The following is a 235,923-nucleotide window of genomic DNA, read 5'->3' on the forward strand; positions in this document are numbered from 1 at the left end:
GCAACGACACTAATACTACTAATAATTGTAATGATAAAGTACTAAATATTAAAGTATAATAGCAATTTATTATTAAAGGCACATCTTCCCCCAGAGGTCTTCCTCTTTTCTCACTCTCTTCCCCGTCACCCTCGCTCTTAGGATTGCACCGTTCATTAACTCCCCTGGCAGCCCCACGGCACTCGTGTCCGTATCCGTAATTGGTTTATCTATATTCACGTCTTTCTCCCCCTCTAGACTTGCTGTGGGGAGGGAACGTGTCTACCGACTCTTCCAAGCTCTTAACGCGCACGGTAAGTGCTCGATAAATACGATCGATCGACTGATTTCACTGCGGTGCCGATAATAACAACTATTCTTACGGTATCTCTGAAGTCCTTACTCTGCGACAAGCGCTGGGGTGGACGCAAGACCGGACGTAGTCCCCGTCCCGCGTGGGACTCACGGTCGGAAGGGGAGGGAGACGGATATTTAATCCCACTTTATGGATGAGCAAACTGAGGCGCCACGTGGCCGAGGGAATATGTCTATCGACCCTGTCGTACTCTCCCGAGTGCTCAGTGCGGTCCGCTGCACGTAGTGAGTGCTCAATAGATGCCGTTGGTCGATCGGTGTGATCGATGGATCGAAGCACGGAGAGATGAAGCCACTTGCCCAAGGTCACGTAGCGGGCGAAGGGCGAGGTCAGAATTGGAGGCCAGATCCTCTGACTCCCAGGACCATGGCACTTTCCATTAGGCCTCCCCGCTTCTGGTTTCCCACTGTTCTGTTCCATCGATCCGTTAGTTCCCGAGCTCTCTGAGGATGGAGATGGGGTCTGAGTCTTCCATTGTACTCTACCGAGTGCTTAGCACAGTACCACGCAGACAGTAAGCACTGAACGGATGCCATTAATCAATTGATTCATCATTTCCCCCAGTGGAAATTCATTCATTCATTCATTCAATAGTATTTATTGAGCGCTCACTATGTGCAGAGCACTGAACTAAGCGCTTGGAATGGACAAATCGGTAACACACAGAGACGGTCCCTGCCCTCTGACGGGCTCACGGTCTAATCGGGGGAGACGGACAGACGAGAACGACGGCAATAAATAGAATCGAGGGGATGAACATCTCATTAAAACAATAGCAAATAAATAGAATCGAGGCGATGTACATTTCATCGTGAGGACGTCTCACCTCTCTGGGATAGGTACCTTGACCCATTCGGATTGAAGGGACCATTTTGTGGAATGACCATAAAGCGGTCAGAAAGTTAATAATAATAATAATGTTGGTATCTGTTAAGCGCTTACTATGTGCAGAGCACTGTTCTAAGCGCTGGGGGAGATACAGGGTCATCAGGTCGTCCCACGTGAGGCTCACAGTCAATCCCCATTTTACAGATGAGGGAACTGTGGCCCAGAGAAGTTAAGTGACTCGCCCACAGTCACACAGCTGACGAGCGGCAGAGCCGGGAGTCGAACCCATGACCTCTGACTCCGAAGCCCAGGCTCCTTCCACTGAGCCACGCTGCTTCCCCAGGTTGGGGACCCTATGGCGGAAGACGAAATCAAGAACCTCCAGATACCTCCGTGGTGTGATTTTCCCGTCAAACGGCAGGGACCGTCTCTATCTGTTGCCGACTCGTTCATTCCAAGCGCTTAGCACAGTGCTCTGCACATAGTAAGCGCTCAATAAATACTATTGAATGAATGAATGAATTTTCTTTTCCTCAGAACTGTGCAGTGGAACCTGGGTCTTGGTCAAGCACGGCCACATTTAATGGGGGGAGAGTTTTAGGATGTTGAAAGGAATGGAAAAACCACCCTTGAGTCCCTCCCTCCCTCGAAGCCCAGTCGACCCCATCTCACCCCCAGCAAGCGAAGAGCCGGGTTCGAAATCAGTGAAAGCCTGCCACAATCTGCGCGGTGTCAGTCGTCAGCCAGATCTGAGCCGAACGTTTCCATTCAGGCTCACGGCTTGTCTTGTCAAGCAACCGAGGGGCTCGTGGCTTTTCTGTCAAGCGTAGAGTCTCACCGGCAGCCCACACACCGATCGCAAAGGTGAAAACAGAACGTCTCATTCTTTCACCTTTCCTCTCGTGGCGTCGGTCCTCCCTCTGGTCTTTTCCCGGGCCCTTCCGGCAGGTAGGGAGAGCGGGAGCGTTCTTCTCTGGTTCCCTCTGAGCAAGTCGGCTCTTGAGTCAGTCTTTCGGCAGATCGTATTTAGTGAGCGCTTAGCGTGTGCAGAGCACTGTTCTAAACTCTTGGGAGAGTGCACTGCAACAAGATACCAGACGTATTCCCTGCACATATGAGTTTACAGTCTAGAGAGGGAGAATCTACACTAACTTCATCTACTGCCTCTCTTTCAACTCCTTCCTTGATCCACTGCAAAGCTCTCCTGAAATCCCACCTCCTCCTTTCGAAGCAGCGTGGCTCCGTGGAACGAGCCCGGGCTTGGGAGTCAGAGGTCGTGGGTTCGAATCCCTGCTCTGCCACTTGTCAGCTGGGTGACTGTGGGCAGGTCACTTACCTTCTCTGTGCCTCAGTTCCCTCATCTGTAGAAAGAGGATCAAGACAGTGAGCCTCACGTGGGACAACCCGATGACCCCGTATCTACCCCGGTGCTTAGAACGGTGCTCTGCACATAGTAAGCGCTTAACAAATACCAACATTATTAATTAATTGTATTTTCCCTCTCCGTTCCCACCCCCGGGGGCTGAATCCTCTCCGCTACCACCGCACCACCTTAGAACTTTAGTTCTTTCTACTTTCCATTGCACTTTTCGTTCATTTATTCATTCAGTTGAATTTCTTGAGCCCTTACTATGTGCAGAGCACTGTACTTTGTACATGTCCTTTAACAAACAATAACATTCATTCAGTAGTATTTATTGAGCGCTTACTATGTGCAGAGCACTGTACCAAGCGCTTGGAATGTACAATTCGGCAACAGATAGAGACAATCCCCGCCCAGTGACGGGCTCACATTCGCACTTCTTCCTCCCGTTTGTAAATTATTTTCTGTCTTCCCCGCCACTGGATTTTTAAGTTCCTTTTGGGCGGGGTTTGCGTTTTCCTCTATCGTACTTTCCCAAGCGTGTAGTAATTTAATGTAAGATTAAACTGTATATTATAAATCATTTATATTAACGTCTGTCTCCCGCTCTTGACTGTAAACTCATTGTGGGCAGGGAGTGTGTCTGCTAACTCTGTTGTACTCTTCCAAGTGCTCAGTACAGTGCTCTGCGTATAGAAGCAGCGTGGTCTAGTGGATAGAGCACAGGCCTGGGAGTCAGAAGGACCTGGATTCTCATTCCGACTCCCCGACGCTGTGTGACCTTAGGCAAGTCATTTCACTTCTCTACGCCTCACCTAGTCTGTAAAATGGGGGTGAGGACTGTGAGCCCCACGTGGGACGGGGACTGTGTCCAACCCGATTAGCTTGCGTCTACCCCGGCGCTTAGAACAGTGCCTGGCGCATAGTAAGCGCTTCTCGGCACAGCCACTCGTCAGCCGGGTGGCTTTGGGCAAGTCCCTTCACTTCTCGATGCCTCAGTTACCCCATCGGGGTTGAAGACTGTGAGCCCCACGTGGGACAACCTGATCACCTTGTATCCTCCCCAGCGCTTAGAACGGTGCTTGGCACATAGTAAACACGTAACAAGCGCCATCATCGTCATTATAAACAGATACCATAACTAGCATTATTATTATCCAAAGGCACAGCAATGCAGAAGGGAGAGGGAGTACACTTCCAAATCGGGGAGGGAACACAAATCCCTTATTTGCCAATCTCCTGCTAAGTCAGCAGTTTCCTTTCCCAGTAGATCAGAGGGCCCCTTCACAGCGGAAGGTTCATTTACCGGCCTCGATGTGGTTTGCATAAGACCGTGTGATCTGATGGGAAACTAGATCGCCTCTCCCCGGAGTTCAGTGCCCCAACAAACCAGAACTGGTTTCTAGCAGGGCCTGATGGAAAGAGCACACATGTGCCTGCAAGTCAGAGAACCTGACTTCTAACCCCAGCTCCGTCCCTTGCTTCCTGGGTGACCTTGGGCAAGTCGCTTAGCTTCTCTTGGCCTCAGTCTCCTCATCTGTAGTGTGAGGATTAAACTGAAAATGGGGAGTAAGCCCCATGAGAGACAGGGACCGTGTCCCGTCCGATTATCTTCTATCTAGCTCAGCGCTTTAGGACGGTGCTTGGCACAGAGTGAGCTCTTAACAGAGACCACCACTGTCGTTATCGTTTGACGTCCTTTTCCCCGGAACTGCCGTTTGGTTTCTGGCTGTAGCACCGGGTCTTTGGCGTGGACGTCTGTTGAAATCCCACGGTTTAACAGCTCTGAATAACTCGGGGATCTTAAGAGTCTGGATTCACTCTAGTTTCCCCTGCAAGTAGGGAGTGTGTCTATTAATTTGACTTTAATAATGATGTTGGTATTTGTTAAGCGCTTACTATGTGCAGAGCGCTGTTCTAAGACTTTACTCTTCCTAGTGGTTAGTACAGTGGCCCTGTACGGAATAGGTGCCCTGTGAGTGCGCTCGATTGATCCGCTGACTGGCTCACCAAGGTCTTTATTTAACGGCAGGGCAATTGTCCTCTTATAAGTCCCCACAAAAGCTGATCGATTAAGACAGAATCCTAGGGGATGACCAGAAATTTAGCGTAATCCTTCGCCCACATCCTCCCTCTGATTTGGAACTCCCTCCCTAGCTCCATATACAGCACAGCGCCACTCTTCCCACTTTCAGAGCCTTGCTAAAATCGCATCTCCTTCTCCGAAAGGTCTTCCCGACGAAGCCCTCTTTTCCCCACCTTCTCCATCACCTATTACCTCGGATCTGCGTGAGAAGCAGCGTGGCCTAGTGGCAAGAGCCCAGGCTTGGGAGTCAGAGGACGTGGTTTCTATCTCCCACCTCCGCCACTTGTCTGCTGTGTGACCCTGAGCAAATCACTTCGCTTCTCTGTGCCTCAGTTACCTCATCTGGAAAATGGGGATTAAGACTGTGAGCCCCATGTGGGACCATCTGGTTATCTTGTATCTACCCCAGTGCTTAGAACAGTACTTGGCACATAGCGCTTAACAAATACCATAATTACTATTATTATCTGCACCCTTTAAATCCTATATATTCACCCCACCCTCAGCTCTATAATATTTGTGTACGTATCCATAATTCATTATTTTTTATGGCATTAAGCACTTACTGTGTGCCAAGCACTGTTCTAAGAGCTGGGGTTCAATACCAGTGTATCAGGTTGGACAGAATCCATATTCCACGTGGGCTCACAGTCTAATTAAGAGGGAGAGCAGGTGTTGAACCCCCATTTTGCGGTTAAAGAAGCGGAGGCACAGAGAAATGAAGTGACTCCCCCAAGGTCACGCAGCAGACGAGTGGTCGAATCATGATTGGAAACCAGGTCCCCTGGTTCTCAGGCCCGGACTTTTTCCACCGGGCCATGCTACTTTCCATTTATTTATAGTAATGTCTGTCTCCGCCAGTAGACTGTAAGCTCCTCGTGGGTAGGGAACTCTGTTATGTAGTAGTCTCTCAAGTGCTCAGTACAGAGCTCTACATACAGTAAGTGCTCATTAAATGCCATTGATTAATCGGTAGAACTGCGCTCTGAATATTTCCCGAAGCCCAGCCAGAATAAACCATTTGCTCCCCCACCAACTCTCCTAGAATACGAACTACCTCAGTCGTCAAACCTCCACGGGGCAGTAATTGTGCCCACGGCTGGGCAACCTTTGTAAAGCGGCATCCGACTGGCTCTCTCTGGTTTGATTGGCTGGGTTCATTAGCTTACGCCAGGTCCCACGTATGCATGTGTGTAACTTCAAGCGTCAGTTGTAGAGTTTTTTTCTGTTTACTCGGTCAGGATGTTTGCTTTTAAGGCAGTGCTATAAAACCAGACGGAGATTGAGCCAAGAGGGGACTTAAAGAAATGGCAGCTATCGTGGGCCGAGAAATCCTGGCCACGATTCCTCTTGCTTAGATACAGACCACGGGTCTTAGTGAGCTAAAGTTCTTGACTGCCAAGTCCTTTTTTTTATGGTCAGTCAGTCAATTGTATTTATTGAGCACTTATTGTGTGCAGAGCACTATACTAAGCGTTTGGGAGAGTACAATTTAACAATAAATGGACACATTCCCTTCCCATATCGGGTTTACAGTCTAGACGGGGAGACAGACATTAGTATAAATAAATAAATTACGGATATGTACGTAAGTGCTGTGGAGCAGGGAAGTGGGAGGGTGAAAAATGAAGGGAGAAAGTCAGGGCAACGCAGAAGGGAGTGGAAGAAGAGGAAAGGAGGGTTTTGTCAGGGAAGGCCTCTCGGAAGAGATGTGCCTTCAATTAGGCTTTGAAGGGAGAGAGTAATTATCCCTTGGTAATGAGGAGGCAGGGCGTTCCAGGACAGAGTCAAGGTGTGGGCGAGAGGTAGGCGGCGACGAGATCAAGGTACAGAGAGAGGTTAGCAGGTTAGACGGTTATAGTATTTTTTAATCACTTACTATGTACCAGGCACTGTTCTAAACACCGAGGTAGATACAAGATAATCAGGTTGGACACAGTTCCTGGCCCACTTGGGATTCACAGTCTTATTCCCCAGTTTACAAATGAGGTCACTAGGCCCAGAGAATCGAAGTGACTCGCCCACGATCGCACAGTAGACAAGTGGTGGGGCCGGGATTAGAACGTAGGTCCTTCTGACTCCCAGGCCCGGGCTCTATCCGTTAGGCCACGCTGTTTCTCGTAATCGTAGTCGGTAGTCAGATCGGTTGTTGCTCTATGGCTCTCTGTGAAATCAAGGCCCCGACACATGGCCTAGTGCCAATGAGTGAATTCGGTACCATTGCACGACCTGACGGCGACAGAAGGAAATGGGCATCTTGGGAACAGACGGGCCCAGGTGGAGAAATTCCATCCAGGATGGGTGGCGCTTGGGTGTGCAAACATGCAGGTCCGGATGGAAGATAGAACTGTGACTCAAGGAAGCAGAAGTTTCTGGGAACTGTGTTTCCCTTAAGCATGAAGTCACATATGACCCAGAATCATTTAGGAATTAGACCCTCCTGGGAGGATAGACAGACCTGTAAAAAACTCTCGTTTCTGCTTGATTCTTTCTCATCTCTCGCCGATTTGCTCTCTTTCTCTGACTTTGTCTGTTTCTCCCCTGGACTCTCCATATCTCTGGCTCTATCTCCCCACTGCTTATCCACTCTCGGGGCTGCTCTGACTCCTCCATGTGTTTAGCTCCGGGCCTGTGTGTTCAGGCTAAAGAACGTTTGTTTATTTATTGAATCAAAAGAACATTAATTTAGCTACTGCCCTCTCTCTCTCTCCCTCTTTCAACCCAGCCCACACACTTCGTTCTTCTAGTGTTAACCTTCCCACTGTGCCTCCATCTCTCCTGTCTCACCGCTGACCCTTAGGCCACGTCCTGCCTCTGGCCTGGAACGTCCTCCCTCCTCAGATCTGACAGATAATTACTCTCGCCCTCTTCAAAGCCTTATTGAAGGTACATCTCCTCCAAGAGGCCTTCCCAGACTAAGCCCCGCTTTTCCTCATTTCCCACTCCCTTCTGCCTTGCCCTGACTTGCTCTCTTTGCTCTTCTCCCCTCTCGGCCCCACAGCACTTATGTGCATATCTGTAATTTTATTTATTTTTATTGATGTCTGTCTCCCCCTCCTCTAGACTGCAATCTTGCTATGGGCAGGGAATATCACTCTTTACTGTTGTATTGTACTTTCCCAAGTGCTAAGCACTCAGTGAATATGATTGAATGAATGAATGAAATATATTTTAAAAAAATCTAGCTCACTCTGTGTAGGTCTGTGGGAAAAACTAGTCCATGTTACTACCCTTTACAGTTCAGCCACACTTTCAAGGAGCTGAACCATGCAAAAAAAAAAAAGGGAAGCAGCCCAACCTAGTGGAAAGAGCACGGGCCTGGGAGTCGGAGGATCTGGGTTCTGATCCAGTGTCCGCCACTCTGCACGCAGTAAGTGTTCAATAAATACTATTGATTGGTTGGTGGGATCAATTGTTCCATGTGGGATGTAGCAAATCCCATAGTCTGGGTTTCCCCAGGAGCCCTTTCTGCCCTCGAGGAACCCTTTTTCCAGCAGACATCATCCCGGAGAACTGAGAGGGGAGGAATTACCAAAGGTTCCAAATCCAGACCCAAGCATTCAACTCCCATTTAAATAAAGGCAATTTCATTTCCTCACAACTTCATATTAACAAAAACAACTCAGTCCCTCCTGACGCTTGTCTAATTGACGGTCACTGCTCTGTAAGAGGACTATGAAAAGAAAATGATTTCCTGTGGTCTCTGAGGCGGCACAGATGTTTCAATTAGAGCTCATACATAGAAAAGTCTGAAAGTGCTGTTGAACGTAGATTAAGAAACAGAACTTTTTCCTTTGAACACACACCTCCAACCTCATCTAAGAACAGGTGTCTACACACAACACCAAGTCTGATTCACCTTGAGGCAGATTCAGTTCAGTAACAACCAGCATGGGAAAGAAAAACCTCCGGAGAGTGATCAGAGGGGAGAGATCTTGTGAAGGACGAAATAAGAAAAGGCAACAAAGACCGTGCTGAACAACTGGGTAAGGAGAGGTTTCCAACACTGCGATGGAAATCGTATTGATAGGGTGAAATCTGGGTAAGCACCTCTGAGACCGCACACACCTGTGGCTGGGGAAGGTAGGTGAAGCCCACGGAGAATCTCATCTGGATGCTCATAATAATAATATTTGTTTAGTGCTCACTATGTGCCAAGCACTGTTTTAAGTACTGAGGTAGATATGGGGCAATCAGGTTGGACACAAACCCTGCCCCACATTGGAGGAAGGGGAATGTAATCCTCATTTTGCAGATGAGGCAATAGTGAAGTGAAGCGACGAATGATGGAGTGATGGACTCCAAGACCCATGCTCTATCCACTAGGCTACATGGCTTGTCCATCACCTGGTGATGATACAGACGGAATCTCCCGTCAAATGGCGGACAAACCCCGGCCAGACAAGTGGGAATTAATTACAGTGCTAGTGGTTTGTGTCATGCTACTCTCTCACGAAGACCTGGAGGGCAGGAGGTAGAGTTGTCGTTTCTGGTTCTTGTCAATAGGGTTCTTGTCGAGAAGCAGAGTGGCTTAGTGGAAAGAGCCCAGGCCTGGGAGTCAGAAGTCCTGGGTTCTAATCCCAGATCCGCCACATGTCCGCTGTGTGACCTTAGCAAGTCAATTCACTTCTCAGAGCCTCAGTTCCCTCGTCTGTAAAATGGGGATTAAGACTGTGTGCCCCATGTGGGACAGGGACTGTGTGCAACCTGATTAGCTAGTATCTCCCCCAGCGTTCAGTACAGTGATAAGTGCTTAACCAATACCATTAAAAAGGGCTTGGGGAGCTCAATACACATTGGAATTTTATGTGGACATAAGACTTTGGGTAACTTTACTTCAAAATAAAGATGTTCCCTGGGCCAGGACACTAACTTCCAAGCAAGTCCTGGCCTGCCTGACACAGAAACCTTAGCCGCTTCTCTAAGTGTTCGTTCTAGCAAATTTCCAGTCCGAATTCTGCAGTGTATTTTTAGTACAGATGTATAAAATTACATTCAAAAAACTGTTCACCAAGCAGTATGTCAGAAAAAAATCACAACAATCTATGCCATAGTTAAAAATGCCCAACACAATCAACTAAACACATAAACATTCAAAAACCTACATTCTCCATTTTTATCTAATAATAATAATAATGCTGGTATTTGTTAAGCGCTTACTATGTGCCGAGCACTGTTCTAAGCGCTGGGGTAGACACACGGGAATCAGGTTGTCCCACGTGGGGCTCACAGTCTTAATCCCCATTTTACAGACGAGGTAACTGAGGCACCGAGAAGTCAAGTGACTTGCCCAAAGTCACACAGCTGACGAGTGGCCGAGCCGGGATTCGAACCCATGACCTCTGACTCCAAAGCCCGTGCTCTTTCCACTGAGCCACGCTGCTTCTCAAACACTGGTCTAAGCGCAGGGGGATACAAGGTAATCAGGTCGTCCCACGTGGGGCTCACAGTCTTCATCCCCATTTTACAGATGAGGTAACTGAGGCACAGAGAAATCAAGTGACTTGCCCAGAGTCACACGGCTGGCAAGTGGCGGAGCCGGGATTCGAACCCATGAACTCTGGCTCCCAAGCCCGCGCTCCTTCCACTGTACCACGCTGAATAATCTAATTTGCCCCTTAGAATCATGTCAAACTAAAAACTTCAGTTGAGATCTGTTCACACATTATCTTTCTTTTTGATAGCCACACCCTTTGTGAGATTCTTTAAAATCGGTAGATCTTGGCGGAAAAAGCTTTCTCTCCAAGAAGCAACAGTGGTGTTCAAGTTAATGCTGCCAGGGATCTAAATGGTCATGCCTTATATTTGATTTTTTTTAATGGTAATTAGTAAACCCTGTTCTAAGTGCTAGTGTGGATTCAAGTTGAGCAGGTTGGATCCAATCCCTGTGCCACATGGGGCCCACAGTCTAAATCAGAGGGAGGGGCATTTAATCCCCATTTTGCAGATGAGTTAACTGAGGCACAGAGAGGTAAAGCGACCTGCTCATGGTCCCTCAGCAAACAGCCAGAAGGTTGTGGGTTCTAATGCCGGCTCCGCCACTTACTTGCTGTGTGACCATGGGCAAGTCACTTCACTTCTCTGTGCCTCAATTCCCTCTCTGTAAAATTGGGATTAAGACTGGGAGCCCCCTGTGGGACAGGGACTAAGCCCAACCTGATTTTCTTATGTCCACACACTAGCGCTCAGAACAGTGCTGGGCACATAGTAAGTGCTTAATAAATACCACAAGTATAATACTTATTATCAACAGAGCCATTAGAACCCAGGTCCCATGACTCTCAGGACCATGCTCTTTCCACTAGGCCGTGGTGCTTCTTATTTGATTTGAAAATACTTTTAGATCTGACTCTCCCATTGGAGTATAAACTCCGCGAGGGCAGGGAGCGCATCTCGTGCATCTCATGTGGGATATTACACACAATAAGGACTCAATACCATTATTGCGGCTGCTGCTATGACTAAATCTACTACTACTACTAATAATAATGTTGGTATTTGTTAAGCGCTTACCATGTGCCGAGCACTGTTCTAAGCGCTGGGGGAGATAGAAGGTAATCAGGTTGTCCCACTTGGGGCTCGCGGTTTTCATCCCCATTTTCCAGATGAGGGAACTGAGGACCAGATAAGTGAAGTGACTTGCCCAAAGTCACACAGCTGACGAGTGACAGAGGAGGGATTAGAACCCGTGACCTCTGACTTCCAAGCCCAGACTCTTTCCACCGAGCCATGCTGCTTCTCTATTACTACTCCTACCTCCCATCTATACTAATCAACTTCACTGACTACTCGTGGCCGTATCGGTGGTTCAGTTCTGTTCCGCTCATTCATGTATCTGGGGTTAAACTGATGGTTAGAAATAAAGTCAACAGTATTAGGTAAAAAAAAAAACAACACCCTCCTCTGTCTGTAAATAATTCAACTGTTCGTCAGTTTAGAGAAGGAATAGCCTAGCATATCTTCCTCTCTCTCTCACACACATTCAGAAATGAACATGCTCCGTTTCAGTACAGTTTATAAACCCTGAGAGCTGTTTCAAAATATCTGGAGTTGGACAGATTTTCAGAGAGTTAGTCATTCTGTGTTCTTCTTCTGATTTATGTGACTTGAGCCCTGCCTCCGCCCATAATGGGAATGAGAGAGACAAAAAAGGCGATTATAGCTGTGTAAAATTTCAGTTTGGTTCAAATGATTTTACTTTTGAATGCATTTTCGTACTTCAGTGTTAAATTTCCTATTGTGTTATAATCCTTTTTTTGAAACCCAGAACATACAGCAGTCTGACAGAAAGTAGTTGTTTTTTTTGTTGTTTTTTTCCAAAATGAGGAATTTACCCTAATAGGAAAATAAGGGAGTTTGTTTTCTGTTGGAAAGTATTTTTGAAAGGTGTAAGCTATTTGTGATACCCTAACTCTATCCCTTTTATGTGCTTCTCCATATCGTCCCTCTTTTGAAGAGGGTTTTCCTTTATTATGGTTTTTACAGTCATCTCCTTTCCATTTCACGAATCCACATTCATTCGTGTGGCAACCGTGAAATAAGTACTCAAGACACACATGTACAGACTCACATGGAGACACCCACACACACAGGTGAAGGGGACTGGTGGCCAGGAGGATAGAGCATGGGCCTGGAGAGCAGAAGGACCTGGATTCTAATCCCAGCTCCACCAATTGTCTGCTGTGACCTTGGGCAAGTCCCTTCACTTCTCTGGGCCTCAGTTCCTTCATCTGTAAAATGGGGATTAAGACCGTGAGCCCCATGTGGTACAGGGACTGTGTCCGATCCGATTGGCTGGTAACTACCCCAGTGCTTAGTAGAGTGCCTGGCATATAGTAAGCGCTTAACAAATACCATGAAAGAAAATAATTAAGGAAGAGTAACCATGACTAACGGCAGCTCCTCCCACTGCTTGGTCGGTTGAGCAAGGAGTAGCAGAGACGGGGAGGAAGAACAAGAAAGAGGAACAGTTTCTCCCTCTAGACTGTGAGCTTGTTGTGGGCAGGGAATGCGTCTACCCACTCTGTTATATGGTACTCTCCCAAGCGCTTAGTACAGTGCTCTGCATACAGTAAGGGCTCAATAAATACAGTTAATTGATTATGGGGAGGTAGAGGCACCGGAGAAGCTGGAGCCCTCAGGGGAGCTGTGGGAGACTGTAAGCTCATTGTGCGCAGGCTGTTTATTGCTACGCTTTACTCTCCAAAGTGCTTAATTCAGTGCTCTTCACGAAGTAAGCGCTCAAAAAATACAATTGACTGAACAAGGAGCCGAGTCAGCCCTAGGGTGAGTCTGGCTGCAGAGGGGGCTCACGCCTGAGCCGGACGGGGACACGAGTAGCCATTGAGTCGAGGAGCAGAGGCTACAAAGGAAACATATAAAGCAAGCAAGAGTGGTAGCTTCTCATGGGCAGGAACTTCTCTTTTTTTAATAGTATTTATGCTTATCAGTCAATCAATTGTATTTATTGAGCACTGACTGTACAGAACACTGTACTAAGCGCTTGGGAGAGAAATAATAATAATAGTATTTGTTCAGTGCTTACTGTACGCCAAGCACTGTACAACGTAACATTGTAACTGAGTTGGTAAACGCATTCCCTGCCCACAACGAGCTTACGCTCTATGTGCCCGGCACTGTGCTAAGCGCCGAGGTAGGTACAACTAATCAGGTCGGACAGAGTCCATGTCCCACATGGGGCTCACAGTCTCTCACCGTGTGCTACGGCGGTAACGTGGGACAAAGGATAAAGTAAAGCCCGCAACCCAAAACACGTGAGCTCTTAGAAAACCAGGTTAAGTAACACACCGACTAGACTAATACAAAGAAAAGTCCAGCAAAGAAGGCTTTATTTACCTCAGTGGGAAAAAGGAAATGTAAAGGAGCAGAACTGTGTGTGTAAGCTTCAAGCAATCTGAGACCCTTATTTTTTCCAATGCCAAACGTGGATTCAGTAAGTCATCGTGGATCAACAGATCACTAGAAAGCGAAAAGCCAAACCAAAATACCCTCTTGGCGGACTGTAAAAGACGAGGGCGGCCAATTAAGAAACGCTTCTCTCAGCTATTTTGGTTGTCCTTCTGGAGTTCTCTCTCCGAGGGCACTGGGAAGAGGGAAGGGAAGATAGGAGTGTTCAATCCTCTGCCGTTAAGGGAAATGGCGAAGAATTGCCACCTCTACATTCTTCTGTGGAAAAAGCATAACTCAAAAATGTTAATTATCCCAGGCAAAGATGAGAGGAAAACTACCCAACATACTCAAAATGGACAATGAGTCTTCCCCTTGATAGATGGCAAAAATCAGCCCCTTCTTACCAAAATGTCATAAGCTGGGAGACTTGCGATGAAAGTAAATGTGTCATATGATACTTTTATGTGGCAATTAGTGGAAAGTAAAATATATTCCCTATATTTATGCACACAACTCCAACCCCCCAAACTTTCAGAGAGTGCTCGAGAGCTTTGATTTACTTTTAAAATCTTACAGTCATTTCTGATTTTCTTCAAGGACACTGACTCCTCTTTCACTCGGTTGGACCTCTGAGGTAAACAACATAAACCATAAAAGATGATGGAAAATGCACAGCAGAGCCTAATTTGGTGCTTGAAACTATTTTCAAATTATATATTATAAATTATTTATTCATACTAGTGTCCATCTCCCCTTCTAGACCTTAAGCGCGTCATGAGCAGGGAACGTGTCTGCTAATTCTGTTGTATTATTCTCTCCCAAATGGTTAGTATAGTGTTCTGCCTGTAGTGAGAGCTCAATGAATACCATTGATTGACTAAATAGGATTGATCGAAATTTTGAGGGGAAGCAGAGTACTTGGTAGCCTACCCTTTTCTTAAGCTCCAGCTCCCTTTTCCAGCACTACAGTGCTTAGGACTAGCTGTTCTCCATCTCTCTTGAGAACAGAGAGAATGAGCTTAAAGCACATTCAGGGAAACTGCGATTAGATATAGATGGTAAGAGCTTTGAAAAGTAGAATTATCTATTGAGGCCCATTAGCGAGTGTCCTTTTCTGGAAGTTTTTAGAGGTCAGAGTCTCATCACCTCAGAATGGGAGGAGACTGGAAGCTCATCGTTAGCAGCGAATGTGTCTACTAACTCTGTTACGTTGTACTCTCCCAAACTCATAGCACAGTGTTCTGCACAGTGTAAGCTCTCAATAAATGGGATTGATGGATTGATAGGAAAAAGAGTAAATGGACCTCCTAACCGTACAATTTTTTTAATGGTATTTGTTAAGCGCTTACTATGTGTCAAACACAGTTCTAACCACTGGAATAGATACAAGATAATCAGGTTAGACAAAGTCCCTGTCCCATGTGGGATTCACTGTCTAAGTAGAAGAGAGAACAGGTATTGAACCCCCATTTTACAGTTTAAGAAACGTAGGCACAGAGAAGTTAAGCGACTGGTCCAAGTTCACACAGTAAGTACGTGATAGAGCCGGGATTAGAACCCAGGTCTTTTCTTACAGGTCCGTGCTTTTCCCACTAAACCAAGCTACTTCCCAGTGCTAATGCAGTCCATACGTGAACCACTTGGGTAAAGAGAAATTCATAATGGGTTATTGGAGAATTTGCCAGACCTCCATTATACAAGCTAATCCAGCCTTCTCCGTGGAGCTTTCCTTGATTATTTTTTTATTTTGCCTAAGTTCCCTAAACTGTAAAATGGGGGTTCAATACCTGTTCTCTCTTCTACTTAGACAGTGAGTCCCATATGGGACAGGGACTTTGTCCAACATGATTGTCTTGTATCTATCCCAGCGATTAGAACTGTGTTTGACACATAGTAAGCGCTTAACAAATACCATTAAAAAAATTGTACAGTTAGGAGGTCCATTTACTCTTATTATTTATGGTTGAAATCCTCCCAACTATATCCGAGCACTTTTGAAGCCTCTTGTTGCACTTCTGAATTTATCTATCTGGCACTCAGTCAATCAATGGTATTTATTGAGCACTTACTATGTTCAGAGCACTGAATGAAGCGCTTGGGAGAGTACAATAAAACAGCTGATATGTTAGGACCTGATTTTCAAAAGCTGGTTCTAAGCAGGTTTACTGTAGGGTTCAATTCCCTTGTTTTCTCTGTGCATAGGTCTAGATATTTGACTCTTTCTGATGCTGAAGTAGGCAGTCCTTGCTTCCTCAGGAGAAGAAAAAAAATTCAGTTTGCTTTTTTCTGTTGCTATAGCAAATTCGTGGCAAAACATATGCAAACCGGAGTTTAAAAGATCTGAAATGCAAGTTAAAATTTCTGACTGTTGTTTGACCTTAAACTTGTCTGAACTCCACCTGAAAATGTCCTTTGCTGAATTCTTAAGGGGATAATTTTTCTTTAATGAATCATAATTTTTCTATTCAGGTACCTGGGCCAGGTGATCTATTTTTCATACGTATGACATATGCACTTTTGTTTAAGTTCGCCATTGATCTTGCTACTTTTCTTTCAAGTCACTGTGAAAAGGTGTTTTAACAAAGCAAGACCATTTATCTTCCCAATTTGATTTGTGTCTTTATAGATGATGGAAATATCACGTAGTTACAGCATCCCAATTATCCAACGGTGTTTTTCAACGAGATTTAAATAGCTGTTTTTCTGCCCAAATAGTGACAGCCCATCATGATGTGAAGTAATTTACTGACTCTTTTGGTAATGCAATGGATTAACACAGGTCTGAAGGGTATGGAATTGAAGGATTTTACCTGATTCAACCCGATTCCAAACCCCAAATCATTCATAGTAAATTAGGGTGAAACTTGAAGCGATTTCTCTTTTGAATATTTTATTTATTAAGTCTATTTTGATAGTGAAAAGTCTAAGTGGCCATCGAGACTCCTGTATTGTCCAGGGAAAGAGTCGATATAATACTGCTGCTGCTACTAATAATAATAATAACAACTGTAGTATTTGTTTAACGCTATGTGCCAGGCCCTGTGCTAAGCACTAGGGTAGTTGACAGCAAACAGGGTGGACAGAGTCCCCGTCCTGCATGAGGCTCACAGTCTTAATCCCCATTTTACAAATGAGGTAGCTGAGGTCCAGAGAAGTTAAGTGACTTTCCCAAGGTCGCACAGCAGAGAGGTGGTGGAGGCAGGATTAGAACCCAGGTCCTCTGACTCCCAGGCCCGTGCTCTAGCCACTAGGTCGTGCCGCCTTCATCGCGGGGCCGGGAGTGACTCACTGAACACCTGTACATGAAGAAGGAGTTTCAAAGAGTGCAGATGAAAGTCACTGAAAATAACTCAGATGTAGATTCTGAGAAGGAGAAGGTCGAGCCCAAGAAATTCAGTGGTTGGTGTCTGTTTGAGTGCTAGATGACATTGCTGCAGGGTACTTCCGTGAGGAAAATGTTTGCTAAGGATAACAGGGTCTAGTTTGTTTTTCATAGGCCTCCTGCTATTCCGTTGTCAGAGACAGGGGCCTCTGAAAAGTGTTAGTAGCAGAGGCTGCATTTGCTGAGAAAAGAAGGCAAACGTTCCTCATTATTCCTATCATTTTTTCCCTGAGAAATATGCTCACGTTTCTTATTTGCTCTTGACCTCCTGGATCAGATCCTGGTCCCGGGAGGCAGGACACCTGGGTTCTAATCCTTGCCTGGCAGGTAGACGTCATGGCTGAGCTGAATTAGAACCCAGGTCGTTGTGACTCGCAGGCCTGTGCTCTAACCATTAGGCCATACTGCTTCTCGTTAGGCTGATTCTCACTTCTTCCCTTCTTCCCGCTGCATTTTGTTCTGACATGTGAAGGCACCAACTGGAGAGTTCTTTCCCGTGGCTCAGATTCATTTTATGACACAGTTAACTTGAAAAGGATTTTATAGCAGTCAGAACTGTAGCGTTCCCACCAGCAGACACTCCCACACACCCAAACCCGACCTACAAGAAAAGAAACAATCGCTGCGCATGAAAACTCGAAGTTAGTCTGTTGCAATTGGCTTTCCCACCGTTTCCATCTAACTTTCAAACCTGCTACGTTTCTACCAGAAAAGTCAGGATAAAATGGACTTTTCGTTATCTGCACTCGTTTCTCAGGCCTCGTGAACGTGTATCGATACATGTAGCCAACGTGGATCGTTGGCTAGCCGCATACTTAAATGGCTTCCGGTCACTCGGTCAATCCATCAGCGGTATTTATTGAGTGCTTATTGTTTGCCGAGCGCTGTACTAAGAGCTTGAGAGAGAAGTTCCCTGCCCACAAGGCGCTTACTCCTTTGCCCTTTTTATTTTATTTTTACATATACAACATGTTAGTATGACAAGCTAAGTGGTAAATTTACTCACCAAGAACTGTTTTGCTTCATTTCCCCCAGTCCTCTGAAAAGTGACAAAGAGGGGACCTTACCCCCATTTTTTTTTTACTTCATTACAATCATATTTTGAAATGCTGTGATATTCTGACTGTACATGGTAATTAGATACAATGTTTAAGTTTATTGGAATAGCATTGCATTTAAAATATATAGCTCTCTCTATATAGATATATATAGATATATATCTGTTGTATTCCTTCTTCCTATACAATACTGACATTATTGCAGTTATTCTCTTAGACAAGTATAGTCTTCTAAGACAGAGACCTGCAAAAGTAGAAAAATCAGTCTCAACTGCCCCAAACACGAGCACACCCATTAACAGCCAGCTCATTAAAAAAGTTCAAATGTTTGTGCTTATTTACACTGACATCTTTCCTTATTTTGTTAGGCTGCAAGAAACTATGGTTAGGTGATCATTTTTTTTCACACTCAAGAAAAATTGATGGCTGTTGAGAGAAACCGTATAAGATCAAAAATCACACCGCTCACTGTGGAAAGAGCAGTCTATTCATTTTAGAAAAGTGCTTTGTGATCATTGTTGCCCTCTTTGAATCGAAGGGACTGTACATACTAATTGTCATCGGAGATTGATTTAATTCGCTCGGAATACTTACGCGCCTTTGATTTGCCAACAGCTTCTTTTATTGGTTGTGTGGGAATGCGAGCCTTTGTGCGAGGGAGTGTGTCATTGCATCAGAACTTGGCATCCGCACGGATCCTGAGAAAACAGGCTGTTTGTTCCCTGGGGAAACTATTCTATAAGCTAACTTTGTTTTCATATACTGTACCCTCCTAGATTAAGCGATTTAGTTTAGCTTGGCCTGGGGCAAAACGTTTCAGGATATTTTAGAAGATCCTGGTATCTAATTAACCCTCAGAAAAGAGTGCTAGATTTCAAGCTTTACTTCCTTATCGGTACACTGCAGAGCCCCGTGGAAGTGTCATTGGAAGCTGACACTTAAATGTCTTGCGCAAACATCGCCCCGCTGACATTCCAAACCCTCCGCTGGTTACTGACGCCGTCAGGACCGCAAAATGGTAAAAGCACTCAATTTGACGCAGACGAACTTAGACGCTTCTCCGGTTTTGATGTCCCTCCGTGACCCCCCACCGAGGTCGGCAAAGAGAGCCGGTAAAAGACCGGGCAGGGGTGAACCACCGATGGAGGAATCTACCTATGACATGTCAATCGTTGAAACTGTGACATTTATTGAGCACTAACTGCGTGCAGAGAACTGTATTAAGCACTTGGGAGAGTACAATATGACAGTCAATCGTACTGATTGAGCGCTTACTGTGTGCAGAGTATTGTATGACAGAGTTGGTAGAGACATTCCCTACCCACAGGGAGCTTATGGTCTAAAGGTGAGCTTAGAGTCTAGAACCTATAATCTACCAACGAATCAATCCTATTGACTGAGCATTTACTGTGTGCAGAGCATGGCACCGAGCAGATGGGAGAGTACAGTATGTCAGAGTTGGTGACATGTTCCCTGCCTACAAGGAGCTTACAGTCTAGAAAGAGAGGTTTGCAGTCTAGAATCTACAATCTATCAATCAAAGGTCTTTATGGAGCACTTCCTGTATGCAGAGCACTATACTAAGCGTTCGCTTGGAAGAGTCCAATGTAACAGATTGGTAGACACATTCCCTGCCCACTGCAAGCTTACAGTCTAGAGGGGAGTTTGCAATCTAGAGTTTGCAGTCTACAGTCACATAGAGTCTATGCTCTTTTGAGAAGTGGCCACATCTGCCGCTGGGTTGGGTCCAGATGTCCAGCGGAAGACTCCGTTGCTATGGCTTGTGCCTCACCCCGGGCCGGGCAGACTTGGACCTTCTAGACTGGAAGCTCGTTGTGGGCAGGGAACATATCTACCAACTCTTTTCATTCATTCGTTCATTCAATCCTATTTATTGAGCACTTACTGTGTGCAGAGCACTGCAGTCAGCACTTGGGAGAGTACAATATAACAATAAACTGACACATTCCCACAACGAGCAGCTGTACCGTATTCACCCAAGCATTTAGTGCAGTGCTGTGGACACAGTAAGCGCTCAATAAATACAGTTGATCGACGGGTTGATCAAACGATCAGACTTACACAGTTTAGGGGACCTGTAGGGCAAAAGACATTTGTCCGTATCCTTTTGCTTTTCCTTTTCTCAGCCTATTACGTTCTGTTCCATTTTTCCTCCTCACTGTTATTTTTTTACTTTGAATTTTTCACCTGAGCTGTGAAAGTGCATCCATTTTAACCTCACACTACTGTAAGGTTAGAAAGCTTTACTCTTTATGACCCGGACCAAAATGTTCATCAAAGGAGTAACCACAATTGCTTATTCATGCAATAAAATTTTAATGAACTCATCTAAAGCTAACCCGAAAGAGCCTCCTCTCTTGCTTTAATCGCACATGGTATCACACGTGTGTGTTATATCACACTGCCACTAGCATCGTCTTTAAATCGGCTAAAGCTCTGTGTGGGTAAATATAAATGTGCACCTAGGCTCCACATCATGTATGTACACACACAGGGTTTCCTTTCAGTTTAAAGATGATGCTAGTGACAGTGAGTTTATATAGGGTATATATCATATACAGTGTAAATACAGGAATATCTGTATTGAGTATACAACCCTCGAATATGTTTATTATACATACCACCAGTTGTCCGAGAACATTGGGATTGCATTCTTGACAAACCACATGTTAAGGAAAACCTGCATTATCGTACATATGCCTTAACCAACGACACATACGTAAACACAGCCGTTTCCTCCAACATGGCATTTCGATCCATCCAGACAGATAGGCAATGTTAGAAGGACGTTCCCTAATTCCCCAGTAGTGTGCTTTCCAAAAACCGTAGTGAAAGTGCGTATTATGAACAAACTGACTATATGTATGTATATGTGTGTATATATATATATATATATATATGTGTGTGTGTGTGTGTGTGTGTGTATAGAGAGAAAGATTTACCAAATGTTTAGTTCAGCACATCTAACCCAGAAATAATGTAACTCTTTTTGACCAATCAATCATATTTATTGAGCGCTTACTGTGTGCAGAGCACTGGACTGAGTGCTTGCAAGAATGGAGTTGGGAGACCCATTCCCTGACACATTCCCTGCCCACAGTGAGCGTACGGTCTAGAAGAGGAGACAGACATTCATATAAATAAATTTCATTATGGCTATATACATAGGTGAGGCTGTGAGTCTGAGGGAGGGGTGAATAAAGAGAGCTAATTGAAGTGCAATGGGCTATGCAGAGCTAATGGAAGAAGTTCCCTACTTAAATCACTGGAGAAAATATCAAAATATGATTTGCTTCTAGACAGAGTTGCAGTCAGATGAAGATAGTCTCACAGATTCAGGCTTCAGTCTTAGCTTTTCAATGGAACCAATTTATGGAAATTTCTGTTATCTAACTAGGCCAAAACTCAGAAGAAAGTACCATCCAACTCACAGAAGCCTAGAGCAGTTGCCCAAGACCGGACCTTTTTGGAGAGGCATGGAGAAAAATCCTTTTGAGAGTCTTCACCGAGCTAACAAGAACCGCCCTCTCAGAAATAATGTCCTGAATAAGAATAACAATAATTGTGCTAATTGTTAAGCACTACATGCCAAACATTATACTAAGTACTGAAGTAAACACAAGAGAGATCAGTCCTTGTCCCACATGAGGCTCACCCTCCAAGAAGAAGGGAGAAGAGGTATCGAAACCCATTTTGCTGATGAGGAAATGGAAGTACAAAGAAGTTGTGACAAGTGATAGAGGCTGAATTAGAACCCAGATCCTCTGACTCCCAGGACTGTGCTTTTTCCACTGGTCCGTACTGCTTTCTTAATAAATTACAAAAGATTAATTAAACTCCCCCAGTTTATCAGCCATCATGTCATTCATGGAATTTCATTTGACTGGTTATTCATGTATTTATTTGGCTCTGTTAGTTATCTGTATTCTCATTATCTCACCTAATGTATATTTATCAATATCTTGTCTCCCCCAATAAGTTGTAAATTCCTTGAAGACTGGAAATGCGTGGTACACATTATTGAATCAATCAACACTGTTTATGAATACCTAATGTGTGCAGAGTTCAGTGGAATTGTTAGACCTCTCCCTGTCCTCAAGGAGTTTGCAACTGAACAGGGAGGAAGACTGAAAAGGAGTTCTGGACATGAGTTATTAAAAATATATGCATAAATGCTTGAATAGAGAGAGAGACTATTTGAGATCTTTAGGTGGCACAGAATTGCCAAGTTGCAGTTTGGCAAACTCTGAACTGAAATATGTGGTTTCAGAAGGAAGGTGGAGAGATATTTGGTCTGTCGGATATGAGAGATTGGTAGTGAGAGAGATGAGAATGAGACACGGTGAGAAGGTGAGCTTGAGAGGAATGGAGAATGCCAAATGGGGTGAAGTTGAAGAGAATAGGAAAGAAAGAAGGAAAGAGCTGATTGAAAGCTTTAAAACTAATGGTCATGAGTTTCTGCTTGATAGTGGAGAAGAATGGGCAACGAGTTGAGCATTTTGAAGGATTTAGAAAAATGATCCAGGTGGCAGAGAGCTTCCCTCACTCTGAAGGTAAGAAGTGAGAGAGAAGCTGAAGCAGCGTGGTCTAGTGGCTAGAGCGCGGACCCGGGAGTCCGAAGGATATGTGTTCTAATCCCGGCTCTGCCACATGTCTGCTGCGTGAACTTGGGCAACTCACTTAACTTCTCTGGGCCCCAGTTCCCTAATCCCTCTAAAATGGGGGATTGAAAGACTATGAGCCCCAAGTGGACTGTGTCCAACCTGATTAGTTTATATCTACCCCCGTGCTTAGTTCAGTGCCTGGCACATAGTAAGTGCTTAACAAATACCTTAAAAAAAGGAGGCCAATGCAATAGTCAATTTGGGAAGAAGCACCTGGACCAGCGTGATAGCCAATAAATGAGGAGAGGGTTGGATCCTGGAAATATTGTGGTGGAAAACCCTACAGGATATTGCCACAGACTGATATGGAGGTTGAAATAATAATAACGATGGTGTTTGTTAAGTGCTTAGTATGTGCCAAGCACTGTTGTAAGCGCTGAAGAAAGGGAGGAGGCCAAGGTTGCAGGTTTGAGAGGCAGGGCGGATGGTGATGTTGTCATCTGTATTAGGAAAGTTAGGCGGAGGAGGGGATTTGGGAGGTGGAGACGAGGCGTTCAGTTTTGACCATGTCGAGCTTGAGGTGCTGGCAAGAATCCCACGCAGAGATGCCCCGGAGGCAGGAGGAAATGTGAGATTGCACAGGAGGATAGAGGTCAGGGTTAAATTGGGGTGTCATACAGAAATGCTAGGTGAAGCAGTGGGAGTGGATGAGGTCCCGGAGGGACAGAGTGTAAAATGAGAAGAGAGGGAGACCTAGAACAGTGCCCTCGGGAACACCCACATTTAGGAAACGGGAGGCAGAGGAAGTCGGCAAATTAGACCGAGGAGGATGGGCCAGAGAGGTAAGAGGAGAACCAGGAAAGAATGCTGTCAGTAGAACTGAGGTAGATAGTGTTTCCAGGAATAGGGAGTGGTCTACAGTGTCGAAGGCAGCCAGTGTCGAGGTCCAGGAGGGTTAGGACGGAGTGGAGTTGGTGAGATTTGGCAAGAAGAAGATTTGGCAAAAAGAGAGAGAGAGAGAGAGGTCCCCGGAGAATGAAGGGAGCAGAAAGCGGACTTCAAAGGGTCAAGAAGGGAGCCGGAAGAGAGGAAGTAGAGATAGTGGGTGTATAGAGAAGCAGCGTGGCCTAGTGGAAAGAGCACGAGCCTGGGAGTCAGAGGTTGATGATGATGATGGTATTTGTTAAGCGCCTTACTATGTGCCAAGCACTGTCCTAAGCACTCTAATCCTGGCTCTGCCACTTGTCTGCTGTGTGACCTTGGGCAAGTTACTTGACTTCTCTGGGCCTCGATTACCTCACCTGTAACATGGGGATTGAGACTGTGAGCCCCACGTGAGACAGAGACTGTCCAACCTGATCTGCTTCCATAAGTGAACATTAGTTTAATTCATATGCTTACTGACTTCCTGATCCATTTCCTTTTTTACTTTGTTGTTAACAGCTGTATCTGTGGCTCCCCACCCATTCCCGCCATAGATCTATGATGATAGTGGTATTTGTTAAGCACTATTATTTTTCAAGCACTCCTCTAAGCACTGGGGTGGATCCAAGATAACCAGGTTGGACGCAGTCCCTGTCCCATGGGGCTTACATTCTAAGTAGGAGGGAGTAGGATTGCATCCCCTTTCTACATATGAGGAAACTGAGGCACAGAAAAGTGAAGTGACTTGCCCGTGGTCACACACATAAAACGAGTGGCCGAGTCTGGATTGGAACACGGGTCCTTCAGGTTCCCAGTCCCGTGCTCTATCCACTAGACAACACTGCTATGTCTGCTCATGTCCCCTGTTGCAGCATAAGCACTGTAAACAAGGTCAGGAATCATGTCTTCTTCCAAACATGCTCCCACACACTTGATATCTTCCTCTGCACACAACAGGTGTCCAGTGTGGGGCTTTTCCGAGAGGAAGTGCTCACAAAATACTGGCGATGATATGAACCGAGAATGGAAACCATCGATACTATACAAAGAATCGGAGAAGTGATCAAGATAGCCTAAGGGGAGATGCTGCGGGACTGTTTAATGAGTCTCTTATTTGGAATTATCCATCATAAACAGTTAAATTGTTAAATTCAGAAAGGGCAGGGTGGCCTGATAGAAAGACCTCAGACACAGGTTCTGGTCCCACCTCCACCACTTGCCCACTGAGCGACTTTAGACCTGCTGTCTGTTTCCTCATCTGGAAAATGGTGCTAAAGCATCTCGTAAGAACCGTTCAGGAGGGCCAAGGTGGATGATAGGGTGTCACCACTATTTATATTCATAATACTATTTATATAAATGCCTGTCTCCCCCTCTGGTCTGTAAGCTCGTTGTGGGCAGGGAACTTGTCCATTATGCTGTACTCTCCCAAGTGCTTAGAACAGTGCTCTGCACACAAGCGCTTGATAAATGCAAGTGACTGATTAGAAAGGTGGCGGTCAATCAAGGATGACCTCTTGGAAAATCTGGCATTTTAGGAAATCTCTCTCCCCTTCCCTTTCTACTAATTCTTTCTGCCAGGACCAAAATCCGTCCCTCTTCAGAATTCAGACAAGCACAGGATAAGGGGAACTGGGTGTGGGAAGTCACACCATACTTTGGTGCCTCTTGGGAATGATCCCACGTATCTTCAACTTTGAAAATAAACTCAGTGAAATGGTTGTTCCCTCTTGTCGGCCAAGCGAAGTTCTGAAATGATTTTAGATAGGCATCAGTCTTGCTGTGGAGCCCTGATTCAGGCACTACATGTAAACGTGAAAACAATATTTCTTTTTAAAGTTGGTCTTCTGCTTCGCTTAGTAACGGCAGCCAAATCGAGGAAAACAGACGTATTTTAATCAAAGAAATCTAGTGCCCAGCACACTGCTGAAATAATGTCCTAATTAGGCCAATTCAGTATAGGTTCAGTCATTTTAACATTGCAGAATGGGCCAGCTGAACATATTCTGCGTATTCAATCTCCAAATCTTTTCACGTGGTTTTTTTTTAAAAAGAGAAATACATCAGTTACATGGCAACCCTGTCATCCCATTTGGGAACTTTTCAGTCATTGTGTTGTTTATTGAAATTGTTTAATGTCTGGTCATAGCGTCAGAGCTGGAGTAAATGCCCAGTGAAATTTTAGATATTAAAAACAATGTTGCCGGTGTGGAGTCTCGGTATTTTCATTTGAGAGCAGTTTTGAAACTATGAGAGACCGACACTGATGCTGTCTACTTTTAAGGTGAGTGAAAGGACAGACGCGAGTATTTTACTACGGTCTTAATCCTCGGTTCTGAAAATCAGGGAAGTTTTCATTATGTGGAAATGTGTTGCTTGTTTCCGGACAGCCGGACCCCCTGATATGAAGCTCAGTCCGTTTCAATGTCGGAATCATTAGAACATCTAATTTTTGCTTAGGGATACGCAAATGTACCATTAAATCTGTTTTTTCAGATTTTTTTCCAGTTTAATGTCTGAATCCAAATTCATAAAGAGTTGGAAAAATGAGATGTCTGAGCTATAGGATTCACAGGGATTTCCTACGAAGCCTATTTAATCAGGATAACACTGTTATTAATATTCATAAAGTCAGCTGGAACACAAATGACAGACTAGGAGGCTGAAATTTTTTCCTTGGTGAATTTATTAAAAGCAGCTTAAAAAATTAATGGAATTTAAGTAAAGTTGGTGAAAATTAAAATCTTATGTTATCAGAAAAAAGATCTTTATTAGAACTTTTCGCAAGTCGAAGGTGCGCTTGATAGCTCCGACAGATTTCATTGGTACTTAAAGAAGGAAGATGCATGGATGGGCATTTAAAAGGATTTAAAGACATTGGCACATTAATTTTTACATGAATAATAAGTAGTTTCCAAAAGCAATTAACTTACAGTGTACAAGATTTGAATAGAAAAATAAGAGCGTGACATCAAAGGGCAAACTAAGTGTGCTGTACATTTTAAATCTAGTGCCAGGGCCGTTTATCCATATGATTTCTATTCATTTTGACAATTTACGTACCATATATGTCTTGTAATGCAGTGTTTCTTTTCAGTCACGGAAGCCTGATTTTTATATCCCTACAGACACCAGATAAAATGGTAAAATGCTAAAGATCTCACTCAGGAAATTTTCACTGCATGGTGGACATTCGCCCTGTTTAATGTTAGACCATGTTTAATCGTGTAAATAGAGGCGCAGGTTGTGATGTGATTTTTGGCTCTAGAGAACTGACAACACTTATTTACTGCTCATTTAATCTTCAGTGTATATATTGCCTAGTTTTTCTTCACTTCCTTCATTAGGGGTGCCCTTGTTGACAGCCCCAATTTAGTTGTGAGGGAAAACGTGGATGTTGGAAACGAGTCTTTTGCTAATGCGAGCTACTCCTTGGAGACTGTTAGAAATCGTCTTTTCTCTGAGCGTCGATACTGTAGAGGACACACTGTCTTTTGTGAACTCGGTTCCCTCTTTCACCGTTCCTCATCCCCCTTTCACCACACTTAGTCTCCCGGATGCATTTATCCAGAAAGTTTGAGTGGTGGTGTTTTTTTTAAAAAAATTGATTTATAATGATATTTGTTAAGCGTTTAACTATGTGCCAGGCACTGTTCTAAGCACGGGACAGGTACAAGCTAATCGGGTTGGCCACAGCTCATGTCCTACATGGGGATCTCCCCATTATCCCCATTTTACAGATGAGAAGTGACCTGCCTAAGGTCACGCAGCAGACAAGTGGCGGAACCGGGATTAGAACCCGGATCCTCCGACACCTAGGCTCTTTCCACTAGGCCACACTCTCTCCAGCCTGTTCTTTGAGCCTGTTCATTGGTTCTGTCTTCAGCTTCGCTCCCATCACTATGCTGTATTCATTTTGTGATCCTCAGATTCAGAATCTCTGGCACTCAACTGTATTCATTTTTTTTCCAGGGTTGATTTGCTCGTATCTCCCAAGCCACCGGGACCCGTTTAAGTTGAATTATTGATTGGCACTCAATGGTAAGAGAACAGAGGGGCTTGTTTTGGAGCTGAGTTGATCACCCATTTGCTTTCTCGGCGTTGAGACCGGACGTATTAAGGGGGACAGATTTCGGTCCTCCCTGAACCACTGCTACTGGCAGGGCATGAGTCTCCGTCTTATTCTGTCCTGGGCCAAGGCCTGTAAACTGCTAGAAATATAATAATAATAATCATAACAGCTGTGGTACTTACTAAGCACCTACCATGTGCTAAGCAATATACTAAACGTGGAATAGGCACGGGATAGACGAGACCGGACGCAGCGACAGCCCACAGGGAGCCGGCTCACAGTCTAAGTAAGAGGGAGAGCGGGTATTTCGCCCTCATTTTATAAGATCGGAGAACTGAGGCACGAAGAAGCTAAGTGACTGACCCAAGGTCACACAGCAGGCAAGCAGCTCAGTCTGGAATAGAACCCGGACCCTCTGATTCTCAGCATTGGACTCTTTCCACCAGGCTGTAGAAAGACTATTTCCTTCGTGGGAACAACCCTAAGATCGTGGATTTAATTTTCCCATATTGTGAAAAGCTTCCACTGAGTTGTATAGGTATTTACCAGTAGCCGGCAGGGATAATTACCTCTGTCATAGTTCCCTAACCACTTAACTCAGTGCCCTGCACAAGAGGGAGATTAAATAAATGCGATCGATTAATAGATTGATCGATTGAGCTCATTGTGGGCAGAGAATGTGTCTGTTTATTGTTATATCGTACTTTCCCAAGTGCTTAGAACGGTGTTCTGCACCCGGTAAGTGCTCAATAAATACGACTGAATGTATGAATGCCCGATTTAGAAGCCGAGAGGCGGAGCACAGAGATGACAGGGTTGGGAATCAGGAGAGGTGGATTCTAATCTCGCCTCTGGCTCCTGCCTGCTCCGTGACCTTGAGCAAGTCACTTCCCTTCTCCCTTCCCCAGTTCCACATCTGTAATGTGGAAATTAAGTCCCGATCTCCCGCCCCCTTGGACTGTGAGCCCGTGGAGGACGGGGAGCGGATCTGGTCTGACTGGACTGTTTCTGTCCCAGTGCTTGGCCCATAGTAAGCACCGACCCAGTACCACAGTTCGTTCATCCATCCTCCCGAGCGCTTAGCACAGTGCTCTGCCCAAGGTAAGTGCTCAATAAATACGATTGAATGCATTTCCACACCTGTCCCGCACCTTGGCCCCACGCCACCGCCTCGGGCCCAAATCGATCGCTCAGTGGTATTTCCTGAGCGCTTAATATGGGCAGAGCACTGTACCGAGCGCTTGGGAGAGAATTAGAGAAGCAGCGTGGCTCGGTGGAAAGAGCCCGGGTTTGGGACTCAGAGGTCACCGGTTCTAATCCCGGCTCCGCCACTTGTCAGCGGGGTGACTCTGTCGCTTCTCTGGGCCTCGGCGACCTCATCCGTAACATGGGGATGAGGGCTGTGAGCCCCACGTGGGGCAACCCGATGACCTTGGGTGCTCAGAACGGTCCTTGGCATGTAGTAATCGCTTCACAAGTACCATCATCATCGTTATTATTATTATTATTAATGATTAGCAGGCACGTTCCCTGCTCTGACCTCCACAGGAGGGAGAACCGAGGCCCGCAGGATCACCCAGGGGGTGTCCAGTCTTCACCCCAGGATGGAGGTAGTGACTCCTGGGGGGGTAAGGAGACTCACTTTACCCCCCACCCCCTTTTAAGCCACCCACCACCAGCGGGCGACCCGATTCTCCCAGCAGAGGGCAGCATTTTCCCACACCAGCCACCTCGAAGAGCCGTTCCCACTTCGACGGTCGACGTTTCTCGTAATTACTCCCAGTATATTTGTTGCTTGCTTATGAATTAACTTGCATTTATGGAACTAAATCATTCCAATCATTTAATTACACCTGAGGAGCTGAACTATAATTGCTTGCTTCCAACTAGGATCTGATATGGCTTGAGCAGTATTAATTTGGTGTTTACTTTTCTGAGTGCTAAAAGCATTAAAACGATTGCGCAATGGGATTACATTTTACTAATTGCTGGCATTCATTAGCTGGGTAAATGGTGAGAAAGAATGACTGTATATTGTGCAGGGATGAAATTATGGTTTTTAATAGTATATTACGAGGCACATTAAGGCCTCTCAGACACGCTTTAAAATACTCCAGAGGTTATTAAAGATGGTATTTTCTTCATGTCTCGCTATATGAGTCTCTTATTAAAAGACTGTGATTATTATTAACCTTTTTGGGCAATATGTAGGGAAATGGCTTCATTGACTGAAACATAGTTCTTTGATATTAATAACCTGCTATATTTTCAGCTAATCCAAAAGTAAATGAGAAACTTAGAGAAAGATTGCCAATCCCAAATCAACACACTTACAGAGAATTGGAAAAGAAGAAGATTTACGGCTTCATTTGAGGACTTTTGTAAAGAACTCGGGTTCCAATATGAGGTAAATCATCCGTGTTTTACTCTTACGCAGACTTGTAGCTTTTATAAAGTGCAATTCCATTTAAATCAAATATATATGAGGGAAACTGATAATTCCCGAGCATTTGCCAAAAGTCTTCACCTAAAGAAACCTTATCGGTAGCTTTCAGAATTACTTTTTTTTTCTATCAAGAGGCTTAAAAATGAAAGCGACCTTTCCGGTTTTGATGTGGGGTGGAAAAAAGTGTCCTTTTTACTGCCGGAGTAGTCGGAGAAGTCCCCGATTATTCTTGCTTTAGACCTTGGCTGGTTATAGCGGTTCTAAAACACACCTTCCAGTAGAAATACTTGGCTTCTGTGCACAAATGGCACTTCTGTTTTTGTGGGAGTGAAGATGTGTTATTGTTTTCTAAACCCCGAGAAGCATGTAATGCACCTAGCTGTTGGGTCAACAGATAAAAATGTGTTTCTCTGTGAGTTATTGGGTGTTTGACTTAAATCCTTGTTGGGAGATTGTAAAAATTATGAAAGCAACAGAAGGTCATTGGAAAATAACTGCCTGGGTAAACAATAAACTCTCGAGGCGACTGTTTTTGCTCAGCGGAAAGTTTTATTTGGATTTTTGTGATATGCTCAGTATCATGGGATTATTGAAGAAGAAAAGGATAACTCTGTCAAACGTAGAGCATTAGATACATTAGTAAGTAACAATTGCGACTGGTTTGTATCTTCATCTGCATCATTATATTGCGCTTTGCATCGTTGACTCTTTACTGAAATGCCCATTTCTCCTTGCACGATATTTGGAAAGGCGTGTTTTAATGTGAAATCGTATATGCCATGGCGGGGTGTGCGTCTGTTTGTTTTTCTTACCAGTTTATTTGAGTCGAAATTGTGTTTGAAAATGCATAGAGTAGTGAATTTAAATCTGACCCACAAAATCTTGAACTTGAGAATTATGTATTGGATGAAACACACTGAATTAGTGTTTAATTGAATAATGACACACTAATTCCGTGTGGGTCCTCATCCGCCGACAGTGACACTTGAGGGAATCTAACCCGTCAGGTAAATAAAGGCATTTTCCAGCAACGGCCAGAAAAGAAGCCATTTGACAAATTCGAAAATGTGACAAAAAGGGCCTTTTCCTGAGGACTACAATTCGGCATCAAATGTTAAAATACACAGAGTTTATTGTCCCGGCGTAAATATATATATTTTAAATCATTTGGCTTGTAAATTCCCTGTCAAACAAAGGTAAGGTATAGGTGTGTTCCGATATATTGTTTTAAGTTTATTTATCTAGAGTTGGCTTTATTTTAGCTCTAAAATCTTGGAGCGAGAGCTGGCGGCAGTGCCAGATCAAACAAGTTCAGGAGGACGACTGGAGGACTGGTTAAAAGGTAAGGACTTGAAGGTATTAATACGTAACCTCAGGTGTCGTGCTAGTGCAAGGTACTGGCTAAAGTCTGTTTGTTTTTGCCGATATATTGAAGTGTTTGGTGGGGAGAGGAGAGGGAATGTTAATCATTCTGAACTCTTTGGGCCTGGCAAGATTTTAGATGAAAACAAACCCTTAGTTCTTCCAAAATAGAAGTTTTCCAAATCCATTTGCGATTGAAAAAAATGGGATTTTTTTCCGATTTAGAACTATAGTCCAACGTATCATATACGGTTTTCTAACTTCACCCAGATTCTGCCACTTATTCCGCCAGATAATCTTCTTTTTAAAAAAAAAAAAAAAGCTGAGAGTGTTTTCTTGAACATGGGCTCTCAAATGAGAAAAGCAGACCAAAAATCATCATGCTCCCTTCAGTCTTCTTTCTTTTTCTTAGCTACCTTAGTTCAAGGGACAGATTATTTCTCTGTATGTCACTCGAGGGTGGCTACACCGGAGGCAGTGCCGTCTAGTGGAAAGAGCGCGGGTTTGGGAGTCGGGAGGCTCAGGTTTTGCACCGATCTGCTGTGTGAGCTCGGGTCAGGCGCGACCTCTCTGGGCTTTGATTTTCTCACACGTACAGCGGGGAGAAGAATTCTGGCCTTCCTCACCTCACAGGGACAAGGATAGAATGAGATCGTTGATGTGAAAACCCTTTTGAAAAATAAAAGCGTCCTGCACATTTGAGGAATTATTAAGGGGGCTTTCATCTGAATATGGGGCACCTGGGTGTCTGTAGCCCAGAAGCTCTGGGAAAAAGGCAAAGGGAAGAAGGCATTCTAGGGGCCCTTTTTTTCAAATGGTATTTATTAAGCAATTACTATGCACCAGCACTCTTCTAAGCACTGGGGTCAAGACAAGATAATAAGACTGGACACAGTCCCCGTCCCACATGGGGCTCACAATTTTAAAGAAGCAGCGTGACTCAGTAGAAAGAGCACGGGCTGGGGAGTCAGAGGTAAGGGGTTCAAATCCCAGCTCCACCGCTTGTCAGCTGTGTGACCTTGGGCAGGGCAGGTCACTTCTCTGTGCCTCAGTTACCTCATCTATAAAATGGGCATTAAGACCGTGAGCCCCACGTGGGACAACCTGATCACTCTGTATCCTTCCCAGTGCTTAGAACAGTGCTTTGCACATAGTAAGCGCTTAACAAATGCCATCGTCGTCATTATTATCATCAAACCCCGTTTTACAGATGAGGTAACTGAGGCACAGAAAAGTGAAGTGACTCGCAAATAAGAGGAGACAGGGTGGTGGTGGGAGTGGCTCAAACACATTGCAAAACGGAATATGCCTTTTGTCCCACCAGAAACAAAGAAATGATTCCGCAACTTGGATTGAATTTTTTCAGTGGTATTTGTTAAGCGCTAATTATGTGCCAAGCACTGTACTAAGCACTGGGGTCGATACAAGCCTAACGGGTTGGACACTGTCTCTGTCCCACATGGGGCTCGCCGTCTTAATCCCCATTTTCCAGATGAGGCAACTGAGGCCCAGAGAAGTGAAGTGATACACTCAAGGTCACACAGCAGACAGGCGGTGGAACCGGGATTAGAACCCAGGTCCTCTGACCCCCAGGCCCCGGGACTATCCACTAGGCCACGCCGCTTCAACGGCCATGTGTTCGATTGCCGTGTATTCCTTAATGCAGTTAGAGTTCTGGGGATTTACGGAGATGTAAAACTATGAGCATTCCCTGGTTTTCACTGAAATGTTTCAGCGTCCTGCAGTCTTCCCCGAAAAATTTTAAACAATAATTTGTGGTTGACTATCTCTGGAAAAAAGCGAACTTTCCCTATCGAATTTCAGTTAATTGTGAAACATCAGTTGCTCTTTCAGTGCACTGGAATTTTAAAATCATAGAGTTTTATTAAAACTTAGAACCTTTAGGGGTCAGTATATCCTAAGGAAGGTTCAAAAGGTTAACAGTTCTGTAGTGGCTAACAAAAAACTCAGACTCTCTAACCCAGGATACATTAAATATTTCCTGTCAATTGCAGACAAGTGGTGAGACTTACATAGATCAGAGTAGCTTCAAGTAATTCCTTTAAATTTCATGAGTTTCTTCCTTTAAAAATTAATTTCTGACACGAATGCTTTTTTAGGGTCTAAGAAGATGGCTTATTTTTTCCCCCCGTAGCTATGAATTTCAATCGGGAAACCTTTAAAAGGAATCATCATTTTCCTTTGGAATTAAAATGGAAATTTTGCTCCTTTGTTGTCCTGCCTGATGTAATTGATTTTAAATCGGCGGTTTACGATTCTAGTCATTTGTTCTCACCTGCAACTTAAGAGAGGACAGATCACTTCTAGCCCCGCTCCCGTTAATAGAATCTGTGTATGTTGTGATTTATTGAGGTCTAGTGAACACAAAAGACCCCTTGTCATCACATACAATTAAAGTGAAAAGCGGTGGTATTTCCAATAGACTCCTCCCCGAGCTTTGACTAAGGCCTCGGCGTCCAGTTGCTTTCTGTGGTCATCATTCACATGGTTACCATCTTGGCCACTGGACAAGGTATGTGATGTAAACAACCGAGATAACAAGTGAGCAGAAGTGAAAACGCCTAATGACCCGTTGTCGTTTTCTGGCTGGGCCACGATACTCTAATCTGGCTCTGAACGTGCGCTTGGTCTCCAGAGTTACTGGCAACGAGCTGGGCATTCCTCAACTCTCCATTGCCGCCGACCCACGTCCGCCGCCGTCGGCCTCCCGCTCTGCAAGAAGGCTATCGGTGCCCCTTGCCCATCGTGGCTTTAGTGGATAGAGCGTGGGCCTGCGTGTCAGAGGACCTGGGTTCACCCGTCTCCACCGCTTGTCTGCTGGGTGACCTTGGGCAGGTCATTTCCCTTCTCTGGGCTTCAGTGGCCTCATCTGGAAACTGGGGATGAAGACCGTGAATCCTATGTGGGACAGGGCCTTTGTCCGACCCGATTTTCTTGTATCTCCCCCAGCGCTCCCCCAATGCCTGGCACATAGTAAGCACTTAGCAAATGCCTCAATTATTATTATCGTTCTTAGCTCATTATGGGCAGGGAACATGTCTGTTAATTCTGTTGTGCGCTCCCAAGCGCTTAGTACAGTGCCCTGCACAAAGTAAGTGCTCAGTAAATACCATAGATCGATTGATTCAGAGAATGGAATGGTTATGGGCGGGAAGTGACGAAAGCAATCCCGGTATCCTTCTTTTCCAATTTCTTTCTTCCCAACGTCAAAAAGTGCCTTCCTTAGGGCCCCGGGACCCTCGATAGTTGTTTGCACACTACTGTCCCCCTCTCTCTGTCTCTGTCTCTTTCCTCCACAGCAGTGCCTGCCTTCTCGTCGTCGTCCCTGGTGGGGCAGGGGGTGGAGGGAAGGACGAGCACAGCTGAGATGGGCCCGGGCTTGGGGACCCTGCCTGTCTTGTAGCTGACCCTGCCCCTCCCTCTTTTGGCTTCCAGAGAAAAAGCAAGTTTGTCATGTCAAATTTGTCGCAATGACACCATCCAAATATAACTTCTTTCTGGGGAAAAAAATGGAACAAATAATCCCATTCACCATCCTTATGGGCAGAGAACATATTCTCTAATTTTATCTCAAGTGTGTAGCACAGTGCTCTGCACATAGGAAGTGCTCAATAAAGACCACTGATTGATCGATTGATTAATTTTCATTCAATCGTATTTATTGAGTGCTCATTGTGTGCAGACCACTGTACAATGTACTGCACAAAGCAGACCCCAAGTACACCCAGAGTGTTTAAGAAATATTGATCTCGATGATGGTGATAATGAATAGAAGTGGGATATTGTGTGTTTTTTCATTCCCTGTATGTAAAAGCTGGGTAGTTAGAGGAATGATACTTTTCAAATGACTAGAATCATTAAATATATTCCATCTGAAATTTACTGACCAAGTAAGAAAATTTTCTACATAAATTCAGGGAGGTTCAAAATTTACTGACCAGGTAAGGAACTTTTTTTACATAAATTCAGGGAGGATCGCTTAGGAAGTCAATGCCAGTGGAAATCCAAGACATGTAGCAAACATTTTATGTATCTTGATCTGGAATTCTAAGAGATATGGGTAAGGAGTTGAGAAGTCAATTTTCAAGTGGATGAGTGGAGATCCTTATCCCCAAAACATTAATTTGCTAAAAGAACCCATTCTCTTGTTATCCATTGTTATTCAGTCAATCAATGAATGGTATTTATTGAGCACTTACTGTGTGCAGAGCACTGTAATGATAATAATATAATAATGATGGCATTTGTTAAGCACTTACTATGTGCCAAGCACTGTTCTAAGCGCCGGCCGGGATACAAGGTAATTAGGTTTTCCTACGTGGGGCTCACAGTCTTAATCCCCATTTTCCAGGTGAGGTAACTGAGGCTCAGAGAAGTGAAGTGACTTGCCCGAAGTCACACTGCTGACATGTGGCAGAGCTGGGATTAGAACCCATGACCTCTGACTCCCAAGCCCGGGCTCTTTCTACTGACCCACGCTGCTTCTGTACCATATTAAACGCTTGGGAGAATACGATCCAGCGGAGTGGGTAGGCACATTCCCTGCCCGCCAGGAGCTTGTAGTCTAGAAGGGGGAGACAGACCTGAAAATAGATCCTGTTTCAATCAATCAGTGATATTTGTTGAGCACGTACTACGTGTGGAGTACTGTACTAAGTGCTTGGGACTGTACGGTACAAGAGAGTTAGATGTGTTCCCTGCCCACAACGAGCTAGCAGTGTAGAGGATATGGGGTCAATATCAAGGGCTTAAGGATAGAGATCCAAGTACGTCGGCTCTATGGAAGGGAGAGAGGGACTAAGGGAAATGAGGCCTTAGTCGGGGAAGGCCTTTCGGAGGAGATGTGATTTTAATAAGGCTTTGCAGGTGGAGAGAGTCGTTGTCTGTCGTACACAAAGGGGCAGAGAGTTCCAGGCCGGAGGGAGGACGAGGGCAAGGGGTCAGCGGTGACAGGGATGACATCGAGGGACGGTGAGTACCAAGTGATGCCGAATAATTTATCGAGTATAATTTCATTGTAATTTTATCGCACGCCCGGAGGCTACAGAACCAGTGGAATTAATTCGGGGTAAAATCTAATTTTGCCAGTATTAAGTTTAGCCGTGTCCTTCGAAAGCAAATGGGCTTAACATTTCATCTTTTGATAGAAGCATGAATTTAAGATTTCTTTAGCTTTATCCGTATGTCTTAGAAGAGGTTAAAAATGAACAGGTCTGCGAATTTGCTGTTTACCATCACGGGCCCTGGTTTAATAGAGTGATAGTAGCTTCTCACACATCACCATCTAAGAATGCTTGAGAGAATGGTTCAGGATTATTGGCTGATGGCCAGCGAGGATTGATTCGTTTCCAGAGTCAATGCCCAACTCCAAGCTGGGAGGATTGAAGATTCAGTCCTCCATAAAAGAGGAAACTAGTCTTTCGAATGTGTTAATCAAGAGAATTTGGAGCTGTGGCATTTTACATCCCCGGCAGGCTCCATTCTAAGAAAACTAGAAATCATCTCGATGTCCTCATCAGGCAGTTCTTTGAAGGGGAAATTCAGATTTTTCTGGTGTCCAAAAGCGGTGGTGACGGATTGGGAGCGGGAAGGGCAGACTTCCTAAGTTTAGGAGTAACGACCGGATTCTTGGCTGGCAAGGGAGCTCGGAGGCTCTCAGGATGGCGGGAAGGAAGAGAGAGATCTAGGGACCTCTACCAGCAGCTCCATGTCATGCCTCTCTCTTCTAGACTGTGAGCCCGTTGTTGGGCAGGGAGTGCCTCTATTTGTTGCCGAATTGTAATTTCCAAGAGCTTAGTACAGTGCTCTGCACACAGAAAGCGCCCAATAAATATGTTCGAATGAATGAATGAATACCTTCTGCCTAGCAACTGGTAGCCACTGGCCAATTTCATCTCCTTCCACTATCCAAACTGGCCCTCCCAGCCAGTTTCACCTTTCCTCCCCCACCCAGATAGCTCCTCATTGTAAAATTCAGATGGTGGAAGGTTAGCAATAAAGTAGTGCAGTGTTTAAAGTGAGGGCCTTCAAAGGAAAAGGCTGAGTGGGGTGGGTATTATTATTATTATCTCATGAGGCTCCTAGAGTCAGAATGTTTTATCAGTAACTGGGCCCTTGTAGGTTGCTGGGTGGTTTTCTTTGGTTTAATAAACGTGAAGAAATCCCTTTATTTTTCAAGCACGCTATAATCTCAGGAACACATGGCAAAAAAGGCAATAAATTAATTGAGTCATTGTCAACATTTAAAGTTCATAATGTGTAGGCAATTTTTTTAAAATTTTGAAGCAAAATTTTTTTACTTTGGGGAAAAATTGAGCAATTCTTTTTAAGGGTGAAAACCCCCCCAACATTTCAGATGGGGTCCTTTTCATTGGTTTCTGTGTTCTCTCCTGATGATACAAAAACCCAAATTTAAGAGTCCATTTATGACTGTTCTAAACCAAATGAGCTCCGAAAATATAGTCCACGTAGTGTTATCTGGGGTTCAGAAAGGGAGGAACAAGGGAAGAAACAAGGAATCAAAATAAATCTGCTGACACAGTTTCAACGAGCCCTTTGCCATATAATTCTAATTTTGGGTCCCGATTGCCAATATACTTTATCCTTTTACTTTTGGCTTCTAATAAACTCATATTTGATCCTAAAGAATTGAATTTCGGTTCCATTTAGGTCACATTTAAAATGATTATGGTTGTTTCATCCTAGTAACTTGTGAATATTTTTCTACCATTTAGAAAGTTCTGTGTAATTTTTAATTTTTTCCATCTATTTGCAGCCAGTACTCTTAAGTTCAACAACTAACACTGAACTGATATTGGGAGTCAGAACCAATGTTCATGCTTGTATGTGAAAGCGTGGAAAAAAAAGGGAATTAGGGTATTATTTTTAGCTATATTCATTAATAGTAAGTATTGTTCCATTGTGTGACAAAACAATAGCATCTAATTCTCTTGATGTTTTTTGCCTCTGATAAATTCCTAAATATGAAGGTGAACATCCCTAGTAGGATTTTATGATAAATGTAACCCGTTTTATTTCAATTCCACATTTGACACCGTTTGATTCTATTTTCAAATTATTCCCATAAACTGAAATTCAACTCTCAGGTCACTGCTTCCTCTTGTTAGAAAATCTGAGGGAAGTTTTTCTGGGGCGTTCCTGAGCTTTTTGTGACAAAATAAAGGAAAATTTTTTAAGTTTCTAACTTGGTCATCAACCCCTCCTGAAATTAATGTTGCAAATCGCTTCACAGCTCAAATTAATATATTTTAAAGGAAGATTCTAATCTATAATTTGGGTGGGGGGGAATGAATTTTTCATTTGACACCTAAATTGATGCTAGTAAAATCTCAAGAAATTCAATTTGACTTTAAAAAATATCTTTAAGCCACAAAATCTTTGATTTACATCTTGAATTTTGAAATTGTTTTTTGTAGATAAATGTTTCCTTCATTTTTTTACTTAGAGGTACAGTTCAAGGAAGTTTACTTGGAACTATTTAAAATAGTATCCAAAACAGGTGAGTCTATATCAATAAATTCTGTGGTTGAGATTTTTTTTATTTTCAACATAATCTACTTTTTGTATTCTCACATTCTTAGTTGTGAGGCCATCTGGAAAATTACATTTATTTTAAATTTAGCTAGGAATGCTCGCTTTTATAAGCAACCCTTCCACCGAAATAGTAGATGTTACCTGCAGGCAATATTAAGGAAGAAAATGTTTTCTCTAGCCTTGAGTGAAATCTCAATCTTTCTTTTCCTCCTCCTCCTCCAAACGATGGAAAGAGTGTGATCTTTTCTAATTAGGATAAGACTTCATAAAGATTTTACCATCCGTGACTTCTCCACAAGGGCATTAAGCTCTGTAAAAATTCCCGATGTGAGAGCGAGAACATTTAATTCCTGAAAGTTTGGGCTTTTTCTCTTGCGTGGGCACATAACCCATTATTTTGGGCCAGGGCTGCAGAATCCGACAAAGTAAAGCACAGTCCTTTCCCAATCTGAGAGGTTTTCTATCTCGAGCACACCAGATTCTGGTTTAAGGAAGTGCCATTGTCGACTGTAGGGAGGAAAACTGAGGTCCCTGGAATCCTTTTATTTTGCTGCCTAGAGACTGTCCAAAGAATAATAACAAAAAGAAGTATTTGCAGTGTAACCAGCTTGATTGTTTCCTTCAGGAAACCTTCATCGTGTTTTATTACCAAATAGTACCGAGTTTAAGACCAGAACAGGGCTGCATTAGCACAGGTAAGAAGAGCAAAGACATAACAGAAAATTTCATTAAAAAAGCAGAGTCCTTGTTCTCTGGGGAGGTGCAATAGAGGCTCCCATCAGAGATTTCACCTGCTTCTTTAATAGACCATTTGCTCTGGGTGATTTTTTTATTGGCCCTTTATTACCACAGGTGACCTTTCCCTCTTCCCTCCCCCCGCCCCCCGCCTTTTTTTGTGTGTGTGTATGGTCATAGAAAACAAAAAGCTTCTCAAAAACAAACGTCTTACTTTTTCTAAGGGCTTTTGACCTCAAATTTTCATGGTTTGTTTTTTTAAATTTCTCTTTTAAAGGCAGTCGTCTCGGGTGTTATTGTGTAGCAATGCCCAAACCCCCGTCAAATAAAGTAGAAGTGATTGCCTTTGCCTTTTGTGATTTTGAAGTGGGGAAAAATATGAATCTGAAGAAAATACCATCCTCTGTGGCCTTGAAAGTTATGCAATAATGTCATATAGCCCGTAACGACGGCCCGAAATCCTATATGAAGACTAACATGAATTACAATGAGAGATAAACAGAATATTTACCCATCCCTTATGAGCTGCTGCTGATATGTAAATTTATTCTTCTACTTTGCACAAATATACTTTTGAGCTACTGCTTAAACACTTCAAGGTCCTTAGCCAAACAGTTTTAATGATGCCTCCAATATGATGAAAGTGTGACATTTGATGAATGCCTCGTATAGTTGTGATACAGGAGGACGGGTAAACAGACCCCCTCATCCACCGAGTCGCCTTGCAACACCTCGCTAATTTAGAATTTTACTGTTTATATCATCTTGACATTTTTTATCTGCCAGAGGCAGGTTTCATTTGGAATCTTAATCTGAGATTTATTTGGTGGATCTGGAAGTCATAGCTCGAGTTCCCACAGGAAATGGTCCATCTCGCCGCAGATTAAATGGCAGCTCTGCAGTTGTCAGGGAAGGCTGTGCATTCAGTCCACATGCACACTCATTCAGCCAGCACTGGGGAGAAAAATTAAAGTAGTCACCCAGGTTTAGGAACAATGTAGCTAAAAAGGTCCCATATTTGCTGAATGACAAAGGGTTATACAGCAGCATTTCATTTTATTCTTCGCGCTTGAATTTCTTGTTTGCTCTGTTGAGTCTGCCGGCGAATGCTAATAAACGCCCGCAACAATCCAGACGGGAGGTGCCTGGCAACAATACGACATGGAGGACCTCCCCGATCTCCTCCAGTTCACAACCTGACCTTTGGAAAAAATTGGCTGGGCTAAGCTGCAGAATTTAGGCGGAATGGTCATTGTTCCCTCCAGCTTTAGGATTTATTAATTTGTGTGATCAAGACTTACCTATACTTCAAAGTTTCCAAAGACCAAATGCAATCATCCAGCCATTAGGACAAGCGGTAGTTGGGTGGCAGAGGATCCCGCTTAAGTGTCCGACCGGCGAGATTCGGCCGTTTTTGATGCGCCCAGAATCCAAAGATGCTTTTAAAGTAGAGCCGGGATGCAGATGGAAAGAAGAGTCATTTTTTTTCTTCTTCTTCTTCCCCTGAGCCAATGTTGGAAAGATAAAGCTCGCCCCTCTGATTTGGGAAATGGCAACTAGTTTCCGAAGAGGAGGATTGCCCATTTCTTTCACTTGTGCCTAATCATTAACATTAGCAATTATCCCGACGCCACTGGGAAAATGAACTGAAACCTTGGAAACAGGGTGTTCCCATTTACTGTCGTGGTTTGTGAACTTTCTATATGTGATTTTAAAAAAAAAAAAGATGGGGGAAAGATTGAAATTCGATGGCGAAGGAATAGGAGGCCTGGAAAAATACACGACTGAGAACCTTTTCAAAATCAAGGATTTCAGCTGCAAAGCCATTTTTCTTTTCTTCAGCCGTCTCTTCTTCGCTTTCTTCTTATTTCATGCTAAAGACAGCAGGTAGCCTGAAGAGTTCTTGGAATTTTCACAACGGATGTCCTCCTTTAAGTGGCCTGCTCCTAAATTAATTTAGTGCTCCCTATAGAATTTACTAAGCTTTAGAGTACTGAATATTTTAAAACTTGTTTGTTTTTGTGTTGTCTGAATAATTGAATCTCTGGCCCAAGAATTTGAGGAACCTTAAAAGCTTAAAAAGCAAGCATGGAGTATATATGATATCAATCACACATGCTTCAGATACCCTGAATGGCTTTTTACAAAGCTTTTTAAAAACAAGAAGAATGAATTCTGGTCCCTTAATTGCTATCTGGGCCCTGTTCTGCTATTTTACATAGCTGGCATTTTGGATGTTACCTTTTTAACATACATACACCAGACTTAATCGCTCACAATGATTTTGTACTCTTAGAGTTAAAAATTAACTGCAGAGGGGACCTTATATTACTGACTGATAAATTAGCAAAGCAAACAGTGGTACTGAAGGGTGCGATATGGAATCTTCCAAGTCCTCCTAAGAGGACCAGGCAAGACAGCTCCACAACCGGCATTCTTTGAACAGGGTGTTTATTCAGACAAACAGCCGCTTCCCAAATCTCTCCTCTATTTTCCTCCTAAAAACAGCACCAATCATCTGCTTTAGGTGTCCTTCCCTTCACATGTTTCACACCCATCCTAGCATTCCTGACTATTCCCACTTCCAGCTTTTCAGGGATTTCTTAGCCATGGCTTTTATTTATCCCTTCTTGAGCCTTCCTAACTTTCCCCTAAAACTCATCATGGGTTCCTTATCCAGGAATTTATCCCAACCTTTGGAAATGGATTCCATGCCCTGACCTCCTGTGGGGCTAAAGGGTGGTTCCTGGAACAAGTTTCCTTCAAAACGCCAATGGTTGCCCTTCATCATCCCATTCGTAATCGTAATAATAATATTGTGGTATTTGGTAAGCCACTTGCTATGTGCCAGGCACTGTAACTAAGCGCTGGGGTGGATACAAGCAAATCGCGTTGGACACAAATCCCTGTTTGACGTGGGGCTCACGGTCCTCAATCCCCATTTTACAGATGACATACCGAAGACCAGAGAAGTAACTTCCCAAGATCCCACAGCAGACAAGTGGCAAAGCCAGGAATAGAACCCAGGTCCTTCCTGACTCCCCAGGCCTGTGCTCTCCCCATTAGGCCACACTTCTCCTTTTGGTGTTTTAGGATTCAAAAAACATGATAATAGGCATATCTAATCCCATTCGGGTTTAGTAAATGTCAATCGTGCCCCCTTTCAACCTTCTGTCTTTCCAGACTGTAAGTTTTTCGTGGGCAGGGAACATGTCTGCCAACTCTGTTGTAGTGTACTCTCCCAAGTTCTTAGTACAGTGCTCTGCACACAATAAGCGATCATAAAATACCGTGATGATGATGTTGATGATGAGTTCTACTGTTTTCAATCAATGCTGTGACAGAAGCGGCTCCATCCCGTTGATCTTCATAGTTGTTCCTTTCAGTAACCTCTCCCACTCTTGCGATTTCTGGTTCTCTCCTCTGGTGGGAGTGTTTATGTTCTTTTCTTATTTTAGTTTTAAGCTGCTGTCTGTTTCTTAATCCTCCATTTTAACCTTGAAGGATGTTGGGTTTTTTTGTGATACTTGTTAAGCGCTTACTATGTGCCAAGCACTGTACTAAGGACTGGGGTAGATACAAGATACTCAGGTTGGACATAATTCGACTTGGAGCTCACAGTCTAACTAGGAGGCAGACGTTTTGATCTCCATTTTTACAGATGAGGAAACTGAGGCGGAGAGAAATGCGGTGACTTGCTCAAGGTCACGCAGCAGACAGGTGGAAGAGCCATGATTAGAATCCAGGTCCTCTGACTCTCAGCCCCCTGCTCTATCCATTAGGCCACACTGCTTCTGTTTATTGTCAGAGATGGTATTACTGAACCAACTAATGTCCCCTTAGACATCAAGTGCTGTGTGTTTTATGTGCCTTCTATAATGCTTTGTCCTCTTATAATATCCAGTAAATGAAAGGTGCGAGACAGTAACCAAGGGCTTTATTTGCTTCCTACGTTTTTAGCCAAACGCCCCCCCCCCAAACCAAGTGAGCCGATTATATTAGATTTCTATTTTCACTTCTCCCGTGCTACTATCGGTGTAAGGTTATAAACTACCCCTTTGATTTCTTCAAATAAGCAAGTGTCATTGTTGAGTGAGAGGATCAACAGAAATGATTGAGTCAGTAAAAATGAAAATGTGAATATTCAGATGGATGGAAAATAAGTATGGCAAAGTGAAGAGTGACAATGTGAACAGAGCGACGAGTTATGCTCTTATCAAAGTAAAGGATCCCCAAATTTCAATGTTAGGCAAAAGGTCTAGGAGAAATGCTGAGTTTCCCATAATTGTGATTACGCTTTATAGTTCTAGCGGAACCTAGAAGTGTGCATTGATCTCTCCCGGTAGGCTAATTGAGGATAATTCATATTTCTGCATATTTAATGTTTCATCATGTATCCTTAAAGGGACTTGTGGAAAACTAACATGGGATAATATAGGATAATCCCCTCTTGGTTGTAAGCTCGTTGTGGGCAGGTAACGGGTCTGCCAACTCTTTTATATGGTATTCTCCCAAACGCTTAGGGTAATGCCCTGTACACAGTAAGCGCTCAATAAATATGACTGATTGATTATGGGATCGTGTCATATAGGGCAAAGTGTAGATTGTTATTGGGCTCAGAGGCACACTATTCCATTCACAAAAGAAGTTACAATCTGAGAAACACACACATGGGTTAACCTGAGCTGAAGTTGCAAGATCAGCACCCGTTCATCAGTCTATCTGATTTATCCAAGACACTTTTATCATTTTAATTTGGCATTTAAGCAGCATTTTCTTCCAGGAACGTTCATTACCTGCTCACTCAGTCACTTTCCCAAGCGGGCGACTTGTGGACGGGAATGTTCCCACATGACCAACGGGGCGATGGCGGGCCAGAGGGAGGAACAGCGTGGCCTAGGGGAAAGAGCTCGGGCCCGGGAGTCAGACGACTGGGTTCTAATCCCGGCTCCCCCACGTGTCCGCTGTGTGACCTTGGGCAAGTCACTGAATATTTCTGTGCCCCCTAAAGCTGAATAGCGATGCCCTGAAAAAGTAAAGTAGTGTTTTTCTTCAACTAAGTGTCAGGCCGGTGGCAATTCACGATTTCACACTTTGCCGTGTCTCCCGCCGTGTATTTTCCATACAGATCCGCCCCGCTGCCACCCGAAAGTAGAGATTCCACAGGAAAAGCAAAATCCTCATCTGGCCCGAACGTGGAAAGCCGCTCCAGCCACGTGACGAACCTGTGGGCCCGGCAGAGTGTGAGAACGAGAGCCTGAGGGTACTAAGTCCGAGGAGCCTCCCGCCTGTGGGGGCGGAGCGGGCCCCTCTCGATGACATCGAGGACTGTCGTGTTCCTGAAGGACCCAGGTGAGCACGGGCCCCTCCCCCTCCCCACAAAGGGTGGAACGGGGCGAGCTTTGGACGTACTTCCTCTTCGACTCTGCGCTTTTTCAGTTGCTTTGGGGATTTGGGTCCTGCCTGATTCTAATTCAGTCTTTTAAAGGATTCTTGGAGGGTGGTGGCCATGGAGGCTACAGGGAAGTCTGGGGCTTTACCCTCCTTTCCAAAGAGTCAACAGGCTTCCCTTTTGGTCAGGGGGGAATCCCCTTTTTTAAATCTTGAATGCTACGGGATGTGAGAATGGTGACTGTTAGTAGTAATAATTGTCACATTTGTTAAGCGCTTACAGCGTGCCAAGTACTGTTCTAAGCTCTGGGGTAGGTACAAGCTAATCAGGTTGGACACAGTCCCTGTCCCACATGGGGCTTTACAGTCTTAATCCCCATTTTAAAGATGAGGGAACTGAGGCACAAAGAGGTTAAGCTACTCGCCCAAGGTCAACACAGCAGACGAGTGGCCAAGCCCGGGGTTAGAAACGCCATGTCCTCTGACTCCCAGGCCTGTGCTCTCCAGTCTGAAAAGAAATAACGATACTTGGAATATTTGGTTAGTGCTTACTCGGTGCCCAGAACTGGCTAAGCACTGGGGTAGGGTACAAGATCATCAGGCCTGGACAAATCACTGTCCGACATGGGGTACCCAGTCTAAAAAGGAAGGGAGAAGAGGTGTTTAATTCCCCATTTTACAGATGAGGAACTCAAAGCCCAGATTCCCAGTCTAAAAGGGAAGGGAGAAGAGGTGTTTAATTCCCCATTTTACAGATGAGGAACTCGAAGCCCAGAGGTTGTGACTTGCCCAAGGTCCACCTGACAGGCAGGTGGTGAAAGAAAGCCCCCTTGAATCAGCATTTCTTCATCCTATTTCCGTATCCAGTGGGCCGTGCGGTAAGCGATCCTTTCAAAAACGTGATTGTGACGCTTTCATTAACTCCTCACCCTATTGCTGCCGGTGGTCAACGACATTATTCCCTTTCACTGAGGAAAGGTCCTCGATTACAAATCTTCTCAGAACCACAGGCCAACGCTGGTCATAGTAATGGGGTTGAAAAATCACAGCCCTTTAGAATCGGAGTCCTTTGCCTTGCCTATGAGCCGATGTGGGAGAGACAAAAATCGCCAAATCAAACCCTTCCGCCGAGAGGACACCGACTCCATCTGAGACACTGCTGAGCGCTAGGTCCTCGGGGAAGCCCTCGTCATTTATATAACCGCCTGTGCCTTATATAGTTTCATCAAGGCTCAGTGGAAAGAGCCCAGACTTGGAATCAGAGGTCATGGGTTCGAGTCCCAGCTCTGCCATTTGTCAGCTGTGTGACTGTAGGCAAGTCACTCAACTTCTTCTGTACCTCAGTTACCTCATCTGTAAAATGGGATTAACTCTGAGCCTCACGTGGGAAACCTGAATTACCCTGTATCTACCCCAGCGCTTAGAACAGTGCTCTGCACATAGTAAGCGCTTAACAAATACTGACATTATTATTATTATTATTATCAAGCAGCCAAAGGTCTTCAGAAAGTTAAACCTTTTTATTTTGCCCAATTATTGATCATTTTGGAGGGCGGGAATGCCACTTGATCACCGTCGGGATGATTATTATAAATTACCTCCATTGATAACTGGCTTTGTTTATTGCAGAGGAACGACATATGGAGGCAGTAGTTGGGTATATGATTTTATGGATCCTCTCAGGTTACAGCAGCCCGAGATAAAGAGAAGACTGTCGCACTCCTAAAAGAAATGGACATTCTCAAGAGCAAGCAATAAAAGGTACTATATAGATAGTCCTGATAATTGTACAGTGTGCTTTAAATGTTCACCTACTAAATCTATTTTTCAGCCATCATAATTCAGTTTTATTATTTGCTCTATTTTAATACTTCAACAATAGCTTTTATGTCACTGCCAATTGGCTCCCTCGGTATATGTTTTAACTTCGAGATTGGCTAAGAGAAGAATCTTTTGTTTCTTTTGTGTGTTCCGAGGCAGTGATATCACTTCCTTCATCATAAAGATATAAAGCACTCCGAGCCATGTAACCAAAGGGCTATTCATTCAGGTTTTACCGTATTTCGCTTCAGAATTATGGAGAGTGGGAATACAATAAGCTGGTGTCATATTCCTTTTTTAATAGTATTTTTTATTTTATCGGTATCTGTGCCCTCTATTTCACCCCCGGAATGCTTAGAGTTGAACTCTGAGGTAGGGAAGCCTGATAACCGTTTTCCCAATTGTCTTTTCCGGCTCCCTTATCCACGGTTTCCCCATGGTGGTGAGTTGCTATGCCGCGTTTCATCCTCTTTCTGGATCTCATTTCCCCTTCCCACTTTAACCAGTGGGTGGTTTTTTTACGGCATTTAAAGCGCTTGCTCTGTACCAGAGCCCGGTTCTCAGCGCTGGGGTAGATGCAAGTTAATAGGGCCGGGCGCAGTCCATGTCCACTTGGGGCCCGCGGTCTCAATCCCCATTTTACAGATGAGGGTCACTGAGGCCCAGAGAAGTGAAATGACCTGCCTGAGGTCACGCAGCACACACGTGGCGAAGCCGGGATTAGAACTCAAGTTCTCTGTCTCCCAAGCCCGTGCTTTATCACCAGGCACACGGCTTCCCTAAGGATGCATTTGCCATCCAGCCACTGTCGTTGAGGATGCCGGGAACAGAGTCAGGAGTGTCAGGGTAGAGGATAACGGGAAGGCCCTGATAGCTGGCGATCAAGAAGACCGCAGACTATTCGGGCTGGGGGAAGGGATGCTGCCTGCTGCCATCCTCTGCCACCCACTGCCCCCGACACTACAGGCGTAGAAGCAGCACGGCTCAGTGGCAAGAGCACAGGCTTGGCAGTCAGAGGACGTAGGTTCCAATCCTGGCTCCTCCGCTCGTCTGCTGTGTGACCTCGGCAAGCCGCTTAGCTTCTCTGTGCCTCAGTGCCCTCATCTCTAAAATGGGGGTGAAGACTGTGAGCCCCACATGGGACCACCTGATCACCTTGGATATAGCCCCGCGGTTAGAAGGGTGCTGAGCACCTAATAAGTGCTTAACAGATACCATAATAATTATTATTATTACAAACCATCTACTCAAGGACTTTCTCTTATACCGGGGCTGAGTTCCGGCTGCCTCCCACCACTGAAATGTGGATCTGTACCCTTGAAAAACTTGTCCCATTTGGGACAACCCGATTACTTTGTACCTACCCCAGCGTTGAGAGCAGTGCTCGGGACATAGTAAGCGCTTAACAAATACCATTATTATTATAATAATAATGTCCGCTAATAAATGTGTCTGTTTATTGTTGTAATGTACTCTCCCAAGCGCTTAGTGCAGTGCTCTGCACACAGTAAGAGCTCAATAGATGCGATCGAATGACGTGTTGGCAGATCGCCAGTTAAGATTCTCCTTGTCGATCTGTCCACTTCAGCTTCGTGACAGGCTGGAAGAAAAGGATGCAGAGCTGAAGACGGTACAACTTGAGCTGGAGCTCCTGGAACAAGCCACAGAAGCCAAGATTGCCGAGAAAACAGCAGGTAGATAGACGAGAATTGGCGAAATGGCCATATGGATCCTATCCCCGGCTTTTCGGTGACGTGGCCCAGGGAACGTTAACTTATTTGCTAAAGGAGGGAAGATTTGACTTTTTTTTGGCTGTTTGGAGTTACTTAGAAATAGTGGCTTTAACATCCTGGTACTGGTATTAGTAAGAGCTTTACCTGCATTCATACTGATTTGGGCATTAAATGCATTGTTAACACCATGTCAATCCAATCACAAAAAGGTTGTTTGTTTTGTTGGAAGGTCTTGAACAAACAAGGAGAAATAATGATTACCAGTGCCTCTACCTTTCAACCAGCAGTTCAAATACCACTTATTGTTTTAGCTCCTTCAGAGGGAGAGTTCCCCCCGTTCAGGCCAATAGGAAGTGCACTTTATGCAAAAATCCGTTTCAGGGAATTCATCGATTTTTTCATCCGAGGAGGTAGGGTGGTGATGATGATAATGCTGCTGCGCAATAAATTAAAGCCAGTCTACCGAGTGAAAGGTTGCCAGTGGGTAGAGTGGAAGCGATTGTTTTAGGGAAGACTGAGGTCCCTAAAGCTCAATGGATAGGAGATGGGAGAACACAAGTTAGCCAACAAATAAGACATTCTGTTCAAGACAGACATCTTCCATAAAGTGACTTCGCATTTTTTCCCGGAATTGCCAGGAAAACCTAATTTACAGACAAACATCCATGGCCTATCTATATACTGGTGTCTCTAAACACTAGTTTCATGTATTTAGGAAAAAAGAAATCTCAATTTGGGTTATTTTTTCATTTAGTTATTTATGTATAGTAACGTCCGTCTCCCCCTTTAGACTCTGAGCTCACTGAGGGCAGGGAATGTGTCTGTTGTTATATTGTACTCTCCCAATTAATACAATTGAATGAATGAATAAGATGATTAGAAATAACAGTGTGTTTTAATTCTCACTTGCTCTGTTTCTTGGTTCAATGGAGCAAGTACAGTAAATTGCAATAGCACAAGGGACTGTTTTATTAGCAGCCCGAAAGTATGGAAATACAAGCTAAATGTCCCTGGGACAGCAGAGCAGAGAAGTCTCTGAGTAGATTCTCCAGCTGAAACCCTCGTGGTTGACTCGTTCGTCAACATTTAAATTCTCAGAAGATCATTTTCATTTTTAAAGGAGGAATGCGTATGTTTGTCTTTTCTCAGTAGTGGTTCCTATTTTTCAAATGGGAGTGTTTTTGGGGTTCAGTCTCTGTTTAAGTGTGACCCTTCTATTTCTTGGGTAGAATAACTGATTAACTTGTCTTCTACCCCGGTGCTTAGAACAGTGCTTGACACACAGTAAGTGTTTAACAAATACCATCATTCAAAAAACATCACATATAACCTGGTGGTATCTTTGTTCTCCGGAAACAGTACTCCATGTAAATAAGTTGGATTATATTCTAAAGTTTGTGTTTGTTTTTGAAATGCCTGCAGACTAATTCATATTGGTATGCATGTTCAAATGTTGCAGAAATGTTTCAATAGAGGTCCAGCATTCTTCATGGAAAATCCTAGACGATTGGGATACGTGCATAATTATACTGTGGCGATCGAAACTCGTTTCCCGAATGCACAGCCACAGATTTTAATGTCATCTAGCTGAGACTAGGCATGATGGGGTCTCTCAGGACTGAAGCGTTAGAATTGTACATGTTGTATTGGGGAGAAAACTATTTACCCATTTCATTATCAAATACCATAGCTAAATATTTGGTAAAGCTTCCAACAAAGTAACTATTTTGGGGGAATATATTCCCCTGCCTCTCATGTCATTTACATAACAAATTATAATCGGTCAATCCTTAGTATTTATTGACTGCCTACTGGATGTAGAGCGCTGTTCTAAGCTCTCCTTGAGATAAGACTTCATCAAGAAGCAGCATGGCCTGGTGGAAACAGCATGGGCCTGGGAGTCTGAGGACCTGGGTTCTAATCCCAGCTCTGCCACATGTCTGCTGAGTGATCTTGGGCAAGTCACCTACCTACCTTCTCTGTGCCTCAGGGACCTCATCTGTAAAATGGGCAATTAAGACTGTGAGCCCCATGGGGCACAGAGACTGTGCCCAACTTGATTGATAGGACACACAGTCTCTGTGTCCATTCAGTCAATCAAAAGAAAGGGCAGGAATGTGCACTGAGAGAGTCTCAACCCTCTTCTCTTCAGGCCCTGGCCTCTTGGACTCCAAGGGTTCATTGGCTACAAGACATGGACCTCGATGTCTGAATTTGGAGTTAGAGCGGAACTCCCAGCAGATAATGATGATGATGACATTTGTTAAGTGCTCACTATTTGTTCCAGACACTGTACTAAGCTCTGGGGTGGATGGAAGATCATCAGATTCAAAACAGATCTTACCCCAGATGGAGCTCACAGTCTACGGGGGAGGGAGAACAGGTATCACATCCCCACTTTACAGATGAGGAAACCAACTCATAGAGGAGTGAATCAATCAATCAAATTTTTTGAGTCCTTACTGTGTGCAGAGCAGTGACTTATCCAAGGTCACACAGCAAGGTAATGGTAGAGCCAAGATTAGAAGCTCACTGTGGGCTGGGAACACGTCTACCAACTCTTTTACAATGTACTCTCTCAAGCAGTTAGCTCAGTACACAGTAAGTGCTCAATAAATCCGATCGATCGATCGATTGAATCATAACTCAGGTTTTCAGGCTACCAGGCCCATGCTCTTTCCATTAAGCTTCTCATAAAGAGGGCAGAGGGCAAAACGAAATTATCCCGCTAAAACTCCCCTACAAAGAAGACGTTTATCCTCTACCTTTCAATAGACCCTTTCGGAGAAAGAATGATCGGTATTGTAAAGGTCATCGGTATGGTCACTGGGGAAACACAGCCCAGAATTCAGGTCCAACCCCCATCACCCTTTCAAGGACTTCCAATCCTAAATTCCCCACCTTAAAATAAATAAATAGCTAGCTAGACAAGTCAATCAAGCAAGCATTTCTTGTCACTAAGTGCCAGAGCAGTATGAAAAGAGTTCCCTTCGGTGAAGGGTTGTGTGCAGACCTGAAACCTGTTCACGAGGATGTATCATTGAGTATAACACGCAAAGCTGGCCAAATGTAACCTGCGACCCAGAGATGGGAAATGGAGCCTAATTGATATGCGTTCAAAGAGGCATTTGTTGTATGAAACAGTGGTTTTCCCGGAAGAGTTGCAAATAGATAGTTCACAAACGCTTGTCACTTTGGTCATCTTGAAAAGTCAGGCTGTGGGCTTCATATCTGCCATTCCCATTTGCAGAGAAGCAGGGTGTCACTGTGGCTTAGAGCACGGGCCTGGGAGACAGAAGGTCATGGTTTCTACTCCCAGCTCTGCCATCTTTCTGCTGAGTGACCTTGGGCAAATCACTAGACTTCTCTGGGCCTCAGTTACCTCATCTGTAAAATGAGGATTTTTCTTCTTCAGGAATGGATTCTACTATCTGAAATTGCCACATGCCCCATAAACATCTTCTAATGACAGAATTACTGTAAAAACTCAGGTTCTTGGAAGACACTGAGCCTTTTGAAACTGCTTCTTTTGAATCACTGAGTAGGGGTCTAGGACCTCGAAGCCTCTGATTTTTCATAAATATTTAGACAAATCATTTTTAACAAGGATGTAAAGGTCTAAAGATCTGCACCCACGACTTCAACAACCATCTCTACCCAGATGATTTCTAAATCTCCCTCTCCAGTGTCCTCCTCTACAATCTCGCATTTCCTCCTGCCTTCAGGACATCTCAATCTGGATGTCCCACCGACTCCTCAAGATAAACGTTTCCAAATCAGAACTCCTCTTTGCATCCAATCCTTGTCCTTCCCCTGACATTTCCAACACTGTAGACAGTACCACCATCCTCCTTGTCAAAAGCCCATAACCTTCGCATTATCCTCAACTCTTCTCTCTCATTCAACCCATACGTTTATTCCGTCACCAAACCCTGTTGGCGTTATCTTCACAAGATTGTCAAAATCCACCCTTTCCTCTCCATCGGAACTGCTGATCCAAGCACTTGTAACCCACCTTGACTACTGCGTCAGCCTCCTCGCTGACCTTCCTGCCTCCAGTGTCTCCCCACTCCCAGACCTCACTTCACTCTGCTGCCCGGATCATTTTTCTAAAGATCTGTTCAATTCACACTTCTCCCCACTCCTCAGAAACTTCCAATAGTAGCCCATCCACTTCCTCATCAAAGAGAAACTCCTTACCTGGCTTTAAAGCGCTCCTTCAGATCACCCTTTCCTATTTTACCTCTCCGATTTCGTACTACAACCGAGTCCGCACGCTCTGTTCCTCCGACGCCAGCCTACTCACTGAACCTCAGTATCATCTATCTAAATGCCGATCCCTTGTTCACATCCTCCCTCTGGCATGGAACTCCCTCCCCCTTCGTATGACAGACCACCACTGTCCCCACCTTTAGAAGCCTTATTAAAATCGCATCTCCTCCGCTGCCCTGCCCAGCAACTAAGCCTCCTCCTATTCCCTCTCCCTTCTGTGTTTCCTATACACTTGACTCTCTATCCTTTGAGCATTTGATATTTCACCCCATCCTCATCCCCACAGAACTTACATGCATATCCGTAATTTCTTTTAATGTCTATCTGCCCCTCTAGAGAGTAAGCTCCTGATGGGCAGGAAACATTTCTAACTACTGTATAGAATTATATTCTCCCTATCGCTTAGTACCATGCTCAGTGATGCTCACTAGAGAAGCAGCATGGCCTAATGGATAAAACATGGACCTGTGAGTCAGAAGGACCCGGATTCTAATCCCAGTTCCTCCACCTGTCTGCTGTGTGACCTTAGGTAAGTCGGTTAACTTCCCTGTGCCTCGGTTACCTCGTCTTTAAAATGGGGATTAAGACCGTGAGCCCTATGTGGAACAGGGACTGTATCCAACCTAATTAACTTGTATCTACCCCAGCGCTTAGTATAGTGCCTGGCACACAGTAAGCACTTAACAAATACCGTTATAAAAAAATAATACCATTCGGCAATGGACTGATTGAAATTGAGAATTTTGAAAAAGAAGGCAAGATTGCTGATTGTGGAAACTATCGTAATATTATCATTATTATTATAGTGGTATTTGTTAAGCCTTTACTATGTGCCAAGCACTGTACTAAGCACTGTGGTAGATATAGGATCATCAGGGTCCTACAGGGAGCTTATGGACTCAAGTAGAAGGGAGATCAGGTATTGAATCCTCATTTTACAGATGAGGAAACTGAGGCCCAGAGAAGTTCAGTGACTTGCCCAAGGACACACAACCCGTAAGTGGAGGGACTGGGATTAGAACCCAGATCCTCTGACCCCAGGCTCTTGCCTTTAGGCTACACTGTGGGCAGGTCTACCAACTCTGTTATACTGTACTCTCCCAAGTGCTTAGTACAGTGCCCTGCACACAGTAAGCATCCGATTAAATGCGATGGATTGACTGTTTGCTCCTCCCGATTCTGTCTCCGTGCATCTGTCTGAGTCTGTCAGTTTCGTCCCCTCCCTGGACTTGCCCCAAAGTGAAATAGCATCAGCCGTGATTCTAACAGCCCGCCTCTTCCCTCTCCATCCCCGACTTTCCCTCCCAGGAGCCAGCGTGAATGTCTCCATCTCAACCCCTCTAGGGCTGCTGGTGTTTCTGTTTCTAGACTGTGATCTCATTGTGGGCCGGGAATGTGCTTGTTTGTTTTTGTACTTTACTCTCCCAAGCGCTCAGTACAGTGTTTTGCACACAGTAGTGAATGAATGAATGTCTGCAGCACCTCCTGGGAACGGATTCTGTGCATTCCGGGCTAACCCGCTGCAAGAAAAAACATTAGTCCTAAATCTGCCCCACTCGCTCTACCTCCAGGAGGCTTCTCTCAGCCCGGTGGAGTGAGCATTTAGAAACAACAATCCAGGGCTCACCCTCCCCTAATAATTCATAATAATAACGGTGGTATTTGTTAAGCATTTATTTTGTGGCAGACACTGTTCTAAGCACTGGGGTAGATACAACTTAATCGGGTTGGACACAGTCTCTGTCCCACAAGAGCTCACAGGCTTAATCCCATTTTGCAGATGAAAGAACTGAGTCACAGGGAAGTTAAGTGACTTGCTGAAGGTCCACAGATGACAAGTGGCAGAGTCGGGATTAGAACCCAGGACCTTTTGACTCCCAGGTCCATCCTCATAAGGCAGCTCCTCCAAAGCATCCTGGCAGTCCTGGTTGCCCCTCTTTGTGCCTTCCCCGGGGCCAGCTATCCTTCCTCAGATGCATACGGTATTATTTATTTTATGGTATTTGTTAAGCACTTACTATATGCCAGGCACTGTATAAAGTGCTGGGTTAGACACAAGCTAATCAGGTTGGACGCAGTCCCTGTCCCAAGTGGGGCTCATAGTCTTAATCCTTATTTTATAGAGGAGGTAACAAGCCCAGAGAAGTGAAGTGACTTACCCAAAGTCACACAGCAGACAGGTTCTGGAACCGAGATTAGAATCTGGGTCCTCCGGACTCCCTGGCCTGTGCTCTATCCACTAGACCACACTGTTTCTCTAACGTTTCACCTTTGTTCTAGATGTGGGTGTTCCATGGTTTGATAGTGGCAGAACTGTGCCTCTTGCTTGTTTTTCTATCCTCTTCCCGCTCGATCAATGAACGGTATTTATTGAGCGCTTACTGTGTGTGCAGAGTACTGTACTAAGCTCTTGATGATGATGATGATGGGCCTTCGGTTGGGGTAGCAATAAGTGACTTACTAGAATCACGAGGGGTTTTATAAACAACCATTTTAAAGGCCCATGGTACCATGTGGGCTACAGACCAAAAAATACCCCAGGGGTCCAAACGGAAACCCCGGGTGGCTAACTGGCCAAATAAAAGAGGTCATCAGCAGGAAACTGTCTCCTTTCAAAAATGGAAAGTTTCCCCCAAGTGAGTTGAGCAGAAATGTCCTTTGCGAACGGCAGGTTTGGAGCAAACAGGAAAGCAGGCAGCCAAGAGCACGCGGTGAGAGTTGCCAAAGTTAATATCGGATGAATCCTTAATTACATCAAGAGCCGGAAGCAGGCAAGGAACTTGGAAAGGCCACTCAGGAAGGCACTGGGCAGGGTGTTCACTGCAACGGGGCCTATTGGAAAGAACACAGACCTGGGTCCTAATTCCACCTCAGCCTGCTCGGTGAATTTGGTTGCCACCCTTTTTTTTTTTTAAATGGTATTTGTTAAGCGCTTACTGTACTTGTTTTGATGTCTGTCTCCCCGCCCTTAGACTGTAAACCCATTATGGGCAACGTTTGTCTCTCTTTCTTGCTATATTGTACTTTCCAAGCACTTAGTACAGTGTTCTGCACACAGTAAGCACTCAGTAACTATGATCGAATGAATGAATGTGCCAGTCACTGTACTAAATGCTGGGATAGATACAGGTTAATCGGGTTGGACACAGTCCTTGCCCCTCATGGGGCTCGCAGTCTTTATCCCCCTTTTACAGATGAGGGAACTGAGGCATAGAGAAGTGAAGCGAAGGTCACTTAGCGGACAAGTGGCTGGGTCGGCATTAGAACCCAGGTCCTTCTGTCTCCCAGGCCCGTATTCTATCCGACAGGTCTCGCTGCTTCTCACTTTAACTTCTGCGCCTCAGTTTCTTCATCTCTGAAATCCCTGTTCTCCCTCCAGCTAAGACTGTGAGTCTCATGTGGGAAAGGGACTGTGTCTGATTGGATTTTCTTGTTTCTCCTCCAGCGTTTAGTAGCGTGCTTGGCACACAGTAAGAGCTTTAGAAATACTGCAATTATTATTAGTATTAGAAGTGAGGAGTGGAGGGTTTTCAGCAGAAATGAGGAGAAAGGCCTCAGTCCCTTACACTAATCCAGGTTTATCCAGGAGATAGGACAGCAGCAGCTGGGAAGGACAGCTTGCCCTGGGTGGTTGTGGAGGGAAGTGTAGTATGTATTGTGCATGGTATTTGTTAAGTGCTTGCTACGTGCCAAGCACTGTTCTAAGCACTGGGGTAGATACAAGGTAATCGGGTTGTCCCCCTAGTAGATACAACACGGGCCTGGGAGTCAGGAGGTCGTAGGTTCTCATCCCGGCTCTGCCGACCGTCTGCTGTGTGACCTTGGGCAAGTCACTTCACTTCTCTGGGACTCAGTTACCTCATCTATAAAATGGGGATCGACACTGTGAGCTCCACCTGGGACAGGGACCGGGTCCAATCCAATTTGCTTGTATCCACCCCCACCGCTTAGTTCAGTGTCTGGCACATAGTAAGCACTTAACCAATGCCATAATTATTATTAACTTCTTCCCCTTCCCTATATTATGCTCTCCCAAGCACTTAGTACAAGCTCCTGCCCTCAAGGAGCTTACGGGTCTCCGCGTATCATGGAGTCCTAGCATTTTTCACAGAGCGAGGTCCCTTGACGAGTGTCTCTCATGACTTTACTCTTCCTACAAAAGAAATCTAACAAAATGGCACACCGGCAGTCTCAAAGGATTAATGGGGAGAATCTTGTCTCAGAATTTCACTTTAGAAGGGATTAGCGTGTGTTTGCTGCTGACTTGTAAACGATAACTTACTGTAATGCCGTTTGGCATATATTATACTGTACATATTAGGGGATGTTTTAGACAAGGGCAGCCCAGGCGTTGAATTATGAATTATTTATCCTTTGAATTAGAACTGCCACCTCCTCCCATAAAAAAAATCACATAAATAAAGAAGATGCTAATACTTCTTAATTAGACTTTAAGAATAGTACTGGATCATCTGGCCCAAGAGCTGAGTCATTAATCCAACATCTGGCCAGTGGTTCAGTCAGCCCCTCAATTCGATCATTTTCAGTATTCCCCAAAACCCCCGGTGAAGATAATTTAAATTAGCAGTTGCTCCTCTTCATTTTTCACTATTCTTTTGCTCTAGTCAACTTTACGGGCAGTGTTTGGAGAATGCCGTTAGAGATCTTCTCCCCTCTCCTAAGATTCGCTACTTTTGTTGTTATACTTTCATTTTCTTCACCAGCTCACTTTCCATTTCTTCCACTTGGCAGTCTCCCCTTTAGATGTTAGTTATTTTTCTTTCTTGCATGTCATCCATTAAAGATTAGCTGCGGAAGGTGGAAGCATGGAGAGATTATGAATGCCAGAACAACTCCTGTGGAATAATAATCAGTTTTTGGTATTTAATGCTGTTTGACTTTTGCAGACACATTTCTTATTAACCTTTGGTACAAAGAGAAATCCAGGTTCCCGATATCTCATGGAGAAGATGAATTTGAGATCCTCTTCCAATTAAACTGAAATAAGGCCAATATTGGGCTTTAGGCAAAAGAACCCCGTACTTCCTAACTCTTGTGTTTATAAACCTAAATCTATATGTGACTTCCTAAATTTTAAGATGCATGCGATGCCTATACGCTCGCTAATTAATTTTTCCTACGGTATATTCATGCCTACCGTTTCCTTAATTTCGTCCCTTCATTTCCTCTCTAGAATTATATGCAAACCCATTCCTCTACCTCGCGTTTAATGATTTTTTTGACAAAGTGACATCTTTCAAGATGTTATTGATTGGCTGAAGGTTAGCATAAAAAGACATTCCTTTCAGAAACCGCGTCTATCGTTCGAGAAAATGGACGCTTGCGATATTCAGGTTAAGTTGCTTTTCTTTTCCAGTGGGAGCAAGAGTAGCAGTGGAATGTAAATACCGGGGAGTGGGTGAAAGAGTAAATGAGTTTGGTCATCAAAGTGAACCCCATAGATTGCACGAGTAGACGCTTGCTTTTCCCACCAGTTGGGTCTGGTTTTGGTCATCTCTGCTGTGGCCTTTCGGTGGGCTCTTTGGGTCGAGCGTAGGATGGTGATTCGATTCCATTCGATCGAATTTACTGAGCCCTCACTGTGTGCAGCCTACTGTACGAAGCATTTAGTAGTGATGATGGTGGTGATGAGAGGCTACAAACAGGAGTTGGTAAGGATTTCCCCTTTGTTTGCAAGAAACAATGGAAATGCTTTCACCCTTGGCACCAATGACTTGCTCATCGACGAGGTCTGAGGAAGGGTTGTTTTAACATCCCAATCTGTTTCGGGGGCAGGGAGGGTGAGGAGGCTGAGGCATAATTCAGTGAGGGTCTTGTCAAAAATCGCTCCTCCCTTATGGAGGTTAAAGTGTTCGACTGTGCAGTGTGGGAAGATGGGCGCGTTTGAGATGTAGCCGTGGGGTTAGGGTAATACAGGATCGGGGTTTAGGGGCTCTAGGCAAGGGAGGCTGGTGAAAGTGAGGGTGGCTTCAAACCCACCCATTTTCCAGAATGGGAAGTTATGCTCCCAGTGGAAATCTCTCTGTCAGGCCACATTGGACGGTTGTCAAGGAAGCAGTTTGACCAGGGACGGCATCTGCTAGGCTCTAGTTACGGGAGCCGTTGAGGCCACTGGTGGGTTTGGAAAGCTCGTATTAGCACAGTACAACCAATTTAATCATTTCCAAAACAGAAAGGATTACCTATTCCATCAGAGCTCTTTGAAACTTTTTTTTTAAAGAACCAACTACTAAAACTTTCTTAATGGGAAAAACTCCATAGGAAATCAGTGAAAAAATTAGACATATTTAGAGGAAACTTAATTTTAGTGTACTACTCGGGAAAACTTTGACACGTGAAGTTTTTGAGTGTTTCTATACAATATTTCACATCGGTACAGATTTCTTCAACAACCAGATCACACGAGCAGAAAATACAGTGCAATCTATATCATTGTATTAACTGAAAAGTAGAACTGGAGATGCTTCAAAGTTTTATTCTTCAGATGGACCACAGATATCGTTTCTGGTCTAAACCGTACTAAAATGGGGCTCGTTTGTTTCAGATCCAAATCTCTTTGAAAGTGAAATCATACATAACAGTTTTTAAAAATCACCTCAAATATCGAGGGGATGGTTTTTAGCATTTTAAGATGAGCATGTGACTGTCAGTTGAATGGGAAAAAAAGATCGTGACACTTTGAAATCTCTCTCGACCTGGAATTCTCAAGCCTGCTTTTTACTGCAAATTTGAAAAATTACCCATTTAATTACTTCTGTATCTAGATTTTTCCACCTAAATAAAGTTTAAGAAAGACTATAAGAAAGTTTAAGAAAGACACTCTTAAAAAAGAGAGTGGAGTGAGAATCAACTCCACTTATTGTCTCTGGTGACTGAAGGAGTTCTGTATTATGCTTTGGGATCAGGTCAGTGCTGGTGTCCAGCCTTTGAAGAATGGAAAGGAAATAGAGATAAAGGGAGTTATTTTAGTGGACTGACTTTTCGTCTCCCCTGCCTCTTTTGCACCTGGAGAAAAGAAAGAGCGTTTGGGGAATAAATATATTCCAGGAAAGACTTCAGCTGGTACAAAACTCACCTGGAGAAATTGTCCAGAAAAAATGAGAAACCAAGAAAAAAATGCAAAATTCAGTGCCAGTTCAGTTCCCAACCTGTTGCTTCCTGCTGTCATATTAGAGAAGGGTAGAAGTTCAAAGACTCTTAATTACCAAATATACTATTTCCTTTCTGATTGCTTTGCAAATACACACAGGGTAAACCAATCCCACACACTTTAGCGTTCTGGGAAAAAAAGAAGCACTGAAAATATTTGGAAATACTTTAGCTCTAGTTTGTTTTGAAATGATCTTTTAATGCAAAACGGTGCAATCTCTCCTAACCGCTTCTATTCCTTTCTCTTGTTGAATGTAAGTTAAAAAAAAAACACCCCAAAACCTCTTGGACATAATTAATAAAGGGCGATCATTAATTCAGAGCCAACCTGGAAGAAAACCCCAGGTCATAAGTAGTTCAGCAGCCGCTAATCCAGAATACTCAAACTCAAATGAAAAGAGCACTCGCAGTCTTCAACTGTTGCTATTAGCCCGGTATTTTGTTTACTAGTGGCCCAAAAGTGTCCAAAGACTAATTCATTAATTCCACCAAGACACACAGCTATTATTCAAAAGAAAAAAATCTTCCAGGACATTACCCCAACGGGGACTAAATGTGGATGTTTGCTTTATGGGTGTTTTGGGTTTTTTATTAAAAAATAAATGGAAGATTGGGCAGCGCCTTGCTGTGTACAAGCCCGAAAAAAAGCAAAAAAGGGAAAATTGTCGATCTGTCGATCCATATGTGACCAGGGCAGTCGTGTTTTTTTGGTAAGTGGTGGGAGAGCCAGTCATCCTGAAGGACAGCGTTGATCCAAAGTTCCCGGTGAGCAGGCCGGGATCGGTGGCCCGACCCCGGGGCTTGGCATTTGGGATCGGAGCGGTGATCGTCAACAGCAACCGAGAAAGACGCTTCGAAGCCTCCCAGTTCCGTCTCCCCCGCCCCCTTCCATCCCCGTATTTTTCCATTTGGATTTTCTGTTTGCACATACAACCTCCAGGATGTCAGCAAACACATTCTTTTTTTTTCCTGGGGAGCATCCCCTCCCCCAAAGTTACATTGTCTGGAGGCCCGTGAACCAATATTTAACCTAGAACGATATCCAGCACTCAGCCTCCCTCCTACTGTATTTTAAAGGTGGTTTAAAAAGTGGGAAGATAGCTTTGCCAACAGAATCAGGTTTTACTAAGAAAATATGTACACTGCTTTGACTCAGTAAACTCATACGCAGTGTGGTTCAGCTTCTTCATATTTACTTTTGCCCATATTAGAAAACAATTAGCTTACTAAACAAATTTGAGTATTTGGAAAAAAAAATCTACTTTGAGTCTTTCTCATTTGACTAAGAATTACAGGATATTTGATAAGCTTGTTTAAAAATGGAGATATCCAAATATTATTGTAAACACCCAATGATTTGCTTTACCTGCAATATAAGTATTTTACTTGGTTGGCTTACATAGTAGCTAATAATATTTGTTAATGTAATTTAACTGCTGTGAACCTTTACTGAACAAATATTGAAATTTATACAAGTCAAAGAAAGAGAATCTCTAATGACTTTTGTAAAAGCTTCTATTTAATAGTTACGGAGAAAAGTTTGTATGACATACCAGATGCAATTAACAGTAAGATTTACATTTTAATAAAAAGAAAGAAGCATGCGTATTTGCTTTATTCATTCCATCATAATTTGCATTAGAGCTGTGGTGTTTAATGAGCAAATTCCAACTAAAATGCTATATTGATTTCTAAGTGAACTTTGTCATAGTCACCCTACCTTGGAAAAGCTCAGTGTTTACAATTAACGTTTTCTCCTCTTAAAACTAAAAAATGGTTTTTCGGTTGCTGCGTTAGCATATCGATCTTGTTGAACTAAAGACCTCTAGAAAAGAGCAGTTTCTCAACCATCTATCCCGCCTAATAGATATTACTAAATTATTCCCAAGAAATACCACTCTTGCCCTTGACGTTATTAGAAAACTTCAAATGCGGCGAATAAATGATTGTAAGTAAATGCTACGTTCTGTTTTAATGAAGGCCTTTTATCTTAGACATCGCATTGGCCATTATTTTATTATCTTTTGTAATGACTCAGTACTTCACAAACACAGATCACCTTCCTACATGTGAGTATTTGATAATCCCTGAAAATTTTAAATGGAACAAATAGAGGAGAAAGATGACAAATCTTATTAATCACACAGGGTGAAGGGAGTATTGATGAATAAGACATCTATATTTAGTAGTGCAACTGAAATTGATATTAAAGGATCCAGCCATGCTTCTAATCAATCGATCGATCAATCAGCAACATCTACTGAGTACTTACCGGGTGCAGAGTACTGTAATGTGTTCATGAAGGCAGAGACCTACATAAACTGTCCAATCTACACAGATCACATGACCCTTTGAACTGCCCTCCTGGTTGGATGAGAAGCAGTGAGGCTAGTAGAGAGAGCACAGGCCTGGGAATCGGAGGACCCGGGTTCTAATCTCGACTCTGCCATATATCTGCCGCGTGAACTTGGGCAAATCACCTAACTTCTATGTTTCATAGTGTTCGTAATCTCAGGAGTTTCATTTGAACTTTGGCATTTGCGGTATTGTTGTCTTCTTTGAGGACTTATTGAACTCATCCCAGGTACTGCCAAACTCTGTGGACAGAGTGTTCTTAGGGAACAAACGGGTGGAGTATTTATTCTTTTGTCAAACTGTCTCTTAAAAGTTCGGGGAATTTAGAAGAAATGCTACAAAATGTCCAATAGCAATAGTTTCTTTGATTGACTCTTTTTAACTCCTCAATCGATCGAGCCATTATATTATTTACTGTGTGCAGAGCACTGTACTAAGCACTTGGCAAAGTACAATTTAACGGAGTTGGTAGACATGTTCCCTGCCCGCAGTAAACGTACGGGCTAGAGAGGTAGGCAGACTTTACTGTAAGTAAATTGCAGGTATGTACATAAGTGCTGTTGGGCTGAGGGCGGGGTGAACAAAGAAAGCAAAACCAAGTTCAAGGGCAATGCAGAAGGGAGTCGGAGAAAAGGAAGTGAGGGTTTAGTCCGGTAAGGCCTCTTGGAGGAGGTGTGCCTTCAATAAGGCTTTGAAGGTGGGGAGAGTAGTTGTCTGTCGGATGTGAGGAGTGATGGCGTTCAGGCTAACGGCAGGATGTAGGAGAGACGCCAGTGGTGAGATAGCCGAGATCGAGGTACGGTGAGTAGGTTGGCGTTAGAGGAGCAAAGTGTGCAGAATTGGTTTGAGGTAGGAGGAAGCAAGGTGCTTTAAAGTCATTGGTGAGGAGTCACTCTCTGAAGTGGATGGAGGTGGATGGGCCACCACCGAAGGTTCTTGAGGAATGGGGAAATGTGGACTGAAGGTTTTTATAGAAAAATGATCTGGCAGCAGAGTGAAATAACACTGGTTAACCTAAAAATGCACAGAGCACGATATTAATCACTTGGGAAGGATTCAGAAGGGGTTCCTTACCCAAAAAGAAGGCTCAGTGGAGAGAATCTTTGGGCGAGCCGGACAAACACTCAGGGAATGGCAAAGACCAGTCCATCAATGGTATTAAGCGCTTACTGTGTGCAGAATGCCGTACCAAACCCTTGGGAGAGTACAATACAATAGAGACGGTAGATACGTTCCCTGCCCACAGTGACTACAGCGTTCAATAAATAAGAGTGATTGAATGGAAGGAGGTGACACTTCTGCCTCTGGGCCTGCAATAACTGAAAACCAAGATATGCCCCTCCTTCCGTTCCCACGCTTTTCGGATCCCCGTTTCCATTAGACCTCCGTTCCATCCCAAAAAGGACTCACATGCCGGCAACGTGAGGCCTTTCTCAACTTTTAGAAACAATGGGAAGGCCACTGCCATGACCGCGACTCTAGTGACTGTCGAACTGAGTCGCGATGAGCCTGAGAAACAGCATGCTCTGGGTGGAGAGAGCACGGGGCTGGGAGTCGGGAGGACCCGGGCTCTAATCCTGGCTCCACCACTTGTCTGCTGTGTGACCTTGGGGAAGTCACTTCACTTCTCAGTTCCCTCATCTGTAAAAAGGGGATTAAGACCGTGAACCCCATGTGGGATGTGGATTGGGTCCAACCTGATTGGCTTGTATCTACTCCAGGGCTTAGTACAGTGCCTAGCACAGAGCATTAAAAAAAAAAAAACGCCCAAAACACACCCACAGCAAGAGAGCAGCCGATCTTGCAACATTCAGGGTGGAGATGGTCATTCCGGGTAAGATTCATTGGCAGCCAGGGGGTCAGCCAGCATTGAAGGTTCTCAAACCTCTAGATTCGGAAGGGCCCTTTCTATTCATTCAATTCATTCATTCATTCAATAGTATTTATTGAGTGCTTTCTATGTGCAGAGCACTGTACTAAGCGCTTGGAATGTACAAATCGGCAACAGATAGAGACAGTCCCTGCCCACTGACGGGCTTACAGTCTAATCGCGGGAGACAGACAGACAAAAACAATGGCAATAAATAGAATCGGTGGGATGAACATCTCATTAAAACAATAGCAAATAAATAGAATCAAGGTGATGTACATCTCATTAACAAAATAAATAGGGTGACGAAAATATGTACAGTTAGCGGACGAGTACAGTGCTGAGAGGAGGGGAGAGGGGGAGGAGCAGAGGGAAAGAGGAGAAAAGAGGGCTTAGCTGAGGGGACCTCAGCTATACCTATACCTCCTGCGGTTCCGCTAGCGGATGGTAAGAACCTAATAAGCTTCATGAATGAGCTCATTAATAATGTTGGTATTTGTTAAGCGCTTACTATGTGCCGAGCACTGTTCTAAGCGCTGGGGTAGACACAGGGGAATCAGGTTGTCCCACGTGGGGCTCACAGTCTTAATCCCCATTTTACAGATGAGGTAACTGAAGCACAGAGAAGTTAAGTGACTTGCCCACAGTCACACAGCTGACAAGTGGCGGAGCCGGGATTCGAACTCTGACTCCAAAGCCCGTGATCTTTCCACCGAGCCACGTTGCTTCTCGTTAGGGACAGAGAATGCGTCTGCTAATTCTGTTGTAGCGTTCTCTCCCAAACGTTGAGTACAGTGCTCTGCACATAGTAAGCTCTCAATAAATACCATCGATTGATGAACTGATTGATGAAATAAATGGCCAGATAATAAAGCCTTCTGATTTTACCTGGGTTGTGCGTATTCCTGGCACAGGCCGCCGCTAATCAAATTCCATTTGTTTTCACAGCTCTGGTTGAAGAGGTTTATTTTGCTCAACGAGAACGTGAAGAAGCTGTTATGGCCAGGCTGCGCTTAGCCAACGAGGAGAGAGACGAAGCCGTTTCACACGCAAAACAGCTGGAGATGTCCCTGAAACGGTACGTTCACTTTGGCAATTTCACCTATGTCCCAGAGGGCCAGAGACCGGCGGGAACAAGAGCGCGACATTGGTGGCGGGCGAGCCGCTGGCGCCCTATAGAATTCCTTTGGGCCGCTTCTCGGTCCTGAAGGCTCGGGTCTGAGGCCCATCTGTCGTTCCCTCAGGAGATTCTGCCCTTATCATCGTGAGAACCGAAAATGTATGTTTGTGAAATCCGGGCCTGGCCTGATGGAACTTGTAGTTACGATATTTGTGCCCGTGCTAATTAATTCAATTATATTTATTGAGCCCTTACTATGTGCAGAGCGCTGTACTAAGCGTCCGCTGTCTTACTGGATCCTGACCTCTTTCTGTCTCCTCACAGGCAGTTGTGTCCCTCCTCAGTGTCGGAGTCTGAGACACGGCAGGGGCTTAATAATATTGCCGATGATGGGCTTGGGAGCCAGAGGTCATGGGTTCGAATCCCTGCTCTGCCACCTGTCAGCTGTGTGACTGTGGGCAAGTCACTTAACTTCTCTGTGCCTCAGTTACCTCATCTGTAAAATGGGGATTAAGACTGTGAGCCTCATGTGGGACAACCTGATTACCTTGTACCTCCCCCAGCGCTTAGAACAGTGCCCTGCACGTAGTAAGCACTTAACAAATACCAACGTTATTATTATTTGTTAAGCTCTTACTAAGTGATAAGAACTATACGAAGCTTGGGGGAGATACAAGCTAATCAGATTGGACACAGTCCCTGTCCCACATAGGGCTCACAGTCTTAATCCCCGTTTTACAGACAACTGAGGCCGCGGGAAGTGAAGAAGGTAAATGGTGGAGCCGGGATTACCACCCAGGTCCTTTTAACTCCAAGTCCCGTGGTCCATTCACTGGGCCACACTGCTTCCCAGTTAAGGGATTCCAAGCTCTCTCTGGTTCCAATCAGTTGATCAATTAATGGTATCTATTGCGTGCTTACTGGGCATTAATTCCAAGGTGACATTTTCTGTCGCTCTCATTGCCATCATTATCCACCCCTCCAGATCTCCCTCCTCAATTCCCTCACACTTGTGCACGTTTCCCCAACTCCAGTCCCTATCCACTGGGCCACAGTTTTTCAAAAGCAGCATATCCCTATGATGTTGGGCAATTTCACCCAATCTGTGCAAGACTCTATCCTTGCAAGATCCTCTCACTCCCCCGGTGTGGGTATAATATTGAAAGAAGTCTATCGTCGGCCTGGGAAGCTACATGACTTGCCCAAGGTCACACAGCGGGATCTGATTCCGAGAGGTATTTAGTACAGGAATCAAACTAAATCTCCATCCCTTCTCTGTTGGATTTTAACTCTCCACCTTCCCTCGGCAACCTGCGGCTGTTTCTCTCACTACTCCCTTCCTTTCAGCCACTTTATGCCTTTCCTGACGTATTCGCTCCTTTCCCTGGCTCCTTTTGCCAAGCCCTTTGGCTCCCTATGCTGTTGTGTCTTGTTCTTCCCCTCTAAAGTAGGATCGAGGTGAACCCCATTCCCAAACCAATAAAACCTCATGACCTCTGTCATCCAAACCCTCCTCTGGCCTTTCTCACCAAAGAGTGACCCAAAACTGGACAAGGGAAGGAAAACCAGAAACTTGGGGTTCTACTTAAGGGGAGTCACTGGTTCTTCTAGGAATCAGAGGTCAGAGTCGGACCGTGTACATACCGAGCAAGGTGAACGGCTGTGGGCTCGGGAAAGGAGAAGAGCTGGTATCGACTGATTCAGGGATAAATTGGGAAATGTGACATTTCTCGCTGGGGCCTCCTTTCCTGAAGTGCAAGGTTGTCAGTCAGAATTTGCACCGTATAGGAAATCAATCAAAGCTTGAGCCCACAGACATTAGCTTCAGCAAAATTTGTACGAACGGTCATGAATATGTGCTGTTGCGATTATGCAGGGGTGATTCTGAATCGAAGAAGGGAGAGAATTCATTTTATTCTGGGACGTTGATGTGTCCACCAGACCTCACGTGAGCAAGGCAGGGACTCGGGAAACTCGTCGAGTTGGCCAGGCTTTAGTGGCTCAGTATGGTTCTGCTTCCTTCTGGACTCAGGAGACCTGGGTTCCGATCCTGGGTCTGCCGCGTACCTGCTGTGTGACCGTGCGGAAGTCACTTAACTTCCCTGTGCCTCTGTTTCCTCCTCTGTAAAATGGGGATTCAATATCTGTTCTCTCTCCCCCTTAGACTGTAAGTCCTATCTGATTGTATTTATCTATTAGAGTGGGTGGCACACAGTAAGTATATAACAAATACTGCAATTATCATTATCGTTATTGTGATTGTTCAGATCAGCATTCAGATTAATACTGGATTCATTCATTCATTCATTCGATAGTATTTATTGAGCGCTTACTATGTGCAGAGCACTGTACTAAGCGCTTGGGATGAACAAGTCGGCAACAGATAGAGACAGTCCCTGCCGTTTGACGGGCTTACAGTCTAATCGGGGGAGACGGACAGACGAGAACGATGGCAATAAACAGAGTCGAGGGGAAGAACATCTCGTAAAAACAATGGCAACTAAATAGAATCGAGGCGATGTACATTTCATTAACAAAATAAATAGGGTAACGAAAATATATACAGTCGAGCGTACGAGTACAGTGCTGTGGGGATGGGAAGGGAGAGGTGGAGGAGCAGAGGGAAAAGGGGAAAATGAGGGTTTAGCTGCGGAGAGGTAAAGGGGGGATGGCAGAGGGAGTAGAGGGAGAAGAGGAGCTCAATCTGGGAACGCCTCTTGGAGGAGGTGAGTTTTAAGTAGGGTTTTGAAGAGGGAAAGAGAATCAGTTTGGCGGAGGTGAGGATGGAGGGCGTTCCGGGACCGCGGGAGGACGTGACCCGGGGGTCGACGGCGGGATAGGCGAGACCGAGGGACGGTGAGGAGGTGGGCGGCAGAGGAGCGGAGCGTGCGGGGTGGGCGGTAGAAAGAGAGAAGGGAGGAGAGGTAGGAAGGGGCAAGGTGATGGAGAGCCTTGAAGCCTAGAGTGAGGAGTTTTTGTTTGGAGCGGAGGTCGATAGGCAACCACTGGAGTTAAGAAGGGGAGTGACATGCCCAGATCGTTTCTGCAGGAAGATTCATTCATTCATTCAATAGTATTTATTGAGTGCTTACTATGTGCAGAGCACTGTACTAAGTGCTTGGGATGAACAAGTCAGCAACAGATAGAGACGGTCCCTGCCGTTTGACGGGCTTACAGTCTAATCGGGGGAGACGGACAGACGAGAACAATGGCAATAAAGAGAGTCAAGGGGAAGAACATCTCGTAAAGACAATGGCAACTAAATAGAATCGAGGCGACGTACAATTCATTAGCAAAATAAATAGGGTAACGAAAATATATACAGTTGAGCGGACGAGTACAGTGCTGTGGGGATGGGAAGGGAGAGGTCCACTGGATCCATCAGTTGTCTGCTCTATGACCTTGGGCAAGTCACTTAACTTTCCTTTGCCTCAGTTATGCCTCATCAGTAAAATAGGGATTAAGACTGTGAGCCCCACATGGGACAGGGACTGTGCCCACCTCAATTCGGTTATATATACCCCAGCCCTTAGTACAGTGCCTGGCACATAGTATGCACTTAACAGTAAGCACTCAATAAATACAATTGAATGAATGAGAAATACCATAAAGAAGACTCCCTCAGAGCTGCAGGTTAATTTTCTTAAATGAATTAATTCATCCTACTAATGTCTGCCTCCTCCTCTAGACTGTAAACGCATTAGGTTATATTGTACTCTCCCAAGCACTTAGGACAGTGCTCAGCACATGGTAAACGTTCAATAAATACGATTGCTTGATTGATTAAAATCGGAAAGCTGTAGGACATGCTGAGAAGCTAGTATGGCGATAGCTGTGTCCTTGGCTGAAACCGATGCGTCTCCTAGTCATTTTATCACTTTTATTGCTGCATTCAGCATGGCCTAGTGGATAAAGCCTGGGCATCAGGATCAATCAATGGTATCTATCGAGCACTTACTGTATGCAGGGCCCTGGGGGAGTACAAACAACAGTATAACTGAGATGTTCCTGGGACCCGTGTTCTAATCCCAGATCTACCACTTGTCTACTGTGTGACCTTGGGCAAATCACTTCACTTTTCTCTGTCTCTGTTACCTCATCTGTAAAATAGGGAGTAAGACTGTGAGCCCCATGTAGGACGCGGATTGTTCCCAACCCAGTTTGCTTGTATCCATCCCAGTGCTTAATACAGTGCCTGGCACATAGGTAGAGCTTAAAAAAATAGCACAGATATTAGTATTCCTGGTTGGTAAACCAGTTTAGAAAAATGAATCATAGCTCCTTTCATAAGAGTAAAGTCAAAAAATCTACCGATTTTTTAAGACTTTCAGTTACCTGGCTGAGACTGAAAACTCGGCCTCAGAATGTGAACTCTCCCATCCCTGAATAAACGCCAGTACTTACCATAGAGATAAAAAGCAACAACTCTAAGTGGAATGAAAAGTCCTTCAGAAAATTCTGGCTTTCAGTTGTTATTAGCCTGGAGGGTCGTTAGCGTTTCCTTTTTTGTTCCCCCTTGGGATAGTACAGTACAGTATGGCCTAGTGCATGGACCATAGGCCTGGATTCAGAAGGACCTAGGTTCTAATACCAACTCCGCCACTTTTCGGCTGCATGACCCAGGGCAAGTCACTCACTTCTCTGTGCTTGAGTTACTTCATCTGTTAAATAGGGAGGAGAAATGTCAGCTCCATGTGGGACACTGTGTCCAACCTTATATCTAACCCAGCGCTTAGTACAGGGCCGGGCACACAGTGAGTACTTAACAAATATCAGCCCCCACCCCTCCCAAAAAAAAACAACAAACAAAAACAGAGTAGGTAGATACATCCCTGCCCACAATGATTTCATTTTCAGGCACCCAGTGTAGTGCGTTGAACGCAGCAGATGCTCAATAAGTACCTTTATTCCTACTTCTACTAAGAGAGAGAGGTGGAAAAGGAATTCCCCTTAAAATTTATTTGTTCCCTTGAGGGATCGGATGGAATTCATATATTAAATGATATACTAAGTCAGTCTTTGGCACTAAGAAATGGGAACTTTCAGCTTTGAAAACCTGAATTCCTGGTTCATTAGAAATCCTCACTGGGAAGTTCCAAACCCCAATCTGAAACGTTAATAGGCTGAATTTGCAATCTGTCCCATATGGAGCTCACAGCCTCAATCCCCATTTTACAGATGAGGTAACTGAGGCACAAAGAAGTGAAGTGACTTGCCCAAGGCCACACAGCAGACAAGTGGCGGAGCTGGGATTAGAACCCAGGACCCTCTGACTCCCAGTCCCGTGTGCTCTAGCCACTCCGCCACGCTGCTTGATTATGCAGGCTTCTTATTCCATCCCAGATTTTCGTAGGTCTGTTTGGATGCCACCACGAAGAACGATGAGGTATCAACCCTTTTCCTGTTTTGCCACAAAGAGTGTTTTAGAATCTCTAAGTCATTGTCAACACAGCAGCATTGGCGAAGTCTTTTTTGCCGTATCCACAGATTTGACGACTGCCCGATAGAATGATGTCTCCAAGAAACATCCATTGAGTTTTCATGTCGATACTTGTGCCCGGGAGTCCTGGTTCCGACAGGACTCTGCTCTGACATTATAGATTGGCTGATGAGTTTGCTTCCTCAGAACACCTTTCAGTCTCAGGAGATGATAGGAGAATCATCTTTGGCTTCTGGGAAAATAATGGTGTCAGAGGAAGCAGACTAAAATTAGAATAAAGAGGAGCCCAGTGACCAGCTTTCTTGTTGGCCAGTTCCTTTCATTCTTTTGGACACATTGCGTGCCTATTTAACTGCTATTAATGAAACCTGTGTAATGATAACAATGATAATAATTGTGGGCTTGAAACATGTCTACCAACTCTCTTAAATTGTAATAATAATTATGGTACTTGTTAAACATTTACTATGTGCCAACCCTGTAATAAACCCTGGGGTAGATATATGATCATCAGGTCACAGTCCCTGTCTCACGTGAGGCTCACAGTATGAGTCTTGAAAACGGAGATGCCCAAATGCTCTGTCCCAGTGAGATACCCCAGAATGTTGGAAGAGGACAATGATTCTCCAAGGAAAAGCAGACTTGGAACACATATTCCATGCTGCTATTAAAAGGGTGACTTTATACCCTCCACGGTCAAGAGAAAATGCAGAATTACCCATCCAAAGGGGGCACAAATGGACCTTCCTGGCATAGTTTAGTTTTTCTACTTCGGGAATTTGTTTTTCCACAAAGCAAGGGGATCCAGCAGGAGATTTTAAGATAAAGTTTAGTGATAACGATCTGTCTTTGCTTCGGGAGCAACTCGGTCCGGCTTTGTCGTAAAAACATGGTCCTCTTGGATTTGGGGAGTCTGAAATAGGACAGTGAAAGAGGACTGTTCAGTTCCTGCTCAAAATTAGATGTCCGGGAATAAATCTAATGGTAATAGCACCGGCGTTCCCATCATGGGGGAACGTCTTCATCCAAGCACATATGAACAATTGATCCTCGTAGCCATAGATAGCAGTAAACATTAATAACCTAACAGTCTGAAGGTAGGGCGGAAGATATGGAGCATATTGAAAGACGGAGCCGAACAGGTGGCGGTTTAATATGTTCAGAGTCATGGCTGACTCCACAGACTAGTCGAATGAAATTACTTGAGGTGCTAAAGATTTAAAAAACGAACTCATTTTGCTGCACTAAGGAAATGCTACTGATCAGGCTTTCTGTGTCCCTCTTTTCTAGGCTAGAAAATATTAACCCTGAAGAAAATGACATGGTAAGCCATTCTCTGAGGAGATTTCTGGATGTCAGTCTTATATCTTAGAGGCTTAAGTTCAATTGAGTGGGTTTCAAGAACTAAGATGTGGGAAAAAGAAGAATTGACACACTAATAATGTACATCTTTGCTGCAATATGAAAATTCAATAACTTCACTCAGTCAATTTACAATTCACATGTGCCTATTAATTAAAACCCTATATTAAATAAAATATATTAAAACTTCATGTCTGACTAACATATAATGCTGTTGGTAGACATTACAGGAATTACTGAACAGAATAAACAACGCAGGCACAGGGATAGCGATTCAGAAGAATGAAGCTATAATTGTGGATCAGATATACAAGACCAAGGAAGGTAAAAAGAAAATAACCACTGAAGAATTGAACGCAGTGATAGAAGAGCGGGATGCTGCTTTGTCTCAAGTAAGTCCCCGAGTGTCAGTAAAACCACATTTTGGCACGGTTTTCCCCAGCGACTGAACAAAAAGAAATGGACAGTATTCTTTCCCCTTTTTTTAAACCCCCCCCAAAAAATGAGAAATAAAAGTAACATTTTTCAAATTAGTCGAGAAGCACACTATCGGCATCTATTGCATTTTAAAATCATTGGATTTTTGACGTTTCGAATATCCTTTCCAAGTTCCGCAAGGCTCCTTTTCAGTTGTCCACATCTTCTTTTGCTTAAGGTCCATTTGTAAGAGAGACCGCGTATGAGCCACTAAGAAATACTCTGTTACTTTCTCAATGATAAGTCAGAGCGGAAAAGATATTTCTTCCCAGATACCAACCTGTTAAAATGCAGCATCTAGGCTGCTTTCTCTATTGAATAGAAGAGGTATTAGGTTACATGTTTTTTGCTCTTTGTTGATTGTGATTTGGGATGGGGAGAGAGGTATTTCTGGGGCTCAGGGGTGGGGGGCAATGTACTAATAAAATGAAATGCCTCCTCCCTGACTGGAGGGAGAGGTAACGTGGAGATTTTTGAAGAGGAAAAATATTCATCGTTTCAAAATGGATTTTTTTCCCCAGTGGATTTATTTTCCTCACAAGATGCTCCCTCTTTGGCTTTCTCTTTTGTCCATCACCCATGCCTCTCTTTGGGGTCACTGCCAGGACCGAATCTTGGGCACGGTAGGTTTGTGGCATTTTCTAGGTCCTTAGTTACATTCATACTAAGTAGCCCTTAGGCCCCAGTGGAGGAATAAACTGAAAAAATACAGAGTTAGAGTAAGCTAAAGATGAGGAAATTCTCAGAAAACCGGACGTAAAGTATTCTAAATTGTGTTAATTCTTTAAAGGCTAATTTGGAAGAATCTTTCTTAACGGATTTGTCTTTTAAACAGTAATGCACCAGGCCATTTATTTCACACATTTTAATTTATGATGTCTTGAAATAGTTTCAGTCGTTTCTGTTTATTCTGAATTGGTAGCATTTAGTTTTTTAACTGCTGCCATTTGGTCATCAATAAGAAATTATGCATGGCTTAATTTACATTAAAAAAAATTCCAAATGTAAACTGGGGAAAGTTCCAGAAACAAATGGCGACGTTCTCTTCATTGTTAAGGGAACGTTGCATCAGTTCACATTAGGAGCTGCTGACTGTTGCCTTTTCCATCATCGAAAATGTTAGTCAACCCCTTTTATTTAGCCGTATTCATCCTATCCCTCCGTTTCTTCTTGGAGGGGATTTCTAGCGTGCGACGGAGACTCGGGTCATTTTGCTCTAAGAGAAGCTCAGATTCATTTTCACAAATGTTGGGGTCCCCCCCCTTCAAACAAATCCATGGGCCGTGAAGAAAACCTCCTTGTCTAATGTGGAAGGGGTGTTTCTGGGAATTGATCAGGGTGTCTGGTACAGTACAGCATGAAATGAGGTTAGTTATGGGGAAGTCTTTCAATTCTGCATCGGTGCTTAATCTTCCCTCCCACTTTTCATAAAGTGGGTCTTTGTTCAAGGCAGACTCACTAAAAAAGGGGAAATTTCCAAAGATGTTTCCGTCCTACCAGACTGTAAGAGGGTCATGGCCTTTAGAGGGGGAGGTGAGATGGGGGAGGGAAGGGGTGTGTGTGTGTGTGTTGTGTGTGTGTGTATTTATGGGGAATAAAATTTCGCCATTTGTTTCAAAGGAGTAGTTTTGATTTCCTAAACTGTAGTGTCTGTGTTTGCAGCATAGTGGACGATCATGCCATTGAAATCTTTGAAAGGTGAATCTGTATCCCACATATAGATTCAGCTGAAATTTCTTATTGCAACTCAAATAATTTCAAGTCCCTGGGACATGCATCAGTAGTTAACTTTTGAACAATTCACCTACTTTTCATTGTGTAAAAACGTGTTTTCTGTGTGCATTCATCTAAGTTTGGGAGGAAAATAATCTTCTCTTTTAGATCCTTCTCCCCTCCCATTAGCCTATTATTTGTATCTGGCTAATAAGCAGGGACTGGATTTGGAGGGTTTGGTCCAATTTTATTTGATCCTCCAAAATTATTTAAAAATTCACACTCAATCTTGAAAAAAAACAACCAAATGTAAAGTGTACTTTGGCTGTGAAACTGTTAGGAACAACTTAAGTTGATTTAAGAATGATTTGAGTCGATTGAGCACGTTCTTGTGGAGAATTGTCAATGTCTGAAAATTTTAAAATTCAGACCTGGTTTTTATCTGAATTAAACATAGCACCTGATAATGACCTCAAATTCTATATTTTACTGCCCCCCCAGCCACCAATCTACCCTCTATTAATAATGGAAATTGTAAGCAGATTCCCTACAATGGGGACATTCTCTGCTTTGCAAAAGACCTTTGCTCTTCATTTTCAATTATTATTTAAAGTCTTCTGTTCCTTCCCTGATGATTGAAAGGAGCCATGTTGGGCTTCAAGAAAGAGCAAAAGGATTAAACGGAGGAAGGCACCTAGGAGGAAATTGTAATCTTTTGCAGAAAAGCATCTGAGTCCTTAAATAATGTTCTCGTTAAATCACTCCTGATCTAGGACCAGATATCATTTTATGATTTGGACACTCTCTAAACGCCTGCACTGCTGAGAGATTATTGCTCAATTAGTGCATGATTGTTTAATTTTCTTCATTTCTTCCTTTATTTTCCTCTATTCATTTCCTTCCTTCCCTCACCCCCACCCCCAACCCTCCACACACATACTCCTCAATGCCTTTTTCTCTGATATTTTGGTAACACCTTAACTAAATCCTGGTCTCTGCTAACAGTCCCCCAGTCACCCTATACGATTTCTCATCACCTCCAGAGTGTCGGATTATTTCCTTGTTTATTTGGAGGCTATTAAATGGCTTCTTACTGGGTGTCATTGAGTCATGTAAGTATTTCTTTCACCTTCTTCAAGTAAAATGTACCATTTCACATTTACTTTGGCAGCTGACACCTATTCGGAGCTCTCAAACAGCCTGGGCAACAGAACTACAGTGAGAATAGTTCCAGTGCAATGTAACTGTGCTTCCATTTGTATTTTTAAAGACTGATACCCTATCTTCCTGGGGATTAAATCAACAGTTTATATCGAGCATCTATTATGTGAACTCCTTTTGGGCAGGGTTCATGGGTTCCAACTCTTGTTCTGGACTCTCCCAAGCTCTTGGTTCAGTATACTGCATGAAGTAAACACTAAATCAATATCATTGATTGATCGATACTATATGCAGAGCATCCCAATAAGAGTTTGGGTAAATACAATTCAAGTGAAAAAAATAATAATACTTATGGTATTTGTTAAGTGCTTACTATGTGCCAGGCATTGTACTAAGCACTGGGATGGAAACCGGCAACAGTAAACAGACACATTCCCTGCCCAAAATGAGTTTACGGTCTTGAGGGGAAGAGAGACGTTAATAGAAATAAATAAATTGCAGATCATATACTTAAGTGCTGTGGGGCCAGGAGGAGGGATGGATAAAGGGAGCAAATCAGGGTGCCACAGAAGGATGTGGGAGAAGAAGAAAGGCGGGCTTAGCCTGGGAAGGTCTCTTGGAGGAGATGTACCTTCAATAAGGTTTTGAAGAGGGGGATAGTGATTGTCGCATATGAGGAGGGAGGCGGTTCCAGGCCAGAGGCAGGATGTGGGCAAGAGGTCGGCAACTGAGAAGGTTAGCATTAGAGGAGTAACGTGTGCGGGCTGGGTTGTACTAGGAAAGTAGCAAGATGAGGTAGGTGGGACAAGGGGATTGAGTGCTTTAAAGCCAATGATGAGGAGTTTCTTTTTGGTGTGGAGGTGGAGGGGCAACCAACAGAGGTTCTTAAATAGAGGGGGAATGTGGCTTGAACGTTTTTGGAGGAAAACGATGTATCCATTGTGGTGTGGTTACAAAATAATCAGATTAAGCGTGGTTTCTATCTGCCTAGAGTTCACATTTAAGAGGTCAGAAGATTAGGAATCGTAACCCCATTTTACAGGTTGAAAAGCTGGAAGCACAGGCCGGTTAAGTGATTTGTTCAAGGTTACACCACTGGCCAGTGAAAAGTCTTTGAATTCAATCAATCGGTGGTATTTATTGAGCACATACTGTGTGCAGGATACTGTACACTTGGGAAAGCACGATATAGCAGAGGTGGTCCTAGGTCTTCCAACTTCCAGTCCCGTGCTATTTGCCTTTGGACATTTGGTAGTCCCGCCACCCTCAGCACCACAGCACTAATGTACATAACCTTAAATTATTCATTTTTATTAGGGTCTGTCTCCCCCCCTCGACTGTCAAGCGCTTAGTTTAGTGCCAAGCACTTAGTACAGTTCTCTGCACACATAAGCATTCAATAAGTACGATTGAATGAATGATTGTAAGCTCATTGTAGACAGGGGAACGTGCCTTCCCATTCTGTTGTATTATACTCTCACAGGGCTGTACACATAGTAAGTGCTTAATAAATACCTTTGATGGGTTGATTGATGTTACTTCCTGGAAACCACTCTGGTCTAGGATTCAGGAGGCATTTTAACAGGGGGCATTGCCACCGGGGCCATTGACAAAATTCCGTCGAGGCCGTAAACTCACCGTGGGCAGGTAATGTGTCTACCAACTCTGTTATTTTCTACTCTCCGAAGCACTTGGGAGGAGCTTTTATGCTAAATGCCAAGTGTTTGTTCGCGGGCATCTTAAATAGTCGTGGCACATTTTTGCAATGAGTTGGCCACTGTTTTCACAAGTTTTGGGCTATGCAAGTGGAAGTAATCCTGGAACATTCATTAGGTTTCTGAGCAAACATTCAAACTACTTTCTGTGTGCGCGAAAACAAATATAATGGTATAAACTCAAATATTTGATATTTCCTTTAGCCTATATTTTCCCAATGAAGAAAGATAAACAAACACAGCGTGGATAGATATTGCTCACCACGCCCCTACTTTATGGCAATAAAAGGTAAACCCGCCATTCAGATTGCTCTGTTAGTAAACAAATGTTGTGGTCTACCATGACACTATTTTAATGACTACTCTTTGCTGAGAAAACAATGGGAGGTAGTAACTGATAACAGGATAGAGAAATCATTTTCTTGTAATATATTCCGTTTTACATTGACCTTTTTGAGCAAACACCTTGCCAGTTGGGAAGGGCAGGGCTGTTTTAGCTTGTTTCTAAAATTGCATCTGTTCTAAGCATGGAAGATTTCCTAATGATTCTTTGCCTTGGAATCTGCCAAATCTATTCCTATTCCTCATAGCCTCTCCCTTAGAGACCTGGCTTTTGCTCTATAACCGGGGAACAGCAACAGGAATTTTTTCAGTCTGTGTGAGAAATTCTTGCTTTCTGGGAGATCATTGGAAAATTTTTTTCCCCAAACTGTTGACTGGAGAACCAAAATCCACTGCAAGGCTCTACACACAGAAAGTGCTTAATAAATACCATTGATGATGATCTTTTATTGTGGCATTTCCTTACTTTAGATTGTTCCAGTTGTTGTCAATCTCCCCTTCTGGAGGCCCCGAAAATTCTCTGCAGATCTCTCTTTTTATTCCAGGCACTTCTGCTCCCACAGAGTCAAAAGATTGTTGTTTTTCTCCCTAATACCAGAAGCCTCCACCTTTCAGGAAAGGATGAAATTGCATTTTTTCAGTCTGCTTTATGGGAATTTGGCTTCCCAAAACTCCTCCTTCCATTCCTGTCTGAGCCAATTACCTACTTTTGGGAAGCTGAGTTACTCAGTGGAAAGAGCATGGGCTTGGGAGTCAGAGGTTGTGAGTTCTAATCCCAGCTCTTCCACTTGTCAGCTGGGTGACTCTGGACAAGTCACTTAACTTCTCTGTATTTCAGTTATCTCATCTGTAAAATGGGGATTAAGACTGTGAGCCCCACATGGGACAACCTGATTACCTTGTATCTACCCCAGCGCTTAGAGTAGTGCTTGGTGCATAGTAAGCATTTAACAAACACCATTATTATTATTACTGTTATTTTCTCCTTCTCAGTCATGGAAACCCAGGAAAGCAAGTTTTCCTAATAGTGGAAAAGAAGCTGAAAAATTCTTCCCTCCTCCCTATTTCTCTGTGTCTGTTGGTCCCAATTTCCACCTAACTCAATCCAGTAAATCTAGAGATTGATAGGGAAATATATTGCCTTCACCACCTTGGTAATGTTCTAAAGCACTGCTTTCTTCCCCACTTTTTTCTGATTTTTTTTTTTTAGTTATGATTCTTTCCCAATATTTCTCTCTGTCTCATCTCCCTTCCTGTAGGATATGAGTTCCTTTTGGGACTGTGTATTTATGTAACCTGTATAATCTTCCCCAGTGCCCAAGAAAAGGTTTCCCAGTATGCTGCAAGTGCTAATTAAATGTCTGAAGTGGCAATGATGATGTTGACAATGGCCGATTCCTCAATGGATCAAGCAGAGGAGTTTGCTAATCAATTAATCGATCAATAGTATTTCTTGAGTGCTTACTGTGTGCAGAGCACTAGACTAAGCTTGTGAGGAAGTGCAATGCAGTGAGCGTTTTAAGCTCCTCGCAGACGGGGATGTTGTTTCTTTAGCGCCAAGGAGAGGACTTTGCCCAGATTCTGCCTGTCTGTGAGGCAACTCCAGTGGAAAGAAGGTAGTCCAAACTCCACTCCCTGGAGGAGCCGGAGATGCTCGTTGGGGCTTCTGGGAGAAAAAACTGCAAGGTGAACCCCCGCTAATCAATGTCGTGACCGCTAATGGGCCGTTCAGGTGGAAGACTAAGCACCCTTCAACATCACCCAGGTTTTCGTTGATTTATATGAATGACTGTCTCCCCCTCAAGACTTTAAGCTCCTGTGGGCAGGGAATTTGTCTGTTTGTTGTTATATTGCACTCTCCCAAGTGCTTAGTGCAGTGCCCTGCACACTGCGCTCGATGAATAAGATTGAATGATTGAATGACTGAAGAGGTGTGTGTGGGTGTGGGGAGGGGTGTGTGTGTACACAGGGCATGTGCCTCTGGGGTGTGTGTCTGTGTGTGTGTGTATAGTTGTACACGTGTGGGTGCGTGTCTGTGGGTATCTGTTGTGAGAAGCAGCAAGGCTTCGTATCTCCCCGCCGACTCCTCGCCCACGTCCCGCCTCTGAGCCGGAATGCCCTCCCTCCCCAAATCTGACAGACAATGACTCTACCCCACTTCAAATTCTTAGTGAAGGCCCATCTCCTTCAGGAAGCCTTCCCTGACTAAGCCCCCCTTTCCTCTTCTCCCACTCCCTTCTGTATCACCCTGACTTGCTCCCTTTGTTCCCCACCACCCCCAGCCCCCCAGCACTTAGGTACGTATCTGTCATTTATTTATTTCTATTAAAGTCCATCTCCCGAGCACAGGGCTCCCACTTCTGCCAGGCTTCTTCATTCAGTTGTATTTATTCAGTGCTTACTGTGTGCAAAGCACTGTACTGAGCTCCTGCAGTGTGACCTTGGGCAAGACCTTTAGCTGTGCTTCAGTTTCTTGTCTCAATTCCTGTCTCTCCCCACTACAGGTTTTGTTTCCTTTGGCTGCCCGATCATTTTTCTAAAACACATTCAGTCCGCATGTCCCCACTCCTTAGAAACCTCCGGCCATTGTTAGCCCATCCAACTCCTCATCAAACAGAAACTCCTTACCGTCGGCTTTTAAGCATTCGGTCGGCTTGTCCCCTCTATCCTACCTCGCTGATTTCCTATTACAACCCGATCCGCAAGATACAAGTTCATCAGGTCCCACACGGGGCTCACAGTGTAAGTAGGAGGGAGAACAGGGATTGAATTCCCACTTCGCAGATGAGGTAAATGAGGCACAGAGAAGTTAAGTGACTTGCCTACGTCCTATGGCAGTAAGTGACGAAGACTGGATTAGAACCCAGCTCCTCTGACTCCCATACCCTTACTCTTTCCAACAGGCCCCAGTGCTTCAATAAGTATTGGAACAGGTTTGCGCTATGAGAAGAACTTTCCCTAATTCCCTAAGATCATGGAACTGAATGTACAAGAAACCATGGAAGGCAGCACTAACTTTTTAAAGAGAGAATACTGCATAGTTAAAATGCTCTATGGGCAGACTGTAGAAAACCACCTCATGGGGAAAAATAGTTATTTAAATAGCTCACTGGCATAAATGATTCATTCAGTAATCTGCTACTATTTCCTTTGATTTAGAAAGATAGCTTCCATGTTAGAAAAATGGCTTCCGTATAATAATGTTGGTATTTGTTAAGCGCTTACTATGTGCCGAGCACTGTTCTAAGCGCTAGGGTAGATACAGGACAATCAGGTTGTCCCACGTGAGGTTCACAGTCTTAATCCCCTTTTTACAGATGAGGTAACTGAGGCACAGAGAAGTTAAGTGACTTGCCCATAGTCACACAGCTGGCAGAGCTGGGATTCGAACCCATGATCTCTGACTCCCAAGCCCATACTCTTTCCACTGAGCCACGCTGCTTCTCTATAATGTTGGTATCTGTTAAGCGTTTACTAAGTGCAGAGCATTGTTCTAAGCGCTGGAGTAGATACAGGGTCATCAGGTTGTCCCCCGTGAGACTCACAGTTAATCCCCATTTTCCAGATGAGGTAACTGAGGCACAGAGAAGTTAAGTGACTTGCCCACGGTCACAGAGCTGACAAGTGGCAGAGTCGGGATTCGAACCCATGACCTCCGACTCCCGTTTGTCATCATTAGAAAGAGTTTGCAGTAAGAGTTTGCAGTTGGAGTTTGAACTCATTTCCGTTTTAAGACTGGCCAACGAAGGATAGCAATATATGGTGGTTGAACCTGCATAAGTTGTAGTTCTGACCAGGCAGTCAGAAATGAAAAGGAATTGATAAATTCTTCATTCATTCATTCAATAGTATTTATTGAGCGCTTACTATGTGCAGAGCACTGTACTAAGCGCTTGGAATGCACAAATCGATAACAGATAGAGACAGTCCCTGCCCTTTGGCGGGTTCACAGTCTAATCGGGGGAGACGGACGGACAAGAACAATAGCAATAAATAGAATCAAGGGGATGGATGAACATCTCATTAAAACAAAAACATTTCACTCTCATGACTTAATAATTGTGGTATTTAAATGAACTGCCCGATGGATCTTCTGCAGCAAATGAATAGTCCTAGTTGATCCCTTTATGATAGTGACCATGCATGGCATTTTCATAAATAATTTGGTAGTCAGTAAGCAGATGGAATATCGTAGCACTTCGAGGAATCAACTAGTCAACCTACTTCTAGAACCTTCTGCCTAGTCATTTCAGTGTTGTTACGGGTTCAGTTTCAAACACTGCATAAGCAGCGGCAGTAAGATCCCTCGGGCATGGGGCGATCAGGAGAGGGATTGCTGTCCTTGAGCCGAGGCTTCGGGAAAATCAGGAGACCGAAAGGCGGATTTGCAACCAACAACAAGCACTGCAGGAGGCAAACACATCAGTGCACCTGGAAACCAAAGTCCGGTTTCTGGATGGATTTCAGATATTTGAGTTCAGCGTTCAGCTAAGATGATCAAGTTTACTTTCTCCGTGTTCCCTCTTCACAAATGTTTTCAGCTGTTCTCTCTGGGATTTTTAGACTTCTAATGGATGTATTTCCTTACCCTCCATTTATAGAACACTTCCCTCTCTAGTAAAGTCAAAATACCGAAGAGGACTTGAGCCAGAAGAAGCAATCTCGAGTGCTTAGAACAATACTCTGCATGTAATAAGTCCTCCATAAATATCACCGTTGATGATACACTGTTGAGTATCCGTTAGCCACTTTGGGGAGATTCCAGTCGAAGTACTTGGTCACAGTCACTACAGTAATCCTTCAATCAATCAATCAATCATATTTATTGATTGCTTAATGTGTGCAGAGCACTGCGCTAAGCACTTGGGTAAATGAAATAGCATAACGTTTGTAGACAGGATCTCTGCTCTCAGAGAATTTATAATTTAGTCGGGGAGATAAACGTGAAAATAAATGACAGAAAAGGGAAATGGTGTAGTTTAAAAGAGTTACTGCCCGATTCCTTAGAGTTGCTTTGAGGAAACTGCGAGATGAAATACAATAGGTTGCCACGAAACAAATGCCCTCTTTGGGAAAACTCCATGCATATTCTTTAAGTTATCTCACCTCAAATTGGCCTTTAATAGTAATTACTAGTAGTAATTAATGTGGCTTTTGTTCACTCATTCAATCCTATTTAATGAGCACTTACTGTGTGCAGAGCACTGAACTAAGCACTTGGGAGAGTATAGAACAACAATAAACAGACACATTCCCTGCCCACAGTGAGCTCTCTCTGTGTGCCAAGCACTACACTGAACCCTGGGGGAGATACAAGAGAAGCAGATTGGACGTAGTCCCCGCCCCACGTGGGGCTCACAGCCTAAGAGGGAGGAAGAATGGCTATATAATCCCCATTTTACGGGTGAGGAAACTGAGGCACAGAGAAGTTCAATCAGTCAATCGAATTTATTGAGAGCTTACAGAGCAGTGTAGTAAGAACTTGGGAGACTACAATATAACGGATAGACACGCTCTCTGCCCACAGTGAGTTTACAGTCTAGAGGGGCCATAATTGCAGGCAAGTGTTAGACCCGGGATTAGCACCCAGGTCCTCTGACTTGCAGATCTGTGCCCTTTGCAGAAATCCATGCTGCTCCTCCAGTCAGTCTATTATCATTCCCAAACAAAGACCATCCGAGAGATGGCTGTTTGCCCCAACTTTCAAATAGTGCCTCGGGAAATTGGCATCGCCGCTGACATGTTGAGAGATTGGACAACCTCGTAGGATTGGTTTATTCCGATTCAGCAGGTGTCCCATGTAGCAATTTGAACCATCAATGCCATCTTCTGTTTATTAATCAATCAGTGGTGTTTATTGTGCACTTACTGTGTGCAGAACACCGTACCAATTATTTGGGAGAGTTCGGTTTGACAGAATTATGTCAAAGAGAAACACGCCGGCCGTACCTGTGGCCCAGGTACTTTATGAACAGTTGCCGATGTTTGTGTATTTGCAGGTTTGAGTGGTTTCAAGAGCTGGAATGAATAATAATGTTGGTATTTGTTAAGCGCATACTATGTGCCGAGCAATGTTCTAAGCGCTGGGGTAGACACAGGGGAATCAGGTTGTCCCACTTGGGGCTCACAGTCTTAATCCCCATTTTACAGATGAGGGAACTGAGGCACCGAGAAGTTAAGTGACTTGCCCAAACTCAGCTGACAAGTGGCCGAGCCGGGATTCGAACCCATGACCTCTGACTCCAAAGCCCGTGCTCTTTCCGCTGAGCCACGCTGCTTCTCAGTGAAGATTGCTCGATGTGATCCCAAATCTGAGTAGTGATGCGGTCATTCCAACAAGGCAGCTCCCTAACCATCCGGGTGGCATAACGTCAAACCCTTATAGAATGATCCTCCTGGATTTGAGGGAAACGTCAACCTTAATCATCGATGGTATTCATTGAGCAAAGCACAGTACTCAGCGCTCGGGAGAGTACAGTATAACAGAGTAGTGGACACGTTCCCTGCCCACAGAGGGATTACTGTCCTTAATACCTAATCCTTAAAAAGGGGAAATGAGAAACTCAGTTGACACCTTTCCGAAATTTCCTTAGTGTGGATTTATGAAACAGTCATCCTTCCCACTCAATTCTCTCCTGAAATGTGAATTTCTATCAGCGAATCACTGGCAAAATCCCCTACTCTACTTGCACAAACATATATCAGGCCAAAACAAAAATATGATATTTGAAATTAGGACCCTAAGGTCTAGTAGATTTGAAAATGGACCACTCATCCTCAATTCAATATATAAGGACCCTTACCCTCTTTCAAAAAAGGCTTTGTTGTAGTGCTGACAAATTTCCATACAGGTTTGTTTGATTAATTGCTACTTGACTCATCTATCACAGTGCTAAGCTCTAGGCTCACCCAGATCAGGCTCCCAAACCACTTTCTAGAATTAATTTAAATATTTAATGTCAAAACCTTAGACTGAAACAAGAAAAGAATGGTTTGTATTATTATTGGTAGCCTGATTCAGAATCAACCTTCCCTAGAAGAAATCCCTAAGGCGTATATTAACACACAGCAAATAATACTCGGTCCGTCTCGATACTCACTAAGGTTGAAATGATCACATAGGTATGAGGAAAAAAATAAATCCAAACCAAGGCTAATCTTCGAATCGGGGTTGCTTAGGTGCCCTATTCAACAAATATCTTTGCAAACTGCAATCTTAGAGTAGCTTCTTGTAAGCAGGTATTGGTGAATTTCTTCATAACCATATGAAACCTAAAGGAAGTAACAACACCTCTATTACACATGACTTCCCGGGATCTTGAAAAGCCCAGCTTAAAAGTGATTTGGGGTTCAAAGTCTAATAATAGTAATGATGGTAGTTGTTAAGCGCTTACCCAATTGTACTTTCCAAGCGCTTAGTACAGTGCTCTGCACATAGTAAGCGCTCAATAAATACAATTGAATGAAGCACTTAGAAGCACTCTTCTAAGCGGGGGAACACAGTTCTAAGTATTCTGTTATCCAGCTCTATGGCACCAGAAGGTGGTTCTAAAATTGGCCAGGTAGACCGATGTTTGTCAGAATAATAATAAAACGGTGTGGGTGCAAAAATATATCACTCAGGAGGAATGGATTTCCAAGAGCTAGTTGATGAATTTAAGTAGATTTTCTCGATGATGCAGAAACATGGCCCTTGGACTGCTGTGTGTTGTGTGCACTTACTTCTGTGCAGTGTTAATGTTAAGCAATAGACACCATCACTCCGGAAAGGCAAGCGTCTATCCATTAGAATAAGGCAACCCAGGATCAAAAGTTTCCCTTGCTTTACACAACTGACTCTTGCAGTCTGCTCCAAAAGGGACCGTAGGGGTCAAGAGTCCCAAGTAAGCAGAGTTGGGATTATGAGTCAAAAAACAAACCAAAAAACCAAACCCAATTCATCACCGTCTTTCTAATTCTTATTTTCTATTCTGTTTTCTTCTTCCTCCTTTCCTTCTTATACACATTTACAGTCACTCTTACACAGTTATACACCTAGGAGCAAATCAGTCCATTGTACTTATTGATTGGTTACTGTGTGGAGAGCACCGTGCGAAGCACTTGGAAGAGTTCGATATAATAATATGACAACTGGGTATGTTAATAAAGAAGTTTTGATTTCCTTCCCTTTTGGAAGGAGAATAGATGATGTGTAGAATAGATGATGTGTCCTGCAAACCAACCTGAATATAATCATTATAGTCCTATAGTGCAGCCTGTACCGATATCGCAAACGTCCATATATGTAATCAATTTATTTATATCAATGTCTGTTTCCCCCTCTAGACTGTAAGCTCAATGTGGGCTGGGAATATGTCTGTTATATTTTATATCGTATTCTCCCAAGTGCTTAGTTCAGTGCTCTGCACACAGTAAACACTAAATAAATTCCATTGACTGACAAATAGTCTTGATCTAAGTGAGGTCAGACAGATAGGCGAAGGTGGACATTTCTTAGTGGAACGTGAACAATGACAGGCCTACCTGAGTTGCAGTTAGGTGACTCCTTCGGGCTCCTGGCATCTTGCCCATTCGTCCATCTTGTGGGTAGATCCGTTTGACCATCTACCTCTAGTCTCTAAGATTCCTTTGGTTCTAAAAAACCACCTTAAGAACGGAGACTTGCTCAAGACCTTGGAGGAGCACAGGACCTAACTGCTCTTTCAAGAAACCTCTGACCTGTGCTTGAACACCATAGGGCAGAAATCTTGCCAGACGATTAATCGTATTTCAGTCTCCCATTGTTCCAAAAAATAATCAAATCTTGGTTCTTGAATTACTTATTTGATTGCCAGAATGCTATTTGCGGCCCACAACCACAACCATTAAGTGCTTTTATTTTTGAAAGGGTGTCATAGTTTTTGTTTTGGGGTTTTTTTCATAGGCAGGTAGGCAGGTTTTTATTTCTTTCATTTGCTGGAAGGAACACGAATCACATCCACGGCAAAGTGCTTTGCAAATATGAAGACAACCAGGAAATAGGGTGGTGGCTCTTGGTCACAGACTTCCAACTACAAGTCTGTTTTTTTGTTATTTATTTAATTTCTTAGTTTTGCTTTAATCATTTGGGTCTTTTTCCTTTTCTTTTACCCGGTGTACGTTCGGCAACTGGAACTTGAGACCCAGATACCAGAGACAGGTATGCCTGTTGGAAAGTGCCTTAGTAGAACTTCAAGAAATTTATGACACCAAGAGGAATTGATTTGCCCAGGGCACGGTGGCTCACAAAGGCACATCAGTGGCCTGAAGTAGTTACAGTAAATCAATCAATGGTATCTATCGAGCGCTATCAGTGTTTGGAGCTCTGTACTAAGCGCTTGGGAGAGGACATTGTAACAGAACCGGTGGACGTGTTCCCTGCTCACAACGAGCTTAGAGTCTACGTAGATAATCCAGGGTTCCCGATGCGTATCCCCCTACCTTGATTCATAGATTGTGAGATTCTCTAGGGGTCAGGATCTGTGTCTTAATTCCCATCCATAGGCTCTTTCACAACAATCAATGGCTTTTATTTTGTGCTTACTGTGTGCAGAGCACTGGACTAAGCTCTTGAGAGAGAGTACAATATAGCAGACTTGTTTGCAGCCGGAGAAGCAGTGTGGTCTAATGGAAAGAGCATGGGGTTGGGAGTCACTGGACCTGATTTCTAATCCTGGTTCTGGGACCTTGGGCAACTCACTTAATTTCTCGGTGTCTGGGTTTTCTCATCTAAAATGGGGATTCAATGCCTGCTCTCCCTCCTACTTAATCTTCCCCTTTAGATAGTGAGCTCGCTGTGGGCAGGAATTTGTCTGTTTTTTTGTTGTATGGAACTCTCCCAAGCGCTTAGTACAGTGCTTTGCACACAATAAGCGCTCAATAAATGAGATTCAATGAATCTGACAGGGACAGGGACTGTGTCCAACCTGATTATCTGGGATCTACCCCAAGAATTTAGAACAGTACTCAATACAGATTAATAATGTTGGTATTTGTTAAGCGCTTACTATGTGCAGAGCACCGTTCTAAGCGCTGGGGTAGATACAAGGTAATCAGATTGTCCCACGTGAGACTCACAGTTAATCCCCATTTTACAGATGAGGGAACTGAGGCACAGAGAAGTTAAGTGACTTGCCCACAGTCACACAGCTTAAGTATATTATATTCTCCCAAGCACTTAGTACAGTGCTTTTCACACATTAAGCACTCAATAAATACGATTGAATTAATCTGACAGGGGACAGGGACTGTGTCCATCCTGATCATCTTGGATCTACCCCAACAATTTAGAACAGTACTCGATACAAACTAAGTCCTTAATGAATGCTACAATTATTAGTGTTGCTCTTCAGATTCTGTAGCACCCAACAAACCCATATGTCATTATATAGCAATCTAGAAAGCAGTTTCAAGAATACTTAAAAATATGCAAAGTTTGCATTGATGAATTATTTATTTTGATAAAACCTATGGAAAAAGATCAGGGTAGCTAATCCCTAAAAATCAATTGCTCCTAAAATTTACTCTTTGATTACACTCTGTGTCCAGCCTAATGAGCACATTTTTTTCCTTCCATTGGTTTGTAGTTTTTTTATTCTCCTGTAACTTTTAATAATAATGGTATTTGTTAAGCGCTTACTATGTGCCAAGCACTGGGGTAGATATAAGCCAATCAAGTTGGACACAGTCCCTGTCCCACACTGGGCTCATATTCTTAATCCCCATTTTACAGACGAAGTAACTGAAGCCCACGGAAGTTAAGTGACTTGCCCACGGACACACAGAAGACGTGTTAATTCCGCTGGGATTTAAAGAAGTTTGGGGATCACACCTTATACTACAAGAAAATTAAAGAGCAGGGAGGGACCTAATAACTGACGGCTCTATTGGGAATCCACCGGTCATAACGGCGGACGAATAAAGTCTGCAAACTGGGAGGAAGTACCTGTGATCACGTAAATACAATAACTGCATAGAAGCAGTTCACCCAGAGAACAGTAATATTCATTTCCTGATCTAATGTTGCATCCTTTGAAATGGGACAAGAAGCATCTTTGTCCCTTTTATGCGGCAACTGCCAAGTTATCATTTAGGCTATAGAATTGTTTGTTTATGGGTTTGGAGAAAATCCATTGATGCTTACTTAAGAACCAACTCATTAGGACAGTATTGTATACAGAATTATGTTTTCCTGTATGTCAGCTTATTCTAAGATTCAGCATTACTAGGTTACAACCGAACAAAAAGAATGAAAAGCCCTATGTCTGAAAGCGACTGATCAAAAGAATGAAAATACTTGTGGTCTAACAGTTGTACTAACCATTTTTTTTAATGGTATTTGTTAAGCGCTTACTCTGTGCCATGCGTTATATTAAGCCCTGGAATAGGTACAGACTAACCGGGTGGTGCATAGTCCCTGTCCCACTTTGGGCTCCCAGTCTTAATCCCCATCTTATAGATGAGGTAACTGAGGCACAGAGATGTGACGTGACTTGCCCAGGATCACCCAACAGACAAGTGGTAGAGCAGGATTAGGACCCAGGACCTTCTGGTTCCCAGCCCCACGGTCTATCCACTAGGCCATGACGTTGAAAGTCATCGGTCGCGATGTAAAGGCAGACACAGATGGGGAGTGAGTCTGACACCTATCACCATCTATCATGTAACTCTAGAATTTTTGTCTTGAATTGAATTCCATTTGCTATAAAGTTCCTTAGCAGATGAAGTTCTAGAAGACCTAGAACCTTCTGATTACAAAGTAGTCTTATATTTTATATCTTCCATAATAATAATTGTTGCAAGTGCACTGTAGGAAGCACTTGGGGAAGAACCCAGAGAATCAGGTTGGATCAGGTCAGTCCCTGTCCCGTAAGCAATTCACGGTCTGAGGAGGAGGGAGCAGAGGTGTTTAATCCTCATTTTACGGATGATGAACCTGAGGCGCAGAAGTTAAGGGACTTGCCCAAAGTCACACAGCAGATGAGGGGCCGAGTCAGGATTAGAACCCAGGTCCTCTGACTTCCAGGCCCGAGCTCTTTCCATTAGACCCCTCGGCTTCTCTAGCACTCTTAACGTGGAGGGCCCTGGAGCTAGTCAAGGCCTCATCCCACCTCCCGCTACCCCAGACTCCTTTTCCCCCCACTCTCTGCCCGCAGAACATTTAGAACACTAAGCTCTGTTGTCTCTCTGGAGCTTCTTTGAAAGAGAGGATGTGAAATAAATAGTCCTGAAGGGAATGCTGTGTCTATGATGGCTTCGGCTCTTCAATCAGTCCTCCAGACTGTAAGCTCGTTGTGGGCAGGAAACGTGTCTACCAACTCTGTTGTATTGCACCCTCTCGAGCGTTCAGTACAGTGCTCTGCACACAGTAAGCACTTGCCCTGATTTGCTTCCTTTTTTCATTCCCACCCCCAGCGCGCTCATGTACCTACCTGTAATTTATCTGATGTCTCTTTCCCCCTCTAGACTGTAAGCTCATCGAGGGCAGGGAATGTGTCTGTTCTATTCGATCGTATTTATTGAGTGCTTACTACGTGCAGAGCGCCTGGAATGTACAATTCGGCAACAGAGACAATCCCTGCCCAATACCGGGCTCACCGTCCTGTCGTTCTATTGTACCGTCCCGTGCACTTAGTACAATGCTCTGCACTTATTAAATACATTTCACTGACTGAATAAATAAGATTGATTGATTCTAGGAAAACTGGGCTAAGATCTTTAACATTCCTCCCTGAAAGGTTTTTAGCCGTGTTCTATTTTTCCTCACTTGGCAATGAGATCCAATCGGTATTCTTCCTTTTCAGTTTTATCAGAGGATTATTGTTAAAAAATAAAATCCTGATTCATACTTGTACATTTCACAAGGGAGGCAAGAACCCAAAGAGAACACTGTATCAAATTCCTTTATTGCTACAATCCTCCACTGGGTCACACCAGCCGTGCCGCTAGGCTGGAGAAGGAGTGAACATAAAAACAATGCAGTCGGCTTCAGAAATTATGGTTTTGTGAAATACGTAGGTCCCGTGGCAAAATGTAATTCGATGAACTCTTTCCCGTATTAGTAGCACATTTTATTTGTACCGAATCATTTCGAGATTGGGCACGTAACTAGTTTTTCTTCCTGAGTTCTTGATCGGTTTAAACTTCTGAGCAGTATATAAACAATCATTTCAGCATATTTATTAAGTGGCTGCCAGGTCTTTAAAGTTTATGAATGCTTAATTACAAATTGTGCTTTTCATGGAAATGTTCTAATCTATAGACTAATCGTTCATTCCCATTCTTGCACTTTTCTATCAACTGAAAAAGGACTCCCAAGCCTGCGCTCCTTCCACTGAGCCATACTGCTTTTAATAATAATAATAATAATAATAATAATAATGTTGGTATTTGTTAAGCGCTTACTATGTGCAGAGCACCGTTCTAAGCGCTGGGGTAGATACAGGGTAATCAGGACGTGAGGCTCACAGTCTTCATCCCCATTTTACAGATGAGGTAACTGAGGCACAGAGAAGTGAAGTAACTTGCCCACAGTCACACAGCTGACAAGTGGCAGAGCCGGGATTGGAATCCATGACCCCGGCCTCCCAAGCCCGGCCTCTTTCCACTGAGCCATGCTGCTTTTCTTGTATCCACCCCAGTGTTTAGTACAGTTGCCTTTCAAGCAGTAAGGGTGCATTCAGGATGAAAGGGTCAACTGTTAAGGAAGGAAGACCAGGTTTATTTAAACCTGAGAGTGTTTTCTGTTGAAGAATCTCTGGTTGGGAATAATTCCTTTGGGGTTATCTTCAAGAGGAAAAGTGAAACGATGGATTGGAGCAAAAAATCAGATGAACTATCTTTTCTGTCCCGTTTCCACCCAACCCTGTATCTTTAGTCAGATGAAATTGCAGGTAAAGACATGGGTGTGGGAGTGGAAAGCATTCTTGGAGAAGCAGCGTGGCTCAGTGGAAAGAGCCCGGGCTTGGGAGTCGGAGGACCTGGGTTCGAATCCCGGCTCTGCCACTGGTCAGCTGTGTGACTCTGGGCAAGTCACTTCACTTCTCGGTGCCTCAGTGACCTCATCTGGAAAATGGGGATGAAGACTGTGAGCCTCACGTGGGACAACCTGATTACTCTGTATCTACTCCAGTGCTTAGAACAGCGCTCTGCACAGAGTAAGCGCTTAACGAATACCGACATGATCATTATTATTATTATTCTTGGTGCAGCATGAAGCACTGTGGAAAGAATCTGGGATTGGTAGTCAGGGAACCTGGGTTCTAACCCCAGCTCTGCCTTTTGTCTGCTCTGTGACCTGGGGAGAGTCATTTCACTTCTCTGGGCCTCAGTTACCTCATCTGTCATATGGGGATTAAGAATGCGAGCCCCATGTGGGACAAGGACTCTATCCAACTTGATTAGCTTTTAGGTACCCCAGCATTGAGTACAGTGCCTGGAACATAAGTAAGCATTTAAGAAATACCTTAAAAAAAAAAAAGTTCAGCATTCACATGCTAGGACTGTTAAAGGAGACGATCCCAAGTGTCTGCAGGTCAATGGAACAGTACCATTTCACTCTCCAGACCGGGTAGAAAGGGGAATCGAAAGAACCATTTCCTCCTCCCTAGTGACCTTTCATTTCATCTCTAATATCACCTTACTGAAAAACATAACATTGGTTTTATTAAAATGCTGTTTAATAGACAGAAAAGCAATATTCTCTCTCATTAAAAGCATTTGCTTGAATCCGAACCGTGGGTAGCGGAGGCTCAATCTTCCCTTCCTGCCGCTCTACGAATAGGTCAAATCCCATTAGAATAAATTCCACTCTAGAGAATCCCTCAGGATCGCCATGTTTTTCACAGGCCTAGTTGCCCTCCTGTAACGGCAATGCCTTTCCCATTAGGGCGCCCAGCCAGATGCGGTATCGTAAAATTCGATTCGACTCAATTCGAGTCCTGGGTCTGCCTGGCTGACTAGAAGTGCCCAGGGGTGAGAGGATGGGGTGGCAGGGAAGCAAGGTGGCCTAGCGGAAAGAGCCTGGGCCCGGACCTCAGAAGATATGGGTTCTAAACTCGGTGCCGCCATCTGCCTCTCGAGAGTAAGGCCGTTCCCTAGACCGCCAGCTCGTTGGCGGGGAATGTGTCTGTCAACTCATTTATATTGCGCTCTCCCAAACGCTTAGTACAGGGCTCTGCTCACATTTGGAGCTCAATAAAAGTCACCGAAGGATTGATTACACTCTCTCTAGGCTATAAGCTCGCTGTGGACGGGGAACATGTCTATCAAGTTAGTTGTATTGCCCTCCCCCAAGCGCTTAGTGAAGTGTTCTGCCTACAGTAAATGCTCAATGAATATGATTTATTGATTGCCCGCTGGGTTATTTTGGGCCACTCATTTAGCTTCTATTTGCCTCATTTCCCTCATCTGTACAATAGGGATTCAATACCCGTTCTCCCTCCGTCTTAGTCTCTGAGCCAGGTGATGGACACGGACTGTAGCCCACTTAATTATCTTGTATCTACCCTACTGCTTAATACAGTGCTTGAACTATAGTATGCTGTTAGTAAATACCATCATCATCATTATTGTTATTATTATTATTAATCAAGCAGTTTCAAAAGGGGTTTCCAAGCTGAAATTTTCTTCCAAAACCACTTCCTATAGCCTCCTGACAACCACGATCCCAGGGCTAATGTCTATTATTTTTCAGCTTCGCTTCTTAAATACCAGTGACCTGGTTCATCACACCCTTTACTTCAAAAGACTCCTTGATCTAGATGCCAATTTGCTATTCTTTACCAATTCCCTTTCCAATTAGAGCAAATCACTGTGGACAACTGATGAGAGATCTGAAGTTGGTACAGGTTAGATTTAGAAAAATATGAACTAAAAAAAAGATTAAAAATCAAGGCCATTTCAACCCCCCCACCCAAAGTTTGAAACCTAATTTTCAAATACATTTAGAGATCTTTGCACCTGTACCCTATAGCATGGTAAATACAACATTCACTTTATTTTTAAGACATTATCTGCAGCCTTCGAAAATGACTAGTCTGGACTTGCATAAACTAGGCTTTTTTTCTTTGTCTTTAGACTATTTAATAAGATTTCAGCATGAACATTTTAAAACCCGCTTCTTTGTTTTCTTGTCATCACCATTGTGCCTGGTCAGCGTCACCCCATGGGATCCCAAAGATATTTTCTAAAGGAAGTCCAGTTTCTTGCTTGCAGATGTTGGCGTCCCCAAGTGCTGGAAGAGACTTATAAAAACACATGTTCTTTCAAAGGAAATCCTCCGAATCAGTGGCATAAAACTTAAAGAGGGGCTGAGGTGGATAGAAGGCTCAGAGTTTTTGAACTTTTTTAAAAATTGTCTGCAAAGTCAAGCTTTCAGGATAGCAAAGCATCAGTTGAGGTTTTACCTTGTAGAAAGGAATGTTACTGAGGTGATACTAGAAATTCACATTCAGGTGAAGAAAAGTAATCAGTCAGTGAATCATAAGCATTCCCGGATGACCCACTGAATGAGAGGCATTATAGTCAGCTTCTGGGATTCCTGGTCTCTCCACTCAAGGATCTTGCGATCTAAAAAGATCCAGGCAAGCAGCATGGCTGAGTGGAAAGAGCACAGGTCTGGGAATCAGAGGCCCCGGGTTCTAATCTGGGCTCTACCACTTACCTGCTGTGTGACCTTGGGCACGTCACTAACTTCTCTCCGCCTCAGTTCCCCCATGGGCAAAAGGGGGATTCGTGACCTGTTCTCCCTCCTATTTAGACTGTTAGTCCCCCTGTGGGACCTGATTATCTGCATGTTTTCCAGTGTTTAAGACACTCCTTGGCACGTAGTAAGTGCTTAACAAATGCCACAGTCATCATTATGATGATTATTGTTGTGATGACCAAATTCTGTGACTTCAGAGCCCAATCCATTGCTCCCAGCTTTCTGCTTCCACGGAACCCTCTCCTCTCAAATCCACCAAACCTCCTTACTTTCAAAGTCATCTTTAAAAGCCACCTCCTCCGGGAAACTTTCCTTCACTAATCCCCATCTTACTGATCATGCTACCCTATCAGTCCCCTAAACATGTTTATTGCTTATGCACTGAATGACAAACTCTTGATTTTATCCTTTCCAGCTGTGCTCTTACTGTTTTCCTTACTATCTCTTTGGCAATTTATGACTGCCTTCCCCCATTACTTTGGAAATTCTTTGATTGTGGGGACCGGATCTTTTACTTTTATTGTGTGTTCCTAATCATCTAGTAGAGGGCTCTGCCCACAGTAGCTGCTCAGTACAGTGCTGTGCATACATACTAAAGGCTGTGGATGAAGATGATGATCAAGAGATAGATCAGGTATCAACACGATAAATATCTTTTAGTTCCTATGCAATAATTAGTAGCGCAAGATGGGATTCAATCACGGTTCCTGCGCAGTTTGACGGGGGGGAAAAGGGCATCGAAGTCACCTGCGTAGATGCTTTTAATCAACTGAATTTTGCAGCGGTTAACGGGCCAGCTAATTACGGAATAATCGGAAGCATTTTGCGCAGATTTTCTAGCCCTTCTGAGTACCAGTTTCAGTGGACTTTTAAGGCTTAAGTGGGAAGGGCTGGATGAGGGACAAATGATTAAAATGGAGGTAAGTGAGACGAGTGTAAGATTCCTTCCCCACGATCTCCCCGACCAAAGGAAAAAGCGCCTTGGCCTTCTACTACTGAAATACCTTGCCTCTCGGAGCCTGGGATGGTGTTATTTCCATTAATCCATGTGTCCTGTTGGAAAAAAGCGTGCCACCGCTCCTCTCCTTAATGGGATTCTTTCCTCGTTGCAGTGCAAACGGCTGGAGCAGGAGCTTCATCGTCTGAAAGAGCAGAACCAGACTTCGGCAAACAACATGAGACATCTGACTGCTGAAAACAATCAAGAACGTGCTCTGAAGGTAAATCTCCCATCCTTCTTGCAGGCAAATGAAGTTTGTAAGCCCCCGGTGCCAGCTTTCTGGGCTGCATATATCAGTTGTGTACATTTCAGCAGAAGTGAGCTGTGGTGTTTGCCAACAACCCTTTCTTTAAACACAGATACAGCACCCTTCTGTTCTGGTATTACTTTATTTTGTGTGTGTGTGTGTTTGTGCATGCGCGTGTGCGGGCATGAAAACAACTCTGAATAGCATAGTCTCGGAACGGATGGCACAGTGTGGTGGTATCTTGCACGGCTAGATTTATTTTGTTTCTTCCCACGAGCTACTGCTCTTTTAACCTAGCGGGCAGGGAACGTGTCTACCTACTACTGTACGCTCCCAGTCGCTTTGTACGCTGCTCTGCACACAGTAAGTGCTCAATAAATACCATTGCTTGAGATTGCAAAAGTGTAACATAAAATCGGTGTCTTAGAGCGTTGATGTCTCACCTCTTCTCGTTAACGCGTGCTGAGTTAAGAACAGTATTGACCACTGTTCCGAGTGACTGCATTGCTTTTATTGCCTGGAAGCCAGTATCTCATTTGACCCGATGCTGAAAGGAGTGATCGGAAAAGTCATATTGGAAAGAAAAGAAGGCTTCTCGTCATCAAATGCTTAATCGGTCAGTGGTGTCAAGTAGGGCGTCCTGCTTTGATCTGGAAAAGGCAAACTGGGAATGAAGATGTTAGCTATAAAATAACCGAGTAATGATTATACTTTGAAATAGTATTATGGAATAGCTGTATAACATGAATGTCTTGGAATCATAACAGAAGAGGATTATACGTTTTGCTAATTACGTTGGCTTTCTTCAAAGCGGAATCTTGGCCAGAGTGTGGATACATGACCTCAGCTTCCACTTTTGAGGAAGTAGCCTGCCCAGTCAGAGTCATAAAAAGCAGCTGAGGGGCAGTGCAACCTTGTGGAAAGAGCAGAGGACTGGGAGTCAGAAAACCTGGGTTCTAATCCCTGGTCTAACACTTTTCTGCTTCCTTTGAAAACTAGCATGGCCTAGTGGATAGGGCCGGGGCCTGGACTTCAGAAGGGCCTGAGTTCTAATCTCTGTTCCGTTACTTGTCGGTTGTGTGACCTAGGGACAGTCACTTTGCTCTTCTGTGCTTCAGTTACCTCATCTGTAAAATGGGGATTAAGATCGTGAGTCCTGTATGGGACAGGTACTCTATTCGATTCAGTGGGCTTGTATCCACTCCAGCGCTCAGTACAGTGCCTGGAACATAGTAAGCAGATAACGACTACTACAGTTATTATTATTATTTGTATTATTACTGCTGTATAACCTTGGACAAGTCACTTAACTTCCTTGTGCCAAAATGGTGATTAAATACCTGTTCTCCCTCCAACTCAGGCTATGAGCCCCAGCTGGGACAGGGACTGTGTCTGATCTGATTGTACCAAATCATTCACGGTGCTTGGCACATGGTGCATAACAAATACCACGGTGCTTGGCAGAGTGCGTAACAACCCCCGTCTTATTATTAATTATCATTATCGTCACTATTAATAGTAAAAAGGAAAACCACATAGATGTGATGGTATTCCTGCACAGATCTATGAGCGAGGCTGAGACCTCACCCTTAGTCGTCTCTAATCAGCAGATGGATCACTGAGGAAATACCCCAAGACTTTAAAGATGCCATGATAATCTCCATCTTCAAGAAGAAAGGAGAGAGAGATGACTAGAAATTACTGGGGAATCCCCCGCTATTCACTGCTGACAAAATTCTAGGCAGACAACTTCTGAACAGACTGCTAAGGAACCTTGGGCTGCCACAGCGCAGTGTGGTCGGAATCTGTGGCACGGCAGGTGACCGTGGCGTAGTGGAAAGAGCACGGGCTTGGGAGTCAGAGGTCGTGGGTTCTAATCCAGGTTCCACCACTCGTCAGCTGTGTGACGTTGGGTAAGTCACTTCACTTCTCTGTGCCTCAGTTACCTCATCTGTAAAATGGGGATTAAGACTGTGAGCCCCACATCGGACAACCTGATAACCTCGTACCTATCCCAGCGCTTAGAACGGTGCTTGGCACATAGTAAACGCTTAACAAATACCATCGTTATTGTTATTATTGTTATCCTTGCTGCAAGACAGATACAGGACAAGTTGGGAGAGCAAGACTTTGTGCTTTATTACTGGGTCTATTGGCCTTCTGAGAAAATTTTATTTTGTCAGTAGACAAGGGCTCGGGGCACCGCTAAGCAGATTCAGCTGAGAGATTCATCTAGATTCGTAGGCTACCATTTTTGTAATGGTAGTTGTTCAGTGCTTACTGTGTGCCAGGCACCAGACTAAGTCCTGGGGTAGATCCAAGATAATCAGGTTGGACACAGTTCCTGTCCCACAATCTAAGTAGGTTTGAGTAGGATTTAATCCCCATTTTAAAGATGAGATAACTGAGGATCAGAGAATTAAGTCACTCGCCCAACGTCACACAGTTGGCAAGTGGAGGAGCCGGGATTAGAACCTGGGTCTTCTGACTCCCGGGCCCGTGCTCTTTCCATTAGGCCACATCGCTTCCCTTACATCGGTGAGATAGATTCAGCTGTGCTCAAACTGATCTCTGCTGTGATACTTTAGTACGCAAGGAGACAGTTGCTCCAGTCGGTATTGAAGGAGGCTCGTCTGACCCTTTCCCTAATAATTATTGTGGTATTTAATTGTTTACATTGTGCTAAGTGCTGGGATAGATACAAGATAATCAGGTTGAGCACAGGCACTGTCCTATATGGGACTCAATGTCTAGCGGGGAGGGATGACAGGAATTGAATCCCCATTTTACAAATGAGGAAACGGAGACACAGGAAAGTTAAGCGATTTGCCCAAGGCAGAGCTGGGTTTAGAATGCAGGTCATACTGTCACTTGGGCCCAGAGTATCTCAGAGTTGTGAGCTGGCATTTTGTCCGTTCCTTTTTCCCAGAATGAGTCTTCCCGGTCTCCACAACTGGATGTCCCGACCCCTGCAGGCTCATAGTACTGGCAGGAGGAATCGGGGTTCGGGGAGCCTCCTCGGCCCCTGGATCCTCCTGTTCCCTTCTGTTGCCTGCCCACCCAACTCTCCCTAACCCTCCGATTCAAACAGAAACATCTCACTTTTGGCTTTAAAGCAGTCCACTACTCTCCTGCTGCAACCGAGCCTACGCACTTTGTTCCTTTAATGCTAACCTTCTCACTGTGCCTAGGTCTGGCCTATCTCACCGCCGACCCTAGCCCATATCCTGCCTCTGGCCTGGAATGCCCACCCCTCCTCAATTACGCTCCGCCGCTTCAAAGCCTTATTGAAGGCACATGTCCTCCAAGAGGCCTTCACAGACTGAACCCTCCTTTCCTCTTCTCCCGCTCCCTTTTGCGTTGCCCTGACTTGCTACCTTTGTTCTTCCCCTCTCTCAGCCCCGCAGCACTTGTACGTTTCTGCCATCTATTTATTTTCATTGCTGTCTGTCTCCCCAACTCTAGATGGTAAACTCGTTGTGGGCAGGGAATGTGTCTTTATTGTTGTAGTGTACAGCCCCAAGCGCTTAGTTCAGTGCTCTGCACACAGTGAGCACTCAGTAAATGTGATTGAAGGAAATGAATGAATGAACTGCTGGCAGAGGAGGTGAAATTCAAATGGATTCACTGGCGTCAGGTAGATATAATGGAAGGGATACTGAAAATAGAAAAGGAAGTTGAAATGTAATCAATTCAACCATTGGTCCCATATAACCGTCAACAGAAGGAAGCAGTGTGGCCAAGTGGATAAAGCATGGGCCTGGGAGCCGGAGGACCTGCGGCCTAATTCTGGCACCACCACTTGCCTACTGTGTGACCTTGGGCAAGTCACTTAACTTCTCTGTGCCTCTATTTCCTCAACTACAAAATGGGGTTTCAATGGCTGTTCTCCCTCCTTCTTAAACTGTGAGCCCCAAGTGGGACGGGGACTGTAAACGGTCTAATTAACTGGTGTCTAGCCCAGTGTTTAGAATAGTGCTTGGCATATAATAAGCGCTTAACAAATACCATAAAAAAAAACCCTGCCATTCCTATGCTATTATCACAAGTGATTGAGAGGAAGCTGCATCTCCTTCAGTGATGTTCCCTGGATCGGTTGGGGAAATGGTTCGAGCGAATGTAAACAGCAAAGAATTCTGCCAAGTGGAGAGAAGGAAACAACTTTCTGAAAAGTCAGGGTTTTTCCATATCTGAGCACAGCAGGAAATGTAAGGTCTGTGTCGATTCTAGTTTTTGCGAACTACAGAGTGTATTTCATCCCCGCGGCGTTTCTGAACCTGCCACGCAACTGTCAGGGATGGAGCAGTAGATGATTCTGTTATGTTGTACTCTCCTAAGTGCTAAGTACTGGGTTTAGGATTCAGAAAGTATGATTGATTGAAAAAAATCAGACGTTCTCCTCAAGGTTGGGGAAGCAGCGTGGCTTAGTGGATAGAGCACAGGCCTGGGAGTCAGAAGGATCTGGGTTCTTGAGAGTCTCCCGCCCACAACAAGCTCACAGTGTTGAGGCAGAGAGCTGGTGGAATCTCTCCCAGGCAGATGGACTCTCTTCTGCTTTGGAGTCCACTCACAGGTCACCCGCACTTCTTGGCCTGTTCTTTTATGACATGAGCTTTTCTCGGAAAGCCGATGACGATCCTCATTTCTCAATAAGTTATGCTTCGGTCTTGGAGCGGGACTGCCAGGTCTGGCTTGGAAAAGGCGATCTGAGGCAGGGTTTGGGAGTGAGCTTGCAAGGGTTGGTGTGGCATAATAACAATAATATTATTTGTAATATTTATTAGGTGCTTGCTATATGTCAGGCACCGTACCAAGCAGTGGGGGATACAAGCAAATCGGGTTGGACACAGTCCCTGACCCATAGTGGGTTTACAGTATTAATCCCCATTTTACAGATGAGGTGACTGAAGCACAGAGAAGTGAAGTGACTTGCCCAAGGTCACACAGCAATGAAGTGATGGAGCGCGAGGTTAGAACCCAGGTCCTTCTGACGCCCGGATCCGTGCTGTATCCACTAGACCATCCTGCTTCTCATGCAGATGGCATACAGGGCCACCCCATTGGGCCATGTTGTGGATGCTGAAGATTGAAGTGCATCAGCTGGTCTGTAATGAGCCTGGCCAACCAATCTGTGGTCAGGAAGCCACAAGGAAGCTAATCATGGACCTCCCAATCATATGGCTAGAACTAGTCAGTCAGTCAATCAATCAATCATATTTACTGAGTGCTTACTGTGTGAGGAGCACTGTACCACACACTTGAGGGAGTACAATACAACAGACACATTCCCTGCCCACGGTGAGCTTATAGTCTAGAGGGGGAGGCAGGCATCAGTATAAATTATAGATACGTACATTAGAACTGTTGGCCTGGGAGGGGGTGATGAATAAAGAGGGCATGTCAGGGCAATGCAGAAGGGAATTGAAGAAAAAGGAAAGGAGGGTCTAATCAGGGAAGGCCTCTTAGAGGAGAGGAACCTTTGATAAGGCTTTGAAGCAGAGGAGAGTAATGGTCTGTCAGACATTAGGAGGGAGGGCCCTCCAGGACAGAGGCAGGACGTGGGCGAGAGGCCGGTGGAGAGATAGGCGAGATCGAGGCACGGTGAGAATATTAGCATTAGGCCCAGATGCCAACCGCCCAAACCCGCTCAACTTTTTAACCACAGGATGCAGTTATAGTATGCAGATAAACAAACACATGCTTTCTAACGATTGGCCCTCTCCCCAAGCTATGTGTGCAGCCGGGTCTCTGAATTCCAGTTTCACTGACTTCCCCTTGTCTTGATAGAGAAAATTATTCAAAACGCTTACTTCATTTTCGCAAATTTACTGCGAAAATCTGCGTTAACTCCCACGTTAAATCGGCTCGAAAGTGAAAAGATTGGACAACAGGGAACTATTGTTGAAACCAGGTTTCATTTTTTTTACACTGCACATCGGTGTGTACATTAAGGTACATGGATAGTGACTGTGAAAACATTCCAACCTTTGCTGGATTTGCGGTCTGCAAGGGGATGAACGCAGACACAACATAGAGTTTAAAAATTGTGTAATCACTCTGTCCCAAAAAATACCAGTGCCATCAAGACATTTGGCCCGGGGAACAGAAGTTCTATTGACCTTGGAAGCAATGAGTCGCTTTTAAGGGACACAGATAGTAATAGTTTATACCCCAAGACACCCATATCAAAAAATGTTTTTACTTTAAAGCACGTTGCACTCCCCTGGCTGCTCTCTATCAGGAGGAAATGGTGATCAACCCTTCAAATCCAGAGCAGATTTTGGACTAGCAGTGTCGAGGATGCCGCTGTCACAGACATTCATTGTATTCTCAAAATAAACTGAAAAGCAGCCACAAAAATAAGCTTTAGAAGTTGAGCCAGGCCAGTAGGAGGACTAGGGAATGAAAACGGGAATCGGTTTCGCTTCTCCTTTCAAGTCACCCTTGGGGCTAAAGGCTTTAGGGAAGGTTTCGCTCTGGGGGTGATTCACAGATTCACAGAAATCTGTTCTCGAGTCTGCAAGATGGTATTTGTTGAGCGCTCACCGTTCTAAGCACGGTCAGTGCTTGCAGCTATAACCATGGGGTCCCGACCTCCATAGGGATTTGACAAAACGAGGCATAAAATGAAAGTAATGAGTCCATTTGGTGGCCACGGTTAAAATGGGAAAAGTGTTCAATCTAAATGTTTGGGTATGGGGCTCTTGTAAGCAGCAAAATGTTGGGTCTTTCACTTAAGAGTGCTGTAGTCTTGAGGCCTCTTCCCTTTCTCCCTCAGGCCTTTATTGCAGCCCAACTCATTCTTGGATCTTTCTAGGCATGTCCCCAGAAATGTCTACTCATGCTAGAGCTCCATAAAGAACAGCTCATAGACAAAGAGACCTCCCCCAAACACAGCAGAGATATGGCAACACCCTTAAATCACACAGAGAGACGTGGAAATATTGATATGCCTAAAACACACCCACAGAACTATACATGCACCCACAAAGAAGTACTTATCAGCAATGACTTTGGCAGGGAAGGACCGACTTGGCTGTGGGAATAGCTAGAGAAGCAATCGATCAATGGTTTTTATGGAGTGCTTACTATCCCTGCCTTCAAGTATTCATTAAGCACTTCCTGTGAAATACAGTGCTAAGATTTAGTACGGTGCTTTGCACTCAATAGGTGCTCAATAAATACAGTTGAATGAATGAATACAGAGCACTGTACTAAATAAACCCTGAGAAAGAATCCCCAGATGGGAATTTGACATGGTCCCCATCCCTCAAGGAGCTCACAGACCGAAAAAGGGAATTTACATTCTGGTTGGGGAGCCAGGCATGAAAATAAATAATAATCATAATAATGGTATTTGTTAAGCACTTACTATGTGCAAAACACTGTTCTAAGTGCTGGGGGAGATACAAGGTAATCAGGTCGTCCCACGTGGAGCTCACAGTCTTAATCCCCATTTTACATATGAGGTAACCGAGGCACAGAGAAGTTAAGTGACTTGCCCAGAGTCACACAGCTGACGCCTGGTGGAGCCGGATTCAGAACCCACGACCTCTGACTCCCAAGCCTGTGATCTTTCCACTAAGCCATGCTGCTTCTCTATTAGTTACTGGATTAAACTAGTAGATTCGTTAAAATTAGTTTAAAATTAGTTTAAATCCAGTAAATTAGTTACTGGAAGCAGTGGAATATATAAGGATCAAACAATCAGTGGTATTTATTGAGCATTTACTGTGTGCAGAGCAGTGTGCTAAGTGCCTGGGGGAGAGTACAGTGTAACAGAGTTGATAGTGTTCAGACAGTTTAGACGGTCCCTGTGATCTCTCTGCAGGCTTCAGGTCAAGACTCCATATGGTTTTCCCCTTTCCCCCAGGTCTGCTGTTCATGTGTGGCATTAGAACCAATGATTTGCTTTTACAGAAAATGATATTGTTCATTCAATAGTATTTATTGAGCGCTTACTATGTGCAGAGCACTGTACTAAGCACTTGGAATGGACAAATCGGTAACAGACAGAGACAGTCCCTGCCCTTTGACGGGCTTACGGTCTAATCGGCGGGGGGGAGACGGACAGACAAGAACAATAGCAATAAATAGAATCTAGAATAAATAGAATCTAGAATAAATAGAATCTAGAATAGAATATTGTTGAAAGCATCAACATGGGAAAAGCATTTTCTCTAAGGATCTCCATGTGGGGATTGGTTCATCGCTACTAGAGAAGCAGCATGGCCTGGGAGTCAAAGGACCTAGGTTCTAATTCTGGCTCGTCTACCTGTCAGCTGTCTCACATCCAACCCTCCTCCTGACCCCAGCTCCTCACCACCCCCTGATATAGGCAGTCACAGTACACACTTTCATGCGTGCAAACAATCAGAAATACTGGAACTGATCAGGCCTTCGGGTGTAAGCAGCAGTTGGAGTGGGTGACCAAAGAAAATGACCCCTAGAGCCCTTAAAGCCTTGGTGCTGAGATCAGTTAAAAAAGCAGCGTGCACTAGTGGAAAGAGCATGGGCCCGGCGGTCAGAGGACCTGGGTTCTAATCCCGGCTCCACCGCTCGTTTGTTGTGGGACCTTGGGTCTCAGTTACATCGTCTGGAAAATGAGGATTAAAGCCTTGGTGCTGAGATCAGTTAAAAAAGCAGCGTGCGCTAGTGGAAGGAGCATGGGCCCGGGGGTCATAGGACCTGGGTTCTAATCCCGGCTCCACCGCTCGTTTGTTGTGGGACCTTGGGTCTCAGTTACATCATCTGGAAAATGAGGATTAAAGATTGCAAGCCCCATGTGGGACATGGACTGCGTCCAAGTGATTATTCTGTATCTCCCCCAGTGCATCTGGCACATCGTAAGTGGTTAACCAATACCATAAAAAAGAACCAAAAAAACCCCCAAACCCAGCATCCTCATTGACTGGTCTGTCCTGCTGTGGCTGCTTCTTGCTGAGCCTTGTGACAGTGGTATCAGGTATCAGGGTTGACTGACACCTTTTGTATGCAGAGATTGCACTGTCCTTGGAAAACTTGTAGATGAAGGAAAAGCCAGCCCTCCAGAAGATAGCTTATCCTTTAATCACGCTGGCAGGGAAGCAGTGTGGCCAAGTAGAAAGAACGCAGGCCAGGGAGTCAGGAAGACCTGGGTTCTAATCCTGGCTCCTCCACTCGTCCGCTCTGTGACCTTGGATAGCAGACAAGGGGTAGAGTGGGAATTAGAACCCAGGTCCTTCTGACCCCCAGGCCCGGGCTCCATCGTGGGTTTGAATCCCGGCTCTGCCACGTGTCAGCTGTGTGGCTTTGTCAAGTCATTTAATTTCTCTGTGTCTCAATTCCCTCATCTATAAAATGGGGAATAAGGACGTGAGTCCCAGGTGGGATATGGACCGCGTCCAACCTGATTAGCTTGCGTCTACTCCAGCGCTTAGTGCAGTGCCTGGCGTGTAGGAAGCACTTAGCCAATACCGTTAAAAAAAGTTCTCAGGAGCAAACAGTAGGAGTTGGCTTCTTTTCATTAGACAGGTTTACTGCTGCTTGGATAGCCTTCGAGGAAGTTGTTGGATTTGACACACTGTAGCTAGCAGTTGCTATAACAGTCCTCAAGCTAATGATTAGATTCCAAACAAGCTATCTAGCAATTGTTATATGGGTAATTGGGTTACCTCATTCTGTCTACCCACAGTGACTTTTTATACAACAATCAGGCGGAAATGGTGACCAAATATTGACCCATTCTGAAGTAGTGCTGGATCCCCAGGTGGACAGAGAATGTGCTTGTTTTATTGTCATATTGTACTCTCCCAAGTGCTTAGTACAGTGCTTTGCACACAGTAGGTGCTCAATACATTTGATTGAATGAATGAGTGAAGAACTACGATAGATTTCCTCCTTCCTCCACCTCTGTTTCCCATTGGGGCACTTCCCTGGTTCCACGTGGACCCAGTTTATGATGAGTTCCGGTCAAGAGAAAAATGCCATATTGATTTACTGACCTTTGTTACCTGCCTGGTCCAGATGCTATTTAAAGCCATCCAAATGCAAGCTTCTGGCCCTGAAGAAAATTGCAAAATTCCTCCATTGACCCTCCCATGACCTTCTTATCTTGAAAAGCCTCTCAGGGTGACTGCCCCCAAGAATCCTCTTTAGGATTGGGGCAGACATCGTGGAGACACAGGGGATGGCTTGGGAACCACTGGGGATTTGTTTTGATTCTTGCTCATCTGCTAAAAGGAGCTGTTGATCCTGATCACTGGAGACCTGTCTGTTTATCCAAAAGTTCCCGACTATCCGGTCATCTCGAGACTGGGCTCTGTAGGATATTGGCAGTGACGGAGTTGCCTCCAGACATCCTCCGGCCAAAGTGCCGGGTGCCCCCTTTGTCCCACCGCTGGCTCTGATTTGCAAAATTCTGGGAATCTTGGGCCGTACCTAAACAGGCCAGAAACGGGCTGTTTCCATTCCGCTTTCCTTGCAGTTTGAAAATCAACTGCATTGGCTTCTCTCTTCAATGCGATTGCGGTGGATTCTTGTACTTTTCTAAAGCCTGCAAACCTGGCTGTATGTTTTGGATTGCTGTTGTGTGTCATTTGACCTGTTCTTGCTGCTACTTAGAGTGAGAGCCCTGGGTGGGCTAGGAACTGGGCCAATCTGTATAAATCGTCTGTGTCCCACGCTTAGTACAGTGCTTGGCACGTAGAAGAAGCTTAACAAATACCACAATCGTTGTGATGATTTGGCCAATGTAAACAGTCACCTCCAAGTCCTGCTCTTTCCAGGTTAAGGTGCTTATAATATTGCATTACACAGTTTCTTCAGATTCCATTTCCAGGAATTTACCTGGAATAATATAATAGATTCTCATTTCAGCTCATAACCAACCTTCATTTTTAAGTAGCATCCTATCTGTAGCTGTAGCTCCACAGCACTTACTTACACGGTTGTATATTATTCATTTCTAGTAATGTGTCTCTCCCCGTCTAGAGTGAAACTCACTGTCGGCAGAGAATGCATCTTCAGCTCTGTTGTATTCTCCCGAGCACTTAGTACACAATCCTCTGCACACAGTAAGCTCTCAATAAATGCCACTGATTGATCAAGCAATTGATTGATCTACTCCAGTTCTGTCAAAACAGTTCAGTAAGGGTCACCCACAGAAAACTTTGTCCATGTCCATTGCGCATCTCTCTAGGATGGAGTCGGAGGGGATCGAACCTGTACGGGAGGCGTAGAGAGACACTCTAAAGAAAAGAAATTCCAAAACCCTTATTATTACTCTCTCACCTTCCTGATGAGCTTTCCTTGATGAAATCTCCGCATGGATTGATGTTTGAGGAAGCCAGAGGAGAGGGGTGTCAAGGACCCCTTTCACAATCAATCAATCAATCAATCAATCAATTGTATTTATGAGTGCCTACCGCATAGGAGCACTGTATTAAGAGCTTGGGAGAGTAAAATATAACAATATGACCGAAACATTCCTATCCACAGCAAGCTTACAGATTAGTGGGGGAAACAGATATTAATATAAATAAATTACGGATAGGTAAATAAGTGCTTTGGGGCTAGGACGGGGTGGTGAATAAAGGGAGGAAAACAAGGTGATGTAGAAGGGAGTGGGAGAAAAGGAAATGAGGGCTTAGTCAGGGAAGGCCTCTTAGGAGGAGATGTACCTTCAGTAAGGCTTTGAAGGTAGAGAGAGTATTTGTCTTTTAACACATTATCATCATGAGTAGAATTTATTAATGCTTAGTCTGTGTAGAGGCTCTTTGGAGCATGCACTACAACTGACTCTGTTATATCCTTTCCCAAGTGCTCAGTACAGTGCTCTGCAAAAGGTGAGAGTAAATAGAATCGATTGATACAGTGCTCTGCCCACAGTAAGCACTCAATAAATATGATTATTTGATGGCCTCCCCTTCAAAAAATCTTACAGTCTAGTACGCAGTTGAGACAATCTTGCTTGGATTCCTGTCAAACTTTGTATTTCGTTCATATTATGTCATTTCTTAAATTAATAAAAATACACCAAGCATCTCATCTGTAGGAGATCTACAGAATCCTCGAGCATATGCAGACTTTAACTATGTAAATAGATCTGGGTTGCTAAAGACACTTTTGCCAAAATGAAAATGAAATATTACAAACAAACACTGTGAACCGAGTGTCTAATAAATGCTTTCTTGATTCCCCTCAATATAATCTTCAAAACAAAGCCCAGAGTGCTATAAATTTCAAAAGCTGATTAGTGTGTGTTTCAGGGGGGAATCTCCATTTTTTTAAAACAATAAAACAACTGCAGCCAGATGAAAAATGAGTTTAACTTTAAATATCTGCCAAGGAAATCCTAAGTGCAAAAGAGTTTTATGAACTGTATGTCTTTAGCATCCTAATATCAGATCTACAAATTCACTCAGTGCAATCACAACCAAACTTCAGAAACACCAAAGCTTTCTACTTCTGTATCAAAGCATGGGATCCTGCCAACCATCCACCTTATGATATGGTGTGACCAGATTTGGGTAGGGCTCAGTGTTCAAGGTGGGCAAGAGCTGCAGCTTAGTTTAGAGAACGGGCCTGGGAGTCAGAAGGACCAGGGTTCTAATCCTGGCTCCACCACATGTCTGCTGTGGGCAAGTCACTGAATAGTATCAGTAATAATAATGGTATTTGTTGAGTGGCTTACTATGTGCCAAGCACTGTTCTAAGCAATGGGGTAGATACAAGGTAATCATGTTGGACCCAATCCCTGATTGGGATTGCACATGACAAGTACCATAATTAAATTAAATTAGATGGGGTTTAGTGAATGGGGTGGGAGCTGTGAAAGAGAGAGGCAAGAAGAGCTAAACATAGCTGGGGGAAAGAGAAATATTTAATTGATCAAGCAATACATTGTATAAATTGCCTAGTAAATACCAAGAGCTTTAACAAGCATTTGGGAGAAAATAGTACCAATGTAGGAGACCCAGTTCTTACTCACAAGGAACATATAATTCAATGGGAAAGACCAAGGCCAATAGTGAAAGCAATCAGTCAATCAATGATATTTACTAAACATTCACTGTGTGCAGAGCACCGAAGTAAACACTTGGGAAAGTACAGTGCAACAGAGTGGATAGCCATGTTCCCTGCCCACAACGAGCTTACAGTCTACAGGGATCATCATCATCATCACATCAATGTTATTTATTGAGCATTTATTGTGTGCAAAGCACTGTATTAAGTGCTTGGGAGAGTACTATAGACTGTAAGCTCATTGTGGGCAGGGAAAGTGCCTGTTATTGTTATATTGTACTCTCCCAAGCACTTAGTACAGTGCTTTGTGTATAGTAATTTCTCTCTATATATGACTGAATGAATGAATACAATAAGCCAAAGGATGACAATATCCTCCATTCATAACAGGAGAACAATAGAATCATTAAAAAGATAACAGAACATTAATGCCTCGAGACCTACATGTGTGCTGGGGACAGGTTTATAATGTTCAGTGCTCTGCACATGGTAAGTGCTCAATGAGTATCATTCATGAGGATTATTGATTCCTTTTTTATGGTATCTGTTAAGCACTTTCTGTTTGCCAGGCACTGTGCTAAGTACTGCAGTAGATACAAAATAATTTGGTTGGACACAGTCCCCGCCTATGTAGGGTTCACAGTCTTAGCCTCAATTTTACAGATGAAGGAAATGAGGCACAGAGAAGTTAAGTGACTTGTCCAAGATCACAAAGCAGACAAGTGGAGGAGCCAGCATTAGAACCCAGGCCCTTCTGACTCCTATGCTTATGCTCTTTCCACTAGGCCATGCTCCTTCTCCGAAAAAAAGTTATTTACTTCCAGATACAAGTGTCACTGCTCCCCAGATTGGGCAGCAGGCGTCAACCACGAGTGCCTGACTAGGGCAAATCTGACCTTTTTCGGTCAGAGAGAGGAGCTAAATAAATACCACTGATGATGTTGAGCTTGATGGGGTGCTTCCAGTCCCTCCGAAATTCCCAGCCAAGTCCGGAAGGGATCAAGTGTTCAGTTTCAGTGGCCGTGGTTGTAGCTAAAATGGCGATCGCCAACTTCACTGCTTCGGCCAAGAGGTTCCATCCTGCCATCCTGACTTGGGCAATCCAACTTTTGGGGCGATGGTTAGAACCTAGAAAACTGTGATCATCCCACCTCCTGTGGTGTGTCTTGTCACATGTTAGATTTCACAGTTTCCTTAAACCCAAGGCAGGAATGAGGAGTGACTTCCTGAGGTACAGAGAAGGGAAAGTGGGGACAGAAGTGGGACAGGAGGAAGATGGAAAGAGGTGGGGGGGGGGGCTAAGATGGGAGAAAGGGAAAAGGGGAAATGAGGGGAAGGGATGTTTTAAAGGAGAGACAGGTAGAGGGGTGGGGATAGAGAAGAAAGAGAAAGAAACAGTGGTGGGGGGAGGGGAAGAGATAGCTCACCCACCTGAGTCCCGCCTCTTCAGTTGGTCAAACAGAACACTGAAAATTACCATTTCTGCCTAATGGGTGGCATCTGGCCACACAATTCCCTTCTCCTCTATCCCTGGTTATTTGCAGAATCGGGGATGTTTCATGAGTCTATCAGCAAAGATTCTGTGAACCCAATTACGTAAAATGCAAATGACATTTCTTGGCAATATTCAGACTCATACAAAATACGTGTAACCTTTTCTGCTTTGGGCAGTTGGCATTTTAGTTTGGAAAATATTGAATTCCAAGTTTGAAAAATGTCTCGGTAGTGTCACAAGTTTTTCAAATTTAAGGATCTTCGTGCGATCGATCTAGAACTTAAAGCCCACGACAAGCTTTATCTTGAGTTAGATCTTCAGTAGGAATGAAGCACTTTTAGATGTGTTTTTCATTTAAGAATGTCCATGTTTGCGTGAAGCAATAATATGTGGGAGGATGTCGTATTCGAGGATTCAGCCTGAAGCAGTGTGATATAGCTGAGATATTCAACTCTTTCTTTTATGGGAGTATTGCAAAGCACATAGTATAGTAACATCATTAAAAGCATGAAGAAAAGTAGCCATTTCTTCATTCACTAGTGTTTTTAATAAATGTATTATCTTGACCCTGGCGAACCCTTTCAAAACCCCAAATAGAATTAGTCAACTTTAACTGCTTGCCAGATGAAGATTCCTCCGATTTGAAACATAGTTGATTTAGATGTTGAAAGAAACAAGTACTTGAACACTTGACATTTTATACAGTTAGAAAATGCTCGATAAAAGGTTCTAAATAGACTGCTGCTAATTTCTTTATAAAAGTGAAACCCCTTTCCAGCCCTTTTGATCTGAGTGCCAAGTTTCAGACAGATGCATTTTTAGGCAATGCAGTATTAAATCCTCCAGCACTCAGTTTATAAACAGAAAAACTCCAAGTTGGAGCTGCCACTAGGTATAACTATAATATAGGCTATACCCCAAAAGCACAGAATTGATTATGTTTTTCTGTGTTGGTTAGTTTTTCTCTTACGTTGCTGTATTAAAACAGATATTAAATTGTATCATTAATTCAGGTGGCTGGTCTCTCCTCAAATCCCCGTAATTACAGAATGACTCCAAGGATTAGGCAGCATGGATTTTAATTTTAACTGAAAAAAAAAAGGAAGCTGAAAAATTACTCTTGTAGAATGACTTGTAGCACCGCACTACAATTTTAAGATCTTTTTATCTGATGTGTCAAATTTAAAAGAACAAAAATCCCAAACCAAACTTAATACCAACATTTTTATCATGTCAACTTCGGAATTCTTCAAAAATATAATTACCTTCTTTGCTTTTCAGCTTTATGATTTTCTCTGGTGGTTCTGATGTGCTTAAGCCTTGTGTGGACACTCTGGATCTGAGGCTTCTTGAGTTTGTTGTGCCAGATAGGAATTTATCTGTCGGAATATGCACCTAGAATATCGCATATATTGACTCCTTAATAAATTAAAAGAATCATCCGGAAGAGGCTAGCGTTATGGAAGCTGTGTTGTACGCATCAGAGAAACAGTCTCTTTAGAGGCTTCTTTCTCTAGGGATCTTTAATTTGACAGCAAAATCTTCATGGACGCTTCGAATACTAACTCTAAGACCAGAAATAATGGCTTCCCTCATTTCAATTTCACAACTTTTTGAAAATTATGTTTCTGTTGGTTATTTTTGTCTCGTAGGATATTCATTTAGTAACGCAGTCTTTTCTCATCACTCTTTTTTTTCTGCAGAAAAATTTAGAGTTGAATGACAAAACCAAAATTTGTCAAGCACCATAAACTGTTGCTGCAATAACTATATCATCTAAAGAGTGAATAGTGGGTTTCTAGTCTATTTTTGCTTCTCCAAACACCCCAGTGTTCCAATCTGCATATCATTTTCAAAATAATAGTCATTCGATTCACTCTAAACATTTGGGAGAGAATAAATTACAACCATCAGCCTCATATATTAATTTATTCTAATGATCAAAAGTCAGCTTTAAATAACACCAAGAAATAAATGGTAAAATGTTCTGGGTTCTTAAATCATAAAACGATTAATCCAAATCAGTTCTGTTGGTCCAAATGGATCCATTTCAGAGGATTTAGTAATATGCTTCTCCAAAAAAAAAAATCAACCTATTCATTATACTGTCTTTTTATTAAATAATGGAATTTAAAGTGGTGTGCTATCCTTTTTCTTTTCTTCTTTTTCTTCACAACACAATGCATCTCAGAGCATCATGGCCTGCCTGAAATCAGCTGCCTGGAAACAGCTTGGGATGTGCTCTGTTTACATAACTTTGGATGGTAACACAATCAACACTAGCAAGAAAATCAGTTCAAGAGGTTGATTCTCTGTGCTTTACTTGTTCCATATGCCTCTAAGAGTGACAATAGCACAGTACAGTGGACTCCCTTGAAAGCAGTCAACTTTTGTTCTCTCTTCACTTTCCTAGTTTATGTCACAGGTTAATCATCATTATTTTGTTTGTTAATATACTATCTCCAAATTCCCTTACCTTGGGAAGTGAAGCAATGTACGAGTGGGTCTGAAGAAAATGAGAAAAATTTGGCATCTGCTTTAATCAATCAGTCAATCAATGGGATTCATTGAACACTTTCTTTTCCTGAGCACTCTACTAAGCGCTTGGGAGAGTACAGTACAACAGAGTTGGTAGTCAATCACTCAGTCGCATTTATTGAGCACTTACTAAATGCAAAGCCCTGTACTAAGTACTTGGGAGAGTACAATATAACGATAAGCACCCATATTCCCTGCTCACAACGAGCAACAAGTGGGAGATGGACATTAATATGAATAAATAAATTACAGATATGTACATAAGTGCTGTGGGTCTGGGAGAAGGGATGAATAAAGGGCCTGTAATGAGCTTACTCTCTGTTCCTACAGGGACAGTTAGGGATGTAGAGGAAATGATAGGAGATTTAGTTAGCCAATCTCTAACCATCAGAATGGATTTCAAGAACGGCAACCGTCACACACATTACACTTTTTGGCTCTTACTTTGGTCGAGGGTTAACACCGGCTTCCCAGAGTCTAGGTTACCCCCTTGTTAACGAAGTCAAATTGTAGCTTTGATGCTGTGGCTCCTTCTCCACTGGACCATAATATTTAAAAGGAATGCATAAACTCTCTACCAGAAATCATGAAAGCTACCCATCATCTCTTGAAATAAACTTTATTTTCTATAGTCTTGGACATCTTGAGTCCGAGATTTCTTTGGTAATGTAGTAATATTAATTACTGTTATAATTATAATAATGGTACTTGTTGAAGCGCTTACTATGTACTGAACTCTGTTCTAAGCGCTGGGATAGATACAAGTTAATCAGGTTGGATACGGTCTCTCTACCACATGGTACTCACAGTCTAAGTAGGAAGGAGTAGGATTTAATCCCTGTTTTACAGATGGGGTAATTGAGGCACAGAGAAGTTAAGTGACTTGCTTAAGGTCACACAGCTGACAAGTGGCAGAGCCGGGATTAGAACCTAGGTCTTCTGACTCCCAGACCCGGACTCTTTCTGTTAGGCCGTGCTGCTTTTCTACAATGTACAGTTTAAGGCAGTTTTTCTCCCTGCAGACCTCTTTGGTCCCAAACTGTACCAAAATTTGTGCTGGGATTTGTAGATTTCCTGGGTTCTTTGTTAGTTAGCAAGCAGGCCCCAGGCAGCCTGGTGGGGCAGGAAGTGTGCCTTGTGGAGAAACAGCAGCTTCAAAAAGAAAAGCGTGTGTGGAAGTGAAGTTGAGATTGCCTCTCCAAAATCAGTCAATCAATAGTAAAAGAGTGTTTGTTTGACTTAAGTTTGACCAGACACCATCCTCTTTACAATTTTCATTTCTTGAATTCTTATAACTTGGGGAAAAAATAGGGAAATATTCCATTTCCTCCTTCTGTCTTTATATTTCATTTTCGGGGAGGCGGGAGAGTGGACATTTCCTTTACTTTTTTTCTCATTTTTTTAGTCAGAAAGTTGTGAACCAGAAACAAGTTTGGAAACTGAGACGTTTGTCCAGGGGATAAACGCGTCCATTCATCCTGTTCCGAGAAGATGAAGTACACCTGCAAGTGCTAGCGTCACATATTCGAAATCCCATTTTTAATTTCTAAAACAGTTGTTCTCTAAATGGCCTCTTTTCTTTTAAATACTATGGAGTGGCTGTTCTATAGGGTGAGCCCCAATTTCCCCAGAGAGCTATTCACGTTAGCCGGACTTTGGCCGCATCAGAATCTCCACTTGCTCCCTCCTGGATCTTGCTCATTTAGTTCACTTTTATTTCCCCGTGTTAAACCTTCCCGATTACCTAATATTTTCTGCCTGATGTTAAACTCCCGAATCCAGCGGTCTAGATCACAGTAGTGAAAAAGACTCCATTCAAGGTATTTGCTCAAGAAGAACTAGAAAAAAAAAAGGTTTGAAATATATTGAGGGGAGTTTGAGGGTTTTTTATTTTTTATTTTACGTGAGTAATGTTTAATTGGCTACATTTGAAAAGGAATGAAAAAAATGATCTATTTGCTAGAGATTTGCAAAACAATACTTTAAGCTCCAAGTTATTTTGAGGTGTTGAAAGGTGAAACATTTGACATTTTCTTTTCGAGGCCTTGCTTTAAAATCAGAGGGCGGGAAAGAGGCGTTGCCATATCAGAGTTAAGGGTGTTTGTGGTTGTCCGTGACAGCGGCTCCAGTTTTTAAACACCTGTGTTTACTTTCCAGCTTTTCTCAATCTGCCTGAAAGTGGCCTAAGGATGACACAGACCTGCATGCTGGCTGACTTGGGAGACTGAGGGATGTGGAGGGAGAGAAAGGAAGAGAGGGAAAGAGACCTTTTTTTCCACAGCTAATCATTAACCACCCTTTTGTCCTCAATTACAACAGTTCTTTATCTAGCATTTATTAGCAAACCAATTAGCACCTTGCAGTTCTTTTTATATGGGTAGCCCTGGATTGCTGATTTTAATCCTGCTGAAATTTCTTATTTCCATCCCCAACCTCTTCCTTCTTGGACTAGAGAAAGCTAGTGACAAACTAATTTAAAAATGTATTTCAAGGAGCAGTTCACCGAACCTGGTTAGAAAGAATGTGTTCGCCTTGGTCCATTTTACTATTGGAAAGGAAGCTTTAATATGTAAAAGTGCTTTAGCTAGGTAGTGGCCACCGCCTAACATTTCCCCGAGATTTTGGTGGTGGTGGGGAACGGGACTCATTCAAACTGAATTTCTGTGCCCTAAGTACTAGTTTTATTTGGTAGAAATGATTGTTTGACAGAATTTTTTTTTATACATCTGCAAACATAATTGCTGCCTTAGATTAATCATTTCCTTCCCTTCTGTTGTGGTTTAGTGAAATAAGCTACATGCCATCTGGATTGATTTATATATTTAAAATCACCTACAGTTGCCTAGAGGGTCTGTCAATTTACCACACAGTGGAAAATGGGCCAGACGAAGGGCTCCTAAGTAGTGGGGAAACAAGAGGGACCCCAGTGGGAACAGATTGGGGGTGTGTGTCGCTCTAGGGAGCAGGCAGGGCACTCTGGGCAAGCAGGATCAAAAACATTGACTGGAGAAACCAGGATGCCAGCGCTCCCTGGCAGCCTTTCTCCCCAGCACATGCCCTTCTCTAGAGAAGCAGAAAAATGGATGCTGATTGACCAGAAACTCCTGATGCATGCACAGATATGTCTGATTTCCCAAGCCACAGCCCAACTGGACGATGGAGAAAGCAGCGTGGCTTAGTGGAAAGAGCATCAGCTTGGGAGTCAGAGGCCATGAGTTCTAATGCTGGCCCCCGCCACTTGTCAGCTGTGTGACTTTAGGCAAGTCACTTACCTTCTCTGTTTCTCAGTTACCTCATCTGTAAAATGGAAATTAAGACTGGGAGCCCCACGGGGGACAACCCGATTACCTTGTATTTACCCCAACTTTTAGAACAGTGCTTGGCACATAGTGAGCACTTAACAAATACCATCATCATCGTCATCACATGGGACAATCTGATAACCTTGTAACTACCCCAATGCTTAAGACAGTGCTTGGCACAGAGTAAGCGCTTAACAAATACCGTTATTAGTATTATTAATGGAATGGACTCCCATTCCCAAAGACGGTATGCTGAGATCAAATCTAGAACTCGGTCAATCAACGGCCTTTATCAAGGGCATAAGGTGTGCAGAGGCCGGGTACTAAGCCCTTGGGAGAATATGATGTAACAGCTTGGTAGACACGTTCCCCAGCCCACGAGGAGCTTACGGTCTATAAATTCCACCTCAATTCACTCGCTCGTCTTTTCATCTCTTTTCCAAGTTTCAGAACTAAGTTATCCTTCTGGGAAGAATGATGGAGGAACTATGAATCAGCTTGATTCATAGCTAAGCTGTAAATTGTTGCGTGTCTCTCTTAACTCCATATTTAACACAGATGATCGGGCAATCCCTACTCCGCACCACAAGTCCATCCTGGGACGTGCGTGCCGGCTCCTGGAGGGAGGGGCCGAAGGCATCCATGAGAGGAGATCAATTTCGGTGCTTGTCAGTGAGAGTAAAAGAATAATTTTTCTCTGTTGACAATAGAGCTGTGCTATTTGTTTCCCTAGCTCGTATTCCCCCTTAGCGTTGTGCGATTATCAGACTGACAGGGCAGACGGAGTGTAGAAGAATGCAGAATTATCCGACCGAAGGAGAAGCGGCATCATAGCCATGAAATCCTGGTTGATTTTCCTAGGCCAAAACACAATTACAAAAAAAAAAAAAAGAGCTCACCTCACACGGTGGCTCAGCGTGCAAGCGTGATAGTGTGCCAGCCCTTTGAGTCCTAATCCCAGCACTTCAATGGATTTGGAAATCCAAATCGCAGTCATCTCGGTTTACCAAACAGAGGCAAGTGGCAACCTTTCTTCAGCAGACTGAAAAGACTCTAAATAGTGTTATGGCGGAGCAGCTGCAAAGAAAAAGAAATGATGTACGGCTTCAAAAACCCACCTGGTTTTGGGGTTGGCATTTGTCTTGGATGTAGGATGCCTGGCCGTGACTGAAGGAAGAACTGGAGGAAGAGATCTAGAGGAAGATAATAATGACCCTCGGCTGGGGGAGATGGTGGTGTCTTGAGGAAACGAGCTAACCATGGAACCAAGCACATGGCATTGAGGAGGAGAGAGACAAGGAAGCACTAGTCAATAAAAAAACAATTACCCGAATATCACTTCTGCAAACATGATTCTTAGCTAATTCAAAAAATAAAAGCTAAAATCACTAAAACAAAAAACAAAACAGGCCAAGCAGGAGGCAAAGGAACCAAACCCTATTTGTTTGGTTTTCTGAACTTTTAATTATCTAAACTAGCTCCCGTCCCAGTGTGGATAACAGGCCATCTACTTCCTACCTCACCAGTTTCAACAGAGAAAGAACTAAGAATGGAGTCAATTAATCAATAGTATTTATTGAATTCTTATCATGTGCAGAGCACTGTACTAAGTGCTGGGGGGAATACTCTATAACAGTATAACACAGTTGGTAGACCCATTCCCTGCCCATGGTGACCTTAAGGTCTAATGGGAGGACCTCAAGAGAAATTTTCTTTTCTATTGAATGGACAAGTAAAGTGTTAAACGAACCCCCAAACCCTGTTAGGATTGACTAACATTGGAATTGTTTTTAACTGGATCTGGAAGGAGAACACCTCTTTTCAGTTCAGCAGCCACTGCTAAAGATAAGGCTGGTTTCAACCAGAAACAGGCTTTCGGCCCATCCCCTCTCAGTCAACAAATGGTCAGTATTGAGTGCTCGCTGTGAGCTGCCCAGTAGACACCATCTCTGCCCTCAAGGGAGTTTATAATCCAAAATATCTTCTATTCCCTGGGACTACTTTTGAGGAAGTGGAAAGATGAAGGAGTGTAGCCAAGTGGAAAGAGCACGGAAAGGGAGCTCCACCTCTTATCTCCTGCGCCTCCGTTTCCTCATCTGTAAAATGGGGATTCAATCCCACTCCGCCTTACTTAGACTGCGAGCCCAGTGTGGGATGGGGCTGTGATCAACCTGATTACCTTGCATCTACCCTAGTGCTTAATACAGTGTTTGGTACATAGTAAGTGCTTAAGTGCTTATTATTAAGAAGATCATCTATTCATCCAGCGCTTAGAACAGTGCTTGACACATAATAAGTGCTTAGAAAATACTATCATTATTATTATTCACAGTTCTAATGCTGTTTAGACTGAGCGCACTTGGGGAAACCTGATATCCTGAATTTCCCCATCGGTTCAGTCTTCTCTGGGTAATAATTCTCATTGAGTTGGAAAGATTAATTTCTCATCAATGCCTAGCATATTGTTGATGGTATTTGGTAAGCTCTTGCTGTGTATCAAGCAATGGGGAAGATACAAGGTAATCAGATTGGAAACAGTTCCTGTCCCAAATGGGGCTCACAGTCTTAATTCCCATTTTACAGATGAAGTAACTGAGGCACAGAGAAGTGAAGTCATTTGCCCAAGGTAACACAGCAGACAAGTGGTGGAGTTGAAATTAGAACCCAGATCCTTCTAACTTCCAGGCCCGTGCTCTGTATTAAACGGCCCAGTCTCCGAAGTCTGTTGTGAGCATCTATGGGGCCCAGGAGGTGTGTGTTTGAAGATCGAGAGATCTCGGGCACATCCACAGGTCATTCAACTGCAGCATCCAACTGAGTGTAACACTGTGTCCATTGAGTAAAACTGCATTATGATAAGGGATACGTTTTGGATTTATTTATGATTATGAATGCTTCTGAATGCGGGTTGTTTCCATTACCTTAATCCCAAAAGGACTGAAGAGGAGGGCAACAAAAATTGTTAAAGCGACAGAAAATAGAGCCGTTAAGTAAAGGTTAGAGTTGAAAGTACTTACCCTAGAAAACAGAAGACATGACTTGAGGCCAAGTCCATGTGTTTGGAAGGATTAAAAACACTTCTGTATCTCCCGGGAGAATTCAGCAAGTGGAAAGTGTCAGTTTGCAACAGGAGAGACTAAGGTTAGGCCCAGTGATGGACTTTGTGGAAGAGGCGCTAGACAAGGGAACAAATTGTTGAGGAAGTTAATGAGATGTATTTTCCTCCTGGAAATCTTTAAAAATAAGATACAAAGTCAACCACTTTTGTAGTTTAGAATGGGGTTCCCCTCCCGCCCGCAATCGCTAGAACAGTGCTCTGCACAAAGTAAGCACTCAGTAAATGGGGTTGGTTAATTGATTCATTGATTGTTTAGATCCCGTTTGCCAGCCCTGAATTCAGGGAATCTGAGATGGTGTGGCAGTCTTATGGAATAGTGGGATAAGAGATAAAAGCCATCCATCAGTCAATGAATCCTATTAATTGAGCACTTACTGTGTGCAGAGGACCACACCAAGGGCTTGGGTAAGTACAATATAACAGAGTTAGTGGAAATGTTCCCTGCCCACAGAGACACAGATTTGGTTTTTGGAAATATTTATCTTTGACGACTTGCGGTGAAACAGGCCACACTATAGTGAAACATTGTTACCCATCCCTTATCTGACCAGATACTGCTCATTTCAGCATTGAATTCCCCAGAAATAAATACAAACCCCATCAAGAGGTGGGGAAAGGGGCAACTGAGGAATGCCCAGAATTCCCCTGGTGCATGGCAATGCCATTTTTGTTTTTTATTAATGAGGGATTTTTTTTTAAGATGTAGAATTTCTAAAATGAGGCCTTTCAAACTAGATTATCTGGATAATTAGCCATAGTCTCAGTCTGCTTCCTTTATGTCTGGATAAGAAACTTGTCCAAATAACTTTGTATGCTAACAACACTGATAAAGAGATTATCCTTATTGATAAGTAATTGCAATTCACTAGTCAACTGGGGAGTTTGAAGTGGGTTGTGTTCAATTGGTTTATCACTGAAGACTGATGTCTTGTTTGACAATTATCCATTGAATCTTGGCTATTATTGTGTGGAATGAAACAAAAATGAGATGGTGTCTGCAAAATAAATGAGGAGTAGATGTAAACTTTGCAACTCATCTCTCCACTTAAATAGGCTTTGTTTACCGGCAAAAATGGATCAACCCCTCTGATATTTGCTTTCCATAGTTACTAATTGTTTAAAAAGATTCAGAACTGACAAAGATAATTGTGCTAAAATTACCTGTATTTGCTTAGCTTTTAAAAATCACCCCTGTGTTCCAGCAAGGCAGAAGTATCCCACTTCTATTTACATTTTAATTTTGAACTTTTATATTGGCACCTACTGAAAGACTTAAGTTTGGGTGACATAAAGAAGCTTTGAAAAACAGGGCTTTATTAGGAAAAAGCTGTGTGCTTGATAAAAATGAATTGCCCGATTCTACTGTACTAAAGGTTTTGCGAGATCATCATATCATCTAGAGTACTTTATCATCTAGAGTACTTTGTATTTACGGATCAATATTTACTTTCTGTGAGTTTCTGTAAGTTGTCAGTTGAGAAGCAGCAGTGGCCTAGTAAAAAAAGCACAGGTCTGGGAGTCAGAGGATCTGGGTTCTAATCCTATTTCCTCCACTTGTCTGCTGAGTGATCTTGGGCAAGTCACTTAAACCTCTCTGTGCCTCAGTTACCTCATCTGTAAAATGGAGGTTACGACTGTGAGCCCCAAGTGGGAGAAACTGATTACCTTGTATCTATCCCCTGGGCTTAGAACAGTGCTTGGCACCATAGTAAGCACTCAACAAATACCATCATTATTATTATTATCCACCCCTTTCACTCCTACTTTACAGCCACTAAACCAGGCTGTCTGTCTCAGCAGCCCCATGTGGGAATACACCACACACCAAAAAAGGGGAACTAGAAAAGGTACTTCCTCTATTTGACCGCCTCACCCAAGCCAGGCTTACCAGTTATCTTTTTATTCATTGAATCATATTTATTGAGCACTTTCTATGTGCAGAGCACTGTACTAAACTTAGGAGAGTACAATATAACACTAAACAGACCCAGTCCCTGCCCACAATGAGCTGACAGTCTTACCAGATATCTTTTTATTCATTTAATCACATTTATTGAGCACATGTTGTGTGCAGAGCACTGTACTAAGCGCTTAGGAGAGTACAGCATAACAATAAACAGACACATTCCCTGCCCACAACGAGCTTACAGCCTAGATCGGCTTCTGGTTTGCCTGAACCAGAGAACATGAAAAGGAAAGCGAGCAGAAACTGCTTAAACCCAGAGAAAATGACAGTTATCATTAGGATATTTGGGAACATCGGGGTATTCCAGGACAAAGAGATTGGGTTAGTCCAAAAAAGAGATGTGGCATGTCCAATGAAGTGACATGTGAGCCAGCTAAAAATCATATATTAAAGATGCTACACCAACATTTGAGCAGGGACTACTGTGCAAGTTTGCTCAGAGTAGCTTGGTGATCTCCCTCTCTTTCCTTCAGTCCAGGGAACAGAACAACTACAGGCATGTCAGATTTTATGAAGAATTCACTCCTCGACCAGGTTTCCCTCCTTGTGGGAGCTGGTTGTAGCATTGTGATGGTCTGCAGCACTTTGGAGGGCATACGTATTTAGTGCATATTTATTTATTTTAACATCTCTCTCTCCCCCTCTAAACTGTAAGCTTGTTGTGGGCTGGGAATATGTCGGTTTATTGTTATAATGTATTCTCCCAAATGCTTACTACAGGGCTCTGCAGACAGTAAGCGCTCAATAAATGCGACTGAATGAATGAATGAATGAATGAAGTGAGAAATCACTCCCTGTCCCCAGCAGCACTGAACTTTTTTCACTAACCCCTGGCTCTGGCAAGACTGGGACATGGGTGAGGTAATGGTTGTGGTGGTTGCCAGAGGGACAGGTAAGTCTTGCTACTCCAAGCATCACATGGCAACACAGAATCACTATCAGTGAGATCCCAAAACACAGCGAGACTAAATCTGAAACATTGAAATGATACTTGTATCATCTAGGCTCTTAGAGAAGCAGAGAGGTCTATTCAATTCAATTCTGTTATATTTATTCAGTGCTTATTGTGTGCAAAGCGCTATACTGAGGGTTTGGGAGGGGACAATGTAACAGTAAATAGATACATTCCCTGCCCACAGTGAGTACACAGTCACATAAATATCAACAACTGGGCTCTACATTTGCACAGAGGAAACCACGCAGAATCAGCAAAGTGCCTTATGCTACCTTTGAGCCTGAAAGAGACTAGTTTGAGGCCAGCAATCTCTTTCCGCAATCAAAGATTTCCACTGGTGACAATATTGTGTGCTGCCTTTGAATTCTGCTCCCTGGGTGGCACTTGTCCATTGTTGCAGAGTGAAAGAGTAGAAAACTAATTCAAGAAGGCCAGCCATGTCCTTTCAGACTCCTCCGTTGTACTGACCATAAGGCATAATCTTCCAGCCAAATTGAAGATCCACAGTGTATTCATAATTTCTGCCTTTTCAGGCAACAGACAATATATGACTCATTAAAATCCAGCAGGAGGTGAATCTGTGTTGTTTTTGCCATAGCTTTAAAACAATCACCTTGCCCCCTGCCACCTCATCTCACTGCTCCTCAGTTGAAACCTAGTCTGCACCCTTCACTCCTCTAGTGCCAACTTTCATTCATTCAATAGTATTTATTGAGCGCTTACTATGTGCAGAGCACTGTACTAAGCGCTTGGGATGAACAAGTCGGCGACAGATAGAGACAGTCCCTGCCGTTTGACGGGCTTACAGTCTAACTTACTCACTGTACCTCGATCTCATCTATCTTGCCCCCAACCTCTCGTCTTTGTCCTGCCTCTGGTCTTGGAAAGCCCTCCCTCTTCATATCCAACAGGCAATTACTCTCCCTACCTTCAAAGCCTTATTGCTATTATTATAAACCTTACTATTATTATTATTATTATTATTATTAAAGATATATCTCCTCCAAGAGATCTTCCCTGACTAAGCCCTCATTTCCTTTTCTTCCACTCCCTTCTGCGTCACCCTGTTTTGCTTCCTTTATTCACCCCTACCTCAAACCCACAGCACTTACATACATAACTCTATTTATATTAATATCCATCTCCCCCTCTAGACTGTAAGCTCTTGGTGGGCAGGGACCGAGTCTACTAACTCTGTTATATATTACTCTCCATAGCCCTTAGTATAGTGCTCTGCACTCAATTCTAAGCATTCAGTAAATATACTTGATCAATTAATTCACAGTGGTGCTGGTTTGTGTTGAGCTTTTCACACATGGGCTCTTGGCCAATACGCATATATGGGCCCAGCAGCACACATTGCAAGGTGCTTAGTAGGGAGATTGGCTGCAGCAGGTTTTGTGGTCACAAAACTGAGTATCTCTGAGACTTTGGCAGCAGAAACCACTGCTCCCTTACCCATTTGATAGATCATCATTGCAGATGTTGGAATGGCTTAAAAAGTACTGCTCCACCTTCTTCCAAAAACCTGAGGAAAAGCAAAAAATTAGAAAAGAAAAACAAAATAATCAATCAAGGGCATGTTTTGAGCACTCAATGTGTGCAGCACACTGTAGTAAGTACTTGGTTGAGGACAAAAGAATTGGTAGACCTGATCCCTGCCCTCAAGGAGCTTATAGGCTAGAAGGGGAGACAGACATTAAGATAAATTACGGATCTAGACCATAAGTTCATCCTCTAGACTGTAGCTCCTTGTGAGCAGGGAACGTGTCTGTTTATTCTTGTATTGTACTCTCCCAAGCTCTTAGTACAGTGCTGTCCACACGGTAAATACTCAATAAATATGAGTGAATGAACAAATAAGCTCATTGTGGACTTAATGTTGGTATTTGTTAAGCGCTTACTATGTGCAGAGCACTGTTCTAAGCGCTGGGGTAAACACAGGGGAATCAGGTTGTCCCACGTGGGGCTCACAGTCTTAATCCCCATTTTACAGATGAGGGAACTGAGGCACAGAGAAGTTAAGTGACTTGCCCACAGTCACACAGCTGACAAGTGGCCGAGCTGGGATTCGAACTCATGAGCCCTGACTCCAAAGCCCGTGCTCTTTCCACTGCACCACGCTGCTTGTGGGCAGGGAATGTGTCTGTTTATTGTTGTATTGTACTCTCCCAAGCAGTTAGTACAGTGCTCTGCACACAGTAAACACTCAATAATTACAATTGAATGAATGAATGCTTATAAATGCTGTGGGGCTGGTAGCGGGGATGAATATCAAAGTGTGTAAGGGGTATAGGTCCTAGAGCATAGGTGGTGCAAAAATGGGGGTGAAGAGGGAAGTAAGGGCTTTAAGGAAGGCCTCTTGGAGGAGATATGATTTTAGGAGGGTTTCAAAGATAGGGAGAGAGGTGGACTGCCAGAGGTGTAGGGGGAGGAAGTTCCAGGCCAGAGGGATTAAGTGGGCAAAGAGTCGGTGGCTAGATAGACAAGATCCAGGTACAGTGAATAAGTTGGCTTTAGAGGAGTGAAGTGTGAGGTGTGAGGCAATGGTGAGGAGTTTCTGTTTGATGGCCAATCATTGGAGGTTTTTGAGGAATGGGGTGATGTGAACTGAGCATTCTTTTAGAAAAATGATTTGGGCAGCAGAGTGAAGTATGGCCTGCGAAAACACACTGTTGCCTGGAAAAAATAATCTGAAGAAAACATATTTATCATCCAGATTACTCATTATGTTGAATATTTAAAGATTTCTGGAAGGTGGGATGCCACTCAACCATACACGTTTTTTACACTTGCCTTGTGTCCCACATCTTTTAATCAAAATCCAGGTTCGACAGTCTTCCTTGTTTTCCCTTTCCTCACTCCCTAGATCTTTCTTCATGCCTGTGGGTGAATCAACTGATCTCTTTCATCTCTGAATTTTCTCCCAACTTTTGTGACTCACCTCCAATTACCCTCCTGTGGGTTAAATAATGTAATTTCTCCAGGACCTCCAGTCTCCTTACATATCCAGAAGTAGATTGCAGCAGTGGGAATTGATTTTTACAGTTTCAACTATCTGATGTTCCAGATTATAAGGAAAATGATCAAGACTGAAAACATTACCCGATCATAGGAAGCAGGGAGAGCACAAATTACATCATTCATTCAGTTGTATTTCTTGAGTACTTACTGTGTGCAGAGTACCAGGGGCCGTCCTAGACATTTATGCTCTGGCAACTGGTAATCCATTACAAAGCTAATGAGTTGGCAACTTAGAATTTACCCAGCCTGATAAAAATTTGGTCACCTGAGTGAACTCCATCTTTGGCAATCTCACTGTAATCTCACTGGAGTACCCAACTGGTAGTTGTGTTTAGATATAGAAACTCGCTGCTCTTGTAATTGGAATTCCAGTTTCACCCGAAGAATGAGGTATCAGCCCAAACTTGCTTTCAGTTCAAATGGCCTTCACAGCTTCTGACCTGTCAGTCTCTCCTGTCTTTCAGCATGCTGAGAATAAAACGGCAGGAGACTGAAATCGCCCCCAAATTGCCATCCTTGCTATTCAAATAGAATTCTAGCAGTTACAGACTGAAATTGTCAAGGGTTCTCAAACAGTCCGTAACCCAAATTTTCACTTGCTTTTCGGTTTTGAATTCACGCATACTCTCCGAACTTACTTTGGTTTGGTTGCATATCAGACCGTATTTCTTTGGCCCTTTAATACCTGCTCACCTTTTCATTCTTTTCAAGTCAATCATTAACCGAGTGACGTTTGTTATTACTTTGTTATGTGCAGCTGTTGCCAGGTGCATTTTGTTAAGAGGATGAATAGAGTATTGGCCAATGTTTTATGAGAGACCAGGAAGGGCATGGGAGAAACGATGATCGGTTTAAGATTATTAGGAATATATTTTTAACTGGAACTGCCTTGTGTGTTTTATACACCAGCTGGCCTCCCCCTTTTCCTTCAAACGTCTAACGTCTTCCATTCAGGCCTAACATCATCGCAACCAAATCGGCGTCATTAAATGTCTTTGTCATCCGGCGTACGTGTCTGTTCTTGAATCAGCTTGAGATGTCTTGGCACTAGTTTCTGATCTCTATTTCCCCAAAAGGGGAGCTTGAGATGGTGGATGGTATTTGACCAGATATGGTAACTGACCAGCACTTAAATTCTTCTTAAACTGTGGACAATTTAATTATTAATGAGCTATTTTGGAACTTGTTAAGCACTTATTATGTGCCAAGCACTGTTTCTAAGCCCTGGGATAGATACAAGTTAATCAGGTTGACACAGTCCTTGTCCCACGTGGGACTCACACTCTTAATCCTCATCTTGCAGATGATGTAACTGAGGCCCGGATACATTAAGTGACTTGCCCAAGGTCACATAGCAGACATGCAGCGGACCTGGGATTAGAAGGGGACCTGGGATTAGAACCAGGTCCTTGTGACACCCAGGCCCGTGCTCTCTCCGCTGAGCTCCACGCTGCTTCAGTTGAAGGGATTCTGATACCAGATCAGCTAAAGGATGATAATAATAATGATAATAATAGTATCTTTTAAGCACTTACCATGTGGCAAACACCGTCCTAAGCAATAAGCTAAATACAAGATCATCAGATGGGACATATATAAATATCTTCAGATTTTTAAAGTATCTTTCCCCCTGCATCAACCTATATAAGCCAAAACAATCTCCCCTCAGTCTGGATTTTAATCAAAATCTGAACAATGGTTAAGAGTTTTCCAAATGTATTTCCTTGTATTTTCATCAGTCACTTAGTCCTCATTGTCTTCAGAAAGAAGGTGTGTGTTAAAGACTGTTGAACTGTTACTTCCAGTTCTTGAGGATTCCCTCCTTGAAGCAGAGGAGGGTGGAGTTACTTTCACCTTCTGAAGTGCCAAGGTCCCTTGAGAGACCTTATCTTCTTCAGTGAGGTATGCAGACCAGCATGGTAGGCAGAAATCAGCAGAGGAATTAATCTCCTATAGCAAGAGATTTCTTCATGATCAGGATGAAAGGAGGGAGAGTTAAAAAGAGGGTCAAGCTTGAGGTAGAACCCACACATTAGAACATTAAGGATCTATCCTCACTTGTAACCAGTGAGAGGGGATGTGTCCATTATGCTCCGGTCATTTCAGCCATATTCACACACGCGGACTTCTCTTTTGGCAGCGGCATTTTGAATACGAGAGACAGCAACACACACGCACATACACACACAACTGGATCCCTTCAGTCATGTCACCCCCCGCCCCCACCTGGACACACTGGTCCCTTTTCTAGATGTTTAATCACATTTCACACTTGGATGAGCTCCTCTCTCATCAGGACCATGTGGAGCTGTAACGTGGGGTTGATTCATTGCTTGTTTTGCTTCACATAATCCTTCAATCTCTGAGTTGTTCACCTAACTGCATCTTGGTGGCATTGTCTCTAGACTGTAAGCTTGTTGTAGGTAGGGAACATGTCTGCCTGCTACCAAGAGCTTAGTAGAGTGCTCTACACATCAGAAATGTTCAATAAATACCATTGATTGATTGATTGATTATCTGATTCAAGGCATTCTGAGACATACTGTACTGAGAAACATCTATTCATTGTTTACACTGGGATAAGGATTTCATGCCTTGTAAGAGCTGAAGTGTTCAGGCACTGTCATCCAGATATAACTCTCTTAGATAGTAAACTTCTTGAGTGTAAAGAGTGGGTCTATCAACACTAATGTTCTCCCCCAAACAGTTCAGTGCTTGGCACTTAGTAAGGGCTTAACAAATTCCATGATTTTCATCACTATCGATACTATTCATTCAATAGTATTTATTGAGCGCTTACTATGTGCAGAGCACTGTACTAAGCGCTTGGAATGTACAAATTGGCAACAGAGTCCCTGCCCTTTGACGGGCTTACAGTCTACTAATTATTATAATGATACTATATATTTTCTATAACTAAATGCTTTAAAATCCAGGAATTCTGTTTTACTATTGTAGACAAAATGCATATTCATAAATAATTTGAAGTCATGCATTCAATAAATAGTATCTATTGATTAGGAGCATTGAATATCTCCATGAGTCAGATATTCAGCCACTGGAAGGGTTTGGCTGCTGTTTTGCTATTCATTGGCTCTGTCCGCAGGGAAAGTTTGGAACTTATCAAGTAGTGGTCTGCCTTACCCTCACTGCCACACTCAAAAAGAGTAAAGGAGAACAATCTTCAGTTGCCCTGTCAGGTAATGATAAAAGCAATAAGGTGCCTCTGCTTAAATATTGGGTCTCTTGAAGGTGTCTTTTTCTTATTAAGAAAAATTCTTTGTGTGTGTATGTTTTGAACAGTTGTGTAGCCATTCTTTGAGAAAGAAGGGGCTATTGCTCTTTAACTTTCCAATCTCATGTTGTTCAATGATTTTATTCAGCATTTCAGCATCATTACCATCATATGTATTGAGTCTTCCAAGACAATCAGTTTATTAGATATTAACTTTTCTGGGACCCTTTCACAGTGCCAGAGAAGGCTCTGAAGGATGATAATGATTTCTGTTATGCACTTACTGTGTGCCAAACACTGTATGTGTGGAGCAGAGTACAGAACCAACCATCATCTGATACACTCCAAGCTCATCATCAATCAATCTCTGGAATATATTGAGCACTTACTTGTGCAAAGCACTGTACTAAATGCTTGGGGAACTAAATAGATGTGATTCTTGACCCTATGTATAGTATTTGTTAAGCGATTATTATGTGCCCATCACTGTGCTAAGTGCTGGGCTAGATACAAGCCAATCAGGTTTGACTCAGTCCATGTTCCACATGGGGTTCACAGTCTTAATCCCCATTTTACAGATGAGGTAACTGTGGTACAGAGAACTTAAGTGACTTGCCCAAAGTTACAAAGGAGACAAATGGTGGAGCCAAGATTAGAACCCAGGATTAGATCTAACTCCTAAACTCGAGCTCTATCCACTAGGCCAAGCTGCCATCAAATCCAAAAATGACTTCTTAACCCCCAAGACAACTAACTGGTAGACTCTTGGAGAAGACGTTTCAGTATAACAGAAATCCCATTGGAACAGCTACAGTATCTTCTATGTGAGCAGTGACTGGGCATTTTTTTCATAATATATCTACCGGGGGCTACCAAGATATTGGGTATGTTTAATTAAAGCTACCGAGGCTCGTTGGAAAAAACTATCTCAAAGAGAAAAATTCAGGACATCGGTGAACTGAGGATTGTAGAAAATATGGCGGTGTGGAGAAAAGTACATATGGATATATGCTGGAATCTCCTCCCTCTTGGTCATCCATGTCCAATCCTCCCCTTGGTTTAGGGATAAAGACTCCCTGCTCCTTACTGTGCCTCTGTTCTACAGTCTCAGACCCCATGCTCTCATCTTCCCTCCTCTCTGGAACTCCCTCCTTCCCACTTCAAGATCAATAAACTAAGAGTCTTCCGATCTTCCAAGTCATCGATCTCCAGCAGGTAGTTCAAATTAAGCTTCACCTTCCCAGATGACGGTCATAGAGAAGCAATGTGGCTTAGTGGAAAGAGCAGGGGCTAGCGAGTCAGAGGTCATGGGTTCCAATACTGACTCTGCCACCTGTCAGCTGTGTGACTTTGGGCAAGTCACTTAACTTCTCTGTGCCTCAGTTACCTCATCTGTAAAATGGGGATTAAGATTGTGAGCCCCACCTGGGACAACCTGATAACCTTTCATCTCCCCCAGCGATTAGAACAGTGCTTGGCGCATAGAAATACCATCATTATTATTCAGCATCCACCCTAAGTGCTTATGTTTGTACTCCTACCTTAGCACCTGCCCTGCTCTTGGGAGACCCTCCCCTCAACCTGACCAGATGGTTCCCCCGTACAGTCAGTCCCCATGCAAGACCAAGCGCCCAAATGTGCTTCTCGCGTATGAACGGTGACCTCTCGCTCTTGGGATCTTATTGCAAAGGGATTCACATTAGAATTCACATTAGAATAGAAGCTCCTTGTGGGCAGGGAATACATCATTTTGTTATTCTGACCTTCCCAAGTGCCCACTACAGTGCACTGCACCAAGTGGGAGCTCAATAATCGATCAGTCAGTGGTATTTATTGAGGGCTTAATGTGTGCAGAGCACTGTGCTAAGCACTTGTGGGAATGCAATGGGACAGAGTTGGTGTTCCCTGTCCACAGTGAGTTTACTGCCACTTATTACCACTACTAGTTCGGCATAGAGGAGCTTAAAATAAACATTTTATTTCTGTCTTCCAAAGCAAGTATTTTACAAACTCTCCCAGATGAAATTCCATTTTATTTCGACAGTCAGAAAGTTTGCTCTAGTTTATTATATACTTTCCCCCCGCTGCTTCCTGCTGACTGATTTCTTTGCAATGATATTAGAAGTTTCTAAGGTTCCCTTTAGTCATCCTGTTGCCTATTGCTGATTATTTTCAGATGTCTCTTCTTAAAGCTGGCCAGCAAGCTGCTTCTGATGACCCAGCAGAGGCATGAGGGGGAGTTCTGAAAGGCGGTTTATTCAACTAGCCCTAATCCTTGTTTTCAGGAAGGCAGTGTCTTTAAGTACAGACTAATTAGTGAATAGACATGGGCTGGTTGTCAATTGTTGTAGACTCCTCTTTTGTTGGCCCGAGATGAAATCCCTGGCCAGTATAAATGATCAAAAAAAAAATCTCTATTTCCCACTCCTTTTCTCTTCAGTGCAGTATTATTATAGGCCAGGAGGACACAAAAATATAAAGATGTGCATAAGCAAAAATTAACAACTATTTGATCCCCTGAGCCAAAGCCTTAGGAGACTTTGGAATTGACTCTTAATCATCTTGTTGCCACCTATGGGAAACCGGACAGTCTGTTTGCCCTGCAAATGGGTCCTAACATTTCGGGACCCAGATCTCTCTGTGGTTCGGCTGCATAGGTGACAGAATTCTCTGTCCATATCCTAAGAATAAGCAGGTTTCCCATCACATTGGAACAATCAGTAGAAAAGGGCGGTCTACCAGGAAGAACGGGAGCTGGCTATGAACTGAAAAAGAAAATGGATCGGAGAGAACTCCAAAAAGAAAGCAAGTTTGATCTTTTCCTCGCCGAAGAAATCAAGTGCAAAATATCCTGAGTAGACCACAGGACTCCCAAATTCCTGACTCTAGACTGTAAGCTCTTTATGGGCAGGGAACGCATTTGCAAATTCTGTTGTATTACATTCTCCCAAATGCTTAGTGGAGTGTTCTGCACATAGGAAGCGCTCAATCAATACGATTGATTGATTGACTGAATCTGCTGAATGGAAAGTTGCAGGATGTATCTTGTACTGCAGATCCTTGGCTCACCCCCTCCAGAAATGACAAGCCCTGTCTTTACAGCTACCTCTCCTGTAACTCATGAATCTCGATGATTTTTCTAAAAGTCTGTATACTATTAATGCGTAATGCTACATTTCCTTATTGAAGCTCAGGTCTGTGGCTTTTCTGCCTTTATCATCTGTATTATCGATTGGAGATAATTACTACAAAGCAGCTGGCTGTTGGTTTTTGGGAGCATCAATTGTTCTCCTTTCCCAGCTGTTGGCTAATAAGGACAGTCAACACATCTGTTTCAACAGCTGGTAATTAACAAAAGCCTAATTGCTGCAACTCTTTTAACAACCAATCCATGAAAGAGTTGGGATGTGGAAGAATATTATTTACTTTGTACTCTGCACTTTCTGTGACCAGTTTCTTTTTCTTTTTTCCTCTTTTCTTCTTCTCCTTTTTTTTTTTTACTTTGAACACCGCTGCCTTTGTATGGAGCATTGAATGGCAGGAGAACACAATATGGTAATCCAGAGCTTAACTTTTTCAGATCTTTGTTGGTGTTTCTTATTGCAACATTTCTTTGCTAAGTTGCAAGATAAAATGGATCAAAAGCATTTTGAGGAGTTCCACACAGCGGCTAAAATCCTCAGCAGTGTGCTCTAGGCTAGAGGGCTGCCAACTTTCTTACAGAATCCCAAAGAGGACGGGGCGTCTTTTTCTTGCAGCTCTTTAATTCCTAGACCCTCTCCCCAAAGTCAATTTGCCATTTGGAGGTCTGGCCATCTGCGGAGGTTTATTCCGAGTCTTTTCACATCTGGGTAGAAAGCAGGAAAACCAGAGTGGGTGATCTGTATCCCCTCTGAATCAATCTATTAATCCATCAGTGGAACGAATTGATAAGGCCTGCAGAAACAGGGAGATCCCAACAGGTCAGCTCCCCCACTTTGATGAACTTGTAGCACTGACCTTACAATGTGGCAAGACATGAAATTTCCTATATAAGACTGCCCCTACAGCTTTTCTCTTTTTCATAGTGAGACTTAGGGGTAATTGCTTGGGGTTTTATTATTAATTGATATCTATTCATTCAGGTTCTGCTTTAAATGCAGTCAGTACAACCTCAAATCCAGAAATCTACAGGCAGCTGTTTCACCAGCCCAGCCAGAGAACATGGGCATATTCCAATTCTTTGTATGTGGAAGTTTTCACCACTGGGTTTTTATTAAAGTGAATTATCACAGTTATTAACATCCCTCAAGATCACTGATTGGAGCTAGTTAAATGTGTGCCTTGTCTATGGATGTGTAGCTTTTGTTAATCATTTGAATTTGAATCTATACCGGTGAATTCTGCCTCAATTTGACAGATTATAAATGGCCAGTTCAAGAAACCCCTTTGAAGTTTGGTACAACTATTTCAGTACATATTTAAAGATATCGTGGCAATGCCTTTTATCCTTTGTGTTTTCTCCAGCTAGCCTTCCCTTTCCAGCATACCTACAGTCCTATTTCTGAGTAGATATGTCTGCTCTCGACATAGGTTATAAATCACGAGACCTTGCTCCCTTTTCAGTGTCCGGGATATTCAAGAAGGTTCCTTCCACTGAAGAGTATTTGAGATTAATCGGATAAGATATATTCAAAGACCTTATTTAATGCCCACAAACTAAGAAATTCTTTGCTAAATGTTAAAGTCTAATTCACTTGATTAAACTTGCTTTACTAACATTTCAGTTGGCAAATATTTCTGTACAGTCAGTTCTTTAATTGTCTGTTGAGAATGTTGAAAGGTATAGAAGAAATTCTACCCGAGTGCTTGCCACTGACTGAATGCAGATTGCATAATTTAAAACGTTGTTTGCTGGCAGGACAAGTTTGGTTCAGCAGGTGTTCAAGGGTTGAAGTGTACTGGAGATGCAGTGAGAAGGCCTACTTTGAACAAACAAACAAAATGGCATTAGCTAAAATTCTTCTATTCAGGGAAACTGGAATGTGGGGGAAATGTTTTCACTGTCGGATTTCAAGTGGAGCCCTTGAGTTTGGGACCATTTCATATCATGGGATTCATTTGGAGGCAAAAAAGTCCCTTTATTTTCCCCTGTGAGGGCCTTACTGGGTTTGAAAGTTTTCATTGCTTTTATTAAGACTACACATTTGATTTCAAATTCACAAAGGTTAACTGTAAACTTGGGGTCACTTAATCCCCAACAAAATCTTTCTCTCATGAGTTAGCCAGCAGCAGTAGCCGTCTTCCCCATCCTAGAAGAATACTGTTTTAAGTTGAAAAGCGGAGAAGGGTTTATCCATTTGGGCCATGCCAGAATGCTGGAAGGATCCTTGATTGGAGTCTAGACCCCTCATTCTCCCTGCTCTCTCCTTCCTCTTCCCTCTCCCCACCTCCCAGGGGCTTAATTAAAGCTATCCCAGGGAGAAGATATTCCTTCTGTTGAAGGAGATTGCATAGCCTTCCCTGGTAACCCACCCTAATCTGTTTCACCTTCTCCTGACAGGTAATTCTTCCTCATTATCAGAGCTCATTTCCTCTCTGTTCTGCCCTCAGTGTGTGGCACAGTTGGTTATTTCCCCTTGGAATAGTAGCCTGCAGCCACTCCAGGAGCTGCTGGAACTTTCCTGGTCTGTCCTGTATCCAACCTTGGCTCTGCCCTTGTGCTCTTTGATCGTGAGCCCAGAGCCAGGAACTCTGAGGGGCAGAGAACATGCTGGATGGATCGGGAGACCTTCGAGGCAGAATTGGAAAGAGCTCGGGCTTGGGAGTTAAAGGACGTGGATTTTAATCCCGGCTCTGCCACTTGTCTGCTGTGTAACCTTGAATAAACCACTTAACTTCTCTGTGCCTCAGTTACCTCATCAGTAAATTGGGAATTAAGACTGTGAGCCCCATATGGGACTACGTGATCACCTTGTATCTACCGCAGTGCTTGGCTCATATTTAAGCACTTAATAAATACCTTAATTATTATCATTATTATTAATAATTGCTGCTTTGTATTCAGCTACCTAGGAACGACAGCCCCAAGACTTTTCTGTCATATCCATACATGGGCATTCCTAAAGTTTGCGAGAGTCCGAGTTTGATTTGGGTACGAAATGTGGCGCTGCCACTTGTCTGCCGTGTGACCTTGGGCGAATCACTTCATTTCCCTGGGCCTCAGATACCTCGTCTGTAAAATCTGTGCTCAACATGATTTGGTGGTATCCACCCCAGTGCTTAGTTCTTAGTTCTTAATGTCTTGCACACTGTAAGCGCTTAACAGATGCCTTCAACATCAATCAATCAATGGTATTGAGAGCTTATCGTGCACACAGCACTCAACCAAACACTCGGAAGAGTACAGTGCAGTAGAGTTGGTAGACAGGATTCCTGCCCACAAGGAGTTTATAATCTACAGGGGGAGACGGCCATTAAAATAGTTAATCTATAGGGGAAGTAGTAGAGTATAAGAATATTTACAAAGGATTGTGGCGCTGGGGCAAGTACCAAGGTGCTTAAGGAGTACACAGCCAAGTTCATAGTTGACACAGAGAGGAGGGCTGACAGGAGAAATAAAGAGCTTAGTCCGGGAAGGCCTTTGGGAGGAGTTCTTTCATTTAGGAAGGTTTTGAAGGTGGGGAGAGTGGTGGACTGACAGATACGAAGAGAAAGAGAGTTCCAGGGCCACGGAAGAAGGAGGGCAAGGGGTCGGTGGTGAGATAAGCAAGTCCGAGATACAAAGAATCGGTTGGTGTTAGAGGAGCGGAGTGTGCGGGTTGGGCTGTTGTAGGAAATCAGCAAGGGTAAGTAGGAGGGAGAAAGCTGATCGAGCACCTTAAAGATGACGGTGAAGGATTTCTGTTTAATGCTGAGGTGGATGGGCAATTATTGGTGGTTTTCGAGGAGTGGGGAGATGTGGGCTGAGTGGGGTTTTTGTGTTTGTCTTGTTTTTAGAAAAATGATCCAGACAGCAAAGTCAAATATGGACCGGAGAGGGAAGAGATAGGATGCAGGGAAGCTAGAGAGAAGGTCGATGGCAAGGCAGGAAATTCTGAGTTCTTGGAGGAAAATAGTAGTATCGGTGTGGATGGAGAGAAAAGAATAGATTCTAGAGATACCATGAAGGTAGCAGCGTGGCTCAGTGGAAAGAGCACGGGCTTTGGAGTCAGAGGTCATGGGTTCGAATCCCGGCTCGGCCACTTGTCAGCTGTGTGACTTTGGGCAAGTCACTTAACTTCTTGGTGCCTCAGTTACCTCATCTTTAAAATGGGGATTAAGACTGTGAGCCCCACGTGGGACAATCTGATTCCCCTGTGTCTACCCCAGCGCTTAGAACAGTGCTCGGCACCTAGTAAGCGCTTAACAAATACCAACATTATTATTATTATTATTAAGGTAGAACCAACATGATGGCATGCCAGATGGAATGCGTGGGTTGGACGAGAAAGACCAGTAGAGGATAATGCCAGAGCAATGTCCCCTGGCTTCAGCGGTTGCCCGCTGCCTTCGCCACCAAGGGTGCTTAGAACCTATTCACGAACTTTTCTGCCAAGAGGCAGCTCCCCTTGCCCAGTCCCGTTCTGACTCAGAGGCTCCACCCACTGAATCATACTCTACTTTTAATTTAGCACCTGAATCTGAAAGCCATTTCCACTGGATTTGGAAATCCGAGCTGAATATCGAATCCGACGACCCCACCCAGAAATTTCATGAAAGGAAACATAAAGAAGAAAAGTTCTAAAGATCTTTCTGACAATCTCCCGCCTCCTATCCATTGTTCATGCCCTTCCCTTTGTCTGGAACTCCCCCTTTACCTCTTCCTTCAAATCTGCCAGTTTACAGCTCTCCTCTTCTTCAAGTTCCACCTCCTCTAGGAAATCTCCCTGATTAAGTTTCATCACCCCAGGTTGTGCCAACCCAGTAGCCACCATTAGTTCTTATGTTCATACAACCATCCTGAGAATTTTCAAGTATTATACGCAATATTTATTCATTAACTTGTCTCTCCACCTTTTCTTCTTTCTATTCTTGCCAACACCAACTGTCTCTTTGTTTCTCCTCCTACTCTTTCTAAATGATATGACAGCTTGTTTTCCCCCATTAGATTGTAAACTCCTGAAGGGTAAGGGAACGAGTCTCTTACTTTTATCGTCCCCTCCCTAGTACCTAATAGAGTGTTTGACAGAGAATGGGTATGGAATAAAAACTAGGTGGTGAATGAATGAATGACATGTATAATATGCTAATTTTAAAATACTTTAGGGATCAAAATAATCAAAAGAAAGAGTGCTTCTGGTAGACACGTTATTTTATTTATTTTAGAATTCTCTTGGGGCAGTGCTGAACAGCTCCTTCTGTTACTCGTTCTGTTGAAACAAAATGAATCATCATCGTCAGTCTCACTTTGGTCTGCTGTAGACCCATTTAACGCTTTCTTCTTTAGCTGTGTTAGCAGTTCGAGGTGTTCAAGTAGGAAATGTAGGAGAAATGGGGAGAGGCTGTTATTGGACGATCTCTTATTTATTTGTGTCACATTTCTTTAGATAGTTTGATTTTTTTTCTTTCTTGACAGTTAACTTTATCAGAACACAGCACTATCTTCCTTCATTTCTAAATGTCACAGTGGAATGTGTAACTGACAAAGGTGGTCATCATCAAACTCCATGAAACTCCAGCACTCCTATTTGTAAATAGAGAGCTATAGGAAGCATAATTTCTGTGAAAATTAGGAGTGGAATGAAACCAAAGGCAAGCTTTCCTAGGTTTCAGGACATTGAATAAGGTGGCATCAAGGTGTTAGAAATGGGCACAGAGCAAAATGGAAGGCTCGCTCCGATTAACAGTTCCCTGATGTCCTGTAGCCCTCCCTTTGGCTAGGATTTGGGATTTACTTCTTCAGGCGGGCTAAGATAAGTATTTGCATCGGCGTGATAGCAGTTTGGAGAGAAAAGGGCGGATTTTGACAATGTTATGGAGAATCGACAGGATTCGGGGATGGTTTGCCTATGTGGTTGAATAGATCCAAACACTCATCATCTGCCCCCTTGACTACTGCATCGGCCTCCTCGCTGACTTCCTTGCCTCATGTCTCTCCCCATTCTGATCTATGCTTCTCTCTACTGCCTGGATCATTTTTATCGAAGATCATTCAGTCCATATCTCCCCACTCCTCCCAGACCTGCAATGGTTGCCCTCTGCATCAAAAATAGACTCCTTTCCATTGGCTTCAAGACACTGAATCTGCTTTCTTTCTGTAGTGCTATAGTTACCTTGCTGAACTCTTACTACAACCCTACCCCCGTACTCCATTGTTCTAAGGTTGGCGCTACGTTTGTACCCCACCACCGACCCCTTGCCCACATCCTCCTTTGGACCTGGAACTCCCTCCCCCTTCTCATCTGACAGCCCACCACTCTCCTTACCTTCAAAACCCTCCTAAAATCACATCTTCTCCAAGAGACTTTTCCTAAGCCCTCATTTTCCTTATCTGCCCTCCCCTTTGGGGACCTTCAGGTCGACGCTTCTGGTCGACTCTGCCCTTGGCTGTACCTTGGATCCACTTTGATTCTCACCTCAGCATCACAGTATTTACTATACTAAGCACTTGGGAGAGCAGAATGCCACAGAATTAGCAGACACGTTCCCTTCTCGTAACGAGTTTACAGTCTAGAGACTGTACACTCCCAAGTGCTTATTACAGTGCTCTGCACACAGTATGCGCTCAATAAATGCCATTGATTGACTGATTACACTGTCTAGACGGTAATCTCATTTTGGGCAGAGAACATGTCTACCAACTTGGTTTTATTGCATTTTCTCAAACTCTCACTACACTGTTCTGTTACAATAAGCACTTAATTTCCCCCCCTTCTAGGTTGTACGCTCTTTGTGGGCAGGGAATCTATCTGTTTATTGTTGTATTGCTCTCTCCCAAGCACTTAGTACAGTGCTCTGCACGGAGTAAGCGCTCAATAAATATGATAAAAAAGCACTTATGTTCATATCCTTATACTCGCCTACTTCCCCAACCTGTATTCTACTTGAATGATTGTCTCTCGACCCTGGATTGGGCAGGGATCATGTCTACCAACTCTACTGACTCCTACTTTCCCAAGCGCTTAATACATTGCTCTGCCCATAATAAGCATTCAGTAAATACGCAGCCTGTGTGACCACTGCTCAGAACCCAATCCAGGAGTTCTACAGGGACCATCTTCCAGCCCCGGGAAAATGTTGAGCTGTTGCTCTTGACCTGTCCTTAGTTCCAAACCACTGCTTGCCCCTGGAGTAGCCTCGTTCTTTCATTCATTCACTCATACAATTGTATTTATTGAGCGCTTACTGTGTGTCAAGCACTGTACTAAGCACTTAGGAGAGTAAAACATAACAATGAACAGATGCATTCCCTCCCCACAATGAGCTTGCAGTCTAGAGGGGAAGGCAGGTATAAATATAAATAAATAAATGAATTACAGATATGTTCTATGCCATAGGGTTCGATCAATCAGCAAATCAATCAATGGTATTTATTGCGCCCTTACTGTATGCAGAACACCGTTCTAAATGCGTGGGAGAGAACAATACAACAGAGTTGGTGGACACTTTCCCTGCCCATAGTGAGTTTTACATTTTAGAGGGAGAGACGGGCATTAATATAAATAAATTATGGCTATATATTACAGATAGAGGGAGATTATCTTCTGGACAATGAGAATCTGGCTCAAAAATCAGTGAAAACTTCAAGCTCTTCATTGGAAAATGCTATGTAAATACAGACTATTCTCACCCTACTTTGGAAGGCTCAAATATGGACCTTTTTCAATTGGGGGATTACAAAGACATGCAACAGTGTTTTATCAATTTTTTTTAAACGAAAGAAGCAAGAGCCGTGCTTCAACTCAACTTTCGTATGAATTAAACCTCTGGAATGAACCCAGTATTTTCCACAGGCTCCATAAGCTCACTGTGGGCAGGGAACGGGTCGACCAACTCTTTTATATTGTACTCTCCCAAGCATTTAGTACAGTGTTCTGCATGCAGTAAGTGCTCAATAACTGTGATTAATAGATTCCACTCTTTCTAAACTAAGCTTGCGTGGGCTGGGAACATGTCTATCAACTCTGTTATACTGTACTCACCCAAGCGCTTGGTACGGTACCCCGCACACAGTAAGCGCTCAGCAAATATGATCGATTACACTCTCTCTAGACTGTAATCTCATTTTGGGCAGGGAACAGTCTACCAACTCCACTACATTGTCCTCTCCCAATTCATTCATTCATTTAATTGTATTTATTGAGCATTTACTGTGTACAAAACACTGTACTAAGCACTTGGGAGAGTAAGAGAAAACAATAAACAGACTCATTTCCTGCCCACAATTAGCTTACAGTCTAGAGAGTGCTTAGTGCAGTGGTCTGCAAACAGTAAGCACTCAGCAACCAGTGATTGATTACACTCTCTGTAGACTGCAAGCTCGTTGTGGACAGGAAACAGGTCTGCCAATTCTATGATATTGTCCCTGTCCCAAGGGAAGCCTGGGAGTAGGGACTGAGGACTTGAATGGCAACAATATGGTGCCTCGGCAAGTGCCACTGGTCATCTGATGACACTTTCCCCATCACATGTCTGTAGAGAAGCAACGTGGCCTAGTGGGTAGATCACGGGCCTGGAAGTCAGCATGTCCTGAGTACTAATCCCGGCTCCGCCACTCGTCCGTTGTGTGACCTTGGGCAAGTCACTTCACTTCTCTGTGCCTCAGATACCTCATCTGTAAAATGGGGATTCATACTGTGAGCGCCAGAAGGGACATGGAACGTGTCCAACCTGATTAGTTTATATCTACCCCAGCCCTTAGTACAGTTCGTGGCCCACGGTAAGCATTTAACCGATACCTTTAATGACAATATGTCTGCTCAAAGTCACCAGCCCGACCTAGCTCTGGACGCTTCTGGATGCCAAGTCTAAAATGAAATATTTGGAGTGCTGCGTTTAAATGCGTAGTAGCCAGCTGAGAGTTAAACGAGATCAAAATCGTGAACAGAGCAAGTTGGTAAAACGAATCTGTCCTCATCCTTCCAAAAGCCTTTCACGTGTTGATTTCTCCAGAACTTTTAAGGGTTTTAATGTCGAACATGAGTCACTGTTGAAAGCAGCATTAATTTTCAAACCGTATTAATGTTCGACGGCCTTCCGTAGAGCCGCACTGAGTTTCCAAACAGAATGAAAATAGCTCGTGGCTTTTAAAAAATGTCTATTATGTACTTTCAGGCAAAACTGTCGACCATGCAACGAGCAAGAGAAATTGCCATTCAACAATATCAGAAACTAGAAGAAGAACTGCAGACACTCCGTGTTTATTACAGGTAAGATCGTTTACAGCCTGGGGGAGAAATTGGAATTCAGGTTTAACGGGGATTTTTCTTCCGGGTTTGACCAGGGCAAATCGAGGAAAAGATAGTCCAGATGAAGCAGGAGTTTGCAGAACTTAAACATTGATGTAATTTAAAGAATGTTATGGATTGTGTCATATAAAATACTCACTTTTTCCCAGTGGGGAAATCTGTTTTCTAAACAGGTAAGCATTGCTCTGCAAAAAGGGAATGAAAGAGACAAAGACAGCACCCTCACGGGCCGCCCTTCATTTTAGAAGATGACGAGTCTGACACTGAGAAAATATTCAGTCCTCAGAGAGGGGTGTGGCCAAAAAGACCAAGTTGTAACTCACCCTTTATTCCACATTGTGTGCCTGTAAAGGTTGTTTATGGTCACACTGGTGTGTTTATTACTCGCAGTGTCTGTCACTCTTTCAAATTCTTTACCCTGAGAAGCATCATGTCTTAGTAGAAAGATCATGGGCTTGGGGGTCACAGGTCGTGGGTTCTAATACCAGCTCTGCCACTTAGCTGTGTGACTTTGGGCAAGTCACTTAACTTCCTGTGCCTCAGTTACCTCATCTGTAAAATGGGGATTAAAACTGTGAGTCCCATTTGGGACAACCTGACTACCTTGTATCTATCCCAGCGCATAGATCTATGCTTGTCACATAGTAAGTGCATCACAAATACCGTCATCATTATTGTTATTATTATTCAACTTGCCTCTTTTTCATATGGTATGTGTTAAACGCTTACTATACGTCAGGCACTGTACTAAGCGCTGGAGTAGATACAAGGTAAGGAGGTCACGCAACAGACAAGATTTCATAGATCTTAGGAGAGCACTGAATAAAGAAGCCGTGTTGTCTAGTGGAAAGAGTCTGGGTCTGGGACTCAGAGGACCTGGGTTTTAACCCCGGCTCTGCCGCTTTTGTGCTGTGTATCCTCGGGCAATCACTTCACTTTTCTGTACCTCAGTTACCTCATCTCTAAAATGGGGGTTAAGAGTGTGAGCCCTATGTGGGACAGGGACTGTGCCCAACCGGATTATTTTATATCTAGCCCAATGCTAAATACAGTGGTTGGCTTATAGTCAGGGTTTAATAAGTCCCATTGAAAAAAAAATGCCATCGGGGATCCGGTTTTCGGTTTCAAATCCCGGCTTCACCACTTCTTGGATTTTAGGCAAGCCACTAAACTTCTCTGTGCCTCAGTTACCTCATCTGTAAAATAGGGATTAAGACTGTGAGCTCCATGCGGGACATGAATATATCCAACCTGATTAGCTTGTATCTGCCCCAGCGCTTATTCCAGTGTCTGGCACATATTCAGTGCTTAACAAATACCATTAAAAAAGTATTTAACACACTCACATGCCCTGAAAGGGTCTACAAGAGTCTACTTGGTAATGGCATGGCTGACTGGGACTGTGAGCTCGTTGTGGGCAGAGACTGTGTCTGTTCATTATTATAGCGTATTCTCCCAAGTGTTTAATACAGTGCTGTGTACACGGTAAGGGCTCATTAATAATAATAATAATAATGGCTTGTGTTAAGCGCTTACTATGTGCAAAGCACTGTTCTAAGCCCTGGGGTAGATACAAAGTAATCAGTGTCCCGTGTAGGGCTCATAGGCTTCATCCCCATTTTACAGATGAGGGAAATGAGGCCCAGAGAAGTTAAGTGACTTGCCCAAAGTCATACAGCTGACAAGTGGCGGAAGCGGAATTAGAACCCATGACCTCTGACTCCCAAGCCCAGGCTTTTTCCACTAAGCCACGCTGCTTCTCCAATAAATATGATTGAATAAATTCAAGGGTGCCCTGTCTGCTCCATTCCCCATTGGCTCTGGAGTAAACAGGGATAACAATAATAGTAGTAGTGGTATTTGTTAAGTGCTTACTATGTGCCAGGCACTGGACTAAGCAACAGGGTGGATACAAACAAATCGAGTTGGGCACAGTCCCCGTCCCACGTAGGGCTCGTAGTCTCAATCCCCATTTTACAGATGAGGTAATGGAGGTGCAGAGAATTGAAGTGACTTGCCCAGGGCCACAGCACAGCAGACAAATGGCAGAACTGGGATTAGAACCCATGACTTTCTGACTCCCAGGCCCGTGCTCTGTCCACGGGCCCCACTGCTTCCCTGGCGGGGGTCCCATCCTGTTCAGTTATTTCTACACAGTTACGCTTCAAGACACAACAATAGGCTTGGATGCAAATGTCAGATTCACCTCAGCTCCTCTGGGAAACTTCTAACTCAACAGATTTCAAGCGGGACTCCAGAGTCCTAGAGACAGTCATTAAACAACGGCTCTGTGCGGACGATTGTGCCCCGGAGGCACACACCCAAAAAGACATGCAAATAATTGTAAACTGCTTCAGTGAATCAAGCAGGTGTCACCGGCTGACATGAGCTGGAAGGAGAAGTGAGGTGATGTGTGAGACTGGAGAGGAAAGAAGCTGATGAGCTGGGATGTACCGGGAGAACAGTGGGAATACGATTACTAATCGAAGGACTTAATATTAGTAATGATATTTTTTGAGGACTTACTATGTGCCGAGCACTGAACTAAGGGCTGGGGTGGATACAAGGAAACCGGGTTGGACACAGTCCCTGTTCCACGTGGTACTCGCAGGCTCAATCCCCATTTGACAGGTGAGGGAACCGAGGGGCCAGAGAAGTGAAGTGACTTGCCTGAAAAAAATGGTATTTTTTAAGCGCTTACCTCGTGCCAAGCACTTTACTAAGCACCGGGGTAGATCCAAGCAAATAGGGTTAGACACAGTCCCTGTCCCACGGGCGGTTCACAGTCTCGATCCCTATTTGACGGAGGGGGAACCAAGGCCCAGAGAAATGAAGTAACTTGCCCAAGGTCACACAGCAGACACATGGCAGAACCGGGATGAGAATCCATGACCTTCTGCCTCCCTGGCCCGGGCTTACCAATGGTCGAGAGTTTCTTCTTGATGCAGGGAGGAATGGAGGTTTTTGAGGATTGGGGTGATGTGGACAGAAGGATGTTCTAGGGAAATGACAAGGGGAATAGGGTCAAATATAGTCTAGAGAGGGGAGAGGCTGGAGGGGTGGGGGGTGGCTCTGTGAAGGTCGATGCAGAAATCAAGTGTGGATATTAGGAGCGCTTGGGTGGGGAAGAAGGGGCAAATGCTGTCAAGTGTTGTGGAGAAAAAAGCGACAGGATTTGGTGACAGATTGAAAATGGGGGATGAAAGAGAGAAAAGCCAAAGATCAATCATTCAGTGGTATTTATTGAGCACTCTATTAAGCGCTTGGGAGAATAAAATGCAATAGAGTTAGTCACATTCCCTGCCCTCGATGAGGTGTGAGATAAAACTTATTAAAATTATATATTGTAAATTACTTACATTAGGGTCTGCCCCCTCTAGACTGTAAGCTCATCTGGGGCAGGGAATATGTCTTCCAATTATGTTGTGTGGTACTCTCCCAAGCACCTAGTACAGTGCTCTGCACATAGTAAAGGCTCAATAAATACCATTGATTGATTAATGAGCTTACAGTCTAGAGGACCAAGAGAAATAAATCGATTGTAAATGCTGCACATATTTTTAATGATGGATTAGGGGAGTATAAGCTCCTTGTGGACAGGGAATGTGTCTTGTATTTCTGTTGTACTTTACCAACTATACTGAACTGCATCAAGAAGGTGATCTATCAATCCTCTTGTTATTACTAATTACTAAGCGTAATCAAGTTTCCTCTTGGAAGTTGAGGTTATCATCTTGAGTGATGGGGAAGATGGTGGTGGTATCACTTGTAGTGGAAAGGTTAGATGGAGGAGAGGATTTGGGAGGGGAGATGAGGAGTTCAGTTTTGGCCATGTTGAGCTCGAGTGGGGTATCCATGTAGAGATTGCCAGGAGGCAGGAAGAGATGTGAGACTGTAGAGAAGGAGAAAGAATGGGGGGAAGAGCAGAGGGAGCAAGTCAGGGCAATGCAGAAGGGAGTGGGAGTGGAGGAAAAGTGGGGCTTAGTGTGGAAAAGCCTTTTGGAGAACATGTGCCTTCGATAAGGCTTTGAAGAGGGGCAGAGTAATTGTCTGTCGGATATGAAGAGGGAGGGCGTTACAGGCCAGAGGAACCTGTCTGCTGCTGTCTCCAGATAGCCTCAGCTAAGTCACGTGGATACTGAGAGAAAAAAAAAGGACAAAAGAGAAAACAGTGCCCGGCAATGTAGACTTCAAACATGACAGCACAGGAGTGGGCCTTTGTGAGCACGTCATCCAACTGGGTCCCATGTTGACCTTTTAGACATACAATGTGCTTACCTGTGAAGTTCACCACGGGTGGTGTCTTCGAGAACAAAAACGTGTGTGTGTGTGTGTGTATTACACTGGCTGTGTAAGATTTCGGGGAACCTTTCCCTCTACATCACCAACTGAGGAAAAGAGGGATGTAAAACCTGGTCCCATTCTGTTCAGCTTAGCCTTCACAGCCATGTTGAAGGAGGCATCATCATCAATAGACCTTGATGATAGATACAGGAGAACCTATAAACAAATGACGGGGCTGTGGAAGCCCACCCACAAAGACCTGCAGGTGACGACAGACTGATAATTCAATTGAGAAAGATCGAGTATACCTGTCTGTCACACCGCTGGAAAGGAGTGCGCACAAAGACCGACAGAATTGAACATTCACTGAATTCTGTTATCTGGGTATGCACATTAACTAATCATGCATGGATTGCTAAGGAGGCAGAGAAGCAAATTGAAAGGGCTATTGTGTCCTTGGGGAAACTCAAGGTAGAGGGTGCAGGCAACCTGGCATCATTTTTGAGGAAAACCTCCAGGGGTTACCTATCAAAACCACCCATGAAGCAGAAGCTCCTCGCTTTTGGATTTAGTCACTCAGTCGGCCCTCCCTCCTTCTTTCTAACACTGCTTCCCTCTTACTCCAGTCCAGCCCACCTACTCCGCTCCTTTAACACCAACATACTTCCTCTCAATCTCATCTATCTCGCCGTTGACCCCTTGATCACGACCCCCTTACTGCTGGATCTTCCTTCCCGTTCATATCCACCAAACCTCCACCACTCTCTCCATCTTCAAAGCCCTACTGAAATAAAATCCCCTCCGGGATGTCTTCCCTGACTAACCTGCCAAACCTCCACCCTATCCTCTCTCCCTTCTGCTTCACACTTGGGTCCCCACCCCCTTAAGCACTTGGACACTCCTCCACAGCATTTATGTACATATTTTTAACCTTCATGTCTCCCTTTATCTTTAATTTATTTTACTCCCTGTCTCCCCCTACTTGATTGTGAGCTTTTAAAAGGCAGGAATGGTGTCTACCAAATGTTTAGTACGCTGCGCATAACATGTGCTCAGTATATACCATCCATTGATTGACTGACTGAATTATAGGGTGCAATCTTTTATATGACTTAGAGACCTGGATCCATCAAAGATGTCATGTTCTAGAGCACTTCCGATAATGACACTTACTATTATTATTATTGTATTTGTTAAGCGCTGACTTTGTGTTGAGATAGGAGTCCGAACAACTCAGTCAGGCCTCCTGCATCCAAGCAGTGCTCATCCCATCGCACACCTGCAAGGTGAATGGGACATTTAGGAGCATGGATAGCCGCAAGGAACATATCTAAACAGCTGCTCTACAGCAAGTGGAAATGGGGAAACTGTCAGAAGATTAGGTAGAAGGAATAATTTGAAGACACAGTGAGTAAAACTTCAACCACGAGGATATCTGGAGACAGCAGCAGCAAAGTTCCTCTGGCCTGGAACACCCTCTCTGTTCATGTCTGACAGACAATTACTTTCCTCCTCTTCAAAGCCTTTTTGGAGGCCCATCTCCTCCAAAAGGCCTTCCCAGACTAAGCCCCACTTTTCCTCATCTCCCACTCCCGTCTGCGTCACCTTGACTGCTCCCTTTGCTCTTCCCCCCTCTCCCAGCCCCACAGCACTTATGTACGTATCTTTAAATTTATTTATGTGTATTGATATCCGTCTGCCCCCTCTAGACGCTGAGCTCGTTTTAGGCAGGGAATGTCACCTTTTATCGTTGTATTGTCCTTCCCAAGCTCTTAGTACAGTGCTCTGCACACAGCAGGTGCTTAATTAATGAATGAATTAATGAATTAACTAAGGTTAGCCTGATGAACAACAATCAGAAGTGGGCTGATTGTCTCGGAACAGTAGGCTGACTGCAAGCTCCTTGAGGGCCAGCATCATGTCTACCAACTCAGTAGAATTGTTCTCTCCCAAGCACTTATCACAGTGTTCTGCACACAGTAGGTTCTCGATAAACACCGTTGATCGATTGATTAACCAGAAGCTTCAGGAAGATCACGACGACAAGGGGGCTAGGAATGAAAACAGCGGGCACCGTGGAAAGCAAATGCAACAGGGTAATGAGGGACCAATACAGCACTGCAACGTTTCCTCGATGTGGAAGCGTCTACCGGTCTTCACAAGCAGTGTTCCGGTAGCACCTGATCAGATGCAACAGGGAAGAATCTGAAATGTAAAGAGTCAGACTCACATTTAGGATATGGTGGTCAGGTTTATACGTTTGGTTTCTTTTCCCCATCGCTGTGAACCTGTAGAGCTGCATTCCAAAACTCTGGAGGCAGAATAATGACATCCTCTTCCCTCCTCAAGGGAATGTCTGAATCCCAAGGTTTACTGACCTGCAGTGCTTCCTTATATTTCCTACTGCTTAGAGAAAATGTAAATTGAAGTGTTCGGTCGAAAACCAGATCCTGTTGTTTGTTGTAGAACAGGATTTGATTGTGCTTGGTAACAAGGATACTAGTCGTGTGGTATATTCTAAAGTTTTGAAAGACGTTGACTGTCATTTTCTCAATATATGTCCTCTTGGTAATAATCTCGCCTGTTGGGTAGGATGTTGTCTTAATTCCATAGATCCAAATTAGTTAGGAAAGTACAAGGACAGCGTGGCCTCGAGGATAGAGCATGAGCCTGGAAGGCAGAAGAACTTAAGTTCTAATCCTGGCTCCGCCACTTGTCTGCTGTGTGACTTTGGGCAAGTCACTTCACTTCTCTGTGCCTCAGTTACCTCATCTGTCAAATGGTAATTAAGATTGTGAGCCACATGTGGGACATGAATTATATCCAACCTGATTCACTTGTATCTACCCCAGTACTTTGTACAGTGCCTAGCACATAGTAAGCACTTAACAAATACCATAAAAAGTATCGGTAACCTAAACCAGCCTACCATGTCTACATTTTCTTCCTTCTTTGTTATATGTCTGGGTGAAACCTAAGATTTGCAAGAGAAGTCAGTCCCCTCTTTGGCTTATAAAAAGAAGAAAATCACGTGACCCAGTGCTGTCTCTTGTTCTTTTTGTTTGTCTTCCTTCTTTTCCTCTTCTCAGTTCCTTTTTAACTTTCTTCATCAACTTTCCACTTTGATGTATGGGCCTATCGAGGCTTTTCCCAAGCAGCTTGTGAAGGGTCTGAGTACTCAGTCGTTCTGATTTGTTAATTATTCAAGTCTCACTTCTGCCCGGAAGTCCATCCTTCTTTATATCGGGCAGAACCCTCCTCCCCTCATCTTCAAGGCCCTTCTGAAAAGACATCTCCTCCAGGAGATCTTCTCTAGCTTTTCTCTCATCTCCCCACCCTACCAACCCCCACAGCATGGAGTAGTGGTAGAGTCCAGGCTTAGGAGTCAGAAGGTCATGAATTCTAATCCAAGCTCTGCCACTTATCTGCTATGTGACCTTGGGCAGGTCACTTCACTTCTCTGGGCCTCAGTTACCATATCCATAAAGTGGGGATTGAGTCTCTGAGCCCCACGTGGAACAGGGACTGTGTCCAACCTGATTTGCTTGTGTCGACTGAATCCCCATTTTGCAGATGAGGAAACTGAGGCACAGGTGAATTAAATGACTTGCCCAAGGACTTATTGCCGAGTGAAAAAGACTCCAACTTGGTTCTAACAAGAAGCTTACTTTCTGCTTGCACTTTGTGATATATGATTCTCATAATAATAATAATAATAATATTTATCAAATGCTTGCTCTGTACCAAGCACAGTACTAGGCACTGGGGTAGATACAGAAATAATCAGGTTGGACACAGTCTCTGTCCCACATGGGCTTCGCAGTCAAAGTAGGAGAGAGTAGGATTTAATCCCCATTTTAACAGGTGAGGAAACCGTGGCACAGAGAAGTGAAGTGACTTGCTCATGATAACATAACAGACAAGGGATGGAGCCGGAATTAGAACCCAGGTCCTCCGCCTTCCAAGTCCGTAATTCATTCAGTAGTATTTATTGAGCGCTTACTATGTGCAGAGCACTGGACTAAGCGCTGGGAATGTACAAATCGGATTGTAATCAATCAGTCGTATTTATTGAGCACTTACTGCATGCAGAACCTGTACTAAGCAGTTGAGAGAGTACAGTATAACAGAGTCGGTAGATATGTTTCTTGAACACAATGAGATTTTTGTATAGAGGGGAATACAGACATTAATATAAAGAAATAAATTATGGATATGTGCAAAAGTGCTGTGGGTCTGAGAGAGGGGTGAATAAAAGGTGGATATCCCAGTACAAGAGCGATGCAGAAGGGAGTTGGAGAGAGAGTTTAGACTTTCAAAGGCCTCTTGGAGGAGATGTCCTTCTAATAAGACTTCGATGGCGGGGAGAGTGATCGTCTGTCTGATATGAGGAGAGAGGGCGTTTCAGGCCAGAGGCGGGACATGGGCGAGAGGTCGGTGAAGAGATCGACGAGAGCAAGTTTCAGTGAGTAGGTGGAGGAGGGAAGTGGGAGGGCTGGGTTGTAGTAGGAAATCAGGGAGTTAAGGTAGGAGGGGCAAAGTGAGTACTTTAAACCCGATGGTAAGGAGTTTCTTAGGGTAAAGTGTTGTTTCCACGCTGCACCCCTTCCTGTCCAGGCAGGTCCTTTATTATTTAATCTATGGCATTTGTTGAGCGCTCACTATGTGCAGAGCACTGTACTAAGCACTTGGGAGCGAACGATATAATAAATTCCTTTCATCTTCTTGGGATCAGCTTGGGTCGAGAGAGGGTTAATTAGCTGGTGGGTATCTGTAGCATTCAGGAAACTGTGTCCTTAAGCAGTGATGCACCATCTGATTGGTTGATCCAAAGATTTGGAATGCCCTGTTACCTCCTCTGTCAGGATAGAAGCCCAGACCGGGTGTACCTGGTGTTCAGGGCCAAACAAAGTTCATAAAATCCTCCTAATTCCACGTTCCTGTTCTCCATTGCGGAGGCGTGGGGCGGTGACTCGCTAATCATTGTTATACCGATTTCACAATTTTGCAATGGTGGGGTTTTTTCACAGCATTTGAAGCAATTACAGGAGTAATAGGAGCGTCTGAAATGTGAAAGCACCGAGTCCTTGAGACCCGGAGGAAATCGTACGACAGAAAGAGGTTTTGCTGTCAGTTCGTATTTTCCTGCAGGGAGAAACAGAGGGGAGCAGCCAAACCAGGGGTTGGAAACCCGAAAGGTTCTCCATTTATTGGTTTAAGAGCCCGTCGAAAGGGCCAGAATGTCTTTCCTGGACCCTCAAACCGACGGAAGGCCCGAGAGTGTGTGAGAAGTCAGGGCCGCCCCGCTGGACGGGCTGAAGCGTGGGCATGCCTCCCTCTTAGGGGGCACTTCTCTGTTAAAACCCTTTAAAAAGGCACAGTTTTAAAGAATTTAAATTGTCAGTCAATTGTGTTTATTCAGCACTTGCAGACCACTCTACTAAGCACTCGGGAGAGTCCGATATAACAATATGACAGACACACTCCCTGCCCACAGCGGTCTGGGAGTCGGGGGAGAGGGGCTGGGAAAGATAGGAAAAACAGGTCTGGGACACAAAGGGTGGCAAGCCAGAAGTTGGGATGGAGGGGAAGGAAGGAGTCAAGGTTGCTTTCTCAACTGTAAGCTCACTGTGGGCAAGAAATGTGTCAGTTATATTGTTATATTGTACTCTCCCAAGTGCTTAGTACAGTGCTCTGCACACAGTAAGCGCTCGATAAATATGATTGAGTGACTGGAGAATCGATACAAGTGGCAATCAACCGACAGTTAATCCATGGAATTTATTGAGCAGTCACTGTGTACTAAGCAATTTGAAAAGAATAATACAACAGAGTTGGTGGGCGTGACCCCTTCCCACAAAGAGCTTACCATCTACAGGGAGACCGACAATAAAATAAATAAATTACATAAAGAGATTATGGTGGAGTGTAAGGATATGTACATAAGTGCTGGGGGATGGAGAAGAATATCAAGTCAGACTTCTGCTGGCTTGACTTGGAATCGAGATTGTGTTGAAAATAACAAGCTCCAAATCTGAAATGTATCGCCGGTTCCTTTAAAAAGAAGATGAGTGGATGTGTGTGTGTGTGGATTTCTGGGTGCACAGTCCTGTTTTAGTGCTATTTTGTAGCTGCAGGATACTTTTCAGAACACGTAAAACATCAAAATGGGATTTTCAGAGAACTGTCCCGTGTTGGCTGCTGGGAGGGACAGGGCCGAATCATCAAGAAGGAGCATGGCTTAGTGGTTAGAGCATGGGCCTACTAGGAGTCAGAAGGACTTGGGTTCTAATCCCAGCTCTGCCATTTGTCTGAGGTGTGACCACTGACAAGTGGACTTGGGCAAGTCACTTAACTTCTCTGTGCCTCAGTTACCTCTCCTGCACGATGGGGATTAAGACCGTGAGCCCCAAATGGGATATGGACCGTGTCCAACCTGATTATCTTGAATTTTCCCCAGCCCTCAGTACAGTGCCTGGCACATAGTAAGCATTTAACAAATATGATAAAAAAAAATTTAAGGAGCTGAAATCCACGGCTAATAAGACCCAGGGCTGAGTTGGGCCACGTTTGAGGGAATGATTCTACTCTCCCAAGTGCTTAGTCCAGTGCCTACGGTAAGTGCTCAGTAAATGCAATTGACTGAATAACAGACTGGCCTTCTCTCTTTAATATCTTCTTAATCCAAATTGGCAGGGGCGTGACAGGAGGGATCTTTGCCAGATGCCAGACGATGATGATGACGGTATTTGTTTAGTGCTTATTATGTGTCAAGCACTGTTCTAAGCACTGGGGAATCAGCTCATCACTCTACTCTACATGGGGTGCCTCGACCCAGGGCACAAGCGTGCGTTACTATGAGTCCATGTTTTCACGTATTGATTTCAAACTGCTGGGACGTTCCAGCTAATAGTAATAATTACGATAGTTTATTAAGCGCTTTTTTATGGTATTGTTTTAAGTCCTTACTGTGTGCCAGGCACTGTACTAAACACTGAGGTAGATATAACTTAATCAGGTTAGACACAGTCCTTGTCCCACCTGGGGCTCATAGTCTTAATCCCCATTTTGCAGACAAGGGAACAGAGGCACAGAGAAGTTAAGTGATTTGCCCAAGGTCCCAGAGCAGACGAGTGAAGCAGCAGAGATTAGAACCCAGGTCCTTCTAACTCCCAGGTCCGCACCGTGAACCGAGCACTTTGCTAAATGCTGGGGTACGCACTTGCCATGACTTCTTCCCCTCACGGGGCTCTCGGTCTTAGAGGTAGGGGGGAACAGCTATTTAATCTCTGTTTTACAGATGAGGTGACTGAGGAGCAGACAAGTGACTTGTTCAAGGTCACACCGCAGGCAAAAGGTGGAACCAGGATTAAAAACCAAGCTTCCTGACTACCGGTCCTGTACTTTTGTTCTTATGCCTCACTGCCTCTCACAACCGTGTGCCTCTGTAAATCATTCACTTTCTCAGTCAGTCAGTGGTATTTACTGAGTTCTTACTGTGTGCAGGGCACTGTACTAAGCTCTTGGAAGAATACAGTACCATAGAGTAAGAAGATATTCATTCATTCGTTCAATAGTATTTATTGAGTGCTTACTATGTGCAGAGCACTATACTAAACGCTTGGAATGTACAGATCGGTAACAGATAGAGACAGTCCCTGCCCTTTGACGAATTTACAAAGATACGATCTCTGCCATTAAGGAGTTTTCAGTCTAATAGGAGAGACAGACAATAATATGTATATATGTCTCTATGTATTGTGCGTCTATAATATGTAATATACAGAATGGTATAATATAATATATTATTATTTTATATATGCATTATATAATACATAAACTGGTGATATATATATACACTGGTGATGCATAATTATTGTGGGGATTAATTTAATTTTGTTGTACATGAAAATAATCTGATATATTCAACGAATGGAAACCTCAGGTCATCATTTCTGTGTGTGTGGTGCATTTTACCACACCTGCCTAAAATCTGGCCTGGCAGGCTTTTAGGTAAAGGCTTCTCTGGTACGTCCTCTGTAAGACACAACATGCCAACATGGCCCAAGATAAAATACCCTCTCAGAAGAGTTCTCTTACCCCTCCCTGCAATGGTCCTCGGTTCTTCTGCCTGAAGCAGTCGGTAACCATTGACGGGTGAGGAGGAGGAGGACGATGACGACCGCGATCCTGGCCCCGTAGCATAGCCAAGAATCCGGGACTCTCATTCTTGTGAATCTCCACAGGATTCATCCTTCTCCCCGTCTAGGCTCTAAGCTTCTTGTGGGCAGGGAACACGTCTACCAACTCTGTTATATTGTACTCTCCCAAACGCTTAGTACAGTCCCCTGCACGTAGTAAGCGCTCAATAAATGTAATCAATTGATTGATTGATTGCTGCCCCCCCCCCCAGCTGGATGTGTAAATCAATCAGTCGCTCCCCACCCACGAGGAGCTTACAGTCTAGAGGCGGAGAGGGATGCCAGATTTCATCAGTTCGGAAGCCATTCGGAAAGCCCGGCTCTGCCACTGGTAACTGACTGATAACATTTTCGAATTTGTATTGACTACCTCGCACAACCAAGCTTCCATTTTTCCAGGTTTTGAAAAGGCCCAAGTGAGGGTTATTTAAAGCGGAGAGTCATTTTTGATATTAAGTGGAATTCCTCAGTGTAACAGTCCAGTGGAGAAAGGCTATCTGAAGATGAGCTGCTAGGCAGAAGGAAGGTCTGATGGCAGAGTTCATCCATTTAGCTCGATGTCGTTAACACAGTGCTTGATACAGTGCTCTGCACAGAGTGAGTACTCGTTAAACACCACCGATTGATTGAAATCGTGTTTGGTTCCTTCAAGGGTTACCAGTTCATTGGTAGCCTGCTTAATATGGTTTTTATTTCCCCAGATGGATTTCCCAAACTTTCCTGTTTAGGCTGAGTTAGTAATAGCCAATCCCCAGGTTCTGGCTCTTTCAAATCGGGACATGCGAAAGCTGAGGACTCTTGAAAACTTTGTTTTCTTAGATTCTTTCCAACCTGAAAAGGATTTGGCCTTCCCTTTGTCTAGAGGAGAAGTGATAGCATTAGACATTGTACCCAGCCCGATTTGCTTTTCCAAGCTGTAAACACAGCCCAGGGGAATCCAATCTAATGGGTGAACGAAATGAAGAAAATGAGAAATCTGATTTTTGTTGCAGAACTTGGAAGGTGTTGGCTCAGAATTAAGTTGGACAGGTTTTCTGTTTCTTTGTTCCTTTCAGTTTATGACTCAGACGTGAAATAGCAGTTCATCCTGGTTAGTTATGTGAAAATACAAGGTCGAAACCAGAATTTGCATAACAGTTAGCAGCTCAAGTATTGCGGATCGAAGGCCCCTAACTTTTTCTCAGCTATTTCCCTTGGGCATACGGTCGGTGTTAAATGGTGAAATGTTGGGTGACATCAAAGGAAGCTATAAGAAGAAATTTTATTTCTTTTTATAGAAGGGAGCATTACACAATCTCTTGTTCTGTTCTAATTTTCCCCTTGATCATCTTTTTGTTTGCCTGTTGACTTTCCGTTTTTATACAAAGGGTTTTGGATCCTCCTTTACTTGTCCAAATTGCCGTAATGTGGTGTAGACTTTCCTCCGGTTAGGTCCCCAAGTATCCAGTCCCGTGCTCTGGTCTCAGAAACCGTGACTACTCCTCCCACCCCACCCCCCACACCCGTTCATCCTCCTCCCCTGCATTAGCTCTCAATAGCCCGCTCTACCTCCTGGCTCAGGAGAGCCAGAAAACCAAATAATATGGAAAATTCAAAGATGTCTCATGTGGGGAAGGTTGGTGCTTTATCAGCTGTGATGCCCGGATGGCAGGACCACTGCTTTTTTGCCCAGTTCACTGCTTGGATGACACCTCCGCCTCTCGGACGGCATGTCCCCTGCTTAGACGGAACATCCGCTGCCTGGACGGTCCATCAGCTGCTTGGACAAGGCATCCTTTGCCCGGACAAGACATCTGGTGCTAGAATGACCCGTCCACTGCTTAGAAGGCACATTCACTGCTTGAACGACTCCTTCGCTGCTTAGATGACCCATCTGCTACTTGCACGACACATCCCCCGCTTGGGTGACACATCTGCTTGGGCGACACATCCGCTGCTTAGTACAGTGCTCTGCGCACAGTCAGCACTCAATAAATACAATTGAAATCCTCTGCTTGGACGACCCATCCTCTGCTTGGTTGCCCCATCCGCTGCTTGGACGACCCATCCCCTGCTTGTATGAGACATCGCCGCTTAGGAGAGTGCTCTGCACGCGGTCAACACTCAATAAATACATTTGAAATCCAAGCGATCCACTGCTTGGATGACCGATCAGCTGCTTGGATGACGCGACCTCTGCTCGGACCACCCATCCACGGCTTGGACAACGCATCCCCTGCTTGGACGACCCATCTGCTGCTTGGACGATCCAGCCGCCTCTCGGATGGCACGGGTGAGTCGAAAGCTTTCCAGAGGTTGCCACGAGGCCCTCCCAGCAAAGGCTGGAAGCTTGGGACCATCCACCCTTCACCCTCTAGCCTCCCTCACGGAGGGAGGAGCGCAGATAGTCAAGAGTTCAAGGCGCTGTCGATGATGATGCCTTGGGGAATCGTTTCTTCTCTGGGAATTCCCTCTGAGGGAAGGAGCTCATCCGGGACTTCCAGGATGTCACTTGGCAAATGACGGGCGCCCTGGGGGCTTTGGAGCAGCTCCCAGGGAGAGAAAGCTTGTTTCCCGCAGTTGGTCTTCCCAGGCTGATTCCCGCTGTCTTCCTTGGACGGAGAAGAACAGGCCTGCAGGTTAGGAACGTCGAAAGGGAGTTTCATCATCTCTCCTGGGTAATCGCCACAGTGTGAATTGGCCCGGAGCTCCGTGCTGTAGGAGCAGTGTGCGACAGTGACCCCCACCGCTTAGGGGTGCAGAGGGGACATCTGTCCTTTATTCTATCTGTAATTTATTTATATTAATGTCTGTCTCCCCCTCTAGACTCTAAGCTCACTGCGGGCAGGGAATGTGTCCGTTTATTGTTGTATCGTGCCTTCCCAAGTGCTTAGTACAGTGCTCTGCACGCAGTAAGTCCTCAAAAAATACAATGGACTGACTGACCCGACTGACTGACTGAGCAGGGCAGAGGGTGGGCTGATTTGCTGGGTGGTTCTAGCACGGGTGCTGCTGCCTCCCATCCGTGCCCCTTCTTTCTGAGGGTGTTGTGGGAGGCGCGTTGGGGGCAGCTGGGTGAGGGGCAGGGTCTCATGGTGGCCATCTGCTGGAGTCCACTTCCTGCCACAGCCCCTATTTTGACCCTGGAATGTACAGTCTTGGTACACACTTCCCTCCAAATTGTCCTTTTAAGCTTTCCTTATTGAACAGCAAAGAGAAAGCAGCCAGGCACAGGACTGAGAGTCAGGAGACCTGACTTCTAATCCCGACTCTGCCCCCCCCCCCCCCGCCTGCCGTGTGACCTTGGACAAGTCACTTGCCTTCTGGCCTCAGTTTCCTTGTCCGTAAAATGGGGATGAAGTGCCTGTCTTCCCCCCAACCTTCGACTGTGAGCCCCCTGTGGGCAGAGACCGCGTCCATTTGGCTCGCTCTCCCTCTAAGGTTGTAAGGGCATTATGGATAGGGAACATGTCAACCAACTCTGTTATATTCTGTACTCTATCAAGTGCTTAGTACAGTGCTCTGCACACAGTAGGCACTAAATAAATATGATTGATTATCTTGGATCCACCTCAGCCCTTATCACAGTACCTGGCACAAATAAGCGCTTAACAGAGACCACGACTACTGTCGTTCCTATTAAAAGAATCCAGAGAGAAGAAAATCATACGCATGACCTCTCTCTCATCTGGTTCCTTGAAACTCCGGACAGACGTTATCTCATTAATCCTCACAACACCCCGTGAGGGAGAAAACCAGCTGGTATTAGTCCTCTTTAGAAACTGGGAAACTGAAACACAGGGGGATTATCTGACTTGCCCAAGGTCAGACCTGGGTCAGCTGTGGAGCCAAGAATATCACCCAAGATTCCTTGCCCGCAGGTCTTGGCTCCACCCACTAACGCCCTCAGACTATCCTTCCCTTCCCCCTTTTTGCCTTTTACACCTTTTACCTCAGAAGTATGAGCATAGCCAAACTGGTACTTCAGCATTATTTTCCAGATTTGGGTATGCTTGATAACACCATGGTAAAGACGTGTTAAAACAGTAAAGGAATCTGACTTGCTCTGGACTTTAACAGTCTTTGTCTGTGTTCAACCAAACTGTACAAATTGCAACCGCAGTCAGTGTCTGGAAGTATAAATAGAGTCACTACCCCTCAGTGTTTTGTTGGGTTTTTTCTTTTTTTTTTTATTCTGAAAAGGCCTAAGCTCTAGGGCAGTATCAAATGTCAGGCTGTAAAAGGGAAATATTGTGTTTGACAGAAATTTCATCCAGGCCATTGAGCACTTCATGAAATTATTATTAATGTTGTTACCATGGGATCATTTGTATAAAACTTTACATAGAGTTTATGTAGAATCAAGTGGCACCAAATAACCTCCCGACAAGTTTTAGTTTTGAGTGTTAGCAGTACAGCGGTCCACTGACCAAGGAAATCCCTTCCTTTCACTTATCCAGATAAATGGAACGAACATGCACGGGTTAAAGTGTAATGAATTGAACCACCTCCTTTTTCATGGTATTTGTCGAGTGCTTACAGTGTACCAGGCACTGGGCTAAGCACTGGGGTAGATTCAAGCGACTCAGGTTGGACACAGTCTACGTCCCACTTGAGGCTCCCAGTCTTAATCCTCATTTTACAGATGAGGTAACTGAGGCACAGAGAAGTGAAGTGACTTGTCCAAGGCCACACAGTAGACTAGTGGCAGAGCTAAGATTAGAACTCAAGTCCTCCTATTCCCGGGCTCACACTCTTCGATCTCTCAATCGTATCAAGCGCTTAGTACAGTGCTCTGCACAAAGTAAGCGCTCAATAAATACTACTGAATGAATTCATTGAGCAGTTACTGTGTGAAGAATACCGTTAAGGGCTTGGGAGAGCAGAATATAACAGAGTTGGTAGATGCATTCCCTGTCCATGACAAGCTTACAGTCTAGAGGGGAGACATTTTAATATCAATAAATAAATTACGGATATGTGCTATGGGTCTGAGGGAGGGGTGAAATAAAGGGCGCAAATCCAAGCGCAAGGGTGGCGCAGAAGGGAGTGGGAGAAGAGGAAATGAGGCCTCTTGGAGGAGATATGCTTTTGAAGGTAGGGAGAGAGATTGTGTGTTGGTTACGAAGAGGGAGGGCGTTCCAGGATGTGGGCTAGAGGTTGGCGGCGAGAGAGATGAGATCGAGGTACTTTCCACTAGGACTCAGAAGAGAGCAAAGGCCTGGGAGTCAGAGGACCTGGGTTCTAATCCTCATCAGCCACTTGCCTGCTGTGTGACCTCGGGCAAGTCTCTTAACCTCTCTGTGCCTCAATTTCCTCATCTATAAAATGGGGATTAAGTACCTGTTCTCTTCCATTTTAGACCGTAATCCCCGGGTGGAACAGGGACTGTGTCAAATCTGATGGCACTGTACCTACCCCAGGATTTAGCACAGTGATTGGCACATAATATGTTCTTGCCAAATGTCATAGTAATGATAATAATAATAATGATAATAACCTCTATTCTATTTGGCTAATTATAAAAATGACTGCGGTATTTGTTCAGCACTTACTATGGGCCAAGCCCTGTACTAAGCACTGGGGTAGACACAATTCCTTCTCCACAAAGGGCTCATATACTGACTCGGAAGACACACAAGGTATTGAATCACCATTCTGTAGATGAGGAAACTGTTGTGGAATATAAAGCTGATTTTCCAATCTGCAAACCCACGGTAACCAGCCACCTCCCTTTCATATTCCTTAGGGTTGCCAGAAGATCAAAATTTCTCTATTGACATAATCGATGAATACATCGATTAATGGAATTTATTGAGCCTTACTGTGTGCAGAACACTAACTAAGCACTTGGAAGAGTACGGTAAAATGAATTGCATGAATGAATCTGAGCTGAATTGCACTGGACAGTCACAGATAGTATTAGATGATTTAAGCTTTCCTCCGCACTGACTCTGGCCCCAGGCAAACCGGTTCAGGACAACAGGAGAAAATCCAGTCTGCACTCGGGAAAATTATGCACGTGTTCATTGTAGAATCCGTGTCGGTTACTGTAGGCCACTTCATTTTCTGAGCTATTGAATTTCTCGAGATTTGCTCAACGGCATTCGCTGAGAGTTCATTCGAGAAGTGGCTCAACCCAACGGTTGCTTCTATTTAATACGTCCCTCCCTTCCCACATTAATTTTGTGCGGCTATTGTGTTTCCTTAACCTAGTTCAGAGGTCTGCTCACTCCAGAGACGTTTCCATAAAGCCGGGTCACGATGTGCTGATTGAATTGAAATGGATGGTTGAAAAGATCTGAGCAAATAATCGTAAAAAACAATTAATTTTGTGGATCTTCATTTTTTTTAAAGTATAAACCTCGGGCATTAGCATTAGATTGATCTTCCTAAAGATTCCAACCGACAGACTTGAAAGGGGAATCTGGCTTTCCCCTGACCGCATTCAGCAGCGAGAGAAAGTGAAAACGCTGGATATCGGTGGGGGGTCCAGAAGATTTTCGCCGGGATGACAGGGAATGGAGAAGCAGAGTGTAGCAGGAATGGCCCTGGAGATGTCAGGAACAAGATCTGAGGTCGTCTCTGAGACTTAGGGGCATTTCGCCCAGTGCTCGAGGGGCTGGTACAGCAGAGATTCCAAACCCAGAATAGGAATACCAGGGAAAGTGTCCACCGACTCTATTGTACTGTAATAACAACAGTTAATCATTACGATATTTGTTAAGTGCTTACTATGTGCCGGGCACTGTATTGAGCACCGGGATGGATACAAGCAAATCGGGTCGGACACCGTCCCTGTCCCACGTGGGGCTCACAGTCTCAATCCGCATTTTACAGATGAGGAAGCTGAGGCCCAGAGAAGCGAACTGGAGATTAAATACCTGTTCTCCCTCCTACTTAGACTGTGAGTCCCGTGAAGGACAGGGACTGTGTCCAGTGTAATTATCATCTCTTCCCTAGTGCCTGCAGAAGAAAGCAATGCTAAACCAATTCTGTATTTTGACCAAGAAAACTCAATGGATACACATCCCGGAACAAAGCCAAAGTAGGATGTTCTGGACAGAGTGGATCCAGGGAGTCGCTATGAATTGGAAATGATTCGACAGCATCGACCTGGGATTTATTGAGTGCCTACCGAGTGCAGAGCCCTGTACTAAGCACTTGGAGAGAACAATGCAACAGAATTAGCAGGCACATTCCCTGCCCATTATGAGCTCGCAGTCTAGAGGGGGAGTCCGCGATTAAAATGAACCGCGGATATGTACGTAAGTGCTCTGGGGCTGCGGTTGCTCAGACTTTTGGCCTGGTCAACAAACTTACCTTTAGTCCAGGTCAGGAACTAATAGCACCTTGCAGCCACTCGGGATTCAGAAAAATAGAGAGGCTCATAGAAACCTACGTCACAGTTTGCAAATCCCCGAGAAGCAAGGTGGTCTCATGGATAGAGCCCAGATCTGGCAGCCAGAGGACTTGGGTTCGAATGCCGGCTCCACCGCTTGTCTGCTGTTCGATCTTGAGCAAGTTGCTTCGCTTCTCTGTGCCTCGGTTTCCTCATCCGTAAAATGTGGATTAAGACTGTAAGCCTCATATAGGGCAGGGACCGTGTCCATCCAGGGTGGATACAAGTTAATCAGATTGGACACAATCCCTGTCCTACATCTTAAACCCTATTTTATAAAGCAGGTAACTGAGGCACAGAAAAGTGGAGTTACTTGCCCAAGGTCACGGAGCAGACGAGTAGTGGATCCGGGATTAGGACCCAGGTCCTCCTGACTCCCAGGCCCGTGCTCTATCTATTAGGCTACATATAACAATATGGCACATTCCCTGCCCACAACGAACTTACAGAAAGCCTATAGCTGAGTAGAAGTCATCAAGCTGCCCAGTGGCTGTGTCCTGGCACACTGATTGGATGCAGGCACTTTGGCCGTATATAGATTTTGGATGTAAAATTCTTGCACGCACACAGCTACTCCATTCATCTAGGTCATTCAGTGATACACCAACCTCTGATTCCCATGTGCCATTCGTGGACCTTACAAATAGCATTTTGTTTGTAGGTGCAGAATTCACCCTTTTTAATCCATTTATGGCCACAAGGGCAGAACCGTTCTCCACCATTTCTACAGAAAACACACTCACCGTGCGGTCTGTTAAAACCAGTGCTTCTATAAAACCAGTTTCCTCATACACCATAACGGTTATCATGGAGTTTGTCACGCACCACTCCCAGCTGTCAGAAACGGACTAACTTTAGCCCAGTCCCTGGAGTTTTATAGTTTGCCATTGCATAATTATAAGAGAGCCACATTTTCTTGCCCGAGGAAATTGAGCTCCTTCCAAATCTCAAGCGCTCGGTCACTTCGTCGCTCAGTTTGTTGCTTGTTCGTTAACCAGCCATTTGATATGCTGCTGCTCTTTAAGGGTTTGAAAATCGATCCGAGAAAATGCAGCTTAGCAGGGAGGGACCTCCGAGACCCTAAAACGGCCTGACTCCCCTCTGACAAAGGGACCAAAAGAAAAATAGCGTCTCCCGTTTCAACAATTGGTTCTCCTGCTGTTTGTGTCTCCTTCATTTCCAGTGGTCCCAAATGTCGGGATAAGATGGTCTCTGGGTTTGTATCCCCCACAGTTCCTAGAAGCAGAGTGGCCTAGGTGGATAGAGCGCGGGCCTGGGAGTCAGAAGGACCTGTGTTCTAATCCCGGCTCTTCCACTGTCTGCTGTGTGAACTCTGGCAAGTCATTTAACTTCTCGGTGCCTCAGTTACCTCATCTGTAAAATGGGCATTAATGTTGTGAGGGACATGGACTGTGTCCAGCCTGATTATTGTACTCTCCCAAGTACTTAGTACAGTGCTCTGAACAAAATGAGCGCTCAATAAATGCCGTGGATTGATTGATTCCTAGGGTCTTCCTCTGGTTTTTGGGGACGTACCTTCGACGACACCCAAATCTTTCATGCTGCCCGATTCATTTTTGGCTCCCTACTGACTACTATTAATTCACAAGGACTGCCTTAAAACAACATCAGAGACCTGACTTATGCTAACAAAAGCAAGGAAAGTCAAGAACGATCACATTAGTTAAATTGTTCATTCTTCCTTCTGTCACCAAGGAATATTTTCCACATTCCATTCACCGGTACTTGATCAGGCAGGCTGCTGAAATTCTTAGCCACACCGTAGTGATTTCCAAGAATCAGTGACTTGTTGCTCCTTACCGTGATCTTTCTGATAAGATTTTCCTCATAATGGCCAACTATGAATAATACAGGGTAATGGAGTAAAGAAAGCCTCGGTATGGATTACCCAGAGGCAGAGAGAGCTGACGGAAAATTCAGATTGAGCATTAATTTATAGCACAGATGACAAATCTCCATTTGAAGTACTCATTAAAGTCGATTCATTTGCATCACCCACCGGGTACACGATTTCGTAAAGTGACCGGGTTATCTGGAGCTCAGAGTGGAATGGGGTGGGACTTCTGATAATCGAACCAGACGTAAAGGTAAGGAGAAAAAGGAAAGAAAGTAGTGGGCATGCAGGGAAACATGCACATACATACACATACTCTCTCTCTCTCTCTCTCTCTCTTATCTGGAGATTTCTTTCCCAGGAGAGCATCTCCCGTCTAAGTAGCCTAAAGGGGAGGTTTTGTGTTTTTTTTTAAATGATTCTTGCTAAGCATTTCCTATGTGTCGGGCACTGTACTGAGCACTGGGGTAGATACAAACTAACTAGGTTGGATGCACCTTCCAAACTTAGCTTGTCTGCAATTCTGTTCGGTCTTCATAATAATGATAATAATAATAATGATATTCATTTAACTGTACTTTGCGCCAAGGCGCGTACTAAGCACTGGAGCAGTTATGATATAAACAGATCAAAACCAGTCTGTGTTCCACTTGGGGCTCCTGACATCAGATTGTAAAGCTCCTTGTAAAGCTCATCTGCTTCTTCTGTCTGCTCTCCAGAAACCTAGCAGAGTGCTCTGCACAAGGTAGGCACTTAGTCAATCCTGCTGAAGCTATGACTCCTGCTTTGCTTTGAAAATCCATAAACTGGATTTTCCATCCCGGGAAGATTGAGAGTTGGTCCTATGTTCAGCAGTGACTAGTTTCTTTTGAGGTCTGTGAGTAATACTTAGTATTTAGCAGACTTACTCTGGCTTCCCATCTACGTGAGTCAGAATGATTTAAAATATTTTTTATTTTAACTTCAAATTATCTGTATGAATCAGTGCACCTAAAACTCCCAGGCTTTTCTCCTTCTTTTACCTGGTCACCCAGAGGGTTAAAGACCTGAATAAATCCGACCAGGTACAAGCAAGAATTTTAATAAAAATTGAAGTTACATCTTTGGTCACTCTTACAGGCATCAGACGCATTATCTCTTGGCTCAGTGGAAAGAGCCCGGGCTTGGGAGCCAGAGGTCATGGGTTCGAATCCCGGCTCTACCACCTGTCAGCTGTGTGACCGTGGGCAAGTCACTTAACTTCTCTGTGCCTCAGTTACCTCATCTGTAAAATGGGGATTAACTGTGAGCCTCACGTGGGACAACCTGATTACCCTGTATCTACCCCCGCGCTTAGAACAGTGCTCGGCACATAGTAAGCGCTTAACAAATACCAACATTATTATTATCTCTAATCCATTGGGAAGTCTGAATTTGTGGAAACTCTGAGAGGGGCAAAATCTTTGCCGGCTGACACGTGGTTGTATTTTTCCATTTAAAATGATATTTCTTCCCCTGATAGTGTGCTGCTCTAGGTCACTTTGAGTTCTGCTCTTTCTCCTCTGGATTCTAATTCATTTAATTCAATTGTATTTATTGAATGCTAACTGTATGCAGAGCACTGTACTAAACGCTTGGGAGACTACAATAATAAACAGACATTCCCTGCCCCACATCGAGCTTACGGTCTAGTCCATTTCCCATCTTACCATATTCTGCTTTCAAAAGGTTGATATTTAAAGTCCCATTCTCAGACCCACATCACCTACGTACATATCCATAATTAATATTAATATGTGTCTCCCGCTTTAGACTGTAAGCTAGGGCATAAAGTAATATTTATTGCTCTTGTTTTTGTCTGTCTCCCCCGCTTAGACTGTAAGTCCATCAATGGGCAGGGATAGTCTCTATCTGTTGCCGATTTGTACATTCCAAGCGCTTAATACAGTGCTCTGCACATACTAAGCGCTCAATAAATACTATTGAATGAATTATAATGGCATTTATTAAGCACTCACTATATGCTAAGTGCTGGGACAAATAGAAAACAATCATATCAGAAATAATCTCTGTCCCGCATGGGGCTCATAATCTAAGAGGAAGGGAAGGCATCATAGGGAAGCAGAATTACCTCATGGAAAGAGTACAGACATGGGAGTCAGAGGACCGGCGTTCTAATCACGGCTCTGCCAAGTATATGCTGTGTGACCTTGGGTAAGTCACTCAACTCCTCTCTGCCTCCATTTCCTCATCTATAAAATGGGGATTAAATTTCTACTTCCTCCCCTTTAGAATGTGAGCCTTGAGTGGGACGTGGACTGTGCCAACCTGATTATCTTGTGTCTACCCCAGTACTTGGTACAGGGCATGGCAAACAGTAAGCCCTTAGCAAGTACCATGATTTCTCCAATTTTCAGGCCGTTTTGCATCTGTGAAACAGTCTGAAAATTTGGATTGCTTCAGTGAGGTTTTGCATACAAATAGATGCATTGGATAGTGGGGACAAGCAAAATCCTTGGAGCCATCTTCTCCCTGAAGTAACACAGCTGATCCATATGCACCCACTTTCTACTGGTTTGTTGTTGGCCCTTCACCAGGGATGATTTCGGTCCAGCCACTTGAAAGCAAAATGCAGCCTGAGAAGCAGTGGCCTAATTGATAGAGCACAGATGTGGGAGTCAGAAGGACTTGGGTTCTAATGTGGACTCCACCACTTCTCCGCTGTGTGACCGTGGGCAAGTCATTTTTATTCTCTGTGCTGCAGTTACCTCATCTGAAAAATGAGGTTTAAGACTGTGAGCCCCATTTGGGACAGGGACTGTCTAACCTGACTATCATGTATCTACCCCAGCCCTTAGAACAGTGCCTGGTACCTAGTAAACACTTAACAAATACCATGAAAAAATGCTCCTCTAATTTAGATGTCGCTAGATTTGACAAAAAAAAAACTCTTGCAGTTTTTTTGGACGATTGCAGACGGAGGTGGGGCGTTCTGGGAGAGATGTGTCCATGGCATCGCTATGGGTCGGAGATGACTCGATGGCATAAGACAAGACAAGGTACAGAGTAAGCGCTCAGGATATAAATGTGATCGATTGATAGTCAAATTTGCTTCCAGATGTTTTGCCTCACCTCTGAATATGTTGTGGTTTTGAGAGTTAGAGTTTCCCTTTCCAGACCTTAGACACTCTTCCTTTGCAATGACATAGTAATGACACTCCTCCTTTGGAATAACGGTTACTCCCAGATGGAAAAGTGTGGCTTCATAAATGTGAGAGAAACTTGATTATGTTTTCTTTGTCCACACAGACAGCACCACCATCATCACCTGATGATATTTTCGAACTTGATTTGGAAAGGAGGAGTTTTGTCTCAACCACCTCAGTTTGAGGGGTGGGTTCATGTGCCCAAGTCTTCAGGATTGTATTTGTGTTTGTTATAAGTTAATCAGGTTGGGCACAGTCCCTGTCCCTCATAGACTCACAGTTGGAGTTGGAGGGAGAATAGGTATTGACTCCCCATTTGCAGTTAAGGAAACTGAGACACAGAGAAGAGAAGTGATTTGTCCAAGGTCACACAGTAAGCAAGTGGCAGAGCTGGGATTAGAACCCAGGTCACCTGATTCTCAGGCCCGTAATCTTTCCACTAGTCCCTTCTGCTTGTCACCTACCATCTCTTTCCATCTCTCCTCACCTAATCAGCCCTGGCTTTGCTGTGTGGATAACTTTGGATGCCATTTTCTCCAGCAGATGCACGCTGGTTATTTTGTTGGGCAAAACAACCCTGGGGAGGAGAAAAAATAGAATCTGTCAGTCTCCTTAACAGATGGATTCAGAAAGGCAGGATTGACCAGGGATGGTAAGAAGGAAGAAAATGCAACTATCTAAAATGAAGTGGCAGAACTATGTTTGTCGGGCAAAACAGACAATTAGTCGTCAATCTCAAACCCTCAGCCTCTTCTCTTGCCGGCATCTGATTATCAAGTATTTGAGAGAAAAAATATATGTGTGCGTGTGTGTATGTACATATGTAGCCTATGGGGCTTTAGGTTATGAAAACCTGAAACTTGGGCAAATGATGGGTAACAGCATGTCCCAAATGTCAAGTGTGGTTTCATACTAGCTTCTAGCTTGTGATCTAACATTAACTAAATCTAGTGTTCTCAAAAATAATCTACTGCTTACTCATTATCATACTAATAAATGCAGCTCTATTCAATTCTTCAACTTGAAGCATCATGCCAGCTTCTGAGTAATACTTTTACTTGGTTTGAACCTTTTGTGTGAAGAAGTTTTTAGTGCAAGTTAATACAGTTCTTTCTGCTTAATAAAGGGTCACAATAAGTTCAGTCAAAGGAGGGGCAGCTGGAATATAGTGCTCTTTGGGGGACAGTCTTAATAGATCCATTTCATTAATTGTCATGCATTTTTTATTCACAAAACCAGTAGGTCAGGTTTAACCAGTTGGGAACTGCTCTTGTAGTTGTTATCTTTATTGTCAGACAGAATATTGTGACAATAAGGAATTACTGTACATGTTTTAACTCTTGATTAAACAGAGGAATGACACCAGCTCAACCACTCTCCCCGAAACAATCACTTAGGGGCACATACTCGGCTTTCAGTTACGCAACTCCCGCGCACGTTAAAATCCTACGCTTTAATTTCAATATCTGCCAATAGGAACTAACGGTAGGGCAAATAAAACGAATGTCAGTCGGCACCGTCCCCTCTGTCTTGTTTCAGTCTTATTGCTTGGATAATTTTGTCTCTGCAAAGTGGAGAATCCCTGAGGAGAAAGCGGATGTGTGGGCTAGAAGTTGATGGCAGACTGATTGTTGAGACACAACATTTCCCCAGTGCACTTTATTTTCCTGTGGACGAAATTCTTTCCTGAGACTAGCTGGTGTTCTTCTTCTCCGATATATATTTTTTCATGGTATTTGTTAAGTGCTTACAATGTGTCAAGCACCATTGTAAGCGCTGGGGTAGATACAAGATAATCAGGTGGGACACAGTCCTTGTCCTACATGGGACTCACGGTCCAAGGAGAAACTAGACGGGTAGTCTATCCCCATTTCATAGATGAGGCCGCTGAGGCACTGAAAAGTTAAGCGACTTGCCTAAGGTCACACAGCAGACAGTTGGCAGAGCTGGGATTAGAACCAGGTCCTCTGACCCAGATATATGGTCTTTTCACTAGGCTACGATGCTTCTATTCTGCTGGTCTAATTCATTCATGCATGTAGAGGCTCTTCCTGACTGTGTGGTAACACTATGTGCAACATTGTCCGTATCCAATTCAGTGCACCTTCAAATGAAGGTCACAGGGGACCTCTCTCTTTTCTCTAGTCCCTCACTCATACTTTTTTTTTCCTTCCTGGAACTTCCCCTTCACTAAAAATACACCTATTCTCAACTTTTCACACACCATGATTATTCATTTTTTAAAGCCATTACTGTGAACCCTTATCAAAGTCCTTCTGGAAATCTATGTCCACTATTTCCTCTCTGTCTCTGCTTACTGACTCTTTCAAAGAATCCCTGTCAGTTAGTATGCTGTGGTTTACCCTTGCAGAAACCTTATTATCTTTTACCCGATAGGTTATTATTTTTAAGTGTTCACTGAATCTAAACTTAGTTAATTCTCCAGGTATCTTCAGGTACTGAAATGAGATTCATCATTCTCATTCCCAGGATCACCTCTGAAATCCTTCTTATAAATTATTAGTCCATCGTGTCTCTAGTTCAGAGGCCATTTGTAAAGATGGGTTGCCCAAACTCACCAGGAGTTCCTTAACTTCCTAGCGGAGTTTCTCCAGAACACTCAGGAGGGCATCATTGAGTCCATGAAGTTTGTTTTCATCTAGTTATTAATTGGATAAAAAGCTTTCTTTGGATTCAGTCCTCTGACCTGTCAGCACTTCCTCTCTTTACCTGCGCAACCCCCTCCCAAAAAAGAATAAACAGTGGTGTGGAAACCTCTCTAAAACCTTCCTCAGTAAAGACTGAATTTAAAAATTAATTGAGCCTTTTGATTGCCTCCTTTTCATCTGACTGCACCTTTTACTAATGATCAACAGACAGCATGCTTCCTGTTTTTGATATGTTTGAAGAAAAATTTACTATTACTTTGGCATCTCTTGTAAAGTGTTCTTCAAATTTATTTACGGCTTCCAATTTTCCTGTTTGCGCTGACCTGCCACTCATTTATGGGCTTTCCTAAGTGTACTTACTTGGGTGAGTTTACTGTTTTTCTTTCCTTTTCTCACCCCATGGTTTTATGACTTGTGAATACATTGGCAAAGTATCTAGATAGTATAGTCCTTAAAAATACACTTTGGTCCAAATTATGTGTATATTTTACACAAAATCATTTTTAGACCGGATGTATTTGCTGAAGTAGATCCAGTCAATGATCTCCCACTCATCCTTTATTTGAAAATCAATTTCATTTCATTTCTTCATTCTTCAGCAGCGTATTGAAACATTTAACAGAATTAGAGAGGAAATAAGGGGATCGTTCCTACTCTAAGTGCCCTCCTGTCAGTTACATTGTAATCTCCTCAAATATAGGAATCAATCAATCAATCAATGGTATTTATTCAGCACTTGCTGTGTGCAGAGCACTGTACTAAATGCTTGGGAGAGTACAATATAACACCGTAACAGACTTGACTAGACACATTCCTTGCCCACAGTGAGCTTACAGTCTAGAGGATGAGCTTACACTGATCAACCAATCGATCTTATTTATTGAGCCCTTAATGTGTGCAGAGCATTGTACTAAGCCCTTGGGAAAGTATAATATGAACAACTCTTCTTTGGCAATTCTCCAGTGTGCCTATTAAAACTTCAAGTAGATGCTTAATCATGATTGTTGATGGTGATGAGACAATGATGGTCTATATGGGGAAGCAGCGTGGCTCAGAGGAAAGAGCCTGGGCTTTGGAGTCAGAGGTCATGGGTTCGACTCCCGGCTCTGCCACCTGTCAGCTGTGTGACTGTGGGCAAGTCACTTAACTTCTCTGTGCCTCAGTTACCGCATCTGTAAAATGGGGATTAATTGTGAGCCTCACTTGGGACAACCTGATTACCCTGTATCTACCCCAGCGCTTAGAACAGTGCTCTGCACATAGTAAGACCTTAGCAAATACCACCATTATTATTATATTCCATGGTTCAAATCCAACAGAAGATAAATTGTGTTTTGCTGCCCTGTTGACCAAATTCATTAGACAGAAATAAGTGAAAAAGGAGTTCTATTATACACATTGGAGCATGTAGAAAAATGAAAAATTTAGATTCTTTGTGACTGATGAAGAATAACAGCATTGGTCATGGCTCTAGAAGAATCATCAACCCCAACGGTATTTACTGAGCACTTACTTTGTACAGAGCACTGTACAGAGCACTATACTAAGCACTTGGGAGAGCACAATACAGCAAAGTTGATAAACATGTTCCCTGCCCACAACGAGCTTACAGTCTAATGGGAGAATGTACATTATTACCAGTAAAATTTGAAGCTCATTTCTTTTGTCCTAATTTGCTTTGCTTTCCAGTGTAGCTAGAACCTTTGAGCTCCAACTAGAGGAGATTCAGAAGTCTGAACGAAAGAGACCAGGTTTGCTACAAAAGATAAAGAGTTTATAGCATATCTGATAAGAAGCTCTGTTTTTCCCAATTGGTATGATTGTATTAGAAGTAGCCTTTCATGCAGTTTCATTTTCACACCTTATAAAGTAATCATTATCTAGCAGTAGTAAGAGAGATACTTCTTGAAAACATTCCTGGTGGGACTGTGTTGATTAGATGATGCTCCCTCTTCATTTCCCTGATAAAATGTTTGGAATATTACATTGCCTGGATTGGAGAGACTCTTTATTTAGTGGAGACTTCACTTAAGGGTTCTACTTAATCGACAGAGTCCTTCCATTCTGGACTGTTTATGCTTCATCCTAATTTGGTGATTTTTCAAGTGTGAATTCACCAAAGCAGCATTCGTCAGCAGCAGAAAATTGCGAGGGAGAGATAAATACACAAGAAAGATCCGGTATATAACAAGCCAGCTCAAGATTAGTTTCGACTGCCTTTGTTTCTTCTTTCCACCTTTCATTTTTCCTTTGTTTACTGATTTTTCAGTAATTCCCTGAGTTACTATTCCTCCCTCTAGCAGAGAAGAGAATTATTTACATATACCATAAATTAAACATGTCTAGGTATATTAGAATTGTCCTTCATACTGGAAGCTGCATTTAACCTATTGGTGTGGGTGAAGCAGACAGACGGGGCCTGCCACATGATGCTCGATCAAGGACTGCTCTCTGTTGTATTAATGGGTTGCTGTTAAAAATACCTGGCACTGTCCTTCCAGGTGACCTAAATCTTCCACTCGAAAAGAGTGAAGTGACCAAAGGTCCTGCCATTAAGAAGTTTAATGATGGAGACAGGCAGGCAGAATTGGTTTTTGAAGTGTGGGAGCAGGAGAAAAAAAGCAGTGTGGCCTGGTGAATAGAGCACGGGTCTAGGAGTCAGAAGGACCTGGGTTCTAATCCAGGCTCTGCCACTTAGCTGTGTGACCTTGGGTAAGTCACTTCACTTCTCTGTGCCTCAGTTACCTCATCTGTGAAATGGGGATTTAAACTGTGAACTCCCAAGTGGGACACGGACTGTGTCCAACCTGATTAACTTACAACTACCTCAGCACTTACTACAGTGCCTGGCGTATAGTAAGTGCTTAACAAATGCTGTTAAAAAATTTTTTAAAACAGTGAAAATGGTATTAGAAGAGGTATGGATGGTGAATGAATGTATGCATCAATAGTGTTCATGCATCATTTACGTGCATATTTGCAAAAGATGCCTTTACATATTCATAAAAGTGCTAAGAGAGGTTGTTGGAATGAAACATCCTAGAAGAGTGGAAATCAATTGGTGAGTGCTTCTTGGAAGGGGTGGGGTTTTCCGAAAAATGAGAATAGTACTGGAAATAGTAATGATATGAGAATGATGGTGTTTGTTAAGTGCTTACCATTTGCCAAGCACTGTACTAAGCGCTGGGGTAGATACAAGATAATCAGGTTAGTCAGGATAATCAGTCCCTAACCCACATGAGGCTCGTATTCCAAGGGGGAGAAGAGGCACTGACTCCCCATTTTACAGATGAGGAACCGAAGCACAGAGAAGCTTAGTGACTTCCCCAAGGTCGCGGCAGCAGGCAAGTGACGAAGGCAAGATTAGAACTCGGTTTCTCTGACTGCCAGCCCTGGGCTCTTTCCTCCAGGTCAAGCTGCTTCCTAAGCATTGCAACCTAGCAGATTCAGAGGGCGAAAGTGTTCCAAGCAGAATGAAGGGTCTAAGCAAGGAGTCTGAACTGGGAGAGTCAAGAATGAGGCGCAGCATAAAGGTGACTTTGGAAGGAATGTAGGGTGCGATCTGAAGATTAAGTAGGTGCCAGGAACAGATATGTGAGAAGGAGAGCTGTTCGGGAGACTTTTTCATTATTATTATTATGGTATTTTTTAAGTACTTACTACGTCTCGTCTCCCACTTGGAATATGAGCCTCATTTGGGTTAGGGACTGTGTCTAACCTGATTATCTTGTATCTACGCCAACACTTAGTAGTGCTTGGCACACGGTAAGCACTTAACAAATACCATCGTTCTTATTATCATTACTATGTATCGAGCACTGTTCTAAGCGCTGGGTTGATAGGAGGTAATCTGGTGGGGACACGGTCTCTGTCTCATATGGGGCTCACGGGTAAAGAAAATGAATATCAAGCCTTAAACCAAATCTTGTTTTGTCCTGCTAATGACCAGGACTTTCTTCTTGACTCAGAGGGAAACGAGTTGAACGGTTATTGAGAAAGGGAGAGGTATGTGCCAAATTATTTTTTTTAAAAACTGATCTGGGCAGCCCTATAAAGGCATAGGCTGAGGAAGAGAAAGGCTGGAGGTAGGGAGACCAGTGAGGAAGCTGCTGCAGAAATCTGATCGGGAGATGACAGGGACTTGAACCAGGGTTGGTAGCCATTTGAGAGGGGAGGACGAAGTAGTTTGGGATAACATTCAAGTCCACGACTCATATTGAGCCTAGAAAAAAAATCCCAATGCCTCTCTTGCTATTGCATAGTTGCTTTATATTCTTAAAATCCATGCTTCACACATTCGGTAAACATTTAACAAGTGTTTTAAATTTTAAAGACCAGAGCACAGTCAATATTATTTTCTCCTTTCCCCCTGAGGGCGAAAAGATAATATTTGAGTTAAATTTCTTTAAAGCCTGTAAACCTGAATTAGATATCTGCCACATATAGACACCGGCCTCTCTTCTGTAAAGAAAGTAAGCCTAAAGGAAGCCCTCTCATAAACCTAAAGGGCTTGAAAGTACTTCCTGCTGGGAAAACCCCCAGCTCCCTGACTGGCTAGTGGATGAAAGTGGGCTAGAAGAAGAAGAACACTGGGCTAAGATTTGAGGGCTAAAATTTGAGTCACCTTAGTAAAGAGGCAGTAGTTTTAGAAGTGGGATCTTCTTGGATGAAGAAGCAAACCCAAATAATAATAATAACAGTGGTAATAGACTAAATTGTACTAACCAAACTACAATTTGGTTAGTAATTTTGTACTAACCACGGTTCTAAGCTCTGGGGTAGATACAAGTTGGTCAGGTTGACAGTCTCTGTCCCACATGGGGCCCGCACTCTTGATCCTCATTTTACAGATGAGGGTACCGAGGCCCAGAGAAGTGACTTGCCTAAAATCACACAGCAGACGTGTAGCAGAGTTGGGATTAGGACCCAGGTCCTTCTGACTCCCAGGTCCATGTTCCATCCACTAAGCCACACTGCTCCTCACTGTGGGAGAAGCCATTCTGGTTCTAGTGTGGAACCTGGCTTCTCACAGCCTCAAGAATTCCTCAGACTAGCAGCTGAAGAACAGGTTTTGAACCGGTCTAAAGTGAAAGGGGGGGGGTAAAGTCGCTTGATGTTGGCATTTTCCCAAGGAAAGAAACTTTCATTTTTCTTTTGTTCAGGCGGTAGTGACTTGATCGAAGAGAGCCACGAGACGGTTTAATTTCTGCTCATTTAGCAATTCAACCCTTCTCTGGCCCGAGGATTCACCCAAAGAAATGCATTCATCTAAACACTAGGAAGGGCTGAACCCTCCATCGATGGAGGAGGGGAGCCAGGTACAATTTCTTTCAAGAGTTCCTTAACGTATCAGTTTGATAACCGGCAAAACACCTTTACCGCCTTTCAATATTTACCTGAAGCCTGGCTTTGGGAAAGGGGCAGATCAGGGCAGGGAGTTTGGCTCCAGGCAGCGCCATTGATTAGCTATCAGAAGGACACCGTTAATCAGTAACTTTAGGTATTTCGGGGCTCTCCTCGTTCTTGTCAAGACTCCTCTCTGAAGACGACCTGAAAGGAGTCAGCTCCAACCGGCATTCACCCTGCCATGGATTGCACAAGTGCAGCGATTCCGGGGGAATCACTCCAACCGGGGCTTAAGCAATCTATTCTGGTGGCTCTTGACGTTGCCGCTGGACTTTAGAACTGAACGTGTTTACATTTAATTAGAAAAAACACACAGTTTCCACCGGACGGTAGCTATCAATATCGAATCAGAATTGATTTCCGCTCTGCCCCAAGTGAACGCTTTCAAGAAGGAGCATGACAGAAGGATTCAGCGAAGGTAGCGCGATGGCCAGCGTAATCCTTGGAGAGCGGAATGGGAGTTACTGGTCATCGACCTTTTGGGGAAGGTTCCTGGTGACATCTATTATGATGACTCCATATGGTATGTTTCAGTGTTATCAGTCTGCAGGTATCAGAGACCGTGGGGGGGGGGAGGAAAGCTTTACTGGGCTCTTCAATTTTCAAAGAAACAATAGTCTTGCCCCTTTATCTTTATAATCCCTGCAACATGTCAGATAAGGCAGAGGGTTAGGGATTCAGGTTGACTTGCTCAAGTTCTCATCCTCCACCACAGGCCGTCACCACTGACATTTCAGAAGGAAAATGAAATGGCCAGTGGAATGTCCTGTTTCTGGGGGATGGAAATCCCAGGTGGATTCTTTTCTTCTTCTAAATTAAGCAGTCGAAAGAGCGTTGCACTAAGTAGAATGAATGTTGATGAAAGGAGGAGGGCCAACTCGTAACTTCACCACTAAGACCGTGACAAGGCTCAACTTGGACATGGAACATTTTCAATGTTCATTCATTCATTCAATCGTATTTATTGAGCGCTTACTGTGTGCAGAGCACTGTAGTAAGTGCTTGGAAAGTACAATTTGGAAATGCTCATGACGAAATGAGGTAGAATTGGTGATTCTGCCATATATGAGCAGATGACACTCGCAGGCTGTAAGCTCACGAATGACCCTCTAGACCATAAGCTCGTTGTGGACAAGAGATGTGTCTGTTTATTGTTATATTGTACTCTCTCACGCTGTTAGTACAGTGCGCTACACATAGTAAACACAATATATACGATTGAATGAATGAACTCTGTTATATTGTTATATAGTAATCTCTCAAGAGCTCAGTTGTGTGCTCTGCACACAGTTAAGTGCTCAATAAATACGATTGACTGATTCCCAGGAGTCTGGGTTCCTTTCTCCTTCCTCCCGTCAGCCAAGTCAGCTCCACTTGCATCCAATCTTTATTCTGGGCCCAGCAGGACAGGGTGGGTGACCACCATGTCTTTGCCAATATCTTACATGGTTTGACTTTTGACAGGACTTTTTTTAAGTCTGAAGTTGAGAAGAAAATTATCCTTTGAAAATGTTACCAAAATATTAGAAACACATGGGAAAAAAAAATGCAGCAGGGAACTGGCCCACTCCATCCTAACCTCACAACCCTTGAAGCAGCATGGCCTAGGGGAAAGAGCATGGATCAAGAAGTCAGGGGATCTGGGTATTAATCCACATAGTGATAATGATGGTATTTGTTAAGTGCATACTATGTGTCAAGCACTGGGGTAGATACAAACTCATCAAGTTGGACGGTGACCTTGGGCAAGTCCCTACATGTCTCTGCCTCAGCTTCTTTGTCTGTAAAGCGGGGATGTAAAAACTGTTCCCCTCCTCCTTAAACTGTGAGCTCCATAAGGGACAGTGATGTGTTCGGCCTGTTTATCTTGTATCTATCCCAGTGCTTAATACAGCCCTTAGAGCATAGTAAGTACTGGAGGAAGAAAACTGGCCTTTTCCAATGTCCAAGCGCTTTGGGGAGAATGCGAAATTCAGGAGTTGCTTGACTCTAGAGGCAAGAGGGTTTGAGAAAGTATGAGGACAGAACATGCTGGGACTATTAGTGCTAGAACTTAATACAGTACCTAGCACATAGAAAGCACTTAAAAAATACTGCCATTATTATTATTTTGTGGCCTGGGTGGAGTTCAGAGATGACAGCCGATTGGTCAGGACCAAGAGAGCTGCCGGTCGATTGGGCCAGAAGGAGTGAGAGAGACAGAGGGTGGTTCCGGGAAGACTTCCTGGAGGAGGAGGAGGAGCAGAAGGAAAAAGAGGAGGAAGAGGAGCGGGTTTTTGAAGAACCAGTGTTGATGTTTGAGGGATGAGCATCACTGGAGGGGAGGATTGGGTGAGTTCTGACTTGGAAAGAGGGGATGCCGGTGGAAAAGAGAATGGGATGGCCATAGGGACTGCACAATTGTAGGTCCCCCTGACCTGCCCATTAATCCAAGAAGGAGCTGTGACCCCCCAAATGGACTTCCAATTCACCTAAAGGGATTCTGGGAGCTGAGACAGCATCTCCCGCTCTAGGAATTCTGTCACATTTTCAATGCAGAGCCTGTGGATCAGCCCTCTCGTTGCACGTCTCTAGGAGACGTTTCCTTTTTATGCAAATACGAAACAATTTTATTTAATAAAAAAAGTACATTCCCTGTGTGGATTTTGAATTTCCCTTATTAAATATTTATATTTTCAAAATGTCTTTATTTAATTGAGTGAGGGGCTTGGTGCCCTTCTAAAGCAACCTCAGGTGGTAGGTGTAATGACATACCAAAGATTTGACCTTTAGCATTTTAGGGTTCTATTTCCCTCGCATTTATTCAGCCCTAATTTGTATACCATTTCTTGAGGTGATTTGTTGAGTGGGGGTGAGGGGTGGGGGCAGGAGGGGGAGTGTTAGGCAGTCTTCATTAATAAAAAGAAAGAAAGAATATATCGAGGTATTTATTGTCCCTGTGGCATCTCGCTGGTGACTTTTACTTGGCCTGCAGCCAAGCGTGAAAATGAAAATGTGCTTTCTGTAAGAGTGGCCGCCATTTGTACCAGCTCCCAATTTTCCCTAGCCTCGATATGGCTTAGAGGGTAGAGCTTAGTCCAGTGTTCAGTCCTTAGACTGCCAGCTTATTGATTTCTCTGCGTCTATCCAATCTGTGGTTAGATTGCATTTTTCCCTTCTCTGCTACTCCTTCCAAAGAGAATGGAATGTAACTCAGTCTTACTAAATGCAGCTTCTTTCAGTGAGTAAGTGCACCGAATCTCTCCCCAGCACTTAGTACAGCGGTTAGCACCTAGTAGGTGCTTAAGAAACACCACGATTATTTATGTCATTTATGGTCCCGATTGACAGGTACATCGATCCATCAAACAGTGGTATTTGTCGAGCGCTTAGTGTGTACAGAGCACTGTACCGAGAGCTTAGGAGAGTCAGTAGGCAGAGTTGGTAGACACACTTCCTGTCCATAATGAGCTTACTGTCTAGAGGGGGAGACAGAGATGGATATAAATAAGTTGCGAAAGGTACATAAGTGGTGTGGGGCTGAGGGTGGGGTGAATACCAAATGCTCAAAGGGTACAGATGCAAATGCATATGCCAGTAGGAGACTTTTTGAGCTCAATCTGAGACTGAAATAAATCTGTTTTCCGTATCCACCAGTTAGAATGTAAGAAAGAAGACACAGTGTTCTGCACACAGTAAGCGCTCAATACAGATGATTGAATGAATGAACAACAGCCTCCATCAACCTTGCTTATGTTCACACTTAGTCAATCACATTTATTAAGTGCATACTGTGTGCAAAGAACTGTACTGAATGTATGGGAGAGTGTAGTATAACAGTGTTGATAGACACATTCCCTGCCCATAACGAGTTTACAGTGTAGAGGGGGAGATGGTCATTAATATAAATAAATAAATTACGGATATGTACAAAAGTTCTGTGGGACTGAGAGAGGGCTGAATAAAGGAAGCAAATCAGAGTGATGCAGAAGGGAGTGGGCGAAGAGGAAAGGAAGGCTTAGTCAGGGAAGGCCTCTTATAGGAGCTGTGCCTTCGGTAAGGCTTTGAAGGTGCGGGAGAGTGATCATCTGTCGGATATAAGGAAAGAGGACATTCCAGGAAAGAGGCAGGATGTGGACGAGGGGTCGGCGATGGCCATGGAAAGTCACGGATCGCTTTCAAGCCTCATGGGCGGTTGGCCTTTCAGTGATGGCGAATCAATTCGGGTCTCTCTCTGTCTTCTAGCCTGCACGCGTCCTTATCCCAAGAAGAAAGTCTCAAAGATCAGTTCAAGCTTACCCTGAGTGCCTACGAAGATGCACTGAAAATCAGAGAGGACGTCATCTCCCTCTCTCAGAAGCGGCAGGAAGAGCTGACCGCCCACCTGCAGGAAGCCCTGTCTGGTCGCACCATGGCCGAATCAAAGCTTCAGCGAGCGTTGGAGACCACCCAAGAGGCCAGTGAGAAAGTTAAAAAGTAAGGAAAAATGGTTTTGCTTCTGAAAAAAAGGATTCCTTCAGGCAATTAGAGAGAATGCTTCCTGTTCATTCTGCTAAAAGGGTCAGATCAGAGAAGCGGGGGTTGTGTGGAAGCTCTCTTCTTCCACTTACGCCTCCTACGTCCATTAGATAAACAATTTTCATGATAATAATTGTGGTGTTAAGTGCTTATTACATACCACTTCGTGCTGGGATAGATACAAAATAATCAGGTCGGACACAATCCCTGTCCCACTAGGGACTCACAGGCTAAGGGGGAGGGAAAACAAGCTACTGAATCCCCATTTTACAGATGAGGAAACTGTAAAACCCAAAGAAGTGATGTGACTTGCCCGAGGTCACACAGAAGGCAAGGGCAGAGCCAGGATTAGAACTCGGGTCTCCTGACTCCCAGGCTATGCTCTTTCCACTCAGCCACGCTGATTCCAGAAACCATTTTGGAGAATCAGCCCATTCTCTGCTACCGTAGAATGCCATATCCGTAACCGTGGCCACTTTTCTTTCTGGCAATTTGACCCTTTCAACCTGAGGAGTGAGAACTGATGTCCAGGCTAAATTTTCTGAACTACTGTGTGAAGCTGCCGTGTGTAGGATTAAGCCAATTCCCTTGGGCCAAGAGGCATACGGTTATAGTGACCTGGCCGAGCTCAGTCAGGCTGCGTTACACACTCTCTACTTCACCCTGATATCTGTCGCCGCTGACCTTTTGCTTGCGACAGCCCTCCCGTTTGAATCATTTCTCCCATTCCACATCTGAGAGATCACTGATCGCCCAGCTTCAAAACCCTTCTGAAAGGTGATCTCCTCCAGGAGCCCTTCCCTGATTCATCTCTCATCTCTCCTCACCTTACTCCCCCCGGCCCCACCCCGTCTCACCACCTCTGCACCGAAGTCCTCACCCCAAATAATTTAGGGACTCATCCCCCCCACACACATTTATGTACATGTCTTAACACCCAGATGCTTCTCCTGCCTTTAATTTATTTTAATGCTCGTCATCTCCGCTAGATTTTAAGCTCCTTGAGGTCAGGGATTATATGATTGATTGATTGATTGATTTATACATTCAGTTCTTCAACCTTTGGGTCATTTTTCAGTTTATTGGCTTATTGGAGCGGCATGGCCTAGTGGATAGAGCACAGGCCTGGGAGTCAGAGGACCTGGGTTCTAATCCCAGTTCCACCACCTGTCTCCTGTGTAACCTTGGGTGAGTCACTTAACTTCTCTCTGCCTCAGTTTCCTCATCTGTCACATGGGGATTAAATCTTACTCCCTCCTACTTCAACTGGGAGTCCCATGTGGTCAGACACTGTGTTCAACCTGATTATCTTGTAGCTAGTCCAATGCTTAATACAGTGCCTGACACATAATGGCTTAACGAATGCCACACTTATTTCTTTACTGTTACGATCCTTTCAATCATTTAACAAACAACTCCACGGTCTTTTAGTCCTAGTGACCACCAGCTGAATCTTGGGAAAGGAAACTGGTATCTATCTACGTACTGTGGATTTCAAATGTGGCTTCAAGGGAATGAGCTCAGTCCCTATGTCCAAGCTACTCTTTGCCCCGAATAAACCGGGAACAGAAAACTCACCACATTATTCCAGCCCCAAGGGTACTTGGCGTTAACCCCTGAAGAATTCCGAGGGCTTCCAATTCCGTCTCCGGCAGGGAACGAGTTGCAGAGGGTTAAAGGGTGACAGAGGATCCGTGTCGGTTTGGGGTGTTTGTTTTGTGTAACCGTTTCCTTGAAGGCAACGTTCGTTCCGGTAATGCCCTCGGCTCCCCAGGATTTCTGCTGGATGGTGCCAGGACCCCTGCTTCAGGCGGGACTGGAGGGAGACTTAGGTAATGATGCCTCCTTAATCTCCTCTGCTAGCTTGCCTTGAACCTTCTGATGTCAGAGGTGCTTGTTTTTCTAGGTTTAAAGGTTAGGCTCTTCAACTCCCAGAGCTGAGAGCTTGCCGTTCCTTCCAAATTTGGTAGGTGGCTTCAAGGGCTGTCCTCGCTTCCGCATGTTAGCAGTGATGCAGTAGACATTCAGATCTGCTCCTGGAGGGGCCTCCGGGCTTACTGAGAGCCTGGTAAATAATAATGATCTCTGTGGAATCTGATAAGCACCTACAAGCACCAAGCACTGTGCTAACTGCTGGGGTAGATACCATACCGTCAGATCAGACCCAATCCCAATCCCTCGTGGGGCTCACAGCCGACGGGGGAACAAGAACGAAGAAGAGAAGCAGTGTGGCCTAGCGGATAGAGCACGGGCCTGATAGTCACAAGAGTCTGGATTCCAGTCCCAGCTCTGCCACTTGTCGACTGTGTGACCTCAGGTAAGTCAGTTTACTTCTCTGGACTTCAGTTACCTCATCTGTATATGGGGGATTAAGACCGTGAGATTGGGTCCAACCTGATTATCTTGTAACTACCCCAGTGCCTGGCACATAGTAAGCGATTAACAAATACCATTTAAAAAAAGTATTGAATTCCCATTTTACAGATGAGGAAAGAGAGGCACAGAGGACTTAAGTGACTTGACAGGGTCACAGAGCTTGCAGAGGTAGGATAAGAACCCAGATGTCCTTTTGTGCTCTTTCCACTAGGCCACGTGGAACCTGCCAGTATTCAAGCTCTAGGGTTTTTGTTCTGTTTTTTGTTTGCCTTTTTTAGTGGTATTTGTTAAACACTTACTATATGCCAGGCACTGTACTAAGCTCAAGGATAGATACAAGCTAATCGGGTTGGACCCAGGCCCTGTCCCACATGGTGCTGACGGTACTAATACCCGTTTTATAGTTGAGTTAACTGAGGCACAGAGAAGTGCAGTGACTTGGCCAGGGTTACGCAGCAGTCAAGGGGCTGAGCCGGGATTAGAACCGAGGTCTTTTGACTCCCAGGCCCGTGCTCTGTCCACTAGGCCATGTTGCTTCTGAGGTTTTGTGCATCTCATAGCACTATATGTTCAGAAAGTGTAAATATTATCGAGCCCAAGCCTTCTAGGGACGGAGAGTAACTTGGGAGGAGCTCTAAGCCCTTCAAACCACGTAGGCACGATTTCACACCCCGCTACCTCGCTGCCTACACTATGCAACCACTGAAGCGATACACCAAGGTCTTGGGGCAAGTTAATGCCCCTCCCAGCATGCTTGACTTCCAACCAGGAAATAACACTCAGCGTTGTATTCAGAGCTCTCTTAGTTTGTAAAGTTAACACAACCAGCGGCGTGTGAGTCTATCCACGCGACGGGTATAATCGAAAAGGCCTTTCCTTGACGAATAGTTGGTTCCACGCAGTGAGCATGCAAGGATTGTTCTGTTGTTTTTTCTCCCAGGCTGATATCACACTCTCAGAACCTGTTCTTGTTTTCCGTTCTGCCTCTTCATCTCCTGGTTTTCTCTAAGTTTCCCTCCTCTCAAGCGGATAACCCCTCTCCTGAAGGCCATACATCAGGCTGGTTTTATTTTTTTAATGGTATTTGTTACGCGCTTATTATATGTTCTAAGCCCTGGGGTAGCTACAAGTTTTACCAGGTTGGACATAGTCCCGGTTCCACACGGGGCTCACAGTCCAAGTAGAAGGGCGTAGGATTGAATCCCCATTATACAGTTGAGGAAACTGAGGCACAGAGAAGTGAAATGACTTGCCGAAAGCGACACGGCAAGCAATTAGCAGAGCCAGGATTAGAACCCAGGTCCTCTGACTCCCAGGCCCGTGCTCTTCCACTAGGCTACACTGCTGCTGTTCTGTCGACGACTATCCGAGGGTCACCCCTACCTACTCCATGCAGTTTGAAATCTTGCTTCTCCATGTCTTGAAAATGTTTGTTCTGCTCTTCCCGATTGCCTGAGTCCCATTTCAATTCAACCTAGAATGGGATCCCCACGTGGGACAGGGACTCTGATCTGATTAACTTGCATCTACCCCAGGGTTTAGGACGGTGCTTGACACATAGTAAGCACTTAATAAGGATCATATTTAAAAAACAACAAAAAGCTGGCTCAGCTATATGGATACCCAAGTGTCATCCATTCTCCTCAACTGGCCCGACCAGTGAAGCTGAGTATTGTCTTGGAGTTGTGAGCTGGGTTTCATGTTGTGTTGTGAGTAGGTTGTGTTCCATACTACTTGGGGAATCAGTGTGGCTTGTGAATGTAGACAGAACAGGGAGGCAGAAGAGAAGAGTCCTAATCTCGGGCTCTGCCCCTTGCCTGCTGTGTGATCTTGTAAACTCACTGTGGGCAGGGAACTGTCTTTCAACTCTTTTATTGTTGTATTGTACCAAGTGTTTAGTTCAGTGTCTGCACACAGTAAGCTCTCCATAAATACAAGGGACTGGTTGATTGCTGTGTGACCTTGGGCAAATCGCTTTGCTTCTCATGCCTCAGTTTCCTGAACTGTAAAATGGGGGTTCAATCTTCCTCCCTCCTACTTAGACTGTGAGCCCCATGTGGAACAGAGACTGCATCCAACCTGATAAACTCTCCTCTACCCTAGCACTTAGAACAACACTCAGCCCATAGTAAGCACTTAAATACCATTTTAAAAAAAGAACTTTCTACAGACTCACTGCTTAATCTGTTTGAAGTTGAATTATGAAACGGGGTAGGTGATTGGGTGCTAGAAAGGAGCCCTGAGCATTTCCACATCCTTTCGGTAAAAGTGACTACTGTGTTTTCGTAAAACTTTGCCCGACTCTTTAATTTTGCTTCCGGCTTTGGCACTGTCATGAGTAACTATGTAAAGTAACCTCAGTGAAAGTTTCCCAAATAGTTTTCTGAGTTCAAGAGAATTAATTATTTTTACAAGGGCAGTACCTTCACCTCGGTCATTCGTGATCTGTCAAAATTTGGTCTCATCTAGAATCTTTGAAAGACTTGATCAAATGGTTCCCTCTGAGAGAGAGAGAAAGTTTGACAGGCCCAAGTATTTCTACCATAATTCAAAATAAAATGGGAAAATAAAGTCGATTGACTGCTTTTTTATTATACTCTTGGGGAGGGAAGTTAGAACTTTACCCAGAACTTCTCTTCAACTCGTCTTTGGTGCAGGCGAATCCTAGCAATCCTTCAAAGAAGGAAATTTGCCTTGGCAAGCGAGCTGGAATGTTTGCTCCCACCATCGTGTGTTGGCAGAGCGCAGGGCTGTGGATGCAAACCTGACAAAATAATTAACTTTGAAAAGGAACTCGTAAATCTGCAGCGTCGCGTCTCCGTGTAATTCAACACTGAGAATTGGAGATGTTTGTTCTCTTCCCAGTGTCGGTTTGGATTGAGGACTTCGAAGACTGGCTTGAGTTCCCCCAAAGCAGCCAGTGAGTGATAGATCGCCAGTGTCACAGTGTTTGATTTGTTTTCTTGGGTGTACTCTCCCAAGTGCTTAGACAGTGCTCTGCATGCAGCAGGGTGGCTAGTGGATAGAGCACGGGCCTGGACGTCAGAAACACCTGCATTCTAATCTCTCCTCTGCCACTTGTCTGCCGTATGACGTCGTTTCACTTCTCTGGTCTTCAGTTACCTCATCTATAAAATGGGGATTAAGACTGTGAGCCCCATGTGGAACATGGACTGTGTCCAACCTGATTAACTTGTATCTATCCCAGAGCTATGTCCAGGGCCTGGCACATAGTAAGCACTTAATGCCAGGAAAAGTAAATGCTCAATAAATACCACTGATTGATTTTTTCACAAAAATGGAGGAATCTCTGCTTAAACAAGTAAATGCAATCTGATTATATTATTGTACTGAATTGTATTCACCAATACCATATTGTATTGTACTCTCCCAAGTGGTTAGTACAGTGCTCTGCACATAATAAGCCTCAATAAATACCACTGTTGTATTATGTGCCTTAAAATTACCTAAATACCTGTTTAGCTTGTGAAATCCAAATACAGCACCATACCAAGCATGTGGGAGACTACAGCAGAGCAGAGTTAATAGACATGTTCACTGCCCAGAAGGAGCTTGCAGTCTAGAGGAGGAGTTTACACCTTGAAGCTTCCCATGGCTGACAAAATAGGAACCTTCCAAAATCTGGAACAGGATTAGCATATCTTAATAAGAGCCATGAGTGACCAGTGGTGGAACAGCAAAGTCGAAGAGATGTAGAAATTTTCCACCTCCTCTGCCGCCTCTGTTTGATCCTTTCCAGTGCAGCCATAAATCAGATATTTCCTGTTCAATAATAATAAATATGACACTATCATATACCAAGTACTGTGCTAAAGTCTGAGGTAGATACAAGATGAGCAGCTCAGCCGCAGTCCTTGTCCCCCACAAGACGTACAATCTAAGAGGTCGAGAAGGCAGATGCCATGTCCCCATTTTACAATTGAGAAAAGAGACAGAAAGGTTAAGTAACCTGTCCAAGGTCACACAGCAGACAAAGTGGAATATCCGGGGCCAGATCGAGCGTCTCCTCGTTCCCCGTCTCCTGCCTTTTCCACTAAGCCATGCTGCCTTCCCCAACCTATCGCATGCCACTCTGCTTTGGGATTCAACAGGAATGTAGAAGGTGGAGTCAGGCTATGGTTCCATTTCACTGGGAAATTCCTCCGGCACAGCAGGCTACGATGAGAGAACCAAATGTCTTTGAGACAGACATTCAGAAACTACTCCCTGCAGATGACTGTGCTCTTGAGACACATATACAAAAAGAAATGCAAATCATTTTGAATCTCTTTGCAGATTCAACCCAAGAAGCCAACAGTTTAAATCAGGAATCCAGAACTTGTGTCACTGAGTTTTGCCAGCTAGGCAGTACGGTGTCTATTTTTTGTGTGTGCTATTTATCAAGTGCTTATTCGGTGCCATGCACTTTACTAAGCGCTGGCTGGAGTAAATCAATCAATCAATAGTATTTATTGAGTGCTTACTATGTTCAGAGTACTGTACTAAGCACTTGGGAGAGTATAGTACTACAGAATTAGCAGACACGTTCTCTGCCTGTAATGAGCTTACAGTCTACGGTCTTGATACAAGCTAATCAAGTGGGACGCAGTCTGTGTCCCACCTGGGGCACACAGTAGTAATCCCCGCTTTACAGATGAGGTAACTGAGGCATAAAGAAGTTAAGTGACTTGCCTAAGGTCACACATCAGACAAGTGGCGGAGCTGGGATTAGTGCCCAGGTCCTTCTGACTCCCAGGTTCATGCCCTCTCCACTAGCCCGAGCTGCTGCTCTAGAAGCGGTCCACCAGCATCCACCCCTACTATTCTCCCCTAGGCACAACATCATCATCAATGGTATTTATTGAACTCTTACTGTGTGCAGAACACTGTACTGTTTGGGAGAGTATAGTAAAACAGAGTTGATACACTCAAAATCCAAATTTCTGCATCTGTGCCTAATTCAACAACGTATTCCGCACTTCAGTTCTAAATATGCTCTGGCTTTACAGTTATACATGGGGATGGACCTTTGTCTTAGCACATGGATTCTGTGAGGTCACAGTAACAAAGCTAAGCAAAAGTGTTATTGGAACCTTGGGATGTTAGTTTGGCTAGAAAAGTGGCTTTTGCATTTCTAACACTGTGACTCGCAGAACCTCTGAGAGTCTTCGGCTCCTGCTCTGACCGCAAGGTGCACAGTTAACGGGACGTGAGCTAAAAACGTTTAAAATTTCACTTTATGCTCAGGTTTGAGGTGATAGGGCATAAAATTGGTGTGTGACGTGTGAACGTATTAAAAGTTCGAAACCCCCTCTCCCCTTAAGATAAACGAATCCGCTTTCTGGGCTGAGTTGTATGCATTTCACATCGACGTCCCAAGACACCCTCCGTTCCTGACTAGAGGATCTAATCTTTCCCAGAATGAGCTGAGCAATGCAGTTCAACAAGAATGAATATCTGTATAATCTCACCACAATGTGAGGTGACCCTGAGACAGGAGACTGACCAGATACACATATGAGTTTTAGGAAGATGCCCTGATGCTCTTTTTTAACACAGCTGCGAGAAGAATGCGACTAAGACGCAATAGTCATTCTGGAGGGTAGCTGGCAAAGGAAACCATGAGGAGAAGAGAATTTACCACATGAGTGTAAGAGAGTCCGCTTCATTGATGCGATCTGAGGGGAATGCCTAATGCTTGGAAGAATCAAACTTGGCAATGAACACACAAAGCTCTTTTCATCAATTCAAACGCCGGCTCTAAGGCTGCAGATGGTCACCTCCAGCCTCGCCTATTCAGTGAGGGGTTTTGTAAAATGGCACTTTGGTGAATACTAATAGATCAAAACAAAGATTTAATAACATAAAGATGTGGTGCTCATTTTTGGATGAGGATACAGGTCAGAGTCTCAGAAAAGGATAAAATGTGTATCTTTTCTGTGGAGGTCTAAAGTCTTTGGAGATTTTCAACCGCAAAAAAATGATGATTTTAATGGGAAGATTATGTTTGGTCGAGGACAATTTACATTTTGAAAGCGACAGACAAAAATGGGGTTCGGATTTTATTAGATGGCCTACTTTGATTACTTCTGGGCAAATGCCATTCTCATAATTGCTATTCACATTCCTTACTTTGGCAATAGGTGCTTCAGGAAAATATAAAATGTGTGCTTTTATATACACACATATGTACGCATGTATATGTATGCATTCATCATGTATTATTTTCCTCCAGCACCCATAATTAAGGAATATTAATTAAAATTATGAAATTTTCAATTCTTTGCAACTCCCTCAAGAACAGACTGAATTAAATCAGGTAAAAGACTTTAGCAAAAGAAGCAAGTTTTATATTGAGGAGAGTATTATAACTTTAAAGTAATAAAGAAATGTTTTCCTGATCTCTCTGTTCTAATCTAAACCTTGGAAATACATGCTTTCCTTGTATTTTAAGTGGTCCTCAGAATGTCTGGGAAATCCAGAACAATGGTTTCTGGTAATTAACTAACTGTATCGAGTTGTACTGCACAGTTTACACAAATAGTTTTAGAAAATGGGAACACAAAGGAGTGATAGGACAGCATTTGTTCTTCGTGCAAACAACTAAAAGAAAAAAAATGCAAGTATAACATAGGGAAGAATCTTTCCCAAAATCCAGAGGGTGAACTAAATTGGTGGAACACGTCTCTGAATTTTGGGATTTTATCACAGAATAGATCTGTGCTGGTATTCACTAGGTTATTTAGAGAACAAACACCATCCATTTGTGGTGATTATTTTAAAAATAAAATCCCCACATCTTGGGTGCCTGGATGGATAAGGAGAGGCAGGAAAGAGTTGGCCTAATGTGGGTGTAGTCTTAGAAAAATCCCTTTAAAATACGGTCACTATACTGTAAAGTCATTGTGGACGTGGAAAGTTTCTGTTGAATTGTACTCTCCCCAGTGTTTAGTACAGTGCTCCGCACACAGTAAGCTCTCAATAAATACCACTGATTGATTAACTGATTGAAATAGACTCTACCTCAAGCCATTACCAGAAACCAATCAGGAGATAAATGATGAGATTTAGTACTGTGTTCTGCATACAGTAAGCACTGAATAAATTTGATTGATTGATTGATTGATATTTTGTCAGGATTGGAGCCTGTGTGAAAAATGCACTTGCAAAGCAATACTGAGTCTTCCTCAAAGACTCAAATCCAAATTGTTATAACAAATAGGTCGGAGGCTGTGAGCCCAGTGTTGGGCAGGAATTGTCTCTATCTGTTGCTGAATTGTACATTCCAAGCGCTTAGTACAGTGCTCTGCACACAGTAAGTGCTCAGTAAATATGATTAATGAATGAATAAATGAATAAGCTCTCTATAAACTGATAAACTATATATAATCAAATCCCCAGGGCAAGATGGCATCCATCTCCTTCAACAAACCTTCTCAGATTAATTTCCCAGCACCCTATGCCATATAAATCCCTCAGCCATGTCCAACATGATTAGCTTTTATCTACCCCAGCGCTTGGAACAGTGCTTGATGCATAGAATAGTGCTGGATACAGAATGCTTGATGCGCTTCTATCCATCTTCAGACCTCTTGAATATATGCCTATCCAATCGTCTATTCAATTCTTGATTTGATTACCACTGACAATATTTAATATATGTCTCTCACATTAGAGTGTAAATTCCCTGTGGGCAGGGAGCTTCTTATTCTGCCCTTCCCAAGGGCTTGTCCAGCGTACTGCACAAAGTGGGTACTCTGAAAGTACCGATTCTGCTATTAGTCCTGCTTCTACTCAGAAGGGCAGTTTTGGAATACCTACTGTTACAAACAGCATCTGTCCGGGAAGACTGGAGGATTGCCAGTGTGATACTCATCCCTGAACAGATTTTTTTTTTTAGTGGTAGTTAAGCACTTACTATGAGCCAGGCACTGTGCTAAGCGCTAGGGTAGATATAAGCTAATCAGGTTGGACACAGTCCCTGTCATTCATTCATTCAATAGTATTTATTGAGCGCTTACTATGTGCGGAGCACTGTACTAAGCACTTGGAATGTACAAATCGGCAACAGATAGAGACAGTCCCTGCCCTTTGACGAGCTCATAGTCTAATCGGGGGAGACGGACAGACAAGAACAATGGCAATAAATAGAATCAAGGGGATCAACATCTCATTAAAACAATAGCAAATAAATAGAATCGAGGCGATGTACATCTCATTAACAAAATAAATAGGGTAATGAAGATATATACAGTTGAGCGGACCAGTACAGTGCTGAGGGGAGGGGGCGGGAGAAGGGGAGGAGCAGAGGGAAAGAGGGGAAAAGAGGGTTTAGCTGTGGAGAGGTGAAGGGGGGGTAGAGGGAGCAGAGGGTAAAGGGGAGCTCAGTCTGGGAAGGCCTCTTGGAGGAGGTGAGCTTTACGGCAGTCGCAGTCTTAAGCCCCATTTTAGAGATGAGGAAACTGAGGCACAGAGAAGTGAAGTGATTTGCTCAAGGTCAGAAAGCAGGGAACCCAGGTCCTTCTGACTCCCAGGCCCATGTTGCTTCTCATGCTGTGTTCTCGTATTCTCCAGCTGTGATCCTGTGAATTACAGACCTTCTGTCCCAAATAATCTGGTAGGCCTTGTATTTATTAAGTGTGTACTTACTAAATACAATGTATTACACTTGCACTTGGATTTGTACCCTTTATTCATCCCACCCTCGTCCCCAAAGCACTTCTGTATATCTCCGGAATATATTTATTTATAGTAATGTCTATCTTCCCCACTGGACTGCAGGCTCCTTGTGAGCAGGGAACATGTCTACCAACTCTGTTGGATGCTTCTCTCCCAAGTGCTTAGTTCAGCGCTTGGCACACAGTAAACCCTCAATAAATAGCATTGATTAATTGAGTGATTAATGTATATAAAGTACTTTACACAGTGGTAGGCAGAAATACAAATTTGAGGCCCCTCCAACTGTCGTTTAGACTGTGAACCTGTCATTGGGCAGGGTCGTCTCTATCTGTTGCCGAATTGTACATTCCAAGCGCTTAGTACAGTGCTCTGCACATAGTAAGCGCTCAATATATATTATTGAATGAATGAATGAATCTTCACCCCTTGTGAATTCAATTATATGTTCAATCATTCATCCCGGTTCCACTGTTTGCAAATACATTACGTCTGTCTCCCTGTTAAAGTATAAACTCCCTGAGCGTAGGGAAAACGTCTTGTGCTTCTGTTGTACTTTCCCAAGTGCTTAGTACAGTGTATTAAACTCAGTGGGTGCTCAGTAAATACCATTACTCCTACTTCTGTATCAGCCAAATTAGTTGAATCAATAATGAAGTTTAGGATCAGTGAGCACTTAGAAAAACACAACCTGTTGTGGGGAAGAGGGAAATCTTGCCTCGCTAATCTGCCAGGGTCCTCTGAAAGGGTCAACAAGTATATGCAGAAAGGGAAAACAGTTGGCATAATATATTTAGGATTTCTAAAGGCCTTTGACAAGGATCCACATCAAAGGCTTTGAAAAATAACTGAATAATCATGCGTCTGGAAGGAATATTCCAACTGGCTAAAAGAGATGGGAAATAAAGGGCAGGGATAAACGGCCACTTTTCGGCAGGGAGAAATGTAAATAGTGGGGTTCCCCAGGGATCAGTGCTAGGACCAGTTTTGTTTGACATCTTCAGAAATAATCTGGAAGAGGGGGCATGCGGTGACATCGCAAAGTTTACAAAGGACACTAAGCTCTGCTGGGTGGTAAAATGCCATGACGATCCCTCTCTTCATGGTAAAATCTCCAGGAAGACCATATGAACTGAGTTCTTGGACCAGCCTGGAGAATCAGATGAGTTTTAATGTGATCAAGTGCAAGTTAATGCATCTGGGAAAAATGCCTCTAATTTTAGCTGCCCGATGATGGGCTCAGAGCAGAGATCTCTGAATGGAGTTTCTGTCCCTCTCCCTTTTTGCCAAACTATCTTACAAATGAGGCTGATCAGAGCACATCACTCCTCTCTTCCAAAGCATCCACTGGTTCTCCCGTTGCTTCTCACGTGAAGCAAATATTTCTAGTCATGTGCTTAATGGGAAGAGCATGAGCCTGGGAGTCAGGGAAACTGAGTTCTAATTTCTGCTGTGCTACTTGTCATCAAGAAGCAGCGTGGCCTAATGGCTAGAGCACGGGCCTGGGAGTCAGAAGGGTCTAGGTTCTAAATCTGGATCAACCACCTCTTAGCTGTGTGACCTTGGGCAAGTCACTTAACTTCTCTGTCCCTAAGTTCCCCCAAGTGGAAAATGGGGATTAATATCCTGAGCCCTACGTGGGACACGGACTGTGTCCGACCTGATTACCTTGTAAATATCCCAGCGCTTAGTATAGTGTCTGGCACATAGTAAGAGCTTAATAAACAGTAAAAAAACCCCACAAAAAACACTGTGGCAAAATCCCTTCCGGGTGCCTCCTCATCTGTGTAACGGCAATTAAATATCCTTTCGTTGTCCTGCTTAGACTGTGAACCCCATGTGGAATAAGATCTGTGGCTGACCTGATTTCCTTGTAACTACCCCAGCGCTTAATACAGTGGTTGTTACATAATAAGAGCTTAACAAATACCACACACTATTATTATTGTAATAGTTATTATTAGTCATTGGCTTCAAAGCTCTCCACCTGCTGGCTTTCTTACTGATCTGCTCTCTTCTGCTAATCTCCAGCTAGTGTTCTTTGCCCTTCCCCGATACATTTCCTGTTCATCTGTTGCTCCCAAGCCTACTGTCCATAAGCCGTGTCTTGTCTTATGCTGTCGAGTCGTCTCTGACCCATAGCGACTCCAAGTACACATCTCTCCCAGAACGTTCCGCTCTCCTTCTGCAACTGTTCTGGTAGTATATCCATAGAGTTTTCTTGGTCAAAATATGGAAGTGGTTTACCACTGCCTTCTCCGCCCCCAACTCTCTCCCTTGCCGCTGCTGCCCAGCACAGGTGAGGTTTGACTTGTAGCAGATTGCCTTCCGCTCTAGCCACTGCCCAAGCTAGAAATGGAGTGGGTACGCCTCTGCTTGACTTTCCCTCCCGTGGCAGAGACTGGTAGAGTACTGGAAACTCTCCAGGTGTGATCCTGAGAGGGGCCATAAGCCCTTACTTGTGCCTTAACCCATCCAGCTCCTGAAACATCCTCACCTTTCAGCTTCACCAAACCATAGCTTTCCCCTCCTTCAAAGACTTTCTAAAAAAAATACTTGTTCCAGTTGACATTCCCCGATTAATCCTCCATCTGCACAGTTGTGTCATCCTATTAGCCACCTCAATATTCATGTGCATTTCTGTTTGTAACTGATTTAATTTACCCAAATATGTCCATTATTAATTTTGATTCTCTTATATCTAGAATATTGAATTTGTGCCTTCACTCCTGCATTAACCATGCAATTAATCAATCAGGGGTATTTATCAAGGCCTCACTGAGTGCTTGGTACTGTACTAAGCGCTTGGGAGAGTATAATAGAACAGAGCTGGTAGACATGTTCCACAAAGAGCTTACAGTTTAGAGGGGGAGGGGGAGACAGACAATAAAATAAGTTACAGATATGTACATAGGTGCTATGGGGCTGAAGGCGGGGTGCATATGAAGTACTTAAAGGGAACAGATCCAACTGCATTAGATTGAGAAGCCGTACGGCCTAGCGGAAAGAGTACAGGCCTGGGAGTCGGAGGGCCAGAGTTCTAATTCTGACTCTGCCGCCTTTCTTGTGGTGTGACTTTAGGTAAGTCATTTAACTTCTCTGTGCCTCAGTTACCCCATCAGTAATATGGGGCCTAAGACTGTGAGCCTCATGTGGGACCTGGACTGTGTCCAACGTGATTAACTTGTACTTACCCCAGCGCTTGGTACAGCACCAGGCACATAGTGAGCGCTTAAGAGGTACCATTAAAAAAAAATTATAAATTCCTCCAGGCCAGCGACTGTGCCTTTTCTTTTGACTGTGTGTTCCCTGAGTGCTCTGCAGTCCAATGTTCTGCAGCGAATAATTGCTTGATCTTGGTGATACCGTTCAGTTGAAATAGGCCAGGAATACTCTAACCTCCATAGTCAATCAGTGGTATTTATTGAGTACTTACTACATGCAGAGCACTCTACTGCCCTTAGGAGAGTACATTGCAAAAGAATTAGTTCACATGTTCCCTGCCCATACATGAGGGAAAGCCAGAGTAATATTTTTTTAGGAGGCTTTGAAGGTGGAGAGGGATGTGATTATGGGGATCTGAGGAGGGAGGAGTAGGAGAAAGGACATGACTGGTGTGTTGGAAATGGGAGAGTTATGCATGATGTAAGATTAGGGAGGAGCCGGGGAGGAGCAAAAAATGTGATTTAGGGTGTAGTTGGAGAAGAGAGTGGAAAAGTAAGGGGAAGACAGCAGGTAGAGAGCCATGAAACCAACAGATGAGAATTTTCCTAGCAAACTGACAATCCATTTCTAGCTTGAGGCGCTTCGATTGCCTCTATAACTAGCCTCCAATGGCTTCTACACATTGGTTGCCCTCATCTATTATCAATCAGTCATTCAGTGGTATTTTTTGAGCACTTACTGTGTGCGGAGCACTGGGGTAAGCGCTTGGGGTAGCAGAGTTAGTAGGTGTGTTCCCTGCCCACCAGGAGCTTATCAAGCTTCACCCCTTCCATTCCAGACCAGCCTGTTTCCTGTAGCCCTGGCTTTCAGTCTTCTCTCTTCCCCCTTGAACCTTCTTTCAGTCAAAACTCCTGTTAAATTCTCGGTACACCCGCCGCTGTTCTTTTCAAGGTCCGACCGAATAACCTCCCCTATTCTCCAGCCAACCAGCATCATCTGTGCCTCGCTCCTCCCCTCTCCAGTCATTCCTGTAATTATTATATCTAGTCACATAATTACGTTCACTGAGTGTTTATCTTGTCTTCACTGTTAGATTTTCTCCTGACTATGCACTCTCCTCAGACTTCCTTCCAACTGATCCTCTTCTCTCCTCCCAAACTAACCTTGGACTGTTCCTCAGTTGTATCTCTTCCATCTCCAAACCATGATTAGAGAAGCAGCATGGCCTAGTGGCAAGATCACAGACTTGGGAGTCAGAGGCTGTGGATTCTGATTCCAGCTCTGCCTCCTGTCTGCTGTGTGACCTTGGGCAAATCACTTAATAATGATAATGTTGGTATTTGTTAAGTGCTTACTATGTGCAGAGCACTGTTCTAAGCGCTGGGGTAGACACAGGGGAATCAGATTGTCCCACGTGAGCTCACAGTCTTAATCCCCATTTTACAGATGAGGTAACTGAGGCACAGAGAAGTTAAGTGACTTGCCACAATCACACAGCTGACAAGTGGCTGAGCTTAACTTCTCTGTGCCTCAGTTACCTCATCTGTAAAATGGGGATTGAGGCTATGAGCCCCATGTGGGAAAGGGACAATGTCCAACTTGATTACCTTGAATCTGTCTCAGTGCTTAGAACGGCACTTGGCACATACTAAACACTTTACAAATACCATAATTATTATTATTATTAAAATGGGGATTAAATCCTCCCCCCACCCCCACTTAGGTTGTAAGCACCATATGGACAGAGATGTTGTCCAACCTGATTATCTTGTATCTACCCCTGAATTTAGTACAGTTTGTGGCACATAGTAAGTGCTTAACAAGCATAATCCACCAAACCGTATTCCTCATTATTTTCAAAGTCTCGTACAAAGTCACCTCTGCAGGAAGCGTTCCTTAACTGATTCCTTTGGGTTCAAATCCCAGCTCTGCCACTTATCAGCTGTGTGACTTTGGACAAGTCACTTAACTTCTCTGTGCTTCAATTACCTCATCTGTAAAATGGAGATTAAGACTGTGAGCCCCACGTAGGAGAACCTGATTACTTTGTATCTACCCCAACACTTAGCACAGTGCTTGGCACATAGTAAATACTTAACAAATGCCATTATTATTAGTAGTAGTAATAATAATAATCATGTCATCTCATCAATCACCTTGAACAGTAAGCACTCAATAAATACATTTTAATGAATGAGTGAATTAACATTAATTACTTATATGAATTTCAATCTGATCTATTTACTTCTCTATTCAATTGCCTACTTCTGTTATCATTTTTTTTCCATGGCCTTACTCTTGCACTTAGGCTGTCAGTCTGTCATCTTGTTCTGCTTGTCTTGCTCATAGACTGTAAATTCTTTGAGGTCCAAGGATCTTGTCTTCTACTAATTTGGGCCCAAGCACTTAATATAGTGCTCAGGACAGGCTTTGGGGATTCAGTAAATACTGATGAAGATGAGGAGGCGGAGGAGGAGAATGAAGGGAATGCGTTCTGCCAAGTCTGTTGTATTGATCTCTCCCAAGTGCTTAGTACAGTACACTGAACATAGTAAGTGCTCAATAAATACGACTGATAATGATGATGAAGGTGAAGGTGATTATAAGCTTCTTGAGGACAGAGACTACATCCATTCTTCAATATATATTTCTGGGTTGGGGGCTAAAGGACACTCAGAAAATCCTCATTCACTCTCTTCACCATTTATTGAAATGTATCCAGCTTGTTAAAAAGCCTGGCTTTGTTTTGGAATGTTCATTGTGTGGTTATCTTTTAGATACAGCTTCGCCCCTATTGCATATTTAAAGAAATGTTTCTATTATTAAATAAGCAATCTATTTTCATTCCTTCATCCAAATAAAAAACAGCTTATCACCATTGCTTCCAACCCAAATACCACTTAGTAAAGCCAATACAAACCCTGTGAACTCATTTCATTTAGATGCAAATATGAAAAGCAAAGCATTTTTCTCAGAGTTTTTTTATTTTTTATTTTTTTTGGCAGTTTATAAAGAAAGTCTTAAAGGATTTCTTACACTTCTTCAAACAACGAAACATTTCCAAAAGGGGAATTTAATAGTTTGACACAGAGGTTGGCTATGTCCTAGACAAATAGGCTCCTTAGACTTAGGCATAATGCACACCTCTAAGACCTCATTTGTTTGTATTATTGGCCTTACTAAATATTAGTTTTGTTCATCTGGTTTACACCATTTATCTTGCCTATGCCAACATTTTGATTTTGTTCTGAAGTATTCCACAACAAGCTGCTGTTATACAATAGTAGCCCCAGAGCTAGCTTTTCCAGTTTACTGAGTATGCTTAGTGTATTTTGTTACTGATAAATCAATAAAACCATATTGTAGTGTATAAATTACCATCTCTGTGAAGCAATTATAAGCAAACTGTAAATGGACACATGGGTCAAAAAAATGGGGTGTTATGATTATGTTGACTCTGAAAACATTTGACTTTCGTAGAATACATCGTTTGCTGTGTAGTAGAAATAAGTTATAGGATTGCATGAATGTTCTTGAATTGCGCTGTGAGCGAACACTGAGATAAGACAAAATATGTGCCGAGCTGGGAATTCATTTTTAGGAACAACTGTTGTGAGGATTTGCACTGCGAATGATGTCGGTGCAATAGATGATTATAGTGATGCTATATTTTCCTGTTACAGTTGGTACATGAGAGATGGAACTGTAGAGCTGAAGGAAAACCTGAAAGATTCCAAACCAACCAGGACAGATGATTTTCTTTAAAATCAATCAACCAATGGTGTTTGTTGAGTGTAGACTGAGGGCAAATCTCTGAACAATGGGCTAGGGAGGGGACAATGGAAATGAGGCAAGAGCATACAATCTAATGAGGAAGACAAGCAAAATTGAGTTACAAATAGTCGAGGGAAGGGGAAGAACAAGGATTTTACAGGAAGTAATACTGATGTATCAGGATGAAGTACCCGAATAAAAACTTGAATATTTCAAATGCATATATGTGCAAGCATCCATGCTGAAGATAGGAGTTAAAAAAGAAAATGACCCTTTCCAGGGATGGTGCTGATAGGTTGGAAAATCAGTAGCAGGGTTTTGAAATCCCTCCAGCTGAGTTCTTCCTGAGTTCTCTCTGCTTCTAAGAGCATTTTCTTTTGGATTTGGTCCACTGTGGGGTTGGAGAGCAACAGATCAGGTCCTGCTCATGGAACTTTACCTATATGAAACAGTAGGTTACCTGCAATTGTCAGAAAAAGGAGGAGCAAAGAGGTTGATAAAGAAGAAGATGGAGAAAATGTGCCTTTCAGGGTAAATTTTAGTTGAATGATTTTTGGAGTACAAATGAGTCACCAAAGATCACCATCCAAAGTAAATGAAAATCATTGTTACTAGTAAGCCCTCAATAAATACCATTGATTTATTCATATATTATACTATGATATTATAGAATGTATTTTATATAATATAATTTATATACTGATAATAGTGGTGTTTGTTAAGCACTTACTATGTGCTAAACACTGGGGTAGATACAAGATAACCAGGTCCCATTTGGGGCTCACAGTAGCATTTAGACTTGTGAACTCCACGTGAGAGAGGAACCGGATCCAACCTGACTGACTCGTTTCTACCCTGGCATTTATAACACTGCTTGACACGTAGAAAGCACTTAACAAATACCATAATGATAATAAGTAGGAGGGAGAACAGGTATTAAATCCCAATTTTGAAGATGAGGGAACCGAGGCAGAGAGAAGTGACTTGCCCAAGATCACACAGCAGACAAGTGATGGAGCCAGGATTAGAACCCAGGCCCTCTGACTCCCAGGCCGTGTTCCTTTTGCTAGGTCACACTGCTTCTCTACTCTTAACCCAGTTAACTCAAAGGAACTGCTCTTTGGATACAAGATAACCAGGGTGGGCTTACCTAGGCCTCACCATCTAAGTAGGAGAGAGAACAGGTATTGAATCTGTTAGAAGAGGTAGGAAAAAACACCTGAACTGAGCTTGTGACAGGTAAAGTACAGATTCATTGGATCTTCTTTAGAAAAAAAAAAATATACAGTAAACCTGGACTCCATTAACGTGATGCTTTCATCTTGACTTTACCCTCTGTTTCATTATGGGATTCACCATTCTTGGATTAATTTCTTAAACCAATTTAAGATGGCATTCTCTGACTGGGTGGTCGGAGAGGCACCTTCGGGAGTCTTGGAGTGAAACAAATCACCAATTAGAAACCTTCTTTCGAGTTCAGTAGGCCAGACCTTGACATTGACTCTCAGCTATAAGCAGTTCTATAAACACTCTCATCTCACCCGCTCCACTAATTCTGAAATGAGAGTGGAAGATGAGAAAGATATGAGAACCAGAGGAGAAGCCGAATGACCTAGTGGAAACAGCACGGCCTGGGAGTCGGAGGACCTGGGTTCTAATCCTGGCTCCACCAATTTCCTGTTGTGTGACCTTGGGCAAGTCACCAGTTTCCTTATCTGAAAAATGGGGATTGAGTACCTATTCTCCCCTCCTACTTAGATTGTGAGTCTTGTGTGAGACAAAGATTAACTTGTATCTACCTCAATACTTGGTAAACACTTGGTAAACACTAGGTAATTGTGGCAAATACCACAATTATAATTATTAATATTAGGAGAGAAGAATGGGTTCGTTTGTGTTTTTTTAATGGCATTTGTTGGGGGCATAACTAATAATGTAATAAGCACTGGGATAGACATAGGTTAATCAGGTTGAACTCAGTCTTAATCCCCATTATGCAGATGAGATAAGGCCCAGAGAAGTTAAGTGCCCAGGGTCACAGAGCAGACAAGTGGCGGAGACAGAATTAGAACCCAGGTCCTCTGTCTCCAAAGCCGGTGCTCCTTCCGTTAAGCAACGCTGCTTCTTTAACCCTTGATATTCGCTCATTCATTCAGTTGTATTTATTGAGTGCTTACCGTGTGCAGAGCACTGTATTAAAGCTCTTGGGAGAGTACAATATAACCACGAACGGACACATTCCCTGCCCATATCCTTCCTTTCGACTCTCATTCATTCATTCAATTGTATTTATTGAGTGCTTAGAGGATGGACCGGTGACTCCTCAGAAGAGGGCCATGTGAGAACAAACACCTTTCATAGGGGAGAGAAGTTAGGCCACTGCAAAGATTAACCTTGCAGTAGAACCGGGCATCAGCATCTACTAGGAAGAGCAAAAATCCAGCAACCAGGAGACCTGGCTTTTGGTCCAACCCCTGACATGGGCTTGCCAGGAAGTGTTGGACAAATAACCTCATCTACGATCCTAAATTCTGCCACGGAGAAGGAGTTGGGGTGATGATATGACAGTGCTTAAGGGAAACAAAGGGCTGCATAAATTCAAAGACATGTTGTAATGGTTCTTTTTCTAATCCCAATCCGCTAACTGTGAGAAAGATCGGTCACTAGAACATCAGGAGCAATATTTCTCCTTCTGCTGGGAAACACATTAGCATAGCTACTCTCTGCAGAGAAGGATGCTGAGCCACCAGGGTTAGAGGAATGGGCCATAGCAGGTAGAGTGTAATCAAATGTCAACAGCTGTTAATAGTACAAATAGTAGGAAAATTTGCCATTCAAAGACGCTTAGATTTTTTTTTTTGGATACATTCTTCAAAGACAATGGCAAACAAGAGAGCAAAGTGATCCCAAGTGAAAAGAAAAAAGGCAGAGCCGAGTAGCTTCCATCAAAGAACTGCTGTACAGTAGCTCAAATTCAGAAAGAGAAGTTTAGACAAGATTTAATAGCTTGCTTTTGAGGACAGTAAGCCATCCTTCTGTTCTCAGAAAGCATGTCAAAATAGTGGAGCAATACCTCTGACAGGTTAATGCGAATGATTTAAGAACTGGGCTATGTGTACACAGCCTAAGAAGCAGAAGGCATGTGGAAAGGTTTTGGCAAGAAAGCTACATTGATTACAAACATGAGATGAACTTTACTCCTGCACGATGAACTCATCCTGCCATAATTCCTCGAGTCGTGTTCTGCCTCTCCATTTCATCCTGATCACTGACCACTGAGCATTCAAACACTGGGGCTAGGCAGGAGAAAAAGCAGGTCAATAAAATCAATCCATGGTACTTATTGAGCACTTACTATGTGCAGAGCACTGTATTGAGCACTTTTATAGGAGAAGCAGCATTACCTAGTGGATATAGCATAGGCCTGGGAGTCAGAAGGACCTGAGTTCTAATCCCGGCTCTACCACTTGTCTGCTGTGTATTCTTGGGAAAGTCACTTAACTTCTCTGTGCCTCAATTCCCTCATCTGTAAAATGGGGATTAAGACTGTGAGCCCCTTGTGGGTCATGGACTGCACTCCACCTGCTTATCTTGTATCTACCCCAGCTCTTTGCACTGTGCCTGGCACATAGTAAGCATTTAACAAATACCACAATTATTATCATTATTATCATTATTATCGGGGCATGTTTACAGAAGGGGCAGGTGGGGAAATGGTGATGGAGCTGGCTTCCCTTCCTCCCCTTGCCTCTGTTTGGCCCAGGGGAAACCACTGGCATTTGCTGTATGGGTGTCACCAGTCAAGGGTCTTTGTTACCGCTATTTTTGCTATTATTATCAGACCCTGCTCTGTCCCTTGCTAGGAAATGCCTAACAATAGCTCCGTATTGGCCTGCCATTTTGAGTGCAGGGTGGAAATTGGGGCCAACATGAACTCTTAGGGTTCTTCCAAGAGAATAACTTCTGCCCCAAGAAACACAGAAGCAACTATTTTCTGCTGAAGTTCAAGTTGAATCCCATCTGGGCAAAAATTGGGGGAAGCTTGACTTTAAATCCTGAGGATTCTTAGTTTCAGAGCAATAAACTAACTGAGGGGATGAGAGCACTGAGTCACAGGCTTTGTCCAACCTAATTAAGACTGTTTAATAATTATCATAATCGTAATAGTAATTGTGGAATTTATTAAGCACTTACAAAGCACTAGGCACTGTGCTAAATGCTGAGATAGGTACAAGTTAAACAGATCAGACGCTGTCCCTATCCCAGAAAGGGCTCACAACGTAAGGGGGAAGGAGAACAGGCATCGATTCCCCATTTACGGATGAGAAAACCATGGAACAGAGAAGTTAAGTGACTTGCCCACAGTCACACAGCAGGCACTTGGCAGAGCTGGGGAGATACAAGCTAATCAGATTGGACACAGTCCATGTCCCACATGAAGCTCTCAGTCTTAATCCCCATTCTACAGATGAGGGAACTGAGGCTCAGAGAAATTTAGTGATTTGCCACACCAGACAAGTGGCAAAGCTGGGATTAGAACCTAGGTCCTCTGACTCCCAGGCCTGTGTTCTTTCCAGTAGGCCATGATCCATCTCTGTTTTATGACATTTTAAATCTTGAAAATAAACACTGATTCCACGAAAAGCACAGACAAGGGAGAAAAGACCTTGTGAGCTACCATTGTCCGTCCGATGTGACTTCAAAAGTTCTGGAAAGTTCTGGAGCTCTCTTAGGCCCAGAGCAATATCCACCCTAAAGACACCTATAATGGGAACAATGGGGTGAGGAGAGAGGCACTTATCACTGAATCTATCTATATGTTAAGTCAGAGTAGGTGCTCAGTAAGTAACACCGGTAGACATTTATATCAACGTCTGTGTCTATATGGCTACACTTAAAATGAAGGATATTTACTGATCACTGACTATGTGCAGAGCACTTTTCTAAGCACTTAGGAGAGGACAGTACAAGAGAATAAAAGTCCCCGTGTCTTCCCTTATGTAGGTTTCGCTCTACTCCATTGCCTCACGCCTTTGGAAATGTCTCTGAGATGCCTCCATGGCCCGACAGAGCAGCGGTCTGCCCTAGGCAGCTGCCGCACTCCGAGGCAGTGAGTCACCCCGGGCCCTCTCTAATACCCCATTTCACTGTGCCAATCACAAGACACAAAACGGAAAATAATGTCAAAGCTCAAACGACGACACTCAAAATCAAGAGCCAAATATCATCATGTAAATGGGACCGGGCAAAATCTACTTATTCTTTCTAGCGGAGGGTGGGTGGCAGGCTGGGAATAGCGGCTTTTGCTTCTGTAATTTCACGAGCCGTTTAATTCCAGTGGGAAAAAACCCTGCTCAACCAACTAAGATGGTCCTGACTCCTCCTCGCCCCCTCATTAATCAGGAAGAAAAAGTTCTCACCTGGTTGAGAACTCAGTGAAGCAGCATGGTCTACTGGGAGTCAGAAGGACCTGGTTCTACTCCCGACTCTGCTGCTTGCCTGCTGTGTGACCTTGAGCATGTCACAACTTCTCTGGGCCTCAGTTCTCGTTCTCCCTTCTATTTAGACTGGTTACCCCACGCGGGACAGGGACTGTGTCCAACCTAATTAACTTGTATCTACCCCAGTGCTTAGAACAGTGTTTGACACATAGTAAGTGCTTAACAATAGCATTTAAAAAAATGGAGAGCCATTGGATATTGTCATGGAATGGAGGGATATGGGTCAAAGATGATATGGGCAGCAGCGTGGAATATCAACTGAAAGGAAGTGATAAAATCTTAGTACATTGATGTAGTAAACCAGTCACGAGATGATGACTCTAAGCTTGAATCAGAGTAATGACTGTATCGGTGAAGACAGAAGAGTGAATCCAGGAAATGTCATGAAGAAAAAGCCAGCAGTATTTTGCAATTGATTGTGAGACGTAAAGGGCAACAAGTAGTCAGAAAACATCTAGATGTGGGTCTTCTGTGATAGAGAGGATGGTGGTGGTGTCTATCGAGATGGAAAGATTAGGAGGAGGAGTGGATTTGAGAGGTAAGATGAGAAGTTCAGCCTCCGACACCACTAAGTGTGAGATGCTGACAGAACAGTCATGGGAGCCAGTCCTTGAGGCAAGAGGAAACGCAAGATTGTAGAGCAAGAGAGCGGTTGCGGGTGGTGAGGAGAATTTGAGAGTTATCCTGCTAGAAGTGTTAGCTGAAGCACTGGAAAGACGGTGTAAAGCAAGAAAAGAAGGTGTTCTGGAACAGAGCCTTGTGGATGAGATGAGAGGTGGAAGAATCAGTCAATCAATCTTATTTAATGAGTGCTTAGAGTGTGTAACAGAGTTGGTAGACATGTTCCCTGCTCACAACGAGCTTATAATATAAAGGGAGCTTACAGTCTAAAGGGAAAAAAGAAGAAGAGTCAGCAGATGGGATAAGAAGGAGGAGACAGAAAGGGAGGAGAGACAAGAGAGTGTCAAGGGGGTGAACCGAGATCACGTGACACTTCCAGAAGGAAGAAGTGGCCAATAATGTCCAAGACAGGATCAAGATAGGGCAGAGCCCTTTGGACTTAGTCACAAGGAAGTCATCGGAGAATTTAGATAATGGAATTTCTGTGGCGGAAGGGGAGAAATCCAGATTGTAGAGGGTCAGGAATAGGGTTGGTGGAGAGGAAGTGAAGGCAGTGAGCATATTATCTTCGTTTTTTGGAAAGAAGTATGATAATACTACAGTGTAAAAGTGTTAGTGAAACACACTCCACACTCAGAAAATAAGCAGTGATTATCAGAAGCAGTAAATCCATCATTGGGATTTTGGAGAAAATAGAGGCTATGTTTGTGCTTCTTTGATGCTTCTCTAACTGGGGTTAGATTAAATAGTCCATGATGCTGAACCGATAACAATAACTCCAAAGGAATAATAACATTATTAATAGTGATGTTTATTAAGCACTTACTATGTGCAAGCACTGTAGTAAACACTGGTGTAGTTTCAAGATAATCAGATCAGACAAAGTCCTGGATACACTCGGAGTCTAAGGGGCAAAGAAAACAGGTATTGAATCCCCATTTGGTAAAGATGAGGAAACTGAAGCGCAAAGAGGTTAAGTCACTTGTCCAAAGTCACTCAGCAGGCAAGTGATGGTGGCAAAATTAGAACCCAGGTCCTCCAACTCCCAGGCCCGAGTTCTTTCCAGGAGGTCATGCTACTGCTCAAGTGGGGAAGTAGGTAAGCCAATACAGCAATCAGAGCAGTACTGATGGCATTTATCGAGCCCTTACTGTGGGCAGAGCGCAACACTAAACGCTTGGGCATGATCAGTACAACAGAGTTGGTAGCCACAGGGTGCTGGCAGGTTAGCACTTACAACAGGACGGCATCACCTTTTTTACTGTTCACTGTCTCTCCAGACTCTGTGGGTGGTACCACCTAATAATAATAATAATAATGATGTTGGTATTTGTTAAGCGCTTACTATGTGCCAAGCACTGTTCTAAGCGCTGGGGTAGACATAGGGGAATCAGGTTGTCCCACGTGGGGCTCACAGTCTTAATCCCCATTTTACAGATGAGGGAACTGAGGCACAGAGAAGTTAAGTGACTTGCCCACAGTCACACAGCCGACAAGTGGCAGAGCTGGGATTCGAACTCATGAGCACTGACTCCAAAGCCCGTGCTCTTTCCACTGAGCCACGCTGCCTGGCTTAGTAAACCTGGGAGGTTTCCGGGAGAGCATGACTCCCATACCCTTAGCTTCTCGGCTAACATGGTGTCGAGTGTGGGTTTTCTTAGGTTTTTGAACATTTTCCATCCCATTCCTTCTCCATCTACAGCAATCACTTCCCTAACACACTTGGGAGAGTGGATTATACTTTTCCGCTCTTCTATTAAAGACCTAGGAATTGTATATAGCCCCAACCTGATTCCACGTTGAGGTAATAGAGAAACAGAATGGTCTAGTGGGTAGAACATTGGCTTGGGAGTCAGAAGGACCTCAGGTCTAATCCTGGCTCCGCCACCTGTCTGCTGTGTGACCTTGGGCAACTCACTCAGTTACCTAACTTGTCAAATGAGGATTAAGACTCTGAATCCCATGTGGGACAGGGACTGTGTCCAACCCAATTACCTTGTTCCTACCCCAGCACTTAATACAGCGCCTGGCATATAGTAAGTGCTTAACAATACCACCGTCATTATTATTATTTTCATTAAGGCCATTTGACAGCACCCTTGGTATCTGATTAACGTTCACCCCAAATAAGCAAGAGTCGTGGAGCGCAGGGATTGTTTGCTATGTGCAAATGTAAAAGAGGTTGCCCCTCAGAAGTATATTGTACTTTTGAAGCACTTAGTGCAGTGCTCTGCACACAATAAGTGCCCAATAAATACGATTGAATGAATGAATGAATCCACAGAGCCAATCTCACGGTCAGCGACATTGTTTTTAAATGCAAAGGACTGTATCTCAAATATCGAATGAAAGTTGCTGTCTTCTATTTAACCTTGAAAATGTCAGGCCTCATTGAAAATAAGGAGCCTTAACAACCCTAACACCAACCTTTCAGGTGAGTGAAGCTTTCTGTCCTAAAGGTTAGATACGGCGTTCCAGAGACAGAATTTAAGACTCGGTTTCCTCTCTGTTCAGTTCTGAGTGGATTCACTTATTTTTCACATCTCCTTAGGGCCAGAGAAATGAGACTAGCTCGCTTTCTGATTATTACTGCCATGGTTACAAACATCTACTAAGCACGTACAGTGTGCCAGGCAGGGTACCAAAAGCTGAGATAAATACAAGAAAATCCAGTTCAGGCCTGGTCCCTTTCCAGTCTGTCTCCCTCCTCTAGTCTGTAGCTGTGGGCAGGGAACATATCTACCAACTGTTGTGTTGCACTCTCCCAAGCGCTGAGTACAGTGCTCTGCACACAGTAAGCTCTCAATAAATGCCACTGATGATAATGATGGTGTTGATGATGCTCAGAGTCCAAATAGAGAGGATAGATACATAGCACAGAAGACTGTGGTGCAAACACAATGAAAACAGGCAAAAATGAAACAGTAAATATTGTAAGCCTTTACCTGCTAAATTATCATCTTGCTAAAATTAAGCATTTCTTCCTTTCACTGTCCTATAAGGAGCAATTTTTATTTAATATTTCAGGACTTTAGAGTCATGGAGGTTCTATCCTTCATGGACCAAGTCACCCCAATCACTCGGTCAGTCAGTCATTCAGTCGTATTTACTGAGCGTTTACTGCATGCAGTGTACATATAATAGACACATTCCCTGGCTACAACAAGCTTATAGTCTAGAGCTGGAGACAGACATTAGTATTAATAAATAAATGAAAGATATGAACATAAGTGCTCTGGGCCTGGAGGGATGAATAAAGGCAGCAAGTCAGGGTGATGCCTAAAGGAATTGAAGAAAAGGAAAAGAGGGCTTCGTCAGGGAACCACTTGGAGATGTGCCTTCAATAAGGCTTTGAAGGCGGGGAGAGTAATTGTCTGTCGGATATGAGTAGGGAGGGCATTCCAGGCCAGAGGCAGGATGTGGGTGACAGGTCAGTGGTGAGATAGACGAGATTGAGGTACCGTAAGAGGGTTAGCATTAGAGGAGCGAAGTGTGCGGGCTGGGCTGTGAAGGAGAGATAATACAGCCAGTCCAAAAGAAGATGCAAGAGAAGTATTTAGTGCACCTATAAACCATTCTGAACATCAAAGAACATGGTTACCCTTGATGATCTCATGGAACACAGTCAGCTCACCAACGGTGAGGTGCTGCTCACAGTGGCAGAGCTACGCTGGGCGGGATGTGTGAGAAGAATGGATGATGGTAGGAGAAGCAGCCTGGAAGTAGCAGAAGCAGAAAGAGCGTGGGACTGGGAGTGAGAGGAGCTGGTTTCTAATCCTGGCTCTGCCACTGGTCTACTGTGTGGCCTCGGGCAAGTCACTTCATTTCTCTGTGCCTCAGTTATCTCTTCTATAAATTGGGGATTATGACTGTGAGCCCCCTGTGGATATGAGTTGGACTGTGTTCACCCTGATTAGCTTTGTATCTACCCCATTGCTTAGTGCGGTGCATGGCATACTATGTGCATAACAAATGCCATTTAAAAAAAAGATGCTGAACAGCTGCTTTTCATACGTGCAGTTTAGGTTTTTACTGAATTTGTTCCCGCTATATCACTGTTATGCTATATCCTGTTATATATCCAGAGAAGGAGGGCATGGGTTGATTGATTGGCTTGGGGAAACATCATTTGGTGTAAGATGGGATTTTATGGTGATCTTGCCCCACAAGATGCAGTACCTCGTGTGAAACTCAACGATGACCAATTATTGCACTTTATAGTAGTAAAACTAAAATGCAAGAGTCACTTTTGTGCATGGAGGTCATCATTGCATTCAGGGAAAAAGGTTTTACGTGCAAACACTGCATCTAGATGTCCTGCCTTACCAGTTTGCAGTGCAGGTTTTTTTTTTCTTTTATGGTATTTGTTAAACTCATACTACTTATCAACTACTGTTATAAACACTGGGGTAGGTGCAAGTTAATTAAGTTGAACACAGTCCCTGTCCCGCATGAGGCTCACAATTCAAGTAGGAGAGAGAACAAGTAGCCCCATTTTACAGTTGAGGAAACTGAGGCATAGGGAGTTGTGACTTCCCCAAGATCACACAGCAAGCAATTGGCAGAGCCAGGACTAGAACCCAGGTCCTTCTGACTTCCAGACCCGGTGATCTCTCCACTAAACCACGCTGCTTCTCAGTTCATTCAGTCGTATTTACTGAGTGCTTACTGTGTGTGGAGAGCTGCTCAATAAATACCAATGATTGATTGATTGTCAGTTGAATCGTAGCATTGCTTGGTTGCTCTGTGCTCACTTTCGGTATTGTGTATAGCTGATCAGATTTCCCCTGTCATCAGACCTCCGTGAGGGCCGCAGGCTTCATCTAGGGAAAGTGGCGATCTCGTTTTGTGTTCTGTGTTCATTTGCCTGGATTGCTCCAAACTGGGCCCCCCGACCATGGGCTGGATCACAGCCTGGCTCGAATCTTCAGCGAAAATGGGAGCGGAGAGTCCGGGACTAAAATTTCAGACTTTCTGGAAGATTTCCCTGGGCCACATCGAAAGGGATTTTGGTTATTGATGTTAAGTTTTTGGAAAAGAAAGACTCCTCTTTAATGACCCGATTCTGTTATACTTTGCCAGACATAACACCCTGGCGATTTCACTGAAAAGTAATGTCCCCTCTCCCTCCCCACTTGAACTGCCTTAGTATCAATTGCAGGTGGGAGCCAGAAGCAGTCGTGGGCAGGGAATGCGTCTGTATATTGTACTCTCCCAAGCACTTAGTACGGTCTCTGAAAACAGTAAGCGCTCAATAAATTCGATCGACTAATGTCACTTTAACCAGCAGGAGGAAAAAGCCATGGCACTGCCAGGCTGGACTGAGACTCTAGTGAAAGGTTTGCCCCCGGGCGGCAGCGGACAGCCGTCAGCCACTCGACCCCTGGAGTGGGTGTGCCAGTGGTGAAGCTTCCGGTAGAGTCCTGCGTGGGCCTGAATGGGGTGGTCTACTCCCCTTCCCCAGAACATCGCCTCATAGGTGTCCCATTTGCACCTCAACTGCTCTCTCCCAAAGCAAACTGCTCATCGCCCCTCCAAGATGCTGTCCTCCAAATCATGGTCTTTGTTGTCAGTCTCCCCCATTAGATTGTAAACTCCCTGAGGGCAGAGAACATGCCTGCCAAATCTCTTGTACTCTCCCCAGTAGTGCAGAGTTCTGTGTGCTGCAAAAAGGGAAGCAGTGTGGCCTGATGGAAAGAACGGAGGACCTCCTGGGTTCTAATCCCAGCTCCACCACATGCCTGCTGTGTGACCTTGGGCAAGTCCTTTAATTCCTCTGTGCTTCATTTCCCTCACCTGCTGGTAGCCCCATGTGGGACATGGACTGCGTCCAACCTGAATAGCCTAATAATAATGGTATTTGTTTAGTGCTTACTATGTGCCAAACACTGTTCTAAGCGCTGGGATAGATACAAGGGTATCAGGCTGCCCCACGTGAGGCTCACGGTCTTAATTCCCATGTTATAGAAGAGATAACTGAGGCACAGAGAAGTTAAGTGACTTGTCCAAAGTCACACAGAAGACAAGTGGCGGAGCCGGGATTAGAACCCACGACCTCTGACTCCCAAGCCCGTGCTCTTTCCACGAAGCCACGCTGCTTCCCCAGTGCTTAGTACAGTGCCTGACGCATAGGTGCTTAAAAATATTATTATTATTACATTCAATATTAATCCAATCACTATTTAAAACATTAATACATTTAGAATATACTATATAATGTTATGATGTTAATGTTGATAGTGCAATACATAAATTTGGTGCTTAAATATTTAATAATATTTATTATATCCATAAATACTATTTTGCTTTATTGATTTATCGACTGAAGGATAGAGTCAGGCCTCTTTGGGCCAAGGAGAACACAGACCATAGCACATGCAGGGCTGCACTGCCTTGGAAATGTGCCCAAGATCTTTCGAGCCAATTGAGGTTCCAGGGCTCACGGGGAAAATGTATGTGACACCCAAAGTCCTTGGAAAGATGCCCTTGCCCTTCCTGCCCGGATGTGGTCGAGGAATAGGATCCAAAATCCTGGAAGCTCTGTTGGGACTGGACACCAGATTTTCATCCCACACAGGATCATTCCTGTTTCCCCTAGATTGCCAGCTCTCCAGTGGATTGCAAACTCCTCCAGGACCAGGATCTACTAACTCACGTACTCTGCTCTGCACAAAGGAAGCCCTCAATACATAATAATAATTGGGATATTTGTTAAATGCTTTACTATGTGCCAAGCACTGCACTAAGCACTGGGGTAGGTACAAACCCCACATTGGGCTCACAGTTTAACAGAGCAGGTTCTCCTGGAGATCGAATCCCCATTTTGCAGGTGAGAGAACTGAGGCACAGAGAAGTGATGTGACTTGTCCAAGGTCACACAGCAGACAAGTGGCAGAGGCCGGATTAGAACCCAGGTCCTCTGACTCCCATGCTTTTTCCACTAGTCTACATGCCTTAATCGACCGAGTGATTGATTGATAAGGATTGGCAATGGTAGGAATATTGGCTGGATAATTCACAAATACTAGTTGAATAGTCTATTCCTTTGCCTGTTGCTGAGCTGGGAAGCCCAGGATCAGCTCTTCCGTTCATTTTCTCCACCACCATTTCTACCCAGAAATTCATTGGTGCTGTTGGTTTACTGGTCTTCACCAGCCTGAGAATAAGGTAACAGAGGCATAGAACTCCTTTGCTCTGCAGAGATAAGCCTTAGAGATTCTCCCCAAGGATGGGGAGATGCAGGCGAGGATGTTTTTTGCTTCTGTGTTTTTTATGCTATTTGTCAAGCACTTACTATGTGCCAGGCACAGTACAAAGAGCTGGGGTAGATACAAGTTAATCAGGTTGGGCACAGTCCCTGTCCCACGTGGCGGGCTCATTCTTAATCCCCATTTTACTGATGAGGTACCTGAGACCAAGAGAAATTCAGTGACTTGCCAAGGTCACACAACAGACAAATAGTAGAGCCGAAATTAGAACCCAGGTCCTTCAGACTCCCGGGCCCGTGCTGTATCCGCAGGCCCACACCGCTTCTCTTCGAATCCCTGCGTTTGTGGCATTTCCCCTGCAAACTGGATTTCTGGCAGTCTGACCAATCGTGTCCCAGCCTGTTAGGGCAGTCTTGGGCGTAGGAGCCATTGTCCACCTCCGACCGAGACTAGGTCCCGGGTATAATGGTGTTTGTCAAGTGATTAAGTGTTGTGTCCCCAGCTTGTCTCTTATAGTGAAGCTTTGCTTCCTGCCCTGACCACAGGACCCTTTGGTCCAACACAGACACTGCCCCTTTCAGCTAAAACATTCCTAACACTTCTGCCCTTACTCCTCCCTCTCCCCTCACCCTCCCACCCCCTTCCCAGGCTGGAGAGGCTCGTGGACGTCCTGAGGAAGAAGATCGGAGCCGGAACCGTTCGGACGGTGATCTGATCGAAAGTCGGCAGACTGGGAAGCGATCACATCTGGTGACCAGCCTGCTTCATTCAACGCTGAGTAAACACGGAGCTTTAACTTAGCAAACAGTTGTTAGAAGTGGGACACTCCAACGACATTCCAAGCTGAGATAAAATCAAATCACCAATGTTTAACCACTTTGCTGCTGACTTGGGTTATTTATCCAAATGTATTAACGACCAATTTCTCTGCATGTGGAACAGAGAGTGGCTGGAGCCGGAGAGAATCTTGGAGGCGTTTGCCGTGGCAGGGTATCTGTTGCTGAACGTCTTCACTGAGGAAGCACCGTATAGCTACAAGGAAGGGTGGGGCTTCAAGGCTTCACATCCCCCATTTCAGGATCAAAACACAGAAATGCCGCTAAGGTAGGCAGGCTGAAGCCACATTCACTCACATATTATAAAGTGATTATGATGGTAGTTGTTAAGCACTTACTATGTGCCAGGCACTGTGCTTAGCGCTGGGGTGGACACAAGCAGATCAAATTGGACACGGTCCCTGTCCCCATTTTACTGGTGAGGTAACCGAGGCCCAGAGAAGTGAAGTGACTTAGGCCCAAAGTCACACATCTCTCTTCATAAGAAGAGTGCTCGGTGTGGGCAGGAATTGCCTCTCTTTATTGCTGAAATGTACTTTCCAAGCGCTTAGTACAGCCCTCTGCCCACAGGAAGCACTCAATAAATTCATCTGAATGAATGAATGAAAGAGAAAAGAAGACACTGGTTTTTCTAGGCGGACTGAGTATTGGCTTTTGCTTCCAAACCTGTCCATAACCTTTGTTTGAATTAAGTTGAGTAGCAAACAACCTCACCATCAGCTCTTTAGCTGAGCTAGCATCCAACGAGGGAGCGTGTTTACTTCACAAAAATGCAGTTGCTCTATATATTTCACCTTCAAGCATGAGCTAGGTGTCACTGGGTGCATGTGTGTTTGAAAAGGCCAATGCAGGACTCACAATCAATCGAGCAATCATATTTGTTGAGCGCTGTGTGCAGAGCCCTTTGGAGAGTACACTATAACAAAGTTGGTAGACACAGAGACTCAAACCCTTTTGTTGGATTTTGTTGTGTTTGTTGTTTGCAATGCCTTGTACTGTTTTCATTTTTGCTTCCTAGTTTCACAGCCCTTCGGAAGCTTTTATTCAAAAAGAACCACGCTTTCTTGACTGGAGTTTATCGTGCTAGTCCCTCTGCCGGTGTTCTCTCCTAATTTGCAGCTGAGGGGCCATATTGTCTTAAGGGTTTTTTTTAATGGACCTCCAAATGTTTCTTCTAACACCGCTTTTTTAGGGTTGTCCAGTTTCAGTTCGTTGTTCAGCGGCTGGTCTGGGTGCCCTACAGCTTCCGTTCTCCTAACAGTTCCCACCCAGAAAAGTTATATGGGAGACAAAGTTGGCTTTAGTGCTAGGACACTTACCTCATTCCAGGGCTTTGTTTTTTGTGATCCTGTCTGGCCAATTAAAACTGAAAATAGGCTGAAAATGACATCGAAGGAACTGCTCAAGAAATTGATGTGGTGCCTCTTAGGGATGACAGCACACCAGCTCTGTAGACTTTCATTGTTGTCTGAAGCCTCATGTCTCACTGACAGTACACTCTGACAATCTATTAAAAGATACACAAAAGATACGAGAAGCAGCATAGCCTAGTGGAAAGAACACAGGCCTGAAAGTCAGAGGACGTGGGTTCCGATCCCAGCTCTGCCTCATGTCTGCTGTGTAACCTTGGGTGAGTCACTTAATTACTCTGTACCTCAGTTACCTCATCTGTAAAATGGAGATTAAGACTGTGAGCCACGTGTGGGACAGGGACTGTGTCCAACCTGATTGCCTTGTATCTACCCCAGCACTTAGAACAGTGCTTGGCACATAAGTGCTTAAATAACACAATCATTATTATTATTATTATACACCGTCCTTCTTGTTTGGATTTCCTGCTTCCTTCTCTATCACTGCATCATTGGCCTCAGTGCTTCCTAGGTGTCAGAATTCTATGACAGGATTTAGCTCCCTGTTATCTTTGAAGATCCTCGATAATGTGTAGGGTTTTCCTCAACCAGGATAATTTTATTACTTCGATTTTCCTCAGACTTATTGTCAACTGTTTTACCAAAGTGGTTCCACTAATTATGTCTTCAATCAATCAAAGGTATTTACTGGGTGCTTTGTGTGTGCAGTGGACTGTACTACGCGTTTGGGAAAGCAAAATACAACAGAGTTGGTAGACATGTTCCCTGCCCACAAGGACCTTACAATGTAGAGGGGATATGGGCTATCAGGAATATCAACTGCACAGAGCAACGCTTGGATAAATGTCCATAAATCTTACAATGATCCTTGTAGTACGTTGTGTTGGAAGAATCTCCTGAAGAACTGAAAGCACTTTCTACTGCCAGTGTCTAAATCAGAGACTTCTTCCTCCAGCGCGGCAGCGTACAAGTCACTGAAGAGACCCGACCCTGTGATCGGCCCTGCTTTAATGATGATAATGATGATGGCATTTGTTGTGCGCTTACTATGTGCCGAGCACTGTTCTAAGCGCTGGACTCCATTGGCAGTGGGAAAGGATGAGACAGAGCACCCCTAGTGACTCTGACAAGGCCAGCCATGCGACATGGTGTAGTGGATAGAGCACGGGCCTGGGAGTCGGAAGATCATGAGTTCTAATCACAGCTCCACCCCTTGTCTGCTTTGTGACCTTGGGCAAGTCACTTCACTTCTCTCTTCCTCAGTTACCTCATCTGTAAAATGGGGATTGAAACTATGAGCCCTACATGGGACAGGGACTGTGTCCAATACAATTAACTTGTGTTCATCCCAGTGCTTAATACAGTGCCTGGCACATAGTAAGTGCTTAACAAATACCACAAGTATTATTACTATTATCAGAAGGCATTCTTGGACTCCTAATGAACTTGCCCATCAGTCAGTCAATCAATCAAACAACCAATAGTACTCTTTAAGTGCTTACTGCATGCAGCGCACCATGCTAAGTCCTTGGGAGAGCGCAGTACAATCGACAGTTACAATCCCTGCATTTGAGGACCTCCCAGGCAGACAGGTGCTGTCTCAGTCTTGACTACCATCTTTTTTGAAGGTGGCAACATCGTTGACATGTTTGCATCACTGCAGCCTCTCTGCAGCCTACCGTAAATTGAAGAGCTCATGTAAGTGTTTAAGCAGGGTGTCCCGACCATGCAGGGTCTCATCTTCAGTGACAGGATGTGTGTATAGGAGAATATTGACGCCTCATCTTATCTTATGCTGTTGTATCGTCTCTGTTCCAAAGTGACTCGTGGACACATCTCTTCCAGAATGCCCCAACTCCATCTGCAATCATTCTGGTAGCATATACATAGAGTTTTCTTGGTAAAAATACAAAAGTGATTTACCATTACCTTCTTCCGCACAGTAAACTTGAGTCTCCACCCTCGACTCTCTCATGCTGCTGCTTCCCAGCACATTGTAGCAGATTGCCTCCCACTAACTAGCCACTGGCCAAGCTAGGAATGAAATGGATATGCCTCTGCTTGACTCTCCCTCCCATAGCGGAGACTGGTGGAGTACTGGAAACTCTCAGGTGCGATCCTGAGAGGGGAATATTGAGGTATTCTTGTGCTCCCTTTAGGATTCTCTTCTTGTCTGGGATGAGGTGGGAGCCGTCTTCATCCTTCAGCGGTGCTGTGAAAATAGGCACAGCACACTGTGACTTCTTCAGTGGTTTATAGCCATCCTTGGTCTGGTAGTGGAGGCTCTCTTCTGCTGGCACCCCATTCATCGCTCATGTCCCTTACGTAGATTTGTACAGTATCTTAAACCTCTCTGTTATCAAGATCAGGAGATGTGTATGGTGTGGTTCTAGTTTTGAGGTAGGTAGTCTTTTCATCTCTACGTCATTTTCTTGGACCTATCCTTGATGGCTTATAGCTTGTCCATGTCCGATGTCTTGACAGCTGTCTGGTAGGGACTACCTTAGAGAAATGCCCTTTTGCTGTTTATGTTGGAGATTATGGAGATTATGGCTCCTTATTGCAACAGGGCTGCTGTAACGTGGCTTCAGACTCCTTGCAGATGTCTTCATTCTCCAGGAGTTCAGCCGTTAGCTGTCTGGCGATTTGGAGGCCACTTTTCAGTGCGGTGGCTGCCTTGCCAATGTGAGGGTGGAGTGTTTCAGGGAGCGGCCCCTCCTCCTACTCTGTTTCACGTGTGGCTGCTGTGATCCGTTCATACGGCAGCCCTCTGTCCCCTTTTGACTTCAGTGAGAAGTCAACGTTCAGACGGCATATAGATCCAGAACATTTTCCTCGAGTCTGTGACGGTGATCACGCGCACAGATTAACAACAATAGACCACTGCTATTTAGCAATCCAATCCCACACATTCTGTCCACCGTTTTCCACATCTGGCTATCGCTACCAACTCAAGCTTATAAACCCAGCCATTTAAATCAGTTTGTTGATGTTGACTCTCCTGTGATAGGTCCAGCTATCTCTTTGTAAAACCTTTTTTCTCTTCATCACAGATCATTATTATGGGGATGTAGGTGTTAATGACTGGGGCATGATACTTTTGCTTCAGGGGTGGATGTCACCTTATCAAACGTTTAGGAATATTTAGAAGGTCTGAAACTAGTTGTTTGACTGCAAAACCAGTCTCCGACCGAGCCCTTCTAAAGAGGTCAAGCCTCTGTGCTATGTGCCGAGCTCGATACAAATCAATCCGGTTAGATGCAATCCCTGTCCCATATGGGGCTCGTGATATAAGTAGGAGGGGGAACGGGTATTGAGCCTTCATTTTGCAGTTGAGAAAACGGAGGGACCGAGAAGTTAAGTGCCTTGCCCAAGGTCCGCAGCAGGCAAGTGGCCGAGCCAAGATTAGAACCCAGGTGTCCTGACTACAAACTCTTTGGTCTACAAACTCTACAGACATGTCTACAAACTCTACTGTACTCACCCAAGTGCTTAGTATAGTGCTCAGCACAGAGCAAATGCTCAACAAAGATATTAAGTGAACCTAGGTACCCTGCATCACAGTCCTTTTTCCAGGAAAAATGACAGAATTTGGGTCCGTACAGTTATCATTATTTCATGATTCCTTTGAAACACTATACGTAACTTCGTACGCACGGAGAGATCTTATGCATTTTGCCATTTGACCTTTTAATGAATTGCAGCCCTGTGAGCTGTCTGCCGCCGAAAAATATGTAAATAGCATCACATTGCTCAGAATAAGATCGTTGTTAATGCTTTTCAGCGTTGTAATTATATTCATAGTAAGCCTCCCCTAAGCCCTCAGTAATTAACAATATTGTGAAAAGTCAATGTTAATAGAAAAGAACTATAGACCTTCATTCGTTTGTACTGTTTCTCATTCAGCCTGCAGCTAAACCTGACGATCTAGTTTTATAAAATGGCTTCGGGAAAACTGCCGGTAGTTGAAAAGTTCATAGCCCACTTCGTCTCTTTAGTGAAACACTATAGACAGAACCAGTTAGAAGTCATTTAAATGGATTCTGCAGATAGCAAAGCTCATTAGTTAATCATTAATGTATGAGAAATTTTACCTCTGCTTTTACGAATAAATCAATCACATCCATATATTGTCAGGGGGATCACTTTACATAGGTCTTTCAAATTAATAGAGGTGGGATTATAGAGTTTCATCAGTTGCACATTTCCAAACTGAAACAACATGAACATTATTAAATAATTTCATCAATTTGGCTACCGATAGAATGGGTTTAATGCACCAAAAGAGCAATGGCCTTCTTTAAGAGGCCTCCTTTGCCTTGTTCCTGTTGTAGTTCCACTTGGAAGCAGGTTTTTATCTGCACTTTCCCAAGTCTCTTTAATAGGACCAAAGTAGTTATTTTTCTAAAGCTTTTCATTTGATGATTACCTTGTTTTCACTCATTCAGAGAGGGGTGGAGTCATAGAGGAGGTAAAAGAACTCCCTTGGGTTTTCACTATGAAGGATGTAGCTTGTGCAGAAACCCAAATTTTCTCTTGAGTCCTTTGCGCTAATAAAAATAAATTGGTAAAGCTCTCTAAGTAGCTCATTTGTCTTGATTTAGTTTGATTGTAAGTCAGCTGTTAAGACTCGAGTGATTAAACTTTAGATTTTTTTTGTTTTGTTGGGAGTGCATGTGTTCTCTGAGGCTTTTAAACAAATACTTGGAATGGTTGAAAGGTTTACATTGCCAAGGCCTAGCTAAATATGTCATCTTTAGAAAAGATGTCGTTTGTTTTGGCACGGCTTAAAAAACTCAAATATTTTAAACATTTGTTAAGTTCAAGCTTGCACATTTGAACTAGTAGCATACGTTCCAGAATTATGGCTCAAGTTACCTGGCTTTCTTGCTTGCTTTCTGTAATCCTTTCATTAAAATAACTTTCAAAAAGTTTTCTTTTCTTTTTATGCTGTACTATAATGGACACTGGGGGAGAAAAAGGAGAGTTTAAGCTAATTGCTTCTTTAAAAATAGGGATTCAGAAACGTCAGCCTGGGCTGCAAACGGGAGCCGGGTGAGCCCAAGTCTCTTCCACAATGGGCAATCTGCATTGTTCAGTAAGTGACTTTGGTGGAGTTCATGGTATCGAAACCACGGGTTACCATTTTGCACTTTCTATTACCATTTTTACGTGCATATTTGCCCCATTTTTTTACATCATTTTTTGTAAGATTGAAAGGGGAGCTTATTGCATGGATCAGATGAGAATTAAATCTAACAATAAGAGGAAGGAAAAATAAGCTGGAGAGAAGGAGGGAAAGAGGAAGGTAAGAGGGAATGTGGGACTTCATCTTTTGTATTTAATAATAATAATTATTATTATTATCATAATTGTGGCATTTTTAAAGTGGTTATTATGTGCCAAACACTGTAGTAAGCACCGCAGTAAATACAAAATAATCGGGTCAGACTCAGTCCCTGTACCACATGACACTCACAGTCTGAGGGACTATTACACTCTCCCAAGTAGTGCACACAATAGGCACTCGATGAATTAATGCCCCCCACTACCTCTCCACCCACATCTTTCACCTTTCTGCACTTCCTACCCTGGCCAGGATACTCTTTATAAATTAACTGTCCCCATCTGGTTTACTGTTTCTGCTCTTTCCTATAGTGGAAGTCTCCGCAGTCATAAATCTCATCTCTAGACTGTAAGCTCATTGTGGGCAGGGAAACGTGTATGTTTATTGTTATATTGTACTCTCACAAGCACTTAGTACAGCGCTCTGCACACAGTAAGCGCTCGATAAATATGATTGGATAAATAATGAATGGCTTGACTCGTTCTCGGCCATCTGTGCCTCCTATTCTCCCAGACCCACGATTTTCACTCTTGGCAATCATGTGGTGCAAAAAATAATCTTTGATTTCCTCCACAGAAGTTGAGGTGGGGCAATTGTGCAGTGGAGACATTTTTGCCAGTAAATACGGTCGTTATATTTTTGAAAAGTTTGAAGTGTAATGGTGTTTAAAATCTCCCAGGTGCAATTGCAGGCTCCCTCTGATGGAATTTATATAAATATATATACATATATTGATCACCTTGATAAATGTGTAAATGTATAACCCTCATGGCACCATACTAGCTACGCACCGTAAAATATATTGCAGTAGGTAAACAGATTAAATTCATCATCAAACAGTCTATGGCTTGCTTGGATAGTCTGATAGAGATAACAAATCAACAATGGTTGCAGTTGAAAATAGATTTGTTAGGAGCTAAACACCATTCAGTGCTATCTAAATAGAAAATTATAATAATAAGAATGCACTGGAAGAATCTGTTCAGATGAAGATGATTCCATTCAGTTAAAAGACTCAAAGAAGACTGATCAGATGCTCCTTCGATATTTGAAGAAATTATTTTAAATAAACCAATCTTATCCATATTCAGGTGTTCTTGTGAGTGGGTAATAACTAAGCTTAGAACTAAATTGTTACAGGCAGCACCTGCAGGACCTAAAATGCATATGTTTATGATGATAATAATATTCCTGGCTACTGATTGGAGGCAGGGAATAAACCAGTTTTCCACATGTATGGAAATACTAGCAGAATTAATGTGGTCTTGCACAGAAATTGAAATACACTTCTGTATAGTCCTTTACAATCCAAGCTCAGGCACAGGCCCTGTCCCACATGGAGCTCACAGTCTAAGTAAAACCCAGCCCCTCGTGAAGCCATTAAGTTTGAAAATTCCCTGAAGGTGGTATTCCCTGGTAATTGTAGTTGTAATAGTAGTAAAAGCATATATCAAGCACCCACCGGGTTCAGTTACAAACAGTTGATAAAAAATCACGTGCAAATGGCTGGGTCTGAAAAGTCAGTAAGGAGGGCAGTGTGGCCTAGTAGAAAGAAGCAGCAGCAGCGTGGCTCAGTTGAAAGAGCACGGGCTTTGGAGTCAGAGGTCATGAGTTCGAATCCAGGCTCGGCCACTTGTCAGCTGTGTGACTGTGGGCAAGTCACTTCACTTCTCTGTGCCTCAGTTACCTCATCTGTAAAATGGGGATGAAGACTGTGAGCCCCACGTGGGACAACCTGATTCCCCTGTGTCTACCCCAGCGCTTAGAACAGTGCTCTGCACATAGTAAGCGCTTAACAAATACCAACATTATTATTATTAAAGATCACAGGTCAATGAATCAGGAGACCTGGCTTCTTTCCCTTCTCTGCCACTTGCCCGCAGTGTGACATTAGGCCAGCCATTTATCCTGTCTGTGCCTCCTTTTTCTCATCTGTGAAATGGAGATGAAATACCTGCTTTCCCTCCCTCTTAGGCTATGAGGCTTTTATAGGACTGTGTCTGTTATTGTCTTTTATCTACCCCTGTGTTTAGCACAGTACTTGCTTATTATTATCATTATTGTGATTTCAATAGACAGTTTGTAGCAGAAGGAATCTCAGGGTAGTCACTGCCGTCACCACCGTGGCCCTGGCCACTTCAACACAGCTTCCTCATCTAAAGCCGTGGGTGCCGGGATGTGGAGTTTGCCTGAAGTCTGGCCTACTGCTTCCACAGCAACAGACACAGCCTCCCAACCCCGTGAACACCTGCTCTTGGCCACTTTTGGACTGCCTGTGAAAATCAACTATCAATCATTCGTATTTATCAAGCATTTACCGTGTGTAGAAACACTGTTTAAGCCCTTGGGAGAGCCTAAGAGCTGGTAGACGTGTTCCCTGTCCACAATAGGCTTACAGGCTAGAGGGGGTGACAGACATCAATAAAAATAAATAAATTACAGGTATGTGCATAATCAATCGTATTTACGGAGTGATTACTGTGTAAAGAGCACTGTCCTAAGCACTTGGGAGAGAACAATATAACAGAGCTGGTAGTCACATTCCCTGTCCACAGTGAGTGCACAGACTAGAGGGGTTGACAGACATTCATTTAAATAAATAAATTATGGGTATGTGCATAAGTGCTGTGGGGCTGAAGAAGAGGTGAATAAAGGGTGCAAATCCAACTGCAAGGGTGACACAGAAGCTTGTGGGAGAAGAGGAAATGAGGATGTGAATGTTGGTCACTTTATGAATAATGCTTGTGAACGGTATTCCCGTGCAACTGGTAATCTTGAGTGCACTATACTGAGGAAATACAAACACAAGAGGTGACATGTTCCCTGGCCATGAGGAGTTTACACTCTTAACAGAGGAGAAGGAAAGTTGTAGAAAGATATATCTTAAAGTCATCATTGGCTTTCTGGGTTTTTCCTGTAAGAAAAAGCATGAAATACACGAACCTGGTCAAATCTGTATCCTACAAACCCTTTAAATGGTAAACTCCTTGAGGGCAGGAACTGTGACTTCTACTTTTATTGTACCCCCTGTGTCCTTAGTTCAGTGTTATGTAAACAACAGACACTCAATAAAAATAATTGACTTCTTTAGATATGGTGGTTAATCCACACGTATTCAAATCCTGATAAATGAATTATCTTCTGTTATATCACATAAAGCAACAACTTAAATATACTAGCCATTGTGCCTTTCTCACTGACAGGCACCAAAGTGCAGGAAAAGGTCATATTCATTTATTCAATCATGTTTATCGAGTGCTTACTCTGTGCAGAGCACTGTATTAAGCTCTTGGGAGAGGAAAATATTATGTAAACAGCCACATTCCCTGCCCTCATATCCAGTGGGAAAATGGCATCCATCCGGTCCTTTGGATTGGTGGTTTTTACCTCTCCTATTTGGGTTCAGGTTCATCAGCCCAACTGCCCGCTTCTCCCCACCTCAATTTCCCAACTCCTGGATCCATCCGCCTGCTAACTCCCCCTTGCCTGTGGTCAGGGGCCCCATTCTCTGGTGCAGGACCAGACCACATAAGCAAAGTGAGCAAGGGAAGTAGTGTGGTCTGGTGGAAAAATCATAGGCCTGGGAATCGGAGGATCTGGGTTCTAATCCCAGATCTGCCACTTGCCTGCTGCATGACCTTGGGCAAGTCACTCACCTTCTCTGTACTTCGGCTTCTTCATCTGTAAAATGGGGATCCAGTAGCTGTTCTCCCTCCGACTTAGACTGCGAGCCTGGCCTGGGACTGTGTCAGACCTGATTAACTTGTACCTACCCCAGTGCTCAGCATATAGTAAGGACTTTAAAATACCATTATTATTAGTATTAGTAGTAATTGTAGTAGTAAGCCAGAATGTCAGTGGGGAGATGTGGGGGAAACCAGTACACACCTTTCCTCTGTTCCCTCAAATCCTCTACAGCCCCTGTCAATATTGCCGGGAGCTTCACTGTCCATCATCATTCGTAGATAATGAAGCACTTGTCCCCTAGAAGTGCCAACCAAGAGGAAAATAACCAGAAGGAGATGACACAATCTCTTTAAACTAGGCAATAAAGACCCTGTGCAGAGCAAAAGTCCAGAGGCAAATACAGGCATGTTCTAGAGGGTACATTCCTTCTAGACTCTACACCAGACTGATGATTGTTCTTCCGAACTGTGCGTGGAGAAGTGGATAGAGCATGGGCCTGGGAGTCAGAAGGTCATGGGTTTTAATCCTAGCTCTGCCACTTGTTTGCTGTGTGACCTTGGGCACTCCACTTCTCTGAGCCTCTGTTACGTCATCTGTAAAATGGGGCTGAAGACTGTGAGCTCCATGTGAGACAGGGACTGTGTCCAACCCGATTGGCTCGTGTCCACCCCAGTGCTTAGTACAGTGCCTGGCACATAGTAAGCCTTTAACAAATGTTAGATTTTTATCATTATTGAACAACATCCATGCCCAGCCTGGAGCCCTCTCCTCACCTCCTGCCTTACCATCCTGCTCTGGAGCACCACACTGCCTTCCTCCCTCCCGTCTCAGAGTCCCAAACACTATCTCCTCCCATATAACTGTTGCAAAAAACCCCGGTCATTCAAGAAGGGACTGAAAATGAAAGCTAAACCTGGGCAATAGGCATTCGGCTACAAACGCCACCATCATCAATGGAATTTATTAAGGACTTCCTGTGTGCAGAGCAATGTACTAAGCGCTTGGGAGAGCACAATACTGTAGGTAGACAAGAACTCTGCTCTCTTACAATGTACACTACACCAATCTAGTGTAGATCTTACAATCTACACTACACCAATCTACACCATACTTACTTCAGCATCTTCAAAAGGCAGGTAGATTTAAACCTCAACTTGTTCTTGTTTTGTTTTTTAATGATAGAAAATGAAAATATGGACTATTTTTGGAAGGTGAGAATTGTCAGATGCTCTGTTCAAAGTGAGTGGCTATTAGTTGTTATACCACCTCTTCCCGTTGCTCTGGGAAACCCTTCCGATATGTCAAGAGGAATGCACCCCAAGCAAAGATTGGATTATGTAGACTTTGGCTTGCTCACCCAAGCTTTGATGACGTGCAGCCTTTGATCCAAAAACCTGTGCACTTAATTTCACTCCTAAACATCATATTTGATGACCAAGCACAAGTTAGTCTTTGGAATACTGTGGCACATCTGATAGAAAAATGTGGCTCACTCTTGATTACTCACAATGTATTCTTACTTGTCGAAAATTAGCCCGCCTTTTCTTTCTAGACTCACCCATTCTCTGAACCTGGGTTTATTCTGCATTATCCTGAATAAAGATCTAAATCTAGGGTTTTACTTGTGAAGTAGATTTGAAGATTGCCCCTTTTCTCATGCCTAATCATCTTATTTCTAAGCATGAAAGGATTGCTTTTTAAAGAGATGATCTGTGTAGCATCCTGAGATAACCACGGCAACATTGCCTTTGAAAAACTCAAAGTTATTGAAGAAGAGTTTCTTTCATATATCTGTCCTGGCTGAGTCTATTATTATGGTATTTGTTAAGCACTTACTATGTGCAGCCACAGTTCTAAGCGCTGAGTCTAGTAGAATTATACTTTGCAGTCCTGCATTTTTGTCCCCTGTTGATGATTCCTCATATCCAGTGATAAGCTAACTGGGATGCAATTGAGGGTTGCAGCTGTTTTGCGTATTGCTTCATTGTCTTTTTTTTTATGTTTTCTAGGCAGTGAACACTTCTGGCAGTCAAGTACACTACAGCCAAAACTGCTCGCTTTGCTCATTGCATTTGAATTAGGTAAAGCCCAAGGCTATCCTGATGCTGAGGGCCAAAATGAATCACCAACTTGTTCCTGAAGTGGCAGAAAGTTGAAGAACCTACCTGGGTTCAGATTTCATTTTTGTGAAAGTACAGCCCCTCAAAATTGAAAAAAGTTTTAGATCCTTTGTCATCCTCAAGATCATCTAATCGTTTCTCTTAGGCTCACGTCTTTAATCCAAGGAGCTCAGATTGCTTTACCCTCCAAGAGTAAAGGCCCCTGCAGATGGGGAAAATGCGATCGTCGTTTCTCGCTTGGCAGATGTGTGGGTCGAACCAAGTAACACTACCTGACAAGACCCCGTTACCAAGGCAGTTTGCAAGTCTGAAGGAAAAGCCAGATATCCCCAATTCCTTTGCTTTGCCAACCACACTGTTCCCCTTGATGGTGCTAGAGAAACTTTTACTGGTGGGACTCAGACCCACGGCTGGTGGATTTTATTATTATTATTATTATTATTATTGTATTTAAGCCCTTACTGTGTGCCAAGCACTGTACTTATCACTGGTGTAGACACCAGGTAATCAGGTTGGACACAGTCCCTGTCCCATATGGGGCTCACTGTCTTCGTCCCCCCTGTACAGATGAGGTAACTGTGGTAAGCGAAGTGACTTCCGAAGGTCACAACACGGCAAACATGTGGCGGAGCAGGATTAGAACCCAAATCCTTCTGGCTTCCAGACCCCGGCTCTGTCCATTAGGTGACACTGCCCTCAGGGTGTTCAGACAAGTCGCCAGCCTCCGGCCCCGCTTAGCTCCAAATGGGGAGGCAGTGGCTCCAGACCTGTCCTCCCGAAGTTTCGGAAGGCTGTGACTGTGGATGTGGTTGACTGTTGAACTCTCAGAAGTCCCGCCTGAACTGGGAGGAGACTGAAACTCTCTGCTCCACCAGCCTCAAATCCTCTGAAGTATTTATTGCACTTATTATTGTCCTTTTTGTGTTTCTTGGGTCTTCCATCACCAACCTCCCTCCTCTCCACCTGGTTCTTAAATAGGGAGTCCTCTGGGGCCAGAAACATTTCTAATTCTCATCCTTGTGTGGCTTTTCTCAGTGATTAGTAGAACGCTTCGCGCCCAGTAGGTGCTTATTAAATGTTACTGAGTGAATGAATGACAACTGAATAGTTGAATACATCTGTAGCCGGAGCTGTAACTTAGCATGTCCTTTCCCTCGGAATACATGTGATTGGTGATGGCTTTATTAGTTGTTTTTTTTTCCTTTCAAAGAAAAACCAGAACTTGGTCCCAAATCAGTGAAGCTTCTGTCAGTTCAAAAGTCATGAGGTCGAAGAACAAAATGCTTTCAATCAATCAATCCATAGTATTTATTGAGCATGTGCTATGTGCGGACCACTGTATCAAGCCCTTGGGAGAATATAATACAAGAGAGTTGTGCAACAGAGTTCCAGTGGCATGCCCTGTTAGGAGCCATACCTACTTCCAAAGGAAAGGACAGGGAGAAAGTGTGAAAGATGGAGCCGACTGTCTCGAGAGCTCATTCAAATTGGTCTGTGGCTAGAATGACATCCCCAGTGAGCCTGTTTAGGAAGAGACCCTCCTATGCTTGTTGGTTTGTTTTGTGGTACTTGGTAGGTGCTTACTATGTGTCAAACTATGTGTTCTAAGCACCGGGATACACAGTCCCTGTCCCAGATAGGGGCTCGCAGTCTTAAGCAGGAGGGAGAACCGGTATTGAATCCCCATTTTAGAGTTGAGGAAACTAAGGCACAGAGAAGTTAAATGACTTGCACAAGGCCACACAGCAAGCAACTGGCAGAACAATCGGCAGAGCCGGGATTAGAACCCAGGTCCTCAGACTCCCAGACCCGTGAGGTTTGGCTCCTGCCTCTCTTAGAGTCCTCTCCAGTTAGCCCCTGCCTGTCATCTCCCCAACCAACCCCAGCCCAAACTGCTTCTTATAGGTGCCATGGTAGGGCTGGGCCCCGGTGACTTGAGCTGCTTTCTGAAACACTCAGCACAGCTGCGCGTCTCCACCGGATTAAGTATGAAAGTCGTTGCGCACTCGACTTTGTTGCTCAGGCCAAACCCGCCCAGCATCCTTTGCCAGTTGCTCAGCCTAGAATAAGCCCAAACTCAACCACTTCTGACAGCCTCTCCCACTTGCCACTGGAACGACTCCCAAGAGTTGCTGGGTTGAGTAGTTCTTCCTGCTGGTCTCCAGGGATGGCACCGTAGAACCAGGAAAAGGTTCGATGTCTGATCTTCTCCACACACAGGGGGTCAGCTGTTCTGGGGCTCGCTGAGGGCAAGGAGAAAGTAGAAAGAGGACTGGGGGGGTGGGGGAGATTCATTCCACCATCCTCGTCCCCCATTTCTATTATGCGTCCATTCTTGGGCAGATCTGTCCATCCCATCTCTAGTCAGGGGTGGGGCGGCCTATGACACTGGACCCGCCATCTCTTTTTCAAGATCGGGTACAGTGTCGGTACCTGACTAGGGTGTATCGGATCCACTCTGCTGATGGGGCCGGATGAAAGTTAAACGTTCTCCCTTCAAAGAGGGAGATGGATTGGATAGTGGTGGGGCAGGGATGGAGTTATTCCACTCTTTATTTTGGCCACTCTAGTTGTAAATATCTTTACATCTGACATACCCGTTAGAGCGGGAAAGTAATGAGTCACTCTATAATTCCGTATTTTCCAGGCAACTAGGCTAGTTCACCACACCAAATAGCCTCTCAATAAATGTTACTCCTCCCCCTCCTCCTCCACCTCCTCCTCCTCCTCTGCCTCCTCCTCCTCTTCCTAATAATAATAATGGTATTACATATGCCACACTTACATGGCATAGTGGATAGAGAGCAAACAGCCTAGTGGGAGTCAGAAGGTCACGGGTTCTAATCCCGGCTCTTGCCACTTGTCTGCTGGGTGACTTTGGGCAAGTCACTTCACTTCTCTGGGCCTCAGTTACCTCCTCTGTAAAATGGGGAAGTCACTTCACTTCTCTGGGCCTCAGTTACCTCCCCTGTAAAATGGGGATTGAGACTGTGAGCCCCACACGGGACAGGTACCGTGTTCAACCTGATTTGCTTATATCCACGCCAGGGCTTAGTCTAGTCCTTGGCACCTAGTAAGTGCTTAGCAAATAGCATATTATTATTTACTCTCCCAAGCCCAGGACAGTGCTTTGCAGCCAGTAAGTGCTCACTAAATACGGTCGATTAATTGACTGAGAGCCTTGGAACTCGTGAAAAGAAAGCAGCAGACTATCGGTATTTCATCAGATCACCAGCAGGGGGCGCGGATTGCCATATGGGCAATAGCTCGGGAATATTGAAATGTCACACAAAAGGTAAAACACAAAAGGCCCCGAGAAATTGCGGGGTGGGATGGGGGAGGGTGGTGAGGCCAGAGAGATGGAATGTTTTCTTCCCTAAATCCTACACAGGCAGCAGGAGATGAGTCAGTCTTCTTTAGTTAGGTGCCACTTCTAGTGGTTTCATAACTGTGCATTCCAAGCGCTTAGTACAGTGCTCTGCACATAGTAAGCGCTCAATAAATGCTATTGAATGAATGAATAACTGTGAGTTAGGTGACAGCGGTGGAAGACATAACGTTGGCATGCACCAATTGGAATGGCATAACTGTTTTAGGCGAGAGGCCTCAGAATATTTCAGCCACAGGGAGAACACTTGAAACAGCACTAGATACTGGAAGAGGCAAATACAATTGGGATAGCAAGGAGCATTCCTCACAGGCACACACATGATGTAGAAGGAATTATGCTCATACAACCATTTTACTAACTGTACTCACCCTCCTTGATAAATTCTTACTAGCAGTAGCATCATTATCAAATTATGGAAAGGGTAGATAAGTGATTCCCCATTTTGAGGATGCTCCCCAGCTTGCTGAATTGAAATTCAAGGGACTGTATCGTATTCTATTCTGCCATCCACTTTTAGATTTCTTGTCACACTTCTTAACAGTGGGATTTATTAAGCCTTTACTACTGTTCTAAGCTCCTGGGTAGATACAAGTCAATCAGGTTGGATACAGTTCCTGTTCCACATGGGGCTCACCGTCCAAGCAGGAGGGAGAACAGGTACTGAATTCCCATTTTACAGATGAGGAAACTGAGACAAAAAAGTGAAGCGACCTGCCCACGGCCACGCAGCAGACAAGTCGAGGAGTTTAGAATACACTGGATGAGATGAGACTTTATTTATGTAGGTGTACAGGGGCCACAAGGGGTTCCCCACATGGTGCTATAATAGAGCACTGAATTCTTCCGCTTGCACCCTGGTTAAAAACTGCTAGGGTGCATGGGACTGATTGGGTTGAGAAGGGAGTCTATAGAACGATAATATGTTACAAAAGCTCCAAAGTATTCCTTCCTGCTCATTCTGCACTTCTTGGCAGGGGTGAATCTTACTTTTGAATTCAGGGGTGCTTGTCCTCCTTCCTCCCTCCCCACCTAATCAATCAATCCTAGATAATAGTAATAATAATGGTGTTTGTTGATGCTTACTATATGCCAAGCACTGTTCTAAGTGCTGGGGTAGAAACAAGGTGATCAGGTTGTCCCACGTGGGGATCACAGTCTTAATCCCCATTTTACAGATGAGGTAACTGAGGCACAGAGAAGTTAAGTGACTAGCCCAAAGTCACACAGTGACAAGCTGCGGAGCAGGGATTAGAACCCATGACCTCTGACTCTCAAACCCGTGCTCTTTCCACTAAGCCATGCCGCTAGATCTTGCAGGGGAGGGGATAGGTGTTCTATTAAACTCTCCCAAGGGTGTAGTACAGTGCTCTGCATACAGTAAGCCTCAGTAAATCCGATTGTTTGAAGGAATACTTTGGAGCCTTTGTAATGATTTAGGGCAAGTATCTTCTAAGGGAAGAACTTCTGTCCAAAGGCAAAGTGAAAAATTGTTCTTTACGGTCCAAGGATAACACAGCCAGTGCTGGAAGGAAGAGTTTTGCAGTGTTCAGAGTGACCGAAGTGGGTCCCCGCAAGGCAGGGAAATCCTCTCTCCACAGTATCCTCTCCTCCACCCTCTATTTCGATTCTAACCCTGTTGTTTATGTATAAATAAGCAATTAGATGCTTTTTCCCCTTCTGGTAGTAGATGTGATTGAGAGATAACTCCCACAGGGGAAACTCAGTTTCTGTGCGAGCTGTCCCCCCATGGTCTTCTGAGCTTCAAAAGGAGATGAAGCCTGATTAACCATTTTGAAACCAATCGGACAAGGAGAAGTCCTTACAAAACAACTTTTTATACGCTTTAATTAAAAACGTGTTCCAGCAGCTCAGAGCTGAATGGGCTTCGGGGGGGTGTGGGGCTGAGCTGGTTGCTATGACGACCCCAAATCTTTTCAGTCCTTGTCTTCCCCAGCACACTACGTGGAGCTCTTTCCAGCCATTATTTTGCCTCTACCCTGTCTATCCTCAATCCTTCCATCCATCCATCCACATATGACCCAAACTTGCTGCTGTTCTAAGTCATTTTCTCCTATTTCCTCTGCTCCCGCCTCTTCTGTCTCTCTTTTCTCTTTTCTGAGACCAGCCAGAAGTTTCTCCAGGCTCTCTCTGGCAGCTACTTTCCCCTTCTTCCTCCTGGGCACAGGCTTACTCTCCTGATTTAGGAGAGAGGCATTCTTTTTCAGGAAGAAAAGGTGAAATAGTTTTCCAAGCCCTTTCCCCAACATGATAAATATGGACAGTGATATCGATGATAAAGATAATGATTGCAAAGTATCCAGGGCAGGACCTAAGGCATGTCAGTATCATCTCGCAGTTTTTACAATTTGCAATCTGTGCATTTGTACCCATTTTCTAAGCCTCCTTCCCCCCAACCGCACACACACCATTTGCTATAATAGAAGTTGGAACAGAAAGAAATGGCACTGCCTTTAACTCTTTAACAACTTTGTTTCCACTCTTTGTCAGAGATGTAATGCTGGTCTTTCAGAGACAAGCTTAAAATAATTGAAATATAAACCCCTCTCCCAAGAAGAAGTGCTCAGCACATAGTAAGTGCTTAACAAATGCCATCGTGTTAAAGTAAGAGGGAGAGTCAGGAGGACCTGGGATCTAATATCGGCTCTGTCACTTTGCTGTGTGACCTTCGGTAAATCATTTTACTTCTCTGGGCTTCAGTAACCTTTCCTGTAAAGTGGGGGTAAGGACTGTGAGCCCCATGTGGGACATGGACTGTATCCACCCTGATTGCCTTGTATATACCTAGCACTTAGAACAGTTCCTGGCACATAGTAAGTGCTTAATATATACCATAAGAAAAGCATTTTATACAAAGATCAAGCCAATTCAATAAACAATTAAAATCAACCTAGCCACAATCACTTTTCTCATTCTGTTCTAAGAGTAATGTCTATGCACCATTGGAATTTAATTTTCAGCTCTACATTGACCTTTTTGGCCACACTTGAATCCATTAGGGAGGCTTCACCATTAGTGTTTCCTCTTCAAATACAAATAAGAGATTTTATCCCTTCCTGACCTGGATCTACTAGATCTTTCTGAATTGGAAGTGTGGCTGGAGGAGATGCAGCAACTCAGGAAATGTTTCAAGAGACCAGCCAGAAGTTGTATCGTATATTAGGAGGAGTTTTCCTTTGCATCCCTAAGTAATATAGAGAATCATGTGAACATTTGGAAAATCCCAGCACACATATCTCTATACATACATACACATAGAATGAATATGTACAGTAACCCTTTACATATATATGTATATGTATGTATGTATGTATGTATATATGAGTATAAGCTCATTATGGTCAGGGAATGTGTCTGCTTATTATTATACTGTACTCTCTCCAGAGCTTAGAATAGTGCTTGGCACACAGTAAGCACTCCATAAATATAATTGTATGGATGAATGAATAGATATATATACATGTGTGTGTATATATATATATATATGCATATATATATACACATATAGTAAAATATATAAGAATTCTTATAGTATTCAAATTTACCCTCACAACTTCAAAGAGCCACTGAAGCCTTTGAAGAAACATTTGGAAACAAAACATTGTTTCCTGGCTTTCATCTTCATGTTCTCTTTTATCCTGCTTTATATTAGAAAAATAATTTAACTATACTAGGATTTTTTTCTTGGGACGTACATAGGTAATCTGTTCTGTTTGGCTACTTATTTTCTGACGGGACCGACTCCAGTCGCCAAAATATGAATTCTTCTCCAGATAGAAAGACAGTTAGTTTTCCACATTATTTTCTTTACCTAAGAGGCAGTCATTGTCTGATACTCTAGTGAGCAGAGGAGTCTGGTCCAGGAGTCTGAATGCACAACATGCCATAAACTCTTGCCTGCTGATCTGAATAAAGGCTTAGGAGCTAAGAGCTCCCCAATCTTTGTTCTGAAACTAATTCCACCTCTTAATGCAATGGAGGCAGTGTAGCCTAATGGAAATAACACTGGACTGGGAGTCAGGAGGCTAGGGTGCTAATAGTAGTAGTAATAGAATTTATTAAGTGCTTACTGTGTGCAAAGCACTGTGCTAAACAAGGGGAGAGAATGCGCAGGTGAAAATTAGACATGGCCCCTGTCCCTCATGGGCTCCCAATATAAGGGTGCTAGTCCCATTTCTGCCCCTAGAATGATACATAACCTTGGACAAGTCACTAAACCTATCTGAACCTCTGTTTCCTCATGTGTAAATTATTCCTCTCTCTCCCTCTAAGATTGTGAACCCCGTATAGAATAAGAACTGTGCCAGATTTAATTATTTTGAAGGACCTGATTATTTTCCATCTACCTCAGTGCTGGGACAGTAAAATTTTACATACTACTAATGCATGCTTCTTGCTTCTCTTAATTATAAATGCATACAGTTACATTCACAATTAATACTAATTTACCTCCCCTTAGAAGAGTTCTGTGGGCTTTTTTCTTTGCATCAGTATTCTACATCCTACATCAGTAGCCTATACTCTTTCTCTAAATGAACACTTTCTGAAAGAAACATTATAAAAAGGGCAGATGCCTGGTATTTTCTTCCAAATAATAAACCAGTGAGGAAACTCTTTATAATTTCCCTGTTAGATCAATATATAAACATTTTGTTCCATTGATCAATTTGTAGGATATTTGATTTACTCGTAGCATTAGAGGTCAACTAGTCCCTTAGCCCAGCACTCTGTCCTGCTGGAAGTCCAACCCTTGTATTCTAGTTTGGGCACCCATCGGCCTGGGAACATTTGGACAACATTCTCCTAACAAGGAGACTGTATTTAGGCTCAACAACCCCAATTACTTCAACCTTCCCTCATAACACCAAATATTTAATCCCTTTTATCCCTCTATTCTATAAACCTGTCCCTCTAGACTGTAAACTCATTGTGGGCGGGGAAGGTGCACCCTGATTCTTTTGTACTGTACTCTCTCAAGAGCTTAGTAGAGTGCTCTGCGCATAGTAAGAACTCAATGAATACCATTGATGATGATGATGATGATGATTGTGACAATTATTTTTATTCATCATCCCTTAGCTCTCTCCTTTCGCCTTGTCATCATATTCTTTCTAAACGGGATATCTTAAACTTAGCTCAGTATTCTAAATAAATGCTGACCAAGATATGGTACAATGGAAAAATTACTTCTTGGCTCTTATGTGTTTCCATTTTTGTGGTAACATTCCTATTATGAATATTTTTAAAATAATGGCATCACATTTGTGACATATATTCTGTTTGTGGTCCACCTTAACCTCAAGGTCCTTTTTGCTGAACTAGTACATAATCAAATTTTGAATTATGAATTTGTGTTGTGGTTTTGTTTGGTCCCCAGATATACCAGCTTACATTTGTTTCTATTGAATTTCACATTATTTTGGTTGGACAAGTCATCTGATTTATTAAATTAATTTAAATTCTATTCATGGGGGTCAACCTCAACCCCTCCTCCCAATGGAGTGTTGTCCATGAGAAGCAGTGTGGCTTAGGGGAGAGAGCATGAAGCCTCAGAGTCAGAGAACCTGGGTTCTAATCCCAGCTCCAAGACTTACTTGCTGCATGACCTCAATTAAGTGACTTTACTTCTTTGTGCCTCAGTTCCTTCATCTGCAAAATGGGGATTCAATACCTGTTCTCCCTGTTACCCAGTGAACCCCATGTGGGACCTGATTATTTTCTATCTACCCCAGTGCTTAGTATGGTCCTTGGCACATAGTAAGCACTTAATAAATCCCTCAACTGATGAGCTTCCTCTTGGTTCTCTTACCCCAAAATTGCTGCACCAACTTTCAGAGGGAAATACTTCCTTTACTCTAAGAATCCCTAATAAAGAGTTTCTCCAAAAGTTTTTTTTTCATGTAATTTAGCCACAACAAAGCCTCATAAGACAGATATCTATGGTGAAAGATAATTGAATTAAAATTCTGAGTTGTATCCCATAGACATGGCCCTAGGCAAAAACAATATTAACTGGCCCCATGATCTGATATGCATTTGGCAAGTGCGGAGAACCTGCATCATTTCCCCTCTGGCAGAGAAGGAGGAAAGCAACTTGTGACTCATTCCCCTCACAGGCAGTTGGTGGTCAAAAGGAAAAAAAAACCCTCATCATCCTATGCTCAATAATGCCATGCAACTTTTTCCAGAATGAGCCTCAAAAGAAAGGAGATTACATACCTAAAATTTCCGACTTGCTCCAGTTTTATCAGAAGACGCTTTATGCAGATCAATTCATGAGGCAAAAATGGAAAGTGCTGTGTATTAATTGGCAAAGTGCAAGTTGGAAGGGACGTGCTCAGTGTTTGAAGAAGATAAACACTTGGAATGGAAAAGGACTTCAGAAGAGGAGTTTGTTGAAAAGAAAGGAAATTATAGGTTAATAATTAAATCATTAAATTAGGAAATTCTATTAGATGGTGAATCCAGATCATCTTTACAGACAAGGGAAGAAGATGGATAGATGGATAGCTAGGTAGCCAGAGAGTGCTGTGCAGTATAGATCCATTATTTTCCAACTGAAGAGGTAGGAGTCCTGCTGTTCTTGACATTTAAATCCAGTCTGGACAAGGCTGGAAAATAGTCTGTGGGGAATAATCCTACACTTATCCTGCAGGTGGATGGACTGGAAGATATAATAGGTCTTTTCCGTCTGTTTTCTATGGTCCTATTATTCAGTGAACCTCAGTGGTATTTAAATACGCTTGCCAGATACCACTTTATAAAGACTTCCAAGTCTTCAGTTCAACTTAAATATTTCCTACTTTTTTCTTATAGTTTGGCTGTTTTATGGCTAGCGAAATCTACATAAAAACATCGTCTTTGTTTTTGAGGAATTTAACTCTTCTTGTTTGGGAAGTCTTCACCTGAAGTCATCATCCCCTATTCTTGTGTGGCATAGACAAATTGTTTACTTGATAAGCCAAAGGCCTCCACATAGCTTCTAAAAATTGTAAATATGTCTCATTTATATTTGGGGGAAAAAAATCTTATCCTCAAAAGATTATTTCAAAGAGAGATATGTTTTGCTGACAAAAGACAGACCAGAATACCTAAATATAAGGATTTTAGTCTAAATGTGTCTTCTTATTGAACATCTATTGCATACTGATAAGATGCTAAGCACTGTATAGAACTCCTGGAGGGGTTTACAATCTAAATAGCTTTCACCTTTTAGACTATCTTTCTTTCCTGAGTTGTAATAATAATCACATCTCTTTCAAGAGGCTTTCCCTGACTACTCTAATTTTCCTTACTCACCTTGCCTTCCCCACGGCTTGTGCATTTGGAGCTGAATGCTTTGAGCCCTTGATATTCACTCATCCCAGCCCCTCAGCACATATGTATGCATCTTTATACTGTCCATTTCCCCTATCTGTACTTGATTTTAATGTCTGTCTTCCCTCTTGTGGGGGATTGTGTCTTCCACCTGTGATGTAGGATATGCTCCCAAGTGCTTAGGTTAGTGTTCTGTACACACTAAGCACTCAGTAAATACCTTGGATTAAACAAAGCATTATTTTCCCCAATTAAACCCTCTTTTCCCCTGCCCCCGGCTCCCTTCTCCCTTCTCATTGCACAGGTATTTGGATCTGTGACTTTTGAGTATTTGAGATCTGCCCCATCCTCAAATCCACAGCACTTATGCATGCAACTTTAAATTATATATTATAAATGATATATTTATATTTATGTCTGTCTAGCCCTACTTACTGTAAGCTTCTTGAAGGCAGGGACCATTTCTATCAACTCTGCTGGTATTGTACTCTCCCAAGCACTTAGAACAGTGCTCTGCACAGAGTAAGTGCTCAATAAATACCACTGATGATTATGTATTGGGAAAAAATGCAATACTGAGTCTCTCACAGTCCAAAGCAAACTATATGCAAAGGGATTCTTTCCTTTCTCTTACTGCACCGCAAAACTATAAAAAAAAAGTGGGCATAAAACTGCCAAAGATGTAAGATCGGTATTGAATGTCCATTTGATGTTGGAAAGGGTATTGAAGGAAGACAAAGTTTAGTCACCCAAAATGGATATGGGCCAGAACCACATTAGCTTTGTTTTCTATGAACCACTTCAACTATAGATGGATTTGCCTATAGTTGCGTTTTTGTGAGACGGAGAACATCTCCAAAGCAAATATATGTTTGATATCCTTCTACGGAAATTTTTAACATCATAAATCCTTTGCCAAGAAATTTGAATACAAAAATTTGAAAAATGTATATTAAGGATAAGCTCAGAAAAGCCAGAATATTAAAACCTAAGGCTCTGTCTTTAATCTTGCCTACCACAGTAGAACTTTTCCCCTCAAGTGCATGAGCCTAAAACAGAAGGGTGTAGTCCTACTCCATGGGTGGAATTTGTCAGGTAACTCCCCTTAATACTAAAGGGAATTAAAAACCTAAATCCCCGCACATCCTGATGAGAATAAAACTGAGCAGAAAGTCTTAAGTCTGAAAAGCTTTTGTTGGTTTAACCAACATCAGATCACTAATTTATTTTTTTCTTGCTTTTTAAAATAACTATACCATTCACTGAAGGTTACACAGAAGGTCTCTTTTAACTCTGTACGTCACACCACCTAGTTATAAGCCACTGGCCTTCCTTTCCCAAACAGCAGAGGGAAGAGGTGTGTCAATATTCAGGACTACCATTATTCTCTTAACAGTTTATAAGAAATGAATAATCCTAGAGGTCATACCCTGCAAAATATTCTTGCAAAAAGATATTGCCTTTAGACCTCGTATTTCTCTTTCTTCTCTGCAAAACTGAAAATGTTATATTGGACATTTGAAACCTGTTTTAGGCAAAACATTTATTATTTCTAAGTCATGGGTGAAATGAGATGGTGGTGCTTATACAGTAACATAAAATATGCCTTTAAGCAGGCAATTTAGTCCCTTCAATGCAAACCTAGTTGCTTTCATCCCAACTCAGGAAAAACACAACATGAAACAAATTTGATCATTTGTGGGTTGAGGAGGGACATGCGTGCTGCTGTTTCTTTTCTTTCTTTTTTTTTTTTTGACCAATCATGAGGTTGAAGGAGATTAGTGGGGGCAGATTGTTTTGGAGATTTGGAAAATGGTGGCTTCCCACCTACTCCTCACACAACCCCGAATAATAATAGTAATATTTACTATTGGTTTACTAGGTGCCAAAACTTTTTCTGAAGTGGGGGTTGCTGCTACTTGAGACTGCGCACCGTCTCTGTCCCACATGGGGCTCACAGTCAAAGAGGACAGGGGAACAGATACCGTTAGCCCCATTTTACAGATGAAGAGACTGTGACACAGCAAGTTAAATGACTCTCCAGAGGCCACACATAGTAGGCAAGGGACAGAGCCAGCCTGCTAGAAGGTAGGTCTCCTGATTCTCAAGTCCATGCTCTTTCTAGTAGGCCACGCTGATTCTGAAGCATTCATAGAACAAAAAAAAAACCTCTGAAGCTGAGGATGGAGCTCACGTAGGCCTGGACCTGCTTTCAGCGTGGTTGCGTCCCCCCCACCAGACGGTAAATTCACTGTGGGCACGGAACGTGTCTGTCAACTTCAATTTTGCATTCGTTCATTCAGTCATATTTATTGAGTGCTTACTCTGTGCAAAGCACT

General features: G+C 43.8%; 1 protein-coding gene, 1 long non-coding RNA gene and 2 other non-coding genes across 4 annotated transcripts; 2 read left to right on the forward strand and 2 right to left on the reverse strand.

Annotated features, from left to right (window-relative positions):
- Positions 1 to 252: 252 nt before the first annotated feature.
- Positions 253 to 46,866, forward strand: LOC114816391. Its single transcript, XR_003764160.1, has 6 exons — positions 253 to 293; positions 27,504 to 27,572; positions 29,876 to 30,010; positions 31,312 to 31,391; positions 44,850 to 45,073; positions 46,742 to 46,866. It is a non-coding gene; the product is annotated as an uncharacterized LOC114816391 (long non-coding RNA).
- Positions 46,867 to 47,369: 503 nt separating this feature from the next.
- MIPOL1 (mirror-image polydactyly 1) lies at positions 47,370 to 210,371 on the forward strand. Its single transcript, XM_029079299.2, has 9 exons — positions 47,370 to 47,375; positions 48,522 to 48,627; positions 65,282 to 65,411; positions 72,184 to 72,217; positions 72,477 to 72,647; positions 95,499 to 95,606; positions 140,566 to 140,660; positions 177,905 to 178,135; positions 210,147 to 210,371. Exons 1-9 carry the CDS (start codon positions 47,370 to 47,372, stop codon positions 210,211 to 210,213), a joined length of 948 nt encoding a protein of 315 aa, XP_028935132.1. The 3' UTR covers positions 210,214 to 210,371.
- On the reverse strand, positions 191,539 to 191,674 carry LOC114816812. Its single transcript, XR_003764619.1, has one exon. It is a non-coding gene; the product is annotated as a small nucleolar RNA SNORA7 (small nucleolar RNA).
- A 3,325-nt stretch (positions 210,372 to 213,696) lies between the features above and the next one.
- LOC114816815 lies at positions 213,697 to 213,833 on the reverse strand. The gene has a single exon (XR_003764622.1). It is a non-coding gene; the product is annotated as a small nucleolar RNA SNORA7 (small nucleolar RNA).
- Positions 213,834 to 235,923: the final 22,090 nt, after the last annotated feature.

This window comes from Ornithorhynchus anatinus, chromosome 14 (genome assembly GCF_004115215.2).
Source record: "Ornithorhynchus anatinus isolate Pmale09 chromosome 14, mOrnAna1.pri.v4, whole genome shotgun sequence".
Lineage (NCBI taxonomy): Eukaryota > Metazoa > Chordata > Mammalia > Monotremata > Ornithorhynchidae > Ornithorhynchus > Ornithorhynchus anatinus.

Excerpts from the sequence above, each read along its gene's own strand:
- MIPOL1 (XM_029079299.2), top strand. Across the intron at positions 72,648-95,498 it reads GGGATGCTGCTTTGTCTCAA|TGCAAACGGCTGGAGCAGGA; the intron begins GTAAGTCCCCGA and ends TCCTCGTTGCAG. Across the intron at positions 95,607-140,565 it reads ATCAAGAACGTGCTCTGAAG|GCAAAACTGTCGACCATGCA; the intron begins GTAAATCTCCCA and ends ATGTACTTTCAG.